The sequence below is a fragment of the Pezoporus occidentalis genome, unplaced genomic scaffold, assembly GCF_034315485.1.
Source record: "Pezoporus occidentalis ecotype Australia unplaced genomic scaffold, CSIRO_AGI_Poc_V1 ctg55, whole genome shotgun sequence".
NCBI classification, from domain to species: Eukaryota; Metazoa; Chordata; class Aves; order Psittaciformes; family Psittacidae; genus Pezoporus; species Pezoporus occidentalis.
The window spans coordinates 4,128,788-4,412,340 of NW_026915888.1; the positions used below are offsets into that span (position 1 = coordinate 4,128,788).

Genomic DNA, 283,553 nt, shown 5'->3' on the forward strand with positions numbered 1-283,553 from the left:
TGCATTGTTCTGCGCTGGCAGGAACAAATGAGGGCATTGTCTTTGCTCCCGGAAATTTCCTGTCTTCCCTTAATGAGGTACCCGGCTACAGAAAGGGCCTTTCTGCTCCACCAGCAGTCAATCTTGCCATCCCCATATGGGGCTGGTGTCCTGGGGTGGTTTGGGTTTTGTTAGGGGGGTTGGCTTGGGAAGCTTGCCCGTACAAAATGAATGAATAAAGAAATAATTTGCAGCTGTCCGGATAGCTGGGACATCTCCATGCTTTGGCCAGGGTTTGGAAGGCTGATGGTGGGATGGAACATGGAGCTGTGTCCCCCTTCATCCCTGGTAAAACTCCACATTCAGGAGCAGATGCTGGTGGTGAGTCTGGGATGTGCCTGTGCTGGTACCTGGCCCTGTGATCTCTGAGCAGGACGTCTGTATGAGCAGGACCAGGCTCTCCCAATAGGGAGGAAGGGGCTGGGGGGTGCTGTGGTGTGTTTGCCAAGACAGCCTGGAGGAGGAAACAGCAGGGAATCAAACAGAGAATCAGACCACTGGTGAAGGAGGGAAAGCTGGAGAATGGAGTGGAGGCAGCCTGGAAAATCGTGGGGTGTTTTGTAGCCTCAGAGGGGGGTGACAAGGCCTGGGGCAGTGCCAGGAGGATGGGAGAAGGCAGAGACTTGGAAAGCAGCTGGGGAAGAAGCCGCCTTTGCAGGAAGCTGAAATGTTGTTATTAGTGCTCAGTTTCCTGGACAAGATTCTTGTCTATTTAAACACTTCAGCTCCACGGAGCCGCAGTTCTCCAGACACAATAACATTTGCCTTCTCTCCCTGGCGTTTTCCTTTCCGCTTGCAGCAGGTGGTTAAAGCTACTGTGCTCTGCGGAGTAAGTCATCCACAGGCTGCTGCATGGGCTTGCTTCACTGGGGAACAGGGAGAGGCGAGCCGTGGGGTCAAGGGTTTGCTCCTTCTGTCCCCTTGCATCTGCCAGTGGAGATGCTGCTCCTCCACAACAGAACCAGTGCTGCTGGTAGAGCAATTAAGATCTATCAGATTTGAATATAAAGGTCAAATGCATAAATATTCATTAAAAAGTCAAGTATGTAGATATAACCCCTTATCACCCATCTTAGGAAACCTCCCTGGGGCATCCCCAGGCTTCCTCAGCTGATGCACTAACAATGGCAGGTTTTATGCCCCAGCAACAAGGTGCACAATCTCACTAATGCCGAATAATCTTGGCTAATGGCTATTTTACATTATTCTTTCCACCCAGGGATGCACAGAGAATGCCAAAGGGCTTGAAGGAGCTGCTGTGTGTGGGGAAGGATCCAGTTTCTGTGAAAGGTGATGCACACATGTGCTAGAGCCATCCGTTTGGTAAGTGAAGTCCTTTGTGGCTCTGGCATCTCCACTTGCTCCTCACTATGTGCTGCAGTGGCTCTGGCAGATTGCTTTCCATAGAAATCTTATGTGATAGCAGTTAAAAATGCTTTTTCTTTCTGTGTTGGGATGTGAAACTCTTCCCCAAAATCGTATCTGACAGCAACAGCTTGAAATTGTCTTTGTAGAGTCCTGATTTTTTTCCTGTATCAGGTAACTTGAGTTTAACGTCGCATATATCCCTATAATGATAGAAATGGGATTTCTACTCCATAGAAAGATGGGAGATACCTCATCTGCTCGCTTCCTGATTATAATTGTTGTTCCAAGCCCTGTAAGACTTTGGACAGTCTTCCTGAATGCAGGACAAATATAAATATATATTTATACTTACGTGGACACAAATGTGCCAATGTACTTACAGCAGTTTGACTGTGCTGCAGTTGGACTCGTGGCTGTCACGAAGGACAGACAGGATGCACAGCTGCTAAAGCACTAAAGCACATACTGTGCATCTCAGTGTAGGCAGTGGGAAGGGTTTCTATGCTGGGATTCTGGAAAACTGAGTAATTCACTCCTGGGGAATGAATAAATAAAGCCAACCTCCAATTGTGCCAGTTAGATGTATTTTTGTAAATCATACAGCACCTTTGTTTTGAAAGATAACAGCACCCATTCTTTAAATGGTAAATACTTGGGGATGAGCTGTCAATGGGCGTGAATTTGGTTTGGTGATTTCTTTCAGGGTGGGCAAAGCCACATCTGTATGCCAGCCCCCAAAATCATGATTAATACTTGTATTTCATAGCAGTTTGTTCTGTTCTGTGCTCTATTTCTGCAGCGGGTTTAATCCAGCATCCTCGGCGCTGTCCTCAGTCCCACAAAGCACAGAGGATGGTGGTGCTGGTGGTTCTGGTCCAGCAAAGATGGACCTGCTCTCCCCTGTGATGACGAGCTCATCCCTCTGCTTCCCTGCTCCAGCAGTGACAGCAGCAGGATGCTTTGCCAGCAGGTAGCGAAGGAGCAAACTTTGCCTACAGGGGTATGTTTTGAGTGTGTGAGTGCCGAGGTTAACAGGGGAAGGCAGTATGTGCTCCTGGACCCGATGAGTGAGCTGCTGAAGGGGAGGAGGTTTCAGAAGCCAGGCTTTCAGCAGGTCCCTGCTTTCCATCTGGCTGGGAGCACAGAAGCACCCAGCCTCCTGGCCAAGGCACGCTGCCCCTGGGCCTTATCTGTCAGCAAAGTGCAGCGGTTGGATGCTTTGGTGTGCAGCTTTGGAGCTCTTCTAACACTTGTGAGGCAGGGCTGTGGCACGCTCTGGGTTTCCTCCCGCTGCTGCTGCTGAGCTCGTGTGCTCAGAGCGATGTGAACGTGCAGATGCCCTGGTGAGCCCTGAGCTGGGCTTCTGTCCCCTTGCCCCGGGGAGCTGACAGGCCTGGGGCAGGGAGAGGCACCCAGGGACCTCTGCCAGCCTTGCTGAGCTGTGGGTTAAAAGAAGTGGTGGGCTCAGTACAGCTGAAAACATGTCTGGTCCAGCTGAGCGCAAGTGAGTGGTTCTGAGGGAGAGCTGGGTAAGAGGTAGCCCACCTCTACCATCCCCTCCACGAAGGAGTGTTAGAGAGCTTGTGATGTGCAAATACAGCTGTCCCCTGGATGCACAGTCCAGAGCAGGGACGGGGAAGGTGCTTGGCAGTTTGCACTTGAGATGCTTTTCACCTGGAAGTGTGGTTTTTACTTGTGTGAGATCATTTCACGTCCCTCAGAAGTGTAATTTTTCTTGCCTATATATTGCCAATTGTTCTTGGTGGTACAAACGAGCACCAGGAGCAGTGGTATCTGCAGGCAGGAGTCTGGGGAGGTGTGTGTAAGCTGGCATAATTATATCCTTTGCTATGTGTAAGGATAGCCGAAGTCAGCAGGCACTGAGCATAGGGGAATGCATTCATGAGAAAGCCCATGTGCAGATGCACAGTGTTAAATAATTGTGGCTCACTAGGTTGTTCCTGAAAGGTTTTACTGCTCAGAAATAAGAAATCAAAGAAATGGGTATTTTCTTACTTATCCTTAATGCAGCAGCAGGGATTTCAATGGGAATTTTCTTACTTATCCATACTGCAGGCATCAGTAGGGATTTTATTTTGCTGTGCATCAGACTTTGTATAGATGTTTCTGCAAGATGTGAAAGCCTTTTCAAAAGTAACCTTAAACATCTGCAGAATCTGGTAACAAATTAAAGCTTCCCCATGCTCTCCTCCTTCCTTTTACCCTCCCTGTGCAGTTCTGAATGGGATTGTTTTAGGGGGAGGGATTGTGCGCAAAGGCAGGGCTGTGATCCGCCTTTCCACAGCTCCAGCCTCCGTGCATCCTGCCGGGAATCCCCAGCACTCTGCTTTCCCTGCTGTGCAGACAGCAGAGAGCACAGCTGAAGGAGATCGCTCATCCTGTACCCCCTTCCCAAACGAGCCTCCCTCGTATGGAGTCTTAAGAAAGACCAGAATATTTCACCCTAAACTGTGCCTCAGCTCCCATGTAAGCAGGGGAGTGCTGATGACACCCTGCTATCTCCCGTGAAGTGCTCAGGGAAGCGGGGATAACAGCATCTGGAAGTGTACAGCATCCCCGCTTGGCAGCTGCTGCTGTCCTCCTGCTCTGCCTGCGCCGTGCCGGCTGCTCCTTGCTGTGGGGGCTGCAAATAACCCCCCGAGCTTCTCCAAGCGGAAACAGGAACTGCTCTGAGAGACAATAGCTCCTCCAGCCCCTGCTTCTGCTTTTGTGGTACCCACGTGTGAGCCGAGGGCTGTGATCTGGCACGGATCCTGCCTGCAGGGCTGCACAATGGCTGTGGGAATGCTCAGGAAGCATTGCATAAACCCCATGTTTCTGTTGGACAACCAGTGCCAGCAGAAGCTCTGGGATTCCCGGCTCTTTGGCCTTGCACAGCGTTTGCTGCTGCCTCTCCTTTGCCTTTCCATTTGGCAGTTTGTGTTTGCTGTCCTCCTCTGCGGCTTGCTTGCCATGCAAAGCAGCAGCCAGGTGCCTTTGTGGGGAAGGACAGAGCTCATAGCATCAGTGTTGGGGAGGGACAGCCCCAGCGCATCAGTTCATGGTGTTCCTCCTTGCTTTTACCCTAAGCCGTTTGTTGGGCTGGGTGGTGAGCAGGCTCCATGCACAAACAAGGCATCCTGTTTCTTTAGTTTTCTTTTCCCCTTTTTCCTTTTCCTCTTTGAAGTTCAGGATGTACCTCAATGTTTTTCTGGCTGCCCGGACAGACACTGGGAACCCCCATTTCCCTTCCTCTTCGTGCTTTTATGCCTGCTGAAGATGCAGGTCCTTGATTCGGGGGCAAATAACCAACAAGAGAGAATGACTTGGCTTTCTTTTATTTGATTTTTATTATTTGTATTGTTAATTGGAGCCAAGCCAGCATCCCGCTGGACAATCCTCCCTCAGAGAGCTTTAGATCCGCAGCTCACTGGGTGCTGAGGCCTGTTTCAAACATGGACCGGGTCAAAACTGCAGCTCTTTATCTCCCCGTGGTAGTTTTGGCTTCCTTTAATGTCTTTGCTCTGTGTGAGGGATGAAGAGTGGCTGCTGCTCAGTGCAGAGACAGAAAGGAGCTGGGCTAGTGCTCATAAACATGGCGTTTTTCCCAGTGTGATCCACATCTTCCTCCAGTCTCCTGACTGAATATTGTGCCATTCACTGGAATAAAACAAAGTATAGAATTACACTCTTCTATTTTCTTTTTTTCCTTTTTCCTCCCTTTTTCCTCCTGGAAAGGACACGCTTTTACCTCTCCCCACTTTTCCTTTCCCGAGGGTATTGAACCAGCTCATGCCAAAGGTTACCCATGGCACTGGGAGCCCAAGGAACAAGGGGCTTTGTGCTTCAGGCCATCTCTTCCCCTCGCTGCTCTGGGGAGCCAGTGGCCATGGGGACAGCAGTGGCTCCTGGGTGCCTGTGGAGTGCGCGTCAGCCCTGGGGACACGCTGGACTGCTCAAGCACATCATCTTAAAATAGGCTTCATATGTGATGCAGAAGAACCCAAGCAAAACACCGAGCCCGGCCAAACCCAGATTTGTGCTTGTGGTTGCTGAAGCTCGTGAGAGCAGTTCTGTGTTTACTTAAAGCTGATTTCAAAGAGGGTTTTTTTCCCTTTTAATTCTCATTCTTGATCCTTGGGCTGGGGGATGGTCATGGTGGTGATGGTGACTCCACACCAGCATCCCGTTGTCACCTCCTGGTATCACCTGGTGGCCTGGAGACGGGCAAGGTGGCAGGAGCTGGCAGTGGGGCTGGCAATGTGCCCTGGCACTGGGGAAGCTGTGGTCACTGCACAGGCTGTGCTCCCCCACGAGGTAGAAGGATGGCAGGCAAAATCACAAGATCCTTCTGGAAAAGTAACGGTGCTTTGGAGGCATGGACCTTCCATGAGGCCAACAGCAAAGGAGCTTCTCATGTGAAACACCCAGTGCTTAGCTTGACCCAGGACTTAATTCTGGGGGGAAAACAGAGCTCACTGACCTTAACTTGGCATCAGGACGTCTGCACTGCGCAAGTGTTTCAGTGCTGGTGTTTTGTCCTTATTCCTCCCTGTGACAGGGAGAGAAAAATACCCCTAGTTCACAAGGCTGGAGCATCCTGAACCTCTGTGGTGGGTCATGGACGGGCTTTCCTCCAAAGCCCTGGACTAGGATGTTGAATGCTGGCTCATGATTCCTCTGACATGTCCTACAGGCAAAACCAGCTGGCGAGTAGAAAAATGCCTCTTCAGGACTGGGTGTGTAAATGCTCTGTCCCAGAGTGCACAGAATCAAGGTCCTGGTAAGTGGAATTAAGGGGATGGTGAGTGTAGTTGCACCCTGCAGAACAGGATGTGCTGTCACTGCTTCATTGGCACATCTCAGCAGTCACCCAGGGCACCCTGAGTGATTCTATCATGCTGGAAAGCAGATCTGAGCAGAGCTGTTTCGCTCACCTTTGAAAAGCCTGACAATAGCAAGTGTGAAAAGCACCAGTTCAGTTGGAAAAACAAGGGAAGAAAGGGGGAAAAGCCAACAACCAACCAAAAAACCCCAAAGCCCACAAAGCCTCTGCAGAGCTGGCAGAACCTGGAGCATGGTAATAGCAGCAATGGCTGATTCAGTCTCCCATGTCCTCCCACATAAGTCGGGTTTAACCCAGTGGGACAGGGATACCTAGAAAGTCACACGCTGCCCTATTTCAGGAAAACCCATATAGAAAATAAACCCATGGGCTAAATAAAGCTCGGGCAGGAAGTGATGGCTTCCCGGGACAGAAAGCAGCGGTGATGCTGGTTGCAGCTCCCTGCGGCCGGCAGTGCTGGGGCAGGGAAGCTCCCACCTCTGTGATTTTTGAGGAATTCTGGCAGCGAGCTCTGTGGCCCCCGGTTGAGCAGGGAACTGCTGCAGCCTTCATTTGAGCTGGCCTGATCCCTACGGGGCTGCAGCCAGCAGCTTTGTTGCTGGCCAGAACCCATCGTCCCTTTCAGCAGCGATGTGGTGAGCACGCGCCGATGCCAAGCCCAGATGGAGTTGTTCCCCATGCAGATTCCTTCCTCCGGGTCCTTCTCTTTCTTCTTTTCTTCTTCCTTTTGACACTTGTTTATTTGCAGACTTGTCAGAGTCAAAGGGGTTGCGTCCCGGTGTCAGTTTGTGTTGGCCCCATCGATACATGCCAGCTTTGCCTGGGGCTGCCGGACGTGTGGAAATGGCACCAGTGAGACAGCAGGTTTCTAAACAGGCTTAATTAAATCTGAGCAACACTTGTGCAGGCTGCTGGATCCCTCCTGTCCCTGGAAAACACTCCAGGAGAGCTGGGGTTTCTTGCTGTCAAGCTGGAGCTTGGCTGCTCTGGGTACCTGCGCCCTGGGTGCAATGAGAACCACATGAGGATGGTGCCAGGGGTGGGACCTGTGGGGCAGAGGGAGCCCGCTGGCAGTTTGGGTGTAAGAAAATGGAATTTGAGCTTGTGAATGGAAACGGCTTTGGGTGAAAACCCTGGAGAGGACAGGGGTGAAGGGTGCCGCTGCCGTCACATCGTTTGCCAGTGCAGGACATCATGGCTGCTGACAAAGTTATTGTGTGCTGCCTAATTGCTTTTGGATGATGTTCAGGCACCAAAGTGGGGCAGGAGCCACTCTCCAGGCTTGCTTGTACCTCCTTTGTGGGGTGTAAATTCAGGGTTGGCTGCAGGGGGAGGTGAGCAGGGAGACATGGGCACTGGGGGGGGGGGGGGGTTGTGAGCCAGGAGGTGCAACCAGAAACAGTATTTGACTAAAGAGAAGTGAGGGTTAAACCGCGCAGTTTAGCATGGAAGGAAGAGAAGGCTTTGAAGGATTAGGAGTAATGGGCTGGAGCAGCCCCTGGCTGGGGGAGCAGGACGATCCATGAAGTTGTGGTATGCATGCGGGTATCCAAAGCATGTGTACAAAGTTAACGTGTTTCACAAGCATTAGGAAGAGAGTACATTATAGAAACCCAGCCCCAGAGCCTACAGGACTCGTTGCCTGGGCAGGCTGGAGCAGTGGATGGTGTTTAAGAGCTGTGGGGACTTTGCTCTGCTCTTTGGTGGAGGCAGTGTTAATCAGCTGGGCTTAGTGGTGTGCGGCGGATGTCGGGGAGGAACAGGAGGGCTGTTAAGCACAAGGAAATTGCTGCTGTCTAGATGGGCTTAACGCAATATAAACTGCATGGAACACACAAAGTTAAATCCTGAAGTGGTGACTGAGCTGGAGATTCCCAGCCCAGAGATGCAGACGTGAGCGGAGGGTGATGTTTTCCTGCACGGCATTGCCCGGAGCTGATGCTGAAGCACAGTGTCCGTGCGCAGGCCGTTTCCTTTGCACAGAAAGGCATCTGCGATGTCTCGGAGCCTGGGAGGTGCTTGTGTTGCTTTTCCCTTCCTGCTACTTTGTCACTGTCCTTTTTTGCATAACAAGATTTCAGAATGGGAGGAAACCATCGAGAAAGGAGCCTGGGAACAGAGATGACCCAAACCCGAGCGAGCAGGCTTCCTGCCTCCTTCCTTCAGGGTCCTGCTATGCCCATTGCACTGCCGTGCTTGTCCAGGCAATGCACCCTTCCCTCCATCCCTTTCTCTTCACCTGAGCATCGTCACACCTGACGTCTCCTCAAATAGTGGGGACTGTTTCTCAGTTCCTTAACTGGGAGGCAGAACTGCAGCCTGTTTGCTCCCCACTTGACAGCTCCCAGCCTTGCTTAGCTGGGGCTTGTGAACCATGCCCATTAATGCGTTTCTAGCTCTGCCATTTGCTTGTATGTTCTCTGCAAAAAAACACCCTGCAAAAGCTCCTGCCCACAAATTCCTCTTCTTGCTCTTGCTAGATTATGCCTGGCATATGGAAATCTTGGATGGGGAAGCCTGAGTTGCCTGTACCCATCTTCCCTCTGTTCAGAGTGTTGATATGGTCAGATGTAATAAGGGCACAGCTGGATGCCCCTCTCTAACTCTTGCTTAGAAAGCTTGTTTGGCTAGAAAAAGGTAGGATATTATTTTTCTATCTTGGAGAAGTTGGGGAAAACTTTGGGGACTCTGAGGAAAACTGGCAAAAGGGTGTTTTAATTTAGAATCCATTACTGCAGAGTCTTGTTTTGGAATTACACCTCTGGCTACCCTGCATCTCACCAAAGATGCTGCGATTGTGCCCTGCAGCCTGCCTGTTGGGTTTCATTTAGTTTAGAAAAGTAATTAAAAGAGGCTGAAAAAGCAGCAGCAGCCTTACTGACTTGCTTTACAAAAGCAAAGGGCTTAGGCCAAACACACTGCTATGAAAATAAACAGAACTGCTCTTTTTTGTTGCAAGTTCTTCCCGTATATTGAATTTCCGTGCTTGGTGACAAGGATGGATCTGCCTGAGTGAGCAGCGATTGGATTCAGATGGCTTTGCCTTGCGATTGGTTTTACTTTGGAAAGCTGGAGCTGTCCTTGGAGAGGAAGGTTTGGACCTGAGCTCGAGGCCTTATTCTCTGAAGAGCAAAGCCCTTGCAGCCTCATTTATTGGAGCTGTTGGCTTTCCATGGCTGCGCCTGGAAATTATTTGCCTCCTTTATTTACCCTGCGCTTGAGGCATGTTTTCAATACATGCAGCAAGCTGGCAACTGCAGATGTCACTCGAAAGGCTTGACCTGTGTTCCCCGGCTCTTGCCATGGGTCTGGGCCCAGGCTCTTGTCCAACAGGTATGTTGTTCTCCAGGTTGCATCCCTAATCTCTCTGGAGAAATGCTTCCAGGCCGGGACAGCCGAGCTGCCCCGGTTACCCTTGCAGCTGATGGTGGCACTGTAGGGATGCTGCTGTTCATCCCCTGCCCGGGCCATTGACCTCTCTCTGGATGTTCTCTTTCTCCTCCTTTTCCCACTTACATTTAGTGTCAGCACAGTCATGGCAAAGCCCTTGGTAAATGCCACGTACAGAGCACGAGCTGTAAACTGAGACTAATTTGGCACCAAGTTCAGTCATAAAGGACAAATGTGCTCTATGGCCACATTCAGGATGTAGCTGTAATGGCTAAATAAAACCATACCCCAAGTGATGGAAGCTGTCAGCTACAGCCCCGGGGAATCGGGCATTTGCAAGCCAATAGTGACTATTGCAGAGCAGAAAAAGGGGAAAGGACTGAATGACTGGAGTGCAGAGGGAAGGGGAGGAGGAGGAGGGTGTGCGGGAGGGGAACGTTCATGGTGGGTTGAAAACAGCATTGAGGAGCCCTGTGTTTCTCAATGACAGTGTCATTTCCTCTGTGCCCAGGTGACTGCTCAGGTGTGCGGCAGAAGAGAGGAACAAATGAGCTCCATCAGAGCCAGGCCGGGATGCAGGATCAGGCCATGATGGTTCCTCAGGGCTGGAGCCCCAGTGCTCTGAAACCACCAGAGCCCAGAGCAATGAGTGCATGTGACAGGTAGGACACTAGGGCTCGTCCCCTCTGCCACCATGCTGGTTTCTCACTGGTGTCACCTCAAGAGGTATTTAGCTCCTTTTAGCAGTGGGGAAACTGAGGCAGGTGGTGGCTCCTGAGACTGGGTGTGTTTTGGGCATGGCAGCAGATCTGGCACCTGAGCCTGCTGCTCCTGAAGTGCTGGCATTGGGCTCCTACAGTGAGCTGGGTCCAGGGCAGGGGCAGCAAGGAAGGAACCTGCTGCCAGCAACTGTGGTGGACCCAGGATGTTCTTCCAGGGAGGGGGAGTGGAGATCCTCTGTGTCTTGGGTGATAAATGCATCGTGGACCAGCTCCGGAAATGGGGCAGGGGAGGATGTGAGCGACAGGATTCATATCCCGGAAAGGCTGTGGTGTAATGGCTCGGGAATTCAGCATGATAAATGCATTTGTCTGTATTGTAACAGACAATCTGCTTAATGTGGGAAGCAGAGTTTCCTGCAGCACTGAATTAGTGGGGAAGGGAAAACCCTGAGAGCCAGGAACTGCCGGGGAGAGAATTAAGCAGGTAAACCCATTACCAGGGACCACCTCTTTGTGTGGGGATTACACTGAGGTTTAAGCTCCAGCTTTCTGATGCTCAGCGTCTCGAGGAGTGAGAGCTGTAGCAGGGGCCTCTCCCTCCCCTTGAGGGGCTTGACCCGAGGGCTGGGATTAGCAGTTGCCACAAGCCACCCTCAGTAGCTGGAACAAATTGCTGCACGTGCTTCGAGACAGCCTGACCTGCACAAACCATGGTGATGCCTCAAGGTGGAGGTTTGCCAAATCCCCCCATTCTCCTAATATCAACCTTCACCATGAACTGGTTTACACTGTCCCAGTACCCTGAGCAGAAGTTTGCTCCGACTCCCTCCGTAGCTCAGGAGTGCTGCAGATACTGGCTCTATAAACAGAATCAGGGCACATATGGGAATAGATGTGGCATCCCAAAAGTTTATTTCTGCTGGCACATCGTGAAGGGGTTTGGCACCATCCATGGTACCTACACTAAAGGAAGGCTGAGGACAGCGTGGATGGAAGTCTGGGGTGCAGTGGGGGTGCTTGGGATGGGATGCAGTGCCATGGGACGAGCACTGCCATGAGCCAGGCTTGGGCTGTGGCTCTGGGGGCTCCCTTGGTCCTTGCTGGAGCCTCAGAGGGGATGATGCTACATGGCATCGTGGTCCCCCACAGCCCTGGCCTGGCCACCCACCACCACGTTGTCCCATAGCCTCGAGATGTGTGTGTCCTCTGTCAGCCTTTCCAAAATGCCAACCGCAGGAAAACAGCAGAAACCCAACTTTCCTTTTGCTTGGATTCCCATCAGTTCCCAGAGCTTAATAATAGATTATTTCAGGCTTCCTTGCTTCAGTTGTTTTGGCTTTTCAGGCTGTGGCTGAGTGATGTCTCATGGGCAAAGCAGCCCTCTGGGTTAGAGGAAGAGGAAGAAGCCACTCTGTGGGATGAGTGTTCTTGCTTGCCACTGTAACCCCTCTCTACCCTTCCTGCCCCCCCGCCCCGAGGGTCCCCCTCAGCCCTGGCCCCATGTGGGGTGCAGGGCTGGGAGCAGCCCCGGCACCCCGGGGGAAGCGGGGCAGGGAGGCAGCGGGGGAGCAGCCACTGCCCGAGGCCCCTCCAAGCTCCCTCTCGCTCCATTTGTCAGCCAGATGCTGCTCCAGATGTTGCCGCTCCGCTGCGTGGCCTCGGCGCCTCCGCATCGCCATCTCCTGGGCACCCGCGGCGCGGGGCCGGCACCGGGACCGGGACCGGGACCGGGACCGCGGCTGGCTTTGCACCGGGGAAGCGCGATTCCCGAGCGCCCGCTGGCAGCAGCCCTGGGGGCCGGGCCTGGCATTTTCTCTGCCTTTCGGTGCTTGCTCCAGCGCCCCATGAGCTCGTCCCTGCCCGCTCCTGCGCGTCCTGCTCCAAAGCTAAAGCTGAAACAGCGGCAGCCCTGCTGCTCGCCTTCACAGAGCCATGGAACCGTTTGGGTTGGAAGGGACCTTAAAGCTCCTCCAGCTCCAGCCCCTGCCACGGGCAGGGACACCTTCCACTAGAGCAGCTTGCTCCAAGCCCGGTCCAACCTGGCTGAACCCGGCACTGCAGCCCAGCCCTACCCAGCTTTTACCTTTCCTGGGTATTTTCATGTCATACATGAGGAACATATGGGAGCCATTAGACCCAGATTTACATTCTTCCCTGACGGATGGCAGCATGTCAGAGAGTTGTTTATTTAATGTAAAGTGTGATATTTTTAACAAATAGCTTCAGCTCTCCCAGTGCAATAGTTTGTGTGACTTTTCATGCCCTTCTTCCTGGTGCAGGATAAACAGCTAACAGGAACTGGCAGTCAAGCTTTAAATCTCTGCAGAGGACTCTGGAGCCAAACAGGAGGAGGGAGCAGACAGGACTCAGAGCCCTCAGCACCCCGGTGCTCTACCTGGCTGGTGGCACGCTGTTGAGCTTGCAGTCTCTTAAGATCTCTGCAGGCCTATGGATGTGTGTGCACTGGGAGAAGGGGTTGTGGGACCACACGGGACCTTCCCTGCAGCACTGCCTCCTTCCACTTCCTTAGGATGTGGAAGCTTGCAAGATCCACCAGGAGACAGCACTAAATGGAAGCTGGAAAAGGCTGCGATCGAGCCCCATTTGGCTGCTGCTGGGTTGGAATGCTGTAAATTTAACCCAGCATCTGAACACTGCTGTCCTTTTGCCACCCAGCCGTGCCTCCCCAGCTCACCCTCTGTGCAGCAGCCCTTGCTCTTCCTTCCGACCCATTCCAGAATCCCTCTCGCAGCACACTTGTGCTCGCTGCACTTAGTGGGAAAGATCTGTAAGTGCAATGATTTTATTAAATCTCTGAAGCCTTTTTTCCCCTCCGTCACCTCCCACCCTAAGGACAGGGCTCTCCAAAGCGAGCGCGGTTTCCCTGGGCACTGTGATCCCTGCGTGTCCATCTGTCTGGAGCAATTACTGCGGCCTCCTTAGGGGTTATTTTTCAGACAAAGTGTTGACATTTTCCCTCCATTGGGCATTGAGCGTGTACCTGTGGTGGTGACTTGTGAGCAGCAGCAGCAGCAAAGGAGAGGAATGCCCTGTGGTTAATGAGGTGTTGGAAGGCAGCACAGCTAAATCTGGCCTTGCGCTTTCCAGCTTTCCTGTTTAATTAGAAACCTGGCTCTCTCCTGGTCATGCAGTCATTCGCTTTCCGACTTGAGTGACAGCCCAGCCTTTCACAGGGAAAGTGGCCACAGTGTTTAACGTGCTGACGTTGCTGCCTACCCACGTCGCTCTGTGTTGCCCAGCTTTGTGTTTGCTGTTGGAACACTGTCTGTGGCCTTTCCCAGGTGCCTGAGACATCGGCAATAGCTGCGTCCTTCTCTTGACGTTTCTCCTGCAGCTCGTTGGGGTTTTGGCAGCTATTCAGTCCTTACTGGCCACTGCCTGCTTTAAATGTCAAACTTCTCAGCCCTGACCCACCACAATTAAGCAATTACAAGTTGGTGGCAGCACAGGAGGTAGAGATGGGAGGGGTTCAGCCTGCTGAGGGAACCATGTCCCTGCAGGTGTTGGATGTGGGCACACGGAAGGATGAAGATGATCCCCCCATGGGGTGGCTTTTGTCAGATGAAGGGTCACAGGGAGCTGTGCATCCGCTCCTTGCCCTCCATTGGCCTGGAACCCTTCCCTGAGGACTGAAAGTGAGTTTCACCTCACGGTTCAGGGGATTAAAAGTGTGCATGTGGTTTGTGTTGGCATTTGTGAACCATTAGTTGTTCAGCTTTTGTAGTGGGATTGTGTGCACTTGGTATGGGTTATATTACATGTGCTTAGATGCTTAGATTGCCCAGAGAAGCTGTGGCTGCCCCATCCCTGGCAGTGCTCAAGGCCAGGTTGGACACAGAGGCTTGGAGCAAGCTGCTCTATGGAAGGTGTCCCTGCCTGTGGCAGGGGTTGGAGCTGGATCAGCTTTAAGGTCCCTTCCAGCCAAAACCAGGCTGGGATTCACTAATGATTCTATGGAATCAGGATGAGGTAAGGAAGGGCCTTGGGAATGGGATGCAATGTGCTGTTACCATCATGCAGATTGTTCCTGCTGCACCATCACATCTTCAGCATCAGACTTTAGTCACCCCCACTGCCCCCCACCCTCACTGGGACAGCCTCAGGGGGCTTTGGTGCCTAGAATTACATATGAACAGATTGTAGAAGAGACATATTTACTCAATAAATAAATACAAATAACATATGGCAGGTTCTAGCATGACATATAGCAATATGCACATTGAAAGGGAGGGTAAGGTGGGCTTGGAGCTTTTGGCTCATTCTAGTTTAGCTTAACACACCAAGGATATAATTTAACCAGGCTGGCACTCGATAACATGACTGTTGCTGCAATATCAAATTGCTTAGAGGGCATATTAGAAGCTACATACTTAGATGGTTGAATATGTTAGTACAGAGTATCCGGTGGGGGGGTTGCTTTAGGATGGCAGGGGACAGTAAAAGCGTGCTTTCCTCTGTAACCGGGGTGTCCTTGGGTGCCCTTGGCCACGTTTTGGGGTGCCTGCCCGCAGTGGGTACATGTGTGTCCCCAGGACCTGCAGCCTGCTCATGGCATGCACCGGCAGAGGGAAGGGGTGGTGGGTACCGGTGGACCTTGAGAGGGTGTTGGGGCTTTTCACCTCCTCTCTGCAAAGCTTTGTGTGGAGCAGAGGAGCTCTGCTCCGTCTGTTTTGGTAAAGCCTTTACCTAAAGCTCGGAGCTCTAATGTCTGGCTCTGTCATACTAGACGAAAGAGAGAGGGAAAAGGAGGAGGTGGCAGCTGGAATTTGGGGTTCAGGGTCATCTCTGAGCCTCTGGGACAGCGCTTAGTCGGGCGAGACAGGCAGTGGGAGGAAGAGGATCGCCTTCTGGCCATAGTGAGTCCGTGGCCCCAGCTTGCTGTTCCCGTTCTTCTTCAGACCTACGAACCAGTTCTTATCCGCGTGCTTTTTGGAGACGTACGTGTTGTAATGGTTTTCTTCAATCCTTTCTAGGAACAGGCACTCCTCACCCAGTAACTGCTGAAAGAGAGCCCCGGGGAACCACAGTGAGATGGGGCGATGCTGTGGGGAGGAGGATGCGCGTTCCTAGTGCAGCAATCCCAGTCTGGGGGCTCTCCCACTGCGATGTGTCAAGACCGACCTCTGAGACCTCCGTGCCCCAGTGAAGCTCATATTCAAAGCCTGGAGGTAAGTAGCCTTAGTGTAGTCCCCTGGGCTCCTCCTGCAGTAATCTGACCATGCTCTGGGCACTTTATTGGGCAATACCTGAGCCCAGCCCCACTCTGTAAGCTGGTCCTGGCACTGGTTCCTGCTCTGGCACTGAGCTGTGCGGTGGCAGCTGCGGGTTCAGAGCATGAGCACAGGGAACAAACCAGCTCTTTGGGGAGGCCGAGCAGCCTGCGACCAGGGTTGTGTGTCACACACTTTGCTCTAAATGGGGCTATTCTTAAAGACCCACAATATTTTGGGTCACTCTGTGCCATACAGTTCCTAGGCACAGGGGGGTCAGCTCCTGCCTTGCACCATCCCCCTCATGCTGGGATGTTGTGGATGCTGCTGCTGCCTCCAGCACAGGGTTTGGTGCAACCAGGATGCAGAGGAAAAATGTGAGGAGGTCTTTGCTCAGTGGCTGTGGGCCATTGCCTGGGGCTGCCTGGGTGGTAAATGGTGTTATTTGGTTATTTATTTCTTTCCCCCCAAAATAAAGCCGTATGAAGAGTGGCCGTCCAGCTGCCAAAACAACAAGCAGAGCCTAATTGCTGCCTGTGGTTTGCATTACTCAGAGCCTCGAGATTTCTGCAAACCTCAAACCCTCTCCATGTCTGGTCCCACCTAAACCTCCTACTTACCGAGCCGTAGAGCAGCCCGTTGGTGTCCATCGCCAGGTACTGCCCAGACTGGGTGCTCTTTATATACACCTCTCCCACGCTTTCCGCGCTGAGCTGGAGCTGAACTGAAAGCAGAAATAAAGCAACAACAGAAGTGAAAGGAAAATAGGAAAAGGGGGAAAAACCCCAACAAAATGTTGTCAGAGATAACGTCCAAGCTGCTAGGAAAGTGGGCAGGGTGGTTTTGTTCCAAAGCCTGGCTTATAAAGAGTTTATAGGAAACAGTACAGCATGTAATAGAAGTGTGTCCTTGTACCCTCTCCTTCAAAGAAACCCCAGAGCCATGCTTTAAGAACCAAAGACCAATTTTTTCCTTATTTTACATCAAAGGAAGAACAGCCTTTTGGTTAGGGCTCTGGAATGGGACACAGGAGATTGGGGTTTTAATTCTGGCTCTAATTTACCAATTTCTCATGTGGTTTTGACAAGACACTTGGGGAGTGACATACACAGAAGTATTTTGAGAGCTAAACCAGGGAGGGGCAGACTTCAGATGCCTGAAAACCCCTGACCCAAAGCATCCCATCCAGCAGTGTGCTGTGCATGGCTTTGTCCGGCACATCATAGACAAAGAGTGGCGAAAGGGCTGGTTTTCATCCTAAAAAAACACCTCTCATAGGAAGCCATGAGCCACAGCTGAGATTGTCCTACTTTGTGGCACTGACATGAGTTTGATAATGAACTGAGAGCAGAGCCTGCACAGGCTGGGCTGGGTGATGCTGTGCTGGTTCATGCAGCCCACTGGGCACCAGCTTCCTGTCCCTGGCACTGATCCTGGACCTCAACTGGGAATTCCAGGGCAAAACAAGTTCCTTATTGGTCTTGTACCGTGGGAGTTGAATGGGTCAGCTGCAGGCCAGGGTGTCTGGGCCACCTCCCTCCTCCACTCAGCATCCTGTACCGAACACAGCAGTTAACGTTTCTCTTTGCCTGGTTACTTCCCCATGGAATGATCTTTAAGGTCCCTTCCAACCCAAACCATTCCATGATTCTTTGATTCTATGAGATAAAAATGGTGACAATGTCCCAAAACCTGATTTCAAGAGAGGGGAGTAGGGGGACCCTCCAGCTGCTGATGGGGACACTCAGGTCTAGGGCCACAGAGAGAGGGAGAATGTCAGGTTCAGGAGCTCACACACAAATTCCTGTGGTTTTCCAGGTCTGTACAGATATTTCCTTCTGTGAAATAATGGGATGAAACAGGAAATGGGGCTGTTTGTGGAAACCAGCGCAGGCTTCATCCTTTGAGGGTCTGCAACATCCTGGTGAGTTTTCGTTTCCCAGTGCAAGTCTGAGATGCTCACACATGGCAGCAAAGTGCACAGTGAGGGGGTCCTTTTGCAGGGCTGGATGCCAGGGCCTTGGAGTGAGGCACTTCTGTTCTCTTTGGAGATCCTCCCTGATTCTGGGGCTAGTGCTGGGCAAGGCAATTTACAATAACAGTGTGAATTCTTGATGCCTATCTGGAGCAAAACTCATGGGCAGCTTGCAAAGCCCCAGCACAGGCTCTACTGCAGCCTTGCATACTGCATCCCGGATGAGCTGCGAGTGTTCTGGTGCCTCGTCCCCCTCTGGGGTCTTCTCTCCTTGCCTTTACCCCCAGGTTTCCCATACGGACCTGGCTTGCGCTCAGGGGCAGGACCGTGGTGCTCGGAGGCAGGCACCGCGCTGCAGGGCTGCTCCGCTGGCACGCGGCCCTTCAGGAGTTTCCTCTGTAAATATTTGTCCGTTCCCGTGTCCAAGCTTACGAGATCATCCGCAGGAGGTTCCTTTCTGGCACAGGTTTCCAAACACGCAGCCCCAGGCCGGCAGCCGAGGAGGTGTGAGCGTGCCGGGGCGCAGCGGGGCCACGCTGCCGGCGCTCGCTACCTGTGTGCATGGTGCAGCCTGAGAGGAAACTCTGGCTCTGAGGTGGCAGCTTGCTTTGCCACAGGGACAAAGGCTGCCTTGGTGTCTGAGACAGGTTTCAGCTCTCATCTAATGGCTTTGCAGGGCATGGTCGAAGCAAGAGGAGCCTCTGTGGCTGCTGTGCTGAATCCTCCACCCCATAGCAAATGCAAAGATACCATAGCAGTGTGTGATGGCTGTGTGCGTGTAGGATGTGAAGCTGCTCCTAAGCCTTTTCTTCCAGCTGCCAGCCATGCAATTAGCACTTGGGTCCTGTGCAGTCTGCCTGCCTGTGATTGCACTCATGACCAGTTTCAGATTTAACACTCCTGCAGGTGGGAAATAGCACTCATACCGTGCCTGCCGGCGCTATGGGTGTGCTTGGTGCGTGTCCCAGAAGGCATGTTGGCACGAGGAGGAAATAGAGCTTGGCACAGGGCCCATCTTCCCCCGCTCCCCCCTTCCTGGCTGATAAAATCATAGGAGCAAGGAGGAGCCCCAAGAAGCCCGGTCGGGTTTGCTTACTGTGCTGGTCGCTCCGGTCCCTGGTCCCATCCACTTTGCCGTCAGGGAGGATGCGCAGGAAGTGGCCGCCGTTGCTGCAGTACAGGAGCTTGGGCTTCTTGTAGTTCCCCGGGGGAAGGTTGAACTTCTCAGTCAGGGCGGTGAAGGTGGTGATCTCCCCTTCGGCCATGGCTCAGCCTCTCCCTGCCGCCGGCCTGCAAGAGATGTGATGGGGTTCGGCAGGGCCGGTGGCACCGAGTGCTTGGCACACACTGCAGCTCCTGCCAGGCTTTTAAAGGGATAGGAGGGAGCCCAGGGGTCCCATCCGGTAGCCGGGGTGGCTCAGGGCAGGTGAATCACAGGGTGGATGATGGCTCTGGCAGTGACACAGCCCCAAGGTGAGGCTCCTCCAGCGTGGGAGGGGTGCGGGGTTTGTCTCCTCACTGGGCGGCAGGACTCTGCCCTTTCAATTTTATCATCGTAAATTCTGTTTTCTTTCTGCTTTCTATTGACGTACGGACTAAAATTATACACTGAGAAAAAGAAGGCTGAAAACCACCCAGTGTCTGATTGAAAGCCACAAGAGGCAGGAAGGGAGCCCAGGTTAATAACTCCCTCCGCTATTATAGCTCTCAAACATGATTATGACTAGGTATTGCAACACGCACTGCATGCCAGATAGCAAATATTACTTCGTATCTTGGCACTCTGCACCTCACCTGGCCAAGGCACACGCATGCTAAAGATCATAACAAGCGTTAGATATTGTGGGAGATGACAGGGACAGGAGGCTTTGACTGCCTGGGCAGTAAGCAGGAGATATGCCCATACACCGATCAATTGTATGAGGAAAAGAGGAACTTTGAGTCTAGATTAAACCATGTCTGTGCACCGTTGGGTCTCAATAAGGCTGGTTAAAAGGGACAGGCAGAGCTCTGGCTGGTGCAGGGAGTGTAACTGGGCATGGGGCAATCCAGCTGCTTAGGAGCAACAGGCGCTGGCTTGGAAGTGCTGCTTCCCTTGGGGCTCCTGAGCTCTCCTTGGGGCCTGGGAAACACATGGAGATTGTCCTGAAACCTCCTTTTGCAATACCCTTTGTGACCGTGATCCATGTTTCAGCAGATGCTGTGCTGCAACCTGAAAGCATCATCAGACCGGTAAGAGAAAGATGCTGTGAATGCTGGAGGGCAAGAGCTGCCATCGCAGCCACAGGATCAGGATGTGCTGTACCTGGGAACCAGAATCCCACATGTGTTCCAGCTATATTCAAATCTATCTGATGGATTCTAGCCTAGAAACTACGTTTAAAATCTCCCGTGAATATTCTGTCTTCCATATACAAATTTCCACAGTGGATTTATGAACAGAAAAAGACAGAGCACAGTACAAATCTAGATGTGGGAAATTATTTCATATATCATGTATTCCCATGGCTATATTATGGGAAATAGAATATAGTCACTGATTATATATACTTACAGATTGTAAAGATGTGTCTTCACCACTGAGCTGTGCTCCTGGTATGTTAGGAGGGAGCTGGTATACAGTGTGAGTTTGCTGTGGTACTTAAGAGCGACCTGGGAGATGTGAAGGATTGCAGCTATTTGCAATTCACACACACGTATCTATCCGTATAATCCCTAAATATTTGGTTGTAAACTCTTAAGTATTGAAATTTGCAGCTGCAGGGAGGGGACCCTCCCTGCTCCAGTGGCTCCCCATAGCCTGTAGAAGATAAAAATGTCTGCAAGCTGGGTTGTTAAAAGCTGAAACCTTGCAAATAGAGACACTGTGGTAAGGACATAGGCTCCGTGCCTTACTCCCAGACGTGTCCCCTCAGGGTCCCTGGCACAACACAAGATTTCCTAGGAAAGGAAAATGGCTGTAAAGAGAAGAGCATCCCCTGCCATCCCAGCCTCAGTTCCTTCTGGTAGCTGCTGGTTCACAGCAGCTCCTCTTTCCTCCTGACTGTCAGCCCGGAGTTTGCTGCGGATGGAGGTATTAAATCCCAATAAACCAGCTGAGCTCACAGTCAATGCACACACACAAAGGATTTTAGACTTTTCCCCACTGCCCTTTCTCCAGAGCCATTTTGATGTTGCTTGGCAAGTCCCTCAGCGCCTACCAAGTGTTTCCTTATCAGCCCAGTGCTTCCTCAGCTATATGCTGTCTTGTGCTGGCAGCTGTTTGGGTCCTTATCTAGGTCTATAAAGTGTCCCTAGACCAGTCCCTCCCCATATCTGCACCTCCTCAATGCCCGCTTTTGCTCTGGGACTATTTGCAAAGCCCGAAGGATCCACTTGTCCCCAGGGAGTCCAACCAAGTTTTGCAGCCTCCTCTGCTGCTGCCCTTGCTCCTGAATGGCCCAAAAGCCGTGTCCATCTCAGCGCTGGCGTGGTCAGACTTTGTGTGTTTGGAAGCTGTGAAGTTCCACAGATCCCCTGTCCAACACAGACAGGGGTTTTGGGAAGAGCTCTTGCAGGAGGCAACGTGGGCTCTCACTTCATGGGTATTCTGTGATGAGGGTGGTGAAACAACCCACAAGAGCTCACAAGCTTCATGGCTCCTGGTGGTTTTCCAAAGCAGGTGATGGACCAGCTAACTATAGCTTCAAGCTCCTTTTTTACCGCAGTCTTCAGGTGAAATGAGGTATTTCGCCGAGTTTCTTGTCCCCAGGCTCATTTTTCTGTCAAGAGATCACACTTTTCTTGTAGCAGATTAGTTTTTAATGCCAAATGTCTGCCAAAACATCTGAAAGAAAGCCTTCACGCTTTCAACGTGGTACATGAGGCTTTAGTGCTGCAGAGCATTAATGGAGATCAGTGGCACTGTGTAATTTCCTGGAACTAAAGCTTTCCTTGAACCTTAATCTGAGGGTAAGAGGTGCTCGGAAGTCTCCTGGGTTGATGCTGGATGGAAGCAAGAAAGAAATATCCCAAAGCTCAGATCAGGATCTCAGCCAAGCTCATGCATCAGCCAGCACAGCAAGGAGCAGACTGGGATGCTCCCTTTGGTTACCTGAGGGTCCGTGCACTCAGGGGTGTTTATGGATAGCTTCAACAGAGCGACTCGACTGGAAATGGCTTCTTCTTTACACATACTTCCTTTACGGTTCTTTGCCATTTTTAGGGTGGATTCAGTGCTCGCCAGCTGCTTTTGACTGCACAGGAGAAGCTGAATGAACGCTATTTTCCACTCCCATTGTCTCTCCTTGCTAAATACTATTGCTGTTCTCATACTTTTATGACCGTGGAGTCGGTACTTCGCGCATACCACCACTCATGGCCCTACTATTACACTTTTGGCAGGAACATGTTAAGTTTTTATGGGAGCTAAAAAGCATGAGAGAGAGAACCTGAACCAAAGACAACATAAAGAGCCTTATTTCTTTGGGTAGAAGCCCAACAAAACGATTAAATAGCTCAAAGCAGAACAGAAAGCTCCCTCCAGGATGCTAAGCTGAGAGACACCACACTCCAGCGGTTATTTGGTGCCCCATGGAGAAAGGAAAATATTCCAAGAGGAGATTGCTGTAAGAGGGGGTGGCAGCTGCTGAGCAGTTGACACCACCGGTTGCACTAGGACAGTAAGTTGGAGCCCAGGCTGGAGAGTGTTTGTCCAAGACCAGCTGGGTTCATGGCTCTCCTCTTTCCTCCCATTCCCACAGCTTCCTGTGCTGCGCTGCCTAGGAGAAAACCGCTGTAGGAATGAATGGCATCATCCCTGGGAGCTGGACCCAGGGCATCTGCTCTGAGGTGGCCCTGGCTCTGCGCTCCGGCGCGGGGGCAGCCCATGGCACTGCTCCTCTTCCTGTGTAAGGAGATGTCAGAACCCCAAGGATCAGAAGGAGGTTTCTGAAGCAGAAAGGACTTTAACGTTTGGGTTGAACTCACTTCTCCACTGCAGCCAGGCCTGGCTGAGCCGCGGTGCTGGAGCAGTGCAGCGTGCGTGCTGCCGGCAGCGGCGAGGAGGGACGAGCCCTCACGGGGCCGGAAGAGCTGGGAAGTTCTGAGAAGTTTGGGTTTGGTTCCAAGCTTTATCACCGCTGCTGCAGCCAAACCAGCGGCTTTGATGTGAGATCCCAAACCCCACGAGCATCCGAGCCTGAGCGTCGAGGGCCGGTTCTGCTGCCAATAACAGGCGAGCTCCGAAATAACCGCACACGCTGGGGGCCACGGAAAAGGAGTGAGGTCCTTCTGCCTTCCCATCAATGCAGGCGTCACCCCTTTGCTTGCATTATAGAGTCAGCATTGATGGGAGTTTGGCAACCTGGGGAGGAGCTTTATCATGTTGCTAAAATGTCTCTGCCCGGTTTTCTTTCCAGACCAGTGCTTCCTCTCTGCTCCTTTTTCTTTAGACTCCTCCTGACTTACTTGAACGGATCCATTTTCTTGAGATCAGAGGCAGGAATGTTGCATGTTCATGACAGCCCATTGCGTCAGAGGCTGATGGACCTGGTGCCTGCGGCTGAGCACGCTGCATCATCAGCACAGCCTCTTCACAACCTCTGATGCCCAAATGGTGCCTTGGTCCCCCAGCCAGGCCATGAAACCAGGAGGCGACCAGCTAAGGTGAGCCTGTTTTTAACTAAAGTATAGAATACCTGGCTACTGTGTGGAGGAAACCAGAAGTATCTCACGTGCCGTGGGTTAAAACAAGATAGGGTTTGACTCAAATGCATTAGAACTGTCCTTGGCTTTGGATACAATCCTTTATGTGGGGTTGAAGTGTTCTGCATGGCCTCTGTTAAGCACCCCCTCAGAACAAGTGTGGCTGCGTTGGTGAGGAGTGCATTTAATCACAGCTGTCAATGGATGATCAGCTGAAGATGGTGCTGGAGCCTCCAGCTAGCAACACCCAGGACTGTGCTGAGGTTTTGTCCTTACTGAGGTCAGTGTCTCCTGCACTGGGCTCTGGTGAGTTCAATGGAAACACTCCTGCTTGACTTGGGAACGTGTTGTTTTCTCCATTGAAGCAGAAATCCTGTTTCTTCCAGGGCACATGACTCAGCTGTGATCAGGCAGCATCACCTCCCGTGGGCTCATTCCCCATTCCCACTCCTGACTGCAGCCACCTGGATAGCACAGTCACTTCCCAGGCGGTGCATAAACACTACAGATGCAAATGGAAAGCACTGTTTTAACAGGTAGACTATTTTTAAGGAATCCAGGCTCTGGCTTTTCTCCACCTATTGCCCATTCCAAGGCATTCCTGAAGTACCCTGTGGGCTGACAGGTACGGCTTTGGGGCGACCCGAGAACAGCCTGATCATATTGAGTGAATATCTCTCCGATAAACAGGGCTTTTATTCATCCCAGATTTTTGGGATCCATTGCATGGGATGGATTTCCTCACCTAGGAAAGGATTAGAGGTCAGCAAGAGGTTTCCTTGTGCTCTGGTTGCTCCAGGAGCTGTGGCACAGTGGCTCTGGGGTTATCACCAGCACAGGCAGCCTGCAAGGGCTGTGTTCCTCCAAAGGGATGCCAGTGCAAGGCACGGCTCAAATTCCTTGGACTGCGGATCCTCTTAGAAGGTCTTAATAAATGATTAGGCCAAGAGTATGATAAATATGTAATAGATCATTTTGTGTGTGTCAGCGGAATGCATTGGCTTGCTTCTAGTCAGTGTTTGTGGCAAGGTGATTTTATCTCAGGCAATATGATTAAATGAAATAGTTATGTGCCAGGTTTTACCCTGTGTAAGTGGAATATGTGGTATAAGGTGTGAGCAAAGCTGTAGGAATTACTCTAACTAATGCCTGCTGTCATCATCAGCCCGAACCATTCTATGACAAGAGGTTGGTCAGGCTCAATTTGACCATTTTATGCCATCCCAGCCCTGGTTTAGCTCCTGTCTCATGTTCCTGCAGGGCTTCAAAGCCATGTGTGACCCGTATGTGGCTGTGAGGCTGTGGCACCCCAGGTGCCGCTTCAAGCTGGGACATCCAGCGCAGCGTCCCAGCAAACTGGTGGCATCCATGGGGAGATGGGAAAGCAAAGTGAAGATCCACTTTCTAATCACCTTCTAGCCTCTCCCACCTCCCGCCCACAGCCTCCTGCAGTCTGCTCATTAACTTAATGACAGTCCCAGCTCCAGCACTCAATCCAGCCCCAGAGCAGGAGCCTTGCCAGGAAGGTCTCGCCTCCTGTGTCCTGTCTGGGTTTAGACCAAGCCCGTGGACACGTACATGAGCAGCACAGGCTGCAGCAGCAAATCCCATTGCCTCATGTGGGGGATTTAAGTGCTAACTCCCAGTGCACAGTGCAAGCCAAATGTGTGGGACCTGCTCTATGGAAAGAACACACTGGATGGAGAATGGCAAAAGCTCAGCCAAGGATGGGCTGGAGGATGAATTGGACCCAGGGGACACGTTTGGGCTTTGCAGTAGAGGCAATTGCCTGATTATCGTCTTCATCTTAAGACACCACTCGCAGTGTTCACTGCTGAAGCCAGTCTGTCCAGTGTGGGTAGATGCTTCCACTGGAGCACACTCCGTGCAGGAGCTGCAGCTCTTCCCAGATAGCAGGGCCTGAGCAAGGACCATGGGCCCTGGGTTGTGCTTCCAGGGCAGAGCTGTGGCCATGACCACTTTTACAAGTGCCCTTTCCTCCTTGCAGGCTCAAGCTGAGACAAATATAAAGCATCATCCCTCCTGTGCTCCACTGCAGTGCTGCCTCCCAGCATCTTGCTTGTGTGGACTACTGGGCTGGCTGGAAGCAGCCACTAATATGTGCCATGAGTGACACCATCCTCATGGTCTCACCTCTGGCACACAAGGAGGATGAGGACCCAGGAATGATGCACAGGGTGCACGTACCTTGTTTTGGGTGTTTGCCACTGGGCAGAGTGTGGTTAAGTGCAGGGCTGTGCACACCTCTCCCATGCTTTGCTTCCCAGGGGAAAAGCATCTGGAGACAGTGGAAAGGGATGCTGTAAAACTAATCCATTGTTGTTGGTTGAAATGTTTGGTGATGGTGTAAGAAACCCTCCTGGGCAGGGGGCACTTGGCATGCCCCAGTGTGCTGATGCAGGAGTGAAGTGACATCTTCCCACTTGGCTCCTGCTCAGCATCCCCAGGCATGGGGGACCCCATCCACACCCTGCTCAGGACCCGGTTCCCCGGCATACAGGGAGGTTAAGCTGAGTGACAAATGTCACTGTCCCCCCTGCCACTCACCCCTGGTGTCCAAGCAGGACACTGGGCAAGAGGCCAGACCACATAACAGGAGCACCCAGGCTGGTCTGGGCGCCCACGGAAGGATGGATGGATGGATGGATGGATGGATGGATGGATGGATGGATGGACGGACAAACAGCGGTGTCAGCCGTGCTGCTCCCAGCCAGGGCAGGCTTCTCATGGCTCTGTTTTCCTGCTCTGGTTATAGGTGCTTTTCTCCATCCCTCCTCCCTCCTCGCTGTCTCTTGGAGCATTTAGACAACACATGGCTGCTTGCAGCAGGAGCTGCTCTGCCTCAGGCCAGCTCTGCCCAGTAAAAGCAGTGGCTGGCTTAAATGTCACACTCTAACCCTAAATTTTCACTGTATGCAATGCTCCTCTGCCAAGGGGCTGATCTGATTCTCCTGTTGTACCCTGTCCTGTCTGAGCCCTCTGGTCCCACCCAAGCAAAGCCTCCTGCTGATGCCCCCGTTTCAGGTACCTGCCTGGTCCCTGCTCCTCTCGGTCACCCTCTGTCAGCCCCGAGCCCTCACCAGTCTCCTGGTGCTCGGACGGGTCTGCAGTCTCAGCGTGCTGTTGGTAACCAGGCATGAGGCTCGAGTTAGGAGTGAAAAGCAGGAATCCTCGCGTGGTGTCAGATGCAACACTTCCTGCAGCTGGCCCTCTGAAGGGTGGCCAAGCTCAATGAAGGCTTGGCTCCGGCTTCAAAACTGGGATTTGAGTTTGGGTTCAGGCTTTGTACCATGTCCTTCCCCAAAGATGCGGAGGATGCTGGAATTGAGGGTTTCATCTCCAGGCCAAGTGAAACCCCACATCCATCCTCGTGGTTAACCATCAGTAGACATATCATCGCTCAGAAATCGAACTTCCTCCAGCATAGTCTCATTCTTGGTTGTTCCAAGGAAAATCACTTGGTTTCTGGTTCCCCATAAGCTCAGCAGTGATTTTTTTCTATGCTGGAAATGTGCAAGGAGTTAATTCTGTTCCTTCTGAAATATTTGTGTAAGGGCTATAGAGCTTGTCTTGTGCAGTGCTGAGAAAAGCTGGCTGCAGGAATTCTGTTCTTAATTCTGCTGCTCAATAGCTTATTTTAAATGCAGTGTCTAGGAGCTATGGATGGGAACTCCTTTTTTTTTTGTGCTTCCTGTTTTCCTGTGCACTCTGCTGCTCAATAAATAATCATTTTCTTATCTGCATGACTTAGGGCTGGCGAAAATACCTTCCAGAGTCAGACTGCAGTGCAGAGGAGCATGCAAGGAGAGCTTCAGATGAAAGATCAGAGCAAGGCGAGCTCAAAGCTGAATGTGGGTAAGTGCAGATGAGTGAGGCAGCAAACCCCTCCAGCATCATCAGCTGTGGGTAAGAAGTCACTGGAGTAAAGTGTCCGGAGAAGCCGTGCGTTGCCACCTCCTCTGTCTGTGGAGCCAGACAGGTCGCTGCTTTGACATTTTAGGGAGAAACTGGGGGAGTTCTTGGTTCCAGGCAGTGGGTGGCTCTGGAGGCCCACGGTCACCAACCTGTCCACTTGTCACCCTCATCTCCAGCCTAGAAAGCAGTGTGAATTTCACACCGGGGTGCACCAGAGCTTGGTAGAAGATGGAGCCCCAGTTCTGGTCCCCGCTATCCCAGCTGGGGCACATGAGGCACCTGGGCACTGATTCTGTCCTTGCCATGGCATCAGTGATGAAGGCAGCGTGACCTCAGGCCGCCCGTCAGCAGGCAGGAGCAGGCAGCCACTTCTGCACCGCCCCAAGGAAAACAGAGCCCTGCCTCGCACGCTGCTGCTGTTTCCATCACGGCACCCTCAGAGGCAGGGGGATGGTTTCTGGATGGCTTCTGCCCTTCCTCACCTCCGTAAACAACAAAGCACCATAAAAAGCGCGTTGCAGGGGCAAAGGCTGCAATTTGAAGGACCTGGTGAACCTCAGCCGCTGTAGCAGAGCACTCCAGAGCTCTTTCCGTGGAGGTGACACCCACGGTGGTTATTTCCAGCTCCCGAGTGGGCAGACTGCAGCCACCGGGGTGGTGGTTGTTGATCCTGGTGTTTCCACAGCCAGTTTAGGGGAAAGCGGCTGGGGTCAGGCTGCCCCACAGGGATGCAGCTGAGGATGCTGGTGATGACAGGAGGCAGAGATGCTCTGGATCATCTCAGTGGCGAAAAAAAGCCAAACTGAACCAGAAACCTTTGGGACAGCAACTTGTGGTCCCGCAGATGTGAGCACTGCTATCCCTGCTAGTGCTGGGACAGGGGGGCTGCTCACAGCCCTGGAACAACCGGAGTGCCAGGAGCGCTGCTGTCTGTGTATCCAGCATTCTGGGTGCTCTATGCCCAGGGCTCCTGAGAGGAGCTGGAGCTGTGCCTTGGGCTTCACTGACCAGCTCCGCTGGCAGCATCCGGCCTTTGGGGGATGTTATTGTGTGCAAGCACCGTTTGGATCAGCCCTTTCCTGCCCACGTAGCTCTGTGAATAGGGGATGTGTGTGCCCTAAAACCAGCCACGTTCCAAAAGGGGAATGCTGCATATACCAGGGGTGATAATGCAGTATTTAAAATGCAGCCAAGCTACGACAAGTGTCTCATGAATTGCACTGGGATGGAGATGCTCCATAAACAAGGAAAACATTAACATCAGCATGCATCAGTCCCTGCATCAGTCAGAAGCTTTTTAGAACATGCTGCAGCAAAGGGAATATTAAGGAAGGGGAAGGGAGGGTGTTTAACTTGTATTCGCTGTCCAAGATTTGACCTGCAAATGAAGCTCAAATATAGAGGCAGATGGAAATTCCAGTGGAAAATGTACCCCGCCGAGCAGTATTCTCTGTGCAAGATAAACACACCCCGTGAGGATGTGCAGCTGTTAGAGCATGAAGAGTGACCTCTCTGGGGAAAACAGTGGGCGAAAAGCAGCTCTCGGGAGCTGCCAGGGAGTGGCCGGTGCACGGAGGGGACAGGCTGCTCCATCTCCAGGTTGGATGGTGCAGGGATGCAGTCGGTGCCATGCATGGCAGGGAGATGTGCAGGAAGCAGCCAGGTCGTCTGGCGCTGAGAGATTGGTGTAGGCTTTAGTTTTCAGGGGATTTATGGTGTGCAGTGTCCCTTGTGTAAGCGAACAGCTTGGATCTGGAGCTCATCTGCTGCTGCGCTGACTGGGACTTGTCATGGTAAAGATCTCCCCCTCCTGTCCACCCAGGCAGAGCCGGATGAGAGCAAACAGGGGAATAACTCACTCAGGGCTCCTGCTCTTGTGTGACCTGAGCACCGACCAGCCAGGCTCAGCGTGTGATTCGGGGCACCTTGAGCGAGTGAGGGTGACCATGCCCTGAAGGTTGGCCTGCAGGCTGGGCAAGCTGCCTGCAGACCCTGGGCTGGGGATGCTGGGGGCAGCTGTGGCCATAAGGGTGACTGTGCACCTCGCATGGGCCACTGCTGAGCCACTGCCACCCTGTCAGTGCATGAGTAGAGGAGGAAGAGGAGGTCTAAGCTCGGTAAGGGAGGGCACGGGCAGCACAGGGCACCAGGAGCTTGTCCCTGAGCATCCCTGGGGATGTCTGTGGACATCACTGGAGGAGAAGCTGCCCAACCATAGCCTTTGGTGCCTTGCAAAGGGCAGCAGTGGGAGCTGCTCTGGGCAGTGCTGCTGAGCTTATTTCTGCACAAATAAGGTCCCTGCATGGGTAAGTGCTGGCCGGGCTCATCTGCGGGTGGGACAGGCACATTCACCGACTGCAGAGACGTGGGCAGCGAAGATCTGAGGTCAAGGCTGACTCCCAGATCTCGGCTCTTGAAGCACAGGTCTAAATTAAGAGCCAGAAGCAAGGACAGAGCTGGTGAGCACAAAGTCGTGAGTCATTTATTGACTGTGTCTAGACCGCTGTGGGCAAAGTGCAAATCCTTGGGAGGACAACTTGGACAGGACAACACCGCTCCAGAAATGAGCCTGAAGGGGACAAAAGGGGTTTGGCTGTCACCCTGTGAGTCAGCGGTGCGGAGCCTGCAAAACACTCCGTCTGGAAAGCCCTTTTATTGCCTCTTTTCTAATCTTTGTCCTCAGGGTTAGCTGTCAGGCTTGGAAACGCTGCCTAGGAGATGTCTGCTTGGTCCATCCCTGAGCAGCCCCCTCGCTTTGTGTGCTTTCCCATGCGCAAGGGAGCAGGTTTGGGGTGCAGGGGCAGCATGGACCCCAGTAAGGGGGTTACGCACCCTGTGATGGGATGCATAGGCAGCCGGCACCACAGTAAGGGGATACACGAGGGGGTGCACACCCTGCTAAGGGGATACACACCCTCCTAAGGGGGTACAGGGGCAGCAGGCACCCCGTTAGGGGCTCTGCAGCTGCAGGGGCTGTGCGAGGCTCAGGTCGGGGCTGCTTTGCCTGTTTGTTCCAGCCGGGAGGGTTTGCTGCTCTGCTGCCAAACCCGCAGGGGTGAGCAGAGGCAGTTTATACACCTGGGCTCGGAGGAGGAGGGTAATTGCCCAGAGACCATAATTACCGCCCTGGGCTGTAAAGGCCGGCACTGGTCAGTGGAGCGGTGCCCCGCGGCCGCAGGGAGCTGCAGGCTCTCTCACTCTGTATTGATGGATTCCTTCTATGCTCCTCAGGTTTCCAGCTTTCTGGAGCAGCCGCCTTTTCCACACCAGCAGGCAGCCCTGTGTGCAGTGTTGTTTTGGTCACCAGATCACTTTAATCACTGTTTTCCCCCTCTGCTCTCCTCTCATCTTTATCTCTCTTTCTCTGCTGGCATCACTCTGGAGGATGCAGTTTTCAGGGGTGATTTCATTCCTCTTAAAGCGCCTCTGTCTCATCCTGGGGAGAGTCAGGCCAGGGACTTGGGACAAATCAAAGGGGAAAGGGGGTTTTTCTGAATTCACTTTTGAGTTGGTGAAGGCCCAGAAGCGTGGGTTTTGTTACCTGATTAAAACACAGGTTGGGCTTTAAGCTGCACCATGGATGTGTGCTAAGGTGCTGTGCTGGGGTTAATAGAACAGTATTTAGCACTGGCTGTGTATTAGCTACTCTTGAAAGGAATCTGTAAATATTAACCATGGCGCTCTCTGAGGGCCTGTGTTAGCTTTCATCTGCCACGTTCAGCAGCTGGGAAAAAGCAGTGTTTCTGTTATGCTGCTTTCCTTGGTGTGCGAACAAGGTTTCAGGAAGAAAGGATGGGTCTGTGGCAGCCGGAGCTTTGCTGCCTTTGCTACCCCTGGCTGCAGTGCATCGCTGTCTCTAACCCAGGCATGCAGGTGAGCCCTGTCCCTGCGGAGGGCAGTGCCACCCCTCCATGTTTGACACGTTACAGCATGTGGAGTACATGGCATCAGCACGGCACTGATCTCTTCTGCAACTGCTCTGAAGGCCTCGGCATCTGCTTTTGTTCTCCGATAGCATTAAAACAACAGACGCTGGTGCTCAAAACAAGGCACAAAATAGCAATGGCCATTGCTGAGAAATACTGAGTCACGCACCTCTCTTCTCTCACAACTGGGGGAGAGGGAGGATTCAGTGATGCCACACAACACGAGGGGCAGAGCTTCATGACAAAGCCATCGTCCCTCTCTTGCTGAACTGGTTTTCAACAAATTCTTCTGCCAAGAGGTTTCTATTGTGAGCGGTTTGAACGGCAAACCCAGGCAGGCCTCCAGCCCAAAGGATCAGCACTGATACCTGCACTGGCAGAGAATACATGCGGGGTTTCTGAATACACCCCACCACAAGTCACTGCCTCTGGGTTCGAGGGGATGATGCCTCGTGCCCAGGTTCAGCTGTGACAGAGCTTTCTGTGAATCACAGAACCCCAGCTTGGTTTGGGTTGAAGGGACCTTAAAGCTCCCCCAGCTCCAACCCCTGCCACGGGCAGGGACCCCTTCCACTAGAGCAGCTTGCTCCAAGCCCGTGTGTCCAACCTGGCAGCTGTATTTTCAGGGGTCACAGTTCAGTTACCCCGAACTGGTGTTTAAACAACACAGGGTGAGGCTGACCCTCCGCTCTGATGGGAGCTGCCTTCCCTGTGCCTCCCTGCAGCCCTTCCCCGCTCCCACGGCCTCTCATGATGGATTGCAAATGAAATGGAGCCAGGCGCCGAGAGGCAGCAGCTCTCATTTGATAATCTTATTTCCTGCTAAACAGAAGCCAAAAACTTCTGATTGAGAAGAAGTTTCTAATAGAAATAGAACTGTCTGTGATATGTGTGTTCTCCCATGCATTTATCTCCTCAGCCCCCTCACCTCCAGCAGTGGGCAGGGATGTGGCTCCTCCATGTCCTGCTCCACTGGTGGAGCCACTTGTGCTCTGCAGCTCTTACATCTTAGGCAGAAGCTCTTCCCTGTGAGGGTGCTGAGGCGCTGGCACAGGGTGCCCAGAGAAGCTGTGGCTGCCCCATCCCTGGCAGTGCTCAAGGCCAGGTTGGACACAGGGGCTTGGAGCAAGCTGCTCTAGTGGAAGGTGTTGGGGCTGGAGCTGGAGGAGCTTTAAGGTCCTTTCCAACCCAACCCATTGCATGATTCTCTGATGCAATTAGGAAAGGTTATCTGAGTTGTACCGGTGTGTGCCAGCCCACTGTTCTGTTAAGGGAAAAAATCCCCAACCCAAGCCATAGGTTATCCGGCTGTTAAAGGGGTGCTCGCAGGTGACATTGCGATTTGGGATACAGGACATTCCAGCTGCTCCCAGGATACATGCACCACCGGTCTTCAAAGCCTTTGCCAAGTGCTGGAAAACGGATGGGCTCTGACGCAGCACCCCTGAACAGCCTGGTCCACACAGCAGGGCTCGGCAGCACAGCCACCTCCCAGCAAACACTGCTCCTCTCCCCCACAGCAAAGAGCACGGGAAGAGTCTGGGTGCCCTGTGCAGAGGAAAACCACCCAGCACCCCCAGCCTGTGCCCTGCTGGACCAGCAAATATTTACACACAAATACGACTCAAAGGGAAGAGCCAGGGCTGGCCAGAGCTGGCCACAGTGAGGAAGAACCAGCCCTCTGTCCCCATGGGGTGCGGAGCAGAGGTTGGAGGTCTTATTGGGTGAGAATAATCAAGGTCCTTCCTAAGGGCTGAGCTCCGTTATTGTTTCATTTCTGACTTGGCATCAAAGGAGAAAGCAAGTGTTTCAGAAGGTGCTGGATGTTCTGGTGTGGGTCTGTTGTATGAGCGCATCATTGGAAGCGCATTGAAATGAGAGACTGAAATAAACCCGCTGCAGTTATTATCCTTACGGGCCCTGTGCCTGAGCCCTAACTCCTCATTACAACTGTGCTCGGAGCTGTTAACTGCTATCCGAGCCAAGCCGAAGATGCCAAATATAAAGGCAAATTGCTGCAAGCTCTAATTGCTGGGTGAGTTCAGGTGCTGAGCCCCACACATCCCCGCTGCCCACTGGTGCCACACGTCCCTGCCACCCTCTGCCACCTCCCCGAGCATCTTTGCTTGTTTGTGCCATTTAGCAAAGCGGAAGAGCCTGATAAAGCAGCCACAGGGCAGACAGGTCCTTGTCACTGTCACCAATCATCCCTGTGCTGAGGAACAGGGGTCCTGAGCACCACAGGGCTTCGCCTTGAAAAGCAGTGTGCAGGAGCCATGCAGCTGATGGGGAATAAAGTGGAAGGAGCCATAGCCAGCTGCGTGATGAGCTGCTTGGTTGGGAGGAAGATCAAGGTCTCAGGAGTGGGAGGAAGGCCAAAGTCATCTGGGGAGCTTGGGAGGGAAAGTCCATCCCCTGGGCTGGGGTGGAGCTGGGAAGGAAAGTTTATCCAGAGGGCTTGCAAAGCTCTGGGTCTGCCTGGAGACCTCGGTGGACCTGAACTCTCCTCAGCCCTAATCCAAAGTGCGTGTTCCTGCGCATCCTGAGTGCTTGGAGCAGCCGGAGGAAGCGGGGCCCGACCCAGCAGTGCGGGGAGAACAATTGGACATTGTGCTGCCTTATCACCACTGAGCCCAGTCCTGCCCTTAGGAACCCATTAAACTTTAGACCCCTGTTTGTGCAGATCTTCCCGTACGTCTCACGCTCTCCAAGGCGATTACTGCAGGGCTGAGAGGTGGCCAGGCCTCCCCAGTACTGCTGCCAGCACCACCCAGTGCACTGGGTCCAGGAGCCAGTGGGGTGATGCTGGGGTGCTCGGGAGCAGGGACCAAACCCTGCACTGGGGTGGTGAGGTGATGTCTCACGGGCACGGCTGTGGCAGCCATCCCGAGGGATGCTGATGGGGCTGGTGGGGTGAGCCGGGGGGTACTGGTACCTCTGAGCAGTGGGATGGACCCTGAGGCACCTTCAGTGTGCCACCCTCATGGCAGCTACAAGCACTGCTCAGCCTCTGAAGCAAGGCATGGGGTGCATGACCAAAGCGGGGGGCTGAACCAGGGCATTGCTGGTGTCTGGCCAGGAATTAACCTGAACCCGCTTTGCTTCCACCCTGCCTTGTCCAACCACTGCTTTTACCTATTTTCTTCTTCCCTCCCCACCAGCGTTTCCCAGCTTGGATCCTGACCCCTCCCTTTTGGCTTGGACATCCCTGAGACCACCCAGCTCAAACGCTGTCCCTGCATCCCCAGAACAGCCGGGGAGCTGTGGCTGCAGGAGGAGGAGGAGGAGGAAGAGGCGATGCCCAGCGCTCGGGCAGGAAAAGGTCAGAGGGAGCAGAGGTTGGCTGCGCACGATTGCTTCTCATGAGATCTGAACTTACAGAAGCTCACGCAAGTCAAAAGATATGTTTCAGTAGGAGCAGGGTGTCTGGCTGGAATGGGCCCCAGGAAGTTGTTTTGGTTTTTAAATAAATAGCTGTATCTTGCATCAAAAATGAACCATTTTGCATCAGAAATGAACCGTTTCCTAGTGCTGTGTCACTTCAACAGATTCCCTGTTTTTTAATGCTCCAAATACCGTGTTTTGCGATTTAAGATGTATTTTATATTTCAATTCTCATCCTGATCCAGGTTTCTTGGGCTAATTTGCAGTAATTCTGAGGTCACAATTTGAACGGATGTTCGGTTCCGGGTTCCCTCCTCTCTCAGGGGGCTGCAGTCTCTTGCGGGGTTCGGGGGGGGGCTGAACCCCTGCCTCATCCCCGCCCCCCCAGCCCACCCCCAGCCCCGGGGGGTACCGGCAGCTCCCCCCTTTCCCTCCCCGGCACCTACCGCCGGCTCCGCGTCCTCCCGGCTGCGGCTCCGCTGCGTCGGGCGAGGGGAGAAGAGGGATCAAACCGATCAACCCCCGGCGCTGATGGTGGTGATGATGATGGTGATGATGCAGAGCTGCCTCCCCGCGGCGGGACCGATGGGGAAGGGGGGGCTGTGGCTGCCGGGGGGCGGGCGGGGGAGCTCGATCGCATCCACCTGCCCGCCGGGAGCTCTGGGCAGGCGCCGGGGCGGGCGCTGGGGCTGGGGCTGAGCCTCCCATCGCCGGGGAAACCCAACCAGGGAGCGCAGGACGGAGGAGCGGCAGCGCTGCCGCCGCTCGCGGTTCCCACGTCCCCGGGGCTGCTGTGCGGGCGCGGTTATCCCAGCGGGGAAGGCAATGGCCCCCCCTCAGCTCCTGCATGGGGCCGGCGGTCTGCGCCCTGCCCCGGGTGCCGCAGGGCTGCGCCGGGCACGGACACCGGCACCGCGCCCCGGGCTGCCAGAGCTTGGCCTTAAAAGCCGAAAAGCTCCGGAGAGCGCTGTCAGCTTGAGGGAATGCAGCCCCGTGTCCCCGGGGACTGAGCTGGCTGAGTCTGTGCCGCGGCCGGACACGGGGCTCCGGCGGGTTTGGGGGGCACCGGCGGGTGCTGGGGTCAGGCTCTGTGTCGGGGGTGCCAGCAGCAGGTTTGGGGTGCAGGCTGCGGGGCGCTGCGTGTGAGCTGGCTGCAGTGTTACTGAAGCAAGAGCGATGACTTCACCGCTTGGCCATTCACCAGTGCTTTGATGTGGTGTTTAAGCTGCGTTATCTAAGGCTCGCTTAGAATGGGCTTTTAGTCCCGGCTCACATGGAGCCTGTGTATTTGGGCAGGCTGGGCTGGAAGCCTGCCGAACCCAGCGTTCTGATTGGAACACGTTCTGACTGACTGCACTTAGCAGCCGGTGGGGATGGCTCCTAATGCACCCAGCAGTGCAGGTGGGCTCTGGACCTCCCTGGCATCGCTGTTATTCCTATTCTGGTTTAGTTTGAGCAAGCCCACCCAAGATTTCCTTCTGCTATTTCAGCCACATGTTGAAAATAGAAAGAAAAAAAAATATAAGACAGATACAGCCAAACATTTCTGTGTCTCAAAAAAAAGAGTGGCCCTGGCTTTGGCTTGGGCTTTCCTGGATGACAGGCGTGGGGTTGTTAGCATATGAGGGATGCTGGGAAACGCTGCTCCACTTTCTCATGCGAGGGAGCATCCCCTTGTTTTGGAGCTGTGGGTGACTGCCCCAGCCCCCCTGCCCCTGCCTGCTCCTGTTGTGGTTGGCATTTGGCAGCTCTGAGGCCATGCAGGGCACCGGGAGCCGCTGCCGGCGTCCTGCCAACCGCTGCTCTGTGTCCCTGTCTGCTCCGTCCTGCAGACAGCGAGCGGGGATGGAGCCAGCAGCCGGCAGCGCCGCAGGGACACGGAGCAAACACCAGCCCTGGGGTGGGCTCCTGCACTGCTCACAGCCAGCCCTGCTCCCCCTGCCCACCCTGCCCGCAGCACCCGCACACAGCAGGCACCCAGGCTACTTCCCAGCCCTTGGGGTGGCTGCTGAAGGCTGGTCCCTGCCGCTGCCAGGGGTGAGGAACCTCCTCACCTCCCCGCCGCAAACATCCGCAGGCCTCCTCGGCCACTACTCCCATAAAGAACACACTTCTTGGGGTTGTTTGGAAACCTGGCACCCAGCCGTATGCAGGCAGTGCCCGTGCAGGCAGCTGAGCCCCAGCACACGCGGCCCCAGCAGCTCCTCCTTCCCCTGAACCCGCAGTCACGCAGCAGAGGCGACTTAGGCAAATCCTACTGCAAGTTTAAAATGAGCCCCAGGAGATCCCCAGGTCCCAAAGCTTTGGTTGAATTCCTTTTGGGATTGCTGAAACAGCTCAGCATGTGCCACTCAGCCAGGACAAGCTGGGAACAGCCCTGAAATGGAAAGTCCCCCCTCCTGCTTCCCTGCCAGCTCCCTGCCTGTGAGCCCGGAGAGAGGAAAAGGAAACCCCAGTTGTTCCCCCAGCGATGCACACCCGAACTTGGCCGGGAGCTCAGGAACCAGGACGGCGCATGGCAGATCCTACGGGAAGAGGTTGCAAAGCCCCCACGAGGCTGCCAGGATGCCCTGCCCGGGGCACTGGGAATGCTGGAAGAGGCACTCACCTGCCGGGATGCAAGGGCTGGTGGTGGCAGCAGCACTGGAGGGGCAACGGGAGGACACGGTGCCAGGGGACAGGCAGCTCCCGTTCCTGCTCCTGCACCACTCACGGGTGCTCCAGAGCCAGGCAGGGTTCCTCAGATGGGCGCAGGCATCGAGGCTGAGCTGGACCTTGGCTGGGAGCTGTCATCAGATGGCGGGCACCGCAGGCACCGCCGCTGGCAGCGCGGACCACACGCCGCTCTGCACCCACATAGGACAAGGAAGTATGGATAATCCTTCGCCTTGCTATTTTTTCCCTCTCATGTGATCTTGTTTTTGGACTGCTATTTCGGGGCTGGACTCCAGCCCAGGTGAAAGACAGGGATTTAACCCAGCCTGCCTCCCCCATTGCCCGGAGGGCCTCCCAGCACCTCAGCCTGCCTGCCTAGGGGATGGGGTTAAACCCTGCTGCAGCTCACATTCCCTATGTGCTTCCCAGCCCTTTCCCTCTCCTGCTGCAAAGCCCTTTCTGTCCCTGGACTACTTCTGTGCAGTCAGGGGATGATGGCAAACAGGCTGTGGCGTGCATGGTGTGTCCGGCCGCCCTGTGCCCCAGGGCTCTTCATGTGCACAGTTGCAGAGTTGGAGTCTCCCAGCACCATTTGCCCTCTTTCTGCCCATTTCTCCCCTAGGAACAGCCTGGCAGGAAGCTGTTGGGAGATAAATGAATTAAAAATATGCTCACAGCTTGCAACAGCTTGACACGAACTGTTGTGAGGCCTGGTCCAGTGTTCCCCATTTAGGTCTTTCAGCTCTGGGGTGTCCAAGACAAGGGGGACATGGAGCTGTTCAATGAGTCCAGGGGAGGCCATGGAGCTGCTGCGAGGGCTGGAGCAGCTCTGCTCTGGAGCCAGGCTGAGAGAGCTGGGCTGGGGCAGCCTGGAGAAGAGAAGGCTCCTGAAGGGGAGACCTGAGAGCAGCTCCAGTGCCTGAAGGGGCTGCAGGAAACTTGGAGAGGGGCTTTGGACAAGGGCCTGCAGGGACAGGCCAAGGGGAATGGCTTTAACCTGCCAGCTTTTCTTTCACACTCCGCAATCCCGAGTGCTCTTGATGACAACGCGTAACGGAAAGCTCCGAGGATGCCGCTTGTCCCCTCTGGAGCAAGAGCTGCGTGCGGGGGTGTGGGGGGGTGTTAATGAGTGACGTAATTGGGGCTTTAATTAAGGGAAGGCTGGACAGGATGAGCGGGGAAACTCCGGCAGGAGAGGGAGGCTCCGCGGGCACCGGTGCCGCCAGGGGGCGCCGCAGGACCACATCTGGGCACAGCTGGATGCGGGGTGGGGGGGCGATGGGGGATGCGGCGCGACTGGGAGCGGTGGCACAGAACGGGGGAACAGCTGGATGTGGGGCACATTCGGGCCCTGGCACAGCTGGGGTGACTGCGGCACATCTGGCAGCTGAGGTCTTTGCAGGTGAGGACACTCGCGGGGGCAGCAGCCCCAGCTGGAGCGCATCTGGGGGCAGCAGAGCTGGCAGCTGTGGCCCAGCTGGCGGCAGGTCCTGTTGGCCCTGTGCACATCTGGTGCTGCACCCTGGTCACCTCCGCTGGTCCCGCAAGCTGCGGCAGCGGCTCCGGGTGTGGGTGCATCCTTTGGCGCCCTGCGGGTGGTGCCAGGGCTCTGCTCCTCCAGGTCGTGGCAGAGGTAATGAGGAAGGAATTGGAGACAGGCAGGAAGACTGTTTCTCATTAAGATGGTCCCATTCACCCTGACCCCTGTCAAATCCGGTCACTCTCCCAGCCAGACATGCAGTAGCGTAATTCTGTTTGTCTTCTCCGTGCTCTTGCCCGTTGCTCTCAGTCCTGGCTCATTCACCAGGATCCCTCTGGTCTTTCCCATCACCGTTGCCCAGGAGGGAGCACCCTCTCCTGAAGAATGACTCCCGTCCTTTGCCTTTGAAAGGATGACCTTATATATTGAAACCAATGTTGTTTACTTGCGCTCAGCACTAGTTCAGAGTCAAGAGCTGGTTCCCAAAGGGCTCTCCTGGATACACTAACCAAATGAGGAATCTTCTCCTGTAATTACATTTCTAGGGCAGCAGGCGTTTTCTGATTCATTTAATATGTGCCATGTTGCATTTGTTACGGATCAGATAGGTAACAGAAGCCCTGTTACCTTAAAAGTACTGCTATTATCAAGTACTGACTTAATTACAATTTTATCTAAAACCAGATCAGATCAGCTTGGCAGAAGCCATTTTTCAGGCTCCCTGATGCCCGGTGTTGTTTCCTCCCTCCAATTCCTGCTCCATCAAGCCCAGCATCAACCCATTGCCACATCTGCTTTTCACTCATCCCAGTCTTACAAAACCTATTGAATACAAACCCAAAGAGCCCAAAGGCTCTGTGGGGCTCAGATTGGTTCTGGCAGCTTTCAACCTTCCTGACTTTGGGAGCTGCTGACCCCCAGGTGATTCCTATAAGCAGGAAAGAAGCGCGGTGCCCACTGCTTCTTACATCCGCACTTTGCCATAGCTGCTTTTGTTTAGCAAAGCCACCCGAGGTAAGGCCCGGAGCTGGTATCTGCTCACTGTCATCACTTCCCTCTTTCCTCTGATTGTTATGTGCTTTCCACAGCTTTCATAGCAGCCCCCACTTCCCTGGAAGCCAAGCCAAGGCAGCTCTCTTCCCCCTGGGGAAACGGCTTTGTTAGACTGAGCAGTGTCTGGTGTGTCACTGGTTGATCCTTCTTCTCTTTGGTTGCCACTGAAGGAGGTTTTCCCTTCGGGAGAGGAGGGAGGGCATCTGGGGACATCAGTTTGGGGACATTGGCTCTGCTCGCTGCAGCACTGGATTTTCTGATGTGAACCCCAGGAGGAGAACAAAACTGGGGCTTCAGTGTCCGGGGCTGCTCCGGGCGATACCTCACTGCCCAAAATCCCCAAGAATTCCTGATTTGGTCTGTGTCAGCTCAGCCACTTGTGCAAACAGCGTCAGGCCAGGGCTGGGGACACAAAGCAAGGTCGGGCATGAGCCGTTCTCCTGGAGCGGAGGCACCCGGAGCCGGCACAAAGGAATCTGTGTCTCCCCTTCGCTGGTATCCTGGCAATTAACCCAGACAATCACAGCTCACCCTGTCTGGGTGCTGCGTGCGGGGCTCTGCGGGGCACTGCGGGGCGCAGGGGTCCCCTGCTCCGGCCAGCGGGGTCTGGCTGCACCGTGGCCACAGTATAGGGGCAATGGAGAGGCCAGTGTCCAACTGGGAAGTATGAAAGGAATGGAGAGTTTGCCTGATTCCAGAAGAAGTGAGGGAGATCACTGGGAATTAATGTAAAGAAATATAAGTCCAGAAACCTGCAAAATTAGGAGTCGCCTTGGATTGAATGTGGGCAGCCTGACATAAATATTGACGATATTTTTTGGTGTATTTGATTCCACCCCCCCACCCCCCCAAAAAAGGGTGGGCTACAGGAAATCTGGAGAGAAGCATTTTGGCAAGGGGCTGTATGGACAGGACAAGGGGAACTCTGCAGACCCTCTCCCAGGGTCAAACCACACTGGTCACTGCCAGCACACCCTGGCCTGAGGAGCTAAACCCAGCGCATGCCTGCGAGCCCCTGCTCCGCAGCGGAAACCCAGCCCTGCCCTGCCAGCTCCTGCATAGATAAGAGCAAGAGCACGGCCCCGGCTAAGCACGGCCACCATGGGAAGCGCTTGGGGAGCCGGATAGTCCGCAGGCAGAGGCTGCGCACTCCGCTTGAGCACGGTGCTATGGTGATCAAACACAATAACAGCCTGCCTGAGCTGGGCCGATGGGCTTGCACTCTTGCATAATTGAGAAATACTCTGTACTCGACTTGGCACCGTGCTTCCTGCAGATTAAATTAGTGAAGGATGAGTTCGGCTTCAAAGTAATTCTTTACATCTTTGGGTTTGTTCTTTTGAAGGTTCTCCGGTTTCATTTTTCACTGTGTAAAGTCACAGGAGAGCCTCACAGCGGATAATAAAGGCAGAATGAGCAAGAAAATGAACAAGACAAAATGAAGGCAATGGGAAAGAATGTAAGTCATGCTTAAAGAGCACCGTAGAAAATACAGTTCACTCAACCCACCAGGACACAAATATTTAATTGTACAGTAAATAACATATTTTTATTTGAAGAGAGGCCGTTTCAAGCCACATCTCACAAGCCAAGTGAATATAAACAGGCGTGCAGCACGGCTCGCACAGCCCCCGTGCCCTGCTGCCATGGGAGGGGGAAAGCAAAGAAACCCAGTCCCACTGACTCGGAACTGCTACTGGTTTCAGAGGGACATCTTTGTAGGGAAAGGGAATTCTGCCCTCTGGGAACCTGAGTGAGAAGCCACAGAGAAGCAGGATTGGGAAGGAGAAGGTTGTAGGGAGACAAGGTTCTTGGTTCTGACCCTCACCTGGGCTGTGCATCTCCACTGTGGGCACAGGCGGAGCAGTGATTCCTTCAGGACCTCCTGGTGCTGTTGTGGTGCCCTGCGTGCCCTTGCAGCAGGGAACAGATGAGCAGCTCTCCAGTCGCTTGGTGTTTTCAGTAGCAAAGGAAATTGCTCCCCATCATCAGTACTTTATCTGCTTGCTACAAGGGCACGTCCTCTGCAAACGCTGCTGTGAAAGTAAACACGGTGCAGAGATGGGGTTTCTACACCAAGGTGAACAGGAGGAGGTGGATCCGCTTACTGGCTCCTGCCTCAGCGCTCTGCCTGTGAGATGCTCTGCGCAGCGTGAGGACGCTTCACACCATAACCTTGAACAGGGAAAATACAGGCCTGGGAACGTAACCGAGATGAGGAGGGTGATGATGTTCTCCTGCTCCCACAGCTGCACCCCTCATTCGCAGCATGGTTCCCAATGTCTCCAAGAAGCACAGTGAAGGCACCAGGCAAAGGCACTGTGGGCACGGGCTGCAGTGGTGCTGGGGGGCTGCAGGGTCAGGCAGAAGGAGCTGCAGTGACCAGTTTGTCTGGGTTTCCAGGCAAAGCTGGGCTAGCTGGTGGGGATTTCCACAGGGCTTTGGAGATCCCATTCGGGGCTTGTGGAGGTATTTTCATCCAGGAAGGGCAGTGGCCCGGCTGTAATTGTGAAAATCAAAACGATTTGCACTCAGCCAAGAGCAGGGAGTTAATGTGAAGCTGGCACCAGAGCAAAAGGAGTGTGTGTGAAGGGTGGTCACCGAGAGCAACGGAGAGGAAACCCTCCATCCTGTTTCCAGGAGCAGGGACACAACATGGAGGGCTGGGACCACTGAACAGAACTGGGAGGAAATTACTATTTACATAGGGAGAGGCAGTGCTTACATCCCTCTGATGGGTCGTACCAGGGCTAATGCACAGCAGACATCCCTGGAAACCCTCCAAAAACGAAACGAGTTTGGTTTGGGAACTTCTGGTTCTAATTCCTGGAAACACAGCTTCAGCTCAATTTCACAGTGGTTTGTGACTTTTTTCCAGTGGTTATACAAATTTTGGGAAAACATTCCTCTCCTTGGAATTGTCTTGTGATAATATAACCCCACTTAAGTGGTCAGAGGTTTTGTATGGCTTCGAACCACCCCAGAAGGCGCCTGTGAGAGGTCATCCCCATCTGCCTCACACTCCCCAGCAGAGGGATCGTTGGGAACTGTTTATCCATGGCCTATTGGCAGGTTTATTGCAGCCTGCCACTGTGCTCTGGCACACGAAGCAAGCGAGCCCACAGCATCCTTTGGGCTGGCATTTGAGCTAGCTGCAGTGGCAGGGGCTTGGAGCTGGGTGAGCTTTACAGCCCCTTCTGGAACTCTATGGCTCTGGGCTTCCAGGTGCTCTCCATAAGGGGCTCATCCTCCTGCTGGGAGTGGGATCAGCTGCAGGGTGTCAGTGCTGATGGGACACGGGGCTGAGCAGGGTTTTAATGCTGCTGCTCCAGCCAGTTCCAGCCTTTGGGAGAAGCTTTGCAGAGCCCTTGGTTGGGGTGGCTGTGCTGGGCTCACAGCCTGGCTGTAATGGTGTGTGCTGGGATTGCAGTGCCAAGACTTGCCTCCAGCCCCTGTGCAGCCAAAGGCAGGTACTGGTGGGCACTGGAATGGGGCACATGGGTGTTTAGTGCAGGCGGTGACCAAAGGCTTCGTGGCATGGGTTTGGGGTCAGTGTAGGGGTTGTGGTTCTGCTACAGGCGCTCACCTGGTGAATGCTGTTGGGATGTACCCTGGCAAAGGGTCTATCTCTCTTAGGAGCACTGCTCATAGGGTCACAAGATGCTTGGCTTTAGTCATCAAGAAATTTCCACCCTGGCCCCCATCCAAGCTGCTATTTGCTAGAAATCTGTCAAACCTCCAGTAGCAATGGTCCCGTTCCACTCGGCTGCGATCAGGGGAAGGAATGCTCCAAAGCTGTCAGGGAGTGACTGATTATCCTGGCTCTTGCCTCCCACCTTGGCCGAGGAGCAGAGCTCCTGATATGGTCAGTGCTGCTTCCACCTTGGCCCTGCAGGAGAGCCTGGTACAGTCAAGAGATGCTTCACTGCCCAAGTCTAATGACAGGGGCGAGGCCTGATGGGCACTCCTGAGGTGGAGTGACCCAGAGGTGTGGGGAGATGCAGCACCATAAATGTGTTACACTCCTGATGCTGTGGCTCTGGCAGACCTTGGTGTCCCCACATCCCTTTGTGGGCCCCGGCACCTCTGCTGTATCCAGCCCCGAGAAGCTGAGCAAGGCTTCTGTATGGGGAACCTGCCAAGGAGCACAGGGCGGTGGGACCCCTCCAAACCAGGAGGGCTTGAAAGCTCTGTGCAAACAACGGGAGCTGGGAACTGCTTTATGGGATCTGCGCAATGCTCGTTTCCTTGCCCAGCTACGTGGCCTGTGGTTCATCTGGCACAACCGGGTGCTCGAGGCTGCAGATCCAGCTGAATCTGATGCTTGGGCTGTGCGAGACTGTGATTTTAACCTGGCCAGTTCTAAGGGTGTCACTTACAAAGGAGAGCTAAGGAATGTACAGAGTCCTTGGCATTGATCTGAGTGAAGGTTTTCAAAGGAAATATGTGGGGTGCGTGTGATGGAAACTGACTTCCAAGTCAATTTTGGTAAATGTTAGGTATAAAAAAGGTGGGTTATGTCTCTGGCAGCTGACTGCTGCTATTCCGTCTTCAAGGTGCACATCAGGGAGTCTTTCTTACATCCTACATCCCCCAGGGTCCTGTGCCTCCCTCTCCCCACCACAAACCCCTGTGTAACAAGCTGTGGAAGCGTTTTTCCACAGAGCATTACGAGAGCAAAGCTCCCGTGTAAAACATGGATAAAGGATAACATTTTGTGTTTGCAGAGGAAATGAGCAGCAGCTGCTTGGCTGGGCGCTGGAGGAGATTCTGCATTTCCCCCTGCCCCAAAAATGCGAGTAAGAACAGACAGAGCGCTTGGCCTTTCCTGACAATGGAACTTTGTTATCTCTATAATTACCCCTGTTATTCAAGTCCTTCTTCCATGAGCATCTTTGAAGATTTCCTCCCCCTTGGTTCAGTTACTGCTTTTCCACTGCAGCTTCCTGCGCTACAGCCGTTCCCGGGGCATGACTAATTTCACTTTTCCACTTAATTGAGAGCTTGTTCCTGACTTTGCCTTTGTGTGTTTGGCTGCAGCTCGGGCAGCCTCCTTGGTGCCTTGCCCCTGCCCCAAATGCACCTGTCAGCCCTTTTATTTTCTTCTAGGAAAAGCTTCCCGGGGAATTCGGACAATGTCAGTGACCACCGCTTCCCTTCAGAAACCTTTTCACTGCGGTGATGCAGTCCTGTAGGAATTTGTGTGCCTGCCAGTTTAATCCTTAACTTGAGCCCTTTGCTGGGGAAACCTACTGCTCCGAGCCTTTCTGGTTCCCAGGAGGCGTTAGCTTAGATGCAAGAAAAGCCGTAGGTGAGGCCTGGGTTGCTCTCAGCCCACGTGTGGGGTTGCATAGGGGACCGGTATGTTTGCACTAGCTCTCATAGTGGATTTTCCTTTGCTCCACAGAATCCCCACAGAGGTGAGGCCTGGATGGAAAGGAGCTGGTGAAGCTCTGGGGCAGCACAGTGAAAAGCTAGGGATGAAGGGCATAGTGAGGCTGGAAGCCCACCCTTCTCACAGGGGGAGAGGCAACCTGGACCATTAGCAAGGGAAGGGTGATCTGCAGTACCATTAACCTTGTCCTTGCCTGGAAGAAAATTATATATGCAAATACATGCATATAAGTAGTGAAGCTCCCTTATGTGTGTTCTACCTGCATCACGTGAAACGCCTCTAGATGTCCTAATTCCCTGACCCAGTAATTTCTTACCCTCATCTTTGTGTCTGAAGGACCATCGCATCTCCAGAAGCTGTGACCACGCAGTCATTGTCTTCACGATGTGCAACACAGGGTAAATCATGCTGCAGATAACAGATAATAATGTAGTGCTTTGTTCTGCCTCGATATGTGTGCACAGTGCTGTTAACATTTACAGTGGGAATGGTGCTCTAAAATGAGATGGAGTAGGCTAAAATGAGATGGTCATTGTGGCTTGAATCAGAGGGGTTTGTGTGTCTGGTAACTGAGCTTCTGCAATCTCCCAGAGAAGGCATTACTCTTAACTTGTAAAACAGAGACATCATTTATTTTATGTGCAGCTCCTGGGCAGCACAGTGTGAACACAGACCCAAGCATGATGATTCTAAAAGCTGCTTTTCTGTGGCTCTTCAGCATAAGGATCTCACGGTGCTTTTGATCGTCAGGCATGGATACCATCACAGCCAGCAAAGTAAGGGCAGACAAAGGAGACGCTGAGTGTAGAAGCCTGGCTCCAGTGCCTTGAGGATCCTTGTCCTAGAAACAAAAGTGAAAGCATAACATCAGGCTTGGAAAAGCCAAGGGGATTCATGAGTATCCCTGTGCTGCGGGGAGGGTCCTGGCAGCAGGCTGGTTTAGGTTGCAAACGGCTGGCAGTCAGGGCAGGTCACAAAGCACGGTGTGAGCCTTAACAACGTAGTAGAAGTAAAAGTAAGCTGCCATTGCACTTGGCAAAGGAGGAGGCAAACAGCACTCTGGAGAACTGCGCCGAGAATCAACGGAGTTGGGAACAGTGCCCTCCCCTGCAGCCTTATTCCTTATTCCCAGTGTGAATGGACTGGCCCAGTTAGCAGAACTGAGGGGCCAGGTGGCGGGTCAGGGTGTATACAGCTTCTCAGTCTTGGCTGGAGAGGACTGAAAGGGTTTTCCTTTATTTTTAACAAGGAATCAAGGCAAACAAACCCCCTAAATCAGCTGAAAGCACAAGCACCAGCGAGCTCTCAAGCCCAAGGAGTGTTCCGGTTCTCACTGCACTTGAAAGCCAGGTCTTGGTTTATGTGCTCTGACACCTGCCAGGATGATGAGAGGAGCTGGAGGCAGCTCCCCTCGGATGCGGTGCCTGGGGGCTTTGTGCTGGGATTCTGCTCCCAGATGCCCCCGGGAGGCACGTGCCAGGCGAGCGGCTTGGCAAAGGCGGTGCTGCGAGAGCTGCGTGTCCCGGGCACGTCTGAACGGGTGTGATGCTGCAGAGGGAGAGCAGAGCCAGTCAGCCTCAGATAGACACAGGCTTGCAGCGGTGCCAGTGACTGTAACGTGTTGTCTGCGGGGGAGAGGAACTGATTGCCCAAGGCCCAGGTACAGGCACCTGGAAGGAAAAGAGATGTGGAGATCGTTGCTGCAAGGACACCGCAGGCTGACTGATAGCATCTCACGTTGATACTTCCAGTCAAACCAAAACCAGCTTCCAAACCCAGATACCAAGCCTGTGGTGTCTGCGAAACCCAGGAAGACTTGGCAGCACAATGATGAGTATTGCAAAAATCTCACTGGAGGTGAACAAGTGTAAGCTGGGAGCCAAAGAGGTTTCATGGGCTGGGAGCAGGGACCCTGGTCCAACTTGCAGTTTACATCAGGGAGATCTGCTCACATGTCACTGCTGTTCAGCGGCACCCATCTTATGGTTGTCTCACCCACCCCTGCAAATCTGATTCATGTGTGACTGCTGGAGGCACAACTCTGGAAGGAAAGGTACTGTTCCTCCATAAGATTATATATATCTGTATAAAGACCATGTCAGCTATATGTAAAACTCGTGAATGCTCAGTGGAGGGAGCACTCTTACGCTGAAGATGTCCCACAGCTTTTTGCTGCAGTCACATCTAAATATCCTAACAAAGAACATTCCCAGAGCACATTTCCAGGCTGACACAGCTACACTGGAGAAGGGGAAGCTCATGGCATCTACTCTGGAGTTGTATTCACAGCTAACAAAAGGGCCAAGCTCAAGGATCTGATCTCCAGGAGGTTGTCAGTGCAATAGGTCAATATATGCCCTTTGGTTTACAACAGGGAATTCATGTACATCCACTGTGATGGTCTAATGTATTATCTACAACACTTTTTTTGCTATATACAATGCTTCCTTTGTGTCTAGCTCAATAAAAAAAAAAATCCTTGAGAGCAGGGAAGATGGAGTGTGATGTATAGTCACATAATAAATAGACCTTGAATATTGCTGCCGGAGGGCAATTCCAAGAAACCTCTCGCATAGCTCCTGGTTTGGCAGTCAAGATGCCCCTTGTAGTCTCCTGGGCTTTAAAGAAATGCATTAGTGTGCTCGAGTGTCTGGTGTTCAGAGACCAGACTAGTGGGTGCTTTCCCACCTTCCCTCCCCTGTAACACTGGTTCTGACTCCCACAAGCAGCAGGGATACTGCAGGGACTGGGATCACCCGTCAGGGGGGAGCCTCCGAAATCCCTGATGTGAGGCACTCTCAGGTTTCCGTTCCCTAGCAGGCACCGCAGTGCCTGTGTGTGGATGCCCACACTCGGCACCCACCGCAGCCTCCCCACGGGCATCTGTCGCTCTGAGGCTGTTGGAGATGGGGCTGTGACATGCCGGGAGCTGACACGGTGGCACAGTGCGGGGATGGGGCTGGTTCCCACCTCCCCTCCCGCTGTCACTCCGGCTCCTGCTTTACCTGGCTGGTCTCACTTAACTGACAGGAAGCTTTCCAGGAGGAGAGGCGGCTTGCTCCTGTTTTGTTAGCGTTGACTAACGGTAGCCGGCGTGAGGATGGGGGCAGGAGAATGGAGGTGTGGGGACGCTGTGCTCAGAGCAGGGAGCTGATCCAGTTGAAGACTAGCTCTAAAAAATAATAATTTTCAAACAGACCTGCCTCATCCAGCTGCTGGTGTGAGCCACCAGATGTGATGCTGGTGTGAGGGAGAGCTGGGAAGGGCAGCTGGGGCTGACCTGAGCTGATGGCATTGCAGCCTCCCTCTTCCTCCTCTTTATCGTGGTTGGGGTGGCCCCTGCACCAGCCCTGTGGTTATTTGATCCCGGAGTGAACTGAACTAAGTTCCCTTTTTCCTTTTCCTTTTTTTCTTTTTCTTGTTTAATGCTGGATTAGTTTCCTGCTGACTTGGCTCCCTCGGTGAGAGAGCTGCGGGATGTGGGCTGGTGTCTGAGCAAAGGAAAAGGTGTTAAAGTGTGGTCAAGGTCAGGCTCAGGGGTGGGAGTGTGGGACTGTGGCAGCCGCAGCTTTCATCTGTTGAAGTCAGTGTGGACATGGCCTTGGGGACATGTGGAGAAGTGCTCCTGGAGACCTGCAGGACAAGCTCTGCACCCATGGGAGTCAACGGGCAGGTTTCTGTGGTTTCCAGTGTTACTGGACCGCTATACAGAGCCCAATTGCCTTGGCTCCCTTGGAGCTGAGACAACCAACCTGCTTGAAAACATACATCAAAGCAGGCAAGGAAATAGCCAGGGATTGCAGAGGGATGCTATTAGCTACAGGTAGGAGGATGTGGAAGTTTGGGGGTTTTGTTTGCTTATTTTTTTCCCTTCAGTAGTATTCTTTTACAGTTTGGATGCACAATGATAGGAAAACAGGGCTGGAGGATGTCCATGGCTGTTCCTCCCCACTGCCCTGCCCTGCTCTCACACTCAGTGCTCAAACACAAGGAGTGTATTCTGATTAATGCAGCCTAAGCAGGAAAAAGAGGAGATGACTCCATGATCTGGTGCATTAGTTGCTGCCTGCCCGAGGCCTCAGTTCCAGTTCTGTGTGCAGTATTTCAAGTGTGACAGAGCTTTGTCATGCTTCAATTCTGTCCTCGTCAGAAAATGACAGTCTGAACACTGTCACTTGCTGTGGTTCTGGGAGAGTGCTGAAAAAAAAACAGTTTCCAGCCCCAAATATTGCAATCCTCCAAGGCAGTGTCCTACAAATCTACTTACAGGTTCTTCTGTATTAGCTGTAAGTGCTGGAATGCTTTTCTAACACGAACAATGGTGATGTAAAAGGATAAAGCCAAAATATGTGCTCCTGTGGCTTTGCACAGTGTAGAATTAAGCGGCGTAATCCAAATAACATCTAGTGCTTTTATAGGGCTGTATGCATATGGCATAAATGGCAGCTAATTAAACTTTATATCCTGCCTACAAGATAAGCATGTAATTAGTATTACATCCTTTTTTATAATTAGGAGGCCTCATCCAAAAACCGTGGCTCACAACCCATATTTGAAGGCAGTGACTCAGCCTGAATAAGGCTGTGGCGTGAAGATTGAGGAAATCGTGCTTTAGTGAGTAAAAAAAGCAGAGACAAAAGGTCGTGCTGGGATCAGGTTGGTGCGCCGGGACTCATCCGCTGGAAAACGCAGGCGGGTTAACTTTTACCATCGGGATGGGGCTGGGTCCCAACCCGTGTGTCAGCCCTACGGGAGGCTCCGCTCTGTGCGCGACCCCCGTCTCCCCCAGCCCGCAGAGAGCATGAAGCTGGCACCGGCTCCGCGCCGCGTTTCACGGTTGGCTGGACAGGAATGCTGCCCCGTTCGATCCGGAGCGCGCAGGCGGTGCGGAGCAGGGCTCGTGTCGCGCCCTCCTCGCCAGTGTGCGAGCGGGGGTAAAGGGGGAATCCATTCAGCCGGGGATTATCCGCAAACGGGTCTGTTTGTCACAGCCTGGGCGGAGGGGCCACCGCGGGTTTGTACGTGCGGCGCCCGTGCCCGGGGGGCGGCTCACCCGGAGCTTGGCGCTGTCATTCATGCTGAGAAAGGGTTGTCTCGGATCCGTGGGGCCGGCACTGCTGGCCTCTCCCGCTCTACTTCCCATTAAGCACCATCCACCTTACGGCAGCCCGAGCCAAAACCACGATGAGGAGCAATCGCTTTGCGGGCTGCAGTTTGCTCCTGGAAGCTCGCGGCTGAGGGAAGGAGGTGACGAGGCAGCTGCTGCGCCCCGGCCAAATTCCTGGCGCGTTCCTGAGGGAGATGGGCTGCAGGGAGCAGCGGCTGGGTCTGTGCACGGCTGCACAGCGCGGTCCTACCGATCGATGCCCATCTCCCTTGCTGGGCTGGAGGCGACCCGCTCGCAGGGATGCAGAGGAGGGGGGCCACGGTCCCTCTGTGCCAGCGCCCTCCGCCACCGGCCGTGCCGGGGGATTAAGGGTTTAATTCTCAACTCACGCTGCTAAACCCGCAGGGAACAATCCCCGCACGGGGGCTCAGCGGCACCGCGGGGAGGCCGGGCCCGGGTCCGGCCAGGGCGGCTCTGCTGCAGGCCGCGGGGCCGGCTTACACAGAGCCCGGGACGGGGCGGCCCGCGGGGAGCGCGCTGAGAGCCGCGGCCCTGCAGTGACCCCGCCGCGCTCCCGGTGACGCGGGCGGGGCAGGGCCGGGGCTCACCCACGACGCGGCCCCGGGCGCGGGGGGCTCGGGCCGGTCTCTCCCGCACGCCCGCAGCTGATTGGCTCAGAGAGAGGGAGAGGCGGGGCTCGCCTGGAAGGTTAAAGGCGGAGCGTCTACGCAGTGCCCGCCCATTGGCTGGAGGTAGGCGCGCGGGCGGGCAGCGGCGTGCGGGCCCTGCCCGGGCGGCGGCAGCGGCAGCAGCGGCTCCAGCGGCAGCTCCGGCCCCGCCGCGTCCCCGCGCTCCGCCCGCACAGTCCCGCTCCGCCCGCACGGGCCGGCCCCGCTCCGCTCGGCTTGGCACGGCTCGGCTCGGCACGGCTCGCCCCAGCACGGCCGCTCCCGGGGCGCCACCGCGGCGGCAGCAGCTCCGCGGAGGGGCGGGCTCCCGAGCGTTGGGGCTTTAAAAAAACGTTAAATTTTTGGGTTTTGGGGTTAATTGTTTAAACCTGGTGTTCTCGGCCGCGGGCAGCATGGGGCTGCCGGCGCTGGAGTTCAGCGAGTGCTGCCTGGACAGCCCCCAGTTCCGGGAGCGGCTCCGCTCCCACGAGGCCGAGCTGGAGAAGACCAACAAGTTCATCAAGGAGCTCATCAAGGATGGGAAGTCGCTCGTCGCCGCCCTCAAGAGTAAGTGAGGGGCTGGGGGTAGCTCTGCCGGGGCCCCGAGCACCCCTGCGGCCCGGCCCAGCGCAGCCCGGCCGGCCCGCTCTGACCCGCCTGCTCTGTGGTCTCCGGGTCCATCGGGGACCACCTGCTCCCGTCCCCTTTCCCCGGCCCTGTGTTCCTCTGGCTGGTCCGGCGGGATAGGCCTCGTCCCGGCCCATCGGGATATGCATGGTCCGGGTCCATTGGGATGTGCCAGGTTGTGGTCTACTGGGACGTACCCGGTCCCGGTCCTGGTCCACCAGGATGTCCCTGTCCCCGGTCCGTTAGGACGTTTATGGCCCAGCAGGTCCCAATTCTAGGCCCTAAAGGGGTTGTGCTCTTTGAGGATGCTTTGGCTGGGCTGGTGGGTAGGTGCTGTGTCCCCCTGCTTGCCCTTTGTCCCCTCTCTGTTCAGGGTGGGGGACACCCAGTTCCCTTTTCTGGGCTCTGCCCGAGCTGCCCTCACTGGTGCCATCCCCAACGTGTGTGTTGTTGTGTGTGGGAGCTGCAGGCTGGGGGGCAAAGCTGCGTGCCACTGGTTTGGGGCGGGAGCGGTGGGGGGATGGACACTATGGGTCCGGGGCGAGGGAGACCCTTGTCTGTGGCTGGCAGCATCCCCGTCCCCCTCAGTCCCGGCTGCTGTCCTCATGGTGGGGCTGGGGACACATTTGCATGGCCACCCCCTTGCCAGCGTTAGGTGGGCTGCTCCCCGAGGCTCTATTCCTGCTGTTCCCACCCCCACGGAGTTATTTGGGGATTTTCCTTTAAGTGTGTTTGGCTCAAATCTCGGCTCACTTTCCTGGTCAGTTTTGACTACTGAGGCATTGTGAGTTGTCACTTGCTGAGACAAACTTGCTCTCCCACTGTGGGGTGGGAGAGAGACACATCCACACAAACCTGCCCCGCGGAGCCCCCGTGGCATTGCCCGTGACACACCAGCCTGGCCTTGGGGACATGGCACAGTTATTGTGGGAGCTGGTAGCAGTGTCACCCCTGGAGTGCACAGGCAGGTGATGCTAAGCCCACCGGTCCGTCCAATCCCAACCAAGGGGCAGCCATGGGGCTGATCCCTGCTTCCCCATCAGCTCTCACACCGAGCCCCTTGGCTGCAGTTCCCCTGTGCTGGAGTAGCAGCTGGTAACATCTGGATTACAGGGACCCCCATTGTACCAATTCTTGGCATTCTGGGTTCATAAAACCCAACCCAACAGCTGTTGGTGCGTCTGTGGCTCTGCAGGTCTGAGCTGTCTTCTACTGCTGTGTTTGCCTGTTGAGCTGAAGGCAGCCTGTGCCTGGAGCGTTCATTTTGTCACGCAACAAATCCTACAGCATTGTTCTTCACTGAAAATACATTTGAGGAGCTAACTGGTGGGTCCCAGGGGTGCTCATCTCTGGTCTTAGTCATTGGGTACATTTAGTGAGTCTCTGGGTAGGTGCTGGCTGTGCCTTTGCCCCGTCGTGCTGCAGGACAGGTATTTTTGAGTGTTCTGAACTGTGTGTGCTCATGGCTGCCTGTGGGCTCCTGTCCCACTGGCCGTGGCTGTGCTGCTCAGCCCCCAGGCAGGAAGAATGCTTGCCGGCCTCCGGAGATAAGGATGTTTTTATGGCTGAATTGTTTTGGAGCCACTATTGAATGTGTTCCTGGATTAGACCTTAATTCCTGTGCAGGGCTGGCGTGTGTGGCACTGATGCCCAGGCTGTGGTCTGTAGGGGCATGAATAGTGATGATTTTGCTGGAGTGTTAATCAGTGCCCAAGCGCAGGCACTGCCTGGGCTCATGGCCACATCCCGTGTGTGTGGCTACAGGTGCGGTGGGATTCTCACCTGAAATGTGGTCTGCAGGGTGCTCTGGGAGAAGGTTTGGGGCCCATGGGGCAGGGGCCTGTGGGTGAGCATCCATTCCCTGCTGTGATGCTCGGCTGCTCTGTGCATCCTTTTCCTGCTGTAAGAGTGACTTCACCACCCGTGCAGCTGCTGGAGAGCCATGATGCCTCTGACTTCTCCCACAGGCATGGGACAGGATCTGTCCCAGCTCTTCCCACGTGTGTTACCCTCAGTGTGCGGTGGGTCTGAGTTCTGGCCACGTTCCGTGAGCTATTACAGACCCTCCTGACACCCGTTAGCATGGATGAAGTTGCTCTCTGGTGGAGAGCTGCTGCGAGTGTCATTCCTGGGTTGGCACTGCTGTGACCCGGTGCAGTGGTACCTGATGGCCGTTCCCAGCAATAACCAGGTTCTCCCTTCTCTTACCCACCTTTTATTTTGTCTCCAAGGGTTCATCTCCCCATGGCTGGGCAGGGTGGCCCTATCTCACCAGCATTGCCTCGATGTGTGCTCCTTGGCCGCTGTGCAGGGCTCATGGATGTGGGGCCGGGCAGGTCCATGCAGCAGCAAACCCCTGGTAGCAGTGTGCAGCCCCTGGTGTGAGGGCCTCGGAGGTGTCTCAGCTCTTGGCACAGTGACCCAGCCTGCGACTGGTTATGTGGAGCCTTGGCAATATCCTCTCTCATTTTCCTTCCTCTTGCGTTCTCTGCTGAATGTTTCACATCCTCTTTGTTGTAAGACAGGCGCGAGGGGAACGTAACTCTTTGTGTATCGCCAAGGAGCGAGGTGGAGGGGTGGCTTGGATGGGGCTTCTGTTCCCTGCTGCCCTGCTTAGCTCCTTGCAGCCTCTGTGCCGCTGGAATTCACATTCAGCAGGTTGAAAAGAATCCTCATTTGCTGAAGGGCTGGTTTTGATGAACATCCTCTGATGCCGAGGGCATCTCTGGAGTGTGTGTGTGTATATATATATATATGTATGTATGTATATACATAGATACTGTTGGGTTTTCCCCCCCCAGAGAGTATCTGTGCCTGTTTCTATTGTCTCCCTTTGCTGCTTGGCTGGTATTAGGAGTGACCTGGTTTTCAGCAAAACGTGTCCCTCTTCCTCCCTCATACATAAATTATTCAGAAACTTTTGCAAATGCAGAGACCTCAAGTGAGACATAAATAATGAACTTGAATCCTGGATGCTGTGAAACTCGTTCTGCAGTGAAGGAGTTTTGGTGACCATGGGTATGGGGGCTGCTGAAGCATTTTGTCTCTTTGCATGTCCCCTGTGCTGGTGAATGGGGCTGTGTCCCAGGGTGGCAGCTGCCCACGTGCCAGCATCACCTCCAGCCCCTCTGCTTTGATGGAGAGGGATATAGAATCATGGAATGGTTTGTGTTGGAAGGGACCTTAAAGCTCCTCCAGCTCCAACCCCTGCCACGGGCAGGGACCCCTTCCACTAGAGCAGCTTGCTCCAAGCCCCTGTGTCCAACCTGGCCTTGAACGCTGCCAGGGATGGGGCAGCCACAGCTTCTCTGGGCACCCTGTGCCAATGCATCGAGCCTGGTCACCAAGGTGATGCAGAGATTCTTTGCATCTCGCTTTGGAATGCGAGCAGCACATGTGAGGACGGAGGATGTGGGGGTGCAGGCGGCTGGCAGCCATCGCCTCCCCCGTGCTGCTGCGGGGGGCTGAGCGGGGGCACCTTCCTCATCTTCCTCCTCCTCCTTCCCACAGGCGCCGTGTCCCGGTGCTGGTGTCCCTGCTGCTGCCGTCTCCTGGGGTGCTGGGGCTGCAGCCGGTGCCCTGCCACGTTTCTGCTCTCAGTTTGCTTTGCTTCTTCCTCCAGCTCCCAAGCTCTAATTTGAAGCCTCCGAACCCGTCCCCGCCCCAGCACAGGCTGCAATTTGCACGGCAGGGCTGGGCCTGGGCTCTGCAAACCCCCTCCAGTGAGGGTGCCCGTGGCCGGTATTCCCATGGGAAGGGCAGAGGTGTCCATGCTCCCAAAGGGTGCACTCGGGCCCATTTGGGGTGTGGGATCGTTTTTCCTCTGGGTGTTTTTGGCTGGGTTATCGCAGGGCTGTGGCTGGCAGTGAGGAGGGGCAGAGCTGAAGGGGAGTGCAGGGAAGGGGTGATGCTGAGGTGGACCTGGGCCCTTTGGCAGTGGGGAGCTCATCCAGCATCCTGGGGCATGTGCTGCAGCACTGGCTGCAGGTGTTGTGCCTGCTGTGTCCTCCACCAGTGTGCCCATTCTGGCTGGGTGACAGCAGGAGGGATTGGCTGTGGGGTTTTCCTGGGACACATCCTGCTTCATGGCTGCGTGCAGCTTACAAAGCGAAGTGGGGTGTGTGCATAGCTCCTGGTGGTGCCGTCCTTGTACTGGGCTCTGCCCATGGACTGCACGCTCTGGGATGTGCTTGCACATGGATTTTGTTCCACATCTCAGTGGTCTCTTGCTGAAACCGAGCCTTGATGCTGTGTCTCTGCCCATGGCTGCGCCAAGCCTGGGTTTGGCACCGTCTCCGCAGCTCGCTTGGAAGCAAAAGTGAAACCTCTGTGTGATGTTTAACCTGAGCACTCAATTCCCTTTTGATACAAGCAAGGCTTGGGTTAGTGATGAGGAAAAGTTTGGCCAATGCCTTCCCTTGCCCTCTGCCCCAGCCACTGCTGCCTTTCCCTGCCTGCTCCGTACACTCCCCACTTGGCACGCTCGGTCCCCCGGGAGCAGCACCCAGCCGGGGTGTGCTGATCTGCTGATCGCTAACACAGTGGAATGTCCCTGTTTGCCTCGCCGGGGTGTGTTGGAGGAAGAGCCATGTCTGGGGCTGCTTCCTCACCGGAGCTGTCTGGGGTTGCAGGTCCTTGTGCTGCAGGCACCCATCAGTGCTCGGGGGAGAAATGTGAAGCTCTTGGATCATCTCCATCCTTTTGCCCTTCTGGTCCCTGGAGAAAGGCAGTAACAGCCCAAACCTTCCCCTTGCCTGTGCACAGAGCAGAGGAGGGGATGAGATATGGAGGCTTAGGTCTGCCCTTGCCAGGAATGGCCCTTATTTGTGCAGGTGTAAACGTTAACAGAGGCTGTATTGAAGGCTTGGCCTTGGAGGAGGAACAATGTGCTTTCTGGAGGGTGCAAAATACAAATGAACCCATTAGGTTGCGGTGGCTGCTTGCGTTCAGTTCTGCTCTGGTTGTGCCATGAGAAGCGGTGTTTGGTGCTGCTGTGGAGCACTCGGTGCTGGATAGCACAGCCAGGCTGCCCCTGTGGCCCCCGTGGGCTCTGCTGTGGCCAGCCAAGCAAACCACAGGGCTCATCTTGTGGTAAAGCACGTGGGTTTGAGGTTTGGTTGTTTCCTGGCTTTGTTCACCCAGCAAAGGTGTAAGGTGGCTCCCCCCCATCAGGGTGTGTTTCCCCCCCTCCTTTTGGAGGGCCATAGGAAATGTTTGATGTGGTGTGGGGAATACTTTGTGTTATGGAAGGGGTACATGGGTACAGCTCAGTCAGTCCTGTGCCAGCAGGGCTGAAGGCAAAGAGGACTTCCTCCTCCTTTGCATGACTTGTGTGACTTGTGCAGTCACATAGTTAAAAGCTTGTCTGGTATTTCATTCAAACGAGGGTAGTACAAATGATAATGCTCTGCTTTATTTTCAGCACAAGCTGAAAGCTCCTCCTCTTCCTCTCCAGTGAAAACTCGCAACAGGAATGTATTCCTGCCTGGGAGATGCTCTTTGGTTTTGATGGAGGGTCTCAACAATGAGCCTACCCTGCATGGCTCAGCCTGATTGTGAGAGGGAAAACTCGCCCTGCTGGGGTGGTGCAGTGGTTTACTCGTGTGCATGGTCATGATCTGCACAGGAGGTTCCTCATGACATCCCCAGGGATCATTCACCCATCTCCCTGGGGTCTCCTGTGTCCCTCTACACACAGCCACGACCCCTTGGTGCTAGTGTGTTTGGGGACTCATGGAGTGAGCTCCTCGAGTCCTGTACCAGCCACTACACTGGAGCGCCGCGTGAGCTGCTCTCTGTGGCTGGGTGCAGCTCTTGGCAGCGCTGAAGAGGGAAGCTGGTGAGCAGAAGGGTTTGGGCGTGCAGGAGAGCCTGTGTTCCTGATTGCATCTTTCAGATTATGCTGGCAGAAGGCTCATTAACAGGGCTTGGAGAGCTTTTTAATTGGGAGTGTGCCACAGAGCACCTCTGGGCACATGTCCCGACACACTGGTGTGGTGGTGGTGTCTGGAGCTGCTGGCTCTGTGCATGCTGCTGCCCGGCTGTGGCACTGCCACTGAGCGGGTACCAATGTTGGGTTAAACTCAACCCATTTGGGTTGGCAGGGGATGGACCAGGGTGGTCCAAGTGGTGCCCGCAGTGAGCATGGCATTACCTGTGTGCCTGGGACACAGACTGGGAACGGGGGCTGCTTTGATTCCCTCCTGCCCTTTCGTTTTCCCTATCTTTGGGGGTGGCAACTCACGGTGACATGGAAAATGTGTGTGAGGAAGTGCGGTTCCCATGGTTGCTGCGGGGAGGGCGGGAGGCAGCGGTGCCGGCACTCGGCTGTGTGTCCCCTTGCTCTATGCAGGTTGGTGCTTCCCCGGGTGATCCAGCTGGGATGGGATGAGTTGTGCTGCCGGAGGGGACCCCTGAACCCTCTGCTTTCACCCCCTGTCCACAGGCACAATGAAATCCTTGTGTGCTGCTCCCTGAAACCCAGGGAGTGATGCCACAGCTAGAGCACACCACAGGAGTGCTCAGGGGGTTTGCATTCCTCTACCCAAGCAAAGGGGCTTCAGAAACCTCCCTGTCAATGGCAGAGTGACCAAGCAAATCCTGCCCGTGCTGGTTCTGTTTTGGGGTCTTTTGGGCAGCCAGGACAGCTGGAGGATGGGATTTGTTGGGTATCCATCACTGTGCTTGGGGTTTCTAATATCTACCCACTGGGTTTAAGCAGACCGAAGGACCTGGGTTTGGATGCAGTGTGATGAGTAGCTGTAGCGTGACAGCGGTGGGTGGGGAGAGGGGGCAAGGCGAGGGGAAGCTCATACCCAAACCTGCACAGCTTGTTCGCTCCTTGGTGTGAATCATCCCTCCCTCCTCCCCCGGGCACGAGCGGCTGTCACCGCGGCCGGCAAAGCTGGGATGCTCTCCCTGTTTTCCTGGCGCATTCCCTGCGCTGAAGCGCTCCCACCTGCTCCTCTTCATCGCTATGTGCAAGTGCCCGGTGGCCATGGGGCTGTGGCTGCATGCTGTTGATGAGGCATGCTCATTAGGGCATCACCTGGATCATATAGCAAGGATGATCTCAAGGCTTGGAGGAGCTGGGAACTGTGCTTCCCCATCTCCGCTCCTGCCTGGTGATGGGAGCCTGGGGGTCCCGGCGTGTCTGGGATGCTGGGTGCAGGGAGGGCTGGTGGCCCCTGGTGATCTCTGCGGAATGGGGACTGCAGTGCAGAGGGGGAAGGGGCCGTCTCTGCGGTGGTGCCAAGCCGGTTCCTAGCTGGAGTCTGTGGGAAGTGCAGCAGCCTCCGGACCATCTGGCTGCGGCACGTGGAGCGGCGGCACAGCCGTGCTGCGCGGGGGCCGGGGCTGCCTGCGCCAGCGATGGGCTGGCTGCGGCCGCATCGCCCTTCCCGTGGTGCTGCCCATGGCACCCGGCACCCATCACCGCGGTGCAGAGCCTGCGCAGGCAGCACGGGCACGCTCTGCCCCACGGCAGCCCGATTAAGTGACTCTCCCTTCTGTGTTCCCAAAGCTGTGGCTGCCCCATCCCTGGCAGTGTTGGATGGGGCTTGGAGCAAGCTGCTCTAGTGGAAGGTGTCCCTGCCCGTGGCAGGGCTTGGAACTGGGTGAGCTTGAAGGTCCCTTCAACCCAAACCAGGCTGAGGTTCTGTGATTCTATCACGCGTGATGATGTGCTTGGGGATGTTATTGCGACCTGTGTTCAGTCGCTGTTATCCCGGTGCACTCGATGTGCTGCCTCTGGTGTGCCTGTGTGCACACCCACATGCTTTCGCTGTTAGCAGTTTCTAATCCTGCATCAGGATCTCAATGAGGGAAGGGTAAAGTGTTCCCTGCTCAGGGCGAGTGACCTGTAAAATAAGCTGGCGTTTGCCTTTTCAGCAGTGCTGCCGGGAGAGTGTTCCTTTGCTGGGTCTGTTTCTTTTTCCAGCTGGAACATCATCTGTCCTGAGCAATGCCCTTGCTGAATGCTGGTGCTTAGCAATGTTCTACAGCCCCAAACCCCACTGCAGTGCAGGGTGGTGGGGCGGCTCTCCCCTGCCTTCCCCAGCATGGCTGGGTCAGCAGCAGCCCTCACAGGGTTTGGGGATGGCTCTGTCCTCACTCCATCCATGAAGGCTGGGAGGAGGCCCAGGTTAAGGGCAGTGATGTGTCCCGTGTGCTCCCGCGGGCTCTGCTGCAGGTTTTGATGTGTTTCTGTATCTTCCCTGCCAAAGCAGGAAGAATTGACTCACTCACTTGCCAGTGATGTTCCTGTGAGCGCGGTGGGATTCTTCCTGTTCTTACAGCTGAGGTGGGGAGCTCCAGAGACAAAAGGATTTCCGCAGCCTCCTTGGGAGGAGAAGGAAGCGGGCTCCTGCAAAACTGCTTTCTGTGGGTCTGGGAGCTGACCCCACTTTCCTGCCTGTCTGTGGGTACACCAGGTCCTGGTGAGAGCCAGTGAGGGGCTGCAGCCCCCCGGGACATGGGCCCTGGCAGTTGGTGGCTGCTGACCGAGGTGGAGACAGACGAGGCTTTGCCCCGTGCTGCAGGGATGTGCTGGAGGCACTTGTCCTGCCTATGGAAATGGGAGCAGGTCCCCTTCCCAGCTACTGTGGGATCCCTGGAGAAATCAAGCCAGCTCCCTTCTGGCCCACCTATTAACTAATTAGATTTAATAAGGAGCTAATCCAGTGCATGGCTGGGGCCTGAGGCAATCTGTGTGGTGTCTGGCTGGGGGCTCTGCCAACACCCTCCATCCCCATGGCAGGACCCCCCTTTCAGTGACCCCCTCCCGGCCTTCTGCTCTGCTAATGGTCATTGCCTCTGTCAGGAGCAAATTTCTTCTGGATTAGCATCCCCTAAATCGATTAGCTGTCTCGGGCAGGGCATTTAATTCTAATGAAATGTGATTCCAGGCTCCAGTCGATGAAATATTGTGGCCATGAGGGTAAAGTAACCTGTGCCTTTCCATGGGTTGTTCCAAGGGGTGAAGAGGGGGGAAACCAAAAAGGCTCGGAGGAGAAATGGCAATTACCAAGGCAGTGCATTGCACTATCACAGACTCACCTGAGCTCCCCAGCGAGGGAGCTGGGGGATCATGAGGAGCTGTGAGTAAAGCGTGGCATTTACATCCTGCTTCAGAGTTCACTCACAGGCACGGGGCTGGACGCATTTGCACAACCTGCCTGGAGCACTGGCGAGGGGGCAGCTTTACGGTGGGGTAAATGCTGTATCAGAATCCCTGTTGTGTGGGAGGAACTGGGAATATCCTTCATAGTTCCAGGGCAGTTGGTCTCTGGATGTTGACATCCCTCCCCGTGCGACAGCGCTGTTCCCAAATGCTTGGTTGTGGCAGGGGATTTTCACTGCTGCTTCCTCACATTTTTTGCTTGGCTGTTGGCTGCCGTTGGGAATGTCGGCCGGGGCGGTAGTTTTCCATTTCATTACCGCGTCCCTGAAGTTCTCCAGGCACTTAAGCCCTCACCTGGTGTTTGCTCTTTCGGCGCATCGCTCCTCTGTGTTTGAGTGCCGCATGTTTACACTTGGTTTTATCCGGAGCCCTTGTCTGCTCCCACCTGAGCTCCCGGCCACTGCAGGTTGGGGTGGGCTGGGGGGTTCTGCCATAGAACAACACCAGGATGTGAACAAAAATAAACACAGGGCAAAGTACCAGACGTGGCGTTTGGTGGGGAAGTGGCGAAATCTCGTGTTTGCTGCTGGGTACATGAAGTGCTCTGTGTGCTCGGGGCCAGCACAGGACAGGGGTGGCACCCCAAGGAGTGGGTGGGCTGTGTTGGTTGTGCCCCCTGAGGAGCCATAGGCAGCGATGCTCTGGGGGCTGTGGGAGGACGGGGATGTTGCCACATTCATGCACAGAACCAGGAAGCCCCCTAAGGGCTCAGTGTGGTGCTGGTGGGTTGGAGGGTGGCTGTGCCCATGCGGTGTGCTGGTGCCACACGGGGTGATGCTCAGCCTGGAAGCTGCTTTCTGGGGTGTGGGTACCCAGATTTGGGCCCCTTATCTTCAAGTACCATCCCAGGGGCTGTGGGGAGGGCTTTGCCCGCAGGCAGCTCAGCTCGCCTGTGCTCCTTGCTGGGAGGAGGCCGTGCGTTGGGAAGTGCCTCCCGCAGCTGCAGACATCTGTCCGCTCAGCGTCTCCCAAGCGGGGAGCCTTTCCGGGCCTTGTTTGCATCATGCACGGGGTTTGAGTTCTTCCTCCTCCTGACCGCAGGTAGAGGCGGCCTCGCAGCGCTCCGCAGACCCGGCCCATGCGGCTGCACCGCAGCGGCTCCCGGGTCTCTCAGGTCTGTTTGTCCTCCCCAGCATCACCTCTGTCTGCTCCTCTCCTGTGTCAGTGACCCCAGAGCTGCGGCAGCTCCTTACACACCTCCTGCCTCTCCACAAAGAACGTGGTTAATGCAGGACCAGGCAGGGCTGAGGGGTGCTGGGCACTACACAGTGTGCTTCACTTTGCGGCGGCTGCTCCTGAGAAATCCTGTTTGGGCAAGCAGAGAAAATGGCGCAGTTTCCATGCAGGGCAGGACAGACGGGAGCCTCCCTGCATCTTCCTTTCCTGAGGGATGGAGAGGTTGTTGAGCCCATTGCTATTTGGGGTTCATGTGCAAGGCGTTGAAGTGAGGGTCCCCTTGGGTGTGACCCTGGGCAGCGGTGAGCATCGCTTCATTAATGAAGCTGCTTTATTAACCCAGCCCTGCTGCCTTGGCCAGTTACTGCCCCACCAGTGGTGCAGGGGAACAGGCAGAGCCCTTTGCATGCGCTGGGTTTCTGAAGGATCTCGGCCATGGTGAGATAAAGATCTGAGGAGTGCTAAGAAAAGCTGAACAGGAAGGATGGAGCATGGCGGTGTCAGCAGCAAGGCAGGCTCTGAGCGTCCAGGAACTGGGAAAGTCAGGGCTGGACCCGGTCAGAGGAGCGGGGGGGCAAGGGTGAGGGCTCTGATTAACCAGCAACTTCCTCCAGCCAGGAGGCGGCTGGTGGAAACAGAAGAGTGGCCGGAGCAGTGTGAGTCAAAGGAAGCGGCTTCTCGCCTCCGGGAGCCCCGAGTCCCCGCTGCAGGGTGTCCCCTGGGTCCAGCAGTGCTCATGGTGTTGTCAGCAGGTTCATGGTGTTGCTGGAGGGCTCATGGTGTTGCCAGCAGCCTGGCTGCCAGCCGCCACCGCTGCAGGCTGTTTTGAGCAGGGTACCAAAACACTCGTTGCAGTTTTGGGCCATTTCTAGCAGGGGTGACGGCAGGAGCCGGCAGAGCCTGTGATGGAAGCCTTGTGCATCCCTGAGCAGCTGTTCCTGGGGGCCCCACACAGCTCTGATCTCCCTGAAGCTGTTTTTGCTGGTTTAAAGTGTTCTGTGAAGTGGCATCTCTCCCCTGGGACTGGGATGAGCTGTGCCCAGGGCTGCAGCCAGGAGCAGGGGCTGAGGTCAGGCTCCTGCCTTCTCTGTGTGTTGCAGAAGCGACTGCCTTCCCCTGCCCTCCAACGTGAGCAATGACCCCAGTCCACATATGAGGTAGGGGCTTTCCTCTTGCTTTTTCTCTTTTAAATCTGTCCCTTTCCTCTCCGGGCACAACCTGCCTGGTGACGCGTGGGCAAAGGCAACCGCTGCCAGCAAACTCTCCTTTTCCTCTTCTCCTTCACACAGGGCTGCTGAGGGCAGACACCTCCAGCCTCAGCTGCCATGGGCAATGGGTCACCCTGTGCCCTTTGGATGTGAAACCTCCTCCATCTCCCTGGAAATGAAGCCATCTCTCCAGGAGACCCCGTGGTCCTTCTGGGTTGGATCCCTTGGATCCTCAGTGTCTTCCATCAGGAATCTTGGGAAGCTTTGCAGACGCGTCCTGGCCTGGCAAGGTTCCCAAGATGACTCCAAATGTTCTTGGTTTAGGGGTGGCAGGATGACGTGGCCGGGTGCTGGGCTGGTGGGCAGCGCGGGATAATTTTAGCAGCACAACCAGGCGGCCCTTCCGAGGGCTCGCTTTGTGTTTCACGAAGCACAGATCTTTTATCTCTTAAAATACCATGGCAATAATTCACATCTTCGGCGTGTTGCTCAGACCTGATCCGCTGTCCGAGCCCGGTCAATAGTCCCATTCATCCTACAGTGGGTTCTCTGTGCCTCTGGCAAACGTTTTGCCATACGAAGCCACGCCGAGTGTGTGAAGCGAGGCATACGGTGATGCCTGGGCTGGGCAGCGGTGCTGCCTGCTCCCGTGGTTGTAGGAAAAGGCAGAGCAGAAGCTGCGGCACCTCCTGGATCTTCAGTCCTGGATGGGCCGCTCAGTTTCTGTTGCTCTGTAGCACCTCTGAGCAGTTCTGGAGTGTTTTCCCTTGAAACATGGTTTGTGTTTGGAAACTTTTCCCTGGTAAAAATGTTCAGTGTGTGCTGCTGAGACGAGGCTTGGTGCTGTGTTTTGCCTGGAGGCTGTGTGTGTGGTAAAGGCGTTGAAATGGGCTTTGGAGGAGCTGTAGGGCAGCGGCAGGGATGATCTCCCTGCCTCGGGGAGTCCCATGTGGGGCCTGTGCCCGTTGCACCGGTCCTTGGGGTCTCTCCTTGGGTTTGGCACCCTCAAACCTTGATCTCCAGCATGTACCAAGCCAGAACAGCCTTTCCATGGGCTCTGGTGCATGAACACAAGGGGAGAAGCTGCTGCTGGAAGTGGGGCGGTCTCTGCTCATCTGGTTTCATGTATTTACTTGAGTGATGAGTCAGAGGGAACCTGCCAGCAGCTGCAGTCCTGTCCTAAACCGCTGCTGAACTCCAAGTGCCTGCTGGAGGAGTTAATAACTGAATCATTGCTAATGAAAGAAAGCAGCCCGGGGATGGAGCTGGGTGCAGAGCATTGTGGCAGCGAGCGGGGCTATTGCTGACCTCCGCTGGGAAGCGCAGAGGGAGGATCCAAACCTTTTGGAACCAGTGAAGCACTTACTGACGCTGCCCCGATGCTTGGTGCTGACCCCAGCCGTGCATGGGCTGGGTCTGTATCGGGGCTTCATTGAGATGCTGGCAGCTGCAATGCTGATTTCCAGGCATGAGCTGCTCGTTGCTGGATCCCTGCATGAGCTGTGGGGACGTGGTGCAGTCAGAGCATCCCATCCTCTGCAGCATGCTGTGCTGCTTGCATGCACCCGTGGGCCAGATCCAGCACTGACCTTTCCCAGCCTCTATCCCTGGGCATCCCTGAGCACTGGGACATGTTGCATGACTCCACTGCTGTGCCCGAATCCCTGTCTCACTGGGTGCTTGCTGGCGGTGGGTGCTGGCTGTGGGGCAGACACCATATTGCTGCTTTCTAAGCACCCTTGGCAGGCCATAATCTGCCTGTTTTGGTGCTGATTAGAGCGGCTGTTCCCTGGATTACCCATCCTGGCTGGTTCCTGCCCACCACAGGGTGCTCGGTGCGACTGCTGCAGTGGTGTGGGGCTGTGGAGGTGCTGCTGGGGTGACTGAGTGGGATGTGCCGTGTTCCGCTGTGTGCAGCTGCTGGTGACCCCAAAGCTGCCTTCTCTGGGCTCCTGCAGCCGAGCTGCCTAAAGGGGCCGCAAGAAAGCGCAGAGAAGCTGTGGCTGCCCCATCCCTGGCAGTGCTCAAGGCCAGGTTGGACACAAGGGCTTGGAGCAAGCTGCTCTAGTGGAAGGGGTCCCTGGCTGTGGCAGGGGTTGGAGCTGGAGGAGCTTTAAGGTCCCTTCAACCCAAACCAGTCTGGGGTTCTGTGAGGGTTGGAGGCAGATGGACTATGATGTAGACACAGGTTTGTTTTGAGAAGCTTTAAGGAACTTGTCAAGCCCACAGTGGGGGGGGAGCTGGTGGCTTCTGTCCTCATGGATGGCAGTGGGAGTGTGGTCACCTCCCCAGTGAGGGGCTGTCGGTGCTGCGGGTTGGCGACAAAGCAATGCCACCATGGGCACCGAGGGGTCCGCAGCTCGATGGGACCCAGGACCCTCCATCCCTCTCCTGAGCCTGCTGCTCCCTGCGTTCCCTGCCACGGGGGAAGGAAGGGGCAGGAGTCTCAGTTCCTGTTGTCCCATTGAGCATTAAATATAGGCTGTTAAGCAATTTTCTGTGCAGGAAGTGTAGAAATACCGCGCTGTGTGAGCACAGCCCTGTCTCACACCAAGAGGGCTGGAACTTGCCTTGCAGCATGCAACCGGCCTCATCAGCATCCTTTGCTTTCCCCCTTTGCAGCAGCATTAACCCATCACTCCTGGACTCCTCACTGGGTTTCTCTTTAACATGAGCTGTGTGCAGCATCCTGGCAGAGCGGTTTTTGCTTTTCCCAGCTCAGATTAGCAAGGTGGCTGCAGAGTCAGCTTTGGGGACAGCCCTGCTCTCTGAGCCACCAGTTCAACCTTTTTCCTGGCCAACCTGGGCTTTGGAACACTCACTGATGGGCAGCGGAGCCAGGCAGGAGGGGACATCAACTGAGGTCTCATTCTGATGTGTTGTGGTTGCCCTCTGCGTCCTGTGGTTGCGTTTGCCACCCATCCATCCCAGCCAGGAAGAGCACGCACGTGGAGGAGCTGCAGTCTCCTCTCAGCCCCTTCTGAATTCTGATTTAAGGGGGAAGCTCCTGCTGTACATCTGCCCAGGCTTTCCGGTTCCAGTGCACTTTGCCTCTGTGCTCCTTTTGGGAAAGCCTGGAAGTGTTTTAAACACTGCACACAAAGAAAGGATCACAGGGATGTTGTACTGAGGTGGGAATGTCCTGGTGAGGAATAAAGGTAGGGAAGGAACTAGAAGCTGGTGACCAGGGAAGAGCAGCTCGAGGCAGGGCTGTGGTGCGAGTGGTTCCCGCAGTGTGGCTGAAGCTCCACATGCTGGGTCTCCCAAATGAGGGATGGGATAGATCCCATCGTGCCTTGGTGCTGTATGTGTGAAGGAGGGCTGTGACACCATGACATCTTTCTTCTATAAATGGCCTTTTCAGTAGTTCCAGATTTCTTTGGAAGGGGCTTTTTATGTTCAAACCCAACCACTTCAGTCTCATTGCAGAAACAGCAGCTGCTTCCCAGAAAGATTTCACTCTCAATAGCTGAGGAGGAGGAGGAGGTACCCTGGGGTGATCCGGCAGGATGCACAGTGGGAGAGGTGGGCTGAGCTCTGAGCCAGGCATGAGGGAGGAGGGATGGGCAAAGGGGTTAACAGAGGTGAGGGTGAGGAGGACTGTGGTAGCGGTCAGGGAGCAGAGAGGAAAGGAATGGTCATGGATGGGGGCCGTGGGGCAGGATGGTCCCGTGCCGGAGCTGACGGGAGGGCAGGCTTTGGGGCAGCACCTGTAGCAGACCCACCCTCTGGAGGTGCCGAGCTGGTCCTGTGGCTCAGAAGTTTCCCTGGCTCTGCAGTGCCTTTCCCTGCCGTTGCGGTTGGCTGAGGAAGCCAGCGGGAGACCTTGGAAGCAAAACTCTCCGAGCCCTTGGCGCAGTCCGGCCGGGACTCCCGTGCACAAGAGGAAGCAGAAGTTTCTGTCGGGCTCTGTGGCATTTCGGGTTTGCTCGTCCGTGATGCTGGGGAGGAAGCAGGCTCAGGAGCTGAGGGGCATGGACGCCTCCCCATGCACCCTGCCTGCAGTGCAGGAGCTGTGGCTGCTTCCACTGCAGGGGTTCTGTCCTAAATCATAGACAAGGGGGTCAGGCTTTTAGGATGGGATGGTGGGAGCGCGGGTGGGAATAACGGTGGCACAGGGAGGGCAATGGGGCCTCCTTGTTTGCCCCCCGAGGTACGGGTGCCCCTCGCTCCTTTTCTGGCTGAGCCTGCTGTTAAATTTAGCATCCACTTTGTCCCTGCAGCTTGGCCGTGTTGCTCAGCTGGCTGGTAGCGATGCTCCCTTATTGCTGTCACACCAGGAGTTATCTCCTTCTCCCCCTGCCTCTCCCTGCCTGTTTATAAGCACCATGGGCCATGGCTATTGGGTGCTGCCACCTCCAAAGGCTCCTCAGCTTCATCCCTGTGCCTGCTCCCTGTGGCTCCCCAGCCTCCTCCTGGCTCTCATCAAGGAGGCACAGTCCTGGCTCGTGTTACATGGGCAGGCTATTGCTGGGTCCACAGTGTGTGGTGGGCAGAGCGTGGCTGTGGCTGACGGTCAGCACAGAGCTGGAGGAGAGGAAATGGCTCCTTAAGTCTTTAACATCATCCTTGTTATTACTCCGAGGAGCAGGAGGCTGCTGGCTCTGGGGACTGGGTTGAGGTCCCCGAGCCCTCCGGCTGCCCCGGCGAGGGAAGGGGCTGCTCTGCTGCAGCAGCAACAGCACAGGAGAGTGGGGACTCTGCTCATGGGTGCCGTCAGCCAGACCCTTCCCCTTGTCTCCTGGTGTACCTGAGACCTGCTAGGGGCTGTCCTGGTGCCTCTGGTGCCCTTGGCCTGCTTTGCATCATCGGTGCTGGCACAAACCCTACCTGTCCTGCGAGTCCCTCTCTTAAACACTAGCAGGAGCATCCTGGAAGCTGCCCCAAACCCCACAGGGTCTGCTCCTGTTGGTGCAGGTGGAGGCTGTGAAAGTGCTCTGCGCTTGGGTCCCCATGGCCATGGCCCCTTCAAGAAGCCTCTGCTGTGCTTTTCCACTGGGAAAGCTCCCAGTGCTTTCCCTCTCCCTGCCTGGTTTGCTGGGTGGCTTCCTGCTGCCTTAGGAAGGCAGCGGGACTGAACTGTGGGCAGGCTTAGCCCCTGAGCTTTAAGCAGAGATACTCTGAGAACAGCTTTAAAGCTTGGAAAAAGCTTATCCCATGGGAAGAGCAAAACCCCTTGAATTCTTTTGTGGTTGTCTGTTGTCTGTTGGCGTCCAAGAGGAGGAAAGGGGCTTTGTGTGCACACGTGTGTTTTCTACCCGTGCTTGGGAAGGGAAAAGGAAACGCTGAGGTTTTGGACTTTGGGGGAAGAAATGCACAGGAGGATGAGTACTGCATCTTCTACTGCAGTCCCTCGTGTTGCTCAAGTTCATGGTCCCCTCCAAACCTGTGGCCTTGCAGTGCCCAGGATCATGTGTCTGCATGTGCAGGGTTATGGGGTCAGCCTGAAAAGCCAGTCCTGGATCCGCTCAGGTTGCTGCAAGTAAGAACTTAATAGGCTTCAGGTCTCGGAGGGAATCTGCAGCTTGGAAAGCAATAAACCTCTGTTACCACCCGTGCATGGGGACTGCCTTCAGCATCACTGCCCCTGCCCCATGGCACTGGGCTTCAGCTCCCACATGGTTCTCATGGTGCTTTGAGGTTTCAGCTCCTGTGGTGGGACCCCCACAGAGCCCTGACACTGGGGTGGGTGCAATGTTCTCAGGGCTTACCTGGTGATGGGTGCCTCCATGGGGACTCGTGGCTGGGATTACTGCCCGCCTGCATCATGCTGTTGGTGGGCTCTTTCCTCTCCTAACATGTTCCCTCTCTTGCTCCCTGCAGACCTTTCGGCAGCCAAGCGCAAGTTCGCTGACTCCCTCAATGAGTTTAAGTTCCGCTGCATCGGTGATGCTGAGACGGACGATGAGATCTGCATAGGTGAGTGCTGGGGCTGGTGCTATGGGAGCGCTGAGGGCCCCCTCCAGACCCCTGAGCTGAGCAGGGCATGGGGAAAAACTAGTGGAGGGTGTCCCTGCCCATGGCAGCGGCTGGAACTGGATGAGCTTTAAGGTCCTTTCTAACACAAACCGGTCTGGGATTCTCTTATTTCTCCTGATCTAATATCAGCAAAACCTTCCTAAGTTTGTCACTTCTTGGCCTAAATCTATCCCTGCCAAATAGGAGAGCAAGAAGATTGCCTATATCTGAATCCATCTAGATTATCCATCCCTCTTGCACTGGAGGGCAGGGATCTGGGGATGTGGTTGTGGCTGAATGCACTGTGAAAGGCTGTGATCTGAAGGCGAGGAGCAGCGGCCTCACTGGTGGCTGCAGCAGCACAGGACCCATCAGGGGCCAGCAGCACAGAGCCTGGCTCCACCGCAGAGCTTCTCATGGTGCAGGGTGGCAGCTTCAGCCGCTTGGCTCCGTGTTATCCTGCTTCTGCCTCAGCTGAACTTTCAGAGCTTACTGTGCACATCATCTGGAGCCTGGAGAGCAAATGAGCTTTAGCCCTGATTTAACGTTGCTTATTCATTTGTGCCCAGTCTCTCAGCAAAAATAGCTTTATCGCCTGAGCCCCCTGCTGCGATGCACACACTGGTGAGCTGCCCCTTGTGTGCTGAGCACACTGAGGTCAGTGCTGAGCCATAGGGCTGTTTGGTGACTGTCTGTTGGGTAGGGCAGGTTTGAGGTGAAGGTGCAGTGTTCCTTTCTGGAGGAGGGAACACGGTGCTGGCGGTGCTTCCCGACAAGCTGCTTCTGTAGGAAGCCTTTCTGGGGGGGAGCAAAGGTGATAAAACCCCTCGACCAACCAACCCTTCAAAACACAAACAAGTTCCCATGTTCAGTCCCTCTCTTTCTTTAAAGTAAAACGTTAAACCCTGACTGTGCTGGTGTGTCCCTTGCAGCCAAGTCTCTGCAGGAGTTTGCCACGGTGCTGCGGAACCTGGAGGACGAGCGGATGCGCATGGTACGGGCATGGGGCACGTGGTGGCACTGGAGCACCGTGCCTGTGAGCCCCACGGGGGAGAGCAGAGGGAGGGAAGGGTGAGCTTGGTGGGGGAACACTTGAAGAGCATCAGTGTCTGGCTGAGGGATGATGGTCAGTGGTGGGGTGAGAAGTGGGTTTGGTACAAGCTCCCCTGCCTCCCTCAGCAGGGCTGCAGCAGGGTTTGTGTGGGGCAGGCTGTGGAGCCACACGGGTGTGCGGGGCTGGGCTGGGCAGTGCTGGTGGCTGAGCTGTGCCTGTCTGTGCCCCCAGATTGAGAATGCCAGCGAGGTGCTGATCACGCCGCTGGAGAAGTTCCGCAAGGAGCAGATCGGGGCTGCCAAGGTGAGCTGCTGCACCGGGCTGCTGCCTGCAGGGACAGAGCCCAGGGATGCTCGTGATGGCCATGGGGGTGCCCAGGCCCTGGTGCACTGCAGGGTGCTGGGCACAGGCACTGTAGGAGATGGCTCACTGCTGCAGGATGGACACGGCAGTGGTCCAGCTCCTTGGAAAGTGCCTCAGTGTTCCGAGTTCGCCACAGCCAAGTACATGCCAAGGGCCAGGAATCACTTGCCAGTCGAAGTGATTTTTCTTACTCCAAGCAAGAATTAGCATTTTCTCAGTGGGTTTCCTGAGCCCCCCTGCTCTGTGCTCCCCACCCTGGGATGTCACTGAGCAGCTGTGCAGGGATTTGGGTGGCTTCTGTCCGGATGGGTGAGCCCAGGAGGCACCGGGGTGGCTGTGAGACAGCCCGCCCCCCCCCCGCTTTCCTGCCTTTGTTCTGGAATTAAACCCGTGTCTGCGGCTCTCCTGTTGTTATAACAACCTGCTGCTGCCTGCAAGAAGCACATGCCAGCCCGTGGGGCCGTGTTCGCATGGCAGCGCTGTGCTGGCTCCGGGGGCAGCCCTGCACGACCAGGCTGTCCTGGTTCACACAGGTGGAACTGAGGACACAAAGGGGTCAGTCAGAAAGGAGCTGCTTGTTAGCAGGTGTCAGAGGTGGGTTTCATACCAACTGATGCTGGGGGATGCTGTGGATCCTCACGGCTCTCTGGTGGTGTGTTCACCATCACACTTCTTGTTCTGTTTTGTAGGATGCCAAAAAGAAGTATGACAAGGAGACCGAGAAGTATTGTGGTGTCCTAGAAAAGCACCTAAACTTGTCTTCTAAGAAGAAGGAATCCCAGCTACAAGAGGTGAGAGCAGCCTCTGGTTTTCCATGGTTACATGTAACTGGCTTGAGCTTTTTGAATGCTTTACACAGCTCGTAGCATTGGTTCTCCTGGCTGTAAACTCATTTTCCCCTCATTCTGGCTGCAAGTGGTGGGTTTTGCCCTCTGCCTGTAATCAAAGGGGTCAAAGATGTTTTGGTGAGTGGATCAGAGAGATCCCAGAATGGATAGTAGTCAAAAAGGGGAAAGAGTATTTAATTACAGAGTGTGACAGAAAGGAACTGGTTCTGCTGCAGGCTTTCCTTGTGCCAGCACAGATCATGGATGTCTGGCTTCCTTCTCTGAAAGTGGCTGCACTGGCTTGGGGCTTCCTGGGAGGAGTGATCAGGCTTAGTGCCTTTAAACTGCTTTGGGAGCCTATTACTGACTCGGGATGCAGTGAGTTGCTGTGCCAAATGCTCTTACTGGATGAGAATGCTGAGTTCTCAATCACTTCTTCCTAGTTAGGAATTCCTTGCCTTGGCCCAGAGATTGGTTGGTCCCTGCAGGATGCCCTTGGGGCGAGAGCCCCATGGAGCAGGGCAGTAGGATGGGGTGCAGATGCAGGCAGTGGCTGGGTGCAGGATGCGGTGCAGATGCAGGCAGTGGCTGGGTGCAGGACGTGGTGCAGATGCAGGCAGTGGCTGGGTGCAGGATGCTGTGCGGGATGCAGGCAGTGGCTGGGTGCAGGATGCAGTGCAGGATGCTGTGCGGGATGCAGGCAGTGGCTGGGTGCAGGACGTGGTGCAGATGTAGGCAGTGGCTGGGTGCAGGATGCTGTGCGGGATGCAGGCAGTGGCTGGGTGCAGGATGCTGTGCGGGATGCAGGCAGTGGCTGGGTGCAGGATGCGGTGCAGATGCAGGCAGTGGCTGGGTGCAGGATGCGGTGCAGATGCAGGCAGTGGCTGGGTGCAGGATGGGGTGCAGGATGCTGTGCGGGATGCAGGCAGTGGCTGGGTGCAGGATGCTGTGCGGGATGCAGGCAGTGGCTGGGTGCAGGATGCTGCGCGGGATGCAGGCAGTGGCTGGGTGCAGGATGCTGTGCGGGATGCAGGCAGTGGCTGGGTGCAGGATGCTGCGCGGGATGCAGGCAGTAGCTGGGTGCTGCTGCGGCTGGCTCAGGCTGAGCAGCGCTGGCGGCTGGTGCCACCTGCCGGCACTTTCCACCCCGACAATGATTCGGTGCTGGCTGGAGGCAGAGGGAGTCTGGAGCCTGCTCCCAGGTTCAGGTGTCGGGGCGGTTTCCCCTGGTTTTGGTGGCTCAGACCCCTCCGAGGAGGGTGCTACCTTTGAAGGAGAGCCCAGCATGAAGGATGTGAAACCTGGATGTGGCATCCACCAGCGTGTGGCGGCGCTGGCCCCATCCAGCACCTCCCTGGGGCTGCTGCCCTGTCCCTGCCTGCCAAGGGTTTCCATAGATGTGTATACAGAAGAGCTGCCGATGCGATGGCAGTGTTTTAGGGAAGCCAACATCACCCATTAATGAGCAGCCCAAGCCTCACTAGATGGGCCCATGTCCTAAGAGTGTGTCTGGGAAATGTGATGTTTTCTGTTTCCTAACCTCTTGCTGGCCATATCTGGAGGGTGATAGTGGCCACACGTGCAACTGCTGCGATGAGGCAGGGAGAGGAGGCAGCCCTGGGAGTTCTCTGCTGCTTTGGCTGTTGTCCAGTTAAATAGCACACAGGGTCGGGTCTGCTGCTTACTTCCTGGCCAAGTTATTCGATTGCATCATATTTTCTACTTTTCAGAACTCAGCCTGCTGAGTACCTCAGCCTGTGTGTGTGCTGTGGGCACACAGCATGACTGCAGGGGCAGGGCATGGGGAAAACAGGCCTTTTCCCCCCTCTGTCATGTGGAAAACTGGAAATAAGCCACTGCTCAAATAGCAGAGCAGGGGACACTCTGGGGTGCTCTATGCAGTGTCACTTGCAAGCATAGCAACGTGTGCTGGGGATACCTGTGTCCCACACCCGCTTCTACTGCAACAGCTCCATGCTGTGAGCGTGATGAGATTGGTTTTACACTCTGGGATTAGGGCATATCCCTGGTTTTGCTCATTGGGCTTTAGCTTCAAAGCAGAGGGGATTTGCTGTCTGCTGACACACTTGCTAGAGAGGGTGGTGGGGCACGTGTACCCCCCAGTTTGGCCCCAGAATGCATCTCCTGTTGTGGTGTTTTCCAGAAAGCAGAGAATTGCCTCTTATTGTCAAGTGCGCAGCAACTTGTTGTTTTCCTCACTTCTGGTGCGTGTTTTTCTACCCAGCTGCCCGGGAGGTGAGAACGTGAGTCACCAAAAACGTTTTCTTTCGGCTGAAGAAAGAGCCTGCTCATGTGAATCAGGTTTATATTTAATCGCTGAGCCATCTGTCCAGCCCTGGATTGGGATCTGGAGTGGAATTGGTTCTGCATGGACACGTTCCCGTCAGAGCCAGATGCTCTCTAGTCACAAGGCCAAGTGCTCCTGGTGGTGACTTTGTGTTCCCTCTGTCACTCCCTCGCGCCCGCAGGCAGACAGCCAGGTGGACCTGGTGCGGCAGCATTTCTATGAGGTCTCCCTGGAGTACGTGTTCAAGGTGCAGGAGGTGCAGGAGAGGAAGATGTTTGAGTTCGTGGAACCTGTAAGTGAGCGCTCACACAGCCTCAGCCTGCAGATGAGGGAGGGTGGGCGCTCGTGGGGGGCATCCCTGCGGTGGGATGGGTGCGGAGCTCCAGACCCTCTCTCAGAGGGAGGTTTGGGGGGAGAAAGTGCCCAGGTGAGCCCCCAGCTGTGAGCTCGGTGGGCATGAGCATGGAAACGTTCCAGATCGCTGTTGTGGGGAGCTGGACCTGGGGGCCTGTGGCAATTAAAGTAGATTTGCCTGACTGGGGAAGAAAAGAGAGGACTGTAACTGACATTCCCGGGGGGGAAAGAGTGCAGGAGTGACAGAAATAGGGGAAAAAATGTTTTCCAAGATCTACCTTTGCTCAGGAGTTGCATCCTCTAAAGCTCCTCAGGGAAGTGCCAAATCTCCCAGCTCTTGCAGAGGTAATCCCTGCTGAGAGCAGAGTAACTCAGTGCTGTGAGAGACGCGGTGCAGGGGATGGCACTGTGCTGCCTGCCTTGCACAGCGCCTCCCAGCTCTGCTGTCAGTGACCATGGGGCTGGGGTGATACAGGGAAAGGAGACAGAGGTGGGCAGGGGCTTGACATGGCTCTGGGGGAAGGAAGCACAGACTTGGCTTTGGGGTTTGCTCAGAGGAGGGTTTGGAAGTGAAACAAGGAACAGGGCGTCCTCCTCGGGGCTGCCAGCAGGTCCCTCTGCCTTGGGAGCTGCAGGGATGCTGCCCTCGGCAGCAGGGGCTCTGGAAGCAGCTCTGGGTCTGTACTGACCGTCTTGATCCGTTTTATCCCAACGCAGCTGCTGGCCTTTCTGCAGGGGCTCTTCACCTTCTACCACCACGGCTACGAGCTTGCAAAGGACTTCAGTGACTTCAAGACAGAGCTGACAATCAGCATCCAGAACGTAAGTGTGCCCTGTGCCGGTGCCACTGCACTGCGTGCCCTGTGCTGGGACTGCTCACAGAGATGCTGATATAGTTTAACAAAGGTTTTACTCTCCTTTTCCTGTGTGCCACCAAGCAAAGGCTTTGACTGCACTGGTGAAAGCAAAGTGATTTTTGTGTGAACCCTACATGTATACACAGCCTCTTTCCCTATGGCACTCCACACGTGAGGCCCAGCCCCGTGGGAGCCAGCCAGCGGGCAGGCGTCGTGCCCCGTGATTTTAGTGAGTGTTTCCGACTGTTCTGCAAGTGTCTCGAAGCTGTTCCTTCTGGGAAGTGCCGTGCTTTTTGCCATCCCAGTCTCCAGGCTGTGGAGCGGAGCCGTGGCCAGTGCATGGTTGGTGCCTGCGCATTGGACGTGTGTTTGGGGCTTTGGAATGTTTCCCTGCCCATGGCAGGGGCTTGGAACTGGATGAGCTTTAAGGTTCCTTCCAACCCAAACCATTCCGTGATTCTCTGTTGGCATTGCACCTTCACTTTCCTCTCTGGTTATGGAATTACTCTTTTTCTCCCAAGGACACAGGCTGGCTTCATTCTTTTGAAACAAGTTCTTCACAAAACTCCTGACTCAAACAAGTTCCAGTTGTTGCAGTGCTTTTCTTTTTGCTTAAATCCAGGCCCAGGAAGAAAACCCATCCCATGGCTGACAATGGGATCCCCATGTCCCATTGCCCACAGGGCTGCAGTGACCCAGCTCTGGGGTCCCTCACTGCAGTAGACATTCCTGTTTTCATTCGCAGACAAGAAACCGCTTTGAAGGAACAAGGTCGGAGGTTGAATCTTTGATGAAGAAGATGAAGGAGAACCCCCATGAGCACAAAAACATCAGCCCCTACACGATGGAAGGTTACCTCTATGTGCAGGAGAAACGTAGGTGCCAGGGTGGTGGATGCTGCCAGGGCCATGCGGGGAAGGGGGTTTATTGGGTGTGGGGCATGAAGGCTGATTGAGCAGGCTACAGAATCCATGAGAGGGACTGGCCCAGCGGGTGGGATATTAAGGTGGGAATGTGGGAGCCAGGTTCTCCCTGAGAGGCAGAATCACTGCCAGTGCCTGGGGAGAGTCTTTCCCCTGCACGGAACGGGGTAATGATGCTTAATCCACTTGTGAAGTCCAGCAAGAACCATGGGTGCCGAAATCTGTCATGTGAAGTGATTGTTAAATGTAACTGAATGGGAGGGCACTGAAGCTGTCCCAGTTCTGGGAATAACAACTGCATTTGCTCTGTAGGTCACTTTGGGACGTCCTGGGTGAAGCATTACTGCACGTACCAGAGGGAATCAAAGCGGATCACAATGGTGCCGTTTGACCAGAAATCCGGAGGGAAAGGGGTGAGTGCTGGGAGGCAGCAGGGCTGCGTCCTGGGGCACGGTGGAGCTGCACGCTGCCCTGGGGCTCACACTGAATGTTGTCTGCAAGGTGACACAAGTGCAGGTCAAGTGGGCCAGGTTCGTTCGAGGCTGAGCGGATGCCGCATGGGGAGTTAATTCTGCACCCTGTTTAAACCCCAAATCAAACCCCAAGAGAACAGCCAATGCGAGCTCACAGAGCTGCTGCCCGCATGCAGCTCTTTGTAGGGACAAGGTTGCAGCAGCTGCCTCCAGGCTGAGAATGAGCCTTTTCCCTCTTCCTTTCAGGTCAGTCCCCTGAGGTTGTGGCAGTTCCCGTGGGTGGAGGTGGTGGTTGGGGCTGGGAGCACAGCGGGGTCGTGCCATGTGCACCCACTATGCTCCAGCTCCACAGATGCCTGCTCCCATGTCCCTGGTTCTTGCTCCACATCCTGGAGAAGAGAACCTGCTCCTTATTTTGCTCCTTCCCCAATGCCTGTGACTTGGCCAATGAAGTTGTTTTGGTTTAGACAGAGCCACAGGAGCTCCCCTCAGCCCCAAGGGGGTGAGGAGGAGCAGGGGGAGCAGTGATGTGGTGGCAGTGGGCCAGCGCACACCGTGTGCCCTGCTGCTCCCCAGGCAGTGTAATCCTGGCTGTGGCCAGGGCTGGCTTTGCTCTGCACAGCACAACAAAACCCCCAGAGTGTTCCCAACCAGTGCCGTTTGCAAGCATCATCCCTTGCAGAGGAGCACCTTGGGCAGTGGGAGAGGCTGCTTCCTGCTGGCAAAGGGACCTGACTGAGGGGGGCAGCTTCCAAAACTCATTTCCTCTTGCCCTGGAGCATCTTCATTATAACCCAGCATTCAGATACCCCAGCCCTGTAATCACCAGCGGCTGCACTGTATTTTGTGTGGTCGCATCCCCTTTCACTGCCTCTCCTTGCACCCTAGGGTGCTGCCAGCACAAAATTGAGATAGTGAGGTGCAGGGCCTGGAGCCCAAGTGTGATGGGGAATGGCTGAGGGACCTGGGGGGTTCAGTCTGGGGAAGAGAAGGCTCAGGGGGGACCTGATTGCCCCCTACAACTGCCTGACAGGAGGATGGAGCCAGGAGGGGCTGGGCTCTGCTCCCAAGGAACAAGGGATGGGACAAGAGGAAACATCCTAAGCTGTGCTAAAGGAGATTTAGATGGAGCTGAGGAACAATTTCTTCCCTGGACAGGTTGTTAGCCATTGGAACAGGCTGCCCAGGGCAGTGCTGGAGTCACCATCCCTGGGGGTATTTAAAAGGTGTGTAGATGTGGCAGCTGGGGACATGGGTTAGTGGTGGCCTTGGCAGCGCCAGGGCAATGGTTGGACTTGATGCTCTTAAGGGTAATTTCCAACCTAATCGATTCTGTGATTCTGAATATGTTTCCTGGAAAAGTGGTGATGTGAGGGAACAAGGTGGTCAGGCAGGGCGTCAGCAGGAGCAGCACCGAGTGCACAGAAGTGGTTGTCTCCAGGAACTCGCTCAGAATTCATTTGCCATTGACTCATCAGTGCATTTTAAAACTCGCAGGAGAACTGCCTGTGCTGGCAGGGCCTGAGCAGGGATTTCCTCCAGCAGAGGACAGCAGTGCACGCAGATCCTGCCGGATCGCTGCTCCGCAGCACCGCCTGGATGCAGATGCCTGGATGGGAGAATGGTTTTTGTTGTTGCGTTGTTATTTAATAAACATTTTAAGGCGTGTTTGCTCCCGTTAGGAGTTCTTGTTTGCAGAGCGCTGCCAAAAATGCAGCCTGGAGGGAAGGCTGACAGCCAGGTCCAGGAGGCATTGCTCAGCAATGGAAAATAAAGCTGACTTTGCTGCCCAAAAGTTGTGGTTCAACGCTCCCTGCCTGCCCAAACGTGCATCACGTGGTGCTTGACACAGAAATGCGATCGTGTGTGCTCTGAAAGGAAGGCTCCTCTTGAAAGGGCTTGGACTAAGCGTGTTTTCAAGGGTGAAAAGACAAGTCCTCGTGTCACATATATAAATCTGTGTTTCTAACAGGCTGGTATTGCCAAATCCCCCCAGGTTTAACCGTGGTCATTGAAAGCTCAGCGGGTGCTGGGGACGGGCACATGGGTGGCTGGTTGTTCTCAGCCTGAGCAGGGATTTTGTCTCTCCTCAGGGAGAAGATGAAGCTGTTATCCTCAAATCCTGCACGCGGAGGAAAACCGACTCCATCGAGAAGAGGTTTTGCTTTGATGTGGAAGCTGTGGATCGGTGAGTGCCGAGGGGCGTCACGGCCCTGGTCAGCAAAGGGATGCGCACGGGGTTAGGATGCACTCCTCTGTGCTTGGCTATTCCTGAGGTCTTGTGCAGTTCCCATGTTTCTCTTCTTTAGTCATACCCTCGTGAATGGAAAGCATTAGTCCATGGAAACTCTTCCAGCCAGGTGCTCTCAGTACATTGAGTGAGCGCTCTGGTTTACAAGGTGCTGAGCTTACTCAAGTCTCTCTAACGTTAATGGTTTTTAGCACTTGGGCAGTCTCTGGCCACGTAAAGTAAATGCTTGCAAGTATGGAAAAGATGCTCCGTGGGTGTTTTGGCTGGGATATGACACCTCTTTCCAGCGTATGTGTTGGAATAGCTTCAGCTTTTGTGCTACAGAGTGGCTGTGGCTGGATGGTGGATACTGGAAGTCTGGCTTGTGCCTCTGGGTACTTTAAATTCACTTCTTTTTCCTGAAGGAGTGTTGTGGTTTAAAACCAGGCAGGGCTCCTTCACTCACTCCCCCCACCTTCTTGCCCTCCCCCTACTCCCAGAGGGACAGAGAAGAGAATTGGAAAGAATGCAAGTCCCACGGGTTGAGATAAGAACAGTTTAGTAACTAAGGTATAACACAAAGCACTGCTGCTACCACCAATGATAATAATGATAAAGGAAATAACGGGAAGAGAATACAACATCTCGCCACCAGCCTACCCATAACTCACCCCCCAGGCCCGACCAAGCACCGACCCATACCTCCTCCAACCCTCCAGTCCCAGCCCTTCTGGGTAACTCAGTTACATCCTGGGCATGACGTGCTGTGCTATGGAATACCTCTTTGGCTAGCTTGGGTCAGGTGTCCTGTCTGCTTCCTCCCAACTTCCCCTCCTCCCTGGCAGAGCATGAGGGTCACAAAGTCCTTGGCCAAACCAAAACATCATTGTTACCAGCTCTGTTCCCAAGCTGAAAGTCAAAACATTGCACTGCACCAGCTACCAAGAAGGGGAAAAATGACTGCTGCTGCTGAACCCAGGACAAGGAGTAAAATGCTTTCTGATGGGATTTATCACGTAGCAGCTGAATCAGATGTATGTGTGGATTCAATCTATAGCGCCTAGGAATGAGAGCTGTTATCATATCTAATTAGCATCACAAACAGCTTATATATATAAACAGGAAAATCAGGCTGGCGCTGCTATTCCAAGCGGATTAGTCACTGCCTCCTATCTTCCTCACTGCAGGAAGTTTATGTGGTTTGCAACAGCCCACTCCAAAGTCACTGAACGTCTGTGCCCTCCCAGTTGCGTGCCTGGTTGTGGTCCAGCTGTCCTGTGGGAATGCCCAGGAGGTCTTGGGAAAACCCAAGTTCATTGAATCCTGAGGTGGTGAATAACACTGGAATAACCCGGGGTTATTCCACCCTGTGCTGCTGCAGCGACCCAGTGCCAGCACAGGGCCGGGAGGGGTTGGGGTGATGGAGCTCTGCCTGTGTTGGCTGAGGGATGAGATAACCCTGGGGCTGCCTCCCACTCTCTGTGCTTTCCTCGGGAAGCTGCAGTTTTCCTGCTGACTTGGTTTTTTTTTAATGCCCTGAGGATATTTTTTTAGTTAATGTGAAAATCACAACGAAGCTGGGAGGAGGAGACGCCAGCCACCACAATGGCATTGTGCTGCGGCGTGCGCAGAGGCACCAGAGCCTTCCCTTGATGGCTGGAGCCTGCCAGGCATGGGATCAAGAGCTACTCCAGAAATATGCCTGCTAAATGTAAATAATGGCAGGGGAGCGGCAGAGGCGGGGAAACCTGAGGCACTGCTCCTTTCATGAGCACGTTCCTGCTGCAGGAGGGCAGTGAGAGCAGAAAACGTGGGCTAAAAGGCTGGGGTTTGCCCCAGATACAGGCAGCATTTTTGTCGTTGTATTTTTGCATGAGAATTTGTCATTAGTTGTCTAAAATAATGGTTATTTCCAAAGCAGTTGAGCTAAGAGGGAGAGGAAGCAACAGGTTTTGCCATGGCCAAAAGGGAATGTGATGTGCTCACTCTGTCTCCCCCTCCCCAGGGCAGTCATGCTGAGTGCTGGGGGATCTGGGCACCACCAGGGCTTCAGGTGATGCTCTGATGTCGAGGCTTTGCTGGAGATCACCTTTATCAGCCTGACACTTGTGGTTTGGGCTGCTGTACAGAGCAGTGTGCATTGGGATGGTTTCCCTGCCTGCCTGGGGTTATCAGGCATTGGCGGTGCCTGGGTATCATCCTGCAGCCGTCCTGCCGGAGCCTGCCCCAGCCTCACCGTGTGGCCTGGGCACTGTGGGTGACCTCAGCTCCTGTGCAGAGGTACCCGCTCACAGCCAGGGTTGCTGGGGCTCATCTGGGCACCATTGCTTGGGAGAGCCGTGCCCGCTGCTGGGAGGTCAGCCAGGCTGGGGCAGTGGGAAGGTAACGCCTTCGGAGAGGCATTGCTTGAGCCCACTCTCCACCCAATCCCGCTGACCACAAATGATGGGATATCTCTGACCAGAGGCGAGCTGGAGCGGTGCCTGTGTCTGGTTTTGCAGAATGGAGAAGGCTGATTTGTGCAGTGGGCTTTTGTCTCAGACTGGGTTTGGTTTTGTTTTTTTTTTTTTTTTGAAAGAGTTGTTTTGGCTTTTTGTGGATTTTCTTTTTCCTCTACTAACACAGAAGTTAGAAACTTGACGTCTTGTCCTTCAGCCCTGTGCAGGAAGTCTGGTTGCCCAGAGAAGCTGTGGCTGCCCCATCCCTGGCAGTGTTCAAGGCCAGGTTGGACACAGGGGCTTGGAGCAAGCTGCTCCAGTGGAAGGGGTCCCTGCCTGTGGCAGGGGTTGGAGCTGGGTGAGCTTTAGGGTCCCTTCCAACCCAAACCAGTCTGGGATCCTGTGATTACTGTCCTGAATGTCTCTTACTGCTGCAGCAGATCTCGCTTAAGCACCCTTGCAAAGACACTGCTGTCCCTCATTGCTCCTCTGTGGTGCTGCTCTGTGGCTTTCAGTGAGTAACTTGCCTGCCTTGGTGCCATGGGGACAACTTTCTTCCCAGGCTCCCTAAAGCACGTTCATTCTGCGCGCTGTGCCCGGACTGCCTCGGTTACCAGTTTGGTTTGTTGTGGCCTGACAATTATGTCTGCTTTACTGACTGGGGTAGGAGGATGCAGCGGTGCCACTGGGGCGCCAGCCCAGGGTTATCCCTCTGGCTCCTCCAGGAGCTGGCGCTATGAAACCTGTACGTGGCTATGGTTTGCTCATGTACCAGATCCCATGCTAACACACACAGAAAGCACAGAGGAGGAAGTTTCTCTTTCTACTCAAGTATTTTTATCTCCTATCACCATAAAATCCCTGTAGCTCCTCGGGCTGTGTCCGCACAGGGTGATACTGCATGGGAGCGAGGGGACCATGCTGGAGCTCCAGGTTCGCTGTGCAGCCTAGAGGTGGCAGCCGTGGCTGGCTCTTCCCTGCTCTTCCCATCCGCGCAGAAATGGGCTCGTTGTCAGCGGTGCATTTTGGGAAGTGCTCTATGTGCAACGTGGGGAGCGGGCTGGGAGCTCTGCGGACAGCACCCGGGGGAGCTGCTTGTTGGGGGGGGTTGTTTTTCTCCTGTGAGGATGATTCAGCACTCCCGAGCCTAATCTATTACCGCATTGCTTCCTTTTCCTGTTGTCTGATAAGGAGATGTGAAGTTCTCGGTGCTGACTGAAGAGCTGTGGCACAGGGGGTTGTGAGAGGTCGGAGAAAATCCCCGATGCTGCATTTGCAAATGGGTCTGATTTTCAGTGTGGGAAGTCAGGAGGATGTTATTGCTTTGTTACAGCAGAATGAGCCCCAGAATGGTGTTCTGTGTCTGGCCCATTCCCAGGGTGATGGATTCGGTGTTTTTAATGCTCTTTGTTTCTTTTAACTAGTTTGTAGTGTCTGTGCACTAAATTAGATTTGTGAACAAGGTACACGGGGTCCACAGCCAGTGTCTTGCAGAATGAGCCTTAGCAGGGGGAGGATCTCAATGGCTGATGGCAAAGGCTTTGTAATTTGGGGTAATCTAGGTCATCGCTCTGGACCAGAAGCAAAATGCTTCTAATACCAATTGGTGTTAATGGAAAGAGGAGGGGTTTGGTCTCCTGGTCGTTCATTAGCAGTAACTGCAGGTAGCTCCATTCCCCACGCAGGGTGTCTTGGGAGGCTGACACTGCATGGGGGAGCTGCGATGCTCCTGCCTTGAGCGGTCCCTGCCCAGCTGGTTCCGCCAGGCAGGATGTTTGCCTTGCTCTGGGTGCACACTTCAGAGCTGCAGCTCCTATCCCAGGCAGGACATGGTCCCCACTCCCCAGCGCCGGGGCACCCCTCATCCATGGGTGTTATCCACGGGTGTTCCCCAGGGCTGTCACCGCTGCTTTGCACAGCACGTGCAATACAACCTGTACTTGTTCCTGTGCTGGTGTTGCCTTTCCAGTGACCTTTAAAACAAAGCGGTTCCTGGGGTTTTCACAGGCGGGCTGGCAGGGAGCAGGTGAAGCTTGTTCCCCCCTCAGCAGCCACGCAGACCCACGCTGGCCCCTGCAGAACGTGCTGGCTGTGGCTGTACCGATGGTGCTTTAAGCTTTACATGGACAAGTGAGATGTTCTGAAGGCAGGAACAAGCTTCCCCTTTAGTTGCATCTCTTTTCATCTTCATTTTGGGACTGCATCTGGGTGCTGGTGCCTGGAGCAGCACCCCTGGGGTGCAGGTAGCGTGTGGGTCCCTGCTCTGCTCAGGCTGGGACTGCAGCCCCCTTCAGCCTTCCAGACCCTGTTATTAATCCACTCTTCTGCTTCTTCATTCAGCAGTTTAGATTGTCTCGGTATGATAAGCTGCTACAGGAGTTGGAAGTTCTTATCTGTTTCTATTGCTTTCATTATTTGTTTGTTTTTCTGGAAGGAGGAGAAGCTATTGGACTATCTCATTTTCTCTGTGTGCTTATTCATAGCTCCCTAAAACCAGGCTGTTTTTCACAAGAGCTGAGATATTGAGAACATTCAAATTTCCTGTGTGTCTCGTATGGAAGAAGCTCTTTAATTTTGTAGATTGTAGCATATTGAAAATATACTTTCTTGCAAAGTGTTTGCTGTGTTCTACTCCAGCCTCAGGCTCCTGCCTCTGCTCAGTTTAGAAACGGATTTCTTCTGACCACAAAACATCCCTTTCTCTCCTTTGCATCCCAAGAAGCAATGGTACCTGGAGGATGCAGCATCTGGTAATGCATCAGGAGGTCCTTTATCTTACTTACCACAGCACTTCATGGTTATGTGTCCTAGATGTCAGGCCCAGGAGGGTGTCCTGCTGTCCCAGTGTGACAGGCTTGGTGCTGGCTCAGCCGGGCAGCCCCACGCGGGTAGAGGAGCGTGTGTCACATCGGGCTTGGATGGATGTGAGCCCCCTGAGCTCCAGCATCCGGGATCATTTGTCTGTTAGGTGAGGGAACAAAGGGGATACTGTTTATCTCTTCGGAAAGGAAGTCGGAGAAGGGCCTTCCCCATCTCTACGCTGGGTAATTGAGATATCTGTAATCTAATGAGCACACTTCTGGAAGCGGTTGGTGGTGAAGGGAAGCCTGTGAAATGAGGCTGGCTGCGGCTTCAGCGCCAGGATCCTACCTGACTGTGAAGCACATGGTCCCCGTGGGCATCGTCCACATAAATAATGAATGAGGTGTAATGTGTGGGGTGCAGTTTGAATTTATCACAGCCAGGAAGCTGGTGCAGTGGGTGCCTTGGCGAGTGAACGCGGTGGGAGGAAATGCAGAGCTATTTGCAATGTAAAGAGGTTTTTAATTCAGTTTCACAGCCCTTCCCCTCATGCTGTTAAATAAGTCTGACTTTGAAGTGAAGGCCAAAGAGTTGTTATCTGCTTAAAGGCAGAACAAACATTTCCATGTTATCACCTTCTTGCCCTGTGTGAGAGGGAACCTGGCACAGCAGATACCAGCTTTGTCTCACCAGGACCTCACCTCTTCCCTGGGAGCCCGGAGTTGAATTTGCCATGAATGAGCACTTTAAATTCCATTGGTTTAATGTTTTTTGGCTAAAGAGAGAGAAATCCCAATGCTTCCAGAGCTTTCTGCCTGGGATATCTGTGCCTTCAGCAGCAGCTTGCCTTTAACTCAGACTTGGGCCTGGCTGAACCGGGATGCAGCTGGGACCTCCGGTCACAAAGGAAAAGCCTGCTCCTGCCGTGGGGGAAGGATTTGGTGTCAGCCCACAGCCAGTGCTGCTGCAGCTCCGCAGGTACCCGGGACTGCTCGTGAGTCTCTTTGTACCTGCACAAGGAGCTTTGTTCAGTGTGCTGAAAATCTGTGGTGCTGGATGTTGAACGTTTTCATTCTCAAATGGGTGATGGTTTAAGTGGTTTCCTCTTCCCTTCAAAATGAGTAAACTTCCAAACCACTAAGCTGGTGAGTATTGACTGACTCACCAATGGGATTAGCGGAGATCAAACACATCGTGTCTGGTTTACTTGGACCTGGCCTTGCTGCAAGCCTGAAGGCTCGACTCCTGCTGGTGAAACAGTGCTAAGCTATGATGTGCATGCTGAAAGTCATCTCTTGGGTTGGTTGGATGGGGAGCAGGTAGGGAGAAGGGTTAATCCTTGTTCCTCAGGAGCAAGAGAACACCAGCCAAACCCAGCACTGAGAGTCCCTGTTAATGTTTTCTAACAGAGGATCTGCTCTTATCAAGGAGCAAAGGACTTTCAGAGTGTTGTTGCAGCTCATGTTCTCCTGCTGAACTGCTTTTGGGAAGTGCAAGTTAGAAATCACCCCTCTTCCCAGCCTCATCGTTTTTTGAGGATTTAGTACCAAAAAGAGCCTACGTGCTCTGCTGAATGATGTCTGCAGGTGGTTGGCAGCTCCTGAGGTTAAACTGCTCTTCCCACCTTGTGCCACAGCAGCCCAGTGCCCCACGAGCAGTGATCCTGGCTCTGTGCTGCCTTTCTGGAGCTGCTGCACTTTGCCGTGGATGGAAAGAGCAGCATCAGAGGTTCTCTGCTGTGGTACTTTCAATGGATGAAACCCCATGAGCATTGCTGCAGAGAGAGCATCAATAACCAAACCATTCCAAGCCACGCAGCGCTCTGGCTGTGCCTCCATCTCTCTCATTGCCAGGCCTTCTGCCTGCTCTCCTGAAGAAATAGCTGCTGTGCTCTGCTGCTGCATCCCAAAGTAGCCTGGGAGGAAGCAGAAGGACCAAACTGAACCAACAGAACAGGGGCCAGCAAGATCGGTCCCGGGGCAGGATGCAACTGCCCCTTTGGATGCAGGAGACCTGGATCCAAAGGTGCAAGGCTGAGGATGCGTAGGGCCAGCTGGGCTTTCTGTGTGTGGATGTGCTGGCTGCAAGGTGAGCTTGGGGTGTTGAGGATGGAAAGCCCTGCAGCCACGCAAGGTGCAGTGAACGATCAGCCCACGATGCTCCCCATGGGAGTGCAGCATTGGCATTCACCCTCTGCGGCACGTTCCTCTCTTGTGCAAACACACAGCCACACCTGGGGTTGTGCAAATACTCTTCACGGTGTTAAATCCATCCTGACCTTGGTGGCCATGCTTATCAGAGCTGGATTATGGAGTTTTAACTCCTTGTGTGGAAAGGGCAGTCCAGGAATGAACTTAGGGTCCACTTGTGAGTGGTGCAAGAGGCGTGGGTCCCAGGGTGAGGGCTGCGCTGATGTTCCCTGGTTCCCTGTGGTTTGTTTGCTGGCACTTGGGCCTGTTCTTCCCCCTTCTCATTAAAACAAATTAGCATCTGGATTTACAGTGGATCTCATGGGCTGCGTGTGACAGCAGTGGGTGGCAGGACCAGTGGTGCAGGAGCGAGCACCGTGGGGCACCCCAGGCCTCCTCACAGTGATTCCCCCTACAAGGCTGCAGGCAGGGGTACGTGGACCAGGATCTCATCATTGCCATTACCGCAAGTGACATCAGTGTATGGATGTGGTCAGGGAAATGGACACAGCCATGCTGGCAGGAATGTGTTGGGATTGAAATTCTTCATGCAGCATAAGGTGTCTCCCTAAGGCTGGTGCTCGGTGTGGTGGTGGGACGTGGTGTTTGGGATGTGTAGGTGCCCTTACTTGCTTGGTTACCTTCCTTGCCTTCTCCTGCCATTGCCTGGATGGGCTTAAGTCCAAGCGCAGGTGAGCTGCGTGGCTGAAAGCCAGAGGAAGCATTTGGCACCCAGCTCTCTGACTCTAAACCCACTGAGAATGTGTCGCTGTTGGATGTATCCGCTGCTCATTTGTCCTGGTCAGGACCTGCAGGGACACCCTGGAGCGGTCAGGCTGGGCTCAGCCCTGTCCTGCTGGGACTTGGCGAGGAAGGAGCTTGTCCTCTTTCTCTCATGGGAGCTCAGTCTTTGCCGTGTTTGTTTTCCATCCCACAGTCTGTTCACAGCATCCCCTTTGTCTCCGCAGGCCTGGCGTGATCACCATGCAGGCGCTTTCAGAGGAGGACCGGCGGCTGTGGATGGAGGCGATGGACGGCCGGGAGCCGGTGAGCATTAACACCAGCTAAACCCCAGCCTTGGGGAAGAGCGAGGAGAGCTCCGCAGCCTGGGGCAGGTTGCTGCTGCGAGCAGGCTGTCACGCAGCGCCTGCCAGCCGGTGCGGGAGCTGTATCCGTGGGGCAGCTCGCGCCTCCTGCCAACAGAATAGTTTAATCCCTTGGTTAAATATTTGAGGTAATGCTGTATCTCCTGTGCTTGGATCGCTTGGAGGTGCAGTGGGAAGGAGGAGGGTAGGCTTGGCCAGCACGAACACGCTGCTGTGCTGTGCTGAAGGGAAAACACGGCAAAAGGAGCCGTGGAAGAAAAGATGCTGTACGTTCGCAGGGATGCTTTTTTGTGTCCTGGTGGCTGCTTTGGGGTCTGGTGGAGAATCCCAGGTTTCATGTGAGGCTCCCTGTGCTCAGCCATAGCCTCCTCGCTGCCATGCTTGCTCCTGCCATGGCAGAGCTGCATGGGCTGCCTCACCTTCAGAAGGGGTTATGGGGGCTGTCGGAGAGCTCAGTTGGGTTTTTACTCGTTAATGCATTTGCAACCTTCACTGCGGGGCTCCGGGAGCTGTGGCTGGTTCCGAATGCGTTCCCTTGGCGGTACCATCCTGCCCGGCTCTCCAGCAAGGAATGGCAAACACAGCGCCGCCGGGCAGCCTCTGTATGCACAGCGAGAGCAGACTGTGGGCCCCCGTGCCTCGGGCTGGCCAGGAGCATAGCAGGGTACGAAAGGAAGCTCTGTGGAGAGCTGGAGCAGGCAGGGCTGCTGCGGGGCAGCCCGAAGGTGCCTGTGTGTGCTGCTGGGCTTGAGTCAGGCGCTGGCAGTCAGAGGAGAGTCCATGCGGGGAGCAGGGTGTCCCAGTCCCACAGACCGGGAATGGTTTGAGCAGATCCCCCCCAGATTCGTGAAAAAGGTTCTTGCTTGTCAAGAAAAGGCATTCCTTAAAGCCAGGTGCGCTGTGGATACACGTGGGCTGTTCAGTGAGTGCTGGAAAGCACACGTTGGGCTCAGTCGAGCAACTCGCTTTTGAAGCGTGCGGTGGTTTAGAGGTCAGGAGGGCTCTGTGTGTGAGGGTGTGTGCGAGGTAAAGGGTTTCATTGTGGGTGCCTGGTATCATAGATCCATTGGGTAATTGAGGTAGAATGGGACCTCAGGATGCTTCTTGTCCAGCCTCCTGCTCAGAGCAGGTTGCTTGGGTGTTACCTGGTTGGGTGCAGTGAGCATCCGAGGGAGGAGGGTGCACAGCTTCCCTGGGACTGCTTCGCCATCCTGATCCCCAGTCTGAACCTCTCCTGTTTCATTTCACACCTATTGTCTCTTGCCCTCCCGCTGTGCACTGCATGAGGGGCCTGGCTCTGTTTTTCCAATGCCTTAGGAAGGGTTCTGGCAGGTCCCCAGAAGCTTTTCCTTCTCCAAGCTGATTCTGGTGGCACCTGGAGACAGGCTCATATTTGAGTTTCTTCAGAAACAAAGCGTGTGTCCTTGCTCCCAGTCTGAATCAAGCCTTGTCCTCCTTCAGCTCCCCTGCTTCCCACTGCTGGGAGCTGGTGTTGAAGGATGCGAACCGCAGTCGCCGGCACTGGGGCTGTGTGAATCCATCCATCCAGCTGCAGTTTGACATGCTGATGTTCCCAGGATCTGGCACAACGGCGGAGCCAGTCTGTTGGGGTTGGGTTGCAGAAGGGCAGCCAGGGATTTTGCGTGCTTGTGAAGTGCTGTGCGTGTGAAAGGTGCTGTGGAGCAACGAGTGCAGGACTGCCTGGATTATCCTGTTTGAGAATCTGGTTACGTGAACGCCTTCAAACACACAGCTCTCTGTGCTGACACCTGCGGATTTCTCCTCTTCCCTATCGGGCCCATCAGCTTAGGGTAGCTTGCTCATCCAGCACATCAAGGGTTGTTGCTGTGCATTAATGCAATACCTCATGGCATTTAAACGCTCATGGTGTTTAAACCCGGCCTTCCAGGTGTGGTGCAGGGGCCATGGGAATGGAGCCTGTATGGAAATGGATCCCAGAGGCATTTCACTGGTGAAGATGGTGAGTGTTGACAGACAGGATAACTCCCAGTCCTCAGTTACCCTCCTCGATCCAGCACAAGTGCAGCTGTTGGTCTGTTCTCTTTGGGCTCTTCTCTTGCAACACCAGGGTGTGGGGTGTTACCTATTCCGCAGAGAATTCCTTGAGCAAGAGACAAGGATTTAACCTTTGGACTCTTGGAAATACCCATTCTGTGCTTTGACTGTATTTCTGTAACCAAGAAACCCCTACTGGAAAGAATGTCTGGTTTTCCTTTGATTTTTGAGTATTGAGTTGTGGAAAAGATCGGCATACTGGGGACAGCAATTCCATGTGCAAATTCAGGCTGTGGAGAGATTAAAGTGGACTGGAGTTTGTTTCTTAATTATAATTAAAAGATTAAAACCAAATGTTGAATTACATTTGAGTAAGATCTAAACATAGAATGTGGGCTGCATTAGCCAAGACATTTGTCACAACTTGAAAAGATTTATTATACATCTCGCAGTCAGAGCAGCCTCCAGATAGCTATCATCAGTCTGTTAACTCTTACCACTTGGTATTAATTTGGCTAAAACCCCTGTGTTGACTTTGGGGTTTATTTTATGTTACAGAGGCTGGGAACAGGAGAAACGAACTCTGTCACAGAGCAGTTGCGTTTGGGTTTGTTCAGATACTCAGGATAAGTTTCCGATGGCTTTTCTCCTCTGGTGATGCAGTTTGTAACTGTGCGTGGTGGAGGGCAGCATGATTCTGAACCTGAGTCAAGCATAAAGCTGTGCTGGCCCATGGTGGTGGCTGTGGTGGGCTGTGGGGTTGGGAGAGGTGTGAATGAGGCTGCTTTGTGGCAAAGAACTGCAGCGAATGAGCGTTTCGGTGAGGCTGTGGCTGTGCCAAGCCTGCAGCCCCCGTGCCAGCCGAGAGAGGTGTCGGTGTCAGTGTTCCTGTGGTACCTTCCACGCAGGTCGGGGAGCTTGGCAATCACTCCCACATCACAAGGGCACAAGTGGGTGCTGGGTTTGAAGTGTTTGGGATGTGAAAACGCTTCTGTAGGAGAGTGAGCATCACAGGGTGAGGGTGCGGAGAGGGTTAAGGATATGAAACGTGTCAGATCATATCCTTGTTGAGCTGTATTAACCCGTTGTCCATAATCTTGAGTGGTGATGGAGAAGTTAGTGTTAATGGCTGTGATCCTGTCAGAGGAAATAAGACATGGATGGGATCTGAGCTGTGCTGTTCTGGCATGGACTTCATGCTGCCCTTTGCTCCATTTGTTTTGGGTTTTGTTCTTTAAAGCAATACAAGTCTATAAAGACACAGTTAATGCTGTGCAGCCGAGTGCACCGCAGGCTGCAGGAGCCGCTGGTCTCACGCCTTTGAGGGAGGGAGGAAGGAAGGGCTCTGAAATGGAGACACAGCAGCAGCGCTTTCTGCTTTCCTTCTGCTCCTCTTGCTTCTCTTCAGCTCTTTAATGTGCTCTGAAAGTTTGCAAAGGCGAGATCAAAGTGCAGAGTCCCTTGTGTGCTTCAGGAAGCTCAGGCTGGTGCTAAAGGGAAAGGCAGCATGACAGGAGCTGGTGGGTTTTGTCCTAGGACCTCCCAGGGGCTGGACCTGTTGTACTGGAAGAGCCTGATGCTCTTGGCTTAGCCCTTGTGTGGTGAAGCTCCATTATCTGGAAAGCAAATGAGGCTCTGCTCCCCCTCTGGGAGGCAATTCCCAGCCCTCACCGCTCTGATATCTGGAAACTTTCCCAGGGCTTCCCTCTCTGGTTTAGTGGTGTTGGCTGCTCCACGTGAGGCCATGGGGCTGCATGGCCATTGACCCCCATGAGCTGGGAACAGAGCCGAGTGGTGCCCGTGGACCTGCACAAGGACTCAGAGCCTTCCCTTGGTGGTGCTGGGTTTGGTCCTGCCCCATCCTGCAGGGCTCTTGCTTGCAGGCAGCAGGAGCTGGGAGCAATCACACATTCATGGTGGGTGTGAATGTTGGCCGCCCTGGTGATGGGGTGATGCTGTAGCCCATGTGTCGGGGTCGGGCTCATCTTGCTCATCCCAGCCCTGCGGGCAGCACAAAATGGAGCGGGGCAGTGTGAGGAGAGACCCCGGGGCCGCTCTCCACTAGATGGCAAGCTGAGACCAGCCTGCTCAGTGCACTTGTGTCCCGATGGGGCTCGGACCCCCCCTGCACCCCAGGGCTCTGTGGGGTCTGCGGCTGCCCTTGGCCACTTGCCTGCGGGGATGTGGGTCTAGGGGAGCAATATATCCCCCCCCCCGAGCCGGGCTGCTGGTGCCTGCAGCCTGAACCAGGGCTGTTTGTACTGCACGGGCTGGGAAAGCGCTCACTTCCCAGTTTTGTCCCCACAGTCCAGCACAGCCCCAAATTAGAGCCGCTTCCCTGCTCTGTGCCTCTGTCTTCTTTCTCCTCCTCCTCATGTGGGAGCAGGCAGTGTTGAACTATGGTAAATTGAGGAAGGGACCTTAAGGCTCATCCAGATCCAACCCCTGCCACGGGCAGGGACACCTTCCACTAGAGCAGCTTGCTCCAAGCCCCTGTGTCCAACCTGGCCTTGAGCACTGCCAGGGATGGGGCAGCCGCTGTGTGGTGGTGCTGGAGCTCACCCTGCATTGCTGCTCTGGAGATGAGGTGCTGTGTTCTTGTAGCAACCCCCGGCATCACAGCCCAGCCCAGCCTCGCATTCCTGCCCGGTGCGCAGCACCCTCGCCTCCCGCCTCCTCCTCGCATATTGCTTCTGGGAATTCTTTCTAAAATTGTTTTTCATTTTCCTTGTCTAATTATACAGAATGGTGAGAGATTTATTTCCCGGTGGAAATGATGTCTTTTGAACTCAATCCAGTCCTTTCAACCTCGGCATTCCTGTCATTTTGGCTCATTCAGAAAATAAATTAACTTGAAGGACTTCAGTCCTGGCCCTGTGCTGCCACAGGGGGATGGTTGGGCACCAGCCCCGGTCCTGCCCAACCTTCTCACACAGCGCCAGGACCTGCTGCAAGCTGCAGATCTGCTTTAGCATTTTAATTCATCTCCAGCTCCTCGGAGGTCACTTTCTCCTGTATTGGGTTTGGTTCTGCACTCATTACCTCTGTAGCTGAGTGTTTCCAGCAGAGCTTCAAAACTGTCTTTGATGGAGATGGGGACCAGTGGTTTGCGCTTAGGATGCAGCATTTACAGCATCAGGCAGGGCCCGGGGACCAGCCAGGCTGGTTACTGATAGTGTCAGCAGGACTCTTCTCTGGGGACATTGGCTGCAAATTAATACCACTGGGATAAGTGCATTATCAGAGGTGGTGGAAGAATCTTCACCCAGAGCATCTTTGCCTACAGATGGTGGATCTGCGGCTGTTTCCTCTTTGCATTTGAGAGCCCGGGGCGAGATGTCGGAGCGCTCATCACGTCTGCTCTGTGGTGCTTCTCGGGGTTTGGCCAGCATCTGTCTCTTCAGCTTGTTTCCTCACCGCCTTTTCCATGCTGATCTTCCTACCCTCCCGATCCCGCAGACGTGTGTTTCCGTGGGCTTTCCAGAGGAAGATGGTTATTTCTGTATGCTTTATTTTGCAGCTTTTTCTTGGCCTTTGTCCTGTCTGGGTTTGTTTGCTTATGGCAAATTCTTTCTTTCTGTTCTGTTTTCCATGACCTGACCCATTCCAGTTGCTGCTTCTCCATCTCCCTGTCTCTCTCTCTTTGCTGAAGAGAACGTTTTTCCCGCACTCTGTCCCTCTCAATCTCTAGGTTCCTATTGCTTGCTTCTTCTCCTCACCTCTGATGTGCTCCCCAACCTGGAAACCCTGGTGAGCTTTCCCTGAACCACAGCTGCAGCCTCACCCGGGCTCTCACAGCGCCTGGGAGCATCAGAACTGCCTCCGAGAGCAGCACCTCTGTCGTGGTGTCGTATCGGTGACCATGAGCTCTGCTGCTGGCTCGGTGGCAAAACCCGGCCTGTGGGAGCTCCTGCCTGGCCTTGCTGCATCCCACAGTTCAAGGTTTCTGCCCCCAAAAGTTCTTTATTCTGTCTGGGGACAAGGTGATCCCCAGAGAAAGGAGCTTTCAGGCCAAATGATAACGTGTCACGTTCCATGTTAGGCTTTGTATCACATGCTCTTACCACTGTTCCCTTCTCCCTCTCCTGTTTTATGACCTATTTTAAGCTTATAATAGTAGTAACTTTACACGGAGTTTATAAGCTTTTATTGTGATTCTAAAGCACTTAAGCCAGTGAGGTCCTAAACCTTGACTTGAGGCTTTTAATTATGGTTCCAGCAAACACTGCTTCAGTGGCTGACAGCTTGCCCAGCCAGGATCACTGCAGCTTTGGGGTGATGGTTTTCTATCCTTTGCTTAAGAAGCTGTTGGGGTCATAAAGAGAAAAATGTGGAGGGAAGCATTCTGGGTCATCTTAAAGAGAGAAAAGGGCATTCTGGACACCTAAAAGTGCTATCCCACCCATTTTTAGGAAATTTGTGATCTCTTTTGGCTCTCTTGGGGACATCCAGGAGCAGAGCAGTTGCTCCTGTCTGGTTTTTACCTCTTGTGCACGAATGCCTCATCATTTCTTCAGTGCATCCTTTGCTACAGGCAGCTTTGCCACGGCACTCCTTGCTGTGGTCTGTGCTGCACAGATTTACTACGGAAGCTGGGCATTACTTGGCCATTAGGATGGTTGGTTCCATGGCATGAGTTGGGTTTTTCTCTCTCTTTGAGATGTTGGTTCTGCTGGGGAAGTGTTGGTTGGTCTTGTATGGTCTTGCTGCTGGTACCCACCAGGGCAAACTTGGAGTGAGGGCCAGGGGTCTGTTCACAGACCCACAGGACGTTGTAGAACACATCTTGTTCAATGCTGCTGCAGCCCGGGCTTCCCTTTGCCTTAGGCCCGGAGGTGAGCGCGGTGCCGAGAGGGGTTTGGAGCCTGCAGAGCCCCTGGGGGAGAGGTGGTTCATGGAACCCGACTGTTGCAGTGTGTGAGCAGGAGCGAGGGGCTGACGTGTGCCAGCTTGTGTGTGCTTCTGGGCCCGGGCGGGAGAACCAGCTCTGGAGGAGGCTGTGGGGTGCTTGTGTCAAGTGATCCCATTGCATGGCTTTGGTGGGAACCTGGTCTGCAGCCTTTGGCCTCATCTGCCCAGCTGTGCTGGCAGCCCATGCAGGGAGGAACAGAGCGCTCAGCTGGAATGGGAGACCAAAGAGAGCGTGTTCGGTTTCCTTTCTCTCTGCTCTTAAATCACCTCTGCTTAGAATTCAAGATTCAAGAAACATGTAGAAATTCAGGGAATAGCTCCATGTTAGCAGAACAAAGCTCTGCCAATTTGAATATAGACTATTAGAGTATTTTTTTCTACCTTACATTAAAAATTAAATGGTTCAATGTACAATCAGCTGCAGAACTACCCTGTTTCTTTCCTCCTTTAATGGTCCTTGCATTTCATTTTAAGCAGTGATTTGCAGTCCCACCACAGTCCCCAACTCAGGCTTTTTCCTCCTTGTGGCTGCAGCCTCAGAAGAAAGTCAGCTCTTTGGAACTCCGTTTTAATCATCATCTTCATGTGCTTCTGGTCCCTCTCCCGTGGGACACCTTCCACTAGACCAGGTTGCTGCAAGCCCTGTCCAGCCTGCTGTTTAACGCTGGCTGTTCTGCAGTGTTCAGGCAGAACACAGCGGCTCTGCAAACCCAGGATTACAAACGATCTCGCCTTAAAGATGTCACACTCTTGGCATTAAACCACCAGCCATTGTCAGAGCGACCGGGCAGTGTAAGAGCTCTGCTCCAAGCAAGACCGTGAGGCACGTCTGTGTTACAGCGATGCTAAAGATAAAGACGATGCTGTCCTGTGAAATGAGGATGGTTTGGATGCGCTGAGGCTCCTCGTTCATCAGTAGACATTGAAAGGAGGCAGGCTGTGTGTGTGCTGGGGGAGCGGGCGCTGGCCGGGCTCCAGCGTCGATAGCTGGTGGAGGAGGATGTGCAAGCTGCTGCTCAGGCATCCCAGAGAACTTAGGGGAAGCTGTCGAACGAGTGCAAGTTCTCACTTTTAATCAGTGCCTGAGTGAGCGGAGCACATCTGCTGCGCTTGGAGACGCTGCTCTGTGAAACCCCGCCGCAGCTATCCCCAAAATGTCGCTTTCTGCACCAGCTGACTTTTCGTTGCATTATCATGAGACTGCTGCTTCGCTCCCCATCGCTTCCGCCTACCCCCAAGTGTCTGCCTCACCGTTTCTGTCCGCTGTTTAGATGCGATAGGTCGATAGTTTGACCCAGGTACTCTTCCCCTCGGGTTCTCCCAGGTAACCTTCCCCTTGCTTTGCCCCGGTGGTTGCTCCTTGGGTGACAAAGGCGGTGGGTTGTATAACCGCGCTGAGCTAAAGCAGTGCAGATGACTGGCGGGCAGCCCACGCCGCTCCGGCTCGGGGGCCCTGGGGAATGCCTGCACTTGTAATAAAACGTGGGCTTGTTTTTAATTAGAACCATCATTTAGTTCAGCTCGGGGCGGCAGAGGAGCAGGACCCGTGTTGAGGATTGAAGCCCCCGATGCTTCGCTTTTGATGGATATTTTCTGTGCTTTTAATCAGGCTCAGGCACTGGTGTGAGTTCTGAGCTGAAATTCATGTTGGAGGAAAGACAGGGAAAGAGGAGGAGGGAGGTGACGGGGGGCTCTGAGTGCAATGCGTTAGCTCAGCTCTGAACAGTAGGTTGGGAGGGAAGGAAGGAAGGAAGGAAGGAGCTGCCAGGGACCCTGGGCCACCCTCTTCCAAATGAACAGCCCTGGTCTGAATGGCATAAACCAGCATTTCACGGGGGTTTCTGCTGCCCTGCCAGGTCTTTCACTTGGGAAGCAAGGCATAGCTTCTCCTTCCCTCCTCCTGCAGGGATGCAGGCTGGGAAGATCTTACTCCTATCTATGTTGTTCTGGCTGGAAGAGCAAGGAAGGTTATTTCTGGCCACAACACAGTGTAGTCTAGCTCTGAAAATCCTGCTTGTAGTATGAAATCCTGGCTCTGGGACAGAAGTGGAACAGGGTTGATAAGGCAGAGCCAGGAACAAGGGCTGATTTCATCAAGGTTGCCAGGTGTCCTGCTTTTAACAAGGAAATACACTTTTTGTACATGAGCCTTCCTGCTCCGTGCCGTGCTGGGATCCTGCTACTGAGCTGTGTCCCAGCATAGCAGCTCTGCAGTGGGGTGCCAAGAGGGCTGGGGCATCAGGTGCAGAGGAACCTGCTTGGCGCCGTATGGACCCTGCTCTTTTCTTTTTATCTTTATTCTTCCTTTCCTTCCTTTTCTTCCCTCCCTTGCTGCTGCAGGGGGCAGGGTGTCTTATGTACTCCTCTCCCCAGGCATGCCTATGCCATATTCCTATGGCATTCACATGCACGCTGTGGGAGATGGCTCTCTGCGGAGATGGGGCTGGGATCTCCATGCAGAACCTCTTTGTTGTCACCTTCATGAAGTTCATCACAGGGGACTTTGTGCTGCCAAAGCTTGAAGTGGATGCAGGAGTTAAGTCTTTTCTGGCCTTCTCCTAAGAGCACCTGAGCACTGTGCAACATCATCCTGCAGGCATTTGTGTCTGGGCTTTGCAGGATCGCTTTCATAAACCTTTTCCTTAGTGGTTGCTGCTTCCCAGGCTTCCAACTCCTTGCGTAGGATTGGAAACAGATTCTCCAGGACTGATCTTGATGTGTTTCAGGTTCTGTTGTGCTCTGAAGGGGATGAGATCTGGATCTGGACTGTGGAGAAGTAATCAGGTGGTGGCTGGTGTCCAAGTGAGGACATTTAGAGAAAAGACTTGTTCCAAGTGGATGTTCTATTGCCCCTCTCACATAAAGTAATCGAATGGGTAGGAAAAGGGATGTGTAAGAGCCCCAGCACGTGGTTCCTGCTGTGGGGCTGAGCGAGCCCTCGTGCAGTGGCCTTGGCAGCTTTGGGGTGTTCAGGGTGCTGCAGACACCACCCTGCCTCGCTCCATCTGAGTCAATCCGGTGGCTGGGCTCCAGTCCACAGCCTGGTTTGCACTGCACGCTCCCTTCTCGCTTGTGAAAAGGTTGCAAAACACCCATGTGAAATGTGTGCTCCTCCTGCCCGGGTCTTCGGAGCCTGCCCTGGGTGGCTGGCGAGCCAGGCGGGCTCCCAGTTCTGAGGGAATACAATGCTGTGTGTTTCTGCGCGTTTGGCTTGTGCATCTTCTGAGCTGGAAGTTGAGAAACTCGTTCATGGTTGTTTTGAGGATTTCTGAATATGAATCACAAGGAAATTGCATAACTGCAGCATTTCCTCCCATTGCTCAGGGCTTTCCAAACCCCGCGCTCCTCCAGGGAGGCTGAGGAAATCTGGCAGGACCGGCCCATTCTGACAGCAGTTTTAGTCCAAATGGAAAGTCTGGGTTGAAGGGTAGGTCCCAGCACTGGTAAAAGGAATGGAAGGTGGAACCTTCCATGCCTGGTGGGTTCCTCCTCAAATGGACATCCCTCTGCCACTGGCTGCTCTTGCCTAGGGCTTTCTAGAAATCCCTGCCACCTCTGAGCATCTAGACAATTCTTTCCTCTAGATTGTAGCCATTTGGACAGACTTCCCTGCCCATGGTGGAACCGGAAAGGTTCTGGGAGCTGAGTTTTGTGCTGGGCTCTGCGCAGCCTCCAAGGGATACAGCTTAGGTTGGACCCTTCTGAGTTTTAAATAAAACTCTGCTTTGTGTATGAAATGCAGCATATTCAGCTACAGGATGTGTGCACAAATGCAGTTGCGTGTGAGAGCACTGTTAATGCGCTGTGGAGGTTAATAGACACCATGGGCAGGAGTGTGAACCCTGAAATGAGGAAACAAAATTACTCAACATCATCTTTTCTCAGTTCCCCTTCCAAACCCCAGCTACTTCCTTTTCCTTTTCTTCTCCCACAGTCCAACTCCATCCCAAACCACCCACATACCTGATTGCTCTTTGCGTGCTCGTGTGTATGATTTATGTAGGAGCAGGCTGGAAAACTGATGGATTGGGTTCTTCTTGGTGTCTCTGTGCCCAAGCAGAGGGTGGCATCGGGCTCGGAGTGGTGGCTGTAGAATTGTGCAGTAATAAGTTGGAAATGCCTTGGTTTTGCCTCCAAATCGCAGTGATTCTGCAGAATTTAAGCAGCATTTGCTTCCACTGAAAAAAGATGGGATCTGATTTTATTCAGAATGTTTGACCATCTACAGCATGAATTTAGAAAACTAAATTCAAGGCATCAAGGGCTGCAGATGTACTAGGTTAATATATATTCTTTTCTATACATAGCACTTCTGAAACTTCCTAGTAAAGGTATTTTGGCTCTGAAGATATGAATAAATGGGAATAGTGAGAGCGTGATGTTTAAGTGAGTGCAGTGCTGCAGGGCAGGGATTTGGCTCCCAGTTAGTCACTGGCCCCAGTTCTGTGAGTTCTATCACCGAGCCTGCTCCCACCCGTGGTATGTGGGACGCAGGCTCTTCACCTCTCAGCAAAGCTTTCTGCTTTCAGATTTCCTCCCCTCTGTCAGTGACTAATACTGAGAAGTGAAAGAAGCTTTTTAGTTCATGAGAAGCTTTCTGGGTTTAGGTCTGTTTTCTCCAGAGCGTGTTAACAACAGGAAAATGCTGTGTGTGTGTATATATAAAATCACACGTATTTTATGGTATCTTGTCATCTGGCTCTGTGCTGGGTGATGTGTGTCTGCAGAGCTGCCTGCCCGTCCCCTCCTGTTCTCAAACCTCCTGTATGTTAAACGTGGTCACCCTGCGGGGTGCAGCCACGCTGTCCCTTTGCACTCGTGCTGGCACTGTTGTCAGAGCCCTGTGCCACCCCGTGCTCACCGTGGTCTCCCCAGCAGTGCTGAGGTTCCGCAGACATTGAGGTTTGCTGTTCTGGCCTGGGTTGTGGAGCTTGCTCGCCAGTAGTAGGTGGCTTGCAAAGGATGTTGTGCATGGGGAGCGTAGGGCCTCCAGTGCTCCCTCCCTTAGAAGTGATTTGATTTATAGTTATTTCTAGTGCTGTAAGGATGAGCTGACAGCACGGTGGTGTGATGGAGCTACAAGGAGGATGGTGCAGGGGAAACATGCTCCTGTCTGCAGTCTGTAACTTTAGTTTTGTCGGTAATCAATGGAGACTTGGGTGTAATGAATAGTAAGAACCTCTTTAAAATGCAGCACCCTTTCACAGGGAGGGAGGTTGCTCCATCAACTGACTGACTTGCATGTGAGGCTTAATGTTGAAATGCATCTTTGTGAGTTAAGCCCTGCAGCAGACCTACCTTTAAGGAAGGTTGGATGGGGCTTGGAGCAAGCTGCTCTAGTGGAAGGTGTCCCTGCCCATGGTAAGGGTTGGAACTGGATGAGCTTTAAGGGCCCTCCCAACCCAAACCCATCTGGGATTCTGTGATTTAATCCTGGAAAATTTCTCTTATCCTAAAAAAAAATCTGGCTCTTCAAAAGGCTTGAGGCGGTGCAGGAAAATGATTTCTCTTTAAAAGTAATGTTTTCCGTGGAGAAGGAAATGATAGCGCAGAATTGGGGCTTGGTTAAAACCCTGGTGTTGTAGAGTGGTGTTAATGGATTACCACACTGACAATGGATAAAAGGTTTGTCCTTAACAAGATAGATGGAGGATGGCATTATCTCCTTGTTTTATGGTTGCATAGCTGACCTCTGCATGAAATTTCCTTTTCACCGTGTGCATGCTTTGCAATTAATGGCATGAGCATCTCGTGTTTCCTGGTCTGTCCTTTTCTCTTTAATTAAAGATCGGTCTCTGATGATTAACAGCCTCTCTGTAGTCTCATGTAACCAAACTAGAAGAGGGAATGTGCAGGCAGACGCCTTCTTCCCTGCAGCTGATGCACTGTGCACCATAACTTGAGCTGCACGACTGCTCCTTTAGGCCTGGGCGGCGGAGGAGACCACTGGGAGAAGGATGGAAAAGCAAAGCTGTAAGAGCCCAGTCCCCCTGGTACTGTGTGTGGTGTTACCCTGTGTCTGGGTGAGGCAGGGCGCAGCGCAGGGCTCGGAGTGTGGCAGCCCAGGGGAAGGCTGTGCCTCTGCAAGCCTTGGGGTAGGAGTTACCTCAGGCTGTGTCCCCTCAATGAGTCCTCAAGAGAGGGACTGAAGTTGGGGAGGGAAGGCTCTTTGGGGAAGGGTGACTTCGTGGCCAGGGCAGCAGGGCTGGGGGAGCAGCCTGCTCTTGGTTTCCTTCCCTCTTTTCACTTCTTTTCTTAATATAAACATGAGTTTTTCCTGGAGGAGAGCTCATGTGCTGACTACAGCTGGGTTTGCTGCTGAATCATCCCCCAGCTTCCAGATGTGGGGTGATCGCTTTTCTCTTGCAAACAACAAGCCTGTACTTTTGTCTCGCATGGCATAGCTAGGTGCCCTGGCCGGGGGAGAGGGAAGTGCTCCTTGGGGAATGATCCAGGAAGATGGGGATTAGCGTTGAGGGCTCGGCCTCTGCCCAAGCCCCCAGTTTTGAGCTATGCCATTAGATTTGTGCTTCCCTGACTGTGTCCTGGGTGGCGGAGGTGATGCAAGCGTCCTGCTGCCCTGGATGGCATCGAGGGACAGGTCTCCTCCCTCTGTTAAAGATAAACCTGCAGGAGACAAAGGATCAGGTTCATTTCATTCTGTAATGCGGCCGTGTGTGGGGTGAGAGCTGCTCTCAGCCCCACAGCGTGTGGCAGCTCCGGTGGCTCTCTGCAGGGGAGCATGGGAATAGCCCGTGCTTGGGTGCCCTCCAAGGCAGGCATCTGTTTAAGTGGCTGTTGGTGATGCGCTCCGTGACACAGAGCCCTCTGTGGGGTGGTTGGTGTGGGTGATGCGGGTACAGGGCTGGTGCTGGGGCACCCAGCGGTGAGGTCTGCGCTCACCGCTCCTTTGGGGACATCACAGTGCCGGCTTCCAGCCTTGTGCTTCTGCTGGAGCTCTTGGTGGGCACCCCAACAGCAGGGACCAGACCCTTGTACCCGAGGGGGGCTCCCGAATCCCTGTCCTCAGTGTTAGTGTCGGTCAGTGGGAGCCTGCAGCGGAAGGTTGGGAACCGCCTGCCTGCGGCTCGGAGCCTCTCCTGCTCCCTGCGGATGTGTGGCTGTTGCTGCCTCGTGTGTTGCTATCAACATCGCCTGTGGAAACTTTCCCTCCCCGCCTGCTATTTCTGGAGGGAGCATGTGATGGGCTCCGCTCCCCGGCTCCGCTCCCTGTGGAAGGGGCTCCCAGCTTTGTTCCCGGCAGAGGAAGGGTGTGCGCGGCCATGCTGTGGGTACCACCCTGCGCAGGCCTTTGTCCTGTTCTAATGGATGCTGCCTCGCTCAACTCCAGCTTGTGGCACTCGCACAGCACCGTGTGTGTGTGTGTGTCTGCCCTGGGCTGAGGAAGGGTTATTTTTAAACACTTTGAGCTGGAGAAATACAACCTGAGCTGAGCTGATTACAGCCGCAGTTCTCCTTATGCTGCGCTTTTAAATCGTCTTCAAGCTGTGATTAAAACCTTCTGCCATTGTTTTTCTTCTTTCTGTTATATCCACTACTTTAATATAAGGTAGCTGAAGTGTAGTAGTGGTAGGGACCGGAGGAAGAGGGCCAACAAGGAAGCTGGAGAGGGGCTTTGGGCAAGAGCCTTTAGGGACAGGCCAAGGGGAATGGCTTTAACCTGCCCGAGGGGAGACTGAGATGAGCTCTTAGGCAGAAGCTCTTCCCTGTGAGGGTGCTGAGGCGCTGGCACAGGGTGCCCAGAGAAGCTGTGGCTGCCCCATCCCTGGCAGTGCTCAAGGCCGGGTTGGACACAGGGGCTTGGAGCAAGCTGCTCTAGTGGAAGGGGTCCCTGCCGGTGGCAGGGGTTGGAGCTGGAGGAGCTTTAAGGTCCCTTCAACCCAAACCAGGCTGGGGTTCTGGGATTTTGTGATATGATGATGTTTGAAGATAGGAGGGGGATGAAGCCCTGGCGTTGGCTCGGAGGGTGGCTCTGTCACTGTATGTGTTACCTCATCTTTATGCATTTCAAGTCCTCTCTAAGCTAATGACATTTCTTTTCCTCTCTTGATCTTTTCCTGACTCCTTTATGCAGGCTGTAAGCACTCGTGAGCGAGGGTGGCTTCCTGCTGCTTGACCAAGTTGTACCTACCAGATGGCCCTGCAGTGCCTGTGAGATGCAAAGGGAATTGTCTGCTTTGCTCTAAGTTTATAACCTCTTTGAGAAGAGCATAGAGGATATGAATCATAAAATAGTTTGGGTTAGAAGGGAACTTTAAACGTCAGCTGCTCCAGCCCTACCTTGGTTTTGTTTAGAAGCTGCTGTAGTTTCTAGTTTTAGAACTAGTTTTTACCTGATCCATCCCATTTGCAGTCTCTTGTTTTCAGACCTGGCCTAGTTGTTATTTCAATACCACTCCAAAGCTTTGGCAACCGAGGTTTTGAATGCAGGAGGCTGTGGTGGTCTCTGGGGACCTCGCTGTTGGGAGAGGTCAAGGCAGGTCCTCCTGACAGCAGACCCCAGTGGCGGTGATCCCAGACGTGTCGGCAGTCCCTTCCCAGTGCATCCATGGCTTCATAAGGCTTTCTTCTTGTGTTTTCCAGGTCTACAACTCGAACAAGGACAACCAAAGCGAAGGCAGTAAGTATTTCTTCCCAATGAGAGCCCAGGGAAGGTGCCTGTGCTGAAGGAGATGCTGAGCTGCCGGTGCTGGTGGCACCGGGCTGGGCTGTGCTCCCCTGGGCAGGGATGTGGGGTGATGGGGCTCGGTGTGGGGACCATAGGGTGGCCACAGTGCGGAGCTGTATCTGGCACCCAGCAGGGAAGTGGTGCAGGAGCTCGATGGTGGGACTTGGGCCCATGGAGAGCAGTGCCCAGCAGTAACTTTGACACGTCCCCTCCTGCCCACTAGTTGCCTGGTGTCCCCAGGCTGCAGCAGTGATGCTGGGGTGCCTTGGGACCAGTTTGTGTCCCTTACCGCAGCCATGGTGCAGGGGGCATCTTGGACCAACCAGCTCTCCTTTCTGAACCAGAATGTGAAGGATGAGTGTGCCTTTTCCAAAGGGGAATTGGAGCACAAATAGAGTGAGGAGGTCCTGTGCAGTCAGGATTGTCAGCAAGAGCCCTTAAACATACAAAAGCTGTTTTTATTGTAGTTCGGGCAATCACAGGCTCGAGTCAAGAAAGTGCTTGATTTCCTTCCTAGAGGAGCAGTTGTACCTGGTCCTGGCTCGTCTGGCCTGTGTTTCAAAACCCTTAATTGAGCCATTTCCCAGTAGGTTTGAATTGCCATAATTGCAACACTCAAAACTCCTATCCCTTCCCTCCTGCCCCTGAAGCCATCGGTCACAGGGAGCCCGGCCTGGGTTGATGGGTAGTAAAGAGTTCATTTTCATGCTGCCTCAGCCAGGGCATTTTCATCTGGAGCAGAAGCATTTTTCTCACAATAATAGGTCTGATTTGCAGATAATGTTCCTCACGCCCATTTTGGGTGCTTGCACAGAACAGTCGCTTTGTCCTCTCTGCTCTCTCTGATGTGGCCTCTCCCTTTCCCTCCATGCTATTGGCTGCACATCCACCTTGTTGTTCTGTATGTATTCCTCCTGGCTTTGCGCTCCATCTTTTACCGAGGGGCCAAGTGAGTTTTTTGAGGCTCAGAGAACTTGCTCAATCGTGTCCTACCCTGGCGATGAACTGTCACTGCTCTGCATGTTCCCTGCGCACAACCTCTGCCTCTGCCAGGACAGTGCGTGGTGACTTGGCTCAAGGAACGTGTTATAATAACCATGGTCTAAGTTTTGTTGAGGGGTGATACAGAAGCAGGGAAAAACACCAGGGGTGGGAAGAAGGCTTGGTGAAGTAATTACCACTTCTGAAAGAGGCACTTGTCAAAGCGTGACCTTCCCATCTTACGTGCTGTCAGCCAGAAACCCTCCTGGGGCTGTGACTTACGCTGGAGTCATCCTGCAAAGTAACAGCAGCTCTTTAGAGGTGGTAAGAGCTGGAGTCAAGCGTGTCCATGACTTCCCCAGGGTTATTCCTATGGTCTAATCCCGGTCTTCAGCTGCCAAGCTTGCAACAGATCCCAGGTTGGGGCTGTGAAAACCTCTTTAAGGGCTTCCTTAGGTGAGAGCTTCACTCAGGCTCTTTCTGACCCTGAAGCCCAGCTCCTGCCCATGGTTAGTTGTCCACAGCCTCATCAAGGGCCTGTGTTAACAGAGGTGTGGGCAGGGCCGGGCTGGTCTGCAGGTGATGGGGGTGCCTATGGTGGCTGCTGCTGGCATGTAAGTGCCCACGTACAGCTACCAGAATGGGCTGGGTGGTGCTGCCGACTGCTGCTGCGCTTCGGTTATGGAGCATGCGGTGGGTGCATTTTGCTGCCAGCCCCACGCAATCCCAGTGGGGTGCCCGTGCTGGGGATGTGCTGGTGGCTTTGAGGAGGAAGCCAGTTTGTCCCCAGCCCGGTGGCAGCTCCCATGGTTGTCTCCCATGTGGGTTCCCAGCCCGGCGCTGTGGATGGGGTTTGTCTGCAGTGCTGGTGGTACCGCAGCCCACACACCGGTCCTGCCTCTCGGAGCAGCTCAGGGTTTGGCAAAGGGTGGGGAGACTTTGATGGAGACACCAAATGCCAAGTTTCTCCCTGCGTGTCTTCACCAGACGAGCTGGGGAGGCTTTGGCAAAGTGTCTTCTCTTTTAGTACCTCTTCCATTTTGATGGTTTGTCTTAAACAAGAGAACTGTCTCCCTTGTCTGTGCTTCCCCGGCACCGGGGAACGTGTTGGCACCCTCGGGTGCAGGCTGCATACAGAGCAGGGCTTTAGACCGTCTGGTGGCAATTATTCACACACACAGCTCCGAGCAGGGTGCTGTTGCTGTGTTCAGACATTTGACTCTGCTTTAGCCCTCATTAGAGCTGCGTCTGCAGTGAACTGCTTGCTTCACCAGCTACGCTTAGAGTTGATTCAAAGACTGGCTTTTTGCCACGCAGCCCTTGATACAGGCGCTTCCTATGAGGGCTCAAAATGCGTGCAGTGATTGAGTGGAGTCGGATGCAATTCCTGACCCCAAAACCTGTGTACCTCTGCTTCCTGCCTGTGCTCCGGTTGGTCTGAAGGAGACTCGCAGTGCTGTAGCGAGCTCTGCTTTTTGGCCTCTATCTGATTTTACAGAGCTTTCGGGTTTTGCATCGTGCTGTGTGGCCAGATGGCCGTGGAATTGCAGGGTGATTTATCCTGGTCTTCCTCGGGGCTGGGAGGAAGCAGTGCTGAGCCGTGGGTGTGAGCGGTGTCAGTGAGCCACCAGAGCCAGGTGAATTTACATGCACTGGGTTGCACACCAGGAGGACTTGCCCTGCTCTGTGGGTACAAATCCTATAGCCCATTTGTGCTTATTGAACGGAAAATCACGGAACTCCTGTCCCTTCCCCTGCCACCGTTTCCCTCTCCTTTTTCCATACCCATGTGGTTCCCTGTTAGTTCAGGACGCCATCAAAAGCCGTCTTTATTTTCATAAGGTCTTCACAGACCTTAGCCCCTGGCCTGCCCCGTCTGCAGGTGCCTGGCCCTCCCCAGCAATCCTCCTTTCCCAACCTTGGGAGCTCACTGGTACTTTGGGACTCATTTCTCTCTGGTCTCTGCTTCTTGGTTTCTCCCTTTCTCCGTGGCTCTTCATTCCATAAAGCCTAGAACAGAATCCGTAGCACTAACGGTGGTGGCACGTCATTATGTGGCGCAGAAACGTGCATGGGGATGCAGGAGAGCTCGCTGTGACCTTGTGTGGCCGTGACCGACGCACACAGCTGGAGTCAGCAAAGCTGGGCAGAGCTGATTCATCGTCTTGCCCCCTTCCCGATGCTCTGATACGCCGTATCAGCGTAAAGGAGAGGAATTAATGGGTTAAATAGAAATAATCTGCTAGGCAAAAATAGAACAGGAGGAGACCAACTTGGTAGTGCTAGGAATGTGCTGATACACGAAGGTCAGATAAATTGCGTGTGTGTGTGTAACACAAGTGACGTGTGTCGCCTTTGCTGATGTAAAATACGTCTCTGCACTATGAATACTGCATGTCGGTTCTGCATCAAAATGCTGCTCTGGTGTGAAGAGCCGGTGGCTCGGAGCCTGGCCTGGAGCTGTGTTTTACATCATTCCCCTGGGGAATGAGAGCCTCAGGGAGAGGGAATAGCAGGAGGCAGGGCTGTGGGCTTTGCCCTGCTGTGGGTTTGAATGCATGAATGGAGAAAATACTGCTCTGGTAATAGAAGTTTGTAAATCCACTCCTGGTGATGGCTGAGGGGCCGATTCAAATCCAGGCTGGGGATTAGGGGTGCCTGCTGAGAGCAGTGGAGGAACACACTGGCCAGGCTTCTGAGTTTGCCCTTCCCTGCTGCCTTCCCGCTCCATTTCGGGACCCCAGTGATGGCAGGAGGCAGCTCCACAATGACTTAGATCCACTGGAGGTGGGCCGTGGGTCTTGTTCCTCCCATTCATGTGTTCCTGCCCCTGCCTTGCTGCAGCAGCAGCTCTCACTGGGGTTGGCTGGCTGGAGACGTGGCTCTGGTGGGGTTTTGATAGAACAAGGGGTTTCTTATTTATTTTTCCTTTCTTTTCCCAATCTTGCAGAACCCTCTCACTGTACTGATCCTGCTGCCAGGGCAGGGAGCAGAGCAGGCGCGAGGACGGGGCTGTAACAGGCCAGGCTGGGTCTGGCTATAGTTGCATTTCCATGGGCATGCTCATGCAGCGTTGCTCTCCAGCCCTGCCAGGCCATCATTTGCCTCTTCTTTCTCACCACATCCTGACCTGCAGCCACTCTTGACCAGAAGCTGAGTGTGGTCTAAGCTGCTGAACCAAAGCTCAGGGCTCTGGATCACGGAGCTGCTGGGGCAAGTGTAAGGTCTGGGCAGCAGCAGATCCCAATCCAGGTTTGATCAGTGCTGCAGCTGAACTGAATCATTGGGTAAATGAATGAGAGAAAGAGAAGCTGCTTCTGTGGGAGGGGAAATCAGGCTTTTACAATGCTCATTAAAAGTGAAATTTAAGGATGAAGAAAGGCACTTTGGGTATTTAAACAGATATTATTTCTGGATGTAACTACTGCAAATAAATCCTTCACCTTTCCTGATCCAGAGCTTGCCAACGAGTGGAAGAGCTTATTCACCTACTTAGGAGGATTGTGCTTGGTCGTTCCCATCCAGAAGGACGGGTGGCTTCTTACCTGGGACTGTTTGGTCCCAGCCCATAGCTCAGCAATGGGGTGGTGGGCTCTTGGGGGGCATGCATTTGTAGGTGTCTTCTGCTCAAGTTCAGGCATGCGAGGGACTGGGGGAGCACTGCTGGTTTATGGGATGGATTGGCACTTCAAGTGCACGTGGAGAGCCTGAAGGTAGTGATCTGTGTTGGCTGGAACAGGACCATGCTGGGGTACAAAGAGGTCAGGGTTATGGCCAGTGCTAAGCTGAGGCTAATAACGCCTGCTGGACTGGGTTTGCTTGTTCAGAAGGGTTTGTGCACCATGGTTTCTTGCTTCTCAGGTATCCTTGTGCTTGTGTTTGTCACTGATCTGGGGTATGGGACTTCTGGCAAGGGATGTAGGGACAGGCCAAGGGGAATGGCTTTAACCTGCCTGAGGGGAGACTGAGCTGAGCTCTTGGGCAGAAGCTCTTCCCTGTGAGGGTGCTGAGGCGCTGGCACAGGGTGCCCAGAGAAGCTGTGGCTGCCCCATCCCTGGCAGTGCTCAAGGCCAGGTTGGACACAGGGGCTTGGAGCAAGCTGCTCCAGTGGAAGGGGTCCCTGCCCAAACCATTCTGTGACTGTGATTCTGTAGCAGGCTGTGACCCACTGGTGGATGGCACGTTGATTTTATGCTGCAGTCCATGCCTGCAAAGTGCTTGGGAGCAGCACAGGAGAGCCCTGGAGGTGCCAAGCCAAGGCCCCGGGAGCTTTGGGGTATTCACACGTCCTATGGCACAGGCATCCTGCAACTTGTGTGCTTATGTTGGCTTGGCACTTCAGTGTGCTTGCCCAGAAAAACATAATAGAGCTGCGCTACTGTTCCAGTGTTTCAGGTTCTTGTGCCATTCATCAGACAAGAAACGCCACCAGCAGAGAACTCAAAACAAGTGATTAGGAAGGGCCTGCACTGAGCAAGCCACAGGCAGCCCATCAGCTGGCAGCTCCTCGTGGTGCAGCAGAGACTCTGTGATTAAGTAATGATGTGAACAAGGGGAATGCGAGGGCTGAGACTGCACGTGCCGTGCTGTGAGGACACTGCCAGCCCTGGGCTCTGATCCCTGCCCCCTGCGCTCTCCATCAGATGCAGTTTTGTGTCCCTTACAGCACGGCATTCCCTTAGGAAAGGCGGGATGGTGGCAGGGGCAGATGCATCCCTAAAAGGGTTTTGATGTAGGCCTGCATCCCAGGGCACCCTGCTCACACTTCCCTGCAGGCTTCTGCTGTATGGAAGGTTTCCTAAACCTTTACATACGGGAGAAGTCATTTTCCTTAACAAATAGCTGTCTGCAGGCAGTGTTTCCCACATGGTGGTGGTGTGCTGACTACAAGATAAATTGTTCCAGCAGGTATTTGGACCTGTGTATTAGTAATTCCTTGAAATTAAATGTGAAAGCCTGCAATGGCATGAGTTAATTGAGTTTTACATCCCATTAACTCTCTTGTTTTAGATCTTGCTTTTAGGCAGAGGCAGCTGCCTTCAGGACATCCTAATTTGCACCAAATAAATATTTCATTTGTGCTAATAAAAGAAGGGGCTGTTCTTGAACTGTGCACATCTGCATCAAGTGAGGGTGAATGGGATGTAACGAGTAGAGTTCATGAGGCAGTATTGGTTAGCTTGGCCTTTGCATCACGTGAGGCAGACGCTCCTCTCCCCCCCCCCCCCCTCCAGATGTGATGCAGGCAGGGTGCAGGCATTGGGATGGTGCTGCCTGGCTCCCCAGGGCCAGATCCCTCTCCCTGGGCACAGGAGATGCTTCCACAGAGATTTGACCTGAAATCCATTCCCATCTCCCAGTTCCTATCACTCTTCCACCGCTACGTCATCAGCTCTCTTCTCTCCATGTTATGTTTCTGCCTCCACACTTTCACCTTTCTTTTGATTTCTTTACTGTTTTCCTTCACAGTGGTTGCTCACAGTTATCTCCTGCTTCTCTATTCTGTTTCTTTCCCAGTTCTTTTACTGTCACTTTTCAGTGCTCTAACCTCTCATACGGCTCCTTGAGAAAACCTGCATCTGCACAAAATCATCTCAAAAGCCCCTAGAAGGAATCCAAGGCACCCCAGTGCCCCAGACAAAGCCTGGGAGGTCAGTCCTACACCAGCAGTCTCCAGTGGTGATGGAGATGGCCTCAAGATGAAGGCATCTCTCCAGCTTGCTTAGCTGGGTGGAGAGCTGGAAGGACATGCAGGAGTTCCCTGGGGCTCATCAAGCATGCTGCTTGCTGTTTCCAAGGGTTTGTTGTGTCAAAATAATGTATGATTCCCTTTACCTCCTCCTCCTTCCCCACCTCACCCGAGCCGTGGTCCAGGGCTGCTGTCAGCGTCAGCACCAGCTGCAGGTGAGTGCTGTGCGCGGTGTGGAGCCATCCCCCTGCGAGCTGTTCATCACTTCTCTGTCCTCTCCCCTTGCAGCTGCCCAGCTGGATAACATCGGCTTCAGCATTATCAAGAAGTGCATACACGCTGTCGAGACAAGAGGTAGAGCAGATCACCAGGTGGTCTTGGTCTGGGGGTGGCCTTGCAGCTGTGTGCAGAGGAGCAATTGCTTACCTGCTTCTTCTCATGAGCAAAATGATTCATTACCCCTTGGAGACCCATAGCAGATAAACCCTGTGTGTGCTCAGCATTACCTTTGCTGAGGTGTGCATTCACCCTGCGGCTGCAGTCAGCAGGGGCTGAGCAAACGGCAGGGTAGGGTTAGGAAGGGATGTGCTGGAGGTGCAAAATGAGTGAAGGGACTGAAGCTGGGACTTCGTTTGAGCTCCTTTCACACAATGAAGGCCCCTGTGCTGTTTGTTAAGTGCAGATAGTTTGTGCTGCAGCCATAACTCCCTTGCTGACTGTGGGGTGGTGGAAAAGTGTCCTTAGATCTTTTATTCCTGAGCTAATTGAGGGTAATACTTTTAATCAATACAAGAAAGCCTTGACATCAAACCAGATTTTACCCTCTTCTATAACTTTGTGTGTACTTGGTGAGAGGGTTTAATTATTTTTGCTATTAGGGAAGTCAAAGAAATGAAAGAAACGCTGGTAGCTCTTGTGACATTCTCCTAATAAGCTCTTTGTTTTTCCTAGGGATCAATGAGCAAGGGCTCTACCGAATCGTTGGAGTGAACTCCAGAGTTCAAAAGCTGCTGAGTATATTAATGGGTGAGTATCTTGTGTGTTGTTAAAGGCAAGTAGGTTGTGCTGCTTTGAAGTCTCGCCAGCCGAGAACGGAGGCTCTTGTGGGGTACCTAATTGTGGTGAATGTGCTCTTAGGGCCCCATGCTGTTAGAGGCCGGGAGGTCCCAGGGCACCACTGGCAGGTTGCTAAGGTAGGACTCGTGTAGGACATGGCTTTCAAAGGTCTGGTGCAGTCACTGGTGTTCTGCTCACTTGCGCTATGGATTTTGGCAGCCTTCTCAAATGCAAACTAAAATCCTCAAAGGAATAGCTGAGAGCTTTGGTTTAATTTCATACCCGCCATGTTGTTCCCACAGTACTTCTTAATTATTTTCTCTTGTGTGTTGCATGCTGCCTGTGGCTCTTGCATTCTCCTTGGACCTTTTTATGCCTGTTTTAACACAGTCTTACTCAGACCTTTCAAGCTTGTCTTTCTCTCGTGCCCAAGGCATTGGTCCTGTGGTTCTGGGTGCTCGGGAGGAGAGAAGGTGTTGGGAGCTTGGTGTTGATGCTGTGGGGCTGCTCTAATCGCTGGTCCTGATGTGCAGCCTCGCTGCCTCTGCCCAGCAGCCCTCAGAAACCTCTCCCACTTAATGACAGCATGGCAAGAGGGAGGCTGTGGTGCTTGCTACAGGTGCCTTGTGCTCTGAACCAGCATTCATGTGGGCCTAATCTGAGCACTGAAACGTGCAGGAGCAAACAGGTCTTGGGATTGTCAGTGAGCTGGTCCTGTAGCATGTCTGGGACACCTGCGGCTTCATCTGCAGTGCTTCCTTGTTGGTGGGTTTGGGTTTCCATCGCCCACGGCCATGCAAAGCAAGTTGGGTCATACTTGGTCTGCATTGGAGAATCTGTAGCCTGACTCCTTTGCAATGTGACATCCTTTGCCTTGCTCCCTCCAAACGCCAGCGCTCCTTTCTGTTTCTCCTTGCAGAAAGTTTGAATCTTTGTGTTTCACTTTCAACGTCCTTCCTTCTCCTCTTCCAACTCCCCATTCTCTCCCCTCTGTGAAGCTGTTCACTGAGCAAAGCCCATGGTGGCTGTAGTTGTCAACGTTAACCTATGCAAAATTGATAATGTAGGGATAATGAGGAAGCAGAAGGGTAAGGCTCTAAATCAGGGGCTGACGCAAGGGGACCTCTCTGCGCCGGTTTTGCTCTGGCATTTGGAAAGCTCTCTGCAGTCACAAGAGCTGGTGACTGACTCCTTTATTAGTAGAAGTTTGGCATAGGTTCTGGGGCATGTGAATATGTCCTGCTGGGCGCCCAAGTACCGCAGATAACCAGAGCTGCCTCATGGCACACATGGCGCGTCCTCTGCTTCTGCTTTCCATGCCGCTGTGCATCACCTCGCGAGCGAGCGGAGCAGCAGATCCCTTTTCAACTCGCAAGGGCAGTCGTGGGCTGCGTTGATTCTGGGCCGGGGTGGTGGTGGTGACAGATGGCAGATCTTGCTTGGTTTGTGAGCTCTCTGGAGCTGGGAGGGATTCAAAGCCTTGGACACCATCCAGCATCCATTATCTCCTCGGTGACTGAAGCCTCTCAGCTGTCGACCTCGTGTCTCATAACGCGGTGATATATTGCCGGGGTTCTCTTTGTCCTGGCATGTCTTCATTGGAAGTCCCGTTAGAGGAGAGGGCGTGCGGGTGCTGCTGCGGGTGGGCGCAGGAAGAGGACCCCCTTTGGGGATCTCCCATGCTGTCAGTCACTGGAGTGCTTTGCAAACCCAGGACTCGGTATCTTCCTCTGAATCACAGGCAGTTAAATCCTCTTCAGCAATAGCAGTACTAGGGCTGACTGTGAAGTCAAACAAAATCGTGTCCATTGTCGGTTCCCCTTCTGTTCATGGCTGCCCTCGAGACGCTGAGGTTCTGCTCAATCCCTCCTGTTTGGATCCAATCCCAGTGTTCACATCCAGCCCCCCACCATGTTCGGATCCAACCCTTGTGAACAGAGCAGCCAACTTGTGCTTACAACTTCAGGTTTCCTTTATATTTAGAAATGAATGTGGGCAGCGGTACGGATTCACATACAGTTTAAATGGCAAAGAGCTCGGGTTTCCCGGCTGGTGTCAGTGACACCGCTGGGCTGGCCTCTGGCATGGGGTGTCCCTGTGGGAGGTCGGCACCGCCTGGGCTGACCGCGGAGCAGAGGCTTCCCATGGGCAGCAGCCGGGTCAGGGCTCGGGTTTGGGCAGAGCAGCCTGACTGCCACAGCCAGGGTGCCACGGGGAGGGAGCTCCCCAGGGCTCGTGGAGGCAGAGCAAGCGTCCCTTTACCCTTCACCATCACCAAGCACCATCAAAACGGGGACAACACCCAACAAACAAACTGTAACAGTCAGAGCTCCTGTGGAAGGGTTTATGATGGAGGTGTGTGTGTGCAGGACAGTGATGGTACTGGCGGGTCCAAAACCTGGCACTGAGTGGAGCATTACAGTGTCCGATCTTCTCCTCTTGCTTCTTCCCGATGTTAGGAGAGAGTGGGGCTTCCTATGACCCCGCACTGCTGGGGTGTACTGTGCCCTGTGGCTGGTTTGGAAATATCTTGAGCCACCCAGGTGTGGGTGAGGATTATGGCTGGGTGACAGGATGGTGCCCAGGAGGTTCCCTTGGCCATGGAGGAACTGGTGGGGAATTGAAACCAGGTCTGAGGGCAGCAGCTTTTGCCATCCCCAGGAAGCAGATGAAGAAGTTCCTCAGAAAGGGCTTTGGGCAGTGGCTGCATGAGATAATGGGCTGAGCAGGGTGATGGGCTGTGTGGGATGATGGGCTGAGCAGGGTGATGGGCTGTGTGGGATGATGGGCTGAGCAGGGTGGTGGGCTGTGGGGGATGATGGGCTGAGCAGGGTGATGGGCTGTGTGGGATGATGGGCTGAGCAGGGTGGTGGGCTGTGTGGGATGATGGGCTGAGCAGGGTGATGGGCTGTGTGGGATGGGCTGTGCAGCTGCCTCAGGATCATCCCCTGCATCACACACCAGTGTCTTGCTGTGGTTCCATCATGGCTGGGAGTTTTAGGGGTGTCTGATCAGCCTGGGCTTCCCTGCTGCCCACTGTGCTGCCTTGTCATGGCCAGCCCCATTCCCTGCCCTTGTTGTACCCATCCCATCACCTGGGGTCTGCAGGGATGATTGCATGCAGATGAATGGGGCTGCCATCCCCGCTGCTGCTGCTGCTTCCCTCCAGGAAGAAAACAAACCAGCAAAACTATTTTTTTGGGAATGGGAATAGATTCCTCCCACCCTGAATTTCTATTTTCTATTATCTCTGGTAGACCCTGCCATAAAAAGGCATGTTCTAATTTCTTCTTGGTGTGGATCTGGAATGCTGCAGCTCCCCTTCCTTTCCTCAAATATCCCATGTACAAGGCTGTAAGTGATAACCCCCATTATCACAGCCTGGGGAGAGCCGGGAAATGCTCCTCTGGGACCACGCAGGATGAGTGAAGGGAGCAGGGGGGATGCTGCAGCAGCCAGCAGTGTTGTGGGATGAGCTAAGTGTTTTCTTCAGCCTCAAAGCCTTGGGGAAGTTAATTTTCCGGTTCTTTTCCCCTTGCCCTTTCACTTCAGCTTTTCCGTATTAGCCAAGAGACATCCGATGAGTGATTTGCAGCAATGAGCAACGTCAGGGTTAACACTGCATCTGGCCTGTGGGGGTTTCTGCAAGCCCTGTTTCACGTTTACACCAGATCCTGTGGGAAGGCATCCTTGTGCGGGGCAGAAGGTCGCTGCGGTGTGCTACAGGCACCTCTAGCTGGGCAGACAGATGCTCCATCACTAACCTACAAAGCCAAACCCTTTGCAGACTCATAAATCTGAAGGTCAAGGGGAACTCATGATCTGCTCCGAGCCTTTTCATGCCACCGACCGCAGCGTTTCACCTAGGGCTTCATCAATCTGCCTGTGAAGTCCTGGATGAGCTTGTGGAAGGACATCCAGTCTTGAGCTGTTTGTTCACCTGCAGGGAAGGCCTCGCTAGGAGAAAGGGGCTGGGTTTTTGTGTTATTTTCATTTTGGTTTGTTTTTTCCCTATACCACCTTCATCTTTAATCTCTTTAAAGGAGGTGCAGCAGGAAGTTGCCCTGGCATTGAGGGGAAGGATGGTGTTCATTTGTGTGATTGCAGTGAGGGACATGTGATCCCGGTGTGGATGTACAGTTCTGAGGTGTTTGTTTTCAGGTGCTGCTCTTGATGTTTTTTTGTAATTAAAATAACCCCTTGCCCCAGGGAGAGCCTGACTCCCTCACTGCATTCTTTTAATTAGTTTTAAAATTACACTGTGCTACGTCTTGCTTTAGAATTCAAAAGCTCATTGTACGTGTTGGTGGGAAGACAAATCCCCACCGAGCCGAGTCCGTGGGACCAGATGGTGTTGGCAGCTCTATCTGGCATCAGGCTTGGCCATGGTTGCAGCGAGTGCTCCTCTGCGCCTGCTCCAGCTCTCCAGGGATGTCCCTGTCATTGGAAGGACCCACACAGGTCTCCCAGCATCCCCACAGAGGCTTCATAGTGATTTTGGTGGAAGCAGGATCCCTGTCTCCAGGTCCTGCTCGCCCAGAGCTCAGTGAAGCCAAAGCCTTCAGCTCTGGGGAGGTTGAGAGGCCATGGAACCCCAGCCTGGTTTGTGTTGGAAGGGACCTCAAAGTTCCTCCAGCTCCAACCCCTGCCACGGGCAGGGACCCCTTCCACTGGAGCAGCTTGCTCCAAGCCCCTGTGTCCAGCCTGTCCTTGAGCACTGCCAGGGATGGGGCAGCCACAGCTTCTCTGGGCACCCTGTGCCAGCGCCTCAGCACCCTCCCAGGGAAGGGCTTCTGCCTGAGAGCTCATCTCAGTCTCCCCTGTGGCAGGTTAAAGCCATTCCCCTTGGCCTGTCCCTACAGGCCCTTGTCCAAAGCCCCTCTCCAGGTTTCCTGCAGCCCCTTCAGGCACTGGAGCTGCTCTCAGGTCTCCCCTTCAGGAGCCTTCTCTTCTCCAGCTGAACCAGCCCAGCTCTCTCAGCCTGTTTGCCAGGACCGAGTTAGCAAAGAGCATTCAGGAAGCGGCATCCAAGCAGGAGGGAAACGACTTTCTCCTGCATTTACTTCTCCCTTCTCATCAGCCGTGGCTGCTTCTGCCATGGAGCAGCCTCCGTCTTTAGTCCTGGCAGCTGGTTCCTTGGTGCTGCCGTGAGGTATCCATGGCCGGGCCACTTAGCCCTGATCTCCTGGTGGCTTTTGACATGCCCGGCTGTGGTTGTCGGGGAGGAGTCAGAAATGAACTCCATCCACATCCGTGTCTGCGAGGCGGGTGCGCAGGCAGTGGTGCTCACCCAGGAGCACCCCGGGGTGATGGGGTCCTGGCATGGGTGGAGGTGCTGGAGGAGGGAGCGATCGCCCCTTCGCAAGGGCTCTTATCAACGCATTGGGGTGTTCTCACAGGAATCCATAAAACTGGCAGCGCGTTGATCCCTCTGTGCAGCCCTGTGCAGCCCTGACCGGGGCGGGTGCTGTGCAGGAGGCAGGGGAGCAGGAAGCTGCAGGTTCCATGAGTGTGGTTTGGTTCAGATCCGCTGTGGGAAGGAGCTGGCTGCTGCTCTGGAGCCGCCTGTTTCCATGGTCCACAACAGCTGCGTGGGTTTGTGATGTCTTTAAAGGAGTTCTTCAGAAGATAGGAGGGGAAAAACTGTGGAAGGGAAGGGAAGGGAAAGGAAGGCCCCGGAGGAGATGAAGAGGAGAATGCTGCAGTGCTCAGCAATGAACCAGGCACTGCCCCCAGACACTGACACTGCAGCGCTGAGAGCCGGTGGGACGGCAGCTTCCCAGGATGGCTCCAGGGGCTCTTCCCTACCTTGGCCAGGAGAAAAAGCCACCTCCTGCCCCCCTGCACACCCATGGCCTGCCCGACACCCCCAGTGCCACCATTGCTGCCTCTCACATTGGTTCAGTGGGGTGATGCCTTGCAGCCTGCCCAGGGCTGGGATTTCCTGCTCAGCCCTGGGGGTGTCTGTGTTTGATGGGTCTGTGTTGTGTTTGTGCCCTGCTCTGTCACCGCTGTCACTGAGCCACCGTCTCCTGTGCCGTGTGTCACGCTTTGGTTACACTGCTGATCTCACTGCTCGTGCTTCGTGTTTTCCCTTTCTTTCCCTCATCCCGTGCGAGTGAGTGTGGCCCATCTCATGTAATGCTTCCCTGCACAAGTGTCTGGATCAGCTTGTGCTCACTGGGCTGGGGAATAGCAAATAAAATGGGACGTTGTGGTCTTCCTGCACCGCTGAGCTGGTGAGAGCTGGAATTAGATTCACTGTGCTTCACTTTTTTCTGTTTTCTCTTCTTCCTTAGATCCCAAAACAGCCTCTGAAACAGAAACTGAGATCTGTGCAGAGTGGGAGATAAAGACCATTACCAGCGCTCTGAAAACTTACCTGAGGTAAGGCAGGAAAGCCTCAGCTTCGTGAGGAGTCGGTGATGGTTTGGGGCGTTACTGCCTGTTACTATAGATCCTTTGCAATAGCACTTCAGTAGTACCAAAGGAGAAACTGCTCTGAGAGGATTGGTTCTGGCTTTTCCCTTGACCCTCCAGCATGGTTGAGGAGGATCTGGGGAGCACGGTCAGCTCTCTGATGGATGCATGTGGTACAAATATGGTCCTAAAAGCCCATTCTTGTGTCCCCTGCCTTGATTGCAGTTTTTGCCTAAGCTTTTCCTGATGGGCTTCTGCCTCATGAGCCTGGAGCAGGCGGTGAGTGCAGGGATCCTCTAAGGGCTGTGGCTGTAGTGCTGCTCAGAGTGGGGTGCTGAGCTCTGCTGTACTAATAATTCCTGTAGGCAAGTCAATGCCATTATCACTGTGGGTTATCTTCCCAAAGGATTAGTTTGTTGGCATCTCATTATCCACAACAGGCTTCTACCTGTCACGGCTGCAGCTTTGTGTTTTCTGACACTGTTCTGTGCACTGGGTTTTATTTGAGAGAGAGTGCGCAGGAGAGAGGCTAAATCCAATTAGGGTGATGAGGATAATTAGCTTGGTGGATCTCAGCCTAGGAAATCACTGCATCGCTTTTCATGATTGGCAGCCTTTGCTCTGGAGCTTGAACTGTGCAAAGCCCTGAGGAATGCCAGCAGCACTGAGATGTCCCGTTGAAGGGATGTGGAAGTGGGAGGGCAGAATGGGGAGCCGAGTGGGAACAGGGACTGGTAAAGTTTTGTCATGAGGCCTGTTTCTCTTTCTAATTTGTTTTTAAACGGATTTGGAACGCATGGGCTCACGAATGCCCTGAACCTCTGTGGTACTGAAGGAATGCTGAAGTTAGAAATGGATTCAGTGCAGTGCGGGAAAGGGAGGCAGAATAAATCAAAGGTGCTTCAATTGATCTTATTCCTTCTGATGGGGGGAATTAATTAGAGTTGCTGTTGCTTAATTCTGCACTTTTGAAGACGGCGAGGGCAAAGCTCCATTTCTGTGGATTGTGTTACTCAGATGTGTTGTGTGTGCGTTACCTTTTTATCTTCCAGAATGCTTCCAGGGCCGCTCATGATGTACCAGTTTCAAAGGAGCTTCATCAAAGCAGCAAGTGAGTTTGTTGTTGGCGGCACCGGTCTGAAAGAGGAGCCTAATTTGCACGTAACTGAGCATAACCCCTGCCCTGCTGCTTCCCCACTGACCTCCTGCTCCTTCAGTCCCGGAAAGCAGAATGAGAACGGAGAGACAAGGGGCATGGTGTTGTTTGGGACTGAACCAGATGAAGAGGAAGCGCAGGTGGTGCTGGGGAGCGGGGAGCTGGCTGGTGCCTGCAGCTCTGCCTTGCTTTGACCGTCATGTTCCCAAGGGAAGGAGGCTGTTGTTCAAACACCGCCTCCGGGGATCTGATGCGGTTGGTTGTGGTGCTTGTGTCTGTGCTGCCTTCCTTTGCCTGCCCTGGACATGGTGCTCTGTGTGAGAGCAGGTAACTGTTGGCACACACAGCAGCCTGTGTGCATGGCTGGAGCCAGGGGGCAGGAGGGCTCACTTGCTCCATGGCCACATCAGTGTTTGGCCTTGAACGGCTCCTACATAGGCTGTTGGAACACATCTGCCGGCACTGGTGGATCCAACCAGCACCAGATGCTGCAGCATCATGAGGCTCAGTGCTGGGCATCCTGATGGTGCTTGGGAGCACATTGAATGGGAATGTGCTGATGTTGGTTACAGCCAAGCCCCTTCTCTGATCACAGCTGGCTTTTCACATGGCTGGCTGCTCTCACCTCACTGTTTCCTTTTGGGAACAACCAGTTGGGGTTGGTGGAAAGGAAGAGTGCTTGGTGGAGCAGGTCCCCAGGACAACTGTTGGTGTTAGTGTTGGGTCCTGCATGCCTCTTCGCATCATAACCCCCCTAATGCAGATATAAATCATCTCCTATTTCCAATGCAGAACTGGAGAATCAGGAGTCAAGGGTGTCAGAAATCCACAGCCTTGTCCATCGGCTCCCGGAGAAAAACAGGCAGATGCTGCACTTGCTCATGAACCACTTGGCAAAGTACGTTTATGACTGATCTGTTTTTCTGTCCTTTTTCCACTTCCTCTGAAAGTGAATAGTGGCAGAAAAGTTTCGTTGTGTGTGTGTGGTGTTGAGTCATATCTGGTTGGCGAGGACCTGGAAACCTGCGTGTGAGTGGAACGAGGGCTGCGGGACGGAGCGGTGCAGGGGATGGTCCCGCTGAGCCCCAGCCTGCAGTGGCAGGAGGGGTCACCACGTTCCTGGGAATATAATGATGCTCTAATGGTGTGGTGATGGGTCTGGCGGTCCAGGAGGCAGAGCGGAGGTTAGGCTCCTCCCTGGCTTTCACATCAAGCTTAGTGTTAAGGACTAGGAGGTGTTTCTTTGCTACAATTGCGTATTTGCTGCCTTTATGCGACCTGATGAATCAATCCAAGGTAACCTTGAAACTTTCCGAGGGCACCGGAATTGAATGATTTTTTTTTTGCTTTCAGTGATAGAGCTGACCTGTAATTTCCTGTCTTCATCCTGCTCCTGCAGGTTGCCATGGAAACCTTTGATTAGTGTTTTAAAAGTGGAAGCATCATCAGGTGTTTGCGCCAGGCTCAAGGCTGCCGGGTCGTACCTGCCCTTGTGTTCCCACCAGCGCCACAGGAGCGGGAGGGATGGGGCAGGAATCTGGGAATGAGTTAATGGGAGTAACCGGTTAGAAGAAGGCTTGGGAGAACCTGAAGTTATCTGTCCAAGAGGAAAAATAACAAATGCTACTTGAAATAGGATTAAAAATGACTCCAGATGCTTTCTTTTGACATGGGTTTGTATCTGTTCCATGGGCTCTCCGGCAAGGCTGTTAAAAGCCCAAGAGCTGGTTTAGATCTCAGTTTCAAAACCTGCTTTATTTACAGGCTCAAGCCAAGGGCCAGCCGGTTCCAGGTACTCCCATCAGCCAAATCTGTGTGAGGAATCTCGTAACTGCTGAAGTGTTTTTTATGTAAAAGAAAACCTGGTGGTGTTTGAGTGAGAGATGTGGAGAGGGGAGGCAGATAATGCAATGGGTCTCATGCTGCTTTAGTGGGCAAGGAACTAAACCAAAACACAAACAATGAGTGAGTAGGAAGAGAAACAGCTCATAGTGGTTATTTAATGGGAAAAAAATACCTCAGAGAAAGGCAGGAAGCTGAGGAGCGAGAGCCTGCTCCATGGAGCTACCGCCCTGCAGCAGCTCCCCTGGTCCCAGTGCTGTTCCTGGGGGATCCTGGCCTGTGTAGGGAAGGGGGATGCTCTGACATGGGGGGACCAGCTGGGGTTCAGTGCTGCCCATCCCTGGTGAGGGGAGCCAAGAGCAGGGCATCCATGGCTAACACTGGCAAAGCCAAAGGGCTCCTTTCCAAGCTGGGCTGCACTCATCTGATTCTGCCCTTTTTCTTACTTAAAGTAATGTATGAATAATCAAGATCTGCATTTTGATCGCAAGAGCTGAAAAAGCATTTCTCACAGTATTGCTGTGAAGCTCTCTTATGCTAAAAGCAGAACTCCTGTATCAGTCACATAGAGTCCATCCTGTGTCATCCTGCATCTGTTTTTTTGGTGTGTATGCTCGCTGTTGCCCACTAGAAAGGGACTTGGGGCTCCTCATGTGGCATGGGGCTGTGGTTAATAGCAGTACAAACCCCTGCTATCACAACTGATAGGTTCAGAAATGGCAATTATTAGCACAAATGAAATAGCAGATGGGAGAAGTGCCTGTGAGGTGGTTGAGCAGTACCCTTCCCACTGCACAGCAGGGAGGTGCTATGGGTCCTGCTCTGGCTCTAGGGGGAAGAAGAGCTGGAGGGATGGAGGACAGGTCCCGGGGACAGACACAGGCAGGATGTGAATAGACAATGAAGTTGATTTCTGTCTCTTACTGCATCTCTGAGCCTGTTTGTGCTGCCTCCTGTCTCCTGTTCATGTGTGCAGGCAATCACCTGCTGTGTAATACAGAATGTGAGCAATTCCTGCTCCCTCCTTGGGAACGTGATGCTGCAAATGCCCCCTGCTCTGCAGACCCTGGTTCCAGTGAAGCTTGCTGTTATGATGTTACTCTCTGACCCATGAGTAGGTGCAACCTTTAATTTTCCTTCCTGGTACATGCTCACTCTGTCAGGATGCTTGCGATAAGCGCAGCTGTGATTTGCTGTTCCTGAAAGAGAGGAGAGCTCTTTGTTCTGATCCTTGTCCAAGGGGATCTCTGCAGGGAAGCCTGAATACCCGCAGTCCTCCCCGTCCCAGTGAACCCCATGCCTGCATCCACTGGTCGTGCCAACAGGCTGCTGGAGCCAGTGAGGCTCTGGATGATCTTAAAACCCACCTGGTTTCTCTTGTCTTGGGGCAGAATAGTCCGTGTCTTTCAAAGGACGGAAGGACAAGCACAGGATGTCTCTTCTCCTGTTTCTTGTAGCTGTTTTAATTATCAGCATCACTACTGCTTAGTCAGTCTATTAATCCGTGGAGCTTTCGGTGATTGCAGGGATGGTTGATGAGTGTTCCTCATTCCCTGCTTTAAGGAGGAGAAACACCCTTTTTACAAAGGTACATGAAGAACTGGTGCCAGGGGAGGTGGTAAGTGCCCTGGGACACTGCTGGCTCCCTGCTCTCCCAGCATCATTTCCTAGTGGTTTATGCCCACCTTTTCCTGTGCCCATTGGGGCAACAGCCTTGAGCTTTCTGTGGTGCAGATCTCCTCACGCCATCCTCAGGGTTTGCTTCCTCTTTATCCTGGGATGTTTTCCTTATCCCCACTGTCCTTAGCTGGGAAATGAGGAAATCAGCACTACCTGGGTGCTGCAGAGCGCCCTGGGTGCAGCCTGTCCTGCAGCAGCCACTGAGCAGCACGCTCCTTGCATGCTTTGGTGCTGTTTTCCTGCAGATATCCCCTTTTGGCCAGCACCTATCTCCCAGAACGGCTGCACTGCTGTTTCCAGTGCTCTTTTATCAACCCCATGTGCCAGCTCTGGTTAAACTATTATTTTTTTTCCCTGCCAAATAACTTGAAACAGAGCAGAGGCACACTGTCTTCTCCTTCGGTTTTAATGTACTTTCTCACCAAGGAGTGAGTGCTTTGGAGAGCAGAGCAGGAGGAGCTCAATCTGATGGTGCTTCAGGCATTGAGGAATTACTTGATTTTGCATGGGCACACTTTGACAGCTGAGCCTTGCTTTGTTCTCTGGCAGCGAGATCGAGGTTCTCCAGTACAGATGGTGCTGTGCTTCTGCACCCTTCAGTGGGGCTCCTGAGATCCTCCTGCAGCTCTGCATCATTCCATGCATCGCTGCTGCTCCGTGCATCTCCTGGCCCAAGGAGCAGGGCCTGCAGGTCCACTCCTCTCCTGGCAAAAGGTCAGAACCCCAAAGGACGCTGCAGAAGAAACATGTACATGTGTTTAGCAGCATTATCTTCAATCACTCAGCACTGTGGGCTGGCCAGCAGGGACCGGTTCCCTTTGCTTTTGCTGCGGTGGTGTTTTCTAGTTTACATGTTTTAACCAACATGACAGTGATTGCTATCTTGAGCACAAAGTGTTTTGCACTTATCAGCGTGGATGGTTTCCATGGGCTCCGTGGGGTGGCTGTGATCAGCCACAGCCTGGGCATCCATTGGAACCCACCCTCTGTGACAGCCCATTAGTGAGATGGGACAGGAGCAAGGGGCCTTTGGGAGGGGCTCTGCTCTCTTGAACCGGGGGGCACTGGCAAAGGAGAACGGGATAAGAACTCTTCCAGGTCTGCCTACAAGAAGAAGACGGTGCTTGTTTTCCTTATGGAGCAATCCCAGCCCTGGCAGCGCCGTGCCCTGCTCCCGGGCTGCTCTGTGCAGATCCCATGGGAGCCAGGTCCCATCCCCAGTGCTCACCATGGTGAGTTCTGTGCCAGCAGCCTCGGGAAACCCACTGAAGCTCCTGTGCAGGACCGGGGGCTGTGGCGTGCCCAGAAACAGGCTTTTCCTTGGGCTGTTTTCCCTGTTTCCCCCCGAAGGTGCAGCCGGCGAGGAGGCTGACACCTCTTGGCACAGCAGGTCTGATTTCATCCCCGTGGCAGCTGTTTATGCTGCTGTCTGGTAACTATTCATTGCTTGATTTATGTATTACTTCCAGTAAGTCACTCTTGTCCAGGACGTTCTGGAAATTTCCACCAGCCGCTGAGGCCTCCGCGATGCGCTGCTCTCATATGCTCCTCACCTGATTTGGCTGCCAGGAGCAAATAGTGACTGAGCTCTCTGACCCTGTGTGGCCAGGCCCGGCAGCCATCCATTCCTTTTCCCAGTGCCTCTTTCTGATCCCTCTGGATCGTGGCACTGCTGGGTTCCAGGGGAAGCCCTGGGAATTCAAGTGACCCAAGGGATCGGGGTGCTCCCTTGGGCAGCAAAAGCAATGTCGCATGAAAAGTGACTCCCGCAGGCACACTGTGCCTTGCAGGAGCTGGGAGGATCCTGCCTGGGCTTGTTTGTCCCGGGTCAGGCTCATGCTGTGGTTCTTTATCCCGATCTTGCCTTTTTTCCCCCCCTTTTCTCCTCCTGTTTTGTTTCTCTGCTTTGTGTCTTGGGTTGGAGCATCAGGTTTTAGGTGATGCTAAGGAGAGCTGAGATAGGTGCAGCTTGGTGAGCACCATACCGGAGCCAGTCCCATGGCTTGGGACAAGGCTCTGTAGGGACAGGCCAAGGGGAATGGCTTTAACCTGCCCGAGGGGAGACTGAGATGAGCTCTTAGGCAGAAGCTCTTCCCTGTGAGGGTGCTGAGGCGCTGGCACAGGGTGCCCAGAGAAGCTGTGGCTGCCCCATCCCTGGCAGTGCTCAAGGCCAGGTTGGACACAGGGGCTTGGAGCAAGCTGCTCCAGTGGAAGGGGTCCCTGCCCGTGGCAGGGGTTGGAGCTGGAGGAGTTTAAGGTTCCTTCAACCCAAACCAGGCTGGGATCTCTCAGCCTCTCCAGAGCTGAAGGCTTTGGCAGCACGGAGCTGTGGGTGAGCAGGACCTGGCAACAATGATCCTTCTGGTTTTGTTTTTAATACGAGATTCTGTGGAATTTACCAAGAAAAAAACCCCAAGCCTGTAGGTGTTCGCTGTGTTTCTTGTGCTTGGCTTCCTGTAATGTGCAAATTAGCAAAAGGCTTTGTTCTGCTTCTGCAAAGGAGCTTTTAACCTCCTCAACCTGGATTGTCCATACAGGAGCTGTTTGGTAGCTTTTTCTTCTGCCCTTCTCCAAAAGATCCCTCTATTTCCTGCTGGTGCCCCAGTTCTCAGCCGGGGAGGAGCGCGCTGCAGAGGCTGCAGCATCTCTTAGCGGGTTCTTTGCTTGTATCTCCATCACGCATCAGAGTCATCTCTGTAGATATGATAATGGTGTCTTAAATTAGACCAAAGCTTACATCACCAGCGCTGGCAAGGTCCCTCAGTAGCATGTAATGCGGCATATGCTGGGTCTGCTGTGCAGTTCCTGTGGCTGAGCATCCCTGCCGGGATCTTCGGGAGAAGCACCAGGCATCTTGCGTTACTCAAGCGTGAATTCTTATGGGCTTGCGTTTGAGCTCAGTGTTGTTGGATGAGGTTGTTGATGGCACACAGTTATCTGGGTTCTTTTTAATTGTTTATCACAGTGAAACGGAGGCTGTGTACAGAAACAGATTGAGTCTAGAGACAGCAAAAGATTTCCAATAAATGGCTGGCATCGCTCCTGGTTGCGTCTCCTCGGTCCCTGCAGACAGTGGGACTTGGGCATTTTAATGAGAGCTTCCCCAGGTTGCCCTTTACACTGAGCAGACCCAGTGCTAAATTCAATTCTATAGATTTGAGTCAAATGTTTCTTTAGCACAAGAGAGGGAAATAAAAGTCATCAGTGCTAAGATGTCTTTGAGCTGCAGTTCTTCCCTGGGATGAGTTTTTCTTCCCTGTGAGGGTGCTGAGGCGCTGGCCCACGGCACCCAGAGAAGCTGTGGCTGCCAGTTCAGGGCTGCAGTCGCTGGGATGGCGATTTGATGGTCATCTGCTGCCACGAGATATAGGAAGGGCACCGTGGGGTGAGTGGGTGCAATAAAACATGGGGGATGTTTTTCTAATCATTGAGCAAAACCTTGTTCCGTTGGCAAGGACGGGACAAGCGTTTTACTTGCTGCGTTAAACAGGACTTCAGTTTGTTCTGCAAAGCCGCCTGTTTCTGTATTCTGTTTCTTTCCAACGGCATTCATTTAGGAATTCAGCACTGACTTTGTGTTTGTGAAGCAAATGTTCTCCAAAATACCTCTAAAGGGAAGGAGAAAGGACAAAACCTGCTTGGTTACCCTTCCCCATGGCCGATGATGCTCCTCTATGACTGTGCAGGTGCACACCAGGGAAACTTCTGCTCCTTCCCCTGCGACCTGGCTCTCGGCTCTGCATAGTTTCCCGTGCCTCCCTGCAGGGCCAGCGGGAGCTGCACTTGCTGAAGCCGGTGCCGGTTCGTGCTGGGAGGCTTTCTGGAAGCCCCTTTGCTTTGGCTGGTTTCCACCTCCCAGGTGAGGCTTCGGCACGTCGCTTACGACTGCGGCAGATCTGCCTTGGGGCTTCTTGCTCTTCCAGGCTGTTTGCACCCGATGGCTGTGTAGGTTTCCTTACTGCAATGTGAAAGCATTGGGGACTTCAGGTTTCAGAGGAAAACCTGGGTGCCTTGCTGGGTTTACTGGGGCTGATGCTGCTCATGCACAGGGTGGCTCTTGAGGGGCTGCAGGCACAGCCTGGAGCCAGCCAAACCCCCCCTCTGCAGCACAAGCTGCCTCCATGGCTGTGGCTAATGGGTAAAAGAATTGTTATTGTAAAGAGGAAAGATCTATTTGAGGGCAGCAGGCTGAAGTTGTAGCTGAGTGCTGGGCTTGCACACAGAGAGCTAAAACTAAGGGAAGATGTGCAAGGCTCTGGCAGGGGTATGGGGATTGTGTTCACCGTGTGTTACCTCTCGGTTGCATGTGGTGATGTGAGGTTTGCTGGTGGGGCTCTGGGAAGGGTGGCAGAGTTTCTGCGGTGCTCAGCATGACATCCCATGGGCTGCATGAAGGATGCTGGTCTTTAACAGGGTGTTACTGCTGCAGGGTGGCAGCGGCACAGGGGACAGCATGTGCAGCCCTGGCAGCTCCAGCTCCATCCCTGAGGACGCTTCGGGGCAAAGTCCCCTTTTCTGGCAGTGTTTCTGCAGGTGGGGACTGGGTGGCATCGTGGTCATGCCTGATGGGGAACGTGCCACCCTTGTGCTGAGGGCTGGGGAGCAGGTTCAGGACCCCCCTGTCAACTTATCCCCCTGAGATGTCTCACCAAGCTCAGCTTATCTGCAGCCAGAGTGGGTGGCTTTGGGAGTTGTGGTGACTTGATCTGGAAAGCCTGAAGCAGAGGCGCACTGCAGCCCCAGACGTGTTCTCCTTGCACGTCACAGCATGTCTGGATTTCACAGGGATCGGGATTTGTGGATACCGAGCTGCACGCTTGGCCTCTGCATCTGTTCAGCGCGATGCGAGCACTTTCCCTTGGTTTTTTTTAACTTGGGAGTGAACCCAAGCATCCAGCTGTGGCCAGATTCACCCGGGAGGAAGAGGGAGGCTTATTGGAGCCAGTCAAGCCGCCCAGCACCACTGCAGCACATGCTTCACCCCGGCTGAACGCCCCTTGAGTTGTCAGTGCTGCACCTGGAGGTTTTGTCAGCTGCGTTTGCCCTTGTCTTTGCTGGGAGGTTCTGCGTGTCCCTGGTGGTCTGTCCTCCTTTTGGATCTCCTGGCCTTCATCTGCATTCCTCCGCACTTGGCTCTCCTTGCTGGAGCGGCGGTGCTGTGGAAGTTGTGATGCTGGGAGTCTCCGCAGCCTGCAAAGGGCTGTGTATGGTGGGGTTTGTCCCATGCTCCCGTCCCTGCTCCTGTGTGCAGGGAATGCGCAGTGACCACATGGCAGGCAAGCGAGCCCCATGGTGCTTTCTGAGATGCCACCGTGCCACTGTGAGCGATGGGTGGCATCGGGGTGTACGGGGGCACTTGGTGAGGATTTTCTGTTTCCAGTCTCCTCTGGGCACTGCAGGGCAGGAGATGTGGGTTGTTTTTTTTTTAAAATCTCCTTTTATTAACTTGAAATATTTTCATTATTATTGTTATTGGTCTTGTCAACACAAGGAGGACGTGGAGCTGTTGGAGTGAGTCCAGAGGAGGCCACAGAGATGCTGCAAGGGCTGGAGCAGCTCTGCTCTGGAGCCAGGCTGGGAGAGCTGGGCTGGGGCAGCTGGAGAAGAGAAGGCTCCTGAAGGGGAGACCTGAGAGCAGCTCCAGTGCCTGAAGGGGCTGCAGGAAAGCTGGAGAGGGGCTTGGGACAAGGGATGTAGGGACAGGCCAAGGGGAATGGCTTTAACCTGCCCGAGGGGAGACTGAGCTGAGCTCTTAGGCAGAAACTCTTCCCTGTGAGGGTGCTGAGGCGCTGGCACAGGGTGCCCAGAGAAGCTCTTCTGTTCCTGATGCGGAGCCATGGGAGCTGCTGGTACGGCGGCCAGCCCGGCCCTCGCCCCGCTGTCTACCTCTGCACTCATCAGCTGCAGCCCAATTAAGCTCATTAGTGCGCAGGGATGACTTGAACGCACCCAGGAACATTTCCCAGAACTCATTAGGTTTTATCCGACAAATAGCAGCAATGGTGAGCGCCGCTGGCGGCCGGCGCTGTGTGCCTGCCGCGTGAAACGGCTGGAACTGGGAGAACTGGGGGCAGGACACTGGCTGCAGGGTTTTACTGGAGGGAAGCCCAGCAGCCTTGCTGAGCCTCCCCCTGCACAAGGAGTGAACGTCCTGCAGCCGCGATGCTCTTTGTGAGCGCTCGGTAGGGGTTGGAACTGGCTGAGCTTTAAGGTCCCTTCCAGCCAGACCCAGTCTGGGATTTGTTCTGTGATTCCCACCGTTGAGTGGATGGAGGATCCGCAGGTGCCTCTGTCACCCCGCGTGCTGTGTCCTGCTCTTTACCTTCATTCGTGTCTGGGATCAAGTGCAAGCCTTTCATTTGCAAGAAGCTCCACAGAGCAGCCTCCATAATTTTGGGGGTTGTTGTCTCTCTGCATGATTGTCTTTCCACTTTAAATAGAAGCTCTAAAGGTGGTGGCAGACATGAAATGTATTTTTACCCATAGCAGAACGAATTAGCCGCATTATTTGCTGTCCTATCAATTTCGCTAGGCCAGCCGTAACAAGCACTTTGTTTTCAAAGGTTTGTCCCAGGCATGGAAATAGAAACACTTGAGACTTTATCTTTGTTCCCTTTCAGATGTTTGTTTGTTTTCCCTGAATCAGGGAAGACATTTGAACTAATGGCAGCACTCCTTGGCTGAGGCTTATGTATGTGTATTTTATATAGGTATAATACATACACAAAGTAATGCCAGATGGAGAGGAGCTTTGGATGAGGGCCTGTAGGGACAGGCCAAGGGGAATGGCTTTAACCTGCCACAGGGGAGACTGAGCTGAGCTCTTAGGCAGAAGCTCTTCCCTGTGAGGGTGCTGAGGCGCTGGCACAGGGTGCCCAGAGAAGCTGTGGCTGCCCCATCCCTGGCAGTGCTCAAGGCCAGGTTGGACACAGGGCATTGGAGCAAGCTGCTCTAGTGGAAGGGGTCCCTGCCGGTGGCAGGGGTTGGAGCTGGAGGAGCTTTGAGGTCCCTTCCAACCCAACCAGTCTGTGGTTCTAATATTAACACCGATCAAATAAGGAGGCAGTGCAGGGCTTCCCCCGCCTGCAGCACCCATCCGGCTCCGCTGCATTTCTCCTCTGTTACAGGGTGCTGATTGCAAGCCCGTGCAGCAGAGAAATATTTACTGTTCCTGTCTGCTTCCCTGCACTGAGGCCTGACTACCAATTACTCTGTATTAAATTATGTTTGGCCGTCCTGGTGATTATACAGTATCCAAGCAACCCAGGTGTAATCTGATTTAACACACAACATGGATTTACCCTGCTCCTGTTCTCCTTTGTTTTTGTGACAGTGAATGTACAGTGAGCAGTGTCTGCCCATGGACCCCCCCAGGACACAACCTGCCTCGGAGCTGGCATCCTCCTTTTGGCTGGGGGCTTGCAGAAGCCAAGGTGCTTCTTGGGTTTGCACCAAGTGGGTCAGGTCTTTGGACAAATCCCTGTGCAGGGCTGCTCATTGGTGATGCTCTGCAGGGTGTGGATATTCCTTCCATCAAGGGGCTCTGGGGTCTGTCCAGTGCTGATCCCAGAGACAAGTGGGAACCATCAGGTGTTACGAGGAGGACAAACAGCCCAGAGTGCAAGAGGCAATGATAGCCTGGAACACTGTAAGCACCAAGTGGGAGTTGAGAGGTTGTTCTGCACATTTCTCCATTAGCTGTTGCTTGCCAGTGCCTGCCTGTGCTGGAAGTGTGTTCTGCAAAGAGGGGAGGCAGAGAGGACTGAAAAGGGACCCATCTGAATTAATGTTCATGCAATTGCTTTCAGAGAGCACCGAGGGCCAGAAAGAAACAGCAGGTTAAAAGGAAAATGTAGTGAATCCTTGGAAACCTTCTAAAGGGCAGCTCAGGAATGGCACTAACAATGCCTGACAAAAAGCACCAACATTAAGCACACTTTGGGATTGAGAACACCCCATCTTTAGAAACTGCACCATTATTTTCTAGTGCAAAGGATGATGAAGAGGTATAATTTATAGTAAATTATCATGTGGATAATGGATGTGAAATTTGAAGCATGTGAAAGGTGAATCATGTTTTTTAGCATAGCTTTGGTAACAGAGCGCTCTCAAGTGTGCAGCTGGAACAGTACCCATGGTACGGATCAGAAGTTCATGTGCCACCAAGTTTAGTTCGGCAGGAGTCAGATTTGCACTGGCACAAAATGTCTTCCAGGCTTTACAGGGCCAGAGCCAATGTAGGAAGGAGGGATTTGGGATGGAGGCGAGGGCCAGTGCTTGCATCTGGGTGCATGGGCATCCCTTGGGCACCCAAGGTCCTGCTTGGGAACCCATTAATAGCTTCATCTGAAATAATGAGGGGAATGGTGCACAGCTGCCTGCCCATAATGAACCAATGACAATGTAATTTATTAGAGTGATGTATTACATGGGAACGGTAATGAGAAATGGAGGGACCTGATTTTGTAAGACTCGGATCAATTCGGTTGGGTTTTTATAAATGAACAGTGTTTTTCTAACCACGGAAGATCATTAACATATTATTTTATTAGTACTTTTCAAAGCTGTTTGAATTACAGCTGCGTTTTTCAGAATCCAAATAGCAGCATGTGGACATGTGTCTGAAATATAGATGTTGCTGCAGTGTAAATACGTCATTGGCATTCGATAGGGAGGTGGGTTGGAGTGACGGAAGAGGCTGGGATACATCTATAATTTATGAACATAGCTGTAAGTAGGAGTTATTTTCCTGTAAGCAAGCAAGCTTTTTCCTGAGAATTTGTTTCCTATTGAACTTCTTCTGCCTTCCTCCCTGCTCCATGAGGTTGTGTCCCCCTAAAGAGAATTTGCTTCTATGCTGCCAGCTCTGCCAGGCACTGGCATCACTGCGGGTGCAGCTCTCGCTTTCAGTGAGAGTGTGGAGAGGCTGTGCACTGGGATGGGCAGCAGGGATGGAGGTGGCAGCAGCTCTGCTAGGCTGTGCATGGGCTCCTTCCTCCTCAGGTATCATCTCTGTAAGCAGAGCCTCCCTTCAACCCAAACCCAGCCTGTGATTCTCTGATGTTTCTATGTGACTTCTTGCCTGGGCAGTAAATAGGGCTGAAGTTGCTGAAGAGCCATTTCTTGGTGATGACTTCCTCTCCTTCTGCCTGAGGAGCCAAATATAGGGATGAGGAATGAAGAATTCTTTGCTGGTTCAAGTGAGATTTGGGTGAAGAAGGATGGAATGCATCCTTTCTTTTAAGCCAGCCCTAGCTTACCCTGTACTGAAATAAGCTGAGCATGCACATAAGTGATGTGTTGGCCCTGAGATCAATAAAATCTCATGGCAATACATTGTTGGGACGATACAGCAAGGTCTGAGTCTCAGCCTCGCTTTGTGCTAACCTGCTGCATTTGTCCAGGGAAGACAGGAGAGGAGGAGGAACGGGAAAAGACACTTAAACCCCCCCTTAGGCTAAAGCTGCCTGCAGTCATCGGGCTTCCTGGTTGGCGAGGTCAGGACAAAACCATACGCAACAGCCGCTGAGATGGGGCTGTAGGTTCCCACCGCAGGTCCTGCTCTGTCACCCACACGTGTGTCACAGCATTACATGTCATTGCAGGGCTCCAGCATGTCATAGCTGAGCAGCCAAGTCCTTGGCACTTGTGGTCGGACACAGCCTGGCTGCATCCCACACGGCAGCATGCCCCATATCCCAGCATCGCAGCGGGGCTGAGCTGGAGCAGGGGACATGCTCTATTAGGACTGCTGGTGCTTTGTACCACTGAGACCAGGGCTCACACCAGAGCTACTTCAGAGTGACCCCCAAATGCACTTCAGCAGTGTGCCAGGTCCTCAGTAGGAGCTCTTTTGCTGTTGAACTGATCTGCTCCCACTGGGCTGCAATACTTGGAACATAAAAATAGATGGAGATGACAGGGAGGATGGCTCGAGTGTCAGTGGTCCCTGGGACAGCGGGTGCCCATGTCAGGTGGATTCCCCAGTGGGGTGGGGAAGAGCATGTGTGTGTGTACATGAGTCCAGGGGTACAGCCCCATTTTCGCCATCCAGCCTGTTTTAGTTGGATGGGGCTGACCTCTGGTGCAGGCAAAAGCTTAAATGGGTGAGAAGGATTTGGGTTTTGGAACATATGAGGTCACTCATTCAGTTGGAGAGCAGCGTGTGTCAGAGGTCCAACAATTTGTTTGTAGAGGAGTTTTGAGCATTAATGATTCAAGATGTTTTCCTGGGAGTGGTTTGCAACATGAGACTCAGCGGCCAGCATAGCGTTGGGGTTTGATGGGATTAGTCAACTCACTGAGGCTCAAAGGTCTCTAGTAACACAATAGTTAAGGTTGTACTTTTCCACATGGCTGAGCCTTCAAGGAGCTCACCAGGAGTGTAATAGATGTAAACAGGGTTGTGAGGGTTGTGCCAGCCGGGAGGCAGGGAGGGGGTTTCCCTCCGCATCACTTCTGTCACCTTTTCCTTCGTCTCTTTCAGAGTTGCCAATAATCATAAGCAGAACCTGATGACTGTTGCTAATCTGGGTGTGGTATTTGGGCCAACGCTGCTCCGACCTCAAGAGGAAACAGTTGCTGCCATTATGGACATCAAATTTCAGAACATCGTGATTGAAATTCTAATAGAAAACCATGAGAAGGTAATGGCTTCCCTTGCTTCCGTCAGTGCAGTTGATGTATGGAAAGGAGTTTGTCTCTTTACAAACTGCAGCCCCTCTCCCATGGTCCCCATAGCCAGTGGCACCGGAGGTGGGGTTGTGCCAGGGGGTTCAGTGATGGACACGACTTGGGATGTGGTGTAGAGGCTCCAGAACTGATGGTTCTTGGGCTGTAGTTGTGTAACCAGCAGGCTGGTAACCAGCCTTTTTTATAGTCATCTTGGTGTGAGTCAGCATGTCTCTGTCTCCGTTACAGAAATCCCAACTTCTTTGCCTTTTCCACGGTTTAACAGGAATTTGTCCTTAGTTTTAAGGGAGATGGGCACTAAAAGAAACTAGTGTGAGGTGCACGCTTAGACTGGATTCCTAATTCTCTGACTAAATCCAGGTTTATTCCATGGCGCAGTGTTGATCCCCTGATTTATGATGCATTAGTGTTAGTTGGCCATAAGGACGTTCATGTCTGCAGCAGGAGCAGCTCAGCGAGGCAGTGGCACGGGCTGTCCCTCCGGCTGGTCACATGCGAACAACATCACATAAAAATGCCATTTTCTTCTCAATTCAAACATGTTCTTTTGTTTGTGTGGTTTGGGATGGACAGAAATAACTAATTTGAGCATTCAGGCTGCGAAGAAAGAAGCAGAGGCAGGCTTGGCTCTGGCTCTGGTGTTGGGCTATTGCATGTAGATGCTGTGAATGTGTTTCTGGCAGGTTGAGGTTCAAGGTTGAACCGTTGGTACCTGTGGTGTGGGCAGCAGACCCAGGGCATGGCTGTGTGGGGCTGCAAAGGGGCATCAGGAGTGCATCCAGCAGGGATAGGGAGGCAGTGTCCATGTTGTGTGTTCTTAGAGAAGTTGCTTCCACAGGCACATCGAGACTATGGTATTTGTTTAGGATGAAGGAGCAATTTTCCTCTGCATGGAATGTAATGGCAACGATGGCTTAGTTCATCTGCATAGCTGTGCAGATGAACCTGTGGTTGTGAGCAAAGCCCAGCTTCCCCAGCCTTGGTCCTGGTGGAGGAACCATCATGAAACCTCACGGTGGCCTCTGATGGTCACCTCCGTGTCTGTCATCTCTTGGTTGGTGCAGGGAGGTGTTCACCACCTCTCCCGGTGGGATGAGGTCTCTGCTGTGTCGCCAGTGTCCCAGGCAGCACGGCACCGCTGTGAGTGTGTTTGCTGTCCCTCCCCTTCGCTGTGCTTTATGGAGCCCTCCCCTCATGGGCCCTCACACAAACACGTCTTTAGGCACTGATTTTCCTCCCTGTGCCGGTCCCTGGCCATGCCAGCCGAGCCCTCCATCGGCCGTTGCTGCGGAGGAGCTGATGGCAGATCTCTGCAGTGATCGTGTCTGGAAGGGCTGCTCTGTGCTCACCAGCCACATTACAGCTCCTGCCCCGCAGTGCCCTGGCTCTTCCATGCTTCCCCCTCCTTAGAAGCGACTCCTGGCACTGGCGGAAGGGTGGATGTGTGAGCTGGTTACATACATTTGTCCCCAGTTGATTCTGAGGGCCCTGTGAACCCGTGTCCCCATCCCTGCAGGGCTCCCGGGAAAAGATCCTGGGAAGAAGGGAGATAGGAAGACATAACTCCAGGAGAGGAAAATCTCTTAAATGCAGCATTAGTGCCGGTTCAGGACTGGTTTGTTTTAGTGTATTTCTTAATTTGAATTGATTGGAGCTCCTGGAAGGCTCCCCACAGGAGCTGCCGTGGGTGATTAGCAATAAGCAAGCTGCTTGTGCTGGTGCTGCTGGTGCTTTATGTTGTTTTATGCCAGTGACTCAGAGCCACTGCTTACAATTAAGTACATTCGCAGGGAAAACGTAATTGATTTGAATGGTTCCTGGCAATCAGCGACTGTCTGGTCTGACATTACATTTCCCCCAGGTAAGTGGAGCGCCTCTCCCATCAAAGTGACTGTTGTCATTGTGTAACCAGGGAAAAAAGCAAGCTTGGTGATGACATCTCTTGGTCTGAATGACTGCTGGCAGCCTGTTTACGCCGTCGTTTCAGCAGGTTTATCTGATTGCCGGGGCAGTGGGAGGGTTTGGGGGGGGTTAGTCAGCGTTCCCTGCTCGCCTGCCTGCATTTGCAGTCACCCCGTCTGAGATCTGGCTCATCTTCCCCCTGAGATTATTGCTGGGGAAAAGCATTCATCCTGGAGCCATACAAGTCTCAGGGAAGGATGCTGCAGGATATGGTGCTGATTATCCTGTGTCTTCCGTGATGAGTGTGACCTTGTGCTCCCACAGGTGGTACCTCTGCCTTAGCGTGCGCCCTGCACCTTGGTAGCCATGCGCGGTTTGGAATCGTAGTCAGCAAAACAGGGGCTTTGTGAAGGTTCCCGGAATGACGGATAAATCACGGTGTGCTCTGCGTTGCCAGAGGTTCTGACACTGACCATTAAACCCTGTGTGTAATCCAGCAAGTTCAGTCATTTCTGGAGGTTTAACAGCTTTCCAGGTCCCAGATCCAAATTGTTGTTAGACTCACAGCAGCAATAGGCTCTGAAACAGTTGTTAAAGCTTCTCAGGCCTCTGCACGTTGAGGCGTTGCAGCGCTGGCGTCTGCCCTTATGATTGCAGCCACTGGGACCTGCTGCTCCTTGAGTGATATCCCATGGGTTGTACTAACACTAGATCTGCTGGACATGGGGAGTAGTGCTGGGATGAGACTAGGATCAGGGCTTGGGAAGGAGGGAATGACAGCTCCATTTGCCTGCCAGATGCTGCAGTGCAGCAAGGAGGAACCCTGGAAAAGCAGAGCAGGAGCAACGTGCCTGGCTTCGGCTGCCCGACGTGACCCAAGGAACCAACCAAATGTCAAATTGTTACTTAACAAGATTTATCCATCAGCCTTTTCTGCCTATGGTTATGAATGAATGTGCTGGTAATGTAATGTGTTATAAATCATATCCTGGATATATATATAATTAAATGGGTAAAATTATTTTTCTCCTATGGCTCTAGATGTGGCCATGACAGGCAAACCAAGACTGCATCCAGTGGAAAAAACAGTAAGGATGCTGTGTTGAGAGCCTGGTTACTCGACTGATTGCAATTTAGCACCATATTTCTGACTTTAAAATTAAATGTTTGCTGAAAGTAATATTGAAGCACTATTACATCTGACAATTGCAGGTGTCCATCCACGTTCTTTTCCAAAGCTTTCATTTTTATAGCTCTCTGGAAAAGACCATTGTTCTGAAGTGTTACCAGTTTAAGAGATCAATTCACTGTCTTGATGATGCTCCCTCCAGACAAAGGGTTGACCAGGTCAAATGCTAATGCAGCCAGTATTGATGACAAATAAGAAAGTAGTTTATGCAGTGAATTAGACAGCCCCAAGCACGAGGCTTGGTGAGGACTAACACCAAAGTCAAAGCCCTCAGCACCCCATCTTCAGTTTATTCTCTGTAATTAGCTGAATGTTTAGTGATGCTGTTGGCAGTTTTAGCTGGTCCTTGTGTAAGACTCAGTGCCACCAACATTTTGAATGTCACAGCAGCTATTCTCCAAGCTCCAGATGCAGCTTTGTGCATGGGAATACACCGAGCTGTTGGCCAGAGCAGAGACTGGGGGCGGACCTTCATATGCTGTTATATGCCATCCCTCTGCTTTGGGCAGGATACCAACCTTCCCTGTTTTCTTCTTCCTTGTCATAAGATGGGCAGAAGTGTTAAAAAAGCCTTTTAACAGCCACCACTGACAAGGTGCTGCTGGGTCTTTGCCGTTCGGCAGACAGGGATAAGGTGTTATGGAGCTGTGGAATTGCCGCCTGCGTCAGGCTGAGGAGCGGGCATGGCACGACTGTAAATGTGATATATGGATCCTGGCTGCTCCTCTCCCACTCCAGCTATTAAACTGTCTCTCCCTCCCTGTTAATTGTGCTCTGGGACTGGGAGCGCTGTAGCACAGAGAGGAGCACGTCTCGGCTAGTCTTGTTAAACTGAAGAATGGAACAAACCTGAGCAACTTCCCTGTGAAAAGGAGAGGGTTGTGCCTGAGCTGAGGGAGATGGAGTAGGAGGGTTTGTCCTGCAGTGCTGGCTTCCTTTGCTGCTGAAGAGATCTGGGCTATACAATAAAGGCAAAGTCACATCTAGAGTGAGCTTTTCATCGTACAGTCCTTGGGGTCTCTCCTTAGACCTTCAAAACCAGTGCTGTGCTTTTTAAACATAGCTTTTAATTGACTTTTCTCCATTGTGAGTGGCTAAATTTAGCCTGCATGCTCTGCGCTGCTCAGAGGTGGTAGAGAGCGGCTTTTAACAGCCCTGCCAGGGCCTCCGTGCTGCTTCTGCTCTCCATCTCTGGTTTATCTCAGTGGAGATGCTACAGAGGGACTGGGATGCCCAGAAGATTCTTGTTTGCTGTCTGTCCTGGATAAACACTGGTGTTTCTGCTTCATCAGGTGGCTGTGTCCCACTGTTGGCACTGTGATTCTAGTAAAATTGTTTGATAATGGTGTTCCAGCTGCATTTAGAAATGCAACCTCCTTATAAGCTGAAGCTGGTTTTAATCACTGAGCTCATAATTTAAGAGCATCTATATCTTCCTTTGTCAAAGACCAAAAAAAAAAAAGGAAACAAAAACCTGGAAGTTTCTTTTCAAGTATGCTGTGGGAAATCATCACATAAAATGTGATTCATAAATCAATGCTTTGATTTATATATTGTTTTATTTCCCAAGTAGAATTTGCTATTGAAAAGCAACTTGAAAGCCAGAGCATGTTAAAGCGGCTGTGCTGGATATGGGGAATGGAGCACAGGGCAGGCGAGGTGCCCTGGTGCTGATTTCAGCCCTGCTGTGCTGAGGATGCTGCTGCAGAAAAGCTGTATTTGGCCTGTAGAGGGAAGGGCTCAGGGCACGCGTCTGAGCACCTGGGGCAGGCACCTGGAGGATGTGCAATTATGTAGTGGTTTGGCGTAGTAAGTGATGTACTATGAATAGCCCTTCTAAGCAGGACCTGTGAGCTGGCCTGAGCGCCATTGCCAATGGTGGGATGCTGGGGTGGAATGTTGGGGTGCAGGGAGCAGGATGCAGCAGCCGTTCAAGAGGTTGGGGAGCCACTATCCCCAAACTCCCATGGGGAACCATGGAAACAGGCACTTTGGAGGTGGGAATGGCGGCAGGCAGGCATGCACAGGGTGAAAACGAGCGGCGCTGCCTGCAGAAAGCATGGCTTGGGCTGCTTCTCTCTCTGCTAACCCATGAGCCCAGGAGGAATGTGTGAATGAGCTCAGCAGAGCTCTCCAGGAAGGGCTGCAGCAGGAGTCCATAATCTACCCATCTGTTCCGCAGCGTGCCCAGCAATGCGCACTCAGGCTCAGCTGCTCGCTTGCTCGGGGCCGGGTCCTGCCGTGCGCAGGAGCCTGGCGCAGTGACTGATCCCTGCTTCCTGCCTCCCGCTCCATCTGCGGGCTCGGAACTGACCCTGAGTCCCTGCAAACAGACAGGTTGGGCAGTGATGTCCTTAGGTAATCCACTGAGAAACGTTCCTTAATTCCTCCCCGAAGCAGTAAGCGCTGCCCCTCACACCCGCCGCTTTGTGCTTTTGGGGAGAGATGCGACATTAACGTTTTTGGCTAACATGTCTTGGCTCTTTCATGTTTATTTGTAGAAATCAGCGTGCAGGGTTTATGTGTGTGTGAGGATTTTGCTGTTGTTACATGAAACAAAGCAATTAAGTGCTGGCAGCCGCTCCCATGTTGGATGCTTTGGGCAAGGCCAGGGCAGCCCATGGCCAGCAGCGATGGCTGTTGGCTCTGGAGGAGACACCTCGGAGCTCAGCCACACCGGGCTGCCTATGGAAGAGTGTTCATATGGGCAACCCCTAGCAGTGCTGGTTGGGTGTCTGGCAGGGGAAGGCAGAGCAGGGATAGATGCTGAGGGATGGGGTTGAATATACTCTAGAGAAGGGAGACCTGGAGAGAGCGTGTCTTGAGGCAGCAGTGCTGCTGGCTGAGCCTGGGCTTCCAGAAGAGAAACAAATACCCAGATACCACCAACAAACAAAGCTGCTGCTCTTGGGATTCGTGCAGCTCTAAAATTCCATCCCCTGCAGAAAAAACACGATTACTCACTTGTCTGACAGCTGGGCTGGAGGCACAGACTTTCCCAAGCTGTTCTGCATCAGTGGGTGCGAAGGTGCTGTGGGGAGGTGTGCATGGGGACGCACTGGCTCGTGTGCCCAGGGCACCCTTGAAAGCTTGGCAGGGTGGCAGAGGGTTGGGGTTCTTCCCATCCCAGCACACGCATCTTGGGTGAAGATTAGAGAAAATGAGTGCAGACAGGGTGGGAATGGGGGATTTGGGATGTGGTATTCAAAACACTGCCCTGTTGAACGCGTGTGTCCCTCGGACGCGGCCCTGCGGAGCAGTGGGGCGGGCAGGCAGGCAGCTCCGCTGTGCGAGCGGTGATGCCAAAGAACAACTTGTTTATTGTTTTTAACAGATATTTAACACGGTGCCAGAGACGCCGCCATCGAACTCGCAGCTGCTGTTATCCCGCAAGAAGAGCACGGACTCGAAGCCTCCCTCCTGCAGCGAGCGCCCGCTGACGCTCTTCCACACGGCACAGCCCAACGAGCAGCGTAAGTGAGCCTCCAGCTTTCCCTCTTGACGCAGCTTTTGCCCTAATCGTGACTAACACACTGTAATTCCCATGCCATTCCCGTGCAATTGTGCTGGTGTCAAGGGAAGAGGCGATTCCCGTAACAGGATCAGGCTTCAGTTTCCTCTGCAGTGGTGTTGATGAGGGGTGTGAAGATTGCCTGGTATCCAGGCCCTTAACAGGGGCTTGAAATGAGGCTGCATTAGCACAGTATAGAGTGTTGCTGTCCCTGCCCCACCTGACGGACCCCTGCTCATTCCCTTCTCATGTTCCTCGGCCCCATCCTCACCATCATCAGCTCCCGCAGCACATGCGGCCAGGGAGGACGCCGCCTGTGTCTCCAAGGGGTGACCCTTTTTGGATGCCCTCGGGCACTTTGCCTTTTACAGACACAAAATCTCGGCCAGGAGGTTCTGCATTTTCCCGAGGATTATGTGCGCAGCAGTTTAAAAATGTTGAAGATCATCTTTCCATTGCTGTCACTAAGTGATGCTCCACATATTTAGGTGAAAGAGTCAGTGCCCCGTTCCTACTCATGGAGGGGCAGAAATGTGTCTGCTCCGGCTGTTGCTTCATGTTACAACCCAGTTCCCAGCTCTTGTGTTCCTCCTGGCCGTGCCTTGTGCTGCTCCTGGAGCTGGCCAGCAGCACAGGGACCTGTCCCTGTTTGCTAAAAGAACAGGACAGGGACCTGGTGAGCAGAGCGAGCGCTTGGGGCTCTCCCTGCTTTGCCTTGGGAAGGCGGGTGAGCGTGGGGAGCAGGGAAGGGCTGTGTTTTGTGGTAGTGATTCGATCATATTAGTGTGCATTGGGAGCATGATTGTTGAAACATTTATCATTGAAGTAGGAGTCGCTGTGTTCTCCAGCAGGTGCTTGTCTTTCAGGAAAACATCATCACAGAAGCAGCAGTTTTCTGGAATAGGGCTGCTTTCCATGCCATCAGTGATGATAATTGCTTCTCACAGTTACAGTTACTGTTTATATGGAAAAAGCATCTTATGAAAATGAATTAACATGATTTTAGGTAATTTGTCTTAGAACTGAGGAGGGGGTCAGTGCTGCTGGTGTTGGGTTGGGATGCATGATATTGCCACTCTTCACTGCTGAAGTTACACAAATAAGGGGGAAATCTCTTAACAGAATATGGTCAAGGGGAAACAAGAAACTAAGAAACCTCCAGGTTGTCAGCAGAGCAGCACATTGGGGTCATATAGCATCATGAAATGGTTTGGGTTGTAAAGGACCTTAAAGCTCCTCCAGCTCCAACCCCTGCCACGGGCAGGAACACCTTCCACTAGAGCAGCTTGCTCCGAGCCCCTGTGTCCAACCTGGCCTTGAACACTGACAGGGATGGGGCAGCCACAGCTTCTCTGGGCATCCTGTGCCAGTTCTCGTTCTTAAAGTGTTCCCCTGCTCTGTCACACAAATGCTCAGTCCCTCGGCAGCTGATTGCAGGCACAGAGAAATCCATTCCTGGTTGTAGTTTGCATTTTAATTATTTTCAGGTTTTGTGGCACTTTGGATGTCTTAGGGAATATAAAATATTAATGCCTTGAGAAAAAATGAGGGGTTTTTAACTACAAAGGGTATTCGTTTAAATGGAGCTGCTTCTTATAAAAAGAATACCTGGTATTTCTTACAGTTTAATGTTTAATATCTGTGTAACCTAACTGCCTGTCTTCTGACACCTGGTAGGATGCTGCCCTGTTTGCATTAGGGCAGGGATTACTACTAGGAGCACTGCCTTTGCAGCAGCGTGTTCTTTACCTCTGTGTGCAGGAGCAGCTGTGTGCGCTGGCTGATGGCTCTTGGTTTTGGTGTTTTTTTTAGAGGAGAACAGGAACAGTCTCATCAACTCCAGCCTGGAATCCGTCATCTCTTCAAACGTAAACAGCTTCCTCAGCTCCAACAGCGTGCCCCAGCCCAGCCTCAACTCAAGTGATCTCGAACTAGAAGTAATTAAACCCAACAGGCCAAATTCACTGTAAGTACAGTGTTCATTACTGTTTTATGTGCTCTCCGTCTTTAATCTTTAATCAGGGCTGTTTCTTACTCCAAATCCCAGCAGTTTGTTGACGAGTACAATTTAACATGGAAGTTTTTAATGGGCACCTAGCATGTGCCCTGCATTCTCCCCTCGGTGTGAGCGGTGCAATGAGTTACTCTGGGCTGTATCTGCCGGCGAGCTTCGCCTCTGATCATCCTGCACATGTGGGATGGTTTTCGAGCAGAGCTCCACGTTGCGGCTGGAGCCGCTCGGCCCAGCTGGTGATAACTCCAGTGAGCACAAAGGACTTTTCTTTGGAGTTGAATTCTGGGGCTGTTGTCAGTACAGTTGATCTCCGGCCAAGTCTGTGCCATTGCTTCGCCTATTGCTTCCTTCATCTGGAAAGTTCAAGGGAAAAAATAGCGACCTTAGCAATGACTCCCTGGGGACGGCCGCGTTATTTGTGATGTCCCCGAACTCGCCACAGCTGAGCCCTCGCCGATGGCCGTCCCTGGTGCGGGAATTTCCTTCCTGCCGCGGCTCTGCCGGGCCCGATCGCATTTTCCCACAGAACCTCCCCTCCTCGCCCATGTGAAGATCTGCTCAGATCTTCAAGAGCCATTGCGGTCCTTGCGAGCCGAAGCCAAGTGTCCCCGCAGCGCTCTGCGGCACGCCCCTGCCTGTCCCTATGGACCCGTTGGAGGAATGCTGCTCCCGCCATGGCAGTTTATGGCCTCGCTGGATGTGGTGACCTTTGCAATTAAAGGAGACCTTCCTTCCCACCCCTCCGGTCCTCCCACAGGCTCCAAACACTTCCAGTTCCCACTCAACCCTGGAAGCCCCTGCTCCCTTGAGAGCAGGCTTCAGCTGCTTTCTCCTGGTTAGCAGTGGAAGGACCACTGAGGAATGAGAATGGGGAAGTGCCAGGGTGGGTGCTGGTAGAGATGGTGAAACTCATTGCTGGTGGCTTGGTTGGCAGCAGGGGGTGGGTTTGGGGGCTCTGGGGTGCAGCCCTCACTGCCAGCATGCAGGAATGGCTCAGGGCTCTGCCTGGAGAGGCTTGCAGGGCAGAAAGGTAAGTACCCAGCAGGCAGCCGGCGCTGCTGCCCGAGTGAGCACGTGTGTGCACAGAGGACAGGCTCTGGCTCTCATCCATCCGCTCTGCCTCTCTCCTCACCATTCCTGCCACTAAACCCATGAGCTGCGCGAGTACCAAACCAACCCAGTCCCACTGGCACTGAGTGTGTGAGGCTCAGCCCGTGCCATACCCTGCCTGTGGACTTACCCACTGTGAGACCTTCAGGGAGTGTTGCGGTGGCTCATAGAGCATCCAACAGGTAGGACACCTCTGAATTAATGTTGTGTGTTACATACATACTGAGTCAAGATGTGTTGATTTCTCATGTCCATACTGTTGGTTGAAGCTCTGGAAGTCAGTCACATACCATTCCCCCAACAGGATGTTTTTAGTTTATTTATCCTTCGAGGGGGGAAAAAACAATGGTGTGACTTCAAGTATAGCAGGGTTTGTGAGCCTGGGTCTTGCTGTGACCTTACAGGAATTGTTTGCCAAATTTGCAGTTTTTCAGATTCCAAGAATTGCCTCTTCCTAATAATTTCTTTTTAAAGGAAGTCATAAAGCCATCAGAATACATCAGTTAAAGCTATGTGAGCCTCGGGGGAGCGGAGGCATCTTGCTGTTACCAAGGAAGTGAGTGAGCAGCCCAGCAGTGGGACTATTTGCTTGCTGCCAGTTAAGGGCCCTGTACAGCTCTGGGAGGCGGAGCAGTGATGACCAGGGTAGCACCGGCAGCTCCTCTGGCTCTGACCGTGTTTGTGGCATTTGGTGCTTTTCCTCAAGTGCAGTGATGATGTGGTCACTGTCACACACACAGGAACACACAAGTTTTCACTGCATGTTGAGCTAAAGGTTGAAAACTGAGTCTTGAGGTGAATAATACCATGCTCTGTAACCCCAAATATTTAAATCATGTGTCTTTAATCCTATCTTTTAGTGAGAAATGAAGGGTCTGACTTCACTGTATTCATTTTAAACAGCATGTATAGTTGTCACTGCAGCCCCTCTGTGCCCATTTACTCATGAGCACAAGCCTGTGCCCGTGGGTTTGGCAGGTCTGTGGTGTTCTGCCCTTGGTGGTCAGCACTCCATGAGGGTGTTGGTTTGCAGTGGTGAGGATGAGGAGGGCTCCCAGCAGTGGGTCCATCCCCCAGCTCTGCCCCATGGCTGTTTACAGGCTGGGGCCAAGTGCCTGAATGGTGCCAGAGCCCAATGGCTTTGTCACTGCTGCTCCATGGGACTGCCCAAGTATCATCTGTGTAAAGCTGCTTCTGGTTTTTAACCAGCTGGGTAATCCGGGCTCTGCAGGCAGCCTGGGGCAGTGCAAACACTGCAGCCTGTCTGTAGTAGCTGTTGCTCCATGCTAGGGGTTCTGGTGCTCCCCTGTCATTAACAGACCCAAAGTTAGGGTGTATACCTGAGGTCTCGGGGTGCTTTGCCCTTTGTGCTCCTGCAAACACTCTGCCAACCTCTCTGCCTGTCCTGTGAGGCCCACCTCTGGGCTCTGCTTCACGACTTTGGGTTTTTCTTGTGTTCTTTGCTGGTTTGGGTGATTTTTTTGGCTGCAGACCAGGGCCACCCTGCTTGAGTACCCATCAGGAGGGATTTGCTTCCCGGCAGCCGGGCCATGAGCTGATCCCTGCCTGAGCTGGGGCCTGCAGCTGAGGAGCTGTAAAATTCCAGGTGTGTGGAAGCCAGGAAATCCCACGTTCTGAAAAAGGGCTTGCTTTGTGAACAAGGAGCCCTGTAAGAGAACAGGGACAAAAGAAACCTGGATTCAGTGCTTCCTTCCCTTCGAGCAAGGGACTGCTGCTTCCCTAACGGGACACCAGCAAACGTCAGTAAATTACAAACCAATCCAGACCAGAATTTGACCTACTCCTTATTTTCTGCTAAATGCATCACTGAAACCAAGAGGCTGATGGAGATTTCCATGCAGGGAAATGCCTTCACTAATTAGGGATTTTCCTGCTTTATTCTGAGGTTTGGTGCCTTTAGGTATCAGTGCATCTCTCACCCTTGTCCTGCAGGAGGGTGAGCACGGTGACCCCAGTGTCCCATCCAGGACTTGGCATTAGTGTCACTTAGAAAAGCCTCTCGTCTCCCTTCTCAAGGCTCGTGTATCCCCCAGGTCTGCTCCATGGGAGCTGAGCTGATTCCCAGATCCCACTCGTGAGTGTGTCCTGCTTCTCCCCAGCCTCTGAGCACGATGAGGGCGACAGCAGTGAGCACGGCAGGCCCCAGGTTCCCTGCTGTGCTGCTGTTTCTCCTGTCCTCCTCAGCCCTGCCTGCCCTCAAGCTGCTCCTCCTTCACCCACCGGGAGGGAGATGGTTCTGCTGCGGGGCGAAGGCTCCTCCTTCCCAGCAGCCAGCAGATTTTTACTATGGGAATGCATTTATTTATTGGGGCTGGCTTTATTTTTATGGAAACCGAGCTCCGGGCGGGAGCTGTTCCCGGTGAGTCAGCAGGACTGCTGTGCCACACCGGGCACTGCGGGCGGACCGGGCTGGCTGCCGGGGCCACCAAAACCCCGGGGACCTGGGTTTGCTCCTAAAGAAGTGTTGGATTTCTTTATCCTGCCCTTGCAGAAAACTGCTCCCTTGGAAAACGTGGCAAAACAAGAACCAGAAGGTGCTGTGCTCTCAGCTGCGGTGGGGCAAGTTTTCGAACTACACCGTGTGATGGTGAAAACCAGGAGATTTCAGATTGCAGGTTTTAGCATCCCTTAAGAGAATCACCTCGCTGTGTGTACCTGTGAAGCCTCTGATGTGGGTATCACTGCAGAGAACTGACACGTTGGTTGGTGTTTGCTTTCTACTTTTTCTTTTCTCTTTTATGTACAAGTCTCATCTCTGTCCCCTGTATTTCCCAAAGACCTTGCTGTGTGCAGGGTCCCACTGTGCTGGGTCCATGTGCTCCGAGTGCTTAAATCTGGCTGAGGCCAAATCGGAGGTGAGTGCTGCAAACACCTTTTCTTTCTGAAGGGCTGGGATGGGTGGCAGAGCACCCAACGTTCCCAGATAGCCCCAGGGATGCTTGCCAGGATCCTGAGGCCCCATTTCAGTGCTACCCATGCGCTCCTGCAGCTAGCCATGGGCCAGCACCAGGTGACCTGCTGTATCTGCACCATCCTGCTGCTGCACCTGAGGAAGCTGGTGTTGGGAAGACAGGCTGGCTTCACTGGCTTATTTCAGCATTTCCCACCTTCGGAGTGCATGGGTTGGCAATCTTGATGTCCTTCTAATGCAGGATGAGTTTGCATGTTGGCCAGTGTCTGCTTGGTTTTGCTGTAATTACAGAGCAAGTCCCTTTACCGGTTGCCCTTGGAATTGGCTTTGTAGGTGCAAGCCAAGTCAGGAATAATGAACACAGGGAAAAGAATTGCTTGATGAAGGAAATACTGTCTGTTGTGACCTCGAAATGAAATATTACTGGGCAGGTTTGCCTGATTTCTCAAGGAGATACAACCAGTCCAGCAGCACTGCCTCTGTTTGACGGCGTCTCCTCCTCTCCACGTCTTTCCGGGCCTGGCGGCCTTTGAATGCAGGGATTTTCCCAGGCGAGAGGGAAGCAGGGCCATGTCATGGCACCCGCAGCCAAGGCCACGGCAGGGACCGATGGCAGCTGAGGATGCCTATGGCATTAGGGTCGATGGACAGGCGGAGACCCCGCGCCACCACCCAGCCCCAGCACATGGTGTTGGCTTCACCTCCTTCACCCTGGGAACTCTGCCTTTAGGGAAATGCTAGCTTTGGGAAACTTGGATTTAGTCGTCACGTGTCTATTTGCATTTTATTTCATTTTCCCATTGACCAAGTATGGCTATTTCTTGCCCTTGATGGATATGGAAAGAAATGAGGAGCAGAGCTAAGGTCTAGTGGTCATGAAAAAAATAACCCAGTTAATGCAAGGAAAAGAGGTTATTTCCATGTGGTTTTGATTTACAGGACCAGAATAAATCTTCATTAGGCATCCCAGTTACAAAACTTGAACATTTTCCCTTCCCGAAAATGAGACAAAATTCGAGCATTAATGTATTTGCAAACCAGCCTCCACCAGTGGCGTGTTACTGGGCCTGGGGGTGATGGCACAACAAAGCCACGGGCTGGTGGCTGGGATGTACCATCTGATGCACCTTCTCCCCGTTACCATGTCACTTGCCATCTGATAGCCAGACAAACCACTGCAGCATCCATCAGTGCATCAAACAGGATGGGGCAGTGTTTTTTGGAATAAATAATCTCTTAAAATGCCAACAGCTCCTGCAATGATTGGCTGTGACACACATAAGCAAAAACCCACGAGGAGAAGTAAATAGACCTTTAAATGCTGCTGGTTCCTCATAGAATTTAAGTCACTTTTTCCACTCGGAGAAATAACTGCATAAACACGGCACACAGCCTCATGCAGCAGCTCCATTGCCTGCACCCACCCTCTGCTGCAAAAAGAAACTGTTTGGTCTTGCTTTTCTTGGGGGTTTTAACTTTTGTGGAGTTGTCAGTAACAGCAGTGATGCGATCGGTACTGTGCCCCGCTTCGTTAGTCAAGTTACTGTGAGAACAGATCCTTCTCATGTGCCTCCGCTGTCAGGAGGGGATTAGCCAGGTGTAAAGGGCAGCAGGGGCTGGTGCTGGGCAGGGATTCCAGGGAGAGTCTCTTGGTTTCTGGATGCCGTGCGAGGTTGGCTGCTAGAATAAACCTATTTATAAAAAGACCCCCCTGCAGGCACACAGGAGCGTGTCTGGGGAGGCTCTTGCAGGCTGTGAAAGCCCAAGGACAGCGTGGCAGTGCCAGGGTGGGAAATGCTTCCGAGCATGGACCTGCAGGGGGATTTCTGAGCTGTTTCCTTCTTTGCACCAGAGTGTTCTGGGGTCAGGCTTGCCGGTTGGAGTGTTTCTGGAATAATCCCTTTGCCACTGTCGAACAATGGAGGTGAGGTGCAGAACTGATGCAGGCCGTGTGTATCACCCGTTTCAGAAGCATGGATGAGGTTCAGGAGAATGGAACCCAGCAATGCTTTTACAGAGAGGGAAAAAGGATCTGTAGGTTAACACAGATGCAGTGCTGGGGCTTGGGGTTGGCTGGCAGTGGGTCCAGCTGCCCCCTGCGCAGGGAGAGCGGGAGAGAGCAGGCAGCGTCTGCCCATCCGTCCTCTGTCCAGAGGGGGTTGTGGTGTCAGAAATGAGCCCTTAACCTCCGTGACCTCTTCAGTTCCTCTCCCATTTTGCTCCCTTGCCCTTGTTTTGCCGGGGCTTTCATGGCTTTCTTCTCTTCTGCTGCTGTTGTTTATATTCCTGAAGAATAACAGCAATTAGAGGTGCAGAAGCGGGGCCCACCCTCATCCTGCCTTCCCGTCAGCCACTTTGGGAATGGCTCTGAAATGGCATCTCTGGGACTTCTGTTTAAGACATTTTCTCATCAATCAAATACTGCTGTCCCTGAGGAACCTGGATGGAACCCGCTCTCTCCCTTCCCCAGTATTCAGCCCCACTTTTAACTTGGAAAAAGAGCAGGAAAAGGCACTGGGATTTTGTGATTGATGTTTGTCACTATGAAATTGGGGTAATTTGTGCTTAGAAGGGTCTTCTCCTCCCAGGTTGGGAGCTCGTGCCCAGAGATGTCCCGGGGCCAGCAGCCTGCTCAGGCTGCTCCTGCATTGCACTGAACTAATAATGCGATCCGAGCAGTGCTTGCTGTAGTGAAGACGTTTCTTTTTACTTCAGCTTCATTTTCTGGTTCTCTCTGTTTAGAGGAGATTGCAAAGAAACCTGGTAGTAAGTGCAGGGAGCCTGGACTCCTCCATGGTGTAGAAACCGCGTGGGGCATCTGGGGTGGGTAAAGCAGAACTGCGAGGAAATAGGAACTTGATTAATGGCGAGGTTTGGGCTAAACAAAGCTGCTGCTTCTTCCTTCCACCGCATTGTGGCCGCCTGGCCAGGAGCCACGGCGGCTCCGGAGAGAGCCAAGGGCTGGGAGAGGCATTGTTGGGGCCAGCGGCTCCAGGCTGGGGTTCCCCCGGGAGCCTCCTAAGCCGCAGCGGGTCCTCTGCTGCCCTCATTGTGCCTGGCACCGCTGGGTGACACACACCGAGAGAAGCATCTCCCACCGGCCCCGCTCAGTGCCGCCGTGCAAAGCTTGGCCCTGAAACGCTGGGTTTTAGCCTGCTGTGGGTTTTAACCTCGAGGGGCGGATCCTGCGGTTGCCAAACATAAAAAAAAAGGCATTTTTTAGTGATTAGGTAAAATCTCGTAATGGCAGCTCCTCCGGAAAAGCCTTATCTAAATGCGGACCTTTCCCTGCTGCGGGCGCATGCTGGGCCCGGGGCTTTTGCACTCGGCATGTGTGGTCCCCATGGGGTGGGAAGGCTCCGAGCTGGGGCAAGAGGTGCCCTGGGCTGTCCCCAACCCCACGTTCCAGGGATGCTGCTGCTCAAAGCGCTGCCTTCCAAGCAGTGACATGATACACAGTGATTTCACCTTCCCTTCCCTCCGTACTTCCCCGTGTGCCTGGTTGGGGTTTGCATCTTTTCCATCTCCTGACAGAGCTGCGAGGTGCTGCTGTGCTGCTCATGGAAATGGGGAAGAGCCCTGGGACAGCCCTAATGGTACATCTGCACATGGCCTTGCCTGGAGAGGATGAGGGCTCTTGGCCATGAAGCTGCCCTTAACAGCAGCAAGTGGCCCTGTGGTGTTTGCCATAGAGTGGGGTGAAGTTACCCCAGACGTTGTTTCCTCTCCTGTTTGGGTCACAAGAAGTATAAAAGAGGAAGACTGGGGACAGCACAGCAGAAATGAGGTGCAGGTTCAGGGCCAGGAAGAGCACTGAGTTTGCTGCAGAGGCTCACCATGGGCATGGTTGGAAGGTGCTCGGTGGCAGTGCAGGATGGGGGGAAGATCCCAAATGTCTCCAGCAAACAGGCAGCTTCTCCAGTTTCCTTCTTGGTGTGTCCCAGGGTGTTCCTCTGTGCCAGGGACGCGTTGCATTTGTCTTGGGGGGTGCTTTGCATTTTGCACTTTAGCCATGGGGTTGGTTTTGTGCTCAAGAGGTGCCGAGATTGTTCCCAGTTTAAAACAGAAACCGCCTATCTCCTCTTTTCCTCATTTGAGAAAAGATCTGTAATTTCCCAGTCTGTTGCTTGGCTTATTCCAGATGACATAATATTCCAAGTATCTGGTGACTTATTTATTTCTTTTGGTGCAGACTGTTACAAGGGTGTCTGTATGTTTGGGTTTTTTAAAGCCGTTTCAACTCGGGAGCCCTGGATTGTGCCTGCAGTTAGAAAGCTCCATAAACTTTGGTGATTCAAGGTTCTGGCAAACAGCCTTAAACCTGTTTCACGAGAAACACAAGCGCTGTACTCAGTAGACTCCACAGACAAATATACTTGAGGCTTAGTTGCTGATGGCAATGCATTTTAAAACTTGCATATATATATACATGCATGTGTATGTATTTTGTAATTCTTCCCTATGCTGTGTTTGATGTGGATTTCTTTTCTAAGCGTCTGTGTGTTTCTATGAGGTATTTTGAGATGGGTGCTAAAGGACGGTGCTCGAAGGCCGCCGGAGCAGGGGTGGTGTTTTGGGAGGGTGGAGGGAAATGGCAGAGCTTCCATTTGAGGCCAGATATTTGAGGCTGTGTGGCCAAGAGGAAAGGTCCAGCGCTGGTGGGATGCCAGCTCCCCCAGCACCCTGCTCATGGGCTCCCTGCGCTGGCCTCGCAAAGGGGAAGGCTCCAAGGGATGGTTTATCTGTTCTTCCGCTGTGTGAGCTTTTCATATGCCCGGAGTTTGGCAAAACAACTTCTCAAAGCTTGAGCTCTTTCACTTTTCAGTTGGCTCTCGGTCTAGAAACTTTCCACAAATGGAGCTTGAAAATTGAGCCAAATATTCTCATAAAATGAGCCTCCAGTTCTGTGGCTAACCCCATGTGAACTGGTAGTCACACGCCAAAATATTTCCTACCGGCTCGTCCATTAAAACAAAGGTAATTTGTCAGGCTCAGAGCCCTTTGCTGATGGAGCCGGCACCCACCTTCCCTCCTCGGCAGCACTGAGTTATGTCCTTGCTTTGAACGTTGCTGTGGGTGTTCTCCTCTGGGTGCTATCGCCCGCGGGTGGTTGCAGGCGGATGGACAGGCAGGCAGGCAGGCTGACGGGCTCTTCAGAGCCTCCGTGTTCCCAGTGTCCCGCAGCTCCTCCAGCCTGACTCCTGCTCTCCTCGGCTCTTCCCAGCGCTGCCTCTTAGGAGGCTTTTCAGAAGTTTGTGCCTTTGAACAGCCCCGCTCTGTTCGTGTGATTTGCTCTGGGAACATCTAAAGGTGCTTCTTGTGAGCTGAATTAAATTAGATCCCCCTCCAAGAGAGGCAAAACCAGAGCCTCAAACTTCAGCAGCACGTACGCTTAAAAGGCAGTGTTCTTGAAAGCCTGGGAAAGCAAATCCAGACATTGCACTTTCATTGCTTTCTTAATTCATGTAATTAGTGTGGAGATAGCTGCAGAGCAGCGTTTGCTTCAAAGAAAGTGCCTCAGACAAACATTGGCTAATGGCAATTTTACTTTCAAATAAAGCAGTATTTGAAAATACATTATGGCCATAGCAGGGGAATGGATGCAGGAATCAAAGATGATACAACAAAGCTTTCCCTGGGGCAGGTAGCAGTACACTCTGTGTTTTGTGATGAGCTGATGGGTACATCTCACAGTCATCTTCTGCTGGCCAGTCCTTTCTTTTCCTTTCCACTTTTTCCTTTCCTGCCTGTTGTCATAGAATCCCAGTCTGGTTTTGGTTGGAAAGGATCTTAAAGCTCATCTCAGTCTCCCCTCTGGCAGGTTAAAGCCATTCCCCTTGTACTGTCCCTACAGGCCCTTTCCAAAGCCCCTCTCCAGGTTTCTTGTAGCCCCTTTAGGTGCTGGAGCTGCTCTGAGGTCTCCCCTTAAGGAGCCTTCTCTTCTCCAGGCTGAACAATCCCCCTCTCTCTGTGGCTCCAGCCAAGCTGTGGGTCCCAGGGTGTGTTTTGCTCTGGGGCTGCCCCAGCCCGCTCAGCCCCTGCATCCTGGCTCTGCTTCCAGCGCCTGTGCTCAGTCTGCATCCAAACCTCTTTTGGGCAGAGTGTCTCAAGTGTGAGCCCAGCCAACACTTTTATTGAGACTGCTGAAAGCAAATGATAGTAAATTAGGTCTTTCTGCCACCTATAAATGTCACCGCGGACAAAATATTTGTGGAGAAAGAGCCGAGTGCGTTCTTGGGTTCCCCTTTCTGCAGGCAGATTGAATTCAGAGCCGAGGATGCAGCCTAGACTCTGCCTTGTGAAAGTCTTTTGACGAATGTGGGAGTGTTTTCTGGAGCGGTGCTGGTTTCCAGCCGCCCCACACAGGCACTGGGAATGCTGAAGACCTCCCAAACCTCCCCGGAGCCGTGAGTGGGGTGCGGATGGGGACCACCGGCCGTCCCGGGGCGGCCACCCCGCCTCCTGCGCATCCCATTTCCCAGCAAAAGCCTGACAATTCCGTGCGCAGGGGCAGGGGAACAGGGCAGCCCGCGCACAAAGACATCCTGTCTCCCTCTGAAAGAGGATCCTTGTGCCTAATTAACTTCGTAAATTAGCTGGAGCTGTAACGCCAGCGCTTTAACCCAACGTGGGGGTAACTCGATCTGCCCGGCCCTTTCTGCCTCCGTAAGGGATCCTGCCCGTGTCCGCTTCCCGTGCAGCTGCCGCTGCCGTGCGCTGCGCTGTGCAGACACTGTTGACAGGGCTGTGCTAAGCTGGGAAATCATCAGTGCCGTAAGAACCGCTGCCAATTATTCCCCGCTCCCCCGCTGGCATCGCTCCCCCTTCGCCCGGCTCGGCCCTGGGGGCAGCAGCGTGGAGGGATCCATGGGCTCCCGTGGTGGAGGTGTCCCGGCTGGCTTAGCGGGCAGTGGGGAAGGAAGCCATGGGAGGAGGGAGCACTGTTTCATCTTTTGTTGCTGCCTGCACCGGCGCTTGGAATAACATCAGCACATGCAGCCGCGTTCCCTGCCGAGCAGAGGAAAATCCCCTCCAGCTTCTGCCCGCGCCGGGCTGATGGGGTGGGAATGGGGAAAGAGGGGAGAGACACGACTGCCTGCTCTAACACATCCAAACCTTGCTCCCAGAGACCCTGCTGGGGAGCTCTGCGGAGCAGGGGAGGTTTATTCCCCTCTCTAAGCAGAGTTGGGATGCCCTTCCTTCTGCACTGTGGTGCTGGTGGATGCAGGAGCTTCAGCAGCTTCCTGCCTTCCGTGTGCTCATCAGAAGCAATCGTGTTCACATCAGCTTCAAGGCGAAGAGGTCTCTATATGACAAAGCCAGTGCTGAGAGCCTCAGCTGTTTGCTGAAGAGGATGGGGAGCTGGGAATCATCCAGCCCAGGCTGGTTTGACCCCCAGCAGCTGCTTCTTCAAATAATGACACTACCTAATCACCTCTTTCCAATGGATCATAGAATCACAGAATGCTTTGGTTGGAAGGGACCTTAAAGCCACCACTGCTTGAGCAGGAGGATCTTCACAGTGTGTCATTAGTGGGAAGGGAGAAAAGCTGACGTTTTCAGCTTGATTGCATGCAAAGGAATGGAGTAGGTAAGCTGGGAGGGTTGTCGTGCTCCCACCTCCCACTGGGCTGCACTGGGAGGAGATGTGCGATGGGAGGAGGAGGATTCTGCTGCTGAGAGTTGACAAGGCAAAAGTGTTATTATAAAGTTTGAGTTTTCAAGTGGAGAAAACATGAAAAAAAAAGAGCAGAACGAACCAGAGCTGTTGATAAATGGGATCATTTCGGTGTCGTAGTCTCTGGGAATTTGAGTGACATGTTCTGATCAGCTCTGAACTGATGTTTGCAGAACACTTGAGGAACGAGGCAGTGCAAGAACTGACATACAGAAGGAAATCAGGCAAATCAAGTAAACGCAGGAGGTGATGGTGCGGTGGCTTTGCTCACCCGTTCTTCTCAAATCATTTTTACAGGCCAAAATAATCCCCATTGTTTTTCCCAACGTGTATGACCTCTGTGGGCAGGTGTTTGTTCTTCACACTCCATGGAGGATATTGGCACAATACAAAAACACGAGTTTGGGCTGATGGAGGCTTAAAGAAGCTGCCTTTGTGTTTTGTTGGGATTTGAGCCTGGGAATGGCTTTTCTATCGAATTATGCGAGGAAGATTTCTTAGCCAGGAGTGAATTTTTTACGGTCTGGAGTAGTTTTTCTGACCATTGCCAGAAATCACGGACAAAGCTGGTGCTGAGCTGCGGGTCCTGCAGAGCCCCGGCCACCAAGGCCATCCTCGTTACGCGCTGCTCAGCTTTCCTGCAGCTCCAACGTCCCGTTGCCACCCCAAATGGCAGGTTTGAGCTGCTCGTGGCTGGCAAACCTGTGTCAGCAGCGAGGCAGGGCTGCCCTGTGCACAGGATGTATTTAGCTCAAATACTTGATCCTACTGAGCACCCCCCGGCTGATGTGGGAGCTGTGAGCCCACAGGGACTTCAATTTCCTTCATTTTCCCGGAATCCCATATGGTTGCTGGGGTGGCAGATGGGAGAGTTTTCTTTTCTGGGGGACGTACGACAGCAATGGATTGACTGCCAGGGAAAAATGAGATTTCTGAAGGACTGTTGAGTTCTCCTTAATTGCGAATACAATTTGCTGGTGACTAATGGCCCCAGACTTGCAGAATTACCTCATGTATTAGAAGCAGTGGCGCGATGGAAAAGATGTGACTAAGATGCTGGCTGGCTCCTGATTTACCAACACTTCCCTCCTAAACTGCTGTTTGGCTTCCTACTGACACATTACAACTTTGCTATTAATAATTAAGAGCTTTAACACAGTTTGAAAGCATTGGTTCAACATAAAACCTGCCAGCTTGATTTGCAGTCTGCTGAGAGCCTTTTGAGCGGGGAAGAAGCCGGGAGGGGGTTAGTGATGGAGCAGAAGATACAGCTGCTGAGCAGATGGAGTGAGGCAGAACACATTGTGTCCAGGCTGGGTGCCGTGGAGAACACAAAGACATGTTAGCATGGACCTGTGGTTGCCTCTGTTCCATTGTGCTGCCCCATATCTTCCTGTCTGTCCCACTCCCAATGCTGGTACGATGTTCCTGTAGGAGCAGTGAGTGGTGGGTGGGTAACTTGGTAGTGATGCTGTGCATTCTGTGTGATAAACAAGTTATGTGACTGATAATGAAACCCTGTTCCATATTGAGAGGGCACAATGCTCCCATCGCCTGGATCTGACCACTGGGGAGCACAGCAACTGGCCAGTTGCGCTGACATCCACACCAGTCCAAGCTTCCTTCCTGCAGTGCCTCCAGAGCTTACTCATGCTGAAAACGCATCCATTGCTGATTCTCTGCTTATTCACTCAGCCTTTCTCCAGCATTAACATCAGCCTCTAAGCTTCCTACACCAAACCAGCAGTGTCATTACATCCCTTTGAAACATCAAGCATCATCTGCCTGCATTTGGAAATGGAAATGTTTATGAAGAGGGACAACAAAAACCTCCAGCTGTCCTTTCCCAAGGTCAGAGCTCTTCCCAGTCTCTTTTTTGCTCTAGTGGGAAACCTTTTAGATGGTTTATGAAATTACTAAAGCAGGGAAATATTTCTACATATGGGAAATATGCCAAGCAGCAAAGTGACAAGACAAACCAATGTGCTGGGTGTCTTCAGGATTACAAAGAGGGACACGTCCATGTTATTGAGAAGTAGATTCTGTAATCCGTGCCCATGGAGTCAGAGGAACTAGTAAATGGAGATGTGGGGAAAGTCCACGCCACAGAAGCTGAAATTTTTGGATCTGTTTGGTCAAGTGATGTTGACTGCAGTGCATTTTGGCTGCTCATTTCCCAAAACATGTCACTGTTTTCCACCTGGATGATTATGCAGTAAGATAACACCCAAGAGAATGACACTGGAGGGAGTTTAACATCATTTTCATGCATTTAAAGTACCAAACAGAGGAAGACTCCTGCCAGTCTGAAGCCCTGTGAGCTAATGGTCATGAAGAGGGTTGTGCGTGGTGCCATCACTAACCTGCAGCTCAGCCAGAGCCTGGGGGTTGCTTGCTTGAGCCCATCCATCTGCATGTCCAGCACTGCATGAGCTCCATGAGCTTCTCAGCCCAAGGCTGCTCCCATTTAATTTAGGCAACAGAGCCATATCCACTGGTGAGCTGCAATCTTCTTGTTTTAGCAGAGTTTTAGGTGTCGTGGCATTAAATAATATTGTAATTGTTTTTTTTCCTGGTTAGCTCTGAGAAGAGAGCCTTATGTTCTGCAGCTTTGTTTTATAGGAACAGAGCAGGAGGGAAAGGGCGGGGGGGGTCCTGATGTATTTTAATGCAGTCAGGGATCGATAATGTCAGAATGGGAATGCTGTTATTTATTCTTGAGGTGATGTCATGAAAGGGCTTTAATTCATGAGTAGCCTCTGCCCATTCATGGTCGTTAGATGTTCTGTGTCAGAAATAACCCCGAGTTCCACAAAAACAAACACCAACTTGTAAACATTTTTGAAGTGGAGCTGATGTCCTCTTGGCCAGAAGAACAAAGCAGCAGAAGTTGTCTAGAAACCCTGCTGAGAATAACTCTTCAGACCTGTAAACGCCTGGAGGACTTGGTCTGTGTAAAGAGAGTGCCAGAGGCAGACTGCAGAGAGGGGGAATTGAGAAGAGGTGGGTTATGAGAAGGGATAAGAGATGAGGTTTTTTAGCCACAGCAGCTGGGAAGGAGACTGGAGTCTGGAACAGGAGTTAAATGCACTGATTTGCTGGAAGAGCCAAAGGGGCAGGCGGGAGGTGAAGGTGGGGGTGCCCCATGGGCTGAGCGCTGCGACAGGACGTCCTCCTGCACCCTGCCTGGGCAGTTCACAGGATGCTGCAGGTCACACATGGACCCACAGGAAAGGCGAGAGCCTCGGGATGTGTTGGGCAATGGACTCGTGGAGTTCCCTCTGCTGCTTCCGCTGGGAAGAAGGCCATACCCGCCCTGGAAGAGTCTAATTTTAGCCACTTCTCTGCTTCCTGCTGCCGGTATTTTTGGTTCTTAGCATTTTTTTCTCTGTTTTGTTTCCCACTGTGCACCCAACAGGAAGAGCCCCTCACAAAGTCCTCCCGAGTAAGAAGAAGGAAAAGAGGACATTTGCTTCCTGCAGGCAGGACTGAGAGCAGGCAGCAGCCAACACTTCCCCAAAGCCTGTCACCACCTCTGCTTTTTCCACGAGAAACAGAAAGGAAATTGGATCCTGCAAGAAAACCATTTTCCAAAATGCAGAGACCTCAGCATAGTCTGTTCAATCCATGCACTGACTTCTCCAGACAGACAGGACTCGGGTCTTGCAGCCCATAAACTCAGAAGGGTGATGCTCAGGCAGTATCTTGGGAATAAATACCTGTATTTCATGGAAGGAACACTGTGTGCATCATAGCCCATGGTCTGCAGGTGCTGTGAGGGCCATCAGAGACATCCACGTGTTCTTGAGGAAATGTGCTGGAAGGACCTGCAGAGCAGGACCGTGAGGCTCAACAGGGGTAGCTTGGTCATCATAGAACCATGGTCCTCTCTTCTGTGAGCAACCTGATAGAAACAGGATGGTTCTCGCACCCAAAAATCCACATGCTGCCATTAGTATTTCTCTCAGTTATTTTGGTGGGCACAGAGAGTGTTTCTTTGCCACCAAGAATCTGAAAAAAAACAAAACCTTCCTCCAATTATGGGTAGCTTCTTACATGGAGGCTGGCTTGGGTGCTGGTTCTTGCTGTAAGGCTTTGTTACTGCATCCTTGCAGAAATAACCCTCTGGATGGTATTGATGGCATTAGCACTGTGGTTAGCGCAGCAGGCTGCAGTTGGTGGGGCGATGACAGAGCCAACTTTAGGAGCAGCGAGAGCTGCATTCTTTTAAACTGATTTCATCTCAAAAAGTGCGTTGGGAATTTCTGCTCCTGGAGCCCTGTGTGGTTGGATGTTCCTCCCGTTGGGCAGCGCGAGGGCTGGGATCAATAGCAGTGCTTGGTGGTGGCCATCCCATGCTGCAGGCTCACCAGTGGGATGTCCCATAGGGGCAGTGGGAGCTGTGGCAGGGGGGCTGGTGGGTGTTGGTGGCTGCTGTCAAGGGAACAACCCCAACCATGTTTCAGCCACCAGCTCATGGCCCCCTCCAAGTCCCACCTTGGCCAAGCGCCTCTTTGAGAGGGGCATTGCTGTGCCATTTGGTTTGCTCTTTCCCACCCCAGTGTGGGTGTCTTGTGGTCCCTTGGAGACTGCTGCTCACTGGGTTTGTAACCAGGGACAAGATGGGCTGATGGCGAGAGGTGTCTAAGCTGTCCTAGGATCATCCTGCCCTGCAGACGGCTCAGTGGACAGGAATCTTGCTGAAGCCAAGAGCTGGAGGACCAAGGTTTGCTTCCCAAGGTAACACTCCTTGCCTACAGAAAACCCATGTGTGGAGCAGGTAATGTGCATTTGATGAAAAGCTTTTTGAGATCACCAGGGTGGAGGAGTCTACATGAACAGTGGAAGGCAATGGTAAGATGGAAGGCACTCCTAGCAGGTCCTCTGCCTTTCAAGTGGTAAACCCATGCATTCATATTCCATTTGCCATGTCAATATGTACCATCTTGGAGACTCTCTATAAGTAGCTTAGCTGTCTAGAGCCAGAGCACATCACTGCATACAGGTATTACAACCAACAGGCTTTGGCTACCAAATTACCAGCTCCTCTTGCAGTATTAACAGTGAAGGAAAAGCCCTAGTTCCTGCTGCCCAGAGAGCACTCTCCATGTCTTCATGGACATGGTGCATCTACCATGTGCTCTCCATTAGAGGGCAGAAGCACGCTTACACAGAGGTAAAATAATCCCAAATTACCTGCCCTGTGTGTCGCATAGCTCAGGGGGTGGGACATCACCACCAATGGCCAGACAATACACCTGCTAGAAACCAAAAGAAGCAAGAACTGGTGCTTGAAGGGTTAATTTCTGTGACTTGGGCTGACTTGATGGCCTTTGTAGCACCTCCTTCTGTTTAAAGTTGGAAATAGATTTAACGTGTGGTAAGCACCAACCTGTCGCAGGTTTGTTAAAGACTAAATAACACGGTAATTACTCATTTTTCAAAGCACTGACAATTCTAATGATAGAAAAATGCCAAAACGATTGTTTTTAAATAGTGACAATCATTAGGAGAGCATTTTGAGGATGTTAATCGTCTTCCTGTGAGCGTTCCTGTTTGACAGCCCTCCTGTGCCAGCTGCACTGCGCTGCTGTATCTCATTTCTATATGCATGTAATCCTCTGTTGTAATAAAGGTATTGCCCATAATTACAAGGGGAAAGCATTAGTTTCTGTTGGATGCAGTGGCACAGCAGAAGCCAAGAGCTTGGCCTTAAGCAGATACAGACCTCGGGGTGGTTCAGACCAACAATTTAACCTTCTTTGGTGTCCTCTGGGTGCCCTTGCTGTGGTGATATTTATGACATGGGCATGTTCTCTGTAGAAGCTGGACCACATCCACAGACCTAGCCTTTCAGGTTTGAGTTGTCACCAGCAGGGAATGCCAGGGCTTGCTGGCTGCCAGGGCTATGAAGGACACACAGGAACCGCTTGGAAGTGCTGGTGCTGGTGGAAGGTCCGGATACCCAGAGATGAGCCTGGGGCAGGCTGTTGTCAGGGCATTGGTTGCACAGATGCATGAGCTGGAGGGGAGCTGCTGTGCCAGGAGTGACATTTTAGTTCTCAGGTCCTAAATTGTAACTCAGAGAACTGGGAAAAAACATAAAATTCCAGATTAATCCTAAATGTTTTCTGGAGACACTTTGGGTGTTGGGGGAGGTTGGTGCTCCTGACTGAGGTTTTGCATCAGCTTGAAATGGAAGAAAAATGTTTGTTCTAGTCTCTTCTCTGATAATATTTACAAAGGCCTGTAGGGACGGGCCAAGGGCAATGGCTTTAACCTGCCCGAGGGGAGACTGAGATGAGCTCTTAGGCAGAAGCTCTTCCTTGTGAGGGTGCTGAGGCGCTGGCACAGGGGCTTGGAGCACAGGTGCTGAGGCCAGGTTGGACACAGGGGCTTGGAGCAAGCTGCTCCAGTGGAAGGTTTAAGGTGGACTCAGATGGTCTTCAAGGTCCCCTTCAACCCAACCAATGTGGTACTCATTGATTCTGTGAATTCATTCTGGGCTTCAAGAGCAGAAGCCAGGGGCAGAAACAATGAACTTCCGTGGCTGTGATCTCAGAGGTGCTGACCGAGCATGGATTAACTGTTAACCCATTACCCTTCTTGCAGAGACTACATCTGTTATTAAAGGTTTAGGCATCCTGCTGGGTGTGCTGTGCTCCACTCTGGAGGGAGGGGGCTGCACCATCCCTTCTGGAGGCCGGGGCTTGTTTCCACTGGTCCAGACCATGCTTCCCAGGAGGCTTCTCCTCGAACAGAAAGGAGGCTCAATCACTGCGTGGTGCAAGAGGGAATCTGAGTTTAACATCTGGGTTTAACACGGGTTAAAACAGACCCATTAAGTGCTGTTACTGCAGGGCTGAGGTTTAGCTGCATGCTCTGGAGCTCCCCTCTCCCTGCATCTCTTCTCTCTCCCTTGGGAGCCCCCAGCTCCTGGATGAGGATGGCCCAGGGGTTTCCTGTGGGATGGCACCCTATTCCCACCTCATCACAGCCCTGTGGGATCAGAGGTACCATTCCTCTGCCAAGAATTAAAACATAATTGTGATGCTCTTTGTTTTCACAGAGGCATTTTCAATGTGAAGAGGTTTTTCTGGTGCTTTATCAGGGATGGAGTTTACAGTTGGAGTTACACAGAGAATATAAATGAGTTGCTAAGCATGGAAATGGTAGAAGATGAATCAGCCACAAATCGGTATTTTAGTACAAGAATTGCTTTTGGTGAACCTGAGAATGACCTGGGTCGAATGGTTTTGAAGGAACCAAACACTTTTGCATGCATTTACTAGTTCACTAACTCGATTCAATGTCAATTGATAGCCATAGCTTAAAAGGGAGCAGGCTGCATGAGGGGAAAAAGAGTTCTTCAATGTAAAACATGGAAACCAAATCAGTGGAGCTGATGAGCACGGCAGGAGCCCTGGAGCACTGGTTAGCTCGTTGTCATAACCAGCCCCTGGGGTCCCAGCACAGCCCCTGATGCTGCAGAAACCTTGTGGGGTGCTACAGGCTGGAGCTTTGCTCCTCATCGTTGCCTTCAGAGAGGTGATAACATGGGAACACCAGCCCTGACCGGCTCCATCCTGTAGATACGGAGCTTCCAGCCCCCAGGACCCATGTGGTCAGACATGGGAACAGGCTGTTGGGGCTGGGAACCATGGAGCAGGGTCCAGCCTCTAACGCAAGTGATGTGAAGGGGGATGGAGGCTGCTGGCAGGAGCAGTAACATCAGAAATACCAGCAGTTATTTCTGGCAGCACTGGGGGGAGTCACACAAGGCAGGTAAGTGCCTGGGCTGCACACGGGGTGTGGGGCTCACTGAATGGGGTGATGGAGCAGGGGTTAATTGGAAGTTCCGGCTCTTGTTGTCCAGAGAACTGCAGATCTGGCCTTGAAACATTTCCCAAGGTCTTGGCACTTCATTTCGTAGCTGTGTCTCATGCCCTGAATATTCCCAAGGCACTCGCTATCGTTGGATGTCGTCTGACTGTCTCTCAGCTGCTGTTTGTTTCTGTGGTGGCATGTTGATAAGGTATCTGGTTATGTCTTGCAGCCCTCAGAATCCAAGCCCAACGTCACCCCTCTCACCGTCCTGGCCCATGTTCTCTGCGCCATCAAGTCCTATGCCCACCTCCTCTACGTCCAGCGACTCATCCCCCATCAGGTCTGTTGCAGAATTCGCTTTGCTTTTTGTTGCTTTTGCTATTTTCTGTTTGATTTACTTGGTTCCCCCACTTCACTTCCCTTCTCCCTTTGCATCCTGCTCAAACCTCCCCTGTGCAGCTTTCTGCACTAAGCAAGAGAGGAGCTTTCCAACATCTCCCACCCCAGGAGGGACCCTCTGAGCCCCCAGCAGGCACCCACTGGCCCTGTGGGTTATGCTTGGTGTCACGGGTGGTTTCTGTGGGTTTCCTCAGACATTTCAGGTCCTGTGGTTTGCTGTACTCCTCTCTGCACAGGTAAGACGTGTAATGTGTAACCTTAGTGAAACGTGGTAACACCTCGTTTTCTGGCCACTTCCTTTTCTTATCTGGAATCTAAGGAAGGTAAAGAACACGTGAGTACACCACAGGCAGTGCTGGGGACCTGCGCTGCGGGTACCAGGGATGCTTGTGGGGGAAGCCGGGCCAGCATCCCCTCTGCTCTGTGCGCAGGGTGGGATGGGATGGGATGGGATGGGATGGGATGGGATGGGATGTCCATCCTCTGAGCCCATCCTGGCACAGAGGAGCGTGAGGCCGATGTGGTCCCCAGCAGAACGTGGCTCCCAGCCTTTAGCAGGCACAGGCGGCTCCAATCCTGCTCCTGGGGAGACGTGTCAGACCTGTTTGTTCATGACAGGCACAGACCAAGCTCTTCCCCCGCACCCACAGCACACAAACGCTGCCTGTGCAGCGCTGCTTGCTTGCCTGGGTTATTTATTTGTGCTCCGTGTGTCTGCAAAGGCTGACAGCAGCGCGATGCCACCGAGCAGCTTTCCTCCGGGGGAGAGGCTCATCATCCCCGAAACTGCACAGGGACAGATGGGTGAAGCTCCTGAGTGCTTTGCTGGCCTTGTGCCATGCTTGGAGGCACAAACCTAACGTGAGCAATCGCTGGGGTCCAGCATTTCAGTCCCTGATGACTGCAGGGCTCATGGGTCCAGTCACAGCCCGTGGCAAGGGGCAGCCTGCAGGGGTGCTGGGCTGCAGAGATCATTTTTGGGGAGGAAAACAAAAGCTTCAGTGGTTCAAGGTCAGCCAGAAAATGCCTTTTGTTTCCCACCTGGCAGTCACCTCCAGCTCTGCACAAGTGGTGCCTCCCAGCACTGAAGGACCCTCTCTGGAGCAGGAGGAGTGTTTGCCCATGCTGGGTTTTAAGTGTTTGGCAGCTGCTCGTGTCAGGCAGCTGGAATCCGGAGAGGAGAACCCTGTGCTTCGGGGCTGTCTTCACAGCAGAACCAAACCCATTCACGGCTTCCCTGGCTTGTGGTTTCGATGAGAACTACTTTTGCCATGAGGTGAAAGTGTGACGCTTCCCTGGGCTCGCTCGGGGAGGAATCTGAATGCGCTCAAGTCCTTGGGAAGATAAAAACTGGTGTAAACACTGATAGGGGGAATGGTGACGCCTGGTCCCTACCACAGCAGTGCTGGGGCTCTTCCATCACTTCCCTTGGCTGTGCCATAGCTGAGCTGTACCCTGCTGCAGAGCTGGATGAAGCCACTGGGCTGATGGGCAGGCTCCCAGCATTGCCTGGTGCTATCCCAGCTTTGCACCAGCCTTCCTGGTACCCAAACCCGGGAAGGATGGCTGGGAGGCTCCAGCAGCAGGGGACCCCTCTGCGTGCCTGCGCTTTGCTGCTGGGTCCTGAGGTCCTTCATCTTCTCTGTGTGTCTGCCAGTGATCTGCTCCATTTCTGGCTCTCCCTGCTCTCATTCACTCCTCCGCAGCGTGGGCACGCTGACACTTCTCCACTAAAATCTAATGGATCTTAAATCTTTTTTATCTTCAGGTACGGTCTCTAAGGAAGCACCGCAAATCCTTCCCAGGCCTCCTTGCTTTTCTGTGTTGAAATACACTTCCCCAGGGCTGATTCTTCCTCATGAAACCCTCGTTGTGGCTGCAGCTGCACTGGCAGTGATGGCTTTGGCAGCCAGCGGGGCTGGTGGGCTCCTTCTGCCGCCTTTGCTCCGTCCTGGCCCGTGGGCTGGGTATGGCCCTTTGGAGGCTTCCAGAACCTTCCCAGCTCTTGGGAAGCTCCTGGAGCCAGCCTCAGGGCTGCTGGTTGTGTGGGCACCGGACCTGGGCTGTGGTCCAGCTCAGCTCACACTGCCATTTGCAGTGCAGTGAAATGGTGCTGGGGGCTCATCCCCAAGAGCCTTCAGCCTCCTCTGGTGTCTTCCTCCCATTTCCCCCGAGCAGTGTAACCATGGACCCTCGCAGAGCAGTAGAGATCCTTGGACCCCTCTTCAACACTTGCCACTCACGTGAACCCCTCCATTGCAGCGGGGAGGGGATGCTGTTGCCTGCGAGCAGTGGGGTTGGTACCAATGCGTGTTCTCTCTTTGCAGCTCGCCGCTGCGGAAAGCCCGAGCTCTGTACGCCTGCAAAGCAGAACACGACTCGGAGCTCTCCTTCACGGCAGGCACCGTGTTTGACAACGGTGAGTCCCTGACCCGGGTGCCTGTGGGAGTGAGGGGAGATGGGCTCGTTTCTCAGGCTGCAGTTCCCAGTGTTGGAAAAACAGGATCACAAGAGCTGTGCCCGGTGCCGTAGGAGCCAGGCTTGCTCCGTGCCTGGTGCTGGCCTTCCCCAGGGCAGGAAGGTCTCACTCCATGTAACGTTCATGGGAGATGCTGCAGGGCCAGTAAAACAGCAAAACAAATGAAGCTACAGAGTGGGACACTTGCTGTTACTTATTTTAGCACAAAATTAATGGAGGTTTTCTTCCCGTGACCCAGGGAAGGATTTGGGCTCTCAGTTCATGGGTTTCCTTTTAGTCTCCTGTTTAAGGACTATTCTGTTTCCATCTCTGGAAATCCTGTGAAAGAAGAAAGCAGAAATACTTGAAACCCAATTAAATCTGAGCTGTGTCTGGCTTTACTTTACTGAAAACAGCTGATTATCCAGGAGTCTTTAGGATCTGTGTGAAAACTGCCTTTTCAAGAATCTGATTTATTATCTAAAGGAAATAAATCCTAAGGGAAATGTCTGAAATAGGAGGGATGAGTAGGTGGGATTCTCCTCTCCCCCAGAGTAGAGCACAGGGGATCACTACAGCAGAGATGTCCCCTGTGCCACCTCCAGCCTGGGTCAGTGGGTCCTGCTCCATGTCACACTCATCACCCTGCCCGTGCCAATGGTGTCGGGGCTGCTGCCCAATGCTCCTCGTGTCTGTTCTGGGCTGTGACCGCGCGTCCCACCAAGATCCAGACCCTGGATTTGAATGTAAGGGGGAACTGGTGAGCATTGACTGACACCAGTGTTTGCCATGTACGAGCCATTCCCCAGTCTTCTGGGTAGGAGAGATTAGTTTCCAAGTATCAGCACCAGAAATACTCTGCAGTTGCCATGATGTTTCATGCAGGAGAGAGATAGAAAAGTAGTGTGTGTTTTTTAACTCTGGATCCTGGGAGCTGGAATAGGTGAGTATGGTGAGTCAGCTTTCTGGAGATGATGTTAATGAACACGGATTGTCTGTTTCCTGCATCAGGGGAAAGAGACTGCGCCCTGTGGACTGAAGCAGCTCTGGTTTAGATATAATCCCAATGTAAAGAAAAGACTTTTTACTACTTTCCAAGCAGTTCTTGGCTTTTATAATGTTAAGCATTGTCATTCGGGAAGCTGCTACCACATGCACTGGTTTTGCCCTGGGATATATATGAGAATATAGCAGAGAGGGTAGAGAACAAGTACATGTGAATTAAAGAAGATACTTCTTCTAAGCAGCTCCATAGATATCTTATAAATAAACATGTTCTCCCCTTGGAGAGCCCATGGGAATTAAAGCTGCTAGAAGGGGAACAAGTTTGAATTAAATACATTGTATTTGCTATATAAAAATCAATGGATTATTCAGGGGCAAAGCCAGACAGCATGTTCTAATCACTAAGCAGCCCAGCTGAGGCTCACGTTAGCTGCGGAAGCTGTTGGGAGCAGCACTGCTCGGTGGAAGTGTTGTTATGATGGAGGGCTTTATAAAACCCAGCGGAAGCAAATGGATCTTGGGAGTACTTAGAGACAGATTCTGGTTTGACTTGAAACTGAGGGTGCACATGGATGAGCAGCATCTCGGTCTGATGGGGACATCGGGGTGCTGCTGCCTGCACCGAGTGACAGCCGCAGAGTAACCAGTACCCTGTTGTGAGGGGTCCATTTGAGCTCCAGTGCACCGGTCCTTCTAGATACAGGAAACCTGGGTTTTCCAGCAGATCTTTACACTAAATGGGAGGGATGTCCTGGATCTGTGGAGGCCTGAAACTGGGGAAGGTGGGAGTCATGGGTCAGGACAGGGATGCTCGTGTGTGGTTTTAACACACATCACCCCTGAAATGGAAAACTCAGTCTTCTGAAGCCATGAGCCCCCCACCTGAGCTGGTGCTGACAGACACTGGAGTTTATGCTACATGAGGAAAGCTGTGCTGCATCTGTGCTCTAATTCTGTAACCAAGAACGAGATTCCCCCATCTGCCCGTGTGCTCTGCTCTGTGTGACAGCACCTGCCCAGAAATGAATGTCTGTCTTTGGGACACAAGTGATGTTCTAAGGCAGAGGCAGTAGCTGGAACGCACGTGACTTTTGGTTAAAGCACTTTCCCAGCCCATTTACTGAGACCAGAGGGCTGGAGGCACAGACACGCACACACCACTTATGGCCATTCTCGGCTGGCAGGGGCACTGTGAAGCCTCATCTCCAAAAGGGATGTAAACCAATAAATTTTAATGCAGTTTTGCCCTTGGGAGCTTTCTTTGCAGGCTGGAGGTGGTCTTTGTCCTCTGGGAGGACTGCTTTAGCCCTTGGTGGTAGAAAAGCCCCAAGACTTGGGGGTGTAAGTGTGCAAAAAGAAGCGGCACAAGTGAAACCCCAAAATGTGTAAAGCAATGGACAGGGCTTGGAGCAAGCTGCTCTAGTGGAAGGTGTCCCTGCCCGTGGCAGGGGGTGGGACTGGAGGAGCTTTAAGGTCCCTTCCAACGCAAACCACTCTGTGATTCCTTTATTCTGTGGTCTGTATTTGTCATTAATAGATCACTATGTACTGTATTCCTCTGCCCACGTTCCCTGTAGTGATGGACTGAGGAATGGGCATAACTGGTTCCTGTAAAACCAGCAGATTTTCAGCAGTTGGTTGAATAAAGGAGGAGTTTGAGGCTTCTGAGGGCTGACCACGTTTTTCATTTCACAGAAATAAGGTTGCTCTCCTACCGGGAGCGTTTCCTAATGCATTCCCTCCCTCAGCCTGGTCCAGGCCGGGATGTGCAGGGTTACACTGTGATGGAGTTAACCCCCTTCTCTCAAACTCCAAAGACATTTTAGCCCAAATCTGGAGGAAGTTTTGAGCCCCTGTTTTTATCACTGGTGCTTCACTTACATCAGCCCAGCACCAGTATTTGGAATCCCAGTACATAGCCTCATGTGCAGCTCACTTGGTTCTTCTGTTGGTTTTACTGTTGGGTCCCTGACGCTTTATAAAGGACAGGCAGAGGAGGCCCAGGGTGAGCACTTCAGCTTCCCGAGCATCTTAGCATATTTGTTTTCTTACTTTAAGCCAAACACAAATTAAAGGTCTTGTTCTCTCCCAGGAGCAGCTTTGGGATGCAAGCTGATGTCAGCACACAGAAGAGCAACAGCCCCTATGCCGTAACCCCTGTGGTAACCTGTCTTTTCTTTCTCTCCTCAAGTTCACCCATCGCAGGAGCCTGGCTGGCTGGAAGGGACCCTCAATGGCAAGACAGGATTAATCCCCGAGAACTACGTGGAGTTCCTATAACTCTGGGCGCAGGAACCGCCTCCGCTGAGCTTTCCATGGTATCCATGGCAGTCGCTGGTGGGACCAGGGTGAGGGCTTCCCCATCCCCACCGAGATGAATGTTTGCGGATAGAACTGTGCTCCTCTCCCTGTGTGTGCTGGGGCTGTGGAAGGAGCAGTCCTGGGGATGTGGCTCTACTCCTGCAGCTCCGATCCGAGGTAGTGATGCCCAAAGCCCACGTCCCAGCGCGGAGCCATCGCAGCAATGAGCAAACCAGCAAAGCGGCAGCTCCGCACCACAGCCTGCGTGCTCCAGAGGTGCCAAGCACCAAGTGTGGAGCAGCACGAGAGACGCACCAGCCTGCGCTCCCTGCGGTGACTCTGCTTGCCACCTGTAAAGAAGGGAGCAGAAGGACCCCAGCTCCTCATCCTCCCCGCCGGAGGAAGAGCGGTCAGCAGTGAGGAAGCCCTTTGCTGCCATCTCTTTTCCCCACTTTCCAGCCAGCTCCATGCCGATGGGGAGCAACCCAGCCCCTTCTCCCGTGTCCAGGGAAGGGCTGAAGCAGCTTCAGCAGCAGTAGCAGTGACAGGAGGCTGCGGGTCCCATGCTGTGCTGCCGCAGCAGAGCTCCGCTCTTGCAGGCGAGAGCGGTCCTGCACTGGGCCCTGCAGCGCCGGCGCCGTGAAGTGGGAATATTTGGGACCAAACCTCTCCAAGTGTGTCCTTTTTTAACGACTGAACTTCCTGCGAGGCAGCGTCTGTGATCTGAGGCAAAGAGCCCGCAGTTCCTTCCTGGAGGGCAAGATGCAGCTCCAGATAAATGCCACTCCTGTTGACGGTCTCCGTTTCCGATGCATTTGCATAGACACATCCATGCTTTTGTGAGTGCCCAGGCTGCTGATTTAGTGCCATTGGGAGCTGTGTTTGCCACTCTCCACCCGTTGCTTTTTAGGTGGTCTCGTGCTCGCAGCTCCGTGCGTGTAGTCTGTGCGTGCCAAGTCTGTGCAGTACCGGTGTGCAAGGTAAATTATTCCCATGCTCATAGGACATTTGGTGGTGGTGTGTCCAGAAAACAGAACACAAAGGACAGGTCCTTCCCCACCGCTCCATTCCTGCCCCGGAGAGGATGCTCCTGCCTCCATGGACATGCAGAGTGGGTTTGAAATCCCTCACTATTCCAGGCTGTTTTTAAAGGAGAGGGTGGGAGAAGGAGCCCAGCGTGACTGCGGGTGGCACGTCGGGAGCTGGAATGGTTTTATTTTGTGATGGAGAATGGTGGCAGAACCCCCACAGTCCTGGGCAGCAGCGGTGCTGGGGGATGGATGCTGTGTCTTTTGTAATGGTTTTACAGACTGAGTGGCTGAATTGCTGTATGTGTCACTTTTTATTTTTGAAAGAATTATTGTATAAATAGAGTATCTTAAAATATTGTGAGGGAAAGATCTATATTTGATATTTTTAGAACACCTGTAATGAGAGAAGCAAAGGACACTTGAAACCAGTTACAGAGAACACTTGCAAACACATCCACAGCCACTTTCATACCCTGGGCTGCCTTCTTGTCCGCTTTGTGGTGTCACTTAGAATTGAGGAGCCCAAAGCCTCAGACCTCTTCATGTTCTTTGCAGTGATTAAAACCCCGGGACTTTTGTTTTGGGGAAAAAAAACAGAGGAAAAAGTTGATCTTTTCCTGATTTCCGGGGCGGGCGCAGCACAGCTCGTCTCCTCGGGGCTGTAACCTTGCTGTAAGTGATGCACTGGGCACGTCGCCCTGCTGCTGATGGCTGCGCAGGGGAGAAGCCTCCAAACTGTCCCGTGTTTTGTGCTGTGAGGCAATGGATGAAGAAGGCCGAGAGATTTGTAGGGATCAAAGCCAGTGTTTCACTGTCCTCGTTCATCCTCGGGTTCAGTGGTGAAAACTCGTACCACTTGTTGATGCTCCTGGAGCAGAGGATCAGGCTGGGCTTAATCCAGCCCCAGAAGTCACTGGGACCTCAGGGATTGCTCAGAGCTGGCTCTGGCTCCTGCACGGTCTAGGGTGGGTAGTATAGGAACCCCTGTCCAGGGGTGTAGGGGAGGGATGGAAAGGGCTGATGGAAGGGGGGGGGAAGGGATTAATGTTTCATCTGTCAGCAGTATTTGCTTGTGTTCAGGATTGTCCTGTCCTGAGCTGCTCCCCCAGCATAGAATCGTGGAATGGTTTGAGTTGGAAAGGACCAGCCTGGCCTTGAGCACTGCCAGGGATGGGGCAGCCACAGCTTCTCTGGGCACCCTGTGCCAGCGCCTCAGCACCCTCACAGGGAAGAGCTTCTGCCTAAGAGCTCATCTCAGTCTCCCCTCGGGCAGGTTAAAGCCATTCCCCTTGGCCTGTCCCTACAGGCCCTTGTCCGAAGCCCCTCTCCACTTTCCTGTAGCCCCTTTAGGCACTGGAGCCACTCTGAGGTCTCCTGGGAGCCTTCTGTTCTCCAGCTGAACAAGTTCAGGCTGCGGCTGGAGCCAGTGTCTTCCCAGCACAGCCTTCTGTCTCCAACGTGACTCTCAGCCTTTGAACAGGAAGTGTTCTGTGGGCAAATGAGAATCTCAGACACATCAGAGCTGTTCTAAAAGGTGTATTTAGGGGATGTGGTGTTTGGGGACCTCTTCCTAAGGCTGCAGGAGCAGCACAGACTGCCCTGCCCCAGCCAGCTGCTGCCAGTCCTTACCCTCACAAAGCCTCTCTGTGCAGTGTCCCCTTTTGCCTCTTCAGATACTCACATTGTTCTGGGATGAGAGTAAATTCCTTTTCCTATGCTCTTAGGAGCGTCTGGATGCGCTGCCTGGAGAGTTATTGGGAACAGAAGTTCCACGCAGACGTATTTACAAGATGTCCCGTGGAGGGAGGAAAGCAAAGCAGCAGCAGCAGTTACCGCTCTTGCAGGGGAGCGACTGGAATATTCTTTTTTAATTAAAACTTCCCAAAATCAGGATTTGTCTGAAGCTCTCAGTGAACGCTCCCTCCGTGGGGGAGTTTAATAATGGAGCAAACACTGGTTTATTCTGAGAGAAATTAGAGAGAGGAAATACTGTTTTAGACCAGCTTGACATGACATTTGATGCTGAATATTAAAGTCATCAGTCAACATTAGGAGCAAGCAGGGTGTTCACAGGCGCGCTGGTAGGTGAAGCCTGGCCTGTACGCCCTGCCCAGCAGTTTAGGCAGTAAAGCAGGAAAGAAGACACTGCAATAGTATCTGTTCAAACACAAGTCTTGGGTACAGTCCTGCCATGGTTCAAGTTGATGGGGTGGGTCTCATCAGTTGGCTGTGGCCAGGCCACTGTCACCAGCCTTAGTCCCCATGTCCTGGTGGCCACGGACAAGTGTGGCTTTTCTGAGGTCCCCGCGGGCCCTTGCCTCGTCAGTGGATTTGGGGGGCTTTACCGCAGGGACTGAACCCTCTCGGATGGTTTTGGGAGCACCCAGGCTGCTGCCAGCGCTCCCATCACACCTCCCGGTGCCCTGCTGGGGCTTGGATTGGGGTTGGGTTGGGATTGGCATTGTCATTGTCTTGGGTTGGAGTTGGGTTGGGATTGGCATTGGCTTGGGTCGGGTTTGGGTTGGGATTGGCATTGGCTTGTGTTGGGGTTGGGTTGGAGTTGGATGCTTTCTTTGAGCAGGGTATTGCTCAATAAGAGCAACCATTTCAGACCATGGCCGTGACTTTTCGCATTCCTGCCTGGCTCCGCAGTCAGACAAAACATCCTCCTGGTCAGTGTCTGTCTCGACACTGGGTTCAGTGGCCTGAAGAGCAGCCCAGACCATCACAGCCGGGCTGGGTTACTGCTGTAACATGGGGGTACTGGGTGCTCTGTCCTCTGCACCTTAACCTGCAGGGCGGGCTCCTGCTGGTCCCTGCACCTCGGGGAGCGCGGAGCTCTCTAACCCTGGCACAGAAGACTGCGGTACTGATTTCGGGGTAAGCTGCAGATGAAGCACTGGAATGTTCCTTCCACAAGGGTATCGCTTCTTTTACTGCTGACAGCTTAAAAGCGGGTGGTGGTGAGGGATGGGAGCAGGATGCTCACCAGAGCCTTGTAACACCAGCACATCCGGATGCTGCAGTATCCAGTTGATGGCTCTGTTTAAGTGCTGGAGAGGAGTTACCCGGATTTATCCCGGCGATTTCACAGCACAAATCCACACAGCTTCACGGAGTGCTTGTGTAAGCCCCTGAGGTCCCTCCCAGAGCCTTTCCTTCACTCCTGGCCACTGTCTGCCCTGAGGAGCACTGGGGCTGGAGGTGATGTGCGGGCACGAGGAGCTGCATCCCCTCAGCTCTTTTAGGTGTCTTTACAGAAGGATCTCGGTTGGGGTCAGGACTCTGCTCCGCCAGCGTGCACCCCGGGGAAGCAGGGATATCCCAGGAGCTGCTGAATGGGGAAGGGTGGGATCCGGTCCATGGGCTCCTCACAGCCAGCCAGGACATCGCCTGCTCCCTGGAGACCTGCGGCCACGGCTCAAGGCTTGAGGGCAAGGAGAAGAGTGAAACCCACATCCATGGGAGGTGCAGTGTGAGGTGAGGTGCAGGTAAGGGCTCAAGGCTTGGGGAAGACCTCAGAGCAGCTCCAGTGCCTAAAGAGGCTACAGGAAACCTGGAGAGGGGCTTGGGACAAGGGATATAGGGACAGGCCGAGGGGAATGGCTTCAATCTGCCAGAGGGGAGATGGAGATCAGTGTATGGGCAGCTGAGCAGCACCCACCAGTTCCATCAGGTCTGTGCAGCTCTGGTTGAAGTCAATGGGTCTGTAGGTGAGGAACATTACCTGCACAAAAAGAGCCCAGCGCTGAAGGGCCCTCTTCTGCTTTGCAAGTGCATTTAATTCTTGTAACGAAGCAGCAGCCTCAAAGCAATTCCAGTTCGTATGTTAGGGCTAACTCCCAGCTTCGGGGAGCTGAACATGGAAAGGTGTTGGGTCTTTAAGAAGTAGCCGTTTAAAGTTCCCGTCTCTGGGTGAGGAGCTGATTGTTTGAAGACAAGCACAGCAAAGCACCTTGTAATTTAGCACAGCCGTTTGACGGCTCACGAGGTAGCACCTACCTATTACTGATTAGAAACCCTCCCTCCTGTTAATGAAGCTTATTCTTGCCTCTAAACCTCAGACAAAGGGCTCTAGAAAATTACACCTGTGCTCTAAAACTCACTGACGCACTCAGGAAGGGGGGAAATGAAACCCCAGCCCCCTGGAAACCTGCCTTGGGGCTCAGGTGAGATGGGGGAGATGGAGTTAAACAAAGCCGTGTCCAGAGCACGATTCTGGTGTCCATGTCCCCCTCACCCTGGGGTCCTGAGAGCATCCTGCTCCCGGCTGCCCCTTCCTGCACCAGGGTTACCCATGGCAATTGGGTAATTAAATACCTGCAAATGATCCAGAGCCTTCGTTAGCAGCCACCTGTGAGTTCATAGAGAGGATGTAATGGGCCATGGAAAAGGCGCCGTGGATGAGCACGGTCTCCTGTAACCCAAGCAGAACATTCCCTTCATGCAGATCCTGTGGGAGAAGCGGGGTTTGCGGCCCCCCCGTTGGAGCCTCGCAGGGCCATGGTGTGTTACCCTGCCGATGGCACAGCACCGGGCTGCATCCTGCTCTTCGGGCAACAGCAAAGAGCTTTCCCAGCCCACGCTGAGCGGTGCCAGCCCTGGGTCACCCAGCCCGGGTGCATGTCACCCATGCACTGTCACCCTGCGCCCTCCTCACCCTGACCAGAGCCTCGGGTGGTGGCAGCTCTAGATTTTTATGGACATTTCACGCGTGTCTTTCTAAATCTCAGTTTTGCCGCTGCTGCAAGAATCTGTGTTTCTAGGACTGGGAAATCCCAGAACCCCAGCCTGGTTTGGGTTGAAGGGACCTTAAAGCTCCTCCAGCTCCAACCCCTGCCATGGGCAGGGACACCTTCCACTGGAGCAGCTTGTTCCAAGCCCCTGTGTCCAACCTGGCCTTGAGCACTGCCAGGGATGGGGCAGCCACAGCTTCTCTGGGCACCCTGTGCCAGCGCCTCAGCACCCTCACAGGGAAGAGCTTCTGCCTGAGAGCTCATCTCAATGCATGAGGTGCTTCTGGCCTGCCCCTGCCTTTGTTGTCTTTGTTTTAGTTTGGCTTCCGTGGGTGTTTTGTTAAGCGGAGGCTGCTCCGCGTTGTGCTGGTACCTGAGGCTCCTCCAGCCGCACGCAGCAGAGCCAATTAAATCAGCAGAGCTCACCCTCTCTGTTTATTAGTTATTCCCCCAGCAACAACGATATATTTAGACCGACAGCTCCGAGCTGGTCCAGCCCCACTGCGCTCGGCAAGTCCTGGCCGGTATGGGGGACCCCCAGCCCCAAGGCAGGGTTTGGAGGGGGCCGACCCCCCTAGGAAGCAGCATCTCCATCAAGGGGGAGCTGTGGAAGCAACCCCCTCCGGGGTTTTGTCTTACCAAGGGCTGGTTGGGTTTTGTTACTGTTGGTTTGGGGTAATCTCGCTGTTTTTGGGCCGTGCAGAAGGTGAATTGTGTGTCTGCGGTAGGAGCTCGCGTGGCTCTGCTGCAGCTCGGCCATGGGAGTGCTGCCTGCAAGCAAAGAGCATGGGAGAACTGAGGAGTTAATGAAGGCTGGTTTGTGGCTGAGGATGCTTTGTGCAGCAGCACAACTGCGGTGGGGCCGGTGGCCAAGTAGGGGCACAGGCTGGACCTCTGTGGAGCAGCATTAACAGCACCATAGGAGGGGGAATGACAGAAGCACCATTGTCTGGCAAGGGGGAAATATTTGTCAAGCTGTTTGTGAGCATTATTTAAGCAGATACTATTTCTTAATGCCTTATAGGATGAATCTCACGGTTTCAGAGCTCCCGATTCCCTGGCAGCCCCTGTTTCCCCAAGTTCATCACTGTATCAGTGGTTTATCCTGGTCCATCTCCCTGGCACAGTCCGTGTCCCATCTTCCATGTCCCCACTCCATAGTGGCAGTGACAGGCTGTCATTGCTGCTCCTGGGGAACAGGGCAGCCAGGCAGGGCTGTGCCCACTGCAAAGCCTCTTCCCTCTCTTGCAGCCCCTTCAGGCACTGGAGCTGCTCTCAGGTCTCCCCTTCAGGAGCCTTCTCTTCTCCAGGCTGCCCCAGCCCAGCTCTCTCAGCCTGGCTCCAGAGCAGAGCTGCTCCAGCCCTCGCAGCAGCTCCGTGGCCTCCTCTGGACTCACCCCAACAGCTCCACGTCCCTCTCAATCTCTGTATCTGCTGCATGTCCCCCTGCTCAGTGTCCCCAGCAGTGACCAGGGCTCTGTGATGCTGCCCATGTTGCGCCCTTGCTGCAGAGGGGCTGCTCGCTGCTGTGGTGCAGGCAATGCGCTGCTGGCTTGGCTGTGCTATTCACGCTGCTGGATCCGGCCCTGGGGCCTCGGCCAGCCATGGGTTTTGTTTCTGGGTTCTGCTCCCCTCCTCCAACCCCTGTCAGCAGCGCAGGAGCTGGAGCTCACACATGTGTGCAGCTGGGGAACAGGCACAGCCCCGCAGCCATGGCGTGCTCATGGGAGACAGACAGATTATATCTGTATCTATATCATCTATATCTGTATCATCTATAGTTATATCTGTATCATCTTTATCTATATCCATGTCTATGTTTTTATCTCTGTATCTCTGTATCTCTATTATCTCTATTATCTATATCATCTATAGCTATATCCATATCTATACTTATATCTCTATCATCTATATTGTCTATATCATCTACCTCTATCTCTGTATCTGCACACAGACAGCTGTGCATGAAAGCCTTGTGACTACAAAGCACCAACTCTGTCCTTGCCCTCCTTGTCCTCCCCCAGGCACCTCCTGTGGCAAAGGGGCTTGTCACAGCTGTAGTTTGTCCTGACTACAGAAGAAGGGGGATGCTGTGAGCACACGGGAAGGGCTCGGTGTTGGATGCAACCTGGCCTGCTTCAGTGAAAAGAAGGGAATAAAGAGAAGATGGAGACACCCCCCCCCCCCGGTTTAAACATGGCTTTAAACTGACAGGGAACACATTGAGGTAAGACCTGAGGCATCCCAAGCGCTGCAGGGCTTTCCCTGGGGAAGCTCCCGAGGGGGGGTGTGCTGTCCCTGCACACATGAACCCTTCCCAGTGCATCCCGCTGGATGCGGCACTTGGCCGAGGAGCAGCGCAGAGCTCAGCCCGCTCACGCTCATTCTTCTGTAAACAAAGAAACGTCCCAGTGGGGCCCGAACCAGAAAATCCTCCCGGCAAGGGTTAGGACACAGAATCCCACAGCCACGGATGCTACACGGCGCTTCCTGTGCTCCCCGTCCTTCCCGGCTGCCAGCCGGGCCCACGGCGCTCAACCGGGCGCAGTGGGTCACTTTTCCACCGTGTATCACATCAAGCGGGCAGTACAACCCCTGTCCTCGTGCATTAGCAACGCAATTAGTGGCCGTATTAGATGCTGCATCAGCAGTTTTGCCTCTGTCTTTTCATGTGGTTTGATCTCACATCAACAGGGCCTGTAATTAGAAGGATTCCACTTACTTGTTATGTTCTAAATGTAAAGGTCTCTGTTGTGACCTCAGAGAATATCCTTAATTATGCTTTGGTGCTGTGCCAGGCCTGTGATGTATTGAATATTTACTGCTGCCACCACTCTGGTGTGCTTCAGAGCAAGTTTCCATCCGTGGGTTTGGCCACTGGAGACCAAGGAACTTTTATTCCCCTTTTGGGGGTTTCTTCAGTTGCTGTTGCTCCAGCCATGCTGTAAGTTGAATAGATAACACCTTTTCATGTGCTATCTAGACCAGCTTCAGGTCTCCCCATAAATGAAATTATCAGCATTGCTGATAAGGAACCGAACTGAGCTGGCTGACGCCATGGAAGAGCCATGGAGTGGTTTGTAACCCATGGATCTGCTGCATCTCCCCAAAGCATCGGTCAGAATTGCTATGCAGACAGATGGAGTTACTGTAACTCCTGTCCGTGTATTGCCTCTGGCCCCAGTCTGCAGCCATCGAGCCTGGAAATTCCCAAAGTGAACTTTATGTAAGCCCCTGGTTTCATTGCAAACAATTCAAAGAAAACCCTCCCTGCTGGAAGCTGGCGTTTTGAGTTGCTGCTAAATGAGATTTTATGATGGCACGCCTCTCACGCTGCTGTACAATGGGGCGCAGGCATGAGCCCTGTGAAGGAAGAAAACAGTTTTATTTACTGATGTCTTGAAGATAAGTTGCTTTTCAAGAACTCCAGTGGTGACGTGGCAGGGAAGGAACACGAGAGCACTGGGTTTTGGTTGAGGACCTCGAGACCCTCTGAGCACCAAGTGCAGCGTCCCCAGCCCCACAGAGGTGTTTCCAGCACCGCTGATTTGGGAATGATTTTTCAAGCCATCCTTGGGGCTTTCTTTGCAGGCTGGAGGTGGATCTGTCCTCTGAGAGGACTGCTTCAGCCCTTGGCGGTAGAAAAGCCCCAAGACTTGCGGGTGCAAACATGGAAAAAGCAGTGGCACAAGTGAAACCCCAAAACGTGTAAATCTAGGAGCTGGGAGACTAAGGCTCTTGAAACTGGTCAGTGCTCAAGGCCAGGTTGGACACAGGGGCCTGGAGCAAGCTGCTCTAGTGGAAGGGGTCCCTGCCCGTGGCAGGGGTTGAAGCTGGAGGAGCTTTGAGGTCCCTCCAACCCAAACCAGTCTGAGGTCCTGCATTTCGGACAAGTGTGAAACCATCAAGAACCATTTCAGTAACACATTTTAAATCAATTCTGTTTTTTCCCTAACTCCACTTTGAGCTGTTTCTCTCAGAAACTGGGGCATCAATTCCTCCCCCCTCGGCCCCAGAAATGGATGTTCAGAATGCCGTGGCAAACACAGCAAGGTTTGGGAGACGCAAGTTAAACTGTTCATCTGAACTTAATTATCAGACGCTCTCCCCCTCCAGAACTCCACTACATCGGCCAGTAGCTTTAGCATCAGTGATTCCTGCGGATGGGGTGAGTGATGAGAACAGATGAACAAGCTGACTCTGTTGTGAGAACCAACCCCCTCCAGGTACACAGCAAACACTGCACAAAAGCATTTTGGAGCCATTTAATGAAAAAAGCAGAATTTTATTATATGGTTTCTGTCCATTATTCGGCATTGCTGTAAATGGCTCACATTTACTGCAACTTCTGTACAGATGTGTGGCTTTGTATTACCAGAACAGCAAATTCAAATGAAAAAATAAATGTTCAACAATTCCACACAAGCTTTTACAGTCCAACAGTTCACTGAGTAGGTGAAAACTACAGACTTGTTACTACAGAATTATTCAGCATGAATAAAAAACTACAACTTTCATTTTTAAACAGGAGTCACTGGTTTAATTTCCTTTATGCTGTTTTAAAATTACTGTGATAAAAATAATGATTCTTTTTTAATAATGCCATACACCGGTACGATATAGGATTTGTCCCCAGTATATATCTCTTGTTTAATATACAAAATAGAATAATGACACATCGCTGACTCTATGCTGTTATGCACGTTAGTTGGGAGGTGGGGTATTTCCATACACACAGCCTTTCATCAGCACCCCGGAGCCTCCCGCTGCCTCGGAGGCCCCAGTCCTTTCCTGAAAATTTGGTTCCTATGTGGCATCAGTGGCTCAGCAACACCTGGTTGCAGACTGGACTAAGGATAGAGCGTAACTACTCTAAGTACACCCTCCGAAACCCTCACGCTAAGGTGTGACCCTCCAGTCCTCACTCGCTGAAGTTCGACTACGGGAAACAGGATTGAGCTGATGTTCATCCAGGCACTTTCCTCCTCCTGTTTTCTACCCCTGTCTGTGAAATGGCGAGCTCATTTCCCAGCTCCATCCCCAGCCCTCGGCCCCGCTCCCGCTGCTCCCACTAAGGCCATTCCCGGAGCTCCCGCTGCTCCCGCTAAGGCCATTCCTGGCGCTGCTCGTGCACGAGCTCCGCGCCCGGGCTGCCAGCGGCCGCCCCTCGGTCGATGCACTTTGTGATAAGGCACTGAAGAGACGAAGTCAGAATTCTCCCTGCTTTATCCAGAGTGCAGATACTACCCACTGCTACAAGGACTACGGATACACAGGACACGGACTTCTCACTGCTTACTAAAGCACTACAGACTTCGAATGGTGAAGTTTAAAACCTAACAGCACGTACAGGACGATTGCTTTCTTCTAACATCACAGTTTCCTTTTTATTTTTTTCCTTAAATCCCTAAACTAAAAAGGAATATAAAGGGATACAGACTAGGAGGGGGTAGAGCCTCTCTTCTCCTACGTTACCGGTTCTCTCAAGATGGGGAATCATTTGTTCATGTTCACTCCAGTTACTTTTCTGCTGGCAAAAAGAGAAGTTTTGTATTTGTGTCTATGGATGCGCAGATGCTTGCACACCCACTGCACACCTGCTCGCACCACCACTCTTCCACGCAAGCTCAAATCAGGGTTCCTGGGGATGCAATTTTAAAACCATTCTCCAAAGTAACCCCAGTTTTCCTTTAGCTGAAGAGCCCCCGGAAGCAGCACAGAACTCCTACCTGTATCTCAAACGGTTGTGTGAACAGTTGCATGAAATGGGGGTAGGAGTTGTAACTGCAATACTGAACTTGCCCTTCCCTGTTAGAAAATGTACATATATCCTTTACAGATCAGAGAAGAGAGTGGTTACTTTTCTTTTTTATTAAAGATGATATTTTACTCCAAAGTACTGAATATAGGAGCTTTTCTTAATAGGTATAGCATTCAAACAGGGCTTTTAGAGAGGGTGGAAATTCGGTTTCCCATTTTGCTCGGAAACCACCTTCTGCTAACAACAGAAACGTGCTAGTGTATGGTGAACAACCTATGCTCCGTATTTACATATTGCTGGTACCTGTGTGTGTATTATTGCCCAATTTGTCGAGCTGTTTCTGCTGTGGTAGGTGAGGCTGTATGTGAAACTACCCCCGTCTGCTCAGAGGTGTAGGTGTGGGTGCTCACACGCATCTTCCCCGTTACATTGCCTGCAGCGGAGGTCGGATTTAGCAAACGCCTGGCGAATGGTACCCAACCATACAGATAGGAGTATTCCATCCAAGCTCCAGCTGGGATTTGTACACAGTGATTTGAAAAAACATCAAAAACTCAACCCTAAACACACCCACTGAACACAGGTTTTCCTTTTGAGACAGAGTACTTCTTTGGATACTAAACCCCGACGCCTTCAGCACTACCTCCAGACAAACCCCAGCGGGGACGGGTTACCATTCAGCATATTTGTGACCCCTACAAAAAATATAATTACATGTATCATGATAAAGCAATCTGTCATCTAAAAATCATCCTTATTATACACTATACAAGCTATTTTACAATCATTTAATAAATTGCTTTTAAAGCTGCAGTAGCCCTTCCCTTCTTTTCTTGGATCAGCGAATATACCGATTATACATATTTGAAACTATAACTAAATATAAAAATATATTAGGTTTTGTATTTTATCAGATGATCTTTCTCGTTTCTATTACACAAATACTCTGGCCACTTTGCGTAAAAATCAGATTTTAGAGTGGCTTAGGAAAGATTTCAATTTTGAAATACAGAAAATTGTTAAGGTGCACGTAGAAAAGGCTACTACAGCTTCTAAACGGTTTAAAATATCGGTATCAATGGCAACAAGGAGAAATTCACAAGACCCAGGGGAGTTTTATGGCACGCTAGTCATTGGGGTGAAGGGATGCAGCCTTACAAACACAGACGGTTTGACGTACGACTCTAAGACCACGAGATCAGTAGCGGAGCTTTCCTGCTCTCCAGGGAAGAGGATGGGCCCAGCAGCGGCCATAGAGATGTGGGAATGGGGCTCGAAGCTCTGCTGCTCCGGCTGCTCTTCCCTCCTCCTGCCCCACGGAGAGAGCTCTAGAACCGACACAAGAGAACAGAACAAAACCAAACCACTGGGCATAATTACACGTCTGCCTCTACGTCAGTGGCGTTTCTCTGGATATACTTGTGTGATGACAGATCTCAGTGTATAGAAAACGTGAGTTTCTCCACACAGAAGTAAACTTTTCTTTAAGCTATGCATATTTTCCTGAAAATTTCCTGATGGGCAGTCAGGACTGAGCTTCTTGGCATCAATGCAGCCCGTGACTCTCAGTTATGGCTGTTGCATCATATGCAAAAATCAGGCTTTTTTTTTTCTTCAATATATAAAATAACCTGCTCATTTACATCCAGTTTAGGACTGGGCTAATCTTCTATGAATCTGCATATCCAACACTTTTGCACCTAAGCCAAAAGCAGTTGTTTCTTTCACATCTATTGAATTAGATTTGAGAGTTCTCCCACCCACCCTGGCCCTTAAAAAATGCCAAATCTTGATGGTCGCTTGGGCAGTTGAAAGCTCTTAGGTTAGAAAAGGCCAAACCCATTTTCATTGTGTGAATATACTCGAGGATTAATGTCTAGAGGTCATTTAGGAAAGCTACGAGCTGCCCCACCTTATAAAACCAGCTGTACAATAGGCATCTTGAAGTATTACAAAAAAATCAGGTAAGAAAAAATGAACAAGCCGAGTTCACGGTATAGAAAGTTAAAGGAAATGGCTAAAACCAGACAGCAATAGCTATAAAAGGCACAACTTCCCTTTTCCGATATACACTTGTAAACGTTCCTCAGGTTACACATGCAGGAACCAAACGCTACCTTAGAAAAGAAAATCCAAAACACTTGACTAAAAAAAAAAAACCAAAATAAAACAAAACAAAACAAAAAAACACAAAAAAAAAAAGCCTAGAAAATTGTCTCAGCCAACTGCAGCAACTCCTCCACCAGCACAATGTCCGGAGCACCGAGCCTGGCCCCGCGGCTCCGACGCATCCAGGGATGTCGCACGAGGGGAGAGAGAGAATTTCTGACCAACACCATTCCTTTTCCTTGCCCTTCTCCCCACTCCTTTACCAAGGCGAGCACTCCGCCGCTCCTCCAGCCTAACTCTTGGCCCTCTGTAAACCACATGTAGTGCATAATTACAAAAGAAACACCGCTGCAAGGACAAAACCAACAGGGTCTGTAGGGATTTTTCTTTACAAAAAAAAAAAAGCTATCATTTGACGTTTTCTTAAGGCAACCCTTTTGTGTTAAGGCAGTCACTTCTGATGAAATAAGAGCTTCTTGATATTTCCATTTGAATATTTTGGTATCTGATTGCTGATGATTTCTGCCAACATTTCTGGGAACTCAATACTCATGGATTTATCCAAAAATGTCTGGAAGCAAAAGCTCAGAAGATTTTCAACCACCTACAAGCGATAAAGCAAAGAATTACTTTCACACAAATACGTACAGAAGAACTATTAACCCACATCCTTCCTCCCTCCCCTCCTCTGCCTCCGCAGTGAGGCGCAGGCCAGCACCCGCCTGGGTGCTAATTGCCCTCAGCTTAATTAGCAAGTCCTGTAATTGGTCTTCTAATAGAAAACAACAGCTCATGCAAGGTCTTTACAAATCTGGAAGAGGTTTTGTCTCCTTCCTATTCCAGCGTATAAAGTACCCATGGACAAGCTCAAGATCTTTCCAAGTGCTTGGTACAGCAACAAGAAAGACAAAACAATGTTGAGGTCTCTAAGTTTCCTTTGCCTTACCCAGCTTCAGCACCACTTTGTACCATCTGCACATTTTGGAGTACATACCGCAAGAGGAGGCAGCCTGAATTCTGGAATTCTTTGCAAAATTAGACCGCTACTCCTACTAAAAATAGTGCTGATGCATGATTTTAATGCAGTTTCAAACAATTCCATAGATTCTTGAATTGCTGGTCTCCGAGATAATTTTGGTTTTAAACTCCCCATTTCTGCTGCTACTGCAAAGTCAGTGACAATTCCTCAGTTCCTCCATTTTAAACCCACACAATTTCTAAAAACTAAAGTTTTTAAAATTTAAAGACTGAAAAAATTAAAAGACTGAAAATGGTATCAATGACAAAATGAACTGCTGTCGAGACCACTGCAAAAGCAGACTGAAAGCACCACGTTCACCTCCTCCAAAGAGCCTTTAGTTGGAGTAGGGGAGCATGACTGTCTCCTCCATCCCACCCCCTGATACTTATCCCTTCAAATGCAGAAAGGATAGAGGAGATTACTGTCATATCCCCAAACTCAGCCATCTGGAATGTCTAAAGCATTCGTTTCACAACTTACATCATGCATAGAGTCCAGCAGTTTAGTCAGTTGATAGAATCGCTGCCAGTTCTGGCTCGAGTTCCCTTCTCTCTTCACTATGGCCTTTCCCAGCTCCTTAATGTATGTCATACGGATTTCTTCAAATAAAGATTGACTCTTCAGGCCTTCCTTAGGAACTGTAACATTGATACAACCCTTTAAGACATTACACATCTACAAACTGTGCCTTTATTTAACTTCTCTTACACCAGTTACACCAAAAACGGCTTAAAGGAAGGACAGATGAGAGACAAGGAAAGAGTGTGGGAACCGAGACAGACAAGCAGTTGAACCAACAGCATCACACTGCTGAAAGTGAAAATAAAAATGCCAAAGGTAACCCAACAAGAAACAGAAGGAAAGGAACTGGAGGATGGAAGCAACAGCACTGAGCCCTGGAAGTGCCTTGGTGAAGACCTATCAGCGCTGGAGCTCCTGTGCTCTCAGTGTCTGGGGAAACATGACATTAAGACAGATTCCATCAAAACTCTGCGTGCTGAGGGAGGAGCAGGGGCAGGATCATCAGCAGGATCACGGGATGGCTTGGCTCAGAATGGATCTTGAAAGATCATCTAGTTCCAAGCCTCCTGACGTGGATCAAGTAACGCATCCAGGCAAGGCAGTAACAGAGAGACTGGACAACAACCTGGCTGCCCAAGCCAGGGGGGACTTGGGCTGAGCTTCTTGGAATAGGGATGGAACACCATGATAGCACTGGACAGACGAGGAGCTGTGGGTCAGGAACCCAAAGCGTGGAGACTGAAATCCATGTGAAGTCCCTGTGCCTATGTTCTCCTGGTGGGACGGTCCTAAAGGCCAAGAACTAGTAAACAGATGAGGACAAATCAAGCATATGAACTCCCATGGACCTTAAGATGCTTGATTTGAAGCGTTTGGTTACCTTGGTGAAGTGAATGGAAAAAGAAGATAGAGAGCTGAAACAAAGCTGACTGAAAGCAAGAGAAAGGAGAGAGGCCTCCAAACCACACTCCCCTCCTTACAAAATCCAACCCTTGCTACACTGTCAGCATCTGTGAGATGTGGAAGAATTTTGCCTGCCTCGCCTGCACAGGACATGACAACACATCAACTGTTGCTTCAATGACTTAAATGAAAAGGCCTGTGTGCTACGTCTATGTGTGAGCTATGTGTGTAGACCCATGTGGGATTCCTGCTTTACTCCTCCTTCCTCTTCTCTTGGAAAACACAGAAACACAATAAGCAGAAATTAAAACTGTGCAGTCACGGATTAAAAAGCTGTACAGATCTCAGCTCCTCAGTTTTCAGAGGTTCCACAACATTCCCCTCACACAATGTATGTACTCAGAGAGACATGTGGAAACGTATTGTCTTCCACTGCAAACATAACAAAGAGGCCTTCTGCTGGTTAACACCAGGGCTGCCACTCCTCACTCGTGAATGGCCTTAACTGTACGAGTGCTGCCTCTTCACCATTCCTGCCATGGAAACTTCTTGAAGGAAATTTCCAGTTCCTGTAAGGAAAGTTGGCCTACACCACATCCAAAACACTTGAGGAATTTTTGGGAGAGATTTCAGAAACTGCTTTAAATCTGCAGTTTCGGGCAAGTTTCAAGTTCCTACAAAGCCCACGGCAGCGTGGAGCCAAGAGTTCCCTCTGAAAGGAGCCCTTGTCCCAGTTCTGGGCTTGGCAGGCGAGGATGCACCGGCCCTGCCAGGGCGACGAGGGGACGGCACGGGGAGGAACCGGTTGTGGCAGCAGTGAGCTGGCCCCACGCTGGGCTGCAGGAGCCTCCTGCTTGCACTGGGGGAAAGCCCAATGCTCCCACATTGTCACAGGATCATGGGATAGTTTGTGGCGGAAGGGAGCTTAAAACCCATCCACTTCCAACCCCTGCCACAGGCAGGGACACCTGCCACTGGAGCAGCTTGCTCCAAGCCCTGTCCAACCTGGCTTCATCTGTTCTCATCTGTTTGTAAGATTTAATGCTATTGTTCAGTGTAAATATAAAAGATAATATATGTAATATCTTAGCATGAATGTCTGATATCTTGTAAGAGCTGAACTTCCTTCACTTACCCTATACAGTCAGGTGCCAAGATGCACATTTTGACTTTTATTTGGTATCAGATGCTTAACACCACTTTAAACTACACATGCACATGCAGAGTACTGGCAGGTTAAAATTACATTGTTCCCATAGGTATTTAACTGTTCACCTACTTGTAGAGAGGAGAAGCAACGTTTTCATGCAGAGATACTCTTCATATGAGACTTGAAGCCGCGACAGCTCTCTGGCAACCATGAGCATATGTTTGCACTGTTCATACATACATGGTAGATTCATTCTCTGCCTGACAAATAAAAGCATAAGAATTAGTTGTATGTCTAGATATCTGAAAGTTCTACATCCAAGTTTTTCCACGCTTCATTCAAGAGCAGCAGGGATTGTACAGGCACATGGTAAGGCAGTACGTGATCTGTCCCACAGCAGAATCCTGGTGCTTTTTAATCCAGTGAATACATTCAGGGAGATTGCCTTGGTCACCACATACAAACACTGGCCTAGAACTGCAGCGTGAGGGGAGCATGACGTCTGAAATCCCAGTGCCACAAAGGAAGCCTGTCTTTACCAAGGACTGCTCAGTAAGCCCTGTTATCAACAGCCAACACAACAGCTCAGTGCAAACTTCACTTAAAAATCCAGTTTGGTCACTACGTGACAAAGGTCTGGCAGTCCCGAAGTATTTAATCTGTGTAAAGAAGCGTGATGGTGGATCAGACTGGAGATGAGATTACTCCTTCTTTCAGTACTCTTGAGAAGACCACCCAGATTTAACACATATTTGCTCACTGGGGATAGCATCAACTTGCCACAACTTCTCAATGTTTCAAGTGACTTTCTACTTCTCACATCCTTTTACACTCTTAAAGCAACGTCTCTCATTTCAATTGCATGTTGCTACCTCTGTACTGCAGTATGGCTCCTATCCATCAATGGAAAGACAAATCAACAATCAAAGGAAAATCTTTGGTTTCTAAGACATCACCTATTCAGCATTATAATCTAAACAACGATACAGACAAAACTGGAAGTTAAGGGTAAGATTTGGGTATGAAACTGCACCAGCTCCTCTCACACTGCTGCCTTTTTCAGTTCTCCTTTCCTTAGCAAGAGCATCATATAACGTGCCCTCACAAGCATCCTAAGAAACCCTATGTGAAAACAAGAACTTTACCTAAGAATAACAGGTATTGATCGGTTTTAAAAGTCAGAACTACAAGCTATCAAAACTGTATTAAACCCCAACAAAGTACAAGCCTAAATCCCATCATTCCCAAATGCATGCTGTTGGACAACTCCTGAATGCTAAAGGACTATGTGTGGTACAGCCTCATACCCAGACAGTACCAAGAGCCATACAGGTGACATACACCAACACACATACCACATACATCAGTGTTACAAACATGGGCATCATGCAAGGAGTAACAGCGAGAACTCAAAGTGCACATGAGGGCGAGCTGCATGACACAGGAGTAAGTGTAAGAGATTCAGTTGTGGGATGTTTCTCAGGGCACTTGACACAAAGCCACTGTTTGGCAAGTTTTCTCCTCACCCCTCTGGGCTGTATCAAAGGGCATCTGACATATTTCAAATTGAGTAATTTAAACACATTCTGTGACAGGGCTCAGCAGTTTTCCTCATGTAAAACTATTACCATTTCTGGGCAGAAGGTTAAAATAAACATTATGAAATGGGTCAGCCTGTCATTTCTTTCTCTGTGCTGCAAATGCAATCACATCCGTGAGCCTGAGAATCTATCTGCAGACACAGATTTTTGGCAATACCAAGGCTCTGCACATGGCAGCTCTCCAAACCCCAGAGCGCAGCACAGCCCCCTCCCTTCCGCTGCTGCGAGGGCACATGTTGCTCTGCACCATGCCCTGGCGAGCAGCGCACCCAGGCTGTGTCAGGGCAAGAGGGAAGCTGATTCACTGCATAGTCCTTAACGCTGGCAACTGCTCTGGGAAGAGGTCCCAGACATTCCCCTCGCAGATCTCCTGGACAGAATGCATCCATGATCTCAGCTGAGCAGGGGGAGCCTGTCCCAGGACCCGCACCAAAGCATGGACCAAAGACCTAGCCAAGAGCAGGGTCTGGGGCGCTGTGCTTCCTTCTGGCTGCACTGGCACCCTCCCTGCAGAGGGCATTTAGCAAGGTTAGCAATTAATTTACCCACACATAAACCACATACTTCAACCAGGTACTACACGTAGCTGATTAAAAGCGGTATTATAATCAGAGATGACCTCACACATGATTTCTTCCTAGCAGAACCCATCTACAGAACCACACTGACTTGGGGGAGTCGTCACATAAAGCTCTGGTGATAAACGGGGCCGGCAATCCAGGGAAGCTGCCTGCACTCCACAACAGCTCAGGAGGTAGAGCTGGAGCTGTGGTCAGTGAGTACTGGGTGACACTGCCCCATCGCAGTAGTTCAAAGCTTCTGCCTTTATCCCCACTCACATAAATGGAGATTTTAAAGAGCTAACGGCAATTTATCACTTCTGAAGTGATGCTGCTTTAGTGACTGTACACCCAGTCAGATTTGAATCACCTTCTTCTTCCGTTAAGTATCTAATACTCCTCTGCTTTTGTAGCCAGGAGTGAGCAGAGCATTAGCTGTAAGTCTGAGCTCCATGAAAGCCCATGTAACACACACGGGATGTACACATACATGCTGTGTGGGATGCCATGTTGATGGCAAAAGCATGTGATGATTTTCAACACTGCTCTGAGTCACTCAGTTCAGCAAAGTCTATAAAAGAATAAAAAAGCCAGTAAACAAGATGCTGGTGTTCTGAAAAACAGATGATACAGACTTCACAGAACCAGTTCCAAAAGAATGTTCAGAAAAAATTCTGGGAATAAGGGAACTCATGAAACATGGGTTATAAAACTGGAATCACTTGATAATTTCTTTCTATTCAAATAACACCAATTCAGAAAATCTGTATGGCACAGAATGACAAAGGAAACCAAGGATTTGACCTCAAATCTAAGACAATAAGAGATCAGATTCTGAGTACGCACACAGAGTCAAAATCCTAAAACACAGGACTGCCAAGAGTTTCTTTCTAAAGCTGGGCAGCAATTAAATGGCATTTGCTACTTGATGAGCACAACTGTGCGTTAGTTACTGTTGCTCGCTGTGATTTCATGTGCCTGTGACATGACCAGAGGCCTCAAGCTGATGTAGTAACAGTGCCGGTTCCAACAAGAGCATGTTTTGAATCACAAGCTGCAGAAACAGTTGGACAATACTCCAAAATCACAGGTTTAGACAACCTCCAGACACTAAATGATGGTCTGAAGCCCAAGATTTATTAAGCTGCCAAACTTTTCAACAACCTGAATAGAGTTTAGTGTGTGTATGTGTACAAAACCACATATATTATGTATAAAACTGCCAGCTAGTACATACTGCTATCAAAGAATCATTTGTCTTGTTTTGAAATGTAAAACCATGAGCTCCCTGAACAGCCACACACTAACCCACTGAAGTGCATTATTTCTACCCAGAAATGAAGCACACAAATGTAAATCTAAAATATTTTCCAAAGCCTTAAAATAACTGAAGATGCATTTTTGCCCCTCCCTTGCCCTTATAACCCTACCTACCCAACCCTATAAGACATATTTAACCTAGGACAGCCAATGTGATAAACATTATTCAGCTATATTGGGTGATTCCCACCCCATCCAAATAAGTGACTGGAGTACAGACATATAAATGGAATATCCAGTAAGTATTCACTGTTTAGAAGACCAGTCAAATGACCAGGCTGCCAACTTGAGGCTTGAGAAGAACAGCACAGACTGCACCAATGGTACTTGGAAAACCCAGTTATGGAGGGATCTCCAGCAGTACCAGTGCCAAGAGGCCTTCACCACCACAGCAAAGCTACCTGAGCACCCAGCAAAACAACCCACTGATTTCTGGGAAGCTTTCTGCCCATTCATGGCAAGATGTTTATAAATGCTAAGGACCTGTTAGCTGAAAATGTAGCATGACCAACTTCTTAACGGGTTAGACGGGTTCTTACGTACAGCCCACTTACACCCAGTTGCCTAAAAAGTGTTGACATGAGCTCGTGGATCTTGCTACTCCGTCTAAGTAAGCAGTAACTACACAGGAATAACAAAGGAGAGGTTTAGTGCAAGGGTAAATGCATGGAAGATTCATGTTACTCATATGCTTGAGCAGACACATGCATCTAAGAAAGTCTTATTATCCCCATAAAGAACTCGAGTATCTTGTGGTTATGTTCATTTGAATAATGTGCTTGTAAGATGCTTGTCTGTTCTATTTCTTCATTTATATTGTACCCAGCAACACCTGCACTTTTCTTACGACCCTTCTGAGGGTGAATTTTCTCTTTGCTCAGAGAGGCTGTGGCTGCCCCATCCCTGGCAGTGTTCAAGGCCAGGTTGGACACAGGGGCTTGGAGCAAGCTGCTCTAGTGGAAGGTGTTCCTGCCCGTGGCAGGGGTTGGAATTGGATGAGCTTTAAGCTCCCTTCCAAGCCAAACCATTCCATGATTCTCTGATTTGTTTATAAGTAAAATCAAAGGGATTTTGGGGGTGAAAAGCAGGCTAAATATATTTTTAAGATCATACTGAGATTCAAGTATGTGCAATTCCATATACGCAGCGAGATGTTTATCACAGCATAATGTGATACATACAGTTTTGTTTGATGTGTAAACTCAAGTTATGCAACAGAATCGAAAACCCATCCATGTGAATATTTGCCACTGTTTTGTAAGGCTGAAATGATACAAGTGTGCCTGAGGGGCTCATGGGAGGCTTGGAAGTTCCTGCCAACTCCTCAACTTGTTTGTACTTCCATTTAAGAAAAACAAGTACATCATCAATCTAAAGGCTCTGGGGCTTGGAGATGAAGACCTCCTGGAGTTACTGCATTCGAATGCAGTATGGGTAAAGACATACAATTGTGTTCTAGTCTTTCACGGAAATAAGGCTTTGAAAGCGCAATTATTGATACGGAGCCAAATTTCTTAGTTACAAATGAAAAATGTTCATCTAAAGAACAGACCTGTAGAAAAGTCATTTGCAGATCTCAAAAATTACAAGTTTGAGCGACTCACATCTCTTCATCTGCATGCACAAACCTGAAACTACTGAACAGGAAGCCAAAATCTGATGCAGACAGCTTCAGTTAACTGTAAAATTGACCTTGATCCTAGATTTCAGACAATCAAAATGAAGGTTTCAATTCTGTTGCACAAACAACACTACACAGCGCAGAAACAATTTCATTTCTTTTTCCAAATGGATCATTAAGATGGAGGAAAACAAACCAAAAGACACCACAACAAGCCGAACAGAAGGAAGTTATATATGCCCCATCCCTGGCAGTGTTCAAGGCCAGGCTGGACACAGGGGCTTGGAGCAAGCTGCTCTAGTGGAAGGTGTCCCTGCCTGTGGCAGGGGTTGGAACTGGGAGAGCTTTTTAAGGTCCCTTCCAACGCAAAGCAGTCTGTGATAATGATTCAGTGAACTTACAACTCTACCTTGGACACGTTTCTAGCATACCTAAAACATTCAGTGAGAGTTTTCAGGGTGGTGGTGGGTGGATGAGCGTGGGAAGGAGTTGTTTGGGTGAAAGATCACCAAGATGCACATCACAAAGTAGCACTGCATAAGGTTCCTCTGGGATATCACATACTGCGGAACTATCGTTTGAATGATGCATTAAGAGAGATCAGGCACCTCTGATCATTAAAACCCAAGTGCATTTTTCCCCTGATGCCATCGTGTCCCTCTTGTCACACCCAACCCTTCAGTATCGCAACACTTCCCCAGCAGCACTGCCCCTCTGGCTTTCCCTGCGCTTCAGAAGCCTCTTGGAACTCATGTGGTGTTATCAATTATTCAGTATTTGTCATGTTTAGCTCCGAGGTGGCTGTATTTTACTGATGAATGGTACATAACAAGTTACGACCAGAGGGTTTTAGGGGGAACCTGTAGCACACTGGAGAAGAGATGGCGATTCTCTCAGTCTATATATTTTATTGAAAACAAATGTTACTTTGATAAACAATTCATGTACAGAAACTGTGACTAGAAGGCATTTTGGGAATTAATATTTAGTACAACAGGACTGCAGTAAATGTGTTGGGTACCAACACAGGCAGCTGTAAAGCTGCATGGTTCCGACCCACTGCTCAAACAGCAGGGGACCCCTGCCTTAAAGCAAATCAGATGCCACTGCGCTTGTCAGTGACCACATCAATTATGGCAACTCCACCACGCAGAGACTGTTTTACTCCAGAGCCATAACCCTAAGAACTTCAACCAATACCAGCACACAGATGGGCCCTCACCTGGCATCTGCTCATCACCCAAGAAAAATCTTATTGTAAAGACATGCTGACAGTTTATAAATGCTCTGGCAAATCATTACATTGAAATAAACCAGGAATAGACACATAAACACGAAAAAGGAGAAGTCTGAAATGTAATGGTTTTCTGAACAGAGAAGAGATTCGAGAGCCCTGATTCTGAATTGCAAAAGGAACACAAATATTAAGACTGCTGTCTCAGAGCATGCCAAAGGGATGAGCGTTGCCCCCATTTTAAAGACAGAAAAACAGAGACATGAATAAAACGTCGTCACTTGAATCACTTCTTAAATCACTGTCAGTGAAACTGTGATGCTACAAAAGGGTTTTGGCTGTATGTGCAATCGTATTGATTCAATTTAGCCCCCACAAATGGCAAATCCACAGTGACAGCATCACCTCCGCTGGAACCTGCAGGGTCAACTTGTTTTGCATGGCTCTGACCAGCAACCTCAGAGATTCACACCCACAGAGTACTTCCAGTGACTCATTCCAAGCACAGAGAGAACCCCTTGGCAGGGCTTAGAAACGTGGAATCACCGGAGGGGCAAGGCTGAGAGACCCCTCAGGTTTGTTACACTGCGGGAAGAAGTGGCCTTTTAAAATCAGAGCTGAAGGACACAAACACTAAAATGGCTCCAAAGTGAACGGCAGGAGAATGTGACAGTGCACTGGGGCTGATCCCGAATCCATCTCTGTGGGAGAGGGGACAGACGGAGTGTTTGCTCTCCAGACGGGAGGCAGAAAGGCATCACCTAACGCAATCTGCTATTGCACCCTCAAAATATTATATGGAAAGTAATATAAGGATGCACATTCCTGTGCAAAGTGTTTATCCCCAGTGCGTCTCCAATAAAGCCTGCTGTCCATCACCTCGGCAATCCCAAATTCCCTCTTTCACTCCTCTACAAGGCAGAATTACTGCACAGCACGGGTTTGAGAAAAGCAAGGAAAATGATGCGCAGTGCAAGAAAAAAGATGCCCAAGGATTCTAGAAAATTCAGCTTTTCCTGAAACGTGGTAACAAAGTTCAACAAGAAAACATAAATCAGATGAGTTTTTCCATTCGTAACCTTGTCTTTTTAGCCAGATTTTAATCAGGTTCAGATAGAAATGTTTAACTGATCAAGAATGCTGCGAACCTGGCAGGACCATCACTCCCATACAATAAACAGACTGAACACCATGCAATCTGCCAGACTTTGCTCTCCATCCCAGAAAGCTTCAACTATGTGGTCTCTGGTAAAATGAATTATTGTAATGCCTGGTGCAGGAACAGTCACAATACGGAGTATTTTTGTACAAACACCTCCCACAAAAACTTCTTGTTACAGATAACTTAATATCTAAAGCACCTTCCCTGCATTTGACTTACTTAAAAACGCGAAGCAACCTGCCAAAACCAAAACCCCCTGCAAGTGACAGATTGATCTGTGATCTTGGCATGAATTTGCTACCCAGTGATTCACCTCCTGAGTACAAACCCCAGCATCACCGTGTCAAGTCTTACTTACTCGTTAATAATCAGGTCTGGGGCAAAGCACAGGAGATTCCCGTTTGACTGTTTGTATGATCTCCATCCTAAGGCAAAAGCCATTAGGAACATCCAGGAGTACTGCAGAAGGGTCATTTGGTCATCCAGATGTAAGTTTCGGAAACCTGGAAAACAGAAATTGAGGTGTGAGAGTAAAGAAGAAGAAATAAACTCCTGTAACTTGGCAAAGGACCGCAGTTACCATCAGTACAGCTCCTGACTTACCAATGGAGGCTACCACTTTCAGAAGGGTATTTCTGTACCTGCAGTAACAACATTTCCTGCCATATTACGACCATCTGAGTCAGCCACGTATTTCAGATGAGATTTTGGTGGAAGACAAAAAGAAATTAAGAACAGTAAGAGATGCTTATGGCAAAGTTTGTGCTGGATGAAAAAAGTGCATTTTAAAAGGGGTGCAAGATTTCAGGGCTGTTTTCCAGCTACTAAGGTTCCATTCAGACACTCAGCACGCCATCAACGAGTCCTCTCCCTGTTCAAAACTTTGCAGAGGTAGGGCTTAAGCGTTTAAGGACTCCAGTTCTGTCTTCTGGACAGCGAGAATACACACGAGATCTGGAAGGTCTGAATAGAAAGCTCCTGGATCACACAACCTTGAGCTGGTTTGAACGCGTAACTGTCAACCATACAAAACAGAAGGGCAAGAGAAAGCAACAGGAAGAGTAACTCTTGAACTCAGCACTGTATTGTATATTCAGCATCTACCAAAGCGAAGCACACGTGCGCCCTGGGATCTTATAACCATGACGTAAGTTATGTTCTGGATGGAAAGAGTACCAGATTGGGTCCTCTGATATGTACTACAGGTAGTAAAAGGAGACATAAACATATTAGAAAATGATCAGAATATATGTCTGTGCTTATCTGGAACTGATGGGCAGTTAGCTGGTTTGCAAAAGCCAACAACTGTATTTCATGTACACCATAATTCATTGGGCCATCTTCCAAAAATCACAGTATTTTTGACTTTCTGTACGTGCAGCCCACTAGGCATTAATGGGTTTAATATCAATAATTAACAGCTCTACACTGAACTTACAAAATACGTACTGCATTAGTTACCATCAGTAACTGCTTTTGATCTTACAATGCAGCACGAGCAGAGACAATTAATCAGGGAGGAAATGCGTAAAATCTGAAAACTGGTCCCTTAAATAGTCTTAAAATGCAGACAGCTTTTAACGAGCAGCACTAGCTCCTATTAGATCCTGCCTACATTTAGCAAGACACGATCGTGCCATACTGAATCATCACTGAAGTCTGAATTCAGCTGATTTTATTTAATTTTATTAAGCATCTGGCATCTAAAGAGCTCTCAGCAGCGCTGCTGCCTGGAGATGTGCGAATGGATGGCATGCAGTAGTTTCATATATAACAAAACTTGGTATGTCTAACCAAGAAAAGCTTCTGCCTTTGCAGAGAGCATCAAGTATGATTTACTACTTCTAAAACAGAGGCAAAGTGTTTCAAAGTTATTTCACGATTTTGAAATCCCAGCTAAAGGGTTTGGCAGGCAATGCTGGCTCGCTGTTAGCATGCCTGAAGGTGTACAACAGCAGCAGTATATACAAACTAAATACTCACGAAGAACCACCTTAACAAACAAAAGAAGCAGATAAAAAGGGGATAGGAATAGCTCCTATTAGTGTGATTATTAAAGAGACGGTTGGCATTTACATTCAGAGCATATGCTCCAACCTGAAGGGTTTCTCTAATTAGGGAAACTGTTCGAAGAGATGATGAACACAGAACTGTTGTATAAAAACAGCATCTAAATCTGTATTTGTGAGTACCAGATGGTCTCCTGAAGACTTGGCCCAGAAGAAAGTGCATGCATGTGAACTTCTTCTAATGCAGGCTAACTCATCCTAATCCCCCACTGCAGAGAAGCCCTGAAGGGCTAAAAATCCCTCTATTCCCAGCTCTGCTGGATACATATATTTGAATTTACCAGTGTTTCTTCCCTATTGTTAATTTATTTCCCTGCCTCAAAGGAGGCACCATTATGACTCATGAATTCCATTATTGGGCATTTTTTTTGGCAGCCCTGCTAAGTGATGTTATTCTTGGGCACCATCCGCATTACGGAGGTGGTTTTGCTGGGGTTTTGAAAGCAGGTAGGTAGGTAGCGGTACCGAGTAGAAGTGGAAGGGAAGAAAACACTTGTCTTTGTCTGGAATAAAGAGACCCTCAGCTTCACCTTCGGCCCTGGTAGCATGGGATGCCACGTCCAAGGCTGGGATTTAACATCACTTCTTCTGCAAGGCACTTGCTAAGTGTGTCTTAAGGTGGGAGCCAAAACAGCCACAAACCTTTCCCGTTTCCCTGGTGACAGTCAGCTTAATCGTGTGGCTACAGTGCTTGAGACACAATGAATGTCCTGACTTCCACCCTGGAACTGGACATTCAAATGCCTATTCACAGTCAACAAAAATCTACAGATATAGTGAAGGGCAGTAAAAAAAGAACCATCCATGAGTGCAGACCCAGACCAGGCAGTGCAGCAACTGCAGCCTGAGTCCAGAGAACCTCATTGCTAAAAATATTCAAGAAATAATTCTCTCTGCAGTGGAGCCACAGCTCTTTGCATTACTTTAAAACCCAAATCTCCATTTAAATACAAATTTTAGCACTCAGTGGCCAAAGGGTTCCATTAAAATGAACTAATTTATAATTGTAATAAGATTTTTGAAGCTGTTTTTTTATGCTTTTCCACTCCAGAAGCATGAGACGCACAAACAAGCCCAGGTATCACTAAAGCTTCACCTGTGAAGGCTTTGATGGATACCAAATGCAAAGGCAGATTTTAAGCAAAATACAAACACTGCACTTTGTGATCACAGAATCAACCAGGCTGGAAAAAACCTTTAAGACACCAAGTCCAACTGCTGCCCAGCACTGCCAAGGCCACCACTAACCCATGGCACTGAGGGCCACATCTACACATCTTTCACCCCCAGGGACGGTGACTCCAGCCCTGCCCTGGGCAGCCTGAGCACCCTCTGGGGCAGGAATTGTTCCTCAGCTCCATCTAAACCTGCCCTGGTGCAGCTTGAGGCTGTTTCCTCTTGTCCCATCCCTTGTTCCTTGGGAGCAGAGCCCAGCCCCTCCTGTCAGGCAGTTGTAGGGAGTGATCAGCTCCCTCCCTGAGCCTTCTCTGCTCCAGACTGAACCCCCCAGGTCCCTCAGCCGCTCCCCATCACACTTGGGCTCCAGGCCCTGCACCAGCTCCGGTGCCCTTCTCTGGCCCTGCTCCAGCACCTCAATGTCTCTCTTGTAGTGAGCGGATGAGAACTGAACACAGGATTTGAGGTACAGGATTTGAGGTGCAGCCTCCCCAGTGCCAAGTACAGGGGGAAATGTATTTTTGCATTACCTGGTATTGCCTTTGCCCACTTCACTGCAGCCACGACCTGCCGCCCTCCCAGCATGTTGAGAGTGGAGAGGATGCGCCAGCTGGAGTCGGGCAGCGTGCTGTCATAGCCCGAGTACAGCACCTCTGGCTCGATCACCTCCAGCAGTGACACCAGGGTTGGGGTCAGCTGCGGCAGCGACGCCGGGACGATGCTCTTGTTTCCAGGTGTTTCCGAAGCATCCCGCGCTCCCGCTGCACCCGTCTGCTGGATTCCTTTTATCTTCTTCTTGGTTTTTCGAGCTAGGGAAGTTTTGGTAAGGCACAGGTTAGCTCATGGGAAGTGACCACAGGGCAATAAAAACAGCACAGAGCAAATGCTGCTGCTGCTATCCTGCAACTGCAGATCGGGCAATTGAATATCCTAAGCCACCTCTTCATAAAACTGTAAATCATTTCATATTAGCTCTAATTAAAGTTCCTGTGGAAACATTTTGTCTTGTCACATAAACGTGATGTTTCAGTGAAACTCACATTCATGTCCATGTTTCAGAAAGCTAAATAACATCTGCGGGCATGCTCAAGGCTCATCCTAAAAGAAGAGCCCTGGTTCTACCATTTCTATTGCAAATTTGCAGAGTACCAGTGAAAGTCCAGGTGACAGCACGACACCCGTCTGGAAGTATTTGCAGGACTGTGCACCTTGTAAGTTCCTTGAAGTATTAAGTATAGAAAGCATGCAGAAGAAAGGAAAAAAGCATGTAATGAATGTAAGAAGTTACTCAATCTCTCAAGCCAGGGAAAACAGTGTTTTTCAGTGCTGGGCAGGAGCAGGTTCTTCTCTTGCCAACTCTCTTGCATGTAAATTATTGCTGCGTAATTAAACTATAAAACTCACTCGCCAAATAAATAAACCACCACACAGAGATGTTAACTGTAAACTACACAAAGTTGGAGCAACAATTTTATTAGTGTATTGTCAATAACGGGATCTCCTACTTGGCTGTGAGCAATCCCGGGTGTATCCGCTACCCTGAGCGTGCTGCGAACACAGAGCAGGATGCATCCCAGTTCTCTTCCTGTGTCTCAGTTAATTGGTTTCTGTTCTGGAACTCCTGAGATCAGTCAGCAGCACTGACACAGAAGCATCATGTCCTGTGGTTTCACATTCAAAGTGTCTCCTGACCTGTTCAAAATCTCCAGTCATCAGAAATGCCCCAACTCTGTAGCTTAACAACGTACAAATCCCCATCTTGAGCCCATTTCTCCCACTATCTAGAACAGGGACTTCAAAACTAACTGTCAGAGACATAAAATTCTCCATGGCCCTTGCACAAACCGCATTTTCCCAAAGGCCACATTTGCCAGGACTGCCATGGGGGAACAGCGATGGTTATTCCTTGGAGCAAAATGCTTCTCATTGCTCCCATCAGATTTTTAAATGGCTGCTCCAAAACGCTTTCAACATTCTGGCATTTTCTGCCCCATTATCCTTGTTCTCAAAAGCAAGCAAACAGCTTTGACTTAAATTTCCAGGCACATGCCTTCAGCTTAATGCAGACACCTGGTATGGAGTATTTCCAGCCCAGAAAGTCTGCTAAAATGATAATCAACAAGAAATCTATCTGATAAGACAAGGTATTATGCAAGAATTTTTATTAGGCTAATAGACCTGACAGGTATTTAATTGTAACTCGCAAAAAAAAGAAGCTTGAGATAATGTGCTGCTTTACAGTTTCTTTTCAGATCTAACACCGCCACACATTTAAAACCAGCTCCTCAGGGCAAATCACAGCAGATTAATCCCTACAGGGAAACTCGGCATGGGAATAAAAGCATCCAAGATTTTCTGTGAAACATCCCCACCGCTGTGCTGGGGATCAGGCACAGACACCACGCACCTCACTTCTAAAATGGGGTTTAGAGTGGCAAACCCACGGCAGGGCAATGGGCCTGGGTAGAAAGGAGAGAACAAACTCAAAGTGAAGATGGCAGAGCAAACCCATAAGCTGCCAACAGTTTAACCATAAACTGCAGCCTGAAAGGCCAAAGAAAATTACAGACAGAATCACAGAATCCTAAGGGTTGGAAGGGACCTCAAAAGATCATCTAGTCCAACCCTCCTGCAAGAGCAGGGTGACCTAGAGTACATCACACAGGAACTTGTCCAGGCGGGCCTCTCCAATGTAGGAGACTCCACAACCCCCCTGGGCAACCTGTTCCAGTGCTCTGTCACCCTCACAGTAAAGAAATTTTTCCTGATGTTCACATGGAAGCTCCTGTGCTCCAGTTTACACCCACTGCCCCTTGTCCTGTCACTGGACATCACTGAAAAAACCTAGCTCCATCATCCTGACCCTCACCCTTTACATATTTGTAAACGCTGATGAGGTCACCCCTCAGTCTCCTCTTCTGCAAGCTAAAGAGTCCCAGCCCCCTCAGCCTCTCCTAAGAGAGATGTTCCTTTCCCTTAATCATCTTTGCAGCTCTGCGCTGGACTCTTTCAAGCAATTTTACGACTTTTTACAGGCGTAAAACCTAACAACAAATCTTGTCTTCAAACACACTGCAAGGAGGACGGGTGCCAAGGAATACCCAGGGTCAATTAACGAGGGAAGTGGAAATGAGAATTCAAAGAAACAGAAGCTGCAGCACAAAATACCATTATTCTCTGTGTAAATCTCTAGTACCTGCAGCTTGGCAGTTGTATGTTCTTCCAGTCCCCTACACCCAAACCCCCATGCAACAGCAACAAGCACGTCCCAGGAAAGGATGATAAACAGGGCCAGAGGTACGACTGAAGAGAAAACAGACTACGAGAGAAAGTGGTCAAGTGACGTGTTTCTAGTGCAGAAGGACCCACTTTTGCCTCAGCGCAACAGCAGGTCAGAATTAAAACGCTGCATGACAGATTTTGTGTATGTGTTTAGTTCTTTATAAACAAGTTAGCCTTCTACCCTATACCTAACAGTGAAACTCGCTGTAGGTATTCAAAAGTGAGAGCTATTCCCAATGTGCCTGGACAGATTCCTGGAAGAAATCTTCCAGCAAGCAGGGGCAAGCGCAAGAGCCGTGCTGGGACAGTCTGATCTCTCACCATTCCTTAACTGGTTTGCTGATAACCATTATTCAGGCACTGAGGATACATCTGACGACTTGCCAAAATGAGATTACGGTCTAAAACGTGTACACATTTAAACTGGCTTTTAAAGAGCAGTAATTCCTGAACAGTGACCCTGAAAGAGACAAGATGAAAGGAACTTCTCTTTAGTCTCTTCCGTGCTTTATGCTGCCTTCCAGTTTTTTTTTCCTAAGAGTTCTTCTGGAAGTACAACCAATTCACCATCTGTTCAGCTCCGTCCACTAAATCCTTGTTTCCATGCTCGTTTTTCACTGTTTCACACTACTGTGGGTTCTTCCGTTTCTGCGTTGCTGAGTTTCTAGATCCTTTTCCCTCTCGGTCACAAAAGCTCCGCTCTGCCTTTTCCAACAACTTATGTAACGACATCCACCCTCCAAAAAGTCAGTGTTCTCTGGGATCCTCAGTGCCAAAATTCAGGCACACAGACTATAGCTGGAAGGGCTCCAGACTCCATGTGGAAAAGTGGCAGCTATCAGACGTCATTCAATTCCCATTTTCTCTGGTGGAGAAAGGAACTCAAGGAACTCATCCCAGAGCCCGAGAGAGCTCTGTAGGGGTCCGCTTTAAAATGAATTCCAATAAACTGATGCAGGAACAGAAGGGCTTGCTATTGGAGTAATATACATTATAAAGTGCTCTGTTTATATAGACAAATGAATCTATAAGAATGACAAATGAAGACATACTAATATTCTCTCTATATTTTCTATATATATCATATACATGATAGAGATACATCTGTGAATCTATAGACATGAATATATGGAATTTGAAAACAAACACGGTGAAAAAAAAACAGAAACAACTCTTAAACCAAAATGTCTTCTTTCCCACCCCAAAATGAAAATCATATGTATCATCCATCTCTTTAATATAATTCACCACTTACACTTTACTAAAGGATATTATCACTGCCTGAATGAAGCTCTGTTCATATTTCTATCCCACAAATACAATTCTGACATTTTTATTTTATCTGACAATTTTGATTATACCAGTACCACCATGATAACTCTGCTGGTAAGAACTGTATTAATCTCTACGGCTCAAGGAAAAAAAAATCACACATAAAACAGAGCTGACACTAATAAAAATGTTTTATGCCATTTTACAACTCTGCTAAATCTCTAGTTGATGGTCTTCAGTTTCTCATAAGCCACATTCAGGACTTGGCAGAGAACAAATACATATAAATTTATTTATTTAGCCTATCTTTTCTAGAGAGATTGAAGAAGGATCCCCAGCATGAACAAACCCTCTGCTCTTCAGTCTGAAGACCTAAGCCCCACTCCAAGCTTAGGTCTGTGCCTCTGGGCTTTCCCTCTCCGCCATGGTTTCGATGCCAGGTCACTCTCCTGAGTCAGGACAAGCCGGCATCACACTTTCCTACAGGTGATCTGGAGTTCTGCTGTCTCACAGCCAGTGAGAAGGCAACAAGATATACGTGCTGACAGGAATGACAAATAACCCTGCTCTGCGGGTATGACTCACTTCTGCTGAGCAGCCCCAGCGCGAGCGGCTGAGTGCGAGAGCAGAGGACAGGAGAAACGGCAGCGCAAAAACCTCCTGCTTTTCACTGAGCTCCTCACACACGCCGCAAGCCCGGTACTTACTTGTAGCCTGTTAAAGTGCTGCCCAGGTAACTGCTGCATGAGCAGCATCACCTTTTGGTGTCTAAGACCCAACCCTAAGAGCAGGATTTGAACATAAGGTACCTTCGAGGTTCATTCCCGCCTGGAGACACTTCCGGTAGCGGCACGCTGGGCAGTTTTTCCTCCGGATTTTGTCGATGATGCAGTCGTTCCTGCCGGCACACAGGTAGTTGTGCTGCCCTGTTCACAAGCACACGGAAAGAACCATCAGCTCGGAGCAGCACAGGAAGCCATTCCTTCTCCAGTCATGTCAAGCAGCTGGGGACTACAGTATACCTTTACTTGCCAAAGAAAAATCAATACCCATATGATTTCATGCATCTATCCACCAAACACATTTCTCATATTGAGACACCAAAGCCAATAATTTTAGGGAGAAATCCTGTTTTCTGTTTGAGAGCATCAGGCAAATTCTATTCTTAAATCAGTTTTTCTCTTTTTTTACTTTCATATCCTTACACGCTATTCTCTATAGTGATACTGTTTCCACTTTCCCCAAATGGATCCACAAGGATGTAAACAGTGCTCATAAACACATTTTGGAAGCGCAGATGTAACCACTTCTACAGACACACAGAGCAAGCTTTCAGCACGTTCAAAGCCATGAGACCTCCTCTTTAACTTAAAGAGTCTGACCTGGGCAAACCAAGTTCTGGGACATTTTCATGGGTTCGCAGGCTCAGAGCAAAACTGACCCCAGAAATATGGCAAACCTTGAAGTTCACAAATGAAACTGTGTTTCTTAGCTGATGGGAGCAGGCCAACAGAGCAGGAGCACCTAGTCTTCATTTTTTAAGTCATAGCAATAAATGTCTCAACAGAACTTACATAGAGGAAGGTACTACTAAACGGTACATCCTTCTCCCACATACTGATCAAGAAATATGCTGCTTTAGAGAGCAGAAAGCTGCAGCCTAGTCTGTTCACTGTACTGCAAAGTCCCGATAGTACAATACTGTGAGGAACAGACGCGTTTTCCCAATACTGAGTTATTAACAATGGAGTTAGTGTCTCCTCATAGAAGAGCCTGGTTAAGGAATCTGTTTCAAGTCAGCTGTGAAACTGATGGGTATGCAGAGCTTTTTACTTCGGCTTTAGTCAGCCTTCTCCAGGGGAAGTGTTTCAAGTTGACATGCCAAGGAAGCACTCAATGTCTTTATGAATGACCCCCTCCCTTTTCCTGTGAAGAAGAGGAACCCTTCCTGATCCTTGGGTAATCTTTGTGTTTAAGACAACTCAGAAAATAGACCCATGATTCAGGATTCTGCTTCCTATTTGCATACTTGTACCTACAGCACATACACACGCACGTGAAACGCAAACCAATGGCTGTCAGCACCGCAGTCAGAGGCTGCAATTTCATGTCTCGCAAGACGTTCAATGAGACCACGCTGCACACAGTCAATACAGTTGCCTCGGGGGTGAATTTCCTGAGCTGTTCAATTTTTCTCCTAACAAAGAGCTTCCTCTCTGTGCAGGTGCTGCTTGGTTGCTTGTATTTATTACTTGCCTATTCTTGCCTTTTTTTTAGGTGAAAGCTACACTATTGCTTTGTATTACCTCCTATTAAAGCCTTCGTGTCACGTGAATGTTTTGTGGGAAAATAAAGGGAAGTTGAGGCTGCCTTCTGCTCTGGGTCTGCCCGCTGCCCAGATAACAAACAGGCCAGCTGCACGAAGGAATGATCTTCCCTGCTCAAACCCCAGGTACTTCACTGGTAAAAACTGGCAGTGAGCAACTGGAGATGTTTCCAAGGGGATTTACAGCAGACAGGGGCTGCGCGCTCTTCAGCGCTGCACCAGCCAGCGCTGGGGGCTCTGACGCCCTGCGGGACTGAAGGAGGCTTTGCCCATTTGAGCACGCTGGCGTATAAAAGGTTAGAAACTGCGGACTTGGGAAGCTGGAATTAGAAACGCTGAAGAAGGAGGATGATCTGGAGCACAGCAGGAGGCAGAAGTGTTGGGAAGCTGAAGGGGAGGGGAGGTGTGAGGATGTGAAGCAAGGCGAGGAAGCGGAGGTGGGGAGGATCGAGGTTGTTTTGGGGGTGAACGGGGCTGGTTCTGGGATGAAGGCTTTGAAGCACCATGAAAATAAGAACTGCAACAAGATGGCTTTGGCCACCTGGGGCTCCTGAACAAAGCCTGCTGGCATGAAGAGCTGCACAGAAATATACAGCTGACTTCCACCTTCAACCTTCCTCTTCTCTGCTTCTACTCTTTGCTGGAAAAAATACCCTTTATATTGATTTTCTAAGTACCGATACTTTCAGTTTCTGTGACTGTTTCTGTCACAGCACATGGGTGTGTAGACAGAGGTACAAAACAGGGTTTTGTAAAGCCTGGATGACCAGCGTGCACCGCCAGCTTGATCTATGTACTGACAGGTGCCTGGCAGCTATTAGTAAAAAGGATATTGCAGAAACAAATTCCTTTTACATATGTTCCTAATAAGAAAAACGCCTGTAAGAGACAAAGCAAATTATTTGTTCCTTCAAGTGCATTCTAGAGCTAACAGATACTGGAACAGCTCCTGAAAACATGCACAGTATCAGGCCAGGTTGGATGGGGCTTGAAGCAACCTGGTCTAGCAGGAGCTGTCCCTGCCCGTGGCAGGGGGTTGGAACTCGATGAGCTTTAAGGTCTTTTCCAACCCAAACCAGTCTGGGATTCTACGATCTAATCAGAAGGATTAAGGCTGGGATAATCTATGGAACAATAAAAATGAAAGCAGAGGTGAGCCTTGAGGAATTGATTGCAGTTTTTCAGCCACAAGCCTTCTTCCATTTTTAACATTAATTCAGCTGATGTAAGATGTGGCAAGTTGCACCACTGACCAGAAAGAATTACTGGGTTGATTTCTTCATGTATCGGTACTTCTGTGATTTGTTTAAGGACGTGCAAAACCTTGGCTATGATGTATACCCAGCTGCCATACAACATTACTCTCGAGGGATACCCAGTGACCTTATTTCCATTAAGGATACAGACGATTATTTGTTTCAGCTAAAAGAGTCTGGCTCTAATTGGGAGTGCAACTCCACACAGACCAGCTGGGAGCCACGGAGAGCCCACGCAGCCCAGTGCCCTGCACTTGAGCTCATACTGTCTCCTGGTACCCTCCAGGAACAGGCTCTGCTTCCCACACAACTGACATCCCTTCCCCTGGTGACAAGCAAAAACTGCGATACGAACCCAACGCTTCCGATCCCTCCAAGAGGTTCTGCACTTCCACGCAGCTCCCTATTGCATCCAGTGGGCTTGGAACTGGGAGAAAGTGCTGCTTCTGAAGGACTGAAGGGTGGTTTGTCTTTGTCAGCACAGCCTTGTCGCCAGTGAAACCCAGTGTGCAAAAACACCAGCAGAAAATGAGGCTGATTCACTTCAAACTACCCAGTAACGCTGCATGAAGAAGGCATGAGACAGGAAAGCCTGGAAGGCTGTAATTGAGAATGGCATCGTTCCACAAGAGAGGAACTGTGACCCTTTCGGAGACACTGAGAATATGCTCAATATGTAACTATACTGTTCTGCACCCCTCTGACACTGAAGTGAAGAATCACTAAGGTACAACCCAAGTTCATTGTAAAATGGCCACTTATGCTGCCCCAGACTCACAGATCACTTACTCTGCAATACACACTACAGCTACACCATTAGTTTTCCATCATCCCTATTTCCCAGAATGATTTACCTCCTGTGATTAAAGAGAAATCTCAATAACCCAAAGCCACACACATGCTCCTGTTACCTGGTTATCCCTGCAAATAACGTGCATGGACATGTATGTAGTTTAGCCTATACTGCTTACAGGAGAAACTGAAGAACTACGATAACCTCGCACACAAGACGTGTATCACGTTTCACACACAGTTTTACACACAAACCAGCTAACATTAAGCTTAAAACTCACAAACGCGACAGATCTAATCACACAGACAGATATCTGTACAGAAACAGGGCAAGTGAACAAAAACAACAGCGAAAGAAAATGACAGAAACAAAACGCCAAGACAACAAAACATCCTTTTACACTGAGTGAATGGGAGCATTTTATAAATATAAATGCAATCTATGCTTCAGATAGTACACCATTATCAATGCTATTTTCTATGAAAAGATCAGTGATACAATGGATGGGATTTTCCAGGAGCATTCTAACTAAAGCACGGATTCCAGCCGGATTAAGCAGACCGGTTTTGGATGTGGATTTCCTACTTCTAAACAGGAAATTCCTCACGCCACGTCTTACCTTCCACAGCTCTCTTGAAGAACACTTTGCAGCTGCCACAAGTTAGAACCCCATAATGACACCCCGAGGCCTCGTCAGAGCAGACAAGACAGAGCTTGGGAGGTGGTCCCGTAGTTGCTGAGGTTGTGGATGGAGAAGAGCTTACATCTGATCTCATTCCAGGGCTACAGGGAAAAAAAGGCATAGAAATACTTTAAATTAAGATCTACGGGATACTGGCAAACAATATTCCTGACTGCAAGAAATGGACTGCCCTCATCCCCAGCTCTGCACACAGACTCTGGAAGAGTTAAACACTGAATTCCACAAAGCAGAAGGAAAGCTGCATGGATTTTTCATGGCCTATTTGACTAGGTCAGGATTACTTGCCTTACACGTTTCTGAAGCCAAGTTTCTTGCACAATTACCCTAACCTTTAAAATTGACTCTTAAAACATGCTTTTATTCCATATTGTTTTCATTACTGTCACATTCACTGCAGCCTGCACAGAGTCCTACAAGAGCTTCATTTCCAGTATCATCACAGAGTTTTCTACTGGGATATTATTACCCCAAAGAAGCTGTGCAAATTAAGCCATATATGGGTATAAATTCACAGTAATAAATGATCATTTCACCCCAGCATTTTAGGAAAAGAACGTGTATTCCTAATTTGAGGAGCTGGTTTTCCTATGTAAACAAAGAGGCCATTCCCAACCGAAGGGCTGGTTCTCTAATGAAAGAATAAAGGCTGTTAGAGCAATAAATGATCTGTTGTAACCACCTCTGAGCTGCTTCCAATGGTAAGGGTTGAACCAGCAGAACCAGCGGTGGCGGTGAGGCTCAGAGCCTGATGCTCTGCAGCGCATGTGAGCAACACAGCCCAGACCTGCTGAGGGCTGCCTGCGGTAAGGTCCATCTTGTTGGCTTTATCTGCACCATTTTAAACTGCCATTCCTATAGTGTATGCCCAAAGCAATCCCCACAGACAATTCTGTCCAACAGGGCTCCAGCCATTTCCACATGAAGCTAGAAAACAACACCTCTTTTTAAGACTTTGGTGCCTTTACCCAAAGGCTCTCCAGAACATCCACGTTCCCTGATGGGGGCCGAACATTTGCACATGGGCTGGCTTCGGCATGGAAAATTCCTCTTCCTTTCCTCAAGAAAGGCTGAGCGGATTTGGTTACGCATTTAAAGAAACCAAACTCACAGCGCTCCAACGCTCACAAAACCCTTGGAATTCCAGCCCAAATGAAACCTCTCCTGTCCCTGGTGCGTTGGTTCTGACCAGGAGGGAATTGGTTAATAAAAACAGGAGTGGGAACCTTACCACTTGAATACAGAGGGATAAAATCAAACCAAAACAGACGTGCCAGTGAAGCCCACACCTTGACACATATGGAACCAGAAGGCAGAGAAAAGGGAAAATTGCTTGTGTTGGGGGAAATAAAGCACAGGCATGCGGAGACCTCAGGTACACATGGACCTCCCTACAAAACAAGAAGCTGGTGTGTGATAGGGGAGAAGGTGATCCCTGTCTAAGCTGAGTAAGGAGGGCTGAGCAGAAGAGCGAAAACCAGACAAGAACATAGAAACAGCCCCACCATGCTGGAATAGCTGTGAGAAGGCGAAGGGTTAAGATGAGAGCAAGGATGGTGTGAAGGCTTCAACAGGAAAGACTGGCCAGGGAATGAAGTAAATGAGGCAACCTTAAGGAAAAGAGGAGGAAAAAAGGCCACCCAGGGAAGAACACTCCTTTTCAGGACTTGGGAAAAAACTCAAATCCAACACATCACTCCAGGGTGTTCAGACAACATTTGTGAACTGCTGCAACACTACTTCTACACCATCACTCTACAGAGTCAGACAACCAGCATTAGGTGGCCTGTCAACAGAAGTGGCAGTCCCCGATTGACTGTAATCCTGTTTATGATCCATATGATGGCTTTTCGGTGTTTTCCAATTCATCTGTCTTCTCTAAAGAGCAGAGCACTATAATAAAACACTAGGGTTGCACAATCCAGCACTCAACATCCAAGTAATGGCAGAATGTAATTTAACCCAGTCACATTTATTTGATGTCCTTGCAAACAGGCATCTTTAATTACATGTTCATCCTAATTTCTACAAAGCACAACTGCCTTCCTTGGAGCAGAGGCACTCGAGGAATGATGTAACGATGGAAACTGCCACCACACGGCCCCATCTCCTCCCATGAAGACAGAAGCTAATGGCTATGGATTTGCAGGTTGCTTCAATGAGGCTTCTTGTCCTCATGGAAGCTGACAACTCAAATCTACTTCTTCTGCCTCCACAAAGCTGTTCGATCAGGACCATGCAAATACCATAGAATACTGGAATGGTTTGGGCTGAAGGGACCTTAAGGCTCATCCAGTTCCAACCCCTGCCACGGGCAGGGACACCTTCCACTAAAGCAGCTTGCTCCAAGCCCCGTCCAACCTGGCCTTGAGCAGATTGCTTTTTTCTGTTGTTTGGTTTGTTGTGCTGCTTTTGATCTGTTTTTCCCCAGCTCATTGATCCATTTGGGAAAAGGAATTAAACTGTTTCTCCACTCTTGTCGTGTCATATGCAGAGCCCTCCTCTCCCCATTAAATCAGTAATCACTGGCCAATCAGAAGCTACTCTAAGTTGTCTTATTTTTTCTTTTTCTTCCTTTTCTTACACTCAAAATCTCAGTTTACACACTGAAATACAGGCTGGGAGCCTGCGATTTTAAATAAGGAACATATAACTTGAGAGCTTCATTTCATTAACATGATTAAATCCAGAAAAAGATGGAGACATCTTTCTGCGCGGAGTTTTGAAGACAGCTAATTTAGATACAAAAATAAAACTCTTTATACCTTACGCATTTCTGACAAGAGCATTTTTAAGGAAATATTCATCAACTGTCATAGAAACCATGGTAGTGCCAAACACGTTCCACTGAAACTGTTCAATCACCTTTAATTTTTAAACAGGGCTCATTTTCTGCACCAGAACCATAGAAAATGTCATATGAGAAAGAAAACAGATGATACGACTTCCAAAACTAAAAATAAATTATTACACTGATTAATAAAGCAGTAGCCAGCAATCTAATCTGGGCTCCTGGCATATCTTTTCAAGCCTGGCTATATCAGATAAGGCCAATATTTACTAACTGTGTGGAGAGCTGCCAGACACTGACAGTCCCCTGGTTGTGTAAAACACGATTCTGCCTGCCTGAGACATGGAGAACAGAGGGATTATAGTGCATAAGGACTCCTGCAAGAGCTACACCCAGCTGGCTGCAGGTTTCATATAAGTCTTTACCTAAAGTAAAAGACAAACAACCACTTCCTAAGGAAGAGGTAAGGGAGGGAAATTACACTCTGAGATAATAGAATAATGAAAAAGTTATCGTTATTTGCAGAAATGTTTTTAATCTCCAACCCCACTAAAGTGTGATTCTGACCTAAACACAAGTCAAGCAGCACCGATGAGAGAGGAAAAAATAAATCCAAATTTTAAGGATTCTAAATTTGCAAAAACTCAAATTAATTTTATTTTGGGAGGCACAGTGTTTGTTTGAGGGTCCTGAGCTCCATTCCCATGTGCTTTCAGACACTACAGACAATCTAGTTCTATTGACTTGCATAGACAGATTTATCACTGCCAGTCAAGGAACTGTGTGGGGGTAGGCTGGAAAGACTTAAAGACAAGAAGATGCAGGCAGAGGCACGAGCTCTGCAGAAATCAAGTTGTTTAACCAAAGCCATGTCCATGTTAATCATTCACCCGAGACTTTCAAACCAGGCTCAAGGTTCAAACTTACATTAAGTCAGGTGTGGAAACGTTTATGGGGATGTGGTTTCCCCTTCCTGGCTCCCCTGCAGGTCCCATTGTCCCCTTCCCGGGTCCCAGAGGCCAGGGGACACATCGAGACACCGGCACCATGTGCCTCTGGTGAGGCTGTTCCAGCCGGACACCGATACGGTGGCCATCAGACTCACAGCAACCGGCTACGAACCTCCGAGCAGGAAGATGTGTGTCGTTCTTCTCTCCTTGCTGTGAAGTATAAACCTTCCCCGATACAACCCAGAACGTGCTCGCTGAACCCACTAACACTACAGTATTACTTAGAAACATGTATTACCTCCTTGTGACTTTCTATTATAAAGCCACAACCCCTCTAGTGAACCCCTCCAGCAACAAGAATTACTGTCATTTACGCTCTAGGACTTGCAACTCTCCACCAGAGTGTGAAAGCTCGGAGTGATGAGCGTTTCTGTCTGAAACTGTGCCCACCTCAGCATGGTGCTGTTGAAGGGTAAACTTGTTTTAAAAATGCAATTTACATTAGCACCACTAACAAGTTCCACACATGCAATGGGAATGTGGTGAACAGATTTCATCCCTGGCAGTGCTCAAGGCCAGGCTGGACACAGGGGCTTGGAGCAAGCTGCTCTAGTGGAAGGGGTCCCTGCCCGTGGCAGGGGTTGGGGCTGGAGGAGCTTTAAGCTCCCTTCCAACACAAACCAGCCTGGGATTCTATGATTAGAAGCTGGTTAACAGATTCAAACCTAACTGCGTTTAATGCAAACGGCTGTGAGCTTAAGATGAGAGCAGCAGCATCTCAGGAAACCTGTGGGTGCTCATCAAAGCAGCAGCTCTCAGCTTTGCAATTGCCACCGTCTTAAAAATATCTACCCTATAGAAAAGGTCAGGGGCAATGTATAATACAAGTTTGTTTCATACACAAGGACAAACAAGGTACTCCCTGGTGCTATTACAAACTGCAAAACCAGAAGACTTGCAACTGGCTCCTAAAAACCTCTAAGAAAACGCTTTTCACATCCAACTGCCAACTCCAAGGAAAGAAATGGATGCAGTATGTCTAGGGTGGGAAGAAACTATATTTGACTCAGAATTTGGCTATATTTATTTGACTTGTCACTTAGTAAGACTATTCATTTTGCTCCTACTTCTAATTTAATGCTCAAGCACGAACTGCACTCAGTCATGATACACCCCAACCACAAAACACTGCACACAGTGAGTCCTGGCTCTCCAGCCTAAGTCGCCTTACTATTGAGCTAACATATTCTTAACGACGAGTTACTTATCTGTCTGAGTAGTATGACCAAGCCAACAGTACAGACCCGATCCTCAATGTCATTGCCATCTGGCCCAGTCTTATCTTCCAGCAAGGAGAACAATGCAAACACTCAGCTGCACACACCAACTGATTACATTTCTTGAATTGCTTACTTATTTCTTTATGAACTACAGAAACTACTCATTATTGTTATACCCTCCTAGGCAGGAAGGTAGTTTTCAGTTCAAGCAGGAAAAATTCTCTAAACCAATGCTATTGACACCATCCTTGTCACGACAATGTTTGTATATTTGCCAACTGAAAATCGGTTCAAACCCACATTTTGCTGGTTACCACTGGTTCCGATGGTGTCTTCTGCCTCTTGTAATGTGCTCACTGAAGTTTAAAGAGACTGAAAATTGGTGAATCCCAGCGTTTTCCTCCCAGGCTGCCCTAAGCTCCTGCAGGCACATGCAGGGCGTGCACAGCCTGGCTGTTATCAGTGAGCATTAAACACCCACAACTTACCCAAAGGCAGAGGGGTCCTGGGGTGCAGACTCCAACGCTCCTGCTGCCTGCCTGCAAGCACAACACACCCACAAACCAGCCAAACCAAGCAGCCCTCCAAACAACTCGGATACAGAACCCACCTATTTAAGCTTTTTGCACTTGAACAGAGAAGTGCACTGCTTTGTAACAGTGCTGCTCTGGATTACAAGCATGTCCCCTGTAACAAACTGAAGACCTGCTACAGATGACAGTGTTTAACCAAAGCCTGTACATAAATGCACCCAGTACCACTGTTCTACAGCCCCTCTGAAAGCCAAAATGACCAACCCCATTTCCATGATTGGGGATCCAGGTAAATGCTGTATCGTGACTTGATAATCCAGGAAAGACTGAGCTCAGAACAAAGTGACTTCATTTTACATCAAGGAAAGTCTTTACATAAATCCCTTATGGAAAATAACTTTCAAACTTAAACAGGGAGACTGAGCTGAGCTCTTGGGCAGAAGCTCTTCCCTGGGAGGGTGCTGAGGCGCTGGCACAGGGTGCCCAGAGAAGCTGTGGCTGCCCCATCCCTGGCAGTGTTCAAGGCCAGGTTGGACACAGGGGCTTGGAGCAAGCTGCTCCAGTGGAAGGGGTCCCTGCCCGTGGCAGGGGTTGGGGCTGGAGGAGCTTTAAGGTCCCTTCAACCCAAACCACTCTGTGGTTCTATGATTCTGTAGCAGAGCTTCAATGACAAGCGTATGATTAAGAACAGGTTTCACAGGGAGCTTGTGTTTCCCCACTGAGGGCAGAAGCAGCAGGGACTATCATTCCAAGCCTTGCTGTTTCACGTCCCATAAATTATATTCTATTAAATGAAACCCACCCCAATCCTGAGCACAGGCGAATCCCAGCATTACATTAACGAAGTCACCTGCGGAGATTCCCAGCAGCGTGCGAGGGACGGAGCCCCGCCACATCAACCAGCGCAGGCTCCCGATGGGCACCGAGCCCTCTGACGGCTCTCTCTGACCCTGCAGGACATTGATTCCCGAGGCCCAGGCCCTGGCGCAGGTGCCCCGGTGCTCTCGGGGGGGAACCGGCCACGGCTGCCCCTCTGCCCCACTCTGAAATGGCGTCTGCTCCCATTTTAGAGCCGCACGGGAGCGGGAAAGAAGCGCTAACGGCAGCGAGCGATGCGACTGCTTTTCTTCCCCCCTTCTGGACCCTCTCCAGAATGTAAAGGTTTCAAGGGCACAGGCAAAGCTTTCTTGGAATGGATAAATGGTAATTGATGTTGCAGCTGCAACCTTAGCTGCAGCTCCTGGGATTTCAAATGTACTACAGCCCTCAAGTATTTATGACCAGAAGACGATAATTAAATTCTATGTTCTAAACTTTTACATTTATTACAGCGCTCCAGTAAAGCAGGCAAAAAGCCTTACCTTCAAGGGTAGGGCTTACTGTTCATAGGAATGCATTTATGTGTATTTTTCCAAAGTGGCTTTTTTATTTATGTTTATTTTTAACTTAATTGTGAGTCCTCGTTTCATAAATAAAGAGGCAGGGAAATAAAAACAACGCAAGAGTAAGACCGAAGCCGGTACCTTTATACTTAAATAAAAGCTTCACACAAAAATACAGACTGAAATCCAGCCTCATTCTTTATGCTTTGCTGGATAACAAAACCTGCATTTGATCTACATCTATTTACAGACACGTTGGGGATCACTATTTATGCACTTGACTTTCAGGACCTCAATCTCGCAGATACATCCAGCTTTCTATGCATACATATGTGCTCTGCATTCACAAACTAAGGTGCAAGCAGACCCTGATTACACCCTCATTGAGAAGGCTGCAAGACTGACATGCACGCAGCAGAAGACAGCTCAAAAATCTAATAGGAAATAGGTGTTTTTTCCCCCATTTTAAGCACATCACACGAAGTTGCTCCCAGTCTCTGATGCAGCAAGCACCGTCTCCCATCTCAGCAGCCACCGAGCTAAGTTCTACCAGGGTGCTGCTTCCTTGGAGCAGTTTCACTTTCTGAGCCTTACAAATGATCCAGGAGCCAGCGTACCCTCCCCAAATTACTATCCTAACCTACTAATCCTGTACCACACTCAGCTCACTTGCCAGCATGCTGAATTCAGCAAGACTGCAGAACTCCTCACAGAGGTATTCCGTCGTTAGAACAGCCCCACAAGCTTAGACCAGCCCCAGCATTTTAGCTTATCCCATGCAGTCAGCACATATCAGGAAAGTATTTTACTCCTTATTAAAGCACTCTTACTAATGTTGTAGCAGAGGAACCGGACTTAAAATATTAAACAGGATTTGTTCCATTAATGACCTCAGTGTGAGCTATGTACACGGCTCTGGCCATCCCAACGCGAACGCCTGTGTCAATCACAGGACTGCACTCAGAGCCTGCCAAAATGATGTTGCTAGGAAAGAAGGCAGGAGACATCTGGAAAGCTGACTCTAACGTACATGGAAAAATATTAATGGAACTGTAAGAAAAGCAGTAAAAGATTAAACTGAACTGCAACAGTCCCAGAGCAGGTATTTTCAAAGCTGCAGGATAAGCCTCGTGCAGTCAAACTGAATCACAAAGCTATAAATAAACTTAGACTGGTAATTAGAAAGTTCATTTCTGCTATTTTGAAAACACAAATCAAGACTCCCCTGCTGCCAGAGGAACCCTCTAACAGTCATCGGACACTGATTTTTATAGATGCGCACAGCCTGTGCTTGTATTAACACTGCATAACCATTTCCTGCTGTGCCAAAATAAAACGCACAGAACAATTAAAAGAAATACAGATCTAAACACAGCAATAAAGCCCTAACTCTGAGGAGGAGGAAGAGGGAAAGACAGAAACAGAGCAAGAGAGGCAGAAAGGAACGGTTCTTCCTTAATTCCTTCTACAGACTTCAAGGCAGCTCTGTTTAAAAGTGGAACTGATACTAGAAGTTGAGGTGGTAAATTCTTCAGTGCAGAAACTCCATTTCCTTGTCAGCCTGTATGAAGCCTTGCACAACTGCCTTTACCCCTGGCATGGGCTTTCACACTTTTTCGTCAATGAAAAGAATACATTTACATGCAGAGCAGTTTATTATGGAATATTAACCAACGTGTTGCATTCTGGGCTCTGCTTCAGTGGAAATATATGGAGAGGAGGGATGGGGATGTGTGCCAATTCTAGGTCTTGGCCTCAGTCCATTTGATGTGGGTCCAGGATGACTTGGTTGACTGTTGAGTCATAGGTTGGTTCGATTGACATTATTTCACATTTGACTAGTTATTGTTCTTTAAACTTTGGACAGGAGTCCAGAAGCTCAAAACACACCAGTGAACCAAAGAGAAAGGGGCCAAAGCAGAGCTTAAACAAGATTCTTAAGCAAGAAAAACATTCTCCTTAACAACATCTCCTTTTAGCAGAGGGAGCTAAAACCCCAAATCCCACCTCACAACTTAGACATCTTCTGTTTACTACCGAATACCTGTAACACACAACATGAACTGCAGAATTCCTGAAGAAGCTCTGAGGCACCATTAGCACGAGGGTGGGAAGGAGAAGCAAACACCTCCCCTCCAACACAAGTGACCCAGTGAACGAGCACTGCATTCTTCACAGCAGTACCCGTGGCATTCCTGATGTCTCAGACCATGAGTGCCCAGGCTGTGCATTCGCTTCAGCCAACCCTCAGCCTAAAACCGAAAACATTTTAAGCCCCAAAGCTACTGTTCCAGCACTGAAGGCAGCTCATAAATACTGGTGCAGGTTTCAGACCCACTGGTGTTACACATGGGTGTGCTCAGACACAAACTTGTCACACAGATGCACTGTGTTTAACAACAGAAATTAGCGAAGGCTGATTCCGCAAAGTGTCTGCTTGACTTCGTTTTCCCATTGCATTTTACCTCAATCTCAGATAGCACAGATGCTTTCAGGGGGTTTTCATCCCTTTTGAGGGAAACCCAATGTTCTATCTGCTTGTCTTCAGAAAGCTGATCAGCAGCTAAAGATGGGCAGAGGAAGAACTCGAGCTGTCTAACAAGAGAAGGGAGACTGGGCTTTGTTACAAGAGCCTAGCAAGGAGGGAATCAGCTTTCATGAGCTTCCAAAGGCATGAAAACCAACCAAAAACCAGTAAAAACATCCTATTTTGGGTACTTTGCTGGAAGACAAAAATACTGCTGATGATTTGGAGAGTTTAGTCCCAGAGAAGGATGACTGTGAGATGCTCTTCTTAGGGCTGAAGGCCAGAATGGAGGTTCAGTGCCAACTTAGCATGAAGGATTATGTAAGATGCTACCCCAATGCCTGTGGGTTATGCTCCCCACTTAGTTCATGAGCAGTAGCTTCATTTGGAAGGGTGAAGGTTCTTTCCTACTTTAGAGGGAACAGTAATTCTTGCAGGAAAGATAAGGAACAAATTCAGAATTCGTGGTGACTTGAGAAATGAGAAAGCTGCTGAAGGGCAAAGCACGGCGATGGCACACATGGGAAAGGCTGAGACCTCCCGCTCTCAACACTATCAGAAGGTTTTCCTTGAGGCTTTATCTTTAGGTTCTGGTGCATTTTATCATTCAGAACCAGCTCTCTGCGTACACAACGGAGTTTAGCACAGAGCACATCCATCTAAAAGGTGTTTTCCAAAGTCTCGCAAGCACTTTTAACACCCTTTGTAACCCCATCCCATTTCATTCCAACTGGCCTCTGGTGTGTTTGATAAAAGGAATACAAATGAAAGCCCTCTTCCCTACACATGACCAGGAAGAGAAGCACGCTGTAATTCTGTTTACTGACACAAAAGCAGCCTCTAAACTTGTGTAATATTTTCATAAGGACAAGCAACAAGTAGTACCCCAGACCTGTGCAATGTGTATACACTCTGTATGTAATTTTCATGGCACTTTCAAGTCAACTTCATTGAATTATCGAGTAAAGTGCTGTAATTACTTTTGTCAACACTGTTAAGCAATTACAGACACAATTTCTGCTAGAACATGCACACGCAGTGGGTTATTATCTGCTTTTATTTCCACTTGGCATCCATGCCACACACTCAAGACTATCAAGATGTTTCATCACATCCCTCTCGTTGCACACTCCCAGACTTTACAAGCACGTCTTGTTTGGGTTTGCTCCCCCATCATACTTGTAGGTCTCGCCTCCTTCCTCCTGGACTTCTCCCGCTGTTTTACCCACTTTCCTCTGTCCTCTTCCTCTCCCACTCCCTGTCAGATGAAGGAAGCTCTATTCCTTCCTTGCTGAACCACACACAGTTTCCTGGCCACATTGTTCATCTCTGCCTCTTTGTGTATTTTCTCTTCCTGAGCAGCCCTGGGAACCCCTCCCAATTTAAACTCCATCTGTAAACCTCATTAGCAGGCTGTTTACCTCTCGCACATAACTAGCATGCAGTGACTAGTCAGACAGTCCCAGAGCCTGTGCACCCCTGTCTCCACACCACCTCTTTTCTCCAAGAGCATCTTGCATGTCCTAAGGACTGCTCCGTGCTGTTATTTCAGGTTCAAAGCAGCAGGAATTAGAACATCCTCTCAGTAAAGCATTAAGAACTTTCCTGGTTGGAAACTATGTTTTGTTTTCCTGAATTTCAGTGCTCATTACAACTACATGCACTCTTATAAAGGTCCTAATGCCCACTATAACTCACTTACAACCCACCATTATCTTTCAGTATCTTTCACTGCCAGTGTGGTCACTCAGATTTGCCAATAGAATAGGTCACGGTATCTCAAACTGAAAATTTTAACTATGATCGTTACTTAAGATTTACTTAACACAGGACACATTGCATTCACACCTGCAGTAAGTTTTTAAGCCATCCCTGTTTAGTCTACAAACTGTTCCAGTAAGAGAGCTGCAGTATTCCTCATGGAAAATGGAAGGCTGTTTAATACTCAAGTATCTTGTAAGGCAGAATTCACTGCATGATCATTTCAGAAGAGGTGGGGAAGATCCATTTCAACCAGACCCTGCTGTGGTACAACTTTCCTTTACCTACTCTGTGCTCCTCTGCATATGCTGATGCCCTGTCCCCAGGTACACCAGAGAGGTGTACCCAGACCTATGCCACGATCGGAAGGGGACTCGCACCTCTTGTACCCCACAGCATCAGTCATCTGAGTCTGGCCTTGGTCTGTAAGTAAAATCCATGACTGATACTTGATCAAATTGTTCAGCAAACTTCAGAGCTGCACGAGATTCCCTCTCATGCCTCATACAAAAGCTGTTTTAGCCTTGCACATCTTTTCTGAGCTTCAGATAAACTAGTTCAGTAACAAAGCATCCTTATGGAACAGGAAAGCGGTTAATCTGCTTGTTTTTAACAAAGGGTAAAAAGCAAAGAATCACACAAGCTCTCAGACACGTCAACAAAAGCAGCATTCCGAAAGTAGCTGGGATGAGCCTGGCTCCTCCAGAGCACTGTGTTCACTCAGTCCAGATTCTCAGTAGCCCCTAAGAGCAGGTAATTACCAGAGGATTACTTTGAGGTGAAATAAGTAAGAGTAGGATCAAAGACACGCATTATTTCCAGTTTGAACATCCATCTGTTACACTACAGAGTCTCCGAAGTAAGGCACAAGCCCAACGTTTCTGTTCTGTCACTTCCATGTTTCACCTGAGGAACATTAAACAAAGTCAAATTGACAAACAAGAAAGTTGCCTCATAGGAACCAACTGACCATGGACTGCACACTTCCCTCTTTGTTGCAGTAAGGTTGTGGTTAAGCCCAGGTTTAAACAGGGATTCACTCCACACAAGTTCCCGACCGTGCATGGGATGCTGCTGCTGTTGCATGGTGAGGTGTCATCGTGCACTGCTGCTACACTGGCCCTTCCCAAGGAAAAGGAGCCTGCGTTATGGAATCAGCCCACAGTACACAATGGGTTTGGCTTTTGCTTTGCCAAGGGGGGTTTCCTCTATCTAATATACTCGTGGCAATACAGTAACAGGATCTAGCTGAGAGGGACAAACCAGATCTTGAAAGTCACAATAGTATCCGAATCATGCAAAATGGACACAGTGCTGGTGTCCCAAATGACTGCTTTTGAAAACGTACCCGAGATGGTGTCAACACATAAACCCCTGCCACAGAAAATGAGAAACAACTAACAGACTCACAGAATGGTTTGGGTTGGAGGAGACTGTTAAAGGTCATCCAGTCCAACCCCTGGCACGAGCAGGGAAAACACATCCTAAGAATAACATCTTGAATAAATAAATAAACTCATTAATTTAGGGTCAGACTTGGAGTCCAAATTGATCTCAGCCACCTTCAGGAACCACAGGAGGTACAGCAAACACTGACCTAGTCAATACAGGGCAACACTTAACAGCGAGGAATAATTCAAGCCTGTTTCTAACTCCCACTGCCTAATGCAGAAAACTGATTTGGATAATGATGTTCTTAAATTTGAGACCTCGGAACACCTAAATTTAGATGAGATTAACCAAGGCCTGAATATAAATTATACTCAAATTGATATGAAGGAATTACTTTCTTAAGTTTCCTATTTGCTTATTTCTGACGCTGAATGCATCATCATTACATGCGGGTTTTCCTACCTGCAATACACATGCTTCCTGTTAACCCTCATTCTGTTGGTCAAGACTTAAGAACTGATTCTCCAAGGTGTTGACCTCTTGTCACTTCCCAGTGGCCTCTGAAGCCAGATGCTGAGGACTCCCTGATTCCGGAGGAAAAGCAAAGCAAGCACCACGAGAGACACGTAATAATTGTCTCTGATAACACTAAAATAACAAACCCACCAACTGCCATTATTTATGCTACTTCTGTGTATTGTGAAAGCTGTGCTGTTTCAAAAAGCTTGGAACAGTCACAACTTAAACCATTTTTCCACTGCAACAATCCATAAAGGAATAACAAACAGAGCCAAAGGTCTGTAGTTCTTCAACTTGGTTGTAGATGGCTTGAGTGAGGCCAAGCACTGGAGATAAGCAGGCGGCCTTTTCAAGGCGAGAATGATAACTGCTTCCCTGCATTGCTTATTCTTGCAGTTTTAATCGCTGCTTTTGCAGCATCTGGCACTTTTCTTTCAGCTCTGCTTAAGGGCTTCCAGTTGTGAGAGTCTCCCTTTGGTCAGGAAATCTGCCCCGGGCTGAACCACGTCTGCACCCATGGGTTAAAAAGGCAAAGCAGTCGCCCACTTCAGCATCTCATGACTGCGCTGAGCCTCAATCCACGGTGCTGGCTGCGTTTTTAAGCTTTAGAAGGAAAAACCTGGAATACTTTAAGGGCTTTCATCAAGGAGGAGACAAATTCCATGGCTCACTGCTAACACCACGTGGGGAATTCCAGCTCCGGACCCACAGAGCACGCTGTTAACAGGCTGCAAGCGGTTAACGACCAGACTTGAGGGCATGTACGTGTGTCCAGGCGTGCACACACCCTACGTGTACGTGCAGGTGTTTCCAAAACTCTGTGCTGTGGGAGTGCGATGTGCTGAAGGCACCGCGTTGCGAGATGCGCCCTGCAGAGCCCGGCAGATGACTAATTACAGCCTTGGCTGCACCCGGCACCGCGCGCGCTCATCTGCAGCCTTCCTCCTCTGAAACCTCTACAGACATGGGATAAACCCATCCTTCCTGCCCTCCCACTGCAGCACCAGAGCCTCCTTACCCTGGCTGGGAGTCACTTGAGAGCGCTGTGAAGTCAGGAATAATGGGATTCAATTCCTTTCAGACTGTTTCTGTTCAGCATTTTTAACAATGCCACCAAGCAGAACCCATCACTTTATGAGTACTACAGGGATCGTCACTTAGAGAAACAAAGGCCTTGAAAAGAGCAGAGAAACCGCCAAACAATCTTAACTTGATCGTGGAGACACGAAATGGACCGGACATGCTTTAGTGTCGAAGTGTTAAAATGGAAAATTAATAATGAAGAAAACCATTCAGAATACTCAAAACCGGTTTCTACCAAGTATTCTTGTTTTCAAAAGCAGCTGTTAAGTGCAGTCCTGGAGTACAGTGCGAAAAGGGTTTAGCACACAAGTGGAAAGCAGAGCTTCTCACCCTTCTGTGTCAAATCAGCTTCACGTTTATTTGAGGCCACTGGAAAAGGCAGCAGCTCCTATAAAGAGCCTTCACTCCTCTAAAAAACCCTGCTATTTTGATTTTCCAGGGTACAGAAAGTTGGGTCTCTTCCTTAGACTTTCCAAAGCCCTGTAAGAAACTCGGAATACGTGCCCGTTTGTTCTTATCCAGAACTTCACTCCCTCACCATCGCCAAGGCATCCTCTGATTCCTTCCTGACCTCAGACTAAAGGCCAAGAAGAGGTAATATCCAAGATGGCTGTTTAAGAAACAAATACTGTAAGTTCCCTGTAAAAGCAGACTTCCTTTAATGTCCCAACAGTTGTAATTCCTTGGTACAGGCAGTGTTGGCTGAACGGACGCCATAATAACCTGCCCATACATCTATCCCAGACTGAAGAGCTCATGAGCTGGAATGAATAATATACACATTGTGCTGGTGCCTTTGAAAAAGAAATCCTCCTCTGTTCAAAGGGAGCCACAACCACGAGCCTCGATCCACGTGCTGAAGCTTTCCCAGCGTAAGTATTTTGTTTTGGAATACGTGAGCGTATTTTGAGGGGGGAAGAAAAGGGACACAGGAAAAGAAGCGAGTTTCCTGGCAGATCTTTAGCATAATTTCACACGCAAGAAGATCAATTACAGGCATTCATTCAGTCTCATTATTCCCCAGCTTACAGCATAGACGTCTTTAAGTTCACATTACCTAAATTAGATCACTAAAATATTGAAGAAATCAAGCCACACGAGTGCAAAGCGCGGGCTGTTCTGGACGGATGTGTCCTGGTACCTGGAGAGCTCCACTTAACATTCTGAGTCACCCTTCCCCTACCTCGTAGCTCAAAATGCACAGAAAACACTGTCCTGAGAGGTGAATTGTTAAGCAGTGACCTTAAAGCTCCTCCAGCTCCAACCCCTGCCACATGCAGGGACCCCTTCCACTGGAGCAGCTTGCTCCAAGCCCCTGTGTCCAACCTGGCCTTGAGCACTGCCAGGGATGGGGCAGCCACAGCTTCTCTGGGCACCCTGTGCCAGCGCCTCAGCACCCTCCCAGGAAGAGCTTCTGCCTAAGAGCTCATCTCAGTCCCCCCTTGGGCAGGTTAAAGCCATTCCCCTTGGCCTGTCCCTACAGGCCCTTGTCCAAAGCCCCTCTCCAGGTTTCCTGTTGGCCCCTTTACATGCTGGAAGACCTTAATCTGAAAAATGCTTCAGACCCAGTACCCAAGGATCTCTACCGCCCTTCCCCGGTTTCAGTATTTAGACCAGGAAATTGAAGGAAGAATAAGGGAGGTTTCGGTTTTTGTGTTTGAAAGGAAAGGAAATGACGAAGGAAGAGCCTTCTCCTGAGCACAGCCCCGAGCGGCAGGGTAGCTCGTGGCCAACTGGCACCCGGCCCGTTTGAAGTCAGTTGTTTACTTGTTGTCCAACCACTGATAACCACGGCGAGGGGACCCGGGGATCCAAAAAAGAACCAAGTTTTCTGCTCAGAGAGGAAGGAAGAGCAAACCAGACCATGCTAAAAGCAGTCACCACTGATGGCAGCCACTGCTGAATCGGGACAGGCCAGTGTTAAAAGAGATGCTTAAAACCAAATATTTAAAACTAAACCCCTCATATATCAAACAAAGCATCTTAGATACAGCAGGAACTGTATTACAGAAGAGAAACAACACTGCCATGCCTGTGTCCTCCATTTAAGCCTCTTGCTTCAGGGCTCCATGCAAGAGTAAGTATATGCACAGAGCACGTGCACCACTAGAGAAGCAGCACAGCCACAGACATTAATTCCTTTTAAGAGCTCTCAGTTATTTAAGACTAAGTTTAACCTTGTGATTCACGAGAAAAAGAACTGCTGACGGCTGCTTGTAAATATTCCAAAAGCTGAAAGGACAGCAAACCCAGCCATGCACATCATGCTTTCAGGGCAGTTTTACTGAGCACGCAGGTTTGGAGTCAGTCCTGGAGCCCGGCTCATCCTGCTGATGAGAGCTGCAGTCTTGAGATGCTGTGGGGACCACAGGAAGCACCTCCGTCCCTCCTGGATTGTTCAAGAGCTCCTTCTCCTAGCTTAAAGCAGACAAAGCTTTGGGGTCTGAGCCCCTCACTGACCCTGCCAGCACTGGGGTAGTGGCTGCTGCTCAAACATGCCCCAAGGACTCTTTTGGGAGGAGCACCTGTGACTACAGCCAGGGACCACGTCCTGGTGGAGCAGTGGTCAGCAGCTTGGACCTGCTTGGATCTCCTCTTGCTTTACATGGACAGTTACAAAACTGGCTGTTTGATGAAGGAAAGACTTTACTGTGAACCACTCTTCATGACAGAACACTCCAACCTCATCCCACACACTGGGACTGACCAACAGACCTCAAACCCGTGAGTCAGAATGTTCATCTTGCATTTGCATGTCTACAATGAGACAAATCTGGCATCTTACTTCTCTAAACAATATTAAGTATCAAATATAACCCTTTGATATGTACATTCTAATCTAAATATGTTTCATTCTGAAAATCTTAAAATACACTTGTATATAGCTTCAGTAATTGCTGGCTGGTGATATAATGGAAACCAGCATCACTGGGATGGGAACAGAGCAGTTTTTGTGGGCCAAAATGCTTGACCAAGTGAACGTCAATGTTAATGAATGTTACAAAACGGCAACCAAATATTTGGTTCAGATTTTTGGGATGCAGGATGGCAGTCACTATAGCAACCCCACCATATTAATGAACCCCCCAGCTTATTAATGAAAGCAGGGGACACCTGCAGAAAGAGGAAATTAATAACATTCTCCAGTTTACAATCGTCTCACTCGGCAATGTAAATGCAAAATAACAGAGACAAACTGACGTGAACACCTACTGCTGGTGTAGTCAAGAGGAATCCAAATGCACAGACCAAGAGCTGTGAGAAGAAGGACCTCAGGTAGTCCAGGGCAGTGACAGGTAAACCAGCTCTTCCTTGAGGAGCTGCTGTACCAAGGGCTTTGCTCTTACATTGCTATGACCAAACTGCACACATCACAGCAAGGACACAACTGCTGAAATACTGACTTAAAAAGCACTCCCTTTGAAGTTACCTGCAAATACAACTTGACTGAGCTGCAGAAACCAGAGCAAAACAATGCTCTTTGGAGTAAACCAACACCCGGCGAGGACGGTGCCATCAACTACTCCCAGCCTGGGCTCATTTACAGGCATGGGAAGTTCTTCAAAATAGAAGCTGGAGAAGCCAGTAATTCTCATTTCAACAGCAACATCTACCACCGCAACGTCCAGCCATCAGCTTGTTTGTATTAGTCCTAACTTTCCACACGCTGTGTGAGGGTAAGTCCAAGCATTTAATGCTTTGCAGTATCTGCACGATGACTCCTTCCACTTAGGAAGGATCAAAAAGAGCCCTCAGGGAAGAAATCTGTGACGGGTTCCCAACGTCAGTCCCTGCCTATGCATCAGGAACAGCTTTACTCACTGAAATCACAATTCTGGGAAAGCTGATACACATGCAGCAACAGGAGAGATGTACAGAAGTACCACACGGTTACACACACAAGGAGACGGTATGAAGGGGGACCTGGGCTGTCCCCATGGCTGCTGTTGACCTGCCCCACAGCACCAAACCACCTGCCAAACACACACCACTGCACACCCAGAAGAAAAACAAGCTCCTTCCCCACAGCTGATCTTCCCACCTTGCAAACCCCCCAGGTTCAGTGCTTCTTTGGGAGTTCAGAAGTACTACAAAGCACTGCTGGGGGGGAACAGCAAACATGGTCGTGCTCCCTACTGAAGAGAAGCTATGGAGACAGGCTGAGAGAGCTGGGCTTGCTCAGCCTGGAGAAGAGGAGGAGCTCTATCCTTTGCTATTAGAAAATAAATCCAAATAAATGATTGGTAAAACACTGTCAATTTCTGTTTCTCCCTGAATGACATTATAGCTGTACCTGCAGACAACGCTTCTAAAGATCACATTTGGATTTGCAAAGAACTGTGCTGCTCCTATTAAATTTCCATTGAATCTGCTCCTGTAACCGCTCTGCAGTGAAGCTGGAGAGAAAGGAGCAATGGAAGTGAGAAGAATTCCGATTCCTGCAGAACCAGGGGCCTGGCTGCTTTCAATGGTGCGTCCGTGGCAGCAGCCCAGGAGCAGGACAACGCTGCTACAGCAACGCGAGGGGTGTCTGTGGGGACGGGGACATCACTGACTGCAAAACGTGTGCCAGAAGAACCTATCTTTGTAACACAAGACTTCATTTTCTCGCATGTCTTTGGAACTGTGAGCGCTGGCTGAAGTGAAGGCTGGGGCTCAGGCACACCGGAATTTCCCCAGGCAGCAGGCTGAGCGCCCGGCTTCCTATAATTACCTTGATTTATCTGCGATTTTAAAGACAAAATATGGAATTTAACACACGGGGTGGGGGAATACACACACCTGCGCATGCACCAGAACCAACAATGAGGGAAAATGAATGCAGCTCAGGAAGACATCACTGCAACCACCGTGGATTGCACTTAACGCCATCACATGTTGGGCTCCCTTTGCTGGCACTTTCCTCCTCCATTTTGTCCATTTACCTTGCTGATGTTTGGGAACGATGTCTCAAGCACTGGAGACAAAAGTGTTCTGGCAGCACATCATGAACTTACCCAAGCCCCTCGGGAAGCGGCAGCATGGAACGGACCAGCACAGCCATGGCGATGGGAGCAAAGCACAAGCCAGAACCCCTTCCCCTTTATCCCTCTTGCCAATAAACCCCATTTACCTTCTGGGCTGCTGTTGTGCACTGAGCCAAGGGTTTCAGACACCCTGCCATGACAACCCCGAACCCCTTCCCGTGACCCAGCGCTAGCTCCATGCTGTACAAACACCATGCAGGTGATGCCCCAAAGCACCCAACCCAGCTCTGCACCAGCCACCCCAGATCCTCTCCTCACGCTCCGTGCTCAGGCCCCGTCTCACACCCTCAGTCGAGTTCTTGTCCTGAGAAGCAACCACTGAGCCCTGCCCTCGGCTCCCACCCCGCAGCCAGCTCCCAGGCCCACACAAGAACCGCAGTTCCACGACAACCTGGGGGGTTTTGCTGGCTTCTTGCTTTACAAATGGCTCCTGGCAAGGACACACGTCACAGACTTGAAAGCAAAGAAAAACCCCAGCACACTGAGGTCACTGCACGTCCCCCGCAGGAAGCCAGGACACAGGTGAGGAGGAGCTCTCCTGCCCGGAGCAAGGGCAGCTCTTTCCCAAGTGACCCACGTGCTCAGTGACCTTACAGCTCCATGGGGCAAGGGCAGAAGCCGGGCTCACCCACCCGCAGCATCCTGGGTCCCACCGAGCCCACTTGATTATGGGAGCCACGCTGGGACATCCTGCCACTGCTTCCACCCTGGTCCCTGTGCTGAGCTGCCTGCAGCAGGCACCCAGCCTGGCAATGTCCTTCACAAGCTTGGGTTTTAATCATAGAACCCCAGCCTGGCTTGGGTGGAAGGGACCTTAAAGCTCCTCCAGCTCCAACCCCTGCCACCGGCAGGGACCCCTTCCACTGGAGGAGCTTGCTCCAAGCCCCTGTGTCCAACCTGGCCTTGAGCACTGCCAGGGATGGGGCAGCCACAGCTTCTCTGGGCACCCTGTGCCAGCGCCTCAGCACCCTCACAGGGAAGAGCTTCTGCCTAAGAGCTCATCTCAGTCTCCCCTCGGGCAGGTTAAAGCCATTCCCCTTGGCCTGTCCCTACAGGCCCTCATCCAAAGCTCCTCTCCAGGCACTGGAAGCTGCTATGAGGTCTCAGGCTGCGCCAGAGGCCAGGCCAGTTCCAGCCAGGAGTGTGGGATGGTGACACAGCACTGGGGTAGGACACCTCTACCCTGCCACAGACAGACGCTTCCCAGAAACACAAAGCTGACGTGTCTGTGGAGCCCGCCATGGCCTGTGGGAGGCTGCTAACTTCCCAATCCCATAAATATCCTGACATAGTTTACTGTTTAATTATGGAGTTTCTTACAACATGACGGTGAATCATCGTTGCTAAACCACAGGATTTTAAACGCAATCTAGAAAAATCTACCTTACAATTAGCACCCAGTGACAGGCATCACTTAGTAAGCGAGTTCCATGTGTTTAGAAGGGATACTCCAGTGTCACCAGTAGCCACAGCAGGCACTCAACCACCTCTTCCGTCTTTGAGGGGGTTTTAAAACTCTACAGATGTTTTGAACACACAACCAAACCCAACCCCCAGATGTGATCCCATCCCACACAGCAGCATCGTCCTGTGAGAGAGGCTTCTGTCAGAGTGGGGACATGCACCGCAGCGCTTGGACCACACTCACAAAGTCATTACATCAGCTAACTTCCAGTGCAGGGACAAGGAGTTGCACCACCTTCACAAAAGGAGAACCATCAGAAATAGCCCTGAGCAGGAAAAACACAAGTGGACAAGAACTGCTGCTCTCATTTCCTGTCCTTAATGCAGGACCTCGAAAGAGACTCCCTCATCCAGAAAAGGAACCCAAGTTCGTGCTCAAAGAAGAGGCCAAAAGAACACAGATGCCACCAGCAGTAACAGTTTGGGAAACTAAGACCTCTGTGACTGTTGAGTGTCTGGACGGCGTTCATGAGATCTGGCATTGCAGTTTTGCTGTTCATTTCCATGACGTTTAAGGGCCCCCCTTGTGAGGGATGTGTTCCGTTCAAATTTCATTTTCATTTCATTTTAAACCAGGAGGGCAGTTTCGGGATGCTCGCTCGAAACGCTGCGCACAGGAAGGCAGGGCTGGTGGCACTTGTGAATGCTTGGAAAGAGTCAAAGAGCTCAATGCTGCATTTCCTTTAAAGCTCTTCCTCCGTTCAGAGGCTGGGGGCAGCCAGGAATAGAAACTGCTGCTGTGTCCTGCCCTCCCCTGCCGTGCCGTGCTGTGCCACTGGGCCACCCTGCTCTCGTCTGCAGGTGGAAGTGGGCAAGCCACACACACAAGTGCCCTGCTAGCAATATGCCAACCTCCTGATTGTTATTTCATACAGCATCGGCTGTTCCAACCTTTAACGTGTTAAAAAGAGGCTTCAAAGAAGAATCTTTAGCGAGATAAAATAGGTCCGAGCTCATTTGTCAAACCAGTTGCTCTGGTTGGAAAGTAGCTGTCAAATACCTAGTGTGACTAAGACTGTAATCTTGCAGGCATCCTAATATTAACTGCTCACTTAAATAAAAAAAGAATGCTCTGCTGCTCAAAATAAAGAGCTCTGAGCACTCGCATTTGTACGACATTTGCATTTTATACAAGGAGCTTTAGCACGAAACTTCATTTTTATTAACTCGTGCGCAAAACCTGCACGTAACCTGGCACTTGGTTGGAACGGACTTGTCTCCCCCAGCTCCGAGGAGCTAACTCACCACTGAACTCGTCAGAGTGGTTTTGTCGGAGATGAAGGTGTCAGCTCACAAAGCAGCAGATGTGTGGGGCTGAGCAGAAACCCGTGTGCAGGAACGGCACAGCTCATACAGCTACAGAAAAATGAAACCTAGGGCCTTTACAGCTGACCAGCGCTCAGATTTTCACACAGATTGCTTCCCACTGAAATCAGTGTGGGCAAATGATCTTTGAGAAGCCTGGTCAGGGCTGCAGAACAGTAGAGCGGGTCAGAGAAATGCTCCGAAATACGTGTTAACATAGCAGCTCTTTTGTCTGCAGAGTGCGTTTGTGATGTGGGATCTCTCCTAGACTTTGTGCTACTTCAAATAAGAGAGAGCGAGCATGCGATTTAATGCTCATTTTTCTTGTAATCATTTGGTCAAAGCAAGTGAGACAAAAGGCATTACAAGTCTCCCCTTTCCGCCAAAAGGGGATTACATCATGTACGAAACCAGCCGACAAGAAAGACCCACTGTCATTCTTTAGAAATCAGTTTTACTCCGTGTTTGTTTGGAAATCCGAGCAAGGCAGTGAAAACAAACCCGTCTGTTTTCAGGAAAGTGCAACTTGCGACCTTTCACTCTTCCTTCACATTTTATTCCATTTAAAACCACTCTTTGCACAGCAAGTATCTCTTCAATACAACATTTAGCATATTCCTAAGAGCAAATCCTACTGAGCTAAATGCAAACACAGGCATTCCTCTTACTGAAATTAAAGAAGTGGTGCAACCCCTCAGCCTCATCATAGCTCTTCTCCTCTGGGGTCTAACAGAGGGGAGCACTGAAATACACACATGAAAACAGCACACTGAAGTAAGGGTTCAACCATGATTTGCTGAAGCAACCCACAAGAGAAAAAATGAGAGAAGAAAACAGCCAGGTAACACGCAAACTGAAACTAGGACACGGAACTGTACTGTCTGCTGAGTTAACATGCATGGACTGCATTCCTGCCTAACAAATCCCCATGCGTGAACACAGCACATGCATGTTTTCAACACTGATTCATTAGAAACCTTTAGCTGATGCCTTCAGTAAGTTATTGTTTCAGAATGGTAATGGAAAACTCTTAGAAAGAATCATAGAATCATGGGAAAGGAACAAAAACAGGCAAGAGGAAAAAGTACATGGGTATGCAGTGATACATAATGTGCCTATGGAGCAGATGTGTTGATTTAAGACGTATCGATACCAATTTACATCATCTGATCAAATGAAAAGCTACAGAAAATCCATACGTTTTATTTAAGATACCACATTATACCTGCATTCATGCACACCCATTTTTAAGAGACACGAGACATCACACAATCCTTTCCTGACAAGGCATCAATTTGGCATCCAACCCCCTTCCAAGCCATTCCATGTGTCCTCCTCCCTTAACAGCGTCTGGGAATGGATTCTAAGTAGTTAAACCCAGCTCAGGAGAGCAGCACAGACCCAGGCTCCCCCAGACCGCTGACACCCAGTGCCACACCACTGCAGCTCCTCTGCCACATGGAGTCACACCAGAGCCTGCTCCTACATCACCACGTATGACCACAGAGACACACAGACCAGGCGAGCAGGTTCCCCAAGCAATGACAACAAAAATAAACCCCATCAGCTGCTCTCTCCTGTCACGGACACTGGACCCTCCGCTCCAGGGACACGTGTGATTCCATCGTGCTGCTTCCAGGAGAAGCAGAAATTCAGGTAGCCAGAAACAGGAACAGATAGAAAACCCACCAGTACACCACAACCCCAGTTCCTAACACAAGGCAAGACCCAAGTGCCCCAGGTAGCCAGAAGCCCACCACAGATCATTTAGGTAAAGGCAATTCACAGAATCCCAGACTGGTTTGGGTTGGAAGGGTCCTTAAAGCTCATCCAGTTCCCATCCCCTGCCATGGGCAGGGACACCTTCCACGATTACAGAACTTCCCCCAGTTTTCTTTTGGCCTTTTCCCATTTTTCGTGAGAGTCCGATAATCTGTGAGCCTCCAGAATAAAACCAGACCAAACAAAAACGAACACCAACCCACAGAGCTATAACATCACTGCCATTACTTGCTTATCTGTATAAACTACATCCACGGTTGATACTCCATTATTTGCACAGTGCAGCCAGTGGCCAGAGCTTCCTGGGCACTATTTTGAGTCAAACGACTCATCTGTGACCCCATTTCTTTTTTGAAAGAACACCAGCATCCTGAGCAGTACCTGCTTCCTTAACACTCAGTTATGCAAATGAAAGCAACCAGAAATATGAGGTATGTGAATAAAGCAACAGAAGAGTAAGTTGTGCCCTGCTGCTCAGCAGTTTCATATTAAATCTTGTGTGACCGTGATGCATAAATACGATCATGATCTCCAGCTGTTTCCTGACACACAGGATCTGTACAAACCTATTACACATCACATGAGGAATGCATTACTGTAAAATCTAAAATGGAACTCTGTTTCTTAACTCGGTTACAGTAGCAGCGAGCTGAATTCAAGACAGACATTATTATTATTTTGGAAATCCTTCCCCATCAGCAGTTTTGCCTTTGTGATCTCAAGAAACTGAGGTATTTAATCAGAAAGTGGAAGCGGTGGATAACAATATACAACAAAACATTAGCAGCTGGTTGCTGGGTCATTTTCAAAGTGCATCAGAACTGTAATTTTCTAGGAGGACTCAACATGGGCTGTGAACTCCACAGGTACAGATGGAACTTGGAGTTTTAATGATACCCAGTTGATACAGACTATATTAAGAATGCAGTTGGCGGGTACAGAAATGTACTCCACAGAAGATGTCAAGACGACTTCTGAAGAGCAGAATTTCCTCCAGAAATCCACACAATTGTAGTGATTATTGATTTAAGGAACCATTATTATAAATCTCTACATGATATCCTGGGTAAGTAACACCGTGTCCTGGAATCTGAACTGAAGCCTCACACAAGAGCAGCCAGAACAACTGACATCACCTATGTCACAACACGGAGCCCCAGGTGCTGGCCAGCATCGCCTCGCCCCACACAAGGGCTTGAGAAGCTGCAGTTCCACCTTGTGCTCCTGCCAGGATGCACCACTGGGACACGGGAAGCAGCCACGTGACAAACCCAGCGGTGTGGGCCACAAGGGTGGCAGGATGCCTTTTGTCACAGTACATACGGTTGTATTTCAAGCAATAAAGGGCATAGCTTGGATATTGGGAGACATCATTTTAGCCAGATACCTGGCAGTAAACATCACGGCAGAGGGTGGCATAAGGCAAGCCCGGTGAGGACGCAGGAGGCATGTGCTCAACACTGCACCTTCTTTGTAGTGAAGATGAGGTAAGAAAAACCTCCAGGAGAAGCAGAGTAATTGCACTAAATGGTTTTCCCAACCCAACACACCACTTCTGGGAGCGCAATTATTCACCCCTCCAGTTACCTGATGTCATTCAAGATGCTGGACTTGTTCTACACGGGGGACAACCCGCACCCTCCTGTCCTCCCACGAGACAGCAGCAAGAGCCGCACGTCCACAGTGCGCCAGGCCCCTTGTAATTAAGTCTGTGACACCCAAGGGCTGGAGCACACCCCATGAGCTGCTGCGCCTGCAGGTGACCAGCAAAGCCACAGTCCCAGGTTCTCTGCCCTCACACATGGGTAAAGCAAATGTAGTTTATGCACTGCTGTTTTTTTCCCACAGATACTTGAAGCCAGTTGATGTACAGTCAGTGCCAAGACAATGAGCTGAAAATATTTGTTTCTTTTTGTGTGTGTGTCATCTGTTCCAGCTGTATTGGTTCATGTCTGTCCCATGGGGATGAGCCCATCCACTGACAGCATCTGCCCAGTATTTCCAGAGCCCAGCACTGAGAATAGGATTAACTCCTGGTCTACAAGCGTTTTGGTTATTTAAGCAGAGGCTGTATTGTAAGTGGGTATCATACTATAGTGAATCGGTCAGAAACCCGCTGTGATGAGAACACGAATAATCTGCACAGGCAACAATGCAGCGCACTAATACTTCAGTAAATAAGATTAAAATGTGTGTACACTGCCAGGCTCTGGGAGACAAAGACTATAAAACCAGAGGGAGCTTAACACAACAGGCTCCCGGGGTCTGCGGCACGCTGTGCTGCACAGCTCAGTCTTCCCAGAAACTACCTTGTTGCACACATGCTGTTTCTGCGCTTCTAAGAACAGTTAAAAACTGGTCATTTTATGAACGCGTTTTAAGTTCCTTTCTGTGTGCCAGAGGGGACACACGACAGTTATTTTAGCTCACAAAACCAAGATAATCAGAACTGCAGCTCTACAAAGCTTCTCCCGTTGCTTGTTACTTGCATTGAGAAGAGGATTACATTGACAGGTTACTTATCTCAAGAATGGTGAGTAATGCTCATGGACAGAGATACTGAACTGAGTATGGAAGAGAGAACAGCTCTGATTTTACAACAGGTAGACAGTACCACTTTGGTACAAGCAGCGCTAGGTTCCTCCTCTGTCATTTTTCACTACTTGAGGTTAGGCAAGTTACACTTAAATAAATAAGTACAATATAGGAAGCCCCCAAAGGCCCATCTGGTAGGTGGTGGTGATAAAAAGAGACCTGGGAATAGAGAAGGGCATCGAAACCAGGTTGGATGGGGCTTGGAGCAACCTGCTCTGGTGGAAGGTGTCTCTCCCATGGCAGAGGGGTGGAACTGGGTGAGCTTTAAGGTCCCTTCAACACAAACCACCCCATGATTCTATGACTTGGTAACCTTTTAAAATATAGAAATAATTCCAGCCTGCAGTTACATATACATGTACCACAGTTACCACTTGCTCATTTCCAGAATGAGCAGTAATAGTCAAAGAAGGGACATTTGCATCTCCAAGACAATTTTCTCTCACTGTGTGAAAGTCATCTTTATCACCATAAATACATGATGTAGGAGTTGTGCAACACATATATTCCACATATATGAAAAGATCTGTGAGAAGGGCTGATTCAGCGCCAGTTTTACTTTCACTGGCAGCTGAAGAGTACAGTCGGGTCCAACCATTATTTAAGATGGACCAAAAATGCAATGGGCAACAAAAACCAGCCGGTGCTTTCAAAGCTAGAAGTAGGCTTAAAATAGAGATCATTGTATGGAGAAATAAATTAGCAGGAGTTAACAATTTGGGCTGGACTTATAAAAACCTTCCCAGCTATCAGCTAGCTCAATGAGCAGCCAGAACTGGGAAAAGCAGATCCCACCTTCCACGACCTCCTATCCACCTAGCTACCCTTTCACAGTGCCTTACAGCACATTCTGCAGGACCTCCCCAGTTCATCCCTTTCTGCCAAAGCAATGAGCTGTTTTGTCATGCATTTCCAAGACTCCAGACCCAAGTACAGTATTACATTAAGCTGACAAATCACAACATCAACTCCTGAAACCCCAAGCACTGCAAATGAGTCTGGTTTTTATATCAAAATGGAATTATTAAAAAAGACATCTTTCCCTCTGTACCGTACATCACTTACTGCTGAGTCAGGCAGCATTTAAAGCACTGTGTCCGACCGTGCCAAGCCACCAGCCCTGGCCGGAATCCAAGCTGAAACAATGCGGTAAGACAAACGCACAACTGACCTTTACCATTTCTAGCAAACAATCACTGCTTTCCCCTTCCTTCTAGTAAAACGCCCGAGTCCAAGGAGAATCCCCGCTATGGAGTGACGGCACAAAGGTAACTTCTCCTGGGAGGAAGGCTTTGGACTGCAACCAGCCAGCAGAGCTTCTACCACCTTCCAGATTCTCCTCCTCCCTCATGGCTTCCCTCAGCTCTTGCCCTTTCTTAAACTTCCTTAATGATCCTTATCCCCCACAAGCTGAAGCACTAGGAACCATTTCAAATGTAATGGGAGAAGCCCTAACACTGCCAGTGGGGCCCAGCTTTGTAAAGTCTGGCTGTAGGCTAAGAGAAAGAGCGCACAGAAACCCCTGTGTCGCTGTGCTGGCTCTCCTCGTCCTTCACTCCCCCCACAACAAGCCACATCTCCAGGAAGTTAGAGGAATGAAGAAGCCGAGCTGGATTTAATGTAGATACCACGCAAGAGCCTGCTGAGTGCGTGCTGCTAAAACCATTTCCTTGAAATTTAACATTTTTCACTGGCGTTTGTTAATAAATCACAAATAACATCCCATCAGACACAGACATCATCGAACCCCATAATTCTTCAGTGAGGCATTTACCAACGGGCTTTCAGCCTTTCAGCTTTACTCCTCTTCCAGATGCCATCTCACTTCTAGTAAAGAAAATCCAAGGCAAATCATCTCCACGTGCCTACCTTTTCCTCCCTCTTAAGCTCTTCCACCTTTTCCTTAGTTTGCTCCACTGTGATTCATCAGCAGCTCGCTTGCTCTGATGGGAGAGCTCACCAAAGCCACCCCAGAATGAAGCTGTCCTGCTGCTGCTCAAGAAGATGGTGAGCATCAGCTGCTGCAACACTGAGCTGCAGCACATGAGCACAAGCACTGGCAGGCTCTTCAGCAGCTGGAGATACAGGCAGCAGCCTATTGACTATCACCGATTCGTTCACATCAAACCGATTGCCAAGGTTTGGGTTCTGCTTGTTAACTTCCCAACGCCTCCTCCTGCTCACAGGAAAACGCATTAGTGTTCTCAGTCCTGATTATTGTCTCATTAAAGACCACATGTGGTGCGATCCTTACAAGCAAAATCACTCAAAACATTGCATGACATCAATTCCAGACTATAAAGAGACGTCGCGTGCTGCCCATTAAAACACTTGGATTAAACACTACCTGAACACCAAACTGCAGCTCTTCTCCCCATGTGTGTAGCGGATCATTAATATGTTATGAAAAGTCAAATAATTCTACCAACACGGAAGTATTTCCTACTGGAAACTGAAATGCAGCCATTCTGAATCCTCAAAATCCCAGCCTGCGCTCGCACAATTAGCACCTACAGCAACACACAAAAAGCAGTCCCCAGAATGCAGCAGGAGAGTCCTCCCTTTGTTTCTAAACCAAAGGCCAATCTTGTTGAGTCTTCTGCAATACCCCCCCCAGACTCCTTGGGTTTAGACCAAACATTGCTGACAAGGTTCAGGAAGAAAGAGAATTCCTGCCTCAAGCCCAGGGCTCATCAGTACCTCAAACCTTTTACAAAGGAGATGGGGATGCCTCCATTTTAGGAGGGAGGGAAAAAAAAACTAAAGGTAGACTCAAACCATGCTGGTTTTAGAATTGGACTTGGTGGGGTTTGGGTGTAAAAATCCTTGGGAAGTCAGAACAGCTTTCATGGAAGCTAGAAAGAATGAATTTTTACGCAGAACTCAACTAGGAGCCACCCCCAAATTCTTTCCATGCTCCTTAGATTAAGAAAAAGATACTCCATTATTGTAAAGCAAACTAAAGCAGTAAAATCCCAGATGACCTTGCAGGAAGCACCAATGTCACCACTGGCAGCACAGTGCTGTGGACCCTGCCTTGCCCCTGGTGCAGGCAGATGCTGAGGATGCTCCTGTGCCTACCACAGGCACTCGGTCCGCCAAGGGCATCTGCCAGCCCCATCCTATCAACCTACAGCCCCCTCCTGCCCACTGTCTGCTCAGCCCTGACACCCTCAGCACCTCCTCAGAGCTGCTGCACGACACAACAGTTAACATCCACCACTGGTGCCCTTCTTACTCCTGCACCAGATGCAGGAGCTTGGGTGGGTTTTTCATCATGACATTATCAGAAACCCACTATACAAACCCAGTGGTTACGGCATTCCCCAAAAGCCAGACAATCACTCATGTAACCCATTCACCCATGAACATGGTTCTACCCACACAGTCCCGTAAGACAAAAACAATGCATGAACTTTACAGAAGTGTTCTCAAAAGTGACGTTCCCATTATCTACAAGGAATCTGTTTGCTCAGTCACTGCAATTCATCTCCCAAACCCGGAAACAGTTCCTCTTGCTTTGATACAGACTTTATAACGATTGCCACTAAAGATGCAGTGAGCAAAATAAAAAACCCCCATGAGAGAAGCAAAAACCAACACAGAAGTTGGACTGATCATGTAAAATGTTAGCACAGAGGAGTTTTACTCTGTAAAAATCAATGACAAGGCACGTTCAATATTGAAACAGCGAAGTAGGATTTATCCACAAATTCCCATTTTCTTTCTGGATTCCTTACACTGCAAATTGCTTCAAACACTTCACAGAAAAAAACCAACACAAACTCATGACAAAAATGATGACAGAAATCAGAATACAAGCTGAAAGTTGTCTTCCCGAAACAAAGAAGTCCCCACACCCCCCATTCCAGCCGTGGGAAAACGGAGCACGCACCGCCTGGGGAGCCCCAGGATACTCCAGGGATCAATCCATCAGTGGGGCAGGAAAACCCAGAAAGCTAAACCAGACCCTTCATTGGAAGCCTACGCTTACTGCTTCCACGTAAGGACCTGAAGAGCCATTTTCTAACTAAGAGTCGGCAGAAATGCAGCAAAAACCCCTTCCACCACTGAGACCGAGCTCTGCACTTGTGCAAGCGTACCTTACACAAAGAACAGGTAAGGGAAACACACAACCAGGTGTTATTGTTGAGACAAGGACCTGTCTCCAGCTGTGAGAGGAGATGTGCACAGCGACGAAGCAACAAAGCTGCCACCACTTCCCTAACTGCGGAGGGGCAGAGGGAAAGGGCTTTACTTGAGCACGCACCACTGAATTACCTGCAGAAAGCCCTACTCCGAAGTCACTTGAAAGATGCACTAACTAGCTCCCCTAAAACACCCCGCTCTCACCAAGTCCCCCCTGAGCAAACCCTCCTGCAGTCCTACTGAAGAGTTAAACTCCAGGTATGTTTAAAATCTCACTGCAAATATTCTTATCTCTTTAAATGCAGTTATTAAACAAACCGCTGAGTATTTGCCACCGGGAATCTTCTTGTCCATGTAAGGTAACTGCAATACGAAGCAAAGCTAAAACTCTAGTTCAGCTTAAATGCAATTCTAGAAATTTACCCAGCAACCAAGTTATTTTTGTGCACAACATTTAAGTAACACAAGGAAGGAAAAAAACCCCACAGTGATTGATCCTCTAACCCTTGGGAATGAAGCTGCTTTTGCAGACACAGAAATACTTCCTTCTATACTGCCTCGTGTAGGGATCCTTCCACCACGTACTCAATTTTCCCTCTAGGTTGTAACCTGGAGGTTTTCTTTCTTTTCTAAGGCACACCAGCTCCCTTCCTCTCTTCGGCCCTTTAAGACCAACAGTTGAACACTGGCTTAAAGCTGCCATCGCGCTATGGAGCGGACAGGCCCCGGTGATGTCTGACCAGCCATACATGACAGATGAAAGAGGGATAATCGACTTGGAAAGGAAAACCGAGCAACAAGCCCCCACCCACCCCAGCCTGCACGCAGCTGTGCTCAACACGCTCAGAGTATTTTAATAAAGAGCAACAAAAACTAATTACCTTGAATAGCCATTAGAGAAAGCAGGTCTGCCAGAAAGGTTGAGCGTTCCCAAAGGGGCCAACGTCTCGTCTCCTGATCCCTGGCACCTATTCCAATTTTCTGAGGCGGCAGGAAGAGATGGAATGATATTAAAAATTGGTTTCTGATCCTGCTGCTGAGAGAGCGATGCAGTATTTAAATCATAGTGATACATTTGCCCCCCAGAGGTACTGACGCCGTGGATGGATATGGCAGAGACCTTAGTACCCAGCAGATTTGACCCAGAGAAGTTTGCCTGACAGTAAACTGGGCCCATGTTTTCTTGCTTTATGCCAGGAGTACAGAGTTCAATGAAGTCTTCCTTTTCTGTTTTCACTTGAGGCATCGGCATTTTGGAACTGGGTAAAAGGTCACCACGGTCATTAATTTTAGGTTTAGTGTCAGATAAAATAGGAGGCTTGCAGTCCTCGCCCAGGCTCCCTTCCAGGAGGAAAGCATCATCCGCAGATATAGGGGAGAGCAGGCCGCCGTCATCGAGCAACGGGTCGAGCCTCCACGGGCTCCCATTGGGCTCTTTGCCAGGCGACACTGGTGGCAACTCTAAATCCTGGAGAATATCCAGGGTGCTTTGGTCTTCAGAGAATAACTTCAAGTTGCCACCGTTCGAGCCAGGCTGGCTTTGGACTGCAGTTCCTGACTCTAAAGGGACGTTGCGGCCAGCCATGCCTGGGAACTCCGGCTCGAGCGGCACCTCAGAGGATATTGCTCCCTTGGTGTCCTCTGCCAGGCTCGAGGACTTGTTCAAGCTCGCAATGCTTTCTTCCAGGAGCCTGAAGTCCGTTTCTCCAGAAGAGATGCCGATTTGGCCCTGCTGCGAAAACCCGAGGTCGTTTCCCATCACTTTCGCATCAGTTTCACCCATGTACAGTCCCATCGAGAGCGACACTGCCTTGGAAAGGTCTGGCGGAGGCACATTGTTTGCTAACCCTTTCGAGAAGTCAGCCAAAGCAGGTTGCTGGCTGGAATCTGACTGAGAAGACGTGGGGAGAGGAGATGTAGACACAGGGGCTTGTACAGTAGCTCCACCCCTGAAGGGTGGACGAAAGTCCATCACGATCCCTCCTTTGGTACTGATGAGCGCATTTTTCCTTGCTTCGCCTTGATCCGACGAGTTAAGCAATTCTTTGGAATCCATTACTTTACCATTAGCTATAAAAAGACAAGAAGCATTCAAAGTTAGCACAGCAAGGACGTCTTAATAACAGCTTAAAAAAAAACAGTCTCAACAATTAGCCTGGCAAACCTGGTTTAGCTGCTCTGACAACGAGAGCACAGCAAAGCGAGCTATGAGCTGACACGTGCCTCATGCTTCCCAAACCCCCTGCTCTGGGGGTTTTGTTTGGGTCGGGCTGGTTCTATGTTTATTTCTGACTGGTAACAAGGAAGTTTGATTCTTCAAGCTTTGCTGAGCCCGGATGGAGCAGAGCCTGCCTGAATGCACCTCGCCATCAGCCCACAGCCTACATCTCTCTGAGCACACTCGCTGGCTCTGTCACGCATCCGAGTGAGGAAGGAAGCACAAGAATTGTTCAAGTGCCCAATTTACAGTTTTTGCACAGTAACTTCCCCTGGTATTTAATTACATCCTGAGCAGGGCTGGGGAGAACGGCATTCACCAGCTTTCCCAAGCCAGTCTCCCCCTCTCCCTGTAGGTTCCAATGCATCTCCCACAACAGGTACCAAAGCTCCGGAGCCGACTCTCCAACAATGCACCTCCCAGCAGCCCGAATCCAACCGGTCTGCTATTGACCAGGAGCCACCCGACCCCTCCGCCCCAGAACGCACCACTTCCTATCTTTGCACAGGTTCAGCTCAAAATACAACTCGTGAACCTTGAAATAAACGCCACCCGGTTCCTTAAATACACCCCCAATCTATAAATAAAAGCTCACTAAAAATAAAGCAGGATTTTTATTAGCTCCATGCACTTTAACGGCTCAGGGCTATTCACCGAACGCCTCTTCGCACCGACAACACATCTAAGCATCTGTCTGTATTTCCTACGTTTATTTTCAGCACAGAGCACAAATATTTAGCGGATAACTGTAAACCCTCCGGCAAACTTTCCTATGGTGTCTGTCTACGGCCTAACCCCGGCAGCGCCCAGCCAAGAGCGCGCAGCGGCCGCGGGAGGCGGCGGTGCCCGAGCCCCAGCTCCATCCTCCCGTTAAACCCACGGCGCTCACAAGCCGGTCGCGGTCCCGCTCGCCGGCCCCGCCGCCCATCTTGCCCGGCTGCGAGCAGCGGAGCTATTTCTGTGCGCCAAAGCGGGCCCAGATCAACAAAAACTCCCCACGTGTGAAGAAATTTAAGGCGGCCCCAGCGCGCTCTGCCCCGGGCAGGAGCGTCCCGAGCGGGCGCAGCTCAGCGCAAACCCTGCCCTGGGCTTTCAGCACCCCCCTGCACAGCCCCCGGCCCCTTGACTCCGCCGGGACCACAGCAGACGGCAGGGACCGGGAGCCCCCCGGGCCCCCATGGATCACAGCCGGCACTGAAGCATCGCTGGGCCATTTAAGGTGGACACCAGGGCAGCGAGCAGGGAAAAAATTAACAACTGTGCCCCCAGTTCTGCCCTCTTTAGGGTTTTTCTTTTTTCGACGGGGGAGGGAGAAATGTCGCTATTCCATTTGACAATTCCCCCAGCGCCAAAAAACCGCAGCGAGCCACCCAGTGCACGGAACGCGTCAAAAACGAGACGCGAGGCTCTGCCCGAAGCAGGAAAAAGCGGCGAGCGCCGAAAACGGCCGAATTGCGAGAAATTCTGCTCCGCAAAAGTAGTTTTCAGCGAAATGTGTCGGGACCTGTTGAGCCGCCTCCCGGCACACCCACTTCTGCAAAACCAGCCCAGCCACGGCAGCGAGCGGCGCTGGGGCTCCCCCCTGCCCGGCCCCAACACCCCGCACACACCCCGGCCCGGACCGGGGGGGTCCCGCTTCCCACCGCCGCCGCCGGGGGCACCCACGTCTGGGGGGAGGCCGCGGAGCTCCGGCACCTCCGTGCCCCCCCCGTCCCGTCCCACCGGGACCCTCCCGGGGGCAGACGGCTCCACGGCCCCTGCCTCCCCCCCCCCGCCGCGCTCGGGGCATTCCTGCGGGGGAGCCGCCGCTTCCCCCTCCCGGGAACTTCCCTGCCCCCGCGGGACCCCCGCCGCCCTTACCTCGTCCGGGGGAGGGCGCTGGGGCTCCTTCAGCCGCCAACTGCCATCGCGCCCGCGGCGGGGGCTGGAAGGGGCGAGGGCGCGGGCGGGAGGAAGTCAACAGCCGCCCCTCCGGGGGCCGCGGCGGCGGCCAGCCCCGCTCCCCCCGCTGCTGCCGCCGCTCCTCCTCCTGCTGCCGCCGGCCAGAGACCCTGACCTAGTCCCCGCCCCGCCCGACGCCACCGCCGCGGCGCCCCCTCCGTTAATTAGCGCTAATTGCCTCCGCGGACTTCGCTCCCCCGCCTCCTGCCTCCCCCCCGCGCCCTCCCGCCCCGTCCCTCCGCCGGGCAGCGCCGCGCTCGGCGATGCTCTGCCCCCGCCACAAAATGGAGGACGGCGGCGGCCGCCTCCTCCCCCTCCTCCTTTCCCTCCTCCCTCCCTCCCTCCGCCCGCCTCCCCGACGTGGAGAGGGAGTGGAGACCGGCGGCACCGAGAGGGGCGGCCGCGGCAGCGCGCCCGCTCCCTCCGCACGGGTCGGCGCGGCTCGGCTCGGCCGGGCCAGGCTCGCTCGGCGCGGCACAGCGCAGCCCGCAGGCCCTGCCGCCCCTCGCTCGGCACCGCGGGGCAGCGCCCGGCCGAGGGGGAACGGTGCGACCTGTTGGCTGCGGCGGGCAACTGCAGCCGGCGCGGGCGGCCCGGGGCTGCGGGCGCGGCGCTGCCCGGCGGGGCTCGCCCCTTCCCCGGCGGCGCCGCTCCGCTGCTTTCCGCTTCCCGAACTCCGTACCGAGGGCGGCAGCGCGGAGAGGCCGCTCCCACCGTGCCCCCCCCCGGCCCCGGGAAAGGGTCGAGCCGCTCCGCTCGTCGGGGGGAGGCGAGGAGCGGAGGGGAAGCCGCCTCGGAGGTCGCTGGGCGGCTCTGGGCCGGGTGTAACGGCGGTGGGTGATTGGGTGCAAAACCGGGGAAAGAAGGGAAAAAGACCCGTTAAGACAGCAGAGGGAACGAGGGGGGACATCGCGGGGTGCGAGGGAGATGCGCGTTTCTTCTCTGGCACACAGTGGAGGTTCTTGGACACACGAAGCTCAGCAAGGCCGAGTGCAAGATCCTGCCCCTGGTTCAGGACAATCCCAAGCACAACTACAGGCTGGAAGGAGAGTGGATGGAGAGGAGCCCTGAGGAGCAGGACTTGGGGATGTTGGGTTCAGAGCAGCTCAACATGAGCCGGCAGTGTGTTCTTGCAGCCCAGAACTCACCCCCCGTGTGCTCGGCTGCATCCCCAGAGCGTGCGCAGCAGGTCCAGGGAGGGAATTCTCGTCCTGCACTCTGGGGAAACCTTAGGCAGAAGCTCTTCCCTGTGAGGGTGCTGAGGCGCTGGCACAGGGTGCCCAGAGAAGCTGTGGCTGCCCCATCCCTGGCAGTGCTCAAGGCCAGGTTGGACACAGGGGCTTGGAGCAAGCTGCTCCAGTGGAAGGGGTCCCTGCCCGTGGCAGGGGTTGGAGCTGGAGGAGCTTTAAGGTCCCTTCCACCCAAACCAGGCTGGATTCTGTGCTGAGTCTATGAATTCTGCTTCTGAGATCCGTTCCCTTTGAAATGTATTGAATTGAGCAGGTGAAGAACATCAGGTTTTCAGCTTCTGGTTTATAAAGCTGGGAAAACAGTACTACTGGTACTCCATTTAGGTACAAGTACTACTGGGAGCAGAGGCACTGAGCCTGCAGGATCACGCACGGCGGTGACGGAGGAATCGCTGTGTGCCGCTCCCCTGGCTTGGGAGAAATCTTTCCATCCTCCTCAAGCGCGCTGTCCTGTGTGACTGAGCAGCCCCAGCATACCACCTCCCTTTGTTCTCCTGCGAGCAGAAACGTTCCCCAGGGCACTCCTGCCTTGTAAAAATAAATGTAATGGAAAACCTGGCAGGCTGGCATGCTTTGGCTAACATTTTACAATAGTAACATGTTACCCTGCGTAACGGCTTGAAATGCGTTATGTGATGGTGGTCAGAGTTAAGTAATCCCCATCTTTGCTAGTTGGTAAAGATGCATGAAGTTAGGCTGTCAAAGACCTGTGAGTTTTGTTCGTGTTCAACTAAGTGTTCAGAAGGTGATGAAGTTGATTGGCTGAAAGTCTGTGGCTTGCGTTAAACAGCCGGCACTGACAGCTTCTTGGAACATCAACAGTGTTCAAAACATTTAAATGACTGAGTATGAGTTTTTTGTTTCTTGAGTTCAACCTGTTTTGTTTTGTATTCACGTTTAAAGTACCTGAATGCCTATGGTCCGATGGAAACAAAGATGTTTCTGGAGTTTAGGAGTGCAGTGTTGTGACAACGTGTCATCAAAACTCTCTATTAATAGACGTCCCATCTCTGACATCAATATACCTTGTTCCGATGAGGAGGCTCACCTCATCCCTGCCCCAAGAAGAGCCCAGCAGCTCCTCTCCTGCTGCAGGCACCATGCTCGTCCCCAGAAGAAAAACATGAAGCAAATTCTGCAGCCTCAGAATGTGTGGTTCCCCTTATCCTGTGCAGGGTTTCACCACCCTGCCAAAGTGTCAACAGAGGTAATGGGGTTGGATGGGGTAACAGCTTCTATGGCTTTGGCTCCCATTTGATACAAATCTTAAGGCGACCTTCCGCAAATGTTGGCATTGTTCGATTGTCCTCACCAACCTGAGCAGAGCGGTCATTTGATGAAATTTGTATATTCTTACCCAAAAGTTAGAGGTGAAGGCTTGGGGGGGGGGTGGCGATGATGCTTGTTTGGTTGGGGTTTTCCCCAAAATCCTGCTAGTTCTCTTCCAAGTACACAAGTTATGCACCATCATACAATCATCATGCAAATACTGCAGCTGTTTTGGAGTTGAATAGTGAATTAACTAAAGACTTCAAATACAAGAGTTTTTCTCCTTCTCGGAACGTCTACAAATGGCATACATATCTATGTTCTGTGTAAAGAATAAAATCTATTTGTCCAATAGAGGGAAGAATTGGTTCCGCAAGCGGAGGAACTGGAATTTGAGGAGGAACTAAGGAGCACCCTTAAAGCACAGGGTCGAGAGAAGGACTGAAATACAGTCATTGTATTGACAGTGCTCCCTCATTGTATTGACAGTGAGCGTTTTGGCTGTGCCTAAGTTTGAAGGAGAATTTCAGGAAGTAGGGATTGCAGGTCAGGTGAGTGCCCTGTGGCTCAGTGGACCACAGGAGGAGGGGTACGAGCTGTCATACGATAGATAACACAATATATAAATGACTGCACTGCACTATGCCACGATGCAATAATATTGCAAAGAGCCTCAACCTTATCAAACACTAAATATAGACATTAAAATACGTAAGTGGATAACATTATTAAATCATTGCTTATAATTATGACCCTCATAGAGGAGATGAGGCAATTCATGGAAACCGAGGAGACTGGTGTACAGTGTTCCAAACCAAATGTCAGGAAGAAACATCTGAAGCACCGAAGGGAATCTCGTGGCTGCCAGATGCGGCCATAAATCTGACTGTCTGGGGGTTAACATGGGCAACACAGAGGACCCGGGGATAAGCAGCTCATGCCACAGATGACTTTGAAGTGAGCACACATACGTAATCCACAGGAAGCATCGAGGTATAAAAATGGGCTGGAGTCACACTGGGAAAGAATTAACCCTTGCAGACTCAAGGAAACAACTGTAAATGATCATGCACGAGTACGTTCACAATGTGGGGAAATTCCTTTGGTTACGAAGTGCTGACAGGCCCAGTAAGAACAGAACAGACACAGGGGTCCCTGTTGGCAAACGTATATGGGCCACTGTGGATCTGCACTAAATCAGTTTTAGTGCTAGAAGCAGGCTGGGAAAAAAAATGATGGAGGTTTTTCCAGATGAAGGGATGTGCTCATGAAATAGAATAGGAGCAGCTTTCTTTGTAAGCTGCAAGAAACCGGTGTGTGGGGTGGTGCTAGCAATTAATGGAGGTCGGGTTCAAGTGGTTGGATCTACTTTACCTTGGAAGGACAGAGAAGTTCCCAGGCAAGGAGACTGATTTACCACTAGTTCACTCAAAGTACTGCAATGGACACAAATGATGGTTTTGATCTGAAGCAATTAATAAAGATAAGCTCAAGGACAAAAAAAAACATACAAAAAAACAGATGCTGAAAAACAAGAGCTACATATCAGAGAATCAAAGACAACGGGGAATGGAAAGGATTTAGTCAAACTGAGGACATGGTAGCACCAGCGGCCATGTACATGAGATAAAATCTTACTGAAGAAATACTTGCAGAGATCCTGGGAACTAGAAGATGATTGTTCAGAATTACACAGAGCATAGAATTTGCTCTTTTGGAATAAATACTATAAGGAGGCCACACATAACAAATCATGAAGTCCTTAAGCTTAGTTGGAAGTACTTCCAAAACCAAGAGCTGCTTCACCTTTGCCTGTGAAACACTGATTCTATAGCCATGAATCAAAGATGGCTCTTGTAAAGCTACAATTTAATAGGAACAACTCCTCCTCCCTTTGCGATCTGTTGTCTCTCTACAGAAAGGCAGTGGCATGCCTGGTCCCTAAGGCTCTTCACAAACAAAGCTTTTAAGACCTTGGTTGCCTTGTAAGGAGGTCAGTTTTGTTTCCTATCAGCTTGTAAGTAACTGTTTAATTCTTGAATACGCAGTAGAGGCGTTCAGGCAATGACTGCAGCTTGTCAATAGTTTTCCAGCTAAGCCAGGATGGAAAAGCAATGTTCCCCGGCTGCTGTTCCCACAGGCAGAGGAGCACAATTCCTTACCAGTCTGTGATGAGCTGATGAGCAGCATCCTCATGACTGCAAGTTTATTTGTCAGAGGGGACTCCCAGCTCCAAACTCAATCTGAGTTCGCTTTTGTTATTAACTTTACTAGGTCATAGATTGAGGCACAGAGGTCTGCGCCATGGCTGCCTTCATCCTCCTGAGGTTAATAACTCTCTGTCTTTTTTCTACTTCCTTTGTATTTTTTCCTGTTTTTACTTCCTGTGCTAGTCCTTCATCTGTTGTGGTGTGTTTTGTGCTTTGATTTCCCATCAGATGCTTCACTTCATTAGGAACCACTGTTGTAGTTCTTCCACCATGCCAAACTCTGCGTGTAACAACATAGTGAAACAGGGCTCATGGCAAATGCAGAATAAAACACATCTCTAAGCATCATCATAAACTGGAAGAACCTAACGCCTGTATCCAATTGGTACAGCCCCACATGGAGTTAAATCTCTTTCTGGCATAATGTGATATCAGTGCTTTCCAATTCCATCAGCGGCAAGCTTGGTCCTTGGTGTTTATTGAAGCCATAAGAACAATGGGGAGCACTGAATCCACCCGTCTCTGGGTCTATATTGACAAAACATTGAGGGCTGCTTTCTTCTGCAGCTGTTTTGTGTGAAAAAGAGATCACAACTGCAACTGGAAATTAATCTGAGGAGGTGACGATGCCGTTGAGCTCTTCTGAATGCCAGGACAGTGATCCATACGGAACGGCTGGAATTCCGAAATGCAGCGGCGGAAATGCACTGTTCAGAAATGGGGGGAGAGTTAATTGGGTTCATCGAGGAGGAGCGCTTTGAGGCAGGCACTGGGGTGAAGTCATCTGCAAGTGCACACAAATAACTTTGTTGTTTTAAAGTTTTCCAGAAACATCTGGCAACAACATGCAAGGAAGAGGAAACTTTTGGTTTATGCATCAAAACCTCTCTATGAAGAAAACTGGCTAATGACAGGATGCCTGCAAGAAAAGAACCACCTTTGATTCCACCAGTATTTTTTCCTGCAACACAATGCCTAATAAAAATCAGTAGCCAGTGACAGATTCTAATGCAGTCTGGGCTATGTGGCATTCACAAGCGAATGGCTTTAATTTGACAGAGGGGAGATTTAGGTTGAGTATAAGGAAGAAGCTCTTCCCTGGGAGGGTGCTGAGGCGCTGGCACAGGGTGCCCAGAGAAGCTGTGGCTGCCGCAGCCCCGGCAGTGTTATTTTGTTAAGGCAAGTCGTGCTTTCCCATGTCAGTGATTTCAGATCACGTTCCATAAATTTAAGACTTGTCAGCAATAGGGTTCAGTAATGAAAAGACATTCAGGATGTGACACTGGGCAAGTTTGAAGCTCAGACTTATGAGTAAAATACATAAGAAAGGTATACGCAAAAGAGTTTTTTTTACCACTAAAAACGTGTTTTATGAAATGTCGTTTACCTTTAAACCATCTGTCTTTACTGCGGGAGCTAAGATACCTCTTTAAATTGAAAACATAATTCCAAACTCTGCCCCATTTAGTACCCGGATGGGCCCTAATTTAGAGTCTGAGCCAAACCCAGGAGCCAAAGGGAAGAATTCTCCAAGTTGCAGTGAGTGCTTCATATGAGGAAAGGAGTTTTAGAGCTCTTCTTAAATAATCACACATTTGAAATGGGTGAATTCAGAGGGAGGTAAGTCAGGAGATGGGACATGAAAACTGAACTGCTTTTCCTTGAGACAAGAAAACACAGATAAACTGATGCAAAGTCTAAATCTTTTCAGTTCTTAGAGAAAAAGTGTTTGTAGACAATTATTCTTATGCTCTGTGTTCCATCTTCCTTACTGTGTTTTATTGTTACAGTATTTGCACGAATATAGCTTTTAAAGGACCTCAGTTTTAAACAGTGTGCTGTGCTTTTAGATGGGACAGCTAATAAAAAAACTGGAGACACAAGAAGGTCTTTCCTGGGTAAGATTATACTTGGCATCACTCTGACATCACAGAAACTGGTGCTGAAACTGCAGTGTTGAAAAGAATGACAAATTTAAAGCAAATCCTGTTGTCTCATATTTAGCAGTAAGATAATTAAAGACAACCTCAATATCTGGGTAACGCAAAGCCATGTAGCAGGGGGGCTTATTTTGCCACCTGAGAGTTTCTGCATTGCCAGGTACTAATCTCTGATGGAGCCTGCTTTCTCCAACTTCTTTCTAGAATGTCTTACCCTTGGGTATCTCCTACATCTTGCAGCACAAAGTTCCACAGTTTAATTAAACACTGGGTGAAAAGAAAATGCTGCCTTTTGTTTGCTTTAAGCTGCAGATGATGATTTAATGCCACTGACTCTTGTTTGTCCATTAGAAAGAGCAGATAATTGTTCCCATCCTCCTGCTAGATTTCTCTGTACCTTGTAGACCCCCCACTACCAGCCCTTTCCTCCTCTGGGGCTTCCCTCTTCAGACTCTCAGCAGCTGTTCCTTTGCCTTAGTTACATTCCTTGACCTTTTCCACACCTTTTTTAGTTCTGGAATAGACTTGCCGAGATGGGTGACCAGAAGTACATACAATAGACAGACGGGTAACACAATGGGGTTCTCTCTTCCTTCCCTCGTAATTCCGAACATTCCAGTTGACTTTTCTGACAGCCAGCACTGAGCTTATGTTTCCAGAGAACTCCATATCTCCAGTAACTCTTTCTTTGGTGGTCATACCTAATTTACAGCTTGCCATTGCACTCATTCATATATTTTCTTGGGCGCATTTTGCTTTTCCTTATGTGCATTATAATTTATTGGCAGTAAATCCAACCTGATCCTTTATCACCTCGTCACTCAGCACATGAGATGCTTCTGCAGCTCTTTACAGTTCGATTTTGTCCCTATTACCTCGAATACTTTATTTCCAGCAGCCAACTTTGTCACCTCCTGCAACCTCCTCCCCTTTTCCAAGTCATTGATGCATATTTGGAATGGCACATATCCCTGTGGGACTCCACTAATAACCTCCTTTGGCTATGAAATGATCTGTTTCTTCCTGCCATATTTTAACCACTCTTTGACCCTTTAAAGAATCTCCTCACTTTCCCTGGACAGCTCAGTTCATCTGACATGAACACTGTCTTGAAGGAGCAAGCAATAGAAAGCAGAGGAACAAATCTGACCTTTTATCACAGCAGCAGCAAGGACAGATGACGGGCCCTGTTCTCTGTGTGGAGCGTCAGTGTGATGCTGCAGCAGCTTCGAGGAAATCCCCAGATTCATGCTGACATGAACAGAAGCCTGCCTTACCCTGCAGACAAGTGACAGCAATCCTCAGCTCCTGGCTGATGAGAAAGAATGGGATGTTTTGCCCTAGCACAGACTCACTTCCAGGATTGAAACTCCTGAATGTGCAAGCTTCCATGGGAGAGTGTGTTAGCGAGGTTAATGGGGGTGGAGGCACTGGCAGACCGGAGACCTTGGCTCCCCTGCATCCACACAAAACTTTCTAAACCAATGTGTTCTGCAAAACGAGTTTTACCTGGTTTTGCAGGTACGGTGTGAAACTGCCTGTTGCTGCGCGGGTGAGAGCCAGGCACACCCAGGCTGTCGCTGCAGGAGCGGTTACATGATCTCGAAGTCCTGCACGTGGGATGATTTATGAGGCTTTCTACTGATGAAGAGAAGTTGAGGCTTATTCCTCGCTGTGAGTTATTGCAAACACCTCTCATGCCAAGCTGTGAGGCCGCAGGCGCTACCCATCGGTGCTCGGTGCATGGAGGGGATGTACTTCTGAGTTTATAACTGTGAAGCTCTTTGTGACCCACAGAATGTAGAGACTAGAGAAATATGTATTAATAAACCACCAAACAGTAATTTTAGAATAACCTTCAGTCGCCATCAAAGAGGAAGGAAAGAGCAGATTATGCACTGTAACTGTACAGCCTTCTGTAGAAGCTACAGGAATCATCAGAGGTTAATACATTGCCCCAAAAGGCTCTTTTGTGCCTATACAAAAGGTCAGTATTTGACTTCTTCCATTACTGCATAACAAGGCACAAGACTTGAAATGATTGCAAAAGGGAAAAAAAGGCATTACAGTGGAGTCTCCTTGCCAAAACGCTGTTCTGCCTCTAGCCCTCAAAGAGCTGAGATAAAGAGACAGGAAAATTAGAGGCCGGATGACAGCAAATGCCGTCTCCCTGGCTCAGCGCGGGCTTGGGGCATCTCTGCCATGGCTGTGCCTCTGCTGCGTGGGACACCCTCTGTAAAACACTCCATGAACCCACACCTGGCATTTTGGTGGCTTTATTAAGGTGTTTCCACAAATCCTGCATCTCATCACATCCATCCCCAGCACCCAGAGCAAAAGTGAAACTCAGTGCGTGATTTCTGTCCTCCCTCTAAACCCCGTGGTGTGACACCCACCCGGCTGTGCCCGGCCTGGGAACACCCAGTGCCAGCCCGGCTCCCACAGTGGGTTCTCTGGAGCACACTGATCTTCACAGGGAGGCATCGGGATCCCCAGCAGGGACCAGCAGCTGTTTGTATTGAGAGACCTTTCTACATAGCTGACAAGAGGAAACCGCAGCGCTGCTGAGCCCGGTGCGGTCCCACGCGGCAGCTGTAGCTCTTCTGTGCTGCTCTGGTGGCCCCGAGGCGATGGGAACCGTTGGGGATGCTCACGAGGAGGGGAAGTGAATGTATTAAATCACCTCATCTTTTTACCTGTATTGCCACCAGCCAAGGGGGATGTTCCCTCCAAAGTCATGAGACTCCTGCGGGCCAGTCCTCAGGAGTTAACATTCCAGATAACACTCCCTGTAAGTCATAAAGAAATGGCCTTGTTAGAGCTGAGTGTTGAGGAGGAGCTGGAGGAGACACATGGCATTGCCTGCGCCAGGAATGATGGGCTGTATTACCCAGAAAAGCGATTTGCTGTCAGTGCCTTCACTGCGTACCCTTGGCATTTTATACCCAGTTAATAATAACTGGTCAGGAGAACAGTAACACAAATCAATGTACAAATTCAATTAGGAAGAGAAAATAAAAATATTGTGTGAATTACCAAGCTAACCTGATGCATTTTAGCCTTGAGTTCACAATTTGTTTGGTGTAGATGAAAAGTTCTACTCAGATTTAAAGGAGGTTCCAAAAATATTAATAGCAGATGTGAATGAAAGAGATAATGATTTTCATCCCTGATTATGTGACTGAGGTTATAGAGAGGGGGAGGGAGTTTGGTGAAAATAATTTGGCTAGTGTGCTTATAGCTCTTCTGTTAAATATTAACACTTCACAGCTTTCTCCCATTTACAAGGTGAAGAGTGATGGTATTTCTCTTATTATGTTATGTGAGTTTCACAAAACGCAGATTTCCTTGTGGGTATGAAGAATGGTTAAGCTGCAGGCGTGGAAGCCCCTGTGCAGGATGGCAGCCAGGACCTTTCCCACCAGGACAAGGATAAAAGGTTGATCTGGAACCAATACTCCTGAGAGCCTTACTTAAATAAAAGGACCGGTTCGCTTTAAGGGCTGACTGTCAATGGGAATGAGTATTTATAAGACTGCTAAAATTAGCTCACAGCATAATATATGTGCTAAAGGGATAATTTACAAAGGATACGGCGAACAATTAGGGCTACGCAATGTGCTGGCTATAGAGCCACTTGTGAGCATCCAAAAGGGCCACCAAAAGACCAAGGTAATGCAGTTAATTTCTTTATTGGGGTGCATACGTAACACACACCAACTACACAACTCTGTGTAGAAACATCTCACTTTAACTTATGTTTTTTCACTGGCAGAGGCTTCTGCAGTGGCATTTTAGCATCAGCTGTGGCAAGCTTCCTTCAGAATTGAAAGGACCATCCTGTCCTGCTCCGAATTAGTGTAATGTTCACTTCTAGGCTCTGGGTCTCATTGCACCTTCAGTTTCAAGACAGAAGGCCATGAATTTAATATCCCGGCTGTAAATCCATGTAATGCTCTGAAGGCTACACATTCCGTTGTGAATAATGCAGATCTAATCACCTGGGATGAGCCATGCGAGTCCCAGGGTGAGTTTGCTGTGTTTACAGTGGTGGTTGAGCATTTGATCTGCCCCTGCTCTGGAAGGCCTGGGGAGCATCTGTGACCTGCACGGTGCCATATCCTAAGGTGAATCCAAAATGTATTATTAGGTGTCATCCCTCAGCTCTCCCGGCATTGCTTTAACATGACATTAGTACCCAGAACAGCAGCACGTCTCTGAGCTACGTGCAGCATGTGCTGGTAATGGAAGTTTGCCTTGTTTCTTGCTATTTGTTAGGAAGCAGATAACCAGGTACGTGCTAGATGGGTTACTGAAGCACCAAGAAGTTGTGTTAGGGAAGACTGAGTGCCAATAAAAGAAGATATAAACCCCCAGTTTTCAACCCAGTTCTGAAGAACCAGACTACTGCAGTCCCTTCAAACTCAAGGTGATTCCATCTTTTGTCCTTTCTCTTGCTCAAAGCACAACATCCATTTTCCATTCTGCCTTTACTCTTAACCCTCACAAGGTCTTAAATGAAAAGGCTTTTTATATAGTGGGTATTTTTTTGACAAATAACGTTTGAGAAAAGCTAATGAGAGAGCAAACCCAATCCCCTTCCCGCGGCTCGTGTCTGTCTGTCAGTTCTGATCCCTTAGAGGAAATAGACTCGCTCTGCTCAGAGACCTTTTATTCCTCCTGGGTGTACATGCCACGGAAGGGTAATTAATATGTAATAACAGACTGATTAAATATGTTCTTTTATGTTTTGCATTTATGAATCATGCCTGAACTCCCTGGTCAATGGAGTCTTTATCCACTAATGCTGTCATGTTTTCTGTATGCCTGTCACATGCTTTACTTTATGTGATTTAAAGTACTGCCCTGTGTGTTTCAGACAGACAGCAGTGCTGGTTGAGCAGTGTAGCTCTTCAACAGAAGTGGAAACAGAGAGACCAAAGACAGAATGCAGCTTCCTCAGTTGGTACCTGGTCATGCAGCAGCTTGAGCACTGGCTTAAAGCCCTTCAAAAGGACTTGCTCAACAAGCAGAACCCCTTATTAACTACTATTGTATATGATATGGTACGTGATATATGATTGATATAGATATGATGGTACATGGTAACATACCTGAGTCTATTCCCTCTATTTTAAGCATAGTTTTGTTCTTCCTGATTGCTGGTATGAAATAGTTTCCAGGGTTTTTTGGCTTTTTGGGGTTTTTGATTTTTTGGGGCTGGGTGTTTGAGGGGTTTTTGGTGGGGACACCCAGCCCCCAGGGAGGAGCCTCCATCCGGCTGCTGAAAGCCCTTGGGAAGCAGGAAAAACAGCCTGGAAAATGGGTCTTAAAAATGTGACTGTTTTATTCACAAATATGCTTCGTAACCCGTAGTGCGTTTTAAAGCGCGGCTCTCACTAACAGCCTCCTGAAGCCTGGTGTGAATCACTAAACGATCACAACAATCTGGAATAATTGGCAGTTTTCCACTCGGAAAACCTATTTTATTTCGCTTGTGCCTGCCGGGTCTGAAAAGAGCTGTTTTTGTACGAGGTCCAGAATTCCAGGAAAACCTGCAGTTCCCATTACCCAGCCGTGTCTCCACTTCCAGAACCACTCTGCCACTAACCCGGTAAGAGTCGCTTTAATAGCCCTGCTGGGTTGCCACTTTTGCCTTCTGACTGAGTAATGTTTGCAACAGCTGAGACATGAAGCTCCTCGGTGAGGTCGAGCTCCTCATTTAACCCCGCAGACCTCAACCAGCGCCACTCCAAATCACGCCCATCCTTTAAATCCCGGCTCTGGATGTGAGCAGCGCTCTGCTCCCGTGCAGGGGAGGGCTCCCCGTACAAATGGCCCTGCTGCCTTGGTGGTTTCCATTCTGGTTTCAGCAAGGTGCCATCCCTGATCACAGACACTGCCTGAGCCTGGCACTGCCGGTACCCCTGCGGCATCCCCGGCACAACTCAGCATCACTTGGAAAAGAGGGGAAAAAAGGCTTGAAAAGAGCAAAGCCAGTTCTGAAGTGTCTGCCTGCCAGGACAGGATAGAGACGAGGGCGAAGGCACTGGCTCCTTGCATGAGGAAATCAGAGACCTTGTCCTAATTACACAGGGATTAATATTCTTAACAGGCATGCTCTAAAGCTGCAGTTTGGAAGCAGCAGCAATCTGGTAAACAATTTACATCGGGTGGCCTGCCCGGGTACTTCAGCCGGCGTGGGTGAGCAGCCCCATTGTCTCCCTGCCATCCCAAATGTCCCTATTTCCAGACATTTGGCCTCCATCCATGGGCTGGGCATCCCAGCCCCATGGGCATCTCTGGCCTTGGCTCAAGACCCTCACCACCAAGAGCAGAGCTGGTCCCCACCTCCACCAGCACCATCTTTCATGCCAGGGCTTCACCGTGCTGCTGCCCATCCCCTTGCACCGCAGCATTCCCACAGTACCGACATGCTGCTGGCTCCTTCCATTCCTCCCTGGAGCACAGCGCTGGTTTTCACGACCCAGCCTGTCCCTGTAAACACAAAACGTGTTGAACATGTAAACACTGGATGTGTTACTGCTTTCCCTGGGGCAGAGGGGTTGGTAAACACGCTCTTGGCTGGCCAGCCCAGCAAACCACAACAGCCAGCTCCTCACCTACAGCCTAGTTTGGTGGGGGTAAATTACACAATGAATAGACTTCTACCCTCAGGATGAGTTACTGCCCTGTGGAAGTCCACGGCAGCTTCAGCACTTGGTATTTTCAGAGCAAGCTTACACATTATTTGAAAACATTCACACAAAATCTGATGCCCAGTTCTCTATTGAGTGGGATTATCTGGGTTTTGTCTGGATGAAGTCTCCTGCCTTAAAGATAAGGAAGTGTTTTACCTTCTCTCATCTTCCTTCCTCCTTTTGCTGTTTAACCCACTTCGCCCTAGACAGAACATCGTTAATGAAGACAAAGCTGAGGTTTAGCCAGCAGCGTGTCCAACAAGGGCTGCAGTAATTACACCGCTTTATCTCAAGTCACACGTGGAAGCAGCAGAGAAGTCGCCTTGGTCTCCTCTGGGCTGAGTGCAAAGCACTTGGGAGAGATGTGACAATGCACAGGGATTGTGGAGAAGGTGGGAACGGTCTGGATATTGCAGATTCCAGACTTTCTCCTCTGTCTGGAGAAAACACCTTCTCCTGCATGTGTAAGTTTGCAGGATCAGGCGCTTTTCGAGAAGGATTAGGTCAAGCAAAGGCAGCAGAACTGATGCTCCTTTTCCCCCATTGCTGCCAGACTCCCAAGGACAACCAAGAAGTGGGTTGTTGCAGCCTGGCAATGAGGCCTTTGCTTTACAATCACCTTAGGGGGGTGTTCTGGCCCTCCAGCAGCGGTGTCAGGACTCCACAGGACCTCTGCTCTCAAAATGAGCTTGGCCATTTAATGCAGATGAATGAGATTCCCCCCCCTTCCAGTTCTATCAGGCTCTAGACCAGGGCAGGACGTGCCAAGGGCAGGAGCAGCCGCCAGAGCAACCTGAGCCCTCGCCTTGGTCCCCGTCTGCTGTGTGACCTTGGACCTGGCTCCAAGCTGCAGCATCCAAAGTGACACAACAGGCACGAAGCGGGCATGGAACAGGAGTGACCGCGGTCAAGGTGAGCACCTCAGTGCCTTGTCCTGGTCCTGCAGCACCTTCCTGGCTCCTGGAGCCATTACTGGGCAGCGAGAAGAGTTAACTCAGTGAAGGCACATGAAGGTCACGGGGGAGGAACAGTTGGACTCCAGTGGTTTCATATGGGAGTTTAAATAGTTGCTGAATGACATTGTGGGCTACTGAGTTAATTGCCCAAGTGACCTTTTGGAAAGTGTGTAAACTGCTTCGGGAAGGAGCGACTGGAAAAGCAGAGTAAGGAATGCACACACACACATCTGTATGTCCACACATGCCAGGTGACTGCAGGCAGCAGGGTGGGCAATGCACCCCTGACCCCATCCCTTCCCCACACTGGCAGCGCTGCCCAAGCCTCCCAGATTAGATGAGCACTATCCCCTGCAAACTGTGTCAGGAGGAGTCGTTGTTCCCACCTGAAACATCAGTTTCAGTGGAAACATCAGTTTCAGTGGAAAAACTTCAAGATTTCCACCCAAATTTCCACTTGTCCTGGTCTGTTTATCAGAACTTTCTCCCTTTACCGATCACAGGCTGAAAATCTGGCTCACTTAAGGCCAGATCGTGTTTCTTCTCCTTGGGGAGATGGGTTCAGAGCACTCTGTCACACTCAGAGAAGGCCTAAACCACTGCACTTTCAACAACGCTGTGAACAGTTCTGCCTCAGTTCACTGACCAGGAATTACATCAGCAAAACTACAATGAGATAAGGAAGCACGGTGACGGGATCCGAAGTTAAGTTTCATTTACAGTTTGCACTAAAAAGATCACATTTTCCACAACCTGACCATTTTGAATGAAATAAAACTCCAGCATTTTAGATTAAAAAATAAGGATACTTTCAAGAGGATGCGACTGAGAGTTCCAAGACTTCAGTCAGCTCTGAAAGGAGGTCTGCAGGGTCTCAGCTTGAGAGTGCAAATTGCTGGCAAAACAACCACTGCTGCTCAAGTAGAATTATGCAAGCAGATTTGTGTGTATATAATCAGATAATAGTGCCAAATGCAAAGTGCTCTCAGGCTGGTTGTATATACAAGGTGGATTTTTCCCCCTGGGAAGAGATGTAATACAACACAAAAGACCTGTTGATGCTAATGTGTGCATTCTGGGAAGGCACCTGGGGAAGCTTTGTGGGGTTTGGATGTATTGTGCAGTGACCAAACCTTTCTAAACCTGCAGGACAAAGGAAGCAAAACTGGATTCCAATTGCCTTAAATTTAACTCATATTTCTTTTTTTTATTTTTTTTTTTTTTAACCAAAAAAGCTTTGGCCATGCACTGGTAGAGAGGGGTTACCACTGCCTCGAACAGCAGTAGCTTATAAATCAGACTTACCCGGTTTATTCACTTATATTCTCTGATTACATTGAAAAGATATGTTATTTGCCATGGCAATCTCCTCATTCCATGTCAGATACCAATGCAAATACAAAGGCTTCTCTTCCAAAGGCCCCCCTAAGGTCTCTTTCAGGGACATAGTGCACATAAGTCACCGAGACTCTGATATATTTTAAAAACAATATGGTCTTGCACTGCACAAGGAGCACACAGAAATTCATCCGCAGCCACAGTAAGAGAATATTTGTAAAGGCTCCTGCCTGGCTAAAACACAGATGAAATTCTGTGCATTCCAAGGATTTAGAGATGTTAATTAGTGCTGCGAAAACTAAAAATGAAAAGAGCACAGCTCATTTGAAGCAGGACCTTAACAACCTGGATTTGTGGTGGGAATATTTGATAGAACCCAGGTATTTGATCTAGGTGTCAGATTCAGTTTTTCCTTTAAGAAGCTATGATAATTGAAATGCCTATTTGCCAAATCAGGGTGCTGTCAGCAAATTGTCTGTGATGGGGGAGCCTGAACCTGGCTCCATGCACAGCTCCTCTTTCTGCAAAGATCTTTTCCAAGAAATGAAGTTCTGATGAATCACGGTAATAGGCTGTCAACGGGCAATAGCCCAACAAGATAAGCGAGAGGAGTCTTAACTCTGCAACTTAAAGAGCTCTTCTGCAGGGTGTCTTTAATTGCTGCACAATCAGATGCTTCTAGAAGACAGACAACTGGAGGGACAACATCAAAAGGCATTTCCACCCAGCCTGGAGGAGTGGAGCTACTGGGACTGGGTATTGTGGTGGTGATGAGTGGGTCCAGTGAAGGGTTGAATGCGTCAGGAGATGTTGAGTGGCTTTAGGGTTGCACAAACCCATTGGGTTTGTTTAGGGAGTGTTGTACATCCATTCAGGAAGACACTCTCCTCCCAAAGAAGGAATATGAGCTGGTTACCTTAGCTCACCAATGTGTTGTGATTCCCTGCATAGCCGCTTCTTTGCTGGGCAGTGCTTGGGGAAGGCAGCTGGGCAGATACACAGCCCATCTGTGCTTTCCTTATGTACCCAGTCTGCTTTGACAATCTGCTTTCCTTAAGGTAAAACCGGGCTCACATCCAAGCCAAACTGCACAGCACGGCAACGTCCTGGCCACCAGGAGCAGAGGGCAGGCCCTCACTGCACCCGGTGCACACTGAGGCTCCCACCTGCCTCTGGAAGCAGACATTCAACCTGCAGCACCAGCCCGTGCATGTTTCCTGACTGCCGTTGGTGTCATGAACAAGTGGGCTGATTTCTGTGCCTGAGCAGCCACGGGAGCAGCACGAACAGCTTGGTATCCGGGGAGCTCCAGTCCCACGTTGTGCAGTTTACAACAAAACACAGCCTGGAAACCAGCTCCATCTTCCTCCCTGCCTGCTGTCTAGCACAGGAGCTTCCCAGTCCTAACCCTGGTTTTTGGTTACTGCCCCAGCCTGTTTACTATGAGAAGGAAACAGAACAACGTCTGAGGCAACAAATGCCTGAAGAGCAAGCTTGGCTCTGTCTCATTTGCTTTGTCTTTGCAATGAGGAGCATTCTGACTTCCCCAAGCCAAAACCCAAGAGAAAACAACCTAAATTTACAAAGTCTTTTAAATTTTTGCAAAACTTCCTGAGATCCAGCATGAACGACTGCGTGATGGGAGGCCGAGCAGGTGAAAACAAGGGTGGTTTTGCTCAACAAGATTGTGTGTTTAATCAGGAACTTGTACAGAACCTGCTCTTTTCTTCTCTAAAGAACCTGTGGGATTGTGCTCTGCTGCCAGAAGAAGGCAACAGCCCTGCATGCCCTGCATGGGAGGGGGACATCTCTGCAGTAGGCGGCAAGGCAGAAGCATGGGGCAGGAGGCTTTACAGCTAAAACAGTGTTACCAGGTCATGAAAAGAGTAAACATCGTTATGACAGGTCTCAGTGCTTGAGAAGCTTCAGGGATGGAAACGAAAACAGCCAAGCATCATTTCAGCAAGATGCGAGATGCACAGAGCATTCAGGTGCTGGAGGTGCAGGGCTTCCCCAGAGCAATCTCTCGCCTGATAAACTTCAGCTGGAACCTTGCCTGGATGTTAAATTGGGCATTAAATCTGTATTTCATAGAACCCCAGCCTGGTTTGGGTTGAAGGGACCTTAAAGCTCCTCCAGTCCCAACCCCTGCCACAGGCAGGGACCCCTTCCACTGGAGCAGCTTGCTCCAAGCCCCTGTGTCCAACCTGGCCTTGAGCACTGCCAGGGATGGAGCAGCCACAGCTTCTCTGGGCACCCTGTGCCAGCGCCTCAGCACCCTCACAGGGAAGAGCTTCTGCCTAAGAGCTCATCTCAGTCTCCCCTCTAGTATAGGCTGTATTATAAACAGGTAAATAAAGAACTGGTGAAGGGTTTCTTGCAACCTCTTAGACACCTTGGTCTGTCTTTAAAAGCTTTTTTTTTTAAAGCACTGCGCATTTCCTTTCATCCCCCTGGTCTCCTGCAGCTGTTAAAGCTGAATTTTGTATTTCTGTTTCTTTTGCACTTACAGATTAGCTTGTAATTATGGAATTGCACTTATGGGAACCAGGAAACTGACCCAGAACATGCCTTTAGTATTTTAGTACATGACCCTGTGTGAAAACACCTTTTAAAGCTAGAGAATCTGCAGTTTGGTCTTCAAAAAACAAACCCAAGTGTTTTTAAATTAACATGTTACTGGCTTCAGTCTAACGTTAATTCTAGCACATTGGAAAAGATAAATGAGAATGGAAGCTGACTCCATGCTGCAAACTCACACCTCTGTTCAGAGCCACTTTGATGTTTTAACAAGAACCGGTGATGGAGTGCACTGACTGTTCCCTGCGCCTGCACAGCTCTGTAGTTCCACGTTCCCTTTCCCAATCCTGCTCAAAGCCAGGGAGCAGAAAGCACAGGGCTGAGGCAAGGTGCACTTGGGGCTGTGGCTGTGGGGGGAAGAATCCACCAGTTCTCCCCTCACCCTCCAGCCAGGACCAATCACTGCAAGGGCCAAGCTCCTGCACCACACCAGCGATGCTCTTGGCATTTACTGGTGACTCTCAAGGAGGCGGCAGTCAGAGGAATAACTCACCTCACCATCACTTAGGTTAGAAATAACTTGGGGAACATTTTGTGCATCAGCTCTAGAACAGAAAAACACAGACTACGCGGGTTGATCTTTTTTTGCTTCACTGAAGTTGCTGAGAATTGAGGCAATTACCTGCCAGTGGGCTGGCTTGTTCCAGCCCTGGTCCTTTTAACAAACACATGCACACACACACACACACACACACACACACGCACACACACACACACTATGGGCAGAGAAGGATCCAGCAGCACTGATACCATCCCCTGCTGGGATGCCAACATGCAGCAGTCGTGTTCTGAGTAGGTACAGCAACCACATATGACCCACACTGCAGCTACCATTAGTCCCATTCAGGGTCCAGCACTTGGGGCATGTGAGCACAGGGATGGGGCTGTTCTCGTGCAGGGAACTGCAGAAAGGCAGAATTCTGCAAGGACCGGCTCCGGCTGTTGGCACAATTATAGAAGAAGAACGTGGGAGAAAGCTCAGACTCTGGCTTGTGCCTGTCACCAGCACCTCTCCAGCCTGCCCGTTTAGTCCTGGGCACAGCGCAGGCCCTGAGCCAAGCCTGGGCTCCCCATCAGTCAGGATCATCTCCCTCTGCCTCTGTTTATACAAGCGCAATGGCTCCAGGAGACACAGAGATGCTTTAACCCAAATGGCCAAAAGCCCAGTTATAGAAGCACTTGTTTAGGCTGAGGCACACGTTGTGGGTTTAACCATTTACCAGACACTGTTTCCCTCCATGTCTGCTGGGATAAGGAGCAGTTTATACAGCTATGGCAGAGCCCCAGGCCCCATCTCTGTGCCACTTTGGGTCCCCCAAGCTGAGTACCCACTCGGTACCACAGTTTGCAAAGCAGGACACAAGTTGTTCCATGAACATGTTGGTTCTTTCCCCAGGTCTATTCCATAAACCCAAGCATGAGCCTCCCTTATCCTAGAAAAGGCTATGTGATGTGGTATCCCCAGCCTACGACACCACAGCAGCACCAGGAGCTGGAGGTGCCCATATCCGGGGGTGCACATCCCCGGCCTTGAGCTGTGCAAACATATCCAGTTTCTGCCAGGGGATGATGGGGATGATGCAGTGCAAAACCTTGCTGACCACTGAAAGTGTATTTTAGCATTTGCTTCTGGAATAATTAATCTCTGGCACATTAGGAAGTCACTAAACAGGACTGTGCCAGGGAGAAATAATTGCCTTCCCATCAAACCGAATACAGATGCATGATTAAAATGACGTGATATTTATATAATATTCTTGTATTATATAAATAGAGTTGCTGTGTAGAGACAGGGCCTGTGAATCATTCATTTGGTTTATGAGATGGAATAAGCTTTGGCTCTATCAGTATTATCAGCACTGAAGAAACAAGACTGACGCTAGGAGCAGCTATTTCCCACAGATTCATTTACCAGAATTATTCTTTGTAAGTTAGACATAAACCAAAATACATTATTGCAAATTATGCCTGAAAATAAATACTTTTAGGTTAAGCATAACAGAACAGATGCTTCCAAACACTGGTGCCCTCAGCCATGTCTTACATTGCTCAGGAAAGCTTCCTCTGCTTCCAGTGTAGGAGAACATCTGGGTCTTGCTGCTGCCCTGTCCCTTACTGCACAGCTAACATGGAACTCAGAGGTTACTAAATGGTCACCGATTTGTTGCAATAGTTTACTGGTAGCTTGTGAAAAGATCAAGTGCATTAAGATGCTTAAATGGGAAACTTTCATCATAACAGGAAACCCGAGTGCAAACTGCACCGGGAATTGCTCTAATTCAGACTCTCCAGGGTGATCTTGTGTTTCCATTTCAACCAGTTTGTTATTATAGCTACAGCGTCTGAAGAACCCTCACAGGGATGGAGCTCCCGTTCCCAATGGAGCGCCTTGGTGCTCCGAGGGGACTTGGTGTTTCCCAGGGTCACTAGTGGCCATGGGACCGTTCTGCAGCCGCAGGGATGTGCGTTCCCCATCTGCCAGAAGGAAAATCCATTTCACTCAGTTAACATTGACCAGTTACTTCACCACTGGCCTCGCTCCTGCGGCAAGAACAAGGTGGGGTCCAGCCCCCCATAGGCTGCTCACGGCAGCTTCATGCAGGCTGAGCCCTTGCCATGCTTCTAAATCCCAGGATATTCTTAAATGATTTCCTTAATTAGGGCTTGGAGTTTTTGGAAATGATTTCAGGCTGCCTGGGAGAGGTTTTCATTTAAAAAATAATCTTTAAATGTGCCGTGACTTACAGGACAATTTTATTGACTTAATGCTCGTGTGTGTATTACCTGACTCCAAGGAGGCTGCAGAGGGAATTGCAAGTCAGGCCAGGACGTATTTCCAGCTAAGACAAGCACAGCAACTGTTTTAAAATACTATAATTCAATACTAAATGCATCAGTTCAAAAGAACTGCAATAATGAGCTGAGAGGGGAAAGGCTACAGAACAATAGCTGGAAAACAAATGCCATAACCCATATGGTGGGAAGGGCCTGAAGAAATCAATGCTTGGTTTGCACAGGACTGCGAGTTAGTATTTTAAGGAGCACTGAGAAATATTTAAGCAAACATTCACATATGAACAGACTTAAATACAATTAATTATACCTACATCATCACTGAGAAGCTACAGACTGCACTTAAATCACTTTGCAGGAGTTCCCTGCCCACGATGGGTTTGCTGTGGGGTGGCACACCTCAGGCCAGCGCTCTGAGATGCTGCTTCAAGGGCAGCAGCTGCTACTAAAGGGGCTTCTCCCCCGATGAACAGCAATAGCACCCAGGGTTAGGTACCAGCCTGGCCTGAGAGCCTCTGGGCTTTTACCACAGCGAGTGAGCATATCCTGTAAACCAGCTTCAGTAAGGCAGCATGATAAGCACAAGACACAAATCTCTTATCCCACCCCATATCAAGCCTAAATATACTGGAAATAAAGTTACAAAAAGAGAAACTACCAAAGGTGTTGTCAATAGCTACCTGAAACTTGAGCTCTATACTCAGCATCCGCTTCCCAGCCCAAGGGACGGTCGGTCATCAGGGAAAATGCTGGCAGGCACTTCCATTGCCAAAGCCTCGCCGCAGGAAAAAACAGGTCATCACCTCCACTGAAACAGACCTGACTCACGGCAGCGCCTGTCCATGTGATGCTTCAGGCACCAGCACGTATTTGCCATTCCTTACCCCAAATACCGCTAGCAGCCAAGCAAAGCTCCGACCTGTACCCGGTGGCATCCCCGTCCTAGCCGGGGCTCCCAGGGATCCTGGAGCAGGGATTTTGCTTGCTCCTAAACCGAATGTTTCTTGTCTTACAATGAACAACGTCAGTTGCCCAAGGGAGCTGCTTGCTAGAACTGAGAACAACTTCATGAGGTGTTCCAGAGGACACAAGCATGGTCTCAGAGCACAGAGGGCTCTGCAGTGTTTAAGCGCAGGTTCTCAGTTCAGAGCTTGAACTACAGAGGAACCTTTCCATAACACAGAACTTTTCTACTCAATGAGCGAGGGTATTACTGCTGTTGTACAAAGCAAAGCTGGAAATTCAGCTTGAGGAGCAGGCTGGCAGCACCTTCTCGCAGCACTGAAGGGCTTTCTCACAAACAGTAAAGCAAGCACAGTTATTTTTGTTTAGCATTAAAAGAATTGATAAAGAGTTATTGACTGGCTTGATCTCCAATGCTTTCAGCTGGGGAAGGGGAGCACAGATTTCATTATCCTACACCTTTCACATATGGCAAGTGAGGCTGGAATCATGCAGCAGAGGTGGTGCTTTGCAACTCAAACCGAGAGGAGCAGGGGAATGAGCGAGGGAAGGAGCTGCAGTGCCCTGGCAGTGTGGTTGTGCAATTGTTCCCAGCAATGCAGGGGGTGAGTTGCGTTGAGCAACGTCAGCTCGGCCAGTCTTTGGTTGCAAGAGCTTCCTCGATGCGGGCAGCTGAGGAGAGAACGTGAAGCTGCTTCCTAGGGCAAAGTGAGTGATGCCAGGACCCAGAGGGGTCTCCAGGCCACGGGGGGCTCGGTGTGGATGCGCAGTCCTGCCCGAGGATCCTCCAGTGAAGTGACTGAGCATTCAAAAGGAAATGAAACTACCCCAGACCAGAGCTCCCCCAACACATTACCTACTGTGAAGCTGCACACTGGGCACAGAGCAGGAGTTCTGCCACATCCCCCCTTATTTCTCCATCTAGGGCCCTTGCCTGGCACCAAGAAGCTCAGGGCTCAAGACCCTCTTTGGCATCGGTTGGTTGATTTCATTCCAAACAAGAGCTCAGCCTGGCTGGCTCCACTGATAGCTCTTCTTAGTGCTTCCAGAGGATGGAGGGCAGGGGATCAACTTTGCCCTACAGGACAGGCATTCCTGCTCACATCCAGCAGGACCTGGGATTCCTGTGCTGTGGAGATGTGGCACAGACCTGTGACGCCCCTACTGGGGCTGTGCAAACACAGCCATGAGTCATTGCTTTCTTAAAGCACTGCGTTGTGTTCAACGCGCACTGAAAACAAATCTCAAAGTCTTATGGTTTTCCAGAAAATGACATTCTTGTGCTGCAGCCAGCCCCACTCCATGCCAGCAAATACAGTATTGTGATAACAGGGTTAGGGTTAGCATGCTTAGATGAGTAATGACTTGGCCAAGAAATTAAACTGATTTTAAATTCCCCTTTTCCAAAGAGATGCCCTTGGAAGACGCCCCTTATGTTCTCCGCAAACTTGAAGAAATGACTTGAATTCCCTACCACTTTTAAACAAGCAGAGACAGAGCTCATCCTTTGTGAAGGCAGCAATGATCAGCAGCTCGATGGAAGGTGATGATCAAGAAACCTCCTCCTGAGGGGGAGCAGAGGCTTTGCAACACCTCGCTGGGGCTCCCACCTTCCTCTGGGCACCAACATCCAAGTGAAGATAACTGGAACGAAATGCAGTTGGCAGAAGTGGCTTGTCCTTTGCTCAGCACAGCAAAAACCTGGACACAGATACAACTGCTGGGAGCAAGGTGACCCGGTAGAGCCACACTGTCAGTGCCCCAGAGCTGGCTTGGCAAGGAAGGAAATCAGAACAGTGTTGAGGAGGTGAAGTGGCCAGAAGGGGAGCCAGGCTCCTGTGCAGAGCTGGAACATACACTGTGAAGCAGTAAGAGAGGCACTGGGTAACGTTCATTTATTGTCTGCAGGGATTGTCTGCCTTGGATTTGGGGGGGAATCCTGTCCCTGTCCCAAGGTGTGCACTGAGGTACAACGTGCACACGCTGGAGGAAAGCTCCACAAAAGCAACACAGACACCCCCCCCTCCATGGGGTTTGGGAGGCCAGATCAGAGGGAATGACTCCACACAGCACCTCGATGACCTGCTCCAGAAATCGGAATCCACTTCCAGCCTTAGTTATGTGGAACACAAGCTATAAAATCTGATTGCTTTATGGTCCACAAAAATCAGTGCTCCTCAGTTCCTGCTTCCTGACAGCTGACTGTACATGGTCTGGATTGGAGGTGGTGCAGACCCGGATGGAGAACAGGACTGAGGTAGGAAGAGGGACTTATGGCTGAGTGCAGTGAACTTGGCACTTGTGGCACAGCCCAGGCTGCCCATGCCCCATCCCGCAGGGTCTGCAGCACACTCAGCCCAGCGCAGATGAGCCTCTCTGGAAGATGCAGAGCACGCAGGCTCCTGCCTGCCAAGGGGTGAGGTCATTTTGGAAGGAATTTTATTTATTCAGGAAATATTTCTGGAAATATTTACATGTCAAGATTACATGTTTAAATTTTTTGACAACTCAAACTCCGGGCCACATGCACCATTTCTGAGGAGATTTGAGAGCGTTTCTTCAGGCTTTCCTACACACAAGAGACTTTTACCGTATCTGGTGGAAGCGACAGCTGCTTTCTCTAAACCAAGGAGATGAAGTCCTGCATTGAAGACTCCAGTCTGAGCAGGAGGCTGCAATTTCTATTCAGTGGAAAGACAAGGAAAGGGAGTTGCTTCACACACGTGGGCTCAGAACCAAGCATGAAAACCGATCCTCTTTAACAGTGCAGAGATGTAGATTCAGTAAGGTCCCTGCATAGGAGAGGGCATCCACACCTGACAGGTCAGGATGTCCAAGCACAGGAGCCCTGGGAAGCAGCCCTTGCCCCAGGCATAGATAGAAGCTTGTGACTAAAAACCTCTTCCAAGCGTTTTAGATTTTGGTTTACTGACAGAACTGAGATATGGGGGATGAAATTCTAACTGCTCTAAACATATACATATATACATTAAATAAAGTAGTTTGCAACTCTGCAAGACCCAGCACTAAGAACAGGCGCTTGAAGGAACCACTCCTGCTCTGGAAGAAGACATGATCAACCCCTCCGTTGTGTTTTATGTCCATGAGAGTAGCTTAACATTTCACTTGATCACTACAGGAGAGAAGAAGGATGAGCAAAGGTATGAAATAGCTTCTGTATGAGAAACGACTAGACTGACTGTGACTTCAGGCTGCATCAGAGCTGGGTGGGGGACGGGGACTATGGCAGAAGCCTGTAAAATTGTCAGTGGGAAAGAGGGGACTCATAGGGAACAAGTTCATCACCGTGTCTCAGTCTGCAAGCCAAAGGCATCAGTCAGAGGCATCACGGGGCTGTTCCCATGCGAACAGGATGCACCTTTGCACAGCACAGGCTGCCCAAGGAGACAAGGCCATGTACAGTTACTAAGCCCAGACCCACCTCCCTGGTTTAGGAGGACCCAGAGCTGCAAGTCAGCAGTGAGCACAGAGGGAACTGCCAGCTCCCATCCACCCTGCTCTTCCCAGGCACCCACTGCTGGCAGCTTCCTGCAGGGATGTGGCCTTATTTGTGCTAAACAACAAGCAGTAAGTTGTTTAAAGCCAGGAAATGAAGATGCATGAACCAGTGATAGCATGTGTTGGTTTTAATTTCCCACCACGCTGTGATATCTACTTTACTCTTCCTCAATTATTGCCAAATTCATTAGGTTGATGTGAAATTCCCAGAAGCACAGAGGAATTGTGGCAAATCACAGTCCTTAACAGATTCGGCAGCATTACTCCTGGAGTTATGTATAACATTTCTAAAGTCATGGCCAGATCTAAGTCTCTATACTCTGCCTGAAGGGAAAAAATTAGCCTAATTAAATACTGGAACAGAAGCTGACTGCACAGCAGGTGAGATTATTCAGAGAGCTTAAGGCAATGCCACTTTATCTGGTTAATCGTAAAATCACAGTCATTGGCATGAGGAAGAAACACACAAACACTTCTTCAGGCTGGAAAGCTTTGGACTCAACCTCTACTCATGGCTCAGCTTCACCAAGCACCATCTCACCTCGAGCAGACTCAAACCCATGCACAGAGTATTCATGGAAACATCTCTTGTTGTAAAAACAAAATAAACCAAGCAGCAAAGTACGAGCAAACCACAACGAACCCACAACACACACCCCACCAGAATAACACCTGTGGTTTCTAACACTAGGATGGGTTTGCTTTGCCCAAGTATTCATAGCGAGGTATCAATGCCATTTCCACCTGAGGAGCTATGGTTCAGTGAGGATTTTCCACCTGAGCTACCTACCTGGAGACCACAATCAGCATCATGCAATTCCTCTCCATGAGGCCCTTTGGAAAGGCAAAGTCACCTCTGAACCGCTGTGCACTTCCCTTTTCCCTGGGGCTCATTCACCTGCAGCCCCTTCCAAAACATAGGGGCTGCCAGCCCACAGGAGCACAAGGAGCAGCTCTGCCTTGTGTTAGACGTGCCCTAAGCAATGGCACCACACAGAAATGATCTGAAAGCAAGCATCTCCCAGAGAAATGCACATATTCCTTTTTAGTGCCTCTTACCTGCTAGCCGGGTACTCCTCCAGGTCTGTGGCTTTCCATCCGGAGAGGTGCAGCTCTCAGCACACCATTCTGGCCGGCACTGATTATAGCTTTATTTCCATCCTGTCTTGCAAACCTGAAAAAGAAGCATTTGGAAAATGGACTAGAAAGGCATTTGCCTCCATGAAACTGTTCTTGTGCATCTGACAACAAACCCCAAGCTTGTCCTCAGCACCCTTGGAAGCGTGCATTGAGAGAGGTGGTGACTGAGCAGTCCCGGGTTTACCAAAAGGAAAAGACACCTGGCCTGGACCAGACTCTGTTTCATTTTATCCCAGCCTCGCGTGCTGCTGTCACTCTTGTTTCTGCAGTCACTCAGCCAGCATTTTACACCAGCTCTGGCAGGAGAGGGCAAAGGAGTCCTGGCCCCACGGCCACCAGCACCCCCCGTTCTGTGCCTGCCCTGCACTGGCTGCAGAGCTGTGAGGCTTTGGAGGGTGATTGCTCCACATCAGCCTAGGACAAACCAAACACAGCAGCCTTGCTGCTCGCCCTGTAAAATGCCTGCTTGCATCCTCCAGAACCAGGGATGCAGCTCTTACATTTCCTATGGAAAAGCTCAGTCAGTTTGTGTGAGGATCTGAGATTTCTGCTGGTAAGCACATAAATATTTACCTTGTTTTCCCAACTAGTCGCTTTCCCCAGTTCTTTACGCCCCTGCCCATAAACCATTCCTGCAGCTGAGCTCTTCCCAGAGCTTTTTTCTTCAGCCTCCTCCCCTCTACAGAAGACCATCACTTCCCCCCCAGTCACATCACACCCACAAACGTTTTCTAGCCTCCCTAATGCTTAATTTATATCAGATGACCTTTCCAGGCCTATGATTACCCCTTGATTACCTTCACTTCTGCCTTAACAGCTGTGTTCCCCTTCATCAGAACAGATAACTTGCATTGCTCATAGAGAGGAATTAGGACCTGCTCCTGAGGTGCAGCATCTCCATATACCTGCACTGGGGAATTTTTTTTCTTATAGGCAATGCATGTATTTGTGATCAGAATTTACTTTAAATGTCAACTGAAACAACAAAAAGTGAAAGAGAGGAAGTCTGCATGAGGAAACAGAGCAGTGGTTTCCTCTGAAGAAGCCTGCCCTGGTGTGACTGTAGGATGTCTCCACGCTATCACATTCAGCTCTTCACACCTCCCCAAAAGCTTGTTCTATTGCTCAGATGCTCATCAGCATAATTTATGGGGTACATGGGAAGATAAATACAACAATATATTCTTGAAAGAATATAATTCTGATGAGATTAGGGAGATGATAAAATAGGAGCCCTGGGATTAACAGCCTGAACTAATATTGCAATTGTCATCACATTAAGAGGCTCTCGGGAGACTGGAGTATTGATATAACTGTGGTGTGAAATCAAAACCTTGTCATTTATAAAGGAAAAAAAAAGATGTTCCTGGCATGCAGACAGCTGGTTCTGCATGAGCGTAGCACATACAAACCACAGCGTTAGGAAAGCCCCAAGAGATGCTATAATTCCAAAAATGTAACTATTCAATATATCCAAATGAAAAAAAAATCATCTTTACCGCACTCCTGCATCAGTTATTTACACAGTCTTAGGGGCCTGTTATTCTAGCTATTTTTCCTTTGATAGTCCTGATTTCTTATCATCATGCATTTGTGGTAATTGAGCCGCATGAAAGACCTTAATATAAGCTAAAAAGTATTGTTTCCTTGACTGTGAGGGATGGTAAACAGCAGTCGTTTGCTACCACAAACAGCTTCATTATAATTATCCTGTAGCAAAGAGTTGAATTGTGAATGTTTTCATTTCTCTTGAAAAACAACCATTAAGTTTTGCCTGCACAATCAGTTCCTCAGACAGGCCACTAAGCAACATTAGCAAAGCTCCTTCCCCTTAAAAACTCATTTTCACACCATTTCAGAAGCTCATAATTTCTAAAGAAAAGAAACAAGCAGGGAAACAAGCTGCTTGTTATTCCCTGCTGACCAGGGATGCTGGCAGCTGCCTTTGTGCCTATCGAGCTCCTGAAAAAAAGGACCATGGTGACCCTGCTGTGGTTTGTGCCTGTGGTTGGAATGGTTTATGCCCCATAGACCAGGAAGGTACCAGCCAGGCTGTCGCATCCTATGTGCAAGTGTTAAGTACATTTAACAGAGCGTGTGCATGCCATGGGTTGGAACTGGATGAGCTTTAAAATCCCTTCCAACCCAAACCATGCAGGGATTATTTCTTGCGATCACAACTCCACCGCCCCCATTTTCTCTGGTTTCATGAAGAACCAGACACAAAACCAAACTGAAAGGTGGAGGTTTTGCTTTAGCTAATCAGAAGGCAGAAGGCTGAATGTCTTTTAAATGTCCCTACAAGGGAGGCAGGACAATGCAGTCCCTACTTGGGTACTCCTGGAGATGCCCCTTCTGAAGAACTGTCTGAAAACATGAGTAATTTCAACAGAGATGCTAAACCGCACCTCTACCCTTCGCATTTTTCCAGTCTTAATTATAACACAGGAGTTAAATCTGGGTACTTACCTTAGAAAATGCACATCTACAATGAACAGAGCTGACAAGTCAATGAAGAAAGTGAAGTAAATTAATTTGAAGGTAAAATGAGCAAATAGGTATCTTACCTGCTAAAATTTAATGCAGCCTAAGGTCTAATTACTCTGGTTGCCAACATCTGGAGTGAAATTAGTATTACATTAGCTACTTTATTTGCATTGTCTCCTCTTGGAAAGGAAAACTGATTTTGGAACTCTGATTTTTCTATAAGGAAGGCTCAGTGGAGCTGGGAAAGGCCAAGGTCTATGGATGGTATGAAAACCTCCATCTTTTCTAGCACTCTCTCTTAGAAACACATGGTTGTAAGTGGAAATGCAAGTACCGTGTGCCCTGCTTGAGGCCGTAATTAATGTATTTGGGAAAGGAACCAATGTAAATGATTTTTCATAACACTGAGCCTTTCTATAAGGCTGAACTATTTAAATGCTTGCCCACTCTGTAAAGGCAGAGGGGGAAGTGCCAGCCCGTATTTATGAACAGTCAAGGTTGGGTTGGTTTTCATAAGACTCCTCAGTAATGGTTTCTAATTCTGATGCTCAGATTGAGGGCCCAGGAGCTCAGGTTTTCACAACGGTTAATAAAGCATCTTGAAAATTCCAGTGTGAGTTATGGTCACCTCACCCATGGCCAGGCCTGGGCAGACTGCTGAAGGTTTCAGTGCTGAATAGCTGCAGGTATTCAGTGCTGCTGCCCGGTTCTCCTGGGACTTGTCCATCAGCTTGTAGCAGAGCACCAGTCACTGTCCTGGAGCCTGTCTGCTTTAGCTTCATTCTGAGGACACCCAGTGCCAGGTAGTGGAGCATCCAAGGTGGGGAAAGGTGAGGAGGAATCCACTGCCCTGGGTGTCACCCTCTGTAGTGAGCACTGTCCAACCATCCCTGTCCTCTGTGCAGCCACATCCCCCTCACTCCAGCACCAGTGGGACAAGGCAGCTGGCATCATTGGAATAGGAGAAGCCATCCCAAAATGAAAATCAAAGGAGCAGATGATGCTTGGTGATGCTCTTCATGTTAAAATACTATTAATATTAACAGAGTTATAATTTGCTGAAATGTGGGTTTTGTAACAAGAATTAAGTGTCATAGAATCATAGAATAGTTTGGGTTGGAAAGGACCTTAAGATCATCCAGTTCCAACCCCCCTGCCATGGGCAGGGACACCTCACACTAAACCATCTCACCCAAGGCTCTGTCCAACCTGGCCTTGAACACTGCCAGGGATGGAGCATTCACAACCTCCCTGGGCAACCCATTCCAGCACCCTGACAGGAAAGAATTTCCTCCTTATATCCAATCTAAACTTCCTCTGTTTAAGTTTTAACCTGTTACCCCTTGTCCTGTCCCTCCAGTCCCTAATGAAGAGTCCCTCCCCAGCATCCCTATAGGCCCCCTTCAGACACCGGAAGGCTGCTATGGTTCCACTGGCTCGTTACAACACAGCGAGGTTTAGGTTCTCACCTTTGCAGCAAAGGATGGGGCTGGAGCCGCTGTCCCTGCGGGAGGGGAGGCAGAGGCGGGAGGAGAGGCCACGCCGGGGCGGCGGAGGCTCCTCCTGCGCGGCGTGGGAGCAGCCGCGGCTCTCCCGGCTCTGGCGCTCGCTTCCCCGGGGAGGATGAATTAGTACGAAAAACTTCATGCATCAGGAGGGGATGATTAATTTCCTTCCAACTAATTAATGAAATGAGATAATTTCCCACCTACTGATCCGGAGTGCAGCAAGAGGAGTCGTGTTGACTTTGGAGGCTCCTGCACCAGTGTCGTTTTGTGGCTCGCTTCAGCAGGATGACACATTTGTATTGGGCAAGGGAGGTTACAGGATTTGCTGGGAACAAGCTCATTTTTCAGCAAGAAGGATGTTCACCTCCACTTTCTCTGCTGCTAAGGCAACTGAAAGCGAGCACTGTTGTTTTGTTTTTAATTACAGTTTTTAGCATTCATCTCAGCCACCGTATTGACTTTTTAATGTATGAATAAATATTAAAAAGCACATATATTTTCTGCTCCCTGCTCTGCATTTATTCACTGCGCCTCGCAGGATTCTTTCCAGCCATTGAGTTTTACGTTTTCAGCAGCATCCTGCCACATCTGAAAAAGAGAAAAAAAAGAAACTAGGGCAGAAAAACCACCACTTTAACCCCTTGCATCCCGAAATGAGTGTGGGCTCCCTCCAGAGCCGGCTCTGTCATTAATAGGTTTCATATCTATTTATAATGAGGAGGCGAGAGCATTTCTGAAACATCCTGTAAACATTAACCCTCTGCACCCCCCCACAGGGTTGTCAGATGTCATTTTCCTGCTCTCAAAATACAGGGATTGATTCCTAGACATAAACACTGGTGGCCAGATGCCACTGTGATGGGCCTCAAGTCAAAACCACCCTCACCACTGGTAGGGCTCAGAGCAAAGATCGGGGATACTGAGCACCACAGGTTGGGGGCTTCACAGAATGAAAGAGGGGTTTTGAGGTAGAAAATCCACCTGATCAAACCCCAAACACTCAAGAAACAGGTGGGTTTGAGATGCTTCCCACAAACCCATCAACAGTTCCTGTCCCTTTGCCTGAGCTCCCTGGAGCAGGGATCAGTCCAGCCCTCCAAAAGCCTCTTCAGGCATTGAGGTGCAGCAGAGCACCCAGAACCATGTTTAATTTTCAGCCTGAGACACCTGAATACTTTCAGAGTGGGCCCATGAGTCACAGAACCATAGACACATGGAATGGTTTGGGATGAAGGGATCTTAAAGCTCCTCCAGCTCCAGCCCCTGCCACGGGCAGGGACCCCTTCCATAGAGCAGCTTGCTCCAAGCCCCTGTGTCCAACCTGGCCTTGAGCACTGCCAGGGATGGGGCAGCCACAGCTTCTCTGGGCACCCTGTGCCAGCGCCTCAGCACCCTCACAGGGAAGAGCTTCTGCCTAAGAGCTCATCTCAGTCTCCCCTCGGGCAGGTTAAAGCCATTCCCCTTGCCCTGTCCCTACAGGCCCTTGTCCCAAGCCCCTCTCCAGGTTTCTCACAGGCCCCCTTTAGGTACTGGAAGGCTGCTGCAGATGAATTATCAGTGCCACAGTTTCAATTCCTTAAGAAACAGTTTTTCCCTGGAAATAGCACATTTGATGCTGGGTAAGGGCTAGAAGGTGAAGCTTCCCTCTGCTGAAGTAGCTGGCACGGGAGAACCGGTCATCCCTCCTCTATCTCAGTGTGCGCACGGATAACTTTGCTGGAGCTCTGTGCTAGTGCCTTGCAGACTGAGGCCACGCATTTTGCTTTTAAAGGTGTGCAGAGGACAGATACTGCATGAAGAAAGTGACTTGTATAATAAGGTGATAAGCTGCAGAACAGAAAGCTGGATGGGCTTCACGTTGAAAGGTTAATTAAACCAGCAGAGCCTGCACGCATCGTGCACAACAGAGCTGCCGTGGCTCTTTTCCCTTTAAATATCTTGCATGTGGAATTAAAGCTCCGTCCCCTCCCCACACACAAGCAAATAAATAAATAAACGTGGCAAATCCAGTCAACCATAATTCCAATTAGTCCCAGCTGTTATTTCCCCATCCTTTAAGGCCTGTCGGCAGCCCTCAGAAATAGGTTACACATGGCCTCATGCAAGGAGACATGAAATAATTGCTTCAATCTGAATGGAGAGGAGCTAATTTTGCTCATGTATTATTCAGGATGACAGGGACATTACTGTAATAATTCCTGACTTGTTCAATATTCGCAGGAATGGTGGAGAAAGAAATGTATTTGCAGCCACCCCAAGTGTAGGAACCGCGGGTCTGGGCAGAAGCTCTCTCTGCTCCCCTATTCATTTTCAACAGCGTTCCCAAATCATGCTGCAATGAAAGTGCTTTTCACAGCTCAGATTCATTTTGACTGGAGCTGTAGGCAGAGCTCTTCCTGAGCCAGTGTGCCCTGCTACTGATTTAACAGAAATAGATAATGTCACTGGAAATAAATGACTCTTCAGTATTTCTTCTTCCACTGTTTTTCTCCTTAAGAAAGGAAGAGTGACTTTGGGAGGTCAGTTAGCAATAAAGTCAATAAATGACTCTAAGAAAATCTGTTTGGTGAGGACATCTCGAATGCTGATAAACAAATTCATGTGTCAGCTATTTATGGCAGTGCACATTGTAAAGCAACTCACAAAAATGTGCATCATACTCTAATGAACTGGCAGTGAGTTTAAAAAAAGAAGATGTTGTAACTTGTCATTCGTTGATGAAGAAGAGAAAGAATAAAAGCAGGGATAAAAATAAAAGGAAAATCAAAAGAGGGACAAGACACGAGAGATTTCGGTGAGTGGGCTTAGGCACATCTGCATGCCAGCTTCTAATGGAAAGAAAAGTGATTAAACTCTCAAATAAGTTTCTTCGTATAAAGTTCAGTTCCCAGCTCAAGAAGTTGAGTGTGTGCAGTTGGAGCACACTGGAGCTGATGACAAAGAGCCCGACAGAACAAGTTTCCAGCTAAGAGTATGACTATTTACTAAGTAGTTGTATACAGGGACCCTGAAATCAGTCAGCACATGGCGGGTTGCCTGGTCAACACAAACCAACAGAAAACACACAAAGAGCTGAGCGAAACCGGGAGGGTAAAGTCCGCTCCCGAAGTACCAGTGTGATGCAGAGGTTTCTAAGGCTTTAGAAACCAGCTGAAAAGTCACACATGTGCTTTCAGAGCACACAGAGGCGGGTTGGCAGATGCATGTCGGTGCCTGCACACATGGAATGTCAGGTGCCGGCTTCCAGCGGTTCTCAGTGACTAATTGCAGCCTTTGCTATTACCGCAGTACTGTTATGATTCCTCAGAACAGCAACACTCTGTTTGCTGACTGCTGAAAACTTGATTTACTTATCGCACTGCTTTCAATAGCGAAACGCTCAGGAGGCCGAGGGTGACCCACTTCTTTCCTGTAAACAGATGGTCCTTCAGCAGAGGAAGGTCAAGAAACTCTGCTAGAAGAGACTCCCTGGTGTGTAAAACCTCATGGCCACCACACCAGCTCAGTGCTCAGAGTTCACCCGAAGTTCTCCATGGAAACTCTGCGAGCTGCAGGATGTAACCCGGCAGGATCAGGCCGTGTCGCATGGACAGACCACCCAGATGGGAAAACCTGCTGCAACTGCTTTTCTGTTGCGTGTCCCAGTCTCAGGTATCTCACCCAACGTAAGGGCTGAAGTAATACACCAAAGTGACATTTTGTACTCAAACTGAAAGACACGTACGTATGGTGCAAGTCTTGGACATACAGCAAAGGAAAACACTGCCATGAAACTCATGGCAGAATCTCTCGATTTGGCCATCCCAAGACTAGATATGGATCAGTATCAAGTGAGAAAGCAGAGCTGTGCCTTGCTGAGAGACCATTTTCAAGCTGGATGCATTGCCCCTGTTTTCACCCACATTCCCAGTGCACAGTACTCCTCCCAGTGTTGCTTCTACTGCGGTGCAGATCTGGTTTCTGCAAGCACTGAGATTTCTCTTCCTTGTTGAACACGTTATGGGATACTGTAGGAAATAAAAGCACGTTGTCAAGTCACCTCCTTCTATTTATGCAATTCCTACCCTCTCAACTTTCAGAAATGAGCAGCGGTTTTAAGGGTTTCTGCATTGGAGTGCTTAGTGTTGGGTCCCACAGAGAGCTCTGTGAGCTGCAGGAGCATCTGCCTGAATTTATTCTGGGGTCTTGCAAGTATCAGCTTAGCTGGGGCTCCCCAGAAGGCCTGAGCTCACCCACCAGCCTGCTCCTGTCCCAGCCCCCTCCTCTTCCTGCCTCAGTGCTCGGCACAAGCAGAGCAGTGAGTCCAGCTCAGCCCATTTCAGCCCAACCTATCCCATCCCATCCCATCCCAATCCAGCCCAGCCCTGCATGCCTGCTCACTCCCAGACCCTTGAGCCCATCCCACCAAGCCTTCCATCCAACAGCTCCCCAGGAAGCCTCTCACCGCTCCCAAAGCACCGTTCTTGATCCCAAACACTGCTCCAGCCTCTGCCACCTCCACTGCCCCATGGGCTCGGGCTGACCATGGGCCTCCAAAGCAGCCAACACCCACCTGGGGCCAGTTGCTGCTAAAACCTGACCATAGCATTGAGCTCAGCTCAGAGTTTTCTGCAGCTCATACCTCTGGAGCCAATCCATACTGCCTGTAATTTGGGATGGCTGCTCGGTCCCAGCTCTAGCCCTTCTTTAGCGAGTAGACACCAGTTGGCTCCAGCCTCATACGCGAGCTCGTGTAAGGGTTCAGCTATGCAGGACAGTCTGTAAATCCCTCCCAGCACAACAGGCAGTTTTCCTCACTGAAAACCAGCCAGAAACTCTTCACAAATGTATATGCAATTATTCTCATGTTCCCTGCCCTCGCGTGAACCTCGGAAGTGTCCGTGCTGGAACAAGCCTCTAGCACGGCAGTGATCCCTGCGATGGGGCACGGGCACAGGGGTACCCTTCATCCAGATCCACCACAGCATTCCACTCGGGCTGCAGCGAGCAGGGCAGGGTGGAAAGAGGGATGAGGGGGTTTCTCCCCAAAAAGCACAACAGGAGTTTTTTCCCTCATCATCACCATCAGCAGGGCTGTATAAACTGTCCCCATGGTTAAATTTCCATGACTCAAGTGCACATCACTGCACGGCTCTGAACTGTCCCCACTTCCGTGATCCCTCCACTCGCTGGCTTTAGGAATATTGAGTTACATTTTGATCCAGGCCCTATCGCTGCTCATCTCGCCTTGTTTCCGCTCTCAGCTGCTGAGAACATTCTTACAGAGCTGTCAGGTAAGGCTTTATCCCCTTAAAAAACAGATTAGAAAAGCCATCTGGACCCTTCTTTTAAACCCAGCCCGAGCTCCTCCAGCTGTTGTGTGACCTCATCCTTTATTAATTCTGTAGCCTTGTATTTACCATTGAGATCAACCCTACAAGTGTATAATTTCCTGGTTTCTTTCCACCAACATTATTAAAGATTGGGGTTAGAGATTCGCTCCCCTCGTGTCCCTCGATAACCCTCCTCTCTCGCAGGAGTTGTTAAGGAGCAGATGATGCATCACAGGTTCCTTTATAGCAACAATAATTGTTCTGCTTCAGAAGCAACTGTGGCTTATATACTGCAGCTTTTCTGAAATTGTTTTTCTCCTTCCCCTTATTGCTAAGGAAGATATTGGCACCACAATGTGATTTGAGAGCTCATGTTCTCTTATTTTCCCCCCTACCTGCAGCCAGTGCAGATGCTACCTTCGTGGTGCCACCACTGACATCTGTGTAACCGAATCCCGCGTTATAAACAGGAAGCAGCAGTGACAGCAGCAATTTCAATAGGTGCTTTTCTTCTGCTGAAGCTATTATTCCAGACAGGATATATAAATCACACCGCGTCTGATGTGTCCAGTTCCAAGTCTATGGCAAACCTCAGCTACCTGGATACACCCCAGCCATTTGCCTCGCTGACAGCTTGGCTGCTTTCCCCGAGGCGTTTGGAGCTGGCAATTCTCTGGTTTGGGGAGGAAGAGGGAGGGTGACAGTCACTGCAAAAGACCAGGAGATGGTTTTTGTGTCTGTCAGCTAGGGCCGTCTGCTGCTCCAGTGTGAGTATGGGGTCAGGAGTATGGGGTCAGGATCCAAATTCCAAACTGGTTTTCCTGCTCCTCTGCTTGGTGCTGGCTCTGTTTAATTCTGGCCACTGGTCTCCAGTCTTTGACCTCGTAGCTGGTGGCTGTCAGACCTCAGTGCTCAAAAGCCTTGGGCAAAGGAGCCTCCCCATCCACTCTGTGATGCTGCGCTATAGCCACCATCACCTTCAGAACTAAAGCTGAAGTGTGAGTAAGTATAATCCCTTTCCTGCTGAAGCAGTGCTGGTGAGTGTTGCCTGCTGGCTGGGAGGCAGGGACCACTTCCCTCCTCACAGTGGGAACCCGGTAGCTAAAAATTGCAGAAATTGACAGGAATAAAGAAAAAAACCTTGCATGGGATATATAAAATCTAGATCAGGGTGAGAAATCTCACTGCTTATAATATTTGGGATTTACAATTCATTCATAATCACATGTCTTATCTCACAGAATCATAGAACCCCAGCCTGGTCTGTGTTGGAAGGGACCTTAAGTTTCCCCCAGCTCCAACCCCTGCCACGGGCAGGGACCCCTTCCACTAGAGCAGCTTGCTCCAAGCCCCTGTGTCCAACCTGGCCTTGAGCACTGCCAGGGATGGGGCACCCATATTCACGTGGATCCTCAAATAACTGCACAAACGGTAACACACCAGAGGTGATAACGTGTCATTACTCCTGGCTTGCAGAGGAGGGAGAGGAAAAGATGCCTCATCCAGGGGCTTAGGTGAGAGGTGTGTGAGGACAACCTTGCCCCCAGCTCACCTTCGAGGAGGAGTATCCAGCCTGCCTCTGGGAAGTGTTTGGTCTGGCTCTACTGGAAGCACAGAGATTGCATTTAGCCTACCAGCAGGCATAAAATAAATGGGTGATTTATAAATATTTGCCTCCTGTAATTGTCTTCAGGGAGGATGAGGTGGGCTCAGCCCCACCGGGGCCACTTTTCTGGGAGGAACAGCAGAGCTGTTAACAGGTTTCATTTCCACCACTCAAGCAGCTAATGTGCAATCCTTTAGTCTGATCACGCTTCTGCTTCAAAATGGCACTTGACGAGGGAGCACCTCTAATCCAGCATGTTCTTCCAACATTTTGCATGGGAAATGACTTTCAGACCATCTGAAGGCTGCTGGGCTGAGTGACTGTTAGGAGATGGTACTCCTGAGGGATAGGAAACAACCTATGCGGCTCTTTGTGGGGAAAAGGAAGCAAACAGCTGGACATTAATGTGGAATCGGCTGTTGATCTGCAAACTCTGTCTGGGAACAGCAAAGGCAGCTGAAAGGGTCTGGGTCAGACCTCTTCATGTCTTGGTGGTTTTCAACACTGTGACACAGGATAAAGCTGCGTCTTGACTTACGTAAAGCCTCCACTCTTCAGTCAGAGAATGAACAAAATATTTCTCTTCTCAATAAGCAATAGGGAAAAAAAAAGATGCTCATCCTAAGAAATGCAAACTGCCCTCACTTCTGCATGCTGGGGGTCACCATTTGCAGCATTTTTATATATTATGGGCATATTTAATTGATTCAGAACCTGACAGCCTCGTCCCAACGAAGCCAGTTGTCCTTTGGCCTCATCTCCAACACAAACAGGACTTCATGGCTCAACACTCTGCTCTAGCTCTGCACATCTTTGGCTCAGACAGTGAAGTCTGTTGTTGATGTGACTGTGGAAACACAACGAGGGGTAAGGGATGAAATACCAGGGGAAGATTGGAGCATTTTAATAACGCCTATTTTTATATCTACTGGATGCCAACCATCTGAGCTAATAGAATGTAATTGGAAGACTAGATTTAGTCATTTTCTTTATTATTAGGGCTTGATGTACTTCTGTCAACTCCAAAATACTCATTACATGTAATTAGGAAGAAGATTAGAGTGCCGTTAAGATGCAGGATAATGATGGAGCTCTAAAGGGCCAGTGGAAAAAACAACCCACTCAGGAAAATGTCTCAAAAGTGCTGAGCAGAAGAGGGCATTAAAAAGAGAGATAAAGATGAGAGCTGGTGCTAAATAATGAAGATGAGACTTTGAAGTGGGAAAGAGTTGATATGCAGAATCAAAGCGTTTGATGACTATACCTCCCTCTAAAATGAATCCTCTGTTATTTAGATGGCTGAAGTAACATTAGTAGGATAATTCCCTCTGTGTCTTTTTCGTAAACTCCCACCCCAAATAGCATAATTAATTTCACAGTTGTACAGGAGAATAATAAGAAAAATGCATCCTTTGAGAGGTGGGAGGTAATTTCTATCTGATAGAAACTGGGATTAGACACAGCACATAAAACTTTCTGATCATTTGTGCACCAGAAGTTGTCATACTGTACCTGACCGACAGCTGCTGGGATGACACTGAACAAGCTGATGGCTCACCCTGATTTCCTTGAGCGTGGTCCAATTTATTGACCAGATGAGCTGTAACATGAAGTAAGCTTTTTCTATTTCAGAGTAATGTAGGTCAGAGTGCACAAAACAGCTAACGGGGCAGCTGACAGTAATGAAGTTGTACACAGAAGGGTTAAGAAGGAAAAGAAGAGAATTCCTGTTGAGGCAGGGAATAGAGGACAGGGACGGAGCAAGCCCGTGTGCGTAGCACCGCACAAAGCAGCTCGCCACGAGGCATTACCACTGTGGGAATCTATTTCTGGTTCTATCATCAACGCCCCACATGACATCAGATGAATTATTCCAGGACAGAATCACTTTTCCAATGGACACGTATTAAAGAGCAGAAGAGCCGTTACGATGCACTCGGAGTTGTCTCACCCCAGCCAATGCCGCTGCATGTGGATCCCATGCACAGCATCATTCCCTCCCTGACCCTGGCAGAGCTGGAGCGAGGCAGGAGGGAAGAACGTGGGGCTGGAGCAGTGTGCCCTGTGCAGAGGAGCAGGAACCATCTACCACGGGTGGGATGCGGGCTCCCCTGCCCAGCCCTGTGCTGTGGGTGAGCACGGTAGTGTCTGACTCTCACATGGGGGCTTATATTTTCAGAGGTGGGGGTGAGAAGGCTGCTGGCAGTGCAGAATAGACTCAAACCATGCCCCAGTGATAAAGTGCACGTGTGAATGAGTGCTGAGACATAACGGGAGCAGGGGCCTTGGGGAGAGCAGGGACAGGAGGTTTCCTCAGCCCCCCAAAAACGTCCCTGCACCAGGTCTGCCAGTGCAGTGGGGGAAGCATCAATAGCTGGGCTGAGCTTCCTCCAGCCTTGCTGCTCCCTGCATGGCTCAGGAACGGGGCAGAGGGAATCCTGTCTCCTAGCAGAACCACAGTGTGGTGGCCAGGGAACAGTAAACGTCCTTTCCTTTCCTTTCCTTTCCCTCCTCCAATCTGCGGAACAGCAGGAGCCATCTGCTCCCCTGCTGCTGCTGGAAGGTGGAACACACACTGGCCTTGCAGGGGCTGCACAGGGGGAAGCAGAGGGTGATGGTGGTGATAATGATACCATGGCAGGGCTGGGAATGGACCAAAACACAGGCAATTTACCCCAAAATGGCACCACTCCTTTGAGCCCACTGCCTGCTCCCCGAGCCCTGGTACAGAGCTGGCCATTGCTGCCCACCCAGGGCACAGTGCGTGGCCGGGGACCTTGCCGGGTTCGGGTGGTGACTGCTGCAGCCCAATCAATCTCCTCTGCTTGTTTATAAGTATCTGTGACTCACAGACGTTTTTCCTGCTCCTTAATTGCCAGTTTCCTGAGAAACCGCCGCAGCCAGCCAATCGGCTGCGGAATTACGGCTTGGTGACTGGATACGATTGGGAAAAATAAATACAGCCTTATTGGTAAATTGAACCGCACTTTCCTAAGTACATCACGTATTTATAAACAACACATACATCTGCAGGAACCCAGAGCCCCCTCGCCTTGCTGAAGGAGGTCTCTGAAGGTCTCGTTCTGGGAAGCAGCACCCACCCCTCTCTGCCTGTCTCCCTGTGTCATGAGGGATGCTCACAGTGGGTACATCAGTGGCTGTACCAGGGGACCGAGTGTTCCCTGCGAGCCACAGCGCTGGCAGTGACCCCTGTAGACCCAGAGAATCCTGCGCCAGGAAGGTGACTGGGCTGAGGATCACCTCTCCAGCCATAAACCCCATACCCCAGGGCAGAGCCTGCGGGTCAGGCAGATGCTACAGCTAAGGAGGGGCAGAAGAGGGCAAAGCCCCCAGCATGGTGACCTGCATGGGCAGCAGTGAGCTGCCCCCTGCACTCCCTTTCATTTCTGAATCCTGATTTGAATCCTGTATCTCCTAAACCATGCTGGCTTCCTAAGAGCCTTCTGGATTGGTACAGTGATTTTAATAAACAAATTGAAATCCTTGTAAAAAGCACAATACAGTATTATTATTATTATTCAGCATTATAAAAGTGAGGGACAAGATGTAAATAAGAGAGAGAAGACTATCTCTGCCTTCAGTATTAGTCACTGCTCAATTACAACTTGATTCAAAGCCATTAATTGGTAGCAAGAAATAAGCACGTGAAGTCACTGTAGCACAGCAAGCTATTTCCTTTATTCTTTTAATATGTGATTATGTTTGGGAAGCTTGAAAGTCTTTTTTAGTAATCATTTGGTAAAGCCACTCTAATAGTTGTTAAAAGGCTAGGAAATACAATGCCGGTTAATTTTGGATGAGATCATAGGGAATTAGGGGGAAGGATATAAAAAGTATAATGGCATGAAAGAAAATGATAAGTTGGAGGAGTGCAGCACCTAAACAACTGCATGATGTGAGCAGTGATTCAGCCAGGCAGGGTAATTGGAGACTTGTGTACTGGTGAGTTTCCTCCAAAGAGCGCTAGCAGCCCATGTACCCACGTCCCTGCGCCGCGCAGCTGGATGCCAGAACCGCCTGTCTGCAGACCTCAGATTGCGAGTACCTCTGGTACCTCAATTACTGAGCATGATGATAGTGGCAGCGCGAATCCTCTGCTCCTTCTTCCAGTGCTTGTATCACACCGATATGAAACCCTCCCGTCCTCCTCCTGCTGTGGCACCGCCAGGAAACGGAGGCAGGAGCAGAGGGATGGCTCAGGTCAGCATCTGTCAATGTGGGGAGCAGATGGGGCTGTGTGGGGACGGGCCACCCTGAGTAATGCCAGACAGTCCCTGTGAGTCTTGCGCATACAAACCTAACACCAACACTGACGGGCTGAAAGTAAGGAGCTGGGCACCAGGTCTTCTGCCCTGGATCTATAAATCCCTCTCTGTTTGGAGGATAGCTTTTAGCCGTTGTCTAAAATCCACGTGTCTGCTCCAACTGCTCTGACAAGCTGTGTGTTTCAGCTGGGTACAGAGCGCAGCCCTGGACCTGGAATAACTTCAGACAGGGTGTTGGAAATAAGGAGTTCAGTTCCTTTCTTCCCCGAACCAAATACATAATTTTTCTGCAGGATGACACTTAATCTTTGTGTTTGCCCTCAGCCCTAGAGCTCAAACTGCGGTTCTGGTCAAGATCAAAATAATTCCAGCTGGGCAACACTCAGTATTTGACATTCCACCTGTTTGAAGCAAAATTGGAAGTGGTATTTATGATGAAGATTAGCTCATGGCCATTAAGTGGCCTGGGCTGAAGATGGATATTTGCTGTCAGAGAGGTGGTGGTGATTTATCGCAGCTGAATGCTTCCCTGGTTACACGAAGTTGCTGCCACAGAGCTCTTCTGGCAGAAGGAATCTGTGAACGCTCCTGAGCTGTGTTTCTGCAAAGCTGAAGAGCTGGCCCTGAAGTGCTTTCGTAAAGACAAGAAGGGAGGTCTCGCACTTCCCTTTTCTCAGACTGAGCTGTCAGAATTACTTGGTACTGGAGCAGTATCAAGTAGCTGGGGGAAAAGGAAATGAATTGTTTCTACAGTCTTCACTGGTCAAAGAATGAGGGGTCTGAAACAAATCTGACAGTTGCAGAAAACTCAAACCAGCTGCTAAGCTGTATATTAAAAATATTCCCCTGCAAGTGATGGCAGCGCGGGAGCAGAGCACATCCATGCGGGAGCAGAGCCCATTCCTGTGGGAGCAGAGCGCATCCATGCTGGACCAGCCCACAGGGCCCATCGCCTCCAGGAGGTCCTCTCTGCCCCGAGCAGCAGCAGGCAGGGAATGCTCACACGCTCACACAGCAGCACTACGCGTTTTCCCCAGAGATGCTCCTGTCTCCGGCACTCTGGAGCAGGAGGAGTTAGGGAGCAGAAGCTGTCACCTCTTTCATAACCTTCCAGAGTCACCATGCTCAGCTCAATGGAAAACGGAATAATAAAGCTCTTCCTTGCCCAGCCTTTCCCCCTCCACTTGCAAATCTGCCCCTCTGGGCAGGAAGCCAGAAACAGACACTGTGCAAACAGCAGCAAGAGCAGAGATGATGCTGAGCTGAGACCCGGAGGACGTGTCCTGATATAGACAGTCAGGGGAAGAGGGAGACAAGAACCACTGCTGATATGGATGGTCCAATTCACACCTCACTGCCTTACCCTTTCCAGCAATATTCATCTCATCTTTCAGATTAAATCACTGCATTGGAGTGGATTTCCTCACACCTCTCCTAAAAACCATTTCTATTTGAGTGTCTGATTTCCCACGTCCCAGACCACTGGCAGCGCTACTGTACTGCAGGATAAGGACATCATGGGAATAGATTGTTGATCACACCGTTTAGATCATTTGTGCAAGAGATTTCCAGAAGAGAGACAGTTTCTGCTCCCTCCTTTCCCACAGCAGCATTTCTGAAAATCTCCTACGTGTTTTTCTTCCGAATAAACCAGAGGAAGCTGCCTCCAGAGGGTTTTGCCATCTTTACATTTACTCCAGCACAGTAATCGTCTATGAAGAAAAACTATTGAAGCAGCTCAGTGAACTTCTGAGCAGACAGGCACAAGCCTCAAGATGGATATATAAGTTCAAACCTTTCAAAGCCAGGAAATAAATCAAGATGACAACAGTCCCAAAACATCAGAAAACCTCAAAGTTAAGAAAACCCAAGCATCGTAAGTTAAGACATTTCTGACTCAAATCTCTGGAAACCGTGTTTCACATTGCATACAGGCGAGAAAAACAGTCCAATCTCTCAGAGGCAATGGCTGCCTTCAGCCCTGATCCCAAAGGACAGAGGTGGGATACCGGCAGATGAGTGAGGAGAAGCCATGGGGCTGTCGTCAGGGGACTCTCTATGCCTGTGTTAAACCTTGCAGAAGAGCCAGAGAATCTATGCCTAAAGCTTAACTGCTCCAAAGGCCACCACTGACATCTTCCAAAGCAGAGGGAACAGTGTGGTGTCCCTGGAGTAACGCCTGGACTTGCAGTTCTTCCCATAACTCACACCTGTGCTGTTCACCGCTGCACTGCACCCTCCGAGGTGTCATCCTGCATCAACCCCGGGTCCCCTCCAGCCACCCTGCAGGAGCCCGTGTCTGCTCCAAGGTTACATCCTGTGCAGCGGAGCCCCTGCTCAGAACCCGCTTCCGACCCTGCTGCCCTGTGATGTGCTGCAGGACAGCTCAGAGGGTTTCATGTACGATCGCGCACGGAGCTTACTCTGCACCTAACACACACCTCTGCTCCTGGAAAATTCTGCTGAAGGGGGTATTGAAACTGTCTCTTCCAATTGCATCCAGGGCATCTCTAAGCAGTATGTCAATAAGGCCACATAATAATAATCAGATGTTTCAACTTGGCTTCAAAAAATTAGCTATGGGAGAGCAGCCAGTCTGCTTTCATTCATGGAGGTTAGATGCCAACTAGTAATGAAGAATGATGATAAAAACTAAACCTCTTCGGTTTTATTTAAACGTTAAAATTAGGAACCAAACCAAAATACATGTTCTTGGGCAAAGTCTTATTGACTTAGTTTAGGTTTGGTTATAGAGGTTGGAGTAAAATGCATGCATCGATTTACTGAACATAAAATTGTACTCAGTAATGTCAAGGAAGAAACCCCTGCACTCACCTTTTCCTAACGCCTTTCCCAAGTCCTCAGCACTCTGCCACAAACCTCAGCAAGACCAAGCACAAGGAACACACGTGCCGTACACCTCGACTGGTGGGCGCAATTGGTTTGTCCTTTCAAGTCCTAATGCTCAAAGTTACATCTGTTCTACAAGGCGATGGACA

At 50.9% G+C, this 283,553-nt stretch overlaps 3 protein-coding genes and 2 long non-coding RNA genes across 11 annotated transcripts; 3 read left to right on the top strand and 2 right to left on the bottom strand.

Moving 5' to 3' along the window:
• Positions 1–14,523: 14,523 nt before the first annotated feature.
• FGF1 (fibroblast growth factor 1) lies at positions 14,524–37,388 on the bottom strand. 3 transcript variants are annotated; one of them, XM_062638176.1, is made up of 4 exons: positions 37,111–37,388; positions 18,668–18,861; positions 16,217–16,320; positions 14,524–15,386 (listed from the first exon to the last, which is right to left on the bottom strand). In XM_062638176.1, exons 2-4 carry the CDS (start codon positions 18,834–18,836, stop codon positions 15,192–15,194), a joined length of 468 nt encoding a protein of 155 aa, XP_062494160.1. In that variant the 5' UTR covers positions 18,837–18,861; positions 37,111–37,388; the 3' UTR covers positions 14,524–15,191. The 3 variants fall into 3 exon arrangements, with proteins under 3 accessions (XP_062494160.1, XP_062494161.1, XP_062494159.1); XM_062638177.1 differs by lacking the exon at positions 37,111–37,388 and adding an exon at positions 34,949–35,258 and having other exon boundaries at positions 14,524–15,383; XM_062638175.1 differs by lacking the exon at positions 37,111–37,388 and adding an exon at positions 34,949–35,232.
• Positions 15,364–19,994, top strand: LOC134173785 (uncharacterized). Of its 2 annotated transcripts, none has more exons than XR_009968396.1 (3): positions 15,364–15,554; positions 17,415–17,520; positions 19,766–19,994. It is a non-coding gene; the product is annotated as an uncharacterized LOC134173785 (long non-coding RNA). The 2 variants fall into 2 exon arrangements; XR_009968397.1 differs by having other exon boundaries at positions 19,769–19,994.
• Positions 21,131–34,848, top strand: LOC134173784 (uncharacterized). The gene is made up of 3 exons (XR_009968395.1): positions 21,131–25,460; positions 27,029–27,132; positions 34,280–34,848. It is a non-coding gene; the product is annotated as an uncharacterized LOC134173784 (long non-coding RNA).
• A 13,854-nt stretch (positions 37,389–51,242) lies between the features above and the next one.
• On the top strand, positions 51,243–167,784 carry ARHGAP26 (Rho GTPase activating protein 26). 4 transcript variants are annotated; one of them, XM_062638180.1, is made up of 23 exons: positions 51,244–51,427; positions 68,876–68,971; positions 69,943–70,004; positions 70,296–70,367; positions 71,117–71,218; positions 73,744–73,854; positions 74,634–74,738; positions 75,519–75,648; positions 76,009–76,109; positions 78,263–78,357; positions 86,797–86,875; positions 102,466–102,502; positions 109,509–109,574; positions 110,172–110,246; positions 116,576–116,663; positions 117,749–117,807; positions 118,645–118,750; positions 131,861–132,020; positions 138,492–138,630; positions 140,481–140,634; positions 160,459–160,569; positions 162,956–163,047; positions 166,283–167,784. In XM_062638180.1, exons 1-23 carry the CDS (start codon positions 51,274–51,276, stop codon positions 166,369–166,371), a joined length of 2,283 nt encoding a protein of 760 aa, XP_062494164.1. In that variant the 5' UTR covers positions 51,244–51,273; the 3' UTR covers positions 166,372–167,784. The 4 variants fall into 4 exon arrangements, with proteins under 4 accessions (XP_062494165.1, XP_062494166.1, XP_062494167.1 ...); XM_062638181.1 differs by lacking the exon at positions 160,459–160,569 and having other exon boundaries at positions 51,243–51,427; XM_062638182.1 differs by lacking the exon at positions 73,744–73,854 and having other exon boundaries at positions 51,243–51,427.
• Positions 167,785–176,423: 8,639 nt separating this feature from the next.
• NR3C1 (nuclear receptor subfamily 3 group C member 1) lies at positions 176,424–238,900 on the bottom strand. Its single transcript, XM_062638179.1, has 9 exons — positions 238,616–238,900; positions 235,419–236,607; positions 203,917–204,080; positions 199,732–199,848; positions 194,899–195,177; positions 191,482–191,626; positions 183,755–183,885; positions 181,531–181,688; positions 176,424–180,633 (listed from the first exon to the last, which is right to left on the bottom strand). Exons 2-9 carry the CDS (start codon positions 236,591–236,593, stop codon positions 180,481–180,483), a joined length of 2,322 nt encoding a protein of 773 aa, XP_062494163.1. The 5' UTR covers positions 236,594–236,607; positions 238,616–238,900; the 3' UTR covers positions 176,424–180,480.
• Between the last annotated feature and the right edge of the window lie 44,653 nt (positions 238,901–283,553).

What these genes read in the sequence shown, in the direction of transcription:
- FGF1 (XM_062638176.1), bottom strand. Translation starts at nt 18,836, where the DNA reads ATGGCCGAAGGGGAGATCACCACCTTCACCGCCCTGACTGAGAAGTTC. An exon ending in GGACCGGAGCGACCAGCACA is followed by an intron (nt 16,321 to 18,667) that starts GTAAGCAAACCC and finishes TTCTGCTTTCAG; the next exon opens with TTCAGCTCCAGCTCAGCGCG. An exon ending in ACGGGCTGCTCTACGGCTCG is followed by an intron (nt 15,387 to 16,216) that starts GTAAGTAGGAGG and finishes GCTCTCTTTCAG; the next exon opens with CAGTTACTGGGTGAGGAGTG.
- ARHGAP26 (XM_062638180.1), top strand. Translation starts at nt 51,274, where the DNA reads ATGGGGCTGCCGGCGCTGGAGTTCAGCGAGTGCTGCCTGGACAGCCCC. An exon ending in GATGTGGAAGCTGTGGATCG is followed by an intron (nt 78,358 to 86,796) that starts GTGAGTGCCGAG and finishes TTGTCTCCGCAG; the next exon opens with GCCTGGCGTGATCACCATGC. An exon ending in CTCATGAACCACTTGGCAAA is followed by an intron (nt 118,751 to 131,860) that starts GTACGTTTATGA and finishes CGTCTCTTTCAG; the next exon opens with AGTTGCCAATAATCATAAGC.
- NR3C1 (XM_062638179.1), bottom strand. Translation starts at nt 236,593, where the DNA reads ATGGATTCCAAAGAATTGCTTAACTCGTCGGATCAAGGCGAAGCAAGG. An exon ending in TTCTCTAATGGCTATTCAAG is followed by an intron (nt 204,081 to 235,418) that starts GTAATTAGTTTT and finishes TTTTCCCTGTAG; the next exon opens with CCCTGGAATGAGATCAGATG. An exon ending in GGCGGGAATGAACCTCGAAG is followed by an intron (nt 195,178 to 199,731) that starts GTACCTTATGTT and finishes AAACTTCCCTAG; the next exon opens with CTCGAAAAACCAAGAAGAAG.